At 42.6% G+C, this 288358-nt stretch overlaps 1 protein-coding gene across 1 annotated transcript; it reads left to right on the plus strand.

The window, feature by feature from the left end:
* Positions 1-5213: 5213 nt before the first annotated feature.
* CACNG6 (calcium voltage-gated channel auxiliary subunit gamma 6) lies at positions 5214-221632 on the plus strand. The gene is made up of 4 exons (XM_072110478.1): positions 5214-6021; positions 143762-143836; positions 216304-216441; positions 220616-221632. Exons 1-4 carry the CDS (start codon positions 5703-5705, stop codon positions 220840-220842), a joined length of 759 nt encoding a protein of 252 aa, XP_071966579.1. The 5' UTR covers positions 5214-5702; the 3' UTR covers positions 220843-221632.
* Positions 221633-288358: the final 66726 nt, after the last annotated feature.

Consider the following 288358-nt stretch of genomic DNA (forward strand, 5'->3'; position numbering starts at 1 on the left):
GGATCATATTTCCTACCTTGGAATTCACCTTTCCCTCCTAACAGGTTCTCTATACAAATCCAACTTCCCTATTCTGGTGACAAAAATCACTCAGGAGTTAGCAGTCTACTCGAAATTTACAGTTTCTTGGTTTGGAACAGTGGCTGTTTACAAAATGATGACTTTCCCAAAATACCTTTTTCCTCCTTAGAACACTTCCCATTAGTCTCCCCAAATCCTTCTTCCTACAAGTCAAAAGACAGCTTACTAATTTCATATGGCAAGTAAAAAAACCCAGAACATCCATGACAATATTGAAGAAACACAGAAAGGCAGGGGGCTTAGGTATTCCATCTTTAGAAGAATACCACACAGCCTGTATTGTAGATCAGATGACACACTGGTGGAACTCATCCACAGAAAAAGCTTGGGTTAGGCTAGAATCAGATATTACAAACACAAGCTCTCTCCACTTATGCATGCTTTCAGCCCTATGGGGAACTTCCCCACCATCCTCTTTCCTATACTCAGTACGCACGTCTGATGTCGAATGGCAGAAGATCACCTCTGCTACAAAAAAAGATTACCTATTATCAAAACATTTCATCCCTATTGACTTTCTTGAGCTACATATACCAAGGATTGACCTCAGTGCATGACATATTTGATCCTGATGGTACACTCTCTCTAGACTATTTGACAAACAAATTCAAAGTCCCGTCATCAGACTTCCTAACAGTGCATAGAATTAAGAACTTATTAAACACCATACCTGACAGCTCCCTGACAGTCAATAGTGAGTTATTTGATATCCTAAACAGCTCAACTAGAAAGCCTAAAATTATAGGCACCATCTATAACCTCATCAACAACAAAGACAACATGCAACTCACCACACCTTTAAAGAGATGGAGTTTAGATCTTGACGCTTCAATTTCACTCATGGTGTCAGGCCTTTACCTCAGATGTTCAGATGCACTAATCACCAAGAAGCAGCCATTAAAACTGAGATGGTACTACACCCCTACACGATTACACTTGATCTTCCCTTCACAAATGTTGGAGGGCTTTTGGGTCTAGAGGTTCATTGCTTCATACCTTATGGTCATGCAACCGGCTTTCTCAATTATAGCTCTCAACCACACAGACAATCAAAGAGATTACAGGGAGCTCGCTCATACTATAACCAAAGTTAGGTCTACTGTTTGATGGTCTATGGGAGTTTCCTCCTACACACAGATGGATAGTAGCTCATCTGCTGATGGCAACAAAACTTGTAATCACCAGACATTGGAAGGCCCTGACCTTCCACACATTGAGGAAGTTTTCGAGATAATCAATTCCACCTGTGCCTTTGAGAGGTCACTTGCCTACCAAACCCACACGTATCCAAACTTTAAAAAACTGATGGTGCACTTGGATGGACAGCCAACACTACCGTTCTTGAATTATGTTTATACTCTGGTACTGTTTCCTCACACTAATATAAATCCCTCCCCCATTTACAATTGTAAGTAAATGATGTTACTTATATGAATAAAAACAATAAAAATTTTATAATACAAAAAAAAAAAGAAAGGGAGGTCAGGGAAACCTTTGGGGAGTCTAGCATGTGCACCTATAGAGAGTATGTGCAGGAAGGCCAAGGGGAGAAAACCTGGGTGGACATTATGTGGAAAATGTTAGCAGGGTAAGGGTTTAAGATACAAAAGTCCAGTAATCAGGGAAACATCACCATGGGTCCTTGTCAATACTTATCGTCCAGACGATTGTCCACAGCCCTGTTCTGAAGCCCTCTGTCACTTTTTTGATGGCTGGACCTGCTGCCATATAGGAGGGAGTTCTGCAGGGGTGGTTGTTGAGGCCAATCAGGGAGGTGCGGTGGATTAAGCTGAAAGGTGTCACATAGGTCATGAAGGTCCTCTAGGTATTGTAAGGTAGCTGATCGCTCATCCTTTCTCACCATCAGTCTTAATGGAAAGCCCCAGCGTAATGGTATTCCTTGTTCTCTAAGCAAATCCAGAAGTCGCTTCGTTGTTGAAGAGTGATCCATGAGAGGTCCTGAAACAGTTGGAGCTTGGCGCCCAGGAAAATAACTGATTTCTGTAGGCAGTACCTCTTCATTATTTCCTCTTTTGTGCAAAGTCATTGACATAACAAATGACATCCCTGGGGGGACCACTTGGGGCGCAATACCCTATGAGCCCTGTCCATCTTTATGAGGGTATCCAAAGGTCTGTCTGGAGTAGTGTTAAAAAGTTGCTGTATTTATCCTTGGACGCTTTCCTCTCCTTGCTGCTCCGGGATGCCTAATGTTAAAGTGGTGCCCTCTGTCAAGGTCCTCTATGTGGTGTCGTAAGTCTCTGATTGTTGAATCCTGTGTCACCACCTGCTGCTGTAAGGTGGATACCACTGCTCTAGCTAAGTTGTGATCATCTTCAAGTACATCCACTCTCTGCGCAACATGTTGAACCTCCATGTAAACTGCTGCAATTTCCTGTCAGCATGTCTCTTTAACTTCTTCTATCAGCTCCTTTAAATCCTGCTTCATGGGCATTTGTTGAATATAGAGTTGGAGACATCTGTTACGGGACTGTAGAATCAAGACATGGAGAGGCCAGGGGAAGGGAGACCAGCGAATCATGGGTCTGCTGCATCTCCTCATCTCTGGTCGGGGAGTATGGGGGGGGGCTCTAGTGAAGGAGGTAGGGCTTTTCTGCAGTGCTGCAGCATAAGAAATGTCCCCTTTTTGTGCATCTCTGGTGTCATAGGAAGGCACCGCCGATTGCAAGGCAGAGGAAGGATGCAGACAGGGGTGGGGAAGCAGTGGCCCGAGTCAGGTGCTGGGGTTTGGGCCTCTCTTTGCTCCATAGGGATCTGGCAGCTTGGCTTGGTGGGGTCAGTGATGTAGCCGCTGACATGGAGGACTGAGGCAAGCCTTCCGAGAGCGCCCTTTCTGACTGGCTTACAGGGGGTCAGGCAGTGTGGCGGTCCCTGGCTCACCTTGGTGCTGGATGACTGCTTATCGCCCTCTTACTCTTCAGCAGGCATTCTGTTGGCATCAGGGCATAGCCGGGAGTTGGGGAAATTCCAGTGTCCATTGCCAGCCCGTTGCTGCTGGTAAGGAGCGCGGGCTGTGCTGCGGCAGTGGAGAGCGAGGCAGAAGTGGAGCGGTGTGGGAGGTTTGTGTGGGTGCCATCTTGCACCTCCGCGCTCCGTTTTTGTTAAAAATGCCGGCTGGGTCAGCGATGGTCTCCTGGCTCTTGGACTGTCTGGTCGACATCACCCTCTGGTTTCCCATTGTGGGGCGAGTCTGATCGGCTGTTTTATGTCTGATGTGGCTCTGTGGATGCGGGGCTCAGGTCTCAACCGGCTGCTCGCATCGGCTTCTGGGCACACCCCCCCCTTTTTATTCATTTATTGATCTATTGTTATTTTACCGAACCTGATGAAGACTCCAGTAGGGAGTTAAAACACCTAGTTCATTTTAATTCAATAAATATTACTTTGCTTGAAGATGCATAGTCCTGACGTGAAATTTTCTTGCCAATAACTCATGTTCCTGGAACAGTGCTCTCAGCATGGTTGATGACCACATTTCTTTCCACGGTTTCTGCTGTACTTCGGAAAAACTATTGTGATATGCTTAAACTCGGACTTCTACCAGGTGAGCACAATACAGCCCTAGGAATTATCCCTGATGTCATACTCCTACATTTGAATTTTGTGCTTTATCTCCTTTTCCCATCACTATCATACAAAATTATTTGGTGTGACACTCTATGTATTAGTATTTTGATGTATTGAAAATAAACATATACCTTTTCTGAAGTTGAAAAATTCTAATTGGAATATCTCTCACTTGCAAAACACCTTAATTTAGATGTATCACCAGTCTGAAGATCCTGGATATGGACATCACTCTGATGTCACCTCTGGCACCCGTGCCGTATGTTCGCCGCCACTAAAATAGCATATCTTGTTCCTGCAGACTGCAGTTATATGTCCTTCACTTGAATCTGTGCTCTATTTGTTTCATGTTTTGAAAAACTGGAATGGTCCCTCTTCACATTGACCTGCACTAACCTTGATGGTGCATTCACACTTGGCATTTTGGATGCTTGAAAACGCATGTGTCAGGATGCTTATTTTTGAACGAATACGTTTTTAAATGTTACAATGCGTTTGGCTTCTCTGGAAGCGTTTTTCTTAATTGCTGTATGTGTAAGCAAATGTAAAAATGTTGGCACAGCTGCTTACTCTTACAGCAATAAAGAAAAAGGCTTCTAGAGTATACAAACGCATTGTAACATTTAAAAACGCAAGCGTTCTGATGTACGCGTCCTGGCGCATGAGTTTCCACACAGACTTTTTGATGCATCCATAACGTCATGCGTGAATGCACTCTCAAAGAATGTTTTTTTCTGAAATGCAATACATTTTGCGAGATTGGTTCAAGGAAACTTGCAAAATGATGAGGGATGGACATCTAATTCAGTTAATGATTCAGGTCATAGGATATGCCTTGTAAAAGCTAAAGAAGTCTTGTAGTTTACATTTAAATGCATGCCATTTCTGACTTTGTGATGCAGTAGATAGTATTTAAACCCCCCTGTTGTTGATTGTTGTCACAACAACTCAGTTTTAAATGTAAGGGAGTAAGAAGTGACCTATTGATCAGGAATTCTACACTAAAATCCACAAATGAATGATATGTATTGGTCTTGGTATTAAAAAGCCATAGACATCCAATAACTCTGGCTTGCATTTTTTATATCTCTGAAGCTGGAGGCAGTTTTCATTCTCAGTGCATTAGTGAGCTGACCTGCCAGTTTGTCAGAACACATACGCTTCTATCCACACAGACACAGTGAAAGCTGTTTCATTGGTTTCCCTGCAGTATTCCTTATGATGGCTCTCAAGAGCCTGTTCATTCCATGTATTCGGCAAGCAGTCTGCAGGTCCTTCTTTACAGTTAATAAATAATTTTCTGGGAGACAATTTACAAGCAATCAGCCAAGATATTTGTGTTCCACAGGTTTCCATGTATGGCATTCATAAATAAAAAATGGAAGACTCAATCAATAGTCAGGCCAAAGTATAATGGAAACCTGTGGTAAATAAGGCACTTCTGATCTCCAAAGAAGCTACTGTTGAGTGTCAGAGCACAGCAAGTAGCTCTGGGATTTGAGCTTTACTGAAAGAGACTGAAATCATAACAGGAGCAGAATAAAATATTGCATAGATACAGCAGCTAAGCATATGAACACACCACACTGGGAAGATCCGTAATGAAAACAGAGATTCAGGGCAGGTATGCATATTATAGAAGGCTGAACTGGAATAAGTTTACTTCATTTTGCTTTGCCTAATTCTCTTCTACGTCGCCTGTGCATGAGGCAAGTGCCTTTAAGGGAACCTTAAAATAACAGCTCTGCCTGGGAGATGTGATGAATGTAACAGGTGCAGAGATTATTTCCAGGCCATGTGTGTGCGTCTGTGTGTAACAGCAAGAGGGGGAGAGAGAAAGCAGAAAAGGAGAGAGCACATTGATGTCCCTGCTGCGTCTCTGTAGCCTGTGAAACTTACAGCAGATTGCCTTTCAGCGACCTAAATTCGAAGGGAAAAGAGAACGAAGATCAGAGAAGAGAAAAGGCTGTACACCTATAGGGTTATTTGCATCAATTCTTGCTACTGAAGGCAAAAAAAATCTCACTACACAAATGATGTGGCCTAATTTTTTCATGCAAGAGGAGGAGCAGCGCTTCTCAGGAAGAGGTAGAGGACAGCGTGGAAAAGGATTGACTGATGCACAGGAGGGCAAGATCAAATTGGCCTTTTTTGTGGCCCTTGTGGGGGTAACACTCTCTGTGCTGGCAGTTGGGACAGAGTTTTGGGTGGAGGTAAATACCTATAAACAGAACCACAGCATGACATGTGAAGCTGCTCATTTTGGGCTATGGAAGTTCTGCTACAAGAAACTATGGATCTCAGATGTAGATGAATACCGAGCAACCTGTGGTCCAGCAGAGTTGCCTGGAGGTACAGTACTTTCTTTATATGATATAGCTCTATTGCTTCAGTAGATCAAATAGACAATGGTCTGAATAGACAAAATGTTCAACATTAAAAATGCTTCACATCCAAGCAAAATGATCTTCAAATCAGAGCAAATCAGAGTTTATTGTTTAAGTTTTTGTGGCTGATAGTTTGGGTGTAATGCAGATTTTAAACATGCTATGCTGAGGGAGGATGGATATAATGGTTTTAATGAATAATAAAGCTGTAAAGCTGTATTATTACTTTATAAAATATGATTCAGCTAATAACATTTTAACTGTCTTTTTGTACATGCAAGATTAAGCAAATCATCTGTTAGTGTTGTTTTGTAATGATCTATAGACTTACTATTTTTCAGTTTCTTTTTATCAGTTCAAAATGTCTGCATTAGATTCAATGGATTTCTAAAACTGTCATCTTGCATTGGTCATCAAAAATAAAGCTGTAACCTACATAGGTGTCAATTCACAAGTGTATTCTAATAATATCTTAGCATCAAGCACTGTTGTTCGGATGATGCAGATCTTCTTCTGCATAAAGTAAGCTTCCTACACAAAATAGCTAAGCATATGTTTATCCAGATGCATCACATTTGCCTAACAAGATGCTACATAAACTCTGGTAAATGTGTAGGGCCTATATCTATCTATCTATCTATCTATCTATCTACACACAATGGGGGTAATTTATTATGGCCTTTCAAACGGAAAACTGGCAGTGTTTTTCTTTTCCTTTCTGCACCTCTTGTGCCTTAATGTATGAAGCGTCTGTGCCACAATATTGGTGTTTTCCAATATTCTCAACTTGTTCTACTTTTGGGTGCAAAATTGTGGTGACACTTGTGAATTCAACAATTTTCTGGCGTTTCTATTTTTCTGACTCATTTTTTAGCGCAATTTGTGGCACAAAAAGAGAGCAACTAAAGGCAAGTCTAGGGAGTCCTAAACCTTTTAGTCCATGCGCCAATTAATTAATCCCTTGCACCACAAACTTATATCCCACTGAAAAATATAGCACAGTTCCAGCGCCAACATTAATAAATGCACCTCAATATCACAAGTGGGCTATAGTAAAATTGTGAGATTGTAACCAACACAAAGAAATATCAATGTTCCTTCAGGTAAATAGCCCAAAATATTTTTTTCCACCAAAAAAGTGAAATGCTGTACTTGCAAGGTCACTTACAATTTTTCTTCTTTAATAAAACACTGTAGGCACAATAATAAGCATGCAGAGGAAAAATTAAGGTGAAAAGTGGTCTAAAACATTTGTGTTCAAATTTGAAAACTCAAAAAATTATTTTTTCATTTTTGCTCCAATAGCTCAAAACTATTATTAAGTTTTTAATTTAGGATTACAATCAATAGTCTTTATACTCTTTCATGTGACTCTTTGATCTACAAAAACATATATGGCATGACATACATGGTCTTTACATGGTACTGTATGTAAAGAGGTTACTGGATTAGTTTTGAAAAGTAAGTTGAAATTCAAATAAGGAACATATAAAAAGTATGTGGTAAGAAATATATAGAATATGATATTTTATATTAAGCTCTGTTAGCATTCTAAAGTAAAATATTGAAAAATGAAATATTGATTTGATGAATGATCCTAAAATATAGGGTCTCTCCATTGGTAATAGTAAGGGGCATGTATAGAAATTTTGGAACTATAATATGTTGCACACTCCTGCTGTTTTAAAGGTGTTTTAAAGGTTTTAAAGCTAAAATGTTATTACTAGTATTTACATTATGTATTTGTAATATTTGAGAGGGCATTGTGATTTCTTGCATAAAATTTTTCTTCTAAACCAATTATTATGAATATGATGACACTCTATAACAATGTACTCCAACTGGTTAAATGACAAAAATGGACGTCCAGGACGGCGTCCAGTTTACGCACATGGACGTACATTTTTTTCCTGCACTACTGTCACCATGACCACAAAAACAGCTGGGTTTGCGATAGCCGCGATCCCAGCTGCTTTAACCCTTTAGGTGTCACATAACCGCAGCGCCTATAGGACTTCTGTGTGTGCCCCTGACATAATTGCCCCCCGCCGATTTTTGGGGGTGAAAATCATCTCTGTGGCAGCCCCGGGGTCTAGACGTTGGTCCCAGAGCTGCCTGCAGCAGCACTATTACTAGACCCTGTTGGAGACATGATTGGTCATTGTGCATGTCAGCCTATGCATTTTCATGGACTGACACTGTAATACACTGCCATACAATTAAAAAAATAAAAAATAATAAAATTTCCCTAAATGCCCAACTCTCATATAAAAACCACACATATAAAATAAAATCATTACTAAACCCATACAGTGAATACCATAAAAAAGTCTAATAAAAAAAACAAGCAAAAAATGTTTTTATTCACTTTTGTGCATCCAACCAAACAAAAAAAAAACAATAAAAACATTTCGGCCACAATGATTCCAGTAAAAAGTACAACTCATTCCACAAAAAATAAGCCCTAATACAGCTCAAAATAAGTTGACCCCTTGGTGACCATGGATGAAAATTCACGTCCAACTCGGTGGGTACTTCCTGCACCTGGATGTGTATTTTTGTCCTGCACAAAACGGTCACTGTGACAACTGTAAACAGTGGCAGTGTGCGGGAGTCGCATTCCCGACTGCAGGTGACTCGGTCAGACATGACCGTGGTGTCCATAGCTCTTCCTTACCTGCCCCACCTCAATCACCACCCCCTGTGCGACAGCTTTGGGGGTGCCAAAAGTCTCCATGGCAGCCCCAGGGTCCGAAGAAGGACCCCCCAGACTGTCTTCAGCTCCTGAGTGACTGATCCAGTTTCCGCCATGATCTGTCACTCTGCATGTCAGTCTATGCATCTACATTAGCTGACTACTCTAATACATCATACATCACTATTGCAGTGTATTAGTTTAAACAAGCAATCACTTGATCACTTGTTTAACTCCTTACCGACATGTGACATAGTGACGTGATTGCATATTGCAGCAAACACCCACCGGTCACACACGTGGTTGGTGCTGGCACCAATTGGGGCTTTAACCCCTGTAAATGCCTCCAGCAAAGATGTCACAATCTTGGATCCGATTGCTGCCCCCCGTGACACCAGCGATGGCCGCTTTGGCTTTGCCCACACTGACCTCAGTGACGCACTTCTGGTGCGCTGCCGAGGACTTCTGGCTTGGGTGCTGCGCTCAGCATCACATCAGACCCACAAACAATTGTGATTGGTAAGAGTTTTAAATATATATATATATTCTCCTAGAGATCGGTGTCATCCACCTGACAAGGAGTTTCTTCTGAAAGGCACGTCAGACGACACTCTGGAATCTCTACACACAGCAATAAAGCAAGCATTATTAAGGCATTAATTATTATTAAAGTTAGTAAAGGCAATTTATGACAAAGAGTGGCCAACACCTTTAAGTTCCAGAGAGAGAGATCATGTAACATTCCATACATATATGGTATTGCCGCTTCCGCAAAAACTTGTACAATAAAATTAAATCATTAGTGAACTTGTATGAATACCAGAAGCAAAAAAATAATAAAATGTATGCCAAAAATTTGGATTTCTGGGTATCCAACTAAACAAAAAAAGCTATAAAAAGTGATTGAAATGTCACATTTAAACCATCATTGGAAATATTTTTTTTTATATTGTGCATGGGAGGATATACTTTATTAACAAATTTTGCTTTGTGTATAAAAAAAAAATCAAGTTACTCCCTCCCATAGAGATGTGTATTCCAGCATGTAACAGTGTGTGTCTATGGAGGCTGCATGATCTCTCTCAGCTAATCACTGTGTGTTTGGTTAAACAGTTCTGGTAGTGTGGATTAACCCCTTGACTTTCAGCTTGATGTTTGAAAATGATGCTCAAAGCATACTGCAGCCGGGGAGAGAGCAGAAAGGGTTAACACTCACAGCTTTGTAGAAAACAAGAGAGTGGGGAAAAAAAGAGGAGATGGAGATCTGTCTTCAATCCTGCAGACAGATTTGCCCTAGCAACATAGAAGTAACATTGTAAACAGGATGCACTTTACAGCCTGTTACTTTACAAACTAAGAAGAATTTGTAAATGAAGTATGTTAGAAAAATGTTTACAACTGCCCCCTCCCCACAATATGAAAAATCATCTGAAACGATGTTTACTCTCTAAACCAAAATTATTCTAAGAAAAATCAAATCTCATTCTGCAAAAAATAAGCCCTAAGGCAGCTCAATCAACAGAAAATCTAAATGTTAGGCCACATAGAAAATGTATCACTTAGTGATTCTTCTCTCCAAATGCATTTTTATTATGCAAAATTAAAAAACAATATAAATGGGATATTGCCGTAATCATTTTCACCCATAGCACATAAATAATATGATATCTTTGCCATACAGTGTATAAAACGAAAAATAAAAGTTAAAATTCAGTATCAAAATAGATTGTTCTTTTGCATTCCAGCAAAAAAAGTTATTAAAATATAATCAATGGGGTATAGACACCCGAAAATAGTGTTAAAGAGAACCCGTCATGCAAAATAACCCCCCTAAACTAAATATATTTTCATAAACTACCATTAGAAAGCATTGTCTCTATCCCTTCATTGTCCCTCCACATGCCTGTAAAACTAAGCAATGAGGTCCTAAAGCTGTATGCAAATGACCTGTGAAATGTCCAATGAAGCATTAGCATATTCAAGCTGTCCAGCTTATTCATGAGTGGGAGGCACAGCCACACCCCCAGTGCATGACTGACAGCCTGTATAATGATGTGAGGCTGTATAACGATGTGCTTCCTGGTGCTGGCGGCCACACCCCCTGCAGCCTGTGTGTGTGTGTGTGTTTAGGAGAGATACAACAGCTCCAGGATGCAGCCATGTTACAGCAGCACATGTCAGATTCATGTGTAGCTGATGTCTGTGTCTCACACCTGTATATTAGGAGGATGCAGCATGTCAGCAGATGCAGCACACACTAGCAATGCTTTACTATACATTAAATACAGACATGAGCAGGGGGAGGAGAGGGGAGGGGTAACAGGGGTGACATCACTGCCTCTGACCATGTGACCAGCCTCATTTACATGATAAAAAATAGATGATTTTACAATGAATAATATAAGAAATGACTAGATAAAGTCTGGGATGGATCCTTGTGAGCTGCTCCAACAGGTAGTAGTGACAGGACTATTGACACAGACCTGATGACAGGTGTCCTTTAATATACTCCTCTAAGGGTTAAGTTTCACATGGGGTCACTATTTTGGAGTTTATCTTGTTCTGGTATAAGTTCAGAAAAAGTCCCATGGCGCCGGAAATTTATCCTCCAAAAGCGCTCCTTCCCTTCTATGCCCTGGTATGGGCACATAAAGTGGTAACATCCACATGTGGGTATACTTGAAAGAAACTGCACTACAAAATCTGAGATGAACCTGGATGAACATATATATTTTAGGGGTTAATAAACATTTTATTGTCAACATTTTTTAATTCCTTATAACCCATTTTTTTACCCATTTTCTTTTATTTTAAGTTTTTAGCATAAACTATTAACAAGCTTAACTAGGGCTGTTTTGAATTGCTTGAGTAGTGTAATTTAAAAAATGTGGTTCATTGTGGGAAGTTTCTAATTAATAGAACCTTTAAAAACCCTATAAATATGAATAGGCCTCTAAAACAATTGAATATTACATTTTAGTGAAAACTTGGAAAATTGCTCATTCATTTATAACCCATCAACCCCCAATAAAATAAAATAACATTAAAAAAATGATGTCAACATAAAGCAGACATAAGGTTTATGTTGGTCAGCAATCTATTTTGTAGGTTATACTGTGTGATGAGCATAATAATTTTTAACAAACATTCATAACATCATAGCATTTTTATAAATGCATGCAAAACATTCAACTAAAACATGCAATTATTCAACTAAAATAAGTACAACATGTCACCAAAAAAATTCTGAAAATTACCTTGGTAAGTTAAAGCATTCTAAAGTTATAATCGAATACAGTGACACATGGCAGATTAAAAAAAAAAAAAAAAAAAAAAATCGGGGCAGTTCCTTAAAGGGAATCTGTCATGAGAAATTGTCCTAATAATCTATTACCAGATCTTTTACAATCTAATACCATCAGCAGCTGAGCAACTTCTAGATTATGCCTCTTTGATGGCCCAGCTTGGTGGCATCATCCAGAAAATCAAATTTGAAGTGAGATGTTAATTGGTTGTATAAATCCGGGAGGTGGAGAGTTTGACACAGAATTCAAGCTTTTCCCACCTCTGAACTCCTCCCCTGTGATTGACATCATGCCCCACACTTCAGGAGATCTGGTTAATGATGTTTTTCCTGCATGACGGCCCATCAATTACAGTGAAGGAGGCATTCTGAGGTAGGGAGAGCTCAAATTCAATTTTAAACTCTCTGTCTCCTTGACTTCATTAAATCAATATACCGTATATACTCGAGTATAAGCCGACCCGAGTATAAGCCGAGACCCCTAATTTTACCACAAAAAACTGGGAAAACCTATTGACTCGAGTATAAGCCGAGGGTGGGAAATGCATTGGTCACAGACCCCCCAGTATATAGCCAGCCACCCCCCAGTAGTATACAGCCCAGCCTGCCCCCAGTAGTATACAGCCCAGCCTGCCCCCAGTAGTATACAGCACAGCCTGCCCCCAGTAGTATACAGCGCAGCCTGCCCCCAGTAGTATACAGCACAGCCTGCCCCCAGTAGTATACAGCACAGCCTGCCCCCAGTAGTATACAGCACAACCTGCCCCCAGTAGTATACAGCACAGCCTGCCCCCAGTAGTATACAGCACAGCCTGCCCCCAGTAGTATAGAGCCGTGCCCCCAGTAGTATACAGCCGTGCCCCCAGCAGAATAAAAAAATAAAGTTATATACTCACCGTGCGCCCCGATGCGCAGCGCTGCTCCTATTCTTGCTTCAGCTTGCTGGGCGCCGTCATGTTCTTCTCGCGGGCGGCGCCTAGTATGACGCGCCGCTGCTGACGTCATACTAGGCGCCGCCCGCGAGAAGAACATGGCGGCGCCCAGCACGCTGAAGGAAGAAGAACAGCCGGGAAGCCAGAAGAGGAGCCGCAATGACATCGGGGGAGCAGCACTGCGCATCGGGGCCACCGGAGGGTGAGTATATAAGTTTATTATTTTTTTTAGTCAATTTTAGTCAGTATTGACTCGTGTATAAGCCGAGGGGACGTTTTTCAGGACAGTTTTTGTGCTGAAAAACTCGGCTTATACACGAGTATATACGGTACATCTCACTTCAGAGTTGATTTTATGGATGATGCCACCACACTGGGTCATGAAAGCAACACAATCTAGAAGCTGCTCATCTGCTTGACAACATACTGGTACCAAAATTGTAGCATTGAAAATGGCATCTCATCCCACCACGGCTGGTTTTAAACAAAGTGGGGTCCCCAAATTGAGTCTATTTTATGAACAGTCACATTCAGTAATATTGCTCCCTTTAGACCTTCACATTAATAACATTTTATAGTTTACAGTGTTACAATTACAGTAGTATGATAAATATCTGTAATATAGGACTGTAGGATAATTTTATAGGTGATGGGTAGATTTATGATAGAAGATTATGATACGATATAGATTTATGGATAGATTATATAGATGCATAAATATAAAGTACATTATAGATAGATAGAAGAGAGATAGAAGATTGATTGATTGATTGATAGATGGATGGATAATAAATAAATGGACAAAAAGCCAGATAGATGGTTAAATAGACAGATATATAGATAGAAAATAGACAAATTATAGGTGATAAGTAAGCTTCTTCACCCAGGCATTCAACCAAGGGGTATTAAAAGAGCAATATGTTCTCTTTAGGGCAGGGGGCCCAGGGCAAATACCCACAAAAAATGACAACTTACACAGTTCGGTAAACTAAAGTATTAAAAGGCATTGGCCTCAGATTATGGCAAAATGAAGAATTTTTTTTTTTAACAAAAGCTTTTTAATTTTTTTACTAGTAAAACATAACAACTATATTTGGCCCACATGATCTCCATTTCCATCATCATATTGACCTAAAAAATAAAGGGGATGTGTAATTTGAAGCACACAGTGAAAGCTGTAAAAACAGAGCCCAAAAGAAAATGTCAATTTCCCCGCATGTGGAATTTTTTTTCCAGCTCCCAGTACATGGCATGGAATATTAAATACCATCACTATAAAGAACAATTTGTTATGCAGAAAACATATACTGCTCTGTTCACAGATATATATATAAAGTTATTGAATTTTGAAAGTGGGGTGTAAAAAATGGAAACAAAAAAAAAAAGGGCACCGTCTTTTAAAGAATTAAATGATTGCAGATTTAATTCTTGGTGCATCAAGTGGTCATGTCTGCCATATGCATGATTATTGACACCACTTGCAAAAAGAAGTTTTAGAAAGAATAAAACCTGTGCAGTAGACATGGCAATTTCTTGGTGAAATAAGAAGTAACATAGTGCTTAGTCAGACTGTGCACCACAATTCTCTCTGATGTGCGCCACAATTGCACCTTTACCACAATTCTGCAGCATAAACAAGTGTACCAAAAAAAAAAAAAATTATAATAATGCACACTTCTATACCAGTGCGGGGGTGCCAAATTCATTTCCAACATGTACCACTAGAGATGGGCGAATTGACTCTAACGAATCGGAATTTGTTCCGAATTTCAGGAAAACTTTGATTTGTCCCGAATCCAAACTTTACGGTGATTCGTGGGTACAACGTTTTTTTCCCCTCTTTATTAGCAAAATGGGTGTGAGCACAACGTGTTACATGTGGCAGAGAACTCTGGGAAGAAGAAAGAACAGCCTTGATTCCATGTGCAGACATGAAAGCCAATCAGCAACCAGCAGGTCACAGCTTTATAAAGACAGGCAGCCATTTCCAATCCTGTCATTTCACACTGCATGTGCTGTCTGTAGTGTCTATCTGCTTGTGCTCAGTAGCTCAGAGTCCAGGGTGTCAGTTCTTGTGGTTCTATATACCCCAAATTTAAAGTGTTTTTTTGTTGATAAAGTAGATAAAGAAATCCGTGTCAACTCCACATAGTTTATTAACCAATATGTCAGACAGAAGTGGCAGGTAAAGCAGGCACAGGTTGCAGCACAGGTAAGAGGACTTCACAGCAGGGGTGACTCTGTTAGGCCAGAACTGCCGGTGTCATCTAGCGGCAGTGTTTGGATTAAAAACCCAAAGGTTCTCGATTGGTTGACCAGGTCATCCACTTCCTCCCAAATCACATCTGACAACCTCAGCCAAGAGTGCGTGGGTTCGTCAGATACAACCCTTAGTTGCATGGCCCAGGAGCAGGTCAGCGGCCTTCACCTGTCCTCAACCAGCCTCTGTCCTGTTCATTTCCCTCAGCCAGAGATCTACTAGGTGGTCTGGGCTCAGTGCCACTATACAGCGAGGACGAATTCTTTGAGGAAAGTCAGCAGCTGCTTGGCAGTGAAGAGGTGGGTCACACATCCGCTGCTTAGTGCAGTAGGAGGGAAAGTAGAGATGTGGAGAGTGGCATGGGAGGTTATGTTGCACTTGCAAGTAGTCGGGCTGTGCATACTGAGACCATTGAGGAGAATAGCAGTGACAGCAAAACACGAATCGATGATGATGTGATCGCACTTGGGAGCTGGGTGAAGCCAGGGCTTCATCATCATCATCGGGAGAAGAGGGTGTCAGCTTGCACGTCAGGCAGTGAAGCAGGCAGCAAGTCGCTACTGTGGCCGTGAGTTAGCAGGGTGGCAGCAGTGCAATGACAGTAGCAAATGGCTGTGGGGTACAAAACCCGCATTGCAGGTCCAAGTACGCAGTGGCACAGGGGCTCAGTGATGGAGCAACGTTAGTCATCACTCAGTGCAGAGTGTTGGCGGTAAAATCTACTCCTCTGCAGTGTGGCAGTTTTGTGTTAAGACAACCAGAGGAGCCAAGCGTGTATATATGTAAAATCTGCGGTCAGAAAGTGAAGCGTGGCAAGAGAGCTAACATTGGCACCATGACCCTGCATCAACACATCAGATGTGTCTCAGATGTGGTGGTCCATCCTGCCACCGCAGCAACAGCACCTAGTGGCACACATGCCATTTCAGCCAGTAAAGGCTCCAGCACCTTTGCCAAAGAGAGCTGATGGTCATCTCCCGTTCAAGATGCTCCTGCTCCTCGCTACTCATGGTGGCAGCAGTCGTTACAGGAGGTGATTAAAAAGAGACAACTGCATGCCTCCAGCCATCCTAAGGTGATGAAGCTGACCATGCTCCTGCACAAGTTTTTGGTACTGTAGTCCCTCCATTTCTAAGTTGTGGACTCTACACCCTTCAGAGAACTAATAGCTTGTGCCGAACCGAGGTGGAGAGCTCCAAGACCAAATTTATTTTTCAAAAAGGCAGTACCAGCCATTCACAAATATGTAGAACAGAAGGTGGGCCAGTCCTTGAGCTTATCAGTTTCTTCCTAGGTGCTAATCGGAACCATGGTGACAGACAATGGGAAGAACATGGTGTCCGTGCTGCACCGAGGAGGGATGGTCCATGCGCTCTGCATGGTGAACGTGTTCAATCTGGTTGTCAAAAGGTTCCTTAAGTCTTCCACCCATCTACAAGACATTCTGAAAACGACCAGTGCATGCACTTCATCCATTTTTACAAAGCGAAGCACACCCTCCGCATGTTTCAGTGGAAGAATGGCCTCCCCCAACATAGGTTGATATGCAATGTTTCCACCCGTTGGAATTCCAGCCTCCCTATGTTGGACTGCTTGTATGAACAGAGAAAAGCCATTAATGATTTTTTGATGATGCAAGTGCACAGGAATACTCCCCTGTGTAACTTTGATGTCATCCAGTGGCAGATCATGCGTGACACCTGCCGTATGCTCAGGCGCTTTGAAGAGGCCACGTTATTAGTCAGTCGCCAGGAATATGGGATAAATAAAGTAATTCCACTGCTTTATGTCCTAGAAGAGATGCTGCAAAATCTGACTGGTCAGAACACTGGAGAAGTGGCGACTACTTCTCATGGCGACATGGGGGTCCAGTAGGTGCTAAACTGGAGGAGGAGGACATTGAAGCACAAGCAGAGTCTGGTAAAATTAGTGGTTTTTCTAAACAGGTAACAGGAGACGAGGAACAGGAGCATTCAGTGGAGGTAGAAGACAATGCAGATGACCCAGAAGCACCGTGGCAGTATACAGTGCAGATGCAGGCTGGGAGTCACTCAGAGTCACTTGCGCAGATAGCCCGCATCATGCTGCCTTGCCTAACTAGTTAGAAACGAATAGTTAACATCCGGCATAGGGATGAGTTTTGGCTCTCCACCCTCTTGGACCCTCACTACTGTACCAAAATGAGTGCCTTTTTTCCAGCTGCCGAGAGGGAGCTGGCGTACTATAGAGAAATACTGTGCAGACAGTTGGCCGCTGCCTATGTGCGCTATTTTCCATCCTCTGTCAGGTCTGACAAGGGGATTCCTGGCAGTCATCACTAACGTACTACTGCCACGGCTGCTGTGGGGGGGTGGGGGTGGGGGGTAGGAGCAGTAGCAGCTCCATCAGCAGCAGCTAAAGTCTGGAGTCCTTAATGACCAGCTTCTTCACCCACACCTGTCTAGTAAGCAGGGTAGCAACTCCCAGCAGCAGGACATGGAGCAGACCCTGCACTAGCGTGGCCTACTTTGGCAGCACTCTACCACCCCAGGTAGAGGATCCCTGGGCTACTGAAAAGCCAAAATTTGCAACTTTCCGAGTTGCAGTAGAGAAGTTGTCCTGTCTGACCAGTAGTATGGCATCAGAGCGGATGTTCAGTGTGGCGGGGGCCATTGTTACCCAAGGAGAACTCGCTTCTCCACCCATAATGTGGACAGACTCACCCTTATCAAGATGAATCAGGCGTAAATCGGCCTGGATTTCAACACACAAATGCCTTATTCATCAAATTAGATCAGCCATGACTCCTCCCCCAAATCCAGAAATGAGTCTGGATTCTAACTACCTACCTCAGCCACTATTCTAAAGCTTCCACCCGCCTGATGCCACATATCTGCTGCTAGTTGCTCCATCTGTCTCCCACAATCTTTACCAGGGACTGGAATTGTCACCCACCTCCACATTCTGTCATTGTGCCACTTTCTGATTCCCTGCTGCTGCTGCTGCCGGCACCTCCACACTCATTGTGTCACACTGTGGCCTACCATGTTGCTGCTACCTCCATAATTTGTCATAGTGCCACTCTGCGGCCTACTCATACTGCTGCCAACTGACCACTGTCTCCTTGGAACAACTTGTGATTTCCATAATGCTGTTTTCACCCTCCACCACTCTATGACGTTGCCACTAGGTTTGGTTTTCCCCTTCATTTCATCTGCTAGAAGGAATGAAAAGCTTCAGGATTGATAGTTAAAAGCATTAGTGGATACAAAACACAGAGGACATGCAAATATCCCATTTACTGGTCATCTCTGTTCTGGATGAACTCCTGTTTGTTTTTGGCTTTAGCAGTACTGATGGATTTTTGACCAATTGAAAGCGGATGCTGATGAATGAAAAGAAGGGCAAAACGATCAGTGACGTCAGTGCAAAATTACTGCTGACACCCTCTTCACTCTTAGGTTTCTACATGTATTCTCATTTAATAGAACAGGGTCTGTCGTCATCTATGGAATCATCTGATGTCATTGTAAAAAGAGTGCACTCTTTTTCTTGGCCCTCAACTCAGTTCTTTCGAGCTGGCGCAGACGTTACCTTGTCAGGCTGCGTTCTTGCTTCACTTATTTGGTGAAGTTGGCCGCTGTAAGTGCCCATGGAATTGAAGAGTGAAGCGATTCTAAGAGCAGCGGCTGTCATGTGCATGTCATACTAAAACACAGCATTGTTTGAAGACCAAACCAGGCTCCCTATGCATATTTGAGCATGGCACAAGGTTCTACAACACCTTACAGGCTCTCTGCAGCCAGGAAATACCTGTTTTTTAACGTGATTCATCATGATTCGATTCAGGTCAAATCAAATTTTGTCAGAAAATTTGTTGAAAATTAGCCAATCTCTAGTCAATGTCAAGTGACAAAATGAATTATTTTGTCTAGTGATTTCAGAGTTGTACCTTTGCGGTGTATCTTGATATGTCACAATTGTCAGTACTGACATAATCCTTATCTAGTACAGTATAAATTATGATGCAAGGAAGCTAAATAAAATTGGGGTATTGCATGACTTTTCAGTACAAGCTACATATTTAAGGTTGCTCTGCTGGCAGACTTTTTAATGATAGCTTCGATAAATGCCTAATTTGCAGAGCCTAAAGTGGGATTTAAATATAAATTCATATCTAATTTAGGAACTGTGAAATCCAGAAACAAATTGGTTTAATTATGACCTCTATGGTTGAAAGGTTTTTGCACAACTTTTAAAGAAGTTAACAAAATAGAAGGAAGAGAGATTTACCCATTAATATCATGCACTTTTACAGTATAATTATTTATATCATGCACTCAAATAACAAAATAGTACATAGTGACATGCAGTTAGTTACTTGTATTGGTTCCTTTAAGCTTAAACCAACTTGTAAGGATGTGCAAAGATGTTAATTGAATCTGGAGCACTCTGCACTATACACAGGCAAACTACACATAGTACAGACTGGACTGTTCTTAGTAAATGCGCCCCAATGAGTCTTAAACCAAGAAACATGAGATAATCATTGTAAGGCGGAGGAAAGAGCTTTAGCTTCCAAGTGTTGTAATAGCAACCATACAATGATGCTGCAAGTTATATCCTGGAGATGGATATATCCTTGTAATGAAGAATGTCCACCATATTATCATGATGCAAAATACATTGCATTTTACATACATGTAAAATATGTGCATTGTATCATTTGTGCTGTATTATTATTTAGGGAATAGAATAAGATTTTATTTCACTTAAATAAGCACAGGGCATATATAAATCAATGGATTTCTTACGTTTTTCATGCTCACAAATCAATACAATGTATGCCCTTTTCTCAAGTAGGCTGAGCTGGATTTCCCTCAATTTAGTTTCCATGGCAACTGAACATACACAGTCCAACATGTAATCTTGCAGTATTGTAACATCGCATCTAATAGTTACCATGGAAACACAAATAAAAAAGCCAGTTTCCATTCAGCAAACACTATATATGGTCATCATATTTATCCACAGGAAACAAGTTACAAAATAATTTTCTTGCACAGCAAACAATCACTTATTATGTTTGACATTTATACTGAGACTTTGTCACTGGAATCAGAAAGTGAAAAGGTTTCATATATTGTACATTTTTCAGGAGTGTGCTCTAAAATAAAAAAAAATACAGAGAAATAGTTCTACCTAGCGCACGATTACCTAAATTGAGGGAGTTAGGAATAAAGGTGTGAAATAAAACCTTTGTGATTGCAGCCTCGTCCATTCCCCTGTGGTGTGTGTGGCCTCAGGGGTGAGTAGTAGCGACAAAAGAACCTAGGGTAGGTCGTTGACGTGAAAATTCAACATATTTATAAATGGTGTTGATCCAAAATAGTGTCCATTTATTGGGAAGATAAAAATGGTGCACAGCAAATACCACGTGTTCCGCACCTCAAAGTAGATGCTTCTTCAGGTCTGTGTATACTCTGGAGCGGAGATAAGATCAGGACAGTCTCATCTCAGCTCCAGAGTATACATTACAAGACATTACTATGATTAAACAAAATTACTGAATATTTTTTATAATACCTTCTCTATTTACAAGTTTAATAATAAAAAACACTAGGTGAGGGAACTTGGCAATTAGTGTATATTTTATATCTATATATGTTATTTCTATGTATTTTAAATAACTATCTGTCAGAACCCTCTGAATGGAATCAAGTTTCAAGCTTCTATGCTTAGTGCTGCTTTACTTCACAGTTGCCTTCAAGGATCAGTTCCTTGTTAAAGCTGGGTGTGTCATTTTTAGTTCAGTTTGTGTTTAGATGTAGATTGAGAGTGATAGAAGGTTGAGCCAATCAGCCACGAGGGGGAGGGGCAGTATCCAACAATTCCTTTATATATCTTCCCAGTCCTGATTATTGGTGGCTGGTCAATTCATTCCTCAGACACTTGTTGTCCCCTTTCCTTGCTTTAAGCGAGTGCTTTGCTATTTGACTAATCCCCTGCTTTACCATTCTGTGCCTCGCTGCCATCTTGGATTTGATCCTGTTTGTTCTGACCTCACTTGTCGGCCGATTATCTGTTGTTTGTCCCTCTGTGTCATCTTGGCATCTTTACTGTGCACTCAGGAATCACTGTAGGGATTGTTGACCAGAATTCCCTGACCACTAGCTTGTTAGGTAAGTGACAGGGGTTGTGGGTGAGTTTAGGACCTCATCTCACTATGCTAGAAACATTGATTTTCAGGTTACATTTAAAGGTTTGGAAGCCTGCCCTTACAGGCAGTAGGTCATCCTATGCAATTGGATAGGCTGATAGTGCTATATACTGCATCCATCAGTATTGCAAGTTAATAGAATTTACAAACTCCAACTATTATGATTTAACCTATCTTGTCTCACATAAAATGCAATAATAAAAAAAAAAAAAAATATATATATATATATATATATATATATATATATATATATATATATATATATATATATATACACACAAAAATGTAAAGTAGAACATGTCCCACAATACACAAGCTCTCAAACAGCTCTATAGACCATAAACTAAAAGAGTAATGTTACTTGGAAAATCCCCCACATTAGCTTTTATTCTACAAAATTTGTAAAATGAGCAAAAATCTAAAAATTTGGTTTCACCATAATCGCACTGGCCAGTAGAATAAATATAGCATGTTACTAAGGGTATACGGTGAACCACAAAGAAAGGCAAAACTCAATTACAGAATTGTTTCCAACATACTAAAAAGTGAATACATTTTTAGCAATAGGGCATAGCCATCCCAAATGGCATAACTTAAAAATACATCTCATCCTGCAAATAACAAGCCCTCCTATAGCAACATTAATGCAAAAACAAAGATTTAATAGCTCACAACCAACCCATGAACCAACTAAAAACCACAAAATTCTATAGAGTAAAACTGACTATTGCATGGCCATTACATTCTGTGCCTTGCTATGCGTCCAAACAACAAGTAATTTCCGCATGTGGGGGGCCTTTGTACTCGGGAGAAAGTGCATAACAATTTCAAGATGGGTTTTCTTCTTTTTTTTCTTTTATGAATGTATACCCATTGAATGTATACCCATATTGAACCCATTCTAAATTTCACATTGATTTTTTTAAATTGCTATGAAGAGCTCAAAGGGTTAACAATCTTCCTAAAACTTGTTTCTGGGGTTTGAGGGGTGTAGATTTGAAATGATTTATTGGGGGCTTCTGATATTATATATTTCAAATCTTATTACAAACAATATACAAAACCAATGTATGTGTCAGGTTTGCAGGGGAGAAAGCTGGGACTTCTGGTCTTTCCTCTGATTTTTCTGATGGTGCTAGCAGTGTTCTCCGAGCTCCTGCGCGTCTCCGCGCAGACTCCACTTCTCATCCGCTACCAGCGATCTCTGGCGTGCGCTCTGGACAGCAGCTGCTAAGACCTTGCGCTGTTAAAGGGTTGGGATCTGGACTGCCGGGAGTTGTGGTACCTCTGCATGGTGTCTGCGATTGTGCTTTGTTGTCCTGCATTATGAGGGGTTAATTGTCAGAAGTTGTCCAGCTCCAATCAGGTTCTGGAGGTGGGGTTCTGGCTGCATAAATTGCAGCTTCAATAGTCACCTTTCATGTTTTATGTTTGTAAGCCTGTTCGTGTTGTTACCTTCCCGCACTTAACTAGTGTATTCCGAGTCTTCAAGTAGTCACCCCACGGTTTAGCGTGGTGGGGCTATAGGAAGGGACAGAGGTTGGGGCGAGCTCAGGCACACTATCCCCTGTCTTCAGTTTTACCCAACCCTAAAAGTATGATGTGGCATCAAAATAACTTATCCAAACATTTTTGATTTATTTATTTCACCAACCTTATTAACCGGTTAAGGACCAAGCCCTTTCCTGTTTTTTCATGTCCATTTTTCACTCCCCACCTTCAAAAATCTATAACTTTTTTATTTTTACACGTAAAGAGCTGTGTGATGGCTTGTTTTCTGCGTAACAAATTGCACTTCATAGTGATGGTATTAAATATTCCATGCCATGTACTCGGAAGTGGGAAAAAAATCCAAATGCAGTGAAAATGGTGAAAAAACGCATTTGCACCATTTTCTTGTGGGCTTGGATATTACGTCTTTCACTGAGCGCCCCAAATGACATGTCTACTTTATTCTTTGGGTCGGTACGATTAAGGGGATACCAAATTTGTATAGGTTTTATAATGTTTTCATACATTTACAAAAATTAAAACCTCCTGTACAAAAATAATTTTTTTGATTTTGCCAACTTCTGGCGCTAATAACTTTTTGCTAATAACTTTTTTATACTTTGGTGTGGGGGGTGTCATTTTTTGCGAAATTTGATAATATTTTCATTGATATCATTTTTAGGACTGTATGACCTTTGGATCACTTTTTATAGATTTTTTTATATTTTTCAAAATGGCAAAAAAGTGCCATTTTCGACTTTGGGCGCTATTTTCCGTTACGTGGTTAAACGCATTGAAAAACCGTTATCATATTTTGATAGATCTGGCATTTTCGGACGCCTCGATACCTAATGTGTTTATGATTTTTACTGTTTATTTATATTTATGTCAGTTCTAGGGAAAGGGGGGTGATTTGAAATTTTAGGTTTTTTTATTATAATTTTTTTTTTTTAACTTTTTTTAATTTTTATTTTTACTATTTTTCAGACTCCCTAGGGTACTTTAACCCTAGGTTGTCTGATCGATCCTATCATATACTGCCATACTACAGTATGGCAGTATATGGGGATTTTCCTCCTCATTCATTACAATGTGCTATCAGCACATTACTGGGACAGGGGTCCTGGTGGGGCCATGTATTGTTGTTAATACATGGACCACTTTCTTGTCCTTGTACTTAAAGGGGTATTCTCGTCTGGGCATTTACATTCAGTTTCATTAATCTTCCATATATAAACATTTCTTCAATTAGATGTTATTAAAAAAGGTACCTGTGTGAAGATAATTTATCATAAATGTAACTCATATGGTCAAAACTGACTCCATGGATACGTGGATACGGCCACCTCTGCTGGAGGGATTACACAAAAAAACAAAAGGTTTTTGTATATAAAATGTCCGGAGGTTACTGCACATCTCACAGCCGTCCTGTGGTAATGAAGACTGAATACATGTGGTCAGGCAGGACTCAATAGTGCATGTCTGGCCATTGCTTCCAAAATGTGAGGTGGTTGTATCCAAAGAAGCTATCTCGTTTCAAGGGACAACATGATTACATTTATGAGTAATTATCTTTACACAGGAACATTTTTTTAAATAACATCCAATTGAAGAAATGTTTATCTATGGCAAATGAATTAAATTATATGTAAATGTACAGATGGGAATACCCCTTTAACACACAATACACTGCTGTTGTGTCTTCTAATTTTTTGCCCAAGCAGCGATTTAGGAAGACCTCTGATTTCTGCGTACAGTGCCATATGCCACAGTATTTCTGAAAGTGAGGCACTTGAATAGTGTATTGCTGGTGTAGAAATTGTCCATGTAGAGGTGGTAGGCCTGGTCCAGCAGTGGTTGCACCGACTCCCACTCTATCTTCGCAGTAATACCAAGGAAGGGGTGGCATTTGGGGGGCACTATAGTGCAGTCTTTCCCTTCATATACCCTGAACTTGTAGGTATACCCTGATGTACTTTCGCACAGCTTATACATTTTGACGTAATACCTTGACCTCTTATTAGGCAGCTATTGGCGGAATTGAAGTCTACTTTTAAAATGTACCAGGGACTCGTCTAGGGCTACATGTTTCTCCGGGTTATATGCCTGGGCAAACTTAGCAATAAAATGGTCTAATATGGGCCTGACCTTAAATAAACGATCATAACTGGGATCATCTCTGGGTGGGCAGTGTGTTTGTTGTCGATGTAATGCAAAAACGTATGGTTGGCTTCAAAGCCATGCGGAATATCAGGGTATGGTACAAAAAACCTGTGCTCCAGTAGTCCCTGTTTGATGGCTTCTTTAAAAGCCCCACAAGAACTATTATGCATCAATACTTCTCTATCTCTTCTGCAGTGACATGGGTTCACCTGTGAGGTTGTGCATAAAATGAAGTGGAATTTTAGGCAATAAGCTATGCAGCATAGAAATTTGTCTGGACTACAATTAAATTTGATAGCTCCTCATCAAAAAAATATCTGAGCCCGGCCGTGTCAAATTTAATTCCAGGCTGGCCCAAAAAGTCTGGGACCTAAAGGGGTATAATTATCTGGGGCTACCCATGTAGGGTCAGTGAAAGCCCAAGACACTTCTACCCTAGAAGTCCCAGGCACTTCTCCCACAGAAGTCCCCGGCACTTCTCTTCAGACATTGTACAGAGACAAATAAGATCATGTACACCAGAACAATTAGATAACGCACACCAGAAAAATTAGATAATGTGCACCTAACCACATGGATAAACCGCTTAGCCGGCACACAGAAAAATTAGATAATGCGCACTACACGGACAAGTCGCACATCTGGACACAGAAAAATGAGATAAGTGCACCAAACTAAGGGAACACCTATGGGCACTCTGGAAAGAAATAATACAAAGCACCAAAACAAAACCTTGCAGCATGCAAAAAGGCTTAAGATACTGTGCTGTGCTTTTCACACAGCGCACTGAAAATTGTGTGTGCAGAACAACGCTAACACAGTGCATTTGGGTTTAGAAGGACAGACAGGAGATGGGATAAATGGAGTACAAGTGTGATCATGCAAGGCGATCACACAGGGAATATACAGGATGTCGGAGGAAACAGATAAGGATCGAACAGTGTAATAGTGATTTTGATGTAACAGTAACGCTCAGCTCCCAAACCAAAATGGTGCCACTGGAGGTGGAAGTAGATAAAACCACGTTTTTAAGCCCCAAAACGCTGCAATGGTCAGTCAGGCTTGACTGGTCAATTGCAGTGAGCGGGTAGGACCGATCCGATTGGTCACAATATCACCAAGTCATGTGACATGGGGACACGCGATTCACGCAATTCTGGGATATAGTTGGAAATGACACTGTCCTTAGAAAGTCATCAATCTCCTTCTCTTGCATCACACTTTGAGACCTATACAAATCTGAATAAAACCGACCGAATACCTGTACAATCTGTGCCTGAGTTTGACTGTACCCATTAGAACTCTCAATCTTTAAGGATGGAAAGAACATCATCATTTGTACGCAAAAAGATTTCACAACAGCGTGGCCACTGCTAGGGATACAGCCAATAAACATTCCTTCATGGCTCCATCGATTCCAGACCCATGGACCAAGCTTGGGGAGTTTAGACCTATGAGACTTAAAAATCTCCATAGAGAAAGCCCTGAGACTCCATGATGCACTTTGAAACTTCTCTAAAATCTGGTTAGCACTTGGTTTTATTGTAGGGGGAGTTTGCTCACTGGTTTTAACTTTCAGTATTTACTCTTAAATTTCTTGATTTCAGACCGTGCACCACATTGATTATGCAGTGTACGGCAGAATTGTGTTGCACACCCTATGTTAAAGGTGCACCAAATTAAAGTTGGGGCACTCTGTCAAGGCAGTGCAGGATGAACCAGATTTATGAAGAACGTGTGCCACAATTCATGAATCTGACGCACCCTACATACTTCACAGGAAAACTGCACCTGGAGCAGTTTGCACATTTTTTGTGCTTCTTTGACATAGACAGGAGCCCCTGAGGCTTATTTGCATATTTTCCATAGTTCTTTTTCCTTTTCATTAAAGGTTAGATCTGCAATTCTGTTGTGACCATAGAAATCTATGTTCACCAAATTCAAAGCAGCATTTGTGGATTACCCAGACCCTTAGCCTTACACCACCCACTTTCTTAAGGGATTTTAATAGAAGGTTTTGATCTCAATATAGCTATTAATCCCGACTCAATAAGGGGGGAACTGATCTCACTGAGTTCATAAATCAAGAAGTCCAGAAGGTTCCAATTACATGAGTTGTTTAATGAGATCTCAGCACTAGAGTCCTCGCATACACAAAAGGGCTCAACTCTAAACAAGCTTACCACCTTATACAATAAAGTTAAAGATCTCCTTAATGTACAAATAGCCAAAGCATAGCAAACTGCCTACTATAAACAATATGCCCATGGGAACAAGGGGAAAAAATTATGTCAGCAATGATACATAAACAGAGTGAAATTGCCTACATTCATAAACTCAGTGATGGTAAAAGCCAGGACATTTATAACAAAATAGCTGAAGCCTTTCAAAAATTTTACGGTTATTATTTTCAAGAAAATTATACAATATCCCTTCATTGGTATTCCAAAGTGAATAGCTTTCTAAATGCCCATCTATCAGCCCAGAAGCTGGCTCATGCCTAATGGACTCTTTCACAACCCTCAGAATTAGAGAAAGTAATAAACCCTATTGCATATGGAAAGAGTTCAGGTCTAGATGAATTAGCCATCTCCTTTACAAAAATTTGAAACTCTTCTTCCATACTTCACTGACATCTGCAAGTCTATACTTTCGGGTACAGCACTTTCACAACAATCACTAGAAGCACATATCACTATCCTGCCCAAGTAAGGAAAAGATCCTAAACTTTGTAGCAGAAACATATATCTACAAGTTTATGTCTTAAACACCGATTTAAAGAGATGGGTCCTAGCTTTAGCATTTAAGCTAAATGCAATGTTGCCATCTATTATAGGACAACAACATACAGGTTTTGCACAGGGACATGAAGGCAAAGACAATACCTGCAGACTTATCAGACTAATAGAAATAGCAAAACAGAAAGGTATCAGAAAGGTATTGCTTAAGTTTTTTTGGAGTACAGATGCTGAGAAGGTTTTCAATAAGGTAAGTTACCTTTCCTGGCAGCGTCCCCGTCTCACTTTGTAGTTTGCCTTGCATTTATTCAGACTATTCTTTAATATTATTTCTCTACATTTATAAGGATCAGGGCCAATGACATCCTGTCTGGACCATTCAATATTGGCAATTGGACCAGGCAGGTGTGTCAATTGTCTCCAACTGTTTTCATTTTAGAAATAGAGATCCCAATTAGGAGAATATGCCTGGACCCTGAAATACAGGTTCTCCAAATTGGGGACATTGAACAGAAGACTGCAACCTCTGCAGATTTATTAGTTGTTCTTTCAAACCCATTAATTTCAAACTTTAAGGTGAACTGCACCAGATCAGAGAGGCATACAACTGTCTGCAGACCCATCCACATTATACATTCTTAACTTCCTCACTTTCCTGCAAAACATCCAGACCCAACTGAAAGATCTGAAGGTCATCTTTATATATTGGAGGAGTTGGAAGAACCTATTGAAGACATATACACTCCCAAGACTTCTTTACATACTGCATATAATTCATCAAAGAGAACAGGTGAAGACTTAACACACCATTATTTTCAGGGAAACTGTAATGAATGATGCATGTGGAGTCTTATCTTCAAGAGGGGAGAATAGTAATCTGTAACTGCCACTGAGCTCTCAATGTCAGATGGGAACTTCCCCACTACTGCTTCCTCTCATTTTTCTATCATAAACTCCAATGGTAGAATCAAGGATCTTATGTTATCTTTATTACACTGAACTAGCAGCAAATCTAGAGGTAGGAAGGGCCTGCTTCATTGCCCCAATGGCTGGCTGTGTGTGTTATAGATGAGATATAGCAGAGCTGGAGAATGTTAGTGTGTATTATATCCATCTCATGGACCTCCATCTCTGATCTGTCTCATCTCTCTTTTTCGATGTGTCAGATACTGGTGAATGTTCATAAGCTAAATGAAAGTCTAGATAAACCTATAATCTGATGATCTAAGCACATTATCAGCACACAGCATCTCATAGCACAGAGGAATCATGAAGTGTGTGCCAACACTCTGGAATTTTACACTGATCATCACTGAGTTATAGGAGCTAAAACATCAATAAAATGGAGTACAATTGTAAAGTAAGGGGTTAAAAATTATCTTTATTGTGTAAACATCACTTTGGGATTAAAGTAAACCTTTAACCCAGTGGGCAGTTAAAGTCCTGGGACATAACTGCAGTGGCACAAATGGTAACATGGTTAACAGATGTTGTGGCTAATCAGTGGATTCACTGGTACATTGGTGGACCATTGTCTGAGCAGGCCAGTGGCAACTGTGAAGTCAAGAAGCAGCTATCTGGCCTGGACATATTGTAAGCTATCTACTGGGTGGACCACCCCAGGATACAGCAAAGTAATAAACAAAGAAAGTGACTCCAACCCAATTTAGTGACAATAAGTCTTTAATTAAGTATTATAAGGCATGTTACCAAATGGAATATTCAATGAAATTTACATAATATTACCTAGATGCAGGCTAGACCAGCTGCTCATGAACAATGGAATAGGTGCAAGATTTACACAACAGCTAACAATCTTATCAACAACTGACTCTATATAGTATTTATCAGAAGGTTCTCACTAAGTGTCTTCCATTGTGATTTAGAAATGAGTTGTACACTCCGAGTACTTACTGACAAAAAGATACATAATGCAGCAATAGTGTGGCCTTAAATGGCCTCCATTCTATGATGCATCGCAAACATATCAAAATGAGAAAGCATCTTTGTGTATTATCTTCAAAAGTAAATGGCAATCTCGGAAGCCATAAAGAGCTATAGCTTTAAACAAATACATAACATTAATTACACAGACACATAGGAAAAAAAGGGGGGGGGTGTAGAAAGGTGGGGGACCTTGTTTCATGTAATTCTACTGGAGAAAGCATTAGATGCAGCCTCTAAGGAGAGACCTGTCTACTACCAATACGTATGGCTAAGAGTTTGAGGAGGAAAACTGTTCAATGTGGTATTTATACCATGGTGCCCATATCCGTGAGAACTTGTCTCTAGTGGCAGAAAGGAAAAAATGATCCAGCAACAGGAACAGACGTTGTTTCTTTAAAAATGATGCTCCATGCTTTATTTTCTATTCATGGTATACAAACACATAAAAATATTGCAATATTGTCTCTAGTGCCCAAGTCCAAATGGACTAGTTCTTACAAACGATAAAGTTCTTCCATTTTCTTATGCCATATGTCTAGGGCACAGATAGTTTCTACTTTATTGATAATCCGTTCCCAAAATTGTGCAATTAATGGGCAATGGCACCAGATCTGCGAGATAGCTCCTTTGTGACTAAGGCATCTCCAAAAGGTGTCAGGTATTGAAGTATTAAACTTATGCAATTAAGTTGGTCTTGTACCAGCGAGACCGCTTGAGAAAGACCAGTAGGTGGAAATGAGTCAGGGCTGAACACCAGGTAATGTTTGTCTGCACTTTACCCTTTCACATATCTATATACTTTTTGAATGTACGTACAATTGTCTTATTTTATACTTTCTGGTGATATGAATTGTGATTGGGGCAGAGGATGCACATTACTGTTTGAATACTTTTAACATGCTGTTTGGTGCATTCCTATACATCCATTAATTCTACATAGCAGACACATTGCCTGATTTGTTCTTTTTTGTCTCTCCTGATAATTTTATCTTTTTAACCCCTTAAGGACGCAGCCATTTTACAGCTTAAGGCTCAGTCCCATTTTTTGGATTCTGACTTGCGTCGCTTTATATGGTTATAACTTTTGAACACTGTTACTTATCAATGTGATTCTGAGAATGTTTTTTCCCCACAAGTTTTACGTTTATTTTCCAAAAAAAAGAAAAAATTATGAATTTTTTTGAAAAATTTCACTTTTTTGAAATTCAAAATCATTACATTTTCAGGTAGATAGATTTACCACCTAAAACATGCTGAATAACATTTCCCATATGTCTACTTTACATTTTCATAACTTTTGAAATGTTTGGATAATTTATTTTGACGTCACGCAGCTTAAAAATTGAATATTGCTTTTCCATATTTTCAGAATTTACTCTTTTGTGGATAAATACTGTTTTAAATGAAATTTTACATATTTAGCATCAAAACCCCCTATATAATCAACCCATTTTCAAATCTGCACCCCTCAAACTAACAGCTTTTAGGAAGATTGTTAACCCCTTGAGATCTTCATAGTAATTGAATCAAAATGGAGGTGAAATTGTTGATTGTTGAAATTTAGGAACTCGTTTTTGAGGGCAGGAGTAGAAAAGCATCAATTCTGTACTGGATTTTTTACTTTTTCTTTTACTTTTTTTTTCCATGTTCACCGTTTATCCTAATAAATCTCTTTATTCTATGGGTCGATATGACCACGGGGATACCAAATTTGTCAAATAAAACCTTAATGTGGGGAAAAAATCTACCATTTTTGCATTACCGTCTTCCAAGTGGCATAACATTTTTAATTTTTTAGCTACGGAGCTGGTTTGCGAGACATGTTGTACTTGGCATCAGTATCATTCTGGAGTACATATGTCTTTTTGATCACTTTTTTTTGTAAGATTGAATAGGTAAAAATTATAATTTTTGGTGGGTTTTCAACAGTTTTTTTTAATGGCGTTCATCATACGATTTCAATAATGATTTACTTTTATTCTATGGGTTGATATGGATGCGGTGATGCTATTTATGTGGTTTTTTCTGTTATGATTTTAAATTTTTTGGGGTGTTATATGTCTCTTTATATGTTATGGGGCTTATGGGCATTTTAATTGATTTATTACTTTATTTTTTATTGAATAACATTTTTTTTAATTTTTTCACTTTTTCCCACCATGGGACATGAACAAGCAGGGCCGCATCTGCCATTGAGGCGAAATGAAAATCTCGCCTTAGGTGGCAGAATGCGGATCCCTGTAAAGGGCGGCGAAATTCGCGACTCTAAAGTGGGCGATTCGTCCGTTAGCTAAATAAATCGCGCCTGTCTCTTTAAGACACAGGCGCGATTTATATGTGGAACGACACAGCGCCTTTCCGGCTATTGCGTCGCTCCATTCTAATCAGTGACACAGGCGTCATGACGTCACGCCGCCTGTGTCACTGTGCGGAGCCGCGGCTCACAGAAGAGCCGCGCGCCGAGGAAGCAGCTGTCTGCAGGTGAGTATGATTTTTATTATTTTTAATGCACTTTCATTAATTCTATTTGGCTAATAAGGGGGATTGGGGAGGTGTCATGTTCTCGTGGGAGGGGGGAAGTACTGTATATTTTATATGGGGCCATAATTGTTTTATACTGTGTGCGGGGGGGGGGGGGTGTATACATTATATGGGGCCATAATTGTTTTATACTGTGGAGGGGGGGTGTATACATACTATGGGGTCATAATTGTTTTATACTGTGGGGGGGGGGTGTATACATTATATGGGGCCATAATTGTTTTATACTGTGGGGGGGGGGTGTATACATTATATGGGGCCATAATTGTTTTATACCGTGGGGGGGGGGGGTGTATATATTATATGGGGCCATAATTGTTTTATACTGTGGGGGGGGGGGGGTGTATACATTATATGGGGCCATAATTGTTTTATACTGTGGGGGGGGGGTGCTGTATACATTATATGGGGCCATACTTGTTTTATACTGTGGGGGGGTGGTATATATTATATGGGGTCATAATTGTTTTATACTGTGGGGGGGTGTATATATTATATGGGGCCATAATTGTTTTGTACTGTGTGTGTGTGTGGGGGGGGGGTGTATATATTATATGTGGCCATACTTGTTTTATACTGTGTGTGTGTGTGTGTGGGGGGGGGTGTATATATTACATGGGGCCATAATTGTTTTATACTGGGGGGGGGGTGCTGTATACATTATATGGGGCCATACTTGTTTATACTGTGGTGGGGGGGTATATATTATATGGGGCCATAATTGTTTTATACTGTGGGGGGATGTGTATATATTATATGGGGCCATAATTGTTTTATACTGTGGGGAGGTGTATATATTATATGTGGCCATACTTGCTTTATACTGTGTGTGTGTGTGGGGGGTGTATATATTATATGAGGACAGAATTGTTTTATACTGTGGGGGGGGTGTATATATTATATGTGGCCATACTTGTTTTATACTGTGTGTGTGTGTGTGTGGGGGGGGGGTGTATATATTATATGCGGACAGAATTGTTTTATACTGGGGGGGTACTGTATATATTATATGGGGCCAGAATTGTTTTATATTGGGGGGGGGGGGGTACTGTATATAATATGGGGCCAGAATTGTTTTATACTGGGGGGATGCAGTATATATTATATGGGGCCACAGTCATTTATACTGGGGCGGGGGGTGCTCTATATATTATATGGGGCCAGAATAATTTTATACTGGGGGGCTGTATATATTATACGAGGTCAGATTCTTCTTTTCCTGGGGGGGGGGGGGGTTATATATTTATATGGGGTCAGATTTCCGCTGGGGGGTACAGTATATTACTAAGCTGCGGGGCTGTATATGGGATACAGTATATTACTAAGCTGCAGGGCTGTATATGGGATACAGTATATTACTAAGCTGGGGGGCTGTATATGGGGTACAGTATATTACTAAGCTGGGGGGCTGTATATGGGGTACAGTATATTACTAGGCTGGGGGCTGTATATGGGGTACGGTATATTACTAGGCTGGGGGGCTGTATATGGGGTACAGTATATTACTACGCTGGGGGGCTGTATATGGGGTACAGTATATTACTAGGTTGGGGGGCTGTATATGGGGTACGGTATATTACAAAGCTGGGGGGCTGTATATGGGATACAGTTTATTACTAAGCTGGGGGGGCTGTATATGGAATACAGTATATTACTAAGCTGGGGTGCTGTATATGGGGTACAGTATATTACTAAGCTGGGGGCTGTATATGGGATACAGTATATTACTAAGCTGGAGGGCTGTATATGGGGTACAGTATATTACTAAGCTGGGGGCTGTATATTAGGGGGTGCTATATATTCACATTGATCAGGGTTGCACTGTATGTAAAATCATGTAACATAATAACAGGGTGGGATATATTAGTTATAGGATACCATAGATTACTTTACATCATTTAAACAAAATGTTAGGGGTCTGTATTAATAAAGTAGGGGTGTTTATTGTTTGGTGCTGTGCATGCTATAATTCCAGTAGAATATTTATATATAGTGAAGGGATGTTTTATATGTGTGGAGTGTGAGGTCCGTTGTGTTGTGAGGGGTATATATTATTTAGGAGCACAGTATTGTTATCCAGGAGACTTCATACTGTAAGTGACTGTGGTATTTTTAGGGACGCCGGGTGGAGATGCTGCACGGAGCTGAAGATATCCGGCCGTGAATTCAGCAGTGATACTTCATGGATTGGAGAACCCGGAATAAAGTCCTCCTGATGGAAGAGATTGTCATCTATAAGGTACTAGATGCCACTAATGACTCCCAGAACCTGTAGTCAGTCACACAGTGTCAGGGAGCTGCCTGTGGGGATGTTAATTGTTAGTAACGTTTTCAGCATTTACTTAACAGGGAGCAGTTTAATATTCGCCTCAGGCAGCAAATATGCTAGAATCAGGCCTGTGAATAAGCAATCATCTGATTGCTTGTTCATGATAATACTCTGCAATACTGATGTATTGCAGAGTATTATAAGTGTCAGCCTATGCACTTGCATAGGCTGGCACTGTGCCAGTAAGAAGACGTCACGACACCATCTTACTGGCAGTGCCTGCAGGCAGTGCTGGACACCAGATCAAACCCCAGCACTTCCATAGCAGCGATCGGCGCCCCCCGAAAACGGTTCGGGGGGGGGGGGGGGAATCGTGGGGGAAAGACCCACCAAAGGCATGTTAGATGCCGCGGTCGCGCTGACCACGGCATTTAATGGGTTACACACCCGGGATCGGAGCCCACTCTGATTGCGGGTGTTGCACTGGGGTGCCGGCTATTAGTTACAGCCGGCACCCCGTGTTTCCTGATGCCGGTTTGGCTCCAACCCAGAGCCGAACCGGCATCAGCTCCGTGGCAGATATATCCGCCACAGAGCGCTAAGGGGTTAAAGGAATTATGCATTTAATAAACATAGTTTATTTATTTGTATATGGTCGTTGGCATGTCTATCCACCTTTATCAACTTTTTTGGTGTTTGCTACGCATTGGTTTCTGAGAGGGTAATACTGGCTTTCTGGTATTCATTCATATGAGTAGATCATTAATAACCCTTGTTATTACAATTACATAGTAAGCATTTCAGTGAGGCAATAGTCTGAAAGAATTTTTTTGTACCCCGATACATCTAGAGAAGTTGTATGCTCCTAAAAGTATCTGTTTTGTCCCATATTCAGTGAATTGCATCTGCAAATCTGATTCTTATTGCTTGAAACTAGGGGGGGGTATCTCCTTTTAAGGACACCAACTTGTCATGCACTTGCAAGTATAGTCCTTTCTCAGAGAGTCTTTGTCGTATTTGCTCTAGCCAAGATTCCTTAGATCTATGTATAAGATCTTATCCAGGCTGTGGACCTGTAAAAATGTTAGGGACGGTAATCTGTCCTGGACAAAGGCACTTTTCCTTCGCATATCTGTGAGGAGTCATTAGGTCTTTTAATGAGATTTTATCTAGTGAGTCCCAGGAGGGTTCTATACGCTTCTTAAAGTCTAGTAAGTATGGGGCTAATGATACAGGCATTTAATCCCATTTAGCCCTCAGATTGTACCCTACTTGGAGAACGCCCTCTAGCAGGCTTCCCCTTTTTGCGTGTTGTAATTGGCATAGACATAAACCCCACATTTTTAGTCTCTCTGGAATGCCCATCAAAAACCTTTCTAGTTCTATGTTAAGGATGTTACACAACCGTGTTACACAACACATTTGCTGAGTTCCAGCCACCTTAACATCCGTTTAGCCCAATAACATTATGCCAAATCTGGAAGTCCAGGTCAGTTGGCAGTCTGCAAATAATATTTAAATCTAGATCTTTCCCTGACCATGTAAAGGATATAAAAAGTTTACGTATAGACAGTAAGTAGGTTATTGGTAAAACGATTAGGAGTGTTCTGAGGAGATATGTAAGTTTTGGTAAGATATGTTTTAAGGAGAATTTTTTCTTTCCAAACCAAGATACAAACGGGATGGAGAAGGATCTTAATTGTTGGTCAATATCCTTTAGAAGCAATTTTTCTGAATTAGTTCTTTAGGGTCCCTGGTGAGGTAAACTCCTACATACTTTATCAATTGGGATAGCCATGAAAAGGGTGACTCTTTCTTTAATTTTAAGATCAATTTGGCAAGAGTTGATGAAATTAGACAGTTGTCCCAATTCCAGGAAGATCTGGGAAATTTTGGAAGAGAGATGGATGGATGGGTGGTGATAATAAGTAAATCAACCGCAAAGGCTGCCGTTTTGTGTAAAAAATCTCAAATCTCTATTCCCTCATTCTGCAGATTCTGCTGAATTAGCTGGATAAGCAGGGTTACAAAATTGTTCTGATAGGGTTCCATTAGCCTTTACTCTGGCACTGGGTGTGGAATACAGGGGAGGACTGTTTGAATATAACTTTGTGTTATACCAAATTGAGCTAAAGCTTTAGACATGAATAGCCGGCTGACTGTCAAAAGCCTTCATCAGAGCCAAGAAGGACTAGTGGCTTTCTATTGTGAGTATTCCGCATGTGTTATCCTTCCCCTGTTTTCTTTTCACAAACCCAGTTTGCTCTGGGGAGACAAGTTGGGGAAGATGTTTCCTTATCTCGCTGCCAATGCCTTCATCCACCACTTGACACTTGCATTTAACAGCAAGAGCGATCTATAGCTACTTCAGAGGGATGGGTTTTTCCCCTCTTTCGGGATGATAGAGGCATGGGCTTCTAAAGACTGCTTTGGCAGTGGCTCTCCTTGGAGAAGCTGATCACAAACCTCGGTGAAATATGGTACTAAAAAAACTTTGCATTTTTTGTAGTAGTTATTTGGTAGGCCATCTGGCCTCAGGCATTTGACTGACGGAATAGAGGACAAAACCAACTCAATCTCATCCTTTGAGAACGGCTTTGTCAGTGTGGTTCTATTTTCTTCTGCAAGTATGGGTAGGGTCAATAAGTCTTGGAACTCACTGATGTGTCGGGGGGTGTGGGAGGCATGTGGGTGGAGATTATAGAGGTCAGAAAATTACTTTCTGAATGCTTCTGCCTGTCACCGTTGAGGAGGGAAAGTGTGTGGAAAGTGTGGCTCTGGACCACCGCGGGAGGTGATGGAGCTAGCCTCAACCCGGGCCAGAGTCTAAGTGGCACCTGGTCTTCGCCAAAGCCTGCCGCAGAGTGGGATGGTCTTTCTGTGGCGGGGTGCCACCAGGTTGTTCCACGGGTGAAACTAGGCCCACGGTGGCAGCCAAGGTAGTACGGCAGGAATGACAGCAGGAAACATGGAGGAACACTGGTGATGCTGGAGACACAGGAACACTGAGGAACACTGGTAACGCTGGAGGCACAGGACACAGAAGTGTATGAGAATTGGTCTCCAGCTCACCAAGGTCACGGCAGGTCCCTTACAGTTAGCACGGATCCCCCCCGCTGCAGGGCAATACATCCACAAGAAAGACTTCAGGATCCAGCTTTAGTTAATGGTAAAACCGCCTTTATTTAATCCTTCATGGCATCCAATAGGTAAAATACAGGTGGAGCGGTCAGGCTTGTCAACGCGTTTCTAGCACGATTAAGTGCTCTTACTCATGACTGAGGGGTAAAGTTGATCAGCCGGTTTAAATATCCACGCTGGGTTCATCAACTCCTCCCCTCCCGTCAGCCTTGACCAATCAAATACAGTCTCAATATAACTTTTTGACACAATTAAATAAATGTAATTCTGTACACAAATGTAAAAACATTCACTATGCCTCGCATAACATTGAAACGCTATCCGCAGTATAATGGACTAATAGTAAAAGCATGTCGCCACTGGCAGAGCAAAATTGAGCAGATTTTGAACTTGTTCTAAAGGCCAGTAAGTTCCTGTGGTGTCGCTTGTGCTCTTGTCTTTTTGTGCTTATGTTCTAGATATCTAGTTTAGATATCTGTCCCAACATTGAGTTCTGCAGACACATATGTTTCTTATGCAAGTAAGCTGCAGTAAATAGGAATTCTCCCCCCACTATTATCTTATGTGCTTCACACAAAAAAGGGACAAAAAGTTTGTAGTGTATCTTTACCCTCTTTTCTGAAGTCCCAGATGTCTTCTCTTATAATGTAATTAGTATAATGAAGAGTCTGAGTCCATGTCCAGTCTGGCTGGGTAGGGAGAGTATCTGGATTGAGGGCATCATAGGGGCATGATCTGAAAGAAGAATTTTCCCTATACTAGCTGCTTTCAATGAGGAGATGTTTGGGGAGGATAGAAAAATGTAATCAAGCCTATTATTGCGCCACACAGGGAGGCACGGGTGTACCCCCGATCCGCAACAAGGATTTCGGGTGCATCTGTGACAGTACTCCCCTTTAGGGCCCCTCTTCCTTTCTTCTTCCGTCTCCTCCAATTATTCAAGGTGATAGGACACCTCCTCTGGAGGAGGACAGGGACCGCTAAACATGTAACCTGGAATGGCACTTGGAAGGCCGGAGACTGGAATGGCTCTTGGAAAGCCGCAGACTGGAGAAGCTTCTGGAAAGCCACAGACTGGAATGGCTTCTGGAAAGCCACAGGCTGGAGTGGCTTCTGGAAAGCCGCAGGCTGGAGTAGCTTCTGGAAAGCTGCAGACTGGAGTGGCTTCTGGAAAGCTGCAGACTGGAGTGGCTTCTGGAAAGCTGCAGACTGGAGTGGCTTCTGGAAAGCTGCAGACTGGAGTGGCTTCTGGAAAGCTGCAGACTGGAGTGGCTTCTGGAAAGCTGCAGACTGGAGTGTCACATGGGAAGCTGGGGCAGCTCAGGGAAACTGTGGAGGCAGGAATGGCTCTTAGGAAGTGGAACGGCGCTGGGAAGCTGCGGAGGCTGTAATGGCTTTTGGAAAGCCAGAGCAGCACTGGGAAGCTGAGGAGCTGAGAAGCCGGCCATGTAGTTGATGGCAATCAAACAGCTGCTGAGGCATGGAGACAGGCTGCAGTGGCTCTTGGAAAGCTGGAGCAACACTGGGAAGGTGCAGGAATGAAGCCTGCAGCAGCGGGAGTCAAGCAGCAGTTGAAGCATGGAGGCAACTCTGCCAAGTTGCTCTTCCCGATAAGTAAAGAGTTGAATCCGCTGGGCTACCATGCTACAAAAATCCACCAGAAATAGATATGGATCCTTGGCACAGTCTATGTCCTTGATGGGAACCATGGCTGTGGCGGGGTCCGTGACCTTGGCGGGGTCCATGGCCGGATCTTACGGTCACAGTTGAGGAGCTGTGGACCCTCTGGATCACGACGGGAGGTGATGAAGCTAGCTGCAACCCGGGACCAGAGTCTAAGTGGCACCTGGTCTTGCTGCAGCGGGGTGCCACCAGGTTGTTCCACAGGTGTGACTAAGCCCATGGTGGCAGCCAAGGTAGTATGGCAGGAAATGCAAGAAACAGTCCTAACCTGAGATGACAGCAGGAAACACAGAGGGACACTGGTGATGCTGGAGACACAGGAACACGGAGGAACATTGGTAACGCTGGAGGCACAGGACATATGAGCATGGAGGAACACTGGTAATGCTGGAGACACAGGAACACGGAGGAACTCAGAAGACATAGGAGCTCTTGGAGACACAGGAAGCAGATGAACGCTGGAAACATAGGAAGACTTTCTCTTCTTAGGAGCAGCCTTAGGAAACTAGGTCTGGAAACCTTAGAAGATCCTAGGAGAAGATCTGGCGAGGCAGAAAGGGAGGTGCCGGAATACAAGGACGAGCCGGATTAGCCAGAGCCAATCAGATCGACGCTGGCCCTTTAAGTCTTAAAGAGCCAGCGGGGGCGCACGGCCTAGTCAAGGAGGAGTAGCACAGCCAGGAGCATGGAGAGGTGAATCCGGGCCAGGGGGCGCCGAGCCACACAGGGAGGCACGGGTGCATCCGTGATCCGCAACTAGGATCGCGGGTGCATCTGTGACACTGCCATCTTGGTAGTATCACATGTGATACTTCTGCTTATTTTCTAGCGCTAACATTAGTCTGTTCCCTCTGATCTCTAGAAGCAAATACTACTCACAAGGGTACAGAGACAACTTGGCAGAGCGAAATTGAGCAGATTTTGAACTTGTTCTAAAGGCCAGTAAGTTCCTGTGGTGTCGCTTGTGCTCTAGTCTTTTTGTGCTTATGTCCTAGATATCTAGTTTAGATATCTGTTCCAACATTGAGTTCAGCAGACACATATGTTTCTTATGCGAGTAAGCTCAAGTAGATAGGAATTCTCCCCTCACTATTATCATAGTATCATAGTATCATAGTATATAAGGCTGGAAGGAGACGCAAGTCCATCAAGTCCAACCTTCAAGAATTAAATAAATGTTTTATCCACATAACCTGTGATATTTTTTCTCTCCAGAAAGTCATCCAGGCCTCTCTTGAACATGTACATAGAGTCCGCCATAACAACCTCCTGCGGCAGAGAGTTCCATAGTCTCACTGCTCTTACAGTAAAGAACCTTTGTCTATGGTGATGGTAGAATCGCCTCTCCTCTAGGCGTAGAGGATGCCCCCTTGTTCTGGTCACAGGCCTAGGTATAAAAAGATCTTTGGAGAGATCCTTGTACTGTCCGTTCAGGTATTTGTACATTGTAATGAGGTCTCCCCTCAGTCGTCTTTTTTCTAAACTGAATAATCCCAAATTTTGTAATCTGTCATTGTATTCTAGTCCCCCCATTCCCCTAATAATCCTGGTTGCTCTCCTCTGCACCCGTTCCAGCTCTACTATATCCTTTTTATATACTGGTGCCCAAAACTGTACACAAAATTCCATGTGTGGTCTGACCAGGGATTTGTATAAGGGCAAAACTATGTCTTTATCATGAGAATCTATTCCTCTCTTGATACATCCCATTATTTTATTTGCTTTAGCAGCAGCCGCCTGGCTCTGGTCACTAAAATTAAGTTTACCATCCACCAATACGCCCAAGTCCTTTTCAGCTTCAGTTTTACTAAGTAATTGACCGTTTAGAACATAATTATATTTTTTGTTTCCATGGCCCAAGTGCATAACTTTACATTTATCTACATTAAACCTCATCAACCATTTCTCTGCCCATCCCTCAAGCTTCCACAAATCCCTCTGTAATGCTAAACTATCGACCTCAGTATTTATTACTTTACACAGCTTAGTATCATCTGCAAATATTGAAACTTGACTGTGTAAACCCACTACAAGGTCATTAATAAAAATATTAAAAAGAAGTGGCCCCAATACTGACCCCTGTGGCACTCCACTGGTAACATCAACCCAATCTGAGAATGTGCCATTAATGACCACCCTCTGTTTTCTATCACTAAGCCAATTACTTACCCAGATACACAGATTTTCTCCTACTCCCAGCAGTCTCATTTTATATACCAACCTTTTATGTGGCACGGTGTCAAATGCCTTTGAAAAGTCCAGATATACAACATCCACAGCGTCCCCCAGATCCAGTCTTGAACTTACCTCCTCGTAGAAACCAATCAGATTAGTCTGACAGGACCGATCTCTCATAAACCCATGCTGACGCTGGGTTATAAGGTTGTGCACAGTGAGATACTCCAGGATAGCATCTCTAATAAACCCCTCAAATATTTTCCCCACCACAGCAGTTAGACTTACGGGTCTGTAGTTTCCAGGATCGCTATTTGATCCTTTTTTGTATATTGGTACCACATTTGCTATGCGCCATTCCTGTGGAACATAACCAGTCCTCAGTGAATCTTCAAATATTAAAAATAACGGTCTGTCTATCACCGTACATAATTCATGCAGAACCCGGGGGTGTATGCCATCTGGCCCAGGTGATTTATCTATCTTAGTGGATGCGAGGCGGCGCCGTACCTCTTCCTGGGTTAAACTGTTGACATTATAAAAAGAATTTACATTATTCCTCATTGTGTCTTCCACCAGGGGATTTTCCTGGGTAAAAACAGTTGAGAAGGCGACATTCAGTAGATTGGCCCTTTCCTCATCTCCTTCCACCATGACCCCCATGTTATTTCTAAGGGGACCCACACTCTCTGTTTTTAGTTTCTTATCATTTATATACTTGAAAAATAATTTGGGATTATTTTTGCTCTCCCTGGCAATATTTCTCTCAGTCTCTATTTTTGCGGCCTTTATCTGCTTTTTACAGGATTTATTTTTCTCTCTATAATCATGTAATGCCTCATCGCTACCTTCACGTTTTAGCACATTAAACGCTTTATCTTTCTCGCTTATTGCTTTCCTTACAAGACTAGTTAGCCACATAGGCTTTTTCTTGTTCCTTTTATGCTTTTTCCCATAAGGTATGTGTTTCTCACAGGACTTTTTCAGAATATATGAGAAAAAGTCCCATTTTTGGGGGGGGCTTTTGTCTTTGAGAGCATTATCCCAGTCTATGCCTTTAAGGTCTTCCCTTAGTTGATGAAAATTTGCCCTCCTGAAGTTTAGAGTGTTGGTTGCCCCTTCACTAACGCTCTTAGTAAAGCATAATACAAAATCAATGATATTATGATCACTATTCCCCAGGTTCCCCCCAACCTGTAGTTTTGATACCCTATCAGGTCTGTTGGTAAGGATAAGGTCCAGCAGTGCCCCCCCTCTTGTTGGCTCCAGGACTAGTTGCGACAGGTAATTGTCTTTTGTTGTTGACAAGAACCTGCTACCTTTGAAGGACCTGCAGGTTTCTGCCCCCCAGTCAATATCTGGGTAATTGAAGTCCCCCATGATAAGTACTTCACCATGCTTTGAAGCCGCATCCATTTCACTTATCAGCATTTCCTCTGCTGCCTCCATTATATTTGGAGCCTTATAACAAACCCCTAGTAATATTTTATTATTCTTTTTCCCTCCTCTTATCTCCACCCATAGGGACTCCACATTTGCGTTACTGATGTCATCTCGCAGGACGGGCTTGAGGCAAGAATTCACATATAAACAAACCCCTCCCCCTTTTTTATTTATACGATCCTTTCTAAAAAGACTATAACCATCTATAGTAACAGCCCAGTCATAGCTACTGTCCAGCCATGTCTCGCTGATACCCACTATATCATATTTCCGTTCCAACATCAAGAGTTCCAGTTCCTCCATTTTGTTTGTGAGGCTTCTGGCATTTGTGTACATACACTTTTTATGGTTTTCCCTGTCCGTATTCCTTTTGTCCTTATTCCCCAATCTCATTCCAGCCCCCCTTCCTCCCCCATGGACTATGGCTCTTCCCAGCTCTCTATGTACACCGTCTATTTGCCCTGCACAAGTGTAGTTGCCCTCCCCCCAGGTCTCTAGTTTAAACACTCCTCCAACCGTCTAGCCATTTTTTCCCCTAAAACAGCAGCCCCCTCCCCATTGAGGTGCAGCCCATCCCTACTGTAGAGCCTGTAGCCCACAGAAAAGTCAGCCCAGTTCTCCATGAACCCAAACCCCTCCTTCCTACACCAACTTTTGAGCCACTTATTTACCTCCTTGATCTCCCGCTGCCTTTCTGGTGTGGCACGTGGTACAGGCAGTATCTCGGAGAAAATTACCTTTGAGGTCCTTGCCCTGAGCTTATGGCCTAAATCTCTGAAATCATTTTTAAGGACCTTCCACCTACCTGTTACTTTGTCATTAGTGCCAATGTGGACCATGACCGCTGGTTCCTCACCAGCCCCTCCCAGTAATCCATCAACCCGATCCGCAACATGCCGAACCCGAGCACCCGGCAAACAACACACTGTTCGGTATGCACGGTCTTTGTGACAGATTGCCCTGTGTGTTCCCCTAATAATCGAATCTCCCACTACCAGCACCTGTCTGACCTTGCCTCTGCTCCCATTACCCTTCTTACTGGAGCACACATTCCCCTGGTTGCTAGCGGCCACATCTTTCTGCAGCATTGCTACCCCAGAGCTGATATCCCCCTCATCCGCCAGCCTGGCAAACTTATTGGGGTGCACCAGATCAGGACTAGACTCCCTACAACTCTTCCCTCTACCCCGCCTTCTACATGTTACCCAACTAGTTGCCCCTTCACTCTGCACCTCCATACTTCCCTCCCCACAACCATCTTCCCCAGAGAGTTTGTGCTCCAGGAGCAGCAAACTTCGTTCCATATTATCAATTGCCCGCAGCCTTGAAACTTGCTCATTTAGATCCAGAATCTGGGCTTCCAGGTGAGCAATTTTCACACACCCCACACAGCAGAATTCCCCCTCGAACGGCTGTTCAAGGAAAGCATACATGGCACAGGATGTACACCGTGTAGCAATGCCACTTATGGAGTCCATTGTTCTAATGGGGATTACAATAGAATTATGCACAGAAGAATTTACAGTCAAAGTAACACAGAACACAGCAGTTACCTGCTAAAGCCCCTCAAACTTAAGTCCCTTAAACGTAAGTCACACTTAAGACACTGCACACACTTGGGATCAATGCACACTCACCACCAAGCTCATACACTCGCTTTGCTAATGCTTTTTTTAAAAGTTATCTGCCACAAAAATCTGCAGAGCTCACTGCACAAGATCTTATGTGCTTCCCACAAAAAAGGGACAGGCATCCCCTCAGATGCATTAAGTGTGTAGTGTATCTTTACCCTCTTTTCTAAAGTCCCAGATGTCTTCTCTTCTAATGTAATTAGTATAATGAAGAGTCTGAGTCCATGTCCAGTCTGGGCTGGGTAGGGAGAATATCTGGATCGGGGCATCATAGGGGCATGCTCTAAAAGAATAATTTTTCCTATACTAGCTGCTTTCAATGAGGAGATGTTTGGGGAGGATAGAAAAATGTAATCAAGCCTATGATACGTCTGGTGTACGTCTGAATAGTCCGTGTGTCCGATTTAGTATATTCCAAGTGTCATAGTATAGTATCATAGTATATAAGGCCAGAAAAAGACGCAAGTCCATCAAGTCCAACCTTTAAGAATTAAATAAATGTTTTATCCCCATAACCTGTGATATTTTTTCTCTCCAGAAAGGCATCCAGGCCTCTCTTGAATATGTACATAGAGTCCGCCATAACTCCATAGACTCACTGCTCTTACAGTAAAGAATAGAGATGAGCGAGCACTAAAATGCTCGAGTGCTCGTTATTCGAGACGAACTTTTCCAGATGCTCGAGTGCTCGTCTCGAATAACGAGCCCCATTGAAGTCAATGGGAGACTCGAGCATTTTTCAAAGGGACCATGGTTCGGGAATAAAATGTGTTAATTAATTGAAAAAGAATGTCTTCTGATAAGTTAGCAGATGTATGCAAACATCTGCAATCTATTCTTCACTGTTCCGCGCGTATATTATCTCCCGACAAGTTAACAGATGTGAAGAACAGTGAAGAATAGAATAAAAACAGTGAACACAGGATCATTTAAGTGAAAAACACAGTGAAGAATAGATTACAGATGTTCTGCACATGTGTTTACTTGTCGGGAGATACGCTGTCCCGGGATCCGCTGCTCTTCTTCCACTGAAGTCTCCCCGATGTCTCCGTGCCCCTCGATGTCTCCGTGCCCCTCGATATCTCCGTGCCCCTCGATGTCTCCGTGCCCCTCGATATCTCCGTGCCCCTCGATGTCTCCGTGCCCCTCGATGTCTCCGTGCCCCTCGATGTCTCCGTGCCCCTCGATGTCTCCGTGCCCCTCGATGTCTCCGTGCCCCTCGATGTCTCCGTGCCCCGATGTCTCCGTGCCCCGATGTCTCCGTGCCCCTGGATGTCTCCGTGCCCCGATGTCTCCGTGCCCCTCGATGTCTCCGTGCCCCTCGATGTCTCCGTGCCCCTCGATGTCTCCGTGCCCCTCGATGTCTCCGTGCCCCGATGTCTCCGTGCCCCGATGTCTCCGTGCCCCTCGATGTCTCCGTGCCCCGATGTCTCCGTGCCCCGATGTCTCCGTGCCGCTCCCTGATGTCTCCGTGCCGCTGCCCGATGTCTCTGTGCTGCCGCTGCCCCATGTCTCCGTGCCCCGCTGCTCTCCGTGCCCCGCTGCTCTCCGTGCCCATGTCTCCGTGCCCCATGTCTCCGTGCCCCGCTGCTCTCCGTGCCCATGTCTCCGTGCCCCATGTCTCCGTGCCCCGCTGCTCTCCGTGCCCCGCTGCTCTCCGTGCCCCATGTCTCCGTGCCCCGCTGCTCTCCGTGCCCATGTCTCCGTGCCCCATGTCTCCGTGCTGCCGCTGCCCCATGTCTCCGTGCTGCCGCTGCCCCATGTCTCCGTGCTGCTCCCCGGTGTCTCTGTGCTGCTCCCTTGTGTCTCCGTCCTGCTCACCGTGTTCTGCAATGTCTTCTTCACACATATATATTGTTCTTCACATGCTATTTTGTTCGCACCGTTCCGCGCGTATCTTCCGACAAGTAAGCAGATGTGCCGAACATCTGTAATCTATTCTTCACTGTGTTCTTCACTGTGTTTTTCACTTAAATGATCCTGTGTTCACTGTGTTCACTGTTTTTATTCTATTCTTCATTGTTCTTCACTGTGTTTTTTTAATTAAATGCTCGATCTCGAGCAGGGGAAATACTCGTCCGAGCAACGAGCCGTCTCGAGTACCTTAATGCTCGAACGAGCATCAAGCTCGGACGAGCATGTTCGCTCATCTCTAGTAAAGAACCTTTGTCTATGTTGATGGAAAAATCGCTGCTCCTCTAGGCATAGAGGATGCCCCCTTGTCCTGGTCACAGGCCTAGTTATAAAAAAGATCTTTGGAGAGATCCTTGTACTGTCCGTTCAGGTATTTGTACATTGTCTCCCCTCAACATTATTTGCACAGGGAAAAACCGAGGAGGGGGAGTTCTTTTCCCATACATGGCGTGTTGTCCAAATGACCTAGAAACGTCTCTTCTAATTACCTTGTAATATGGAGTGGTATCACCCTTATCAAACGAGCTGTTTAAGGCAGAATTTTGGGTTGTTTTCATGGCTTCCACATCAAACTTGTTAACTTTGTCGCCACACTGCTGTGTTATCCACAAAATATACTGGCAAACTTTTATCATTTACCGATATTATTTCAGTGCTTCTTGCGCATCTGTTTACATTCCCCTCACCCGCCATAACCCAAACTAATAAGAACACTACTACACTTGATCTTATACCAAAGGTTCTTAGAAGTGCTTTTTGGGGAGGAGCCGAGAGACAGGGGCTTGGACAGGCGAAAGCTCGCCTGGCAGCGGAGCGCCAGCTCCATCCCTAGATCCAACTAACATAGTTTTAACTGCAGCACCTTTAATCTACTACTACTTCACTGCCTCCATACATCGTCCCCTTATCAAACGAGCTGTGTCAGGCAGAATTTTCAGGTGTTTCACCAGATACATAGTGGAACTCGGCCCATCTGTCGCCGCCATGCTGGAGACCTGAAGTTGCAATCATAGCAGCGCAATATGGATGCCCCATACTGTCGCTCTTAATCATGGAAGTCGTCTCCATGGCTGCCTCCACATGTCGTCCCCTTATCATGAGCTGTGTCGGGCTCATTTTTCAGGTGTTTCACCAGATACGTTATGGAACTTGGTCACTATGTCGCCACCATGCTGTGTTATCGACTAAATATACCGTCAACCTTTTGTTCACATAGGAAATCATTTCAGCGCTTCTTGCTCACCTCCTTTGGTGAAGCCTGAGTCCATTTAGGGTATGTCGCCATGACACTCTCTAGCCTGCCGCTGCTGCCGCTGCCTCTGCATGCCGTCCCCTATAGTGTCAGGGTCAATTATTGGATGTTTTAGATGCTATCTAGCCTCATTCGGTCACTCTGTCATGGCCATGCTGTTGCCCATAATTTTGGCACAATGGTACGATTAAGTAGCCTCAGAGGCATCCATGCATGCTGCCCCTGCTGTTTCCTGTCCATTTCCGTGGTGTTTCCATCCTTTTCTGAGGTTCCCAGGTGTTTGGCCAAGCTTCCCTGTGCAGAGCCTTGGTCCCCTTGAAAAATGCTCGAGTCTCCCATTGACTTCAATGGGGCTCGTTATTCGAGACGAGCACTCGAGCATTGGGATAAGTTTGTCTCGAATAACAAGCACCCGAGCATTTTAGTGCTCGCTCATCTCTAGTTACAACCATGCAAAGACTTTAAAGTATCATATGCATATTACCTGTGTTACCCTATACCCACGTCCACAAGGATGGCTGCCACCCTCTAGCTAGCTTAGCACCTTTAGCTATAGATTATGCTATTATGTCCCCACGCTTCTGTTCTGTCACCACCTATAGGAGACCATTTTTGGAACATAACACTATCTAATACTGAAAAAGTACTGAGCAATAATGGGAATAATTTTTAACTACCGTTGATATACCCGAGTATAAGCCGAGACCCCTAATTTCAACACAAAAAACTGAGAAAAGCTATTTACTTGAGTATAATCCTAGTATATAGCATGCCAACAGTGTATAGACAGAAGCCCCCTGCTCCCAGTATAAAGACAGCCAGCTCATACCCCAGTACACTGCCAGCCCTTTTCCCCCAGTACACAGCCTGCAGCCCATGCTGCCAGTATACAGCCTGCACCACCTGTCCCCCAGTATATAGCTTGCAGCCCCTGCCCTCCCCCATATATACCCTGCAGCCAGAAAAAAACTAAATGTGTACTCACCTTCCGACGCCCACTCTCCCCCCTCCCATCCCCTGTCATATCTAAAGATGGGCGAATGTTTCTAAATTTGATGCACCCAGGTTCAACCAATTTTCAGACAAAATTCGATTCGACCCGAATCGAATCATAACGAATCACGATGTGTGATGTATCAGTATATGACATGCCGGGTGCTGGTGCATGGAGAGGGCTCACGGGCTGAGCCCTCTCCATAGCCGGTATGGGGATAGATTTTTCCCCACATTAGGGTTTTATTTCGCAAATTTAGTAAAACATAAGAAAAAAAGTATGGTATCCTCGTAATCGTATTGAGCCATAGAATGAAGATGACATGATTATTAGACTATACGGTGTAAACCAAAAACAAAAAAATAAAAAAATCCAGTACAGAATTGATGCTTTTCTACTCCTGCCCTCCTGTGGTCCCAATAATGAAAAAGCTAAAATTTCATAGCCTACAAAAAGGGCCAATAAAGAAACTAAAATCCTTGCAGCTGCAGGGCACTCCTTCCATTCAGCACCTCACTGTGCGTACATAAACAAGTAATGGACACATGTGGGGGTTCTCTGTACTCGGCAGAGTATCTTTTGGGAACATGTACATTTTAGGGCTAAATAAATGTATAACCGACAAAATTTGACCGTTCTAAATTTCACCTCCATTTTGATTAAATTACCTTATATACTCGAGTATAAGCCTAGTTTTTCAGCACAAAAAAATGTGCTAAAAAACCCAAACTCGGCTTATACTCGAGTCAAAAAAATAAATATATCTAAACTCACCTTTCCGGCGACCCCTGTATATCTTCTGTGCAATCTGTCCGGCAGCGGCGGCAGGCTATATACACTGGGGCAGGGTTTGGCAGGCTATATACACTGGGGCAGGGTCTGGCAGGCTATATACACTGGGGCAGGGTCTGGCAGGCTATATACACTGGGGCAGGGTCTGGCAGGCTATATACACTGGGGCAGGGTCTGGCAGGCTATATACACTGGGGAGGCTGTGACCAGTGCATTTCCCACCCTCGGCCTATACTCGAGTCAATAGGTTTTCCCAGTATTTTGTGGTAAAATTAGGGGCCTCGGCTTATACTCGGGTCGGCTTATACTCGAGTATATACGGTACTATGAAGATCTCAAGGGGTTATCAATCTTCCTAAAAGCTGTTTCTGATAGTTTGAGGGGTGCAGATTTGAAAATGGGTTGATTATATAGGGGGGTTTTGATGTTATATATTTAAAATTTAAAACCGTAATTATCCCCAAAATAGTCAATTCTGAAAATATGGAAAACCGATATTCGATTTGTAAGCCGCGCGACATAAAAATAGGTTACCCAGACATTTCAAAAATTATAAAAATGTAAAGCAGATATATGGGAAATGTTATTCAGCCACTAATTTATGTGGTAAAACTATCTGCCAGAAAACGGGATGATTTAGAATTTTGAAAATGGCAATTTTTTAAAAAAATTCATAATTTATAAAAAAAAAGGAAGTAGTAACGCAAAACATATCAGCCCAAATTTACCACTAAAATGAAGTATAATGTGAGGAAAAACTTTCATAATCACTTTGATAAGTAACAGTGCTCAACCAAGTTATAACCATATAAAATCGAATAAATAATAATAAAAATAAAGTCAAAATACAAAAAATGGGGATGAGCCTTAAGCTACAAAATGGCTGCGTCTTGAAGGTGTTAAGTACAAAAAGATTATTATCCTGTCAGGTTCGCTAGGGAGATTGCTGGGACTTCTGGTTCTTCTAGTGGTACCAGCAGCGTTCTCCAAACCCCGGCGCGTATCCGCGCAAACTCCACCTCTCGTCCTGGGCAGCGGCTGCTAAGATCTCGCGCTGTCTAGGAGTGGCTGGGACTTTGAACCTCTGCTTGGTGCTTGGTTGTTCTGCACCATGAGGGGTTAATTCCCAGATGCTGTCCAGCACCTATCAGGTTCTGGAGGTGGAGTTCTGGCTGCATAAATTGCAGCTTCACTAGTCACCAGTGCCAGTGTTTGAAAATCCCTTTCTCCACCTGGTTGCTGCTAGTTTGTATTGCTCTGTATCTGTATCTATATTGTTGCTAACTCGGCTAGTTTTGGACTTTGACTCTTGCTTACTGATTCTGCTTTTGACGTACCCTCTAGTTGTGACTCCGGCTTGTTTACGATTCTTTTATGTTTGTCAGTCTGTTTGTGTTCCCCTTCCCACACTTACCCAGAATATTTCGAGTCTTCAAGTAGTCGCCCCACGGTTTAGCGTGGGGGGGCTATAGGAAGGGACAGAGGTTGGGGCAAGCTCAGGGCACACTATCCCCTGTCTTTTGTGTACCAATCCTTACAGAAACACTGGCCACACATAGGTCTGCATCCTGTATCCGACCTGCTACATTCTCTCCTTCCATGGAGCCTTTGTCAGCTGTGGTCGCTCAGGTCCAGACCCTAACTCAGCTTGTTCAGGATCTAGCTTCCCGTCTCCAAATTCAGGAATCTATGCAGGTTCCACGGCAGACATCACCGCAGGATCCACTGCCACCCACGCCTGAACCTAAGGTTCCTCTCCCTGACGTGTTTTTTGGTGACCGTAAGAAATTTTTTTCATTTCGGGAGGGCTGTAAACTTTACTTTACTTTACGCCCTCGTTCATCGGGCACAGAGATTCAAAGGGTGGGCGTGGTAATTTCCCTGTTGCGTGGGGATCCGCAAAATTGGGCTTTTTCTCTCCCACCTGACTCTCCATCCCGTTCTTCTCTTGACGCTTTTTTTTCTGCTTTAGGCCAGATTTATGACGAACCTGACCGCCGAGCACTTGCAGTTTCCCACCTTAGATCTCTGTGTCAGGGAAAACGGACAGCAGAAGATTATTGTGCCCAGTTCAGACAGTATGTGACTGACTCTCAATGGAATGACTGCGCCCTAAAAGACCAATTTATGTCCGGACTGTCAGACCGAGTACAGGACTTAGTCTTAGCTTATGCCGAGCCTCAGACATTAGATGATGCTATGACTCTGGTCATCCGAGTTGATCGTCGCCTAAGATCCAGGCGATCACCTCGGGTGTCCTCGGACTGTCAGCCAGCGGCCAGTCCGTCTCCAGGTAGTCCAGAATTGGAATCCATGGAGCTGGATAGCATCTCTCCTGCACAGCGGAAGCAACATCGAATAAGACGCCATCTTTGTTTCTACTGTGGAAGTCCTGATCATCAGATCAACACCTGTTCCAAGAGGCAGCAGCAGGAAAACTTCCGCTCCTAAGCAGTAGTCGGGGGGACTGCTTAGGAGCTCAGGTACTCCCTATTGTGTCTAGAATGTATTTACCTTGTACGGTTAAGTTTCAGTCTGTTTCCTGCACTGGTCGCGCCTTTTTGGATTCAGGTGCTGCGACTAATTTAATCGATTATAATTTTGTCTCTCAGTTTTGCATGTCATTGATTCCATTGTCCACTCCTATCCAGATGTCGGGTGCGGATTTGACCCCTCTACAGGCAGGGTTGATCAAATTCCGAACCCCGCAGATAAAGCTTATGGTAGGAGCTATGCATGAAGAATGGTGTTCTTTTCTAGTTATGGAAAACCTGTCTGAAAATGTCATTCTTGGTCTACCCTGGCTCCGGATCCATAATCCGGTAATTAATTGGGAAACTCTGGAGCTGGTTCATTGGGGTCCTCTCTGTAAGGAGCACCTGACCAGAGTTTCACTATGTACAGTAGTGACGGAAGATCAGGGTCTTCCAGGTTTTCTCTCGGACTACTCAGATGTGTTTTCAAAACCCTTGTCCCAAGTCCTTCCTCCTCACAGGGAGTTTGATTGTAAAATTGACCTTCTTCCTGATGCTAGATTGCCAAAGGGTCGTATATATAACTTGTCGGTACCAGAACGGGAGGCACTGAAGAGTTATATTGATGAGAGTTTGGCAATCGGACATATTCGTCCCTCTGAGTCGCCCACTGGGGCCGGGTTCTTTTTTGTTGAGAAAAAAGATGGTGGTTTACGGCCGTGTATTGACTATCGAGAATTAAATAAGATAACGGTAAAAAACTCAGGTCCCCTCCCCTTGATCCCGGATCTCTTAAATCAGGTTTCTGGGGCCCAAGTTTTCTCTAAATTAGATCTCAGAGGGGCTTATAACCTGATTCGGGTCCGAGAAGGGGATGAGTGGAAAACCGCATTTAATACACCTTTGGGGCACTTTGAATACCTGGTTATGCCCTTTGGTTTGAGTAATGCCCCAGCGGTTTTTCAAGGCTTTATGAACTCCATTTTTCATGATTACATCGGTGTGTTTATGGTGGTGTATCTAGACGATATTTTGATTTTTTCTCCTGATATGGTTTCTCACCAGCAACATCTCCGCCAAGTACTTACCAGGTTGCGCAAAAACCACCTCTTCGCTAAGCTGGAAAAGTGTGTTTTTTGCGTCCAGAAGGTTTCCTTCTTAGGTTATGTTGTGACTCCCTCTGATGTACAGATGGATCCGAGTAAGGTTCAGGCGCTCACGGACTGGGTTCGGCCTACCAATCTTAAGGCCCTACAACGATTTTTAGGTTTCGCTAACTATTATCGGAACTTTATAAAGAACTTTTCTGTGATCGCCAAACCCCTCACGGATCTAACCCGTAAGGGTGCTGATCCAAACAACTGGTCCCCTGCCGCTTGCTCAGCGTTTGAAACTTTAAAAGCGGCATTCTCGTCAGCCCCAGTTTTGGTTCAACCTGACCTCTCTCTACCGTTTGTTGTGGAGGTTGATGCCTCCGAGGTAGGAGTAGGTGCAGTGTTGTCTCAGGGGTCCTCCACTCTCACCAGACTTAGGCCCTGTGCATATTTCTCTAGAAAGTTTTCCTCTTGTGAGAGGAATTATGATATTGGTAATCGAGAGCTCCTTGCCATTAAGTGGGCATTTGAAGTCTGGCGACACTTTTTGGAAGGAGCTCTTCATCCGATAACTGTGCTCACAGATCATAAGAACTTAGTATATTTGGATACTGCTAAGCGTTTGAACTCACGTCAGGCTAGGTGGGCATTGTTTTTCTCTCGCTTTAATTTTGTGGTCACCTACCGACCTGGGTCAAAAAATGTGAAGGCTGATGCCTTGTCCCGTAGCTTCGGGACTCCTGAGCTTCCAGCGACTACGGACAGTAATATTTTGTCTCCAGGTGTTGTGTTGGCAGCTGTCTCCTCCCACCTCTCCTCTCAAATTTTAGCAGGACAAAAATCTGCACCCAAAGACCTTCCGGAAGGCAAATTATTTGTTCCTCTTTCTTGTCGTTTGAGAGTGTTGGAGGAGACGCATTGCTCAGTATTGGCAGGTCATCCGGGAATGCGGAGTACCTTGAATCTCTTAAAGAGAAGTTACTGGTGGCCTCACATGACTAATGATGTGCACGCATTTGTCCAAGCCTGTCAGGTCTGTGCGCGAGGAAAGACTCCCAGGAGACGTCCTGAGGGGCCTCTTCTTCCGCTTCCAGTTCCCACCAGGCCATGGTCTAAAGTGTCAATGGATTTTGTCACTGATCTGCCAGCATCTCAAGGCTATACAGTGATTTGGGTGGTAGTGGACCGTTTCTCCAAGATGGGACACTTTGTTCCATTAAAAAAGTTACCTTCAGCTGAAGAATTGGCTGATTTGTTTATACAGAACATTGTACGCCTCCATGGTATACCAGATGATATTGTGTCTGATAGGGGCGTACAATTTGTTTCCAAATTTTGGCGAGCATTTTGTTCTAGACTGGAAGTTAATCTGTCGTTCTCCTCAGCGTTTCATCCTGAGTCTAATGGTCAGTCCGAGAGAATGAATCAGGAGATGATTCAATATCTGCGACTCTTTGTCTCGGACAGTCAGGACCAGTGGGTGAAATTCCTTCCGTTGGCAGAATTTGCTATTAATAACCACTGTAGTTCGTCCACACAGGTATCTCCGTTTTTCTGCAATTATGGTTTTCATCCACGTTTCTCTTTTTCATCTGTGCCTGTCTCTAATATTCCTCGAGCGGAAGCCATTACATCCAAGTTGCGCTCGCTCTGGTCACAAGTTCGGGAGAATATTCAGAGGGCACAAAATTCTATGGTCCAACAAACTGAAAGAAGGCGCACTAAATCTGATACGTTTGTGGTGGGGGATAAAGTGTGGTTATCAACAAAAAACCTTAAATTGAAGGTCCCCTCTTTGAAGTTTGCGCCCAGGTTTGTGGGTCCGTTTGTTGTTACTCATATTGTTAACCCGGTTTCCTTCAAGATTACACTTCCAGCAGGGTGGCGGGTCCATAACACCTTCCATAAGAGTCTTCTGAAGCGCTATGTTGAGCCTGTTTTGCCTCTTTCTGACCCTCCTTCTCCATCTATTGTGGAGGGGAATCTGGAATTTGAGGTGGAAAAGGTGGTGAATTCCAGATGGGTAGGTAACTCCCTGCAGTACCTGGTCCATTGGAAAGGTTTTGGTCCTGAGGATAGGTCTTGGGTTCCGGCTAGAGATGTTCATGCTCCACGGTTACTCAGGTTATTTCATCAGACCTACCCTCAGAAGCCATCTTTAAGATCTAGGGGTCCGAAGGCCCCCCGTCAGGGGGGGGGGTACTGTCAGGTTCGCTAGGGAGATTGCTGGGACTTCTGGTTCTTCTGGTGGTACCAGCAGCGTTCTCCAAACCCCGGCGCGTATCCGCGCAAACTCCACCTCTCGTCCTGGGCAGCGGCTGCTAAGATCTCGCGCTGTCTAGGAGTGGCTGGGACTTTGAACCTCTGCTTGGTGCTTGGTTGTTCTGCACCATGAGGGGTTAATTCCCAGATGCTGTCCAGCACCGATCAGGTTCTGGAGGTGGAGTTCTGGCTGCATAAATTGCAGCTTCACTAGTCACCAGTGCCAGTGTTTGAAAATCCCTTTCTCCACCTGGTTGCTGCTAGTTTGTATTGCTCTGTATCTGTATCTATATTGTTGCTAACTCGGCTAGTTTTGGACTTTGACTCTTGCTTACTGATTCTGCTTTTGACGTACCCTCTAGTTGTGACTCCGGCTTGTTTACGATTCTTTTATGTTTGTCAGTCTGTTTGTGTTCCCCTTCCCACACTTACCCAGAATATTTCGAGTCTTCAAGTAGTCGCCCCACGGTTTAGCGTGGGGGGGCTATAGGAAGGGACAGAGGTTGGGGCAAGCTCAGGGCACACTATCCCCTGTCTTTTGTGTACCAATCCTTACATATCCAATATATATATATATATATATATATATATATATATATATATATATATATATATATATATATATATATATATCATTCACATTTTTCAGATTTGATTTGCATATAAAATGTAGCATTATAGGAAGGAATATTTCCAGCTTTAAATATGGAAACTGGACCAAACAGATCAACTGTAGGTGTTCTCTAATAATACAAGTATTAGCAGTATAGAGCTAGTTTTCATTCCCCTTTACTTGTCCCTGCATTCTTCAACCTTTAACCTATTGGCATACTGAACATTCTTGTATGTCCCACTCATACTTTTGTGGGATGAAGAGCACCGGTGTGGCTGACAATCATTGCTATGCTTTTATAATAGGGACACAAGAAATCATCTCATTTTTAACCCTACCACCACCTCATCAAGTGACTGAAATTTGTGGTTTCCCCTCACACTGGGACAGATTTATCAAGCTGTCTGAAAGTCAGAATATTTCTATTTGCCCATGGCAACCAATCACAGCTCCCCTTTAAAATATTCATGAGCACTGGTAAAATGACAGCTGAGCTGTGATTGGTTGCCATGGGCAGCTAGACATATTCTGACTTTCAGACAGCTTGATAAATCTTCCCCACTCTGTCTTTTTTGTTGTTTTCAAAGGTAGATAATGAGAAATGCACCTAGATTTTCTCGAAAGAACACTTTTTTTTTTATTTTTAACATAATTGATAATTGATGATTCCAGTTGTGGAAATCTTTTATGAATCATCTTACTTTAAGCGTCCTTATGGGGATGGGAGGGGTGAACAGCCAGACATATGCGACGCCTGGGTCGAGCATGTGTTCCTGTTAAATAAACCCAACACTGAGTTACGCTACTTGAACATATGTACAAATGTGTACAATTTCATTGGCTGCAAACAATGGTCCTGTGGACTGTTTGCAGCCCTTGTGCCATTAGCCAATATGTGCTGACTATAGAAAATACAGCTCGCACATGTTCAATATTTCTATTTGTGTTTCTATTCCAATTTTCCTGTTCTTATTTATCCTCTTAGAAATTGAGTAAAAGAAAACTAACACTGGATACTTTCCCATTGCAAGATGGAATTTTCACTGGACTGTCTTTAACTTAGGCTACATTCACATGAATGTATGAGGGCCTCACGGTAGCATACGACATGTCCTATCTTTCAGCGGAATACGGTGCCTGGCCCTATGTTACTCTATGGAGTGGGGCGGGGGTTAGGAGTGCTCATCCCCTGCTCCTCTCCCAGCGCCGATTTATGCCCACCGTACTATGGTACAGCAGGTATACATCATGTGAATGTAGCCTTAAAATGACAATTCCCTAACAGCTAACACCTAATTTCTAATAGTAATAACAGAAGAATGGAACAACAGAGTTTTATGAAAACACGACCTATAATCGCATGTAATACAACTATTCCCTTTATCATAGTTATAGTCAGTAAAAATATATCAACATATGCATGGCTATATCCATACACTTCTACATTATGTGTCTTCCAAGAATACCCTAGCCCTCCTACTCTGATTCCAAACCTCCATGCTCTGCTATTCTTGGAACTCCCATAGAAGGGAATAAGCCTTGATTAATTGGTCATTGCTCACTACTCACTGCAGTCACTGCTAAAATCTGAGAACATCAATGAGTGTTACAATGTTACAGGGTACCTTATCTTCTGCCTTGACTCATTAATCCCAGAAGAAGTTATCAGGTGCCATCCTAATAATAAGGGTTGAGTTATCAAAGAGATGAAATGTCTGCTAAAGAAAAAAAAAAGGCAAGTTTCAAGAAAAAGGATAGGGGATCCATTAAAACTATCCAATCTCTAATGAGAACAAGACTACAAAAAGGCATACGGGGAAAACCTAGAGTCAAAGCTTGGTATGAACAACTCATAGGATTTCTTGGAAGGTCTGAGGAAGATCACAGGCATGGGTGACCAAACTCTGACCTCAACAACTTAGTTAAACATAGTTAAAGGAGTTGGTCACATAAATCTGTTCCACATGAATGAGGAGGGGGGAACCGAATGAGTCATACTCATGCTGCTGCAGCCCCTCCCCTTTCATCAGTTCTCACACATGTAAACAAAGAACCACAGAGTCTGTATACAGCATAAAATAAGTATCAGGAATGCTAAATCACTTGATGAACATTCAGGGATTATTATTAAGGCAGAAAAGACACATGGGCAATTTATGTAAAAGAGTAGTCAACCCCTTTAAAATAATTAATTTATTATATTGTCTTTTATGTGTTGTTTCCATAATTACTTGAAGACACTAATATTTTTTATCATACAAGTATAACATCTGTAACCAGAAATGCATAGTTTAGTAAAATAGTTAGTGGTTATAAAATTAGGGGGCTTCATGGGATACAGGCTTTTCATTAACATGAATGTTCCTGCTTACTTTACTGTGTTCATGAAGACACTACATGACTCTCAAAGTAGGTGGGAATGTAAAGGAGCAATACAACTAAAAATTAGCAAAACTGCAATGGATTACACGTCTGAGGATTTAATAAATAAAGCTTTTAAAGGCAAAACCTATTATCTATGGAATTTCTGCAATTACAGTATTTTCAAACAACTTGATAATGTGTTGCAAAGGTTAATTGTGCTTCTGTCATTTTAAAAGGCATGCATTAATAATTGTGCAATCACTTTTCAATGGACCCTTGCTGGTAGCCAACCACCATGGACAAAGATGTTTGACACACAGAATGTCTCCAGCAACATGTCCTGCAGGTTATTGTAATGAAAATTTTTCTGCAAAAATATACTGAATTCTAATATACAATAGAGTCACAATACCGGTCAGGATATGTTCACACATAGCACATGCAGAGAATGCATTAGAATCCGCTTCATAAAAAAGCAATGAAAAAGCACTTAACAGTTGTGATAGGTAAGGGACAACTGTGTAACAGTCCACAACCTTGATAAGTGCACAGTAGGATGGAAGACAAAAACATATACACAGACAGATAAGGCAAACTCTAACAAACCATGTCTAAGCCAAGATGGCAGCAAGGTACAAAATCAGGAAGCAGAAGAGTACTTAAGGTAAAAGGAGCTAGAAAGTCAGTAACATACACAGGTATAACACTGCCAGGTATGCATGGGGTGACCAGACATAGCCCTTGCAGATGATTGGAGGAGCCTTCCAGCACTACCACTTGCATTTCCTGTTAAGAGAGGTTTTTGACCAGTCAATCAAATAGCCTTCCGCAGAAAGTTATACCCAGGTATGGTGTATAGCTTGGAGAACTAAACTGCAGAGTTTGTTTCTGCAGCAGCTAAAACAGCTATGTTTTTTGTGGAATTTTTCATGGTTTTCACAGCCTATTGCAATCTTTTTTCTTAAAAACTCTTTGTCAAAGACTTTTCTAGAATACTCTCACCATAGTCTGCTCAAATGTTTACTTTAAAAGTAGGTTGCAAATAATAACCTATTCCGCTCTATGATAAGTTATTTATTAAGAAGAGAATGGTCCTATGGAAGATATTATTGCAGAAAATAACAAGAAATACATTTTCCTTTTGCTGTGCTTTTTACTATATTTTCTAAAGCAGTAAATGTATTTCCTTAAAATTCCAGTTGTCATGACAACTTGAGCTAAATCTGGTGCACTCTGGGTAAATTCAAGGTGATGTCAGTCGGGAATATACAGTATAGTATATATTCTTTTTATTCACTAGAGAGTAAAAACGTAATACTATCATTTGGATATTTACACAAACATCCACACATTTCTTGTATCTTGAGGTTAATTTGGAGGTCATGGGAGATTATGAAAATGAGAATCGGTATCTGAAAGTGTAGCTCAGAAATATTGATAACGATGACTAAAAAATATTCCATATGTGAATGACTTGAATCAAATTTGCCAATGCTATCATAAAATAACTTTGGCTTAAAAGTGTAACCTAATATACACCCTATATTAATTTGCCTGGGTGATTTGAGGATTATGCTAGAATACACAGATTTACACATTATTGAAGGGGTTTTATCTTTATTTATTTTACAGTGTATTTCAAAAGAATGTAAACTATAATAGTTGTTCTGAAATGAATTACGTTCATATTTTGAGAACAATGCACAACTGCCGTAGCGGAATAAAATATATATCAAAATCACAAGGAAGAACTACACATGTAATAGAAAGTTGGGCACATGAAGAAGGCAAACTAAGCAGAAATACAAAATAACCATGTGCTATGCCAAAATAACAATCTTTATTAAATATAGACAACAAATAACATATACACCAGACAAAAAAACGATAAAAGCAATTAAAAAAGGAGAAAAATCCTATATATTTAAACCCAAGGGAGGTTTGGGCACATGATAAGGCCCCTAAGAAGAACACCTCCCTACCCAGCCCCACACCCTAAGCCTGTCCAGCGAAAATGATGAAAATGTAAATGAAGATGAATACCATCAATTATGCAGCCCCGCAGCAAATAACAATGCAATGTGGATAAACATAATAGTTACCAGGCAGGCCAGACAGACAGGGGAGGGGCTGGGAGAGCCCCACGCGTATCACCACTCACAGTGGCTTCCTCAGGGGTAACTGGTGTAGATAGATAGACCAATATATATACCTGAATTGATGTAATATAAAGTGTCAAATGTGGAGCGTCTTGATGGTATGGTCGCGCTCGGCGTCATCCCCGATGTAGTGCGCATGAGTGCGCGTCATGCCCGTGAGTCACATGACAAAAGGTCATGTGACCAAGATGGCGGCGCCCAGCGCCGGGTAAAGTGCGCATGCCCGCGAGTTGTCAGCGGGAAAGTCATGTGACAGAAGTAGTGGCGTCCAGCGCCTTATTCTTACATTAGATGTGTGATGGCTAGCATCTAGTAGTGTAAAAAAAAAAGGGGATAGAAACCAGAGTGATGTGTGCAAAAATAATAATGTTGCATGTCTCCAATGTATACCTTTCCCGTAGCAGAAGAGTAAAAGCAAAACTGCCGATGAGTGAAGGGAAAAGAAGAATATGCAAATTGAGGTGACTGTAAAAATGTGACACTCATCTAAAAGATTAAAGGTGAACAATTGTATGTGTATTTACCATATATACATGAAAAAAGCATAAAAAAACAGAATTAGACTATTTGATATTATATTACATATATAAATAAAAAAGGATAAGAAAAAAAACAAAAATTAGACTATTTGATATTATATTACAGTAATTATACTAGAAAGATTATGCATTATAACTAAAAAAAAAGCCTACACACCACACACGGACATACGTACATGGGCCCATGTACACACACATACACACATCAGATGGCAGACACACACAAAACACATAAATAATATGTAATATATTGTACACAGGTATACAAAAAGGCAATCTATAAATGAATAAATATCACTGAATACAATAATGTTGCAGACAGAATCCCGGATGGAGATAATGGGGAAGATCTTGGCAGGCTGCTCAGGCCCCTGAAACCATGGTAGGTATGCAGAAGATTATCTAAAACGTCAGAGTGAAGAGAGATCATCTGGGAAATAAGGGCTGAGGCTCGATGGACCACGGTGCAAAAAGGTATGGTAAGTATCGTGCTATGTGAAAGACCTAAGTATACAACATGGGACAGTGAAACAATAAAATTAGTAAGGTATGAACTGAAAGATGATGTATGTGACTATGTATCCTGAAAGAGGGATGTGATAAAGGAGAATACAGTCAGGAATAGCTATGTGAGAAAATTATGTGTAATATGATATAGTGTGTGTCTGAATGGTGCGAAAAAAGTGAGAATAGGAAGGGGGGAGTGAGAAGATGGAATAAGAAAACACAGAGAGAAGATAGAGGGAAGAAAAGGGAAGAAAAAGAAAGAAAGAAAAGTGTATGGAAAGTGTGCTAAGAGGTGTAAGCAAAAGCCTATGATGTGAAGATATATGTTGGCTTTTTTTTTAGTTATAATGCATAATCTTTCTAGTATAATTACTGTAATATAATATCAAATAGTCAAATTTTTGGGTTTTTTCTTATCCTTTTTTATGTATATATGTAATATAATATCAAATAGTCTAATTCTGGGTTTTTTATGCTTTTTTCATGTATATATGGTAAATAGATATGTTTTTCAATACACATACAATTGTTCACCTTTAATCTTTTAGATGAGTGTCACATTTTTACAGTCACCTCAATTTGCATATTCTTCTTTTCCCTTCACTCATCGGCAGTTTTGCTTTTACTCTTCTGCTACGGGAAAGGTATACATTGGAGACATGCAACATTATTATTTTTGCACACATCACTCTGGTTTCTATGCCCTTTTTTTTACACTACTAGATGCTAGCCATCACACATCTAATGTAAGAATAAGGCGCTGGACGCCACTACTTCTGTCACATGACTTTCCAGCTGACAACTCGCGGGCATGCGCACTTTACCCGGCGCTGGGCGCCGCCATCTTGGTCACATGACCTTTTGTCATGTGACTCACGGGCATGACGCGCACGCATGCGCACTACATCGGGGATGACGCCGAGCGCGGCCATACCATCAAGGTGCTCCACACTTGACACTTTATATTACATCAATTCAGGTATATATATTGGTCTATCTATCTACAAAAGTTATCCCTGAGGAAGCCACTGTGAGTGGCGATACGCGTGGGGCTCTCCCAGCCCCTCCCCTGTCTGTCTGGCCTGCCTGGTAACTATTATGTTTATCCACATTGCATTGTTATTTGCTGCGGGCTGCATAATTGATGGTATTCATCTTCATTTACATTTTCATCATTTTCGCTGGACAGGCTTAGGGTGTGGGGCTGGGTAGGGAGGTGTTCTTCTTAGGGGCCTTACCATGTGCCCAAACCTCCCTTCGGTTTAAATATATAGGATTTTTCTCCTTTTTTAATTGCTTTTATCGTTTATTTTGTCTGGTGTATATGTTATTTGTTGTCTATATTTAATAAAGATTGTTATTTTGGCATAGCACATGGTTATTTTGTATTTCTGAATAAAATATATATGACCCTTGGAAGTAAATTATCTAGTTGCTTCAATATATCATTCTGACTGCCATATTTGGAGTTGATAAAGAACTGTTATAACACACAGCTCTGATTACTCTCTTTGATGCTAACGAGCTGTGCACCTGTGTGACCACGGTCAGATTTCTTTCCACTAGAAGTAAACATAGAATGACAGCAAGCAGAGATCAAGAGAACCGTGAGGAATCGATACAGGAAGTATATTGGAGTATATTTGCCAAAATGAAAAAACCCCTTTAATAAATTAGGCCCAGTATATCAGCATACATCTTTCTCAGAGAATGAGGACATTTTCCAGAAATGTTATTTGGTTAAATTAAACAACACTCCCCTAGGACTAACTTAACTTGTAATTTGTCCAAAATCTTGTTGTTCTCATACCTTTATGGGCAGAAATTTTAGGCCCCATAAAGACATCTATGATATATAGAAAGATGGGTGCAAATCCCAGTGTAATAAGTAAACAAAAATGCACAGAATAAAACAATAAGTGGTTCTCCTCTCACCTTGTGGTGGTGAATATGTGCTTTATATTAAAATTGGCTACCAGGATGCAGGTGAGGACATTCAAATAAAACACATGTACGCTCGGGTAGGTGAATGTATGTATACAGCACTGAGTTGGGAATGATGCAGTCTTTATTGGCAATGCTGCAACACGTTTCTGAAAGCTAGGTGCCTTTTCATCTATATCTTGAGTGCATAATTCCCAAATGAGCACCTGATACCTGCAAAAGGGACGTGTAGCAAGTTATACTCCTCTCCAGGCTTTAAAAGAATAAACACACTTTCAGAATAATGTAATGACCCCCTGATTTAAGTAAATTTGGGGGGGTGGGTTATCTACTTGGCTTTGTCCATGAGTTTTTTGGTGGACCAAGCTAATTTAAAGTAAGCGTTTCTACTGCTTTTAAGCTGTTTGCACTCTGGGTAATGGAGCAAAATTATTTTTTGAAGTATAAACAATATGATACATATTAATACAATATATGTGATACGAACTGAACTGTTTGATAAGCATACATTTCAAAACATAACTTCTTAGTACAAATTCTAGATGCATGGAGGAATTTGATGTTGACAAAAATTTGAGTGAAGTGAACATTTGATATTTTTAAGGGAGCAGAGGAAGAGTAAACCTAAATAATAAAATTATTTACCTCTCAGCATTATTCCATCATAATCACAGAAAGCAGCTGGCTCTATATCAATGATATGAAGAAGCCTCTTGTGTCTTAGGGAAGCAGTCTGTACAGCATTCAGAGCTGCTATGATGATTGTACCATTGTCTTGAAAATGGATTATGTTCAGATTATTATAGTAATTATTAGTTTAATCATTTACTAAGTACCAAAGAGCCCGGATACCTGATGGCCCACAATATCTGTCACTGTAAAGTATAGTACTAGCCAGTGTGTGAAGATTACACTTAAGAAACAAGATACAAGTGTTAATTATATAAGAACTTTTTAGGTATAGTAAGTGACTAACTACTTATTACCCTGCTTCTTACCATGGTGCAATTATTAAAGGAAATGGAACACATTATCATAAGAATGAAAATAAGTGCAGATGTATGTAAAGGTATAGAGGATATGAAAAGTATGTACATTTTTCCCTCCTTGTTCATTGCAGCTAATTGGTGAGATCAAAAACATTTTATTTTTGCTCATTAATGTACTCTGTGAGCCTTGTGTTGACATAAAAAACCTGAAATGTGGATATTTTTTCAAATTTATTAAACAAGAAAAACTGAAATATCACGTGGTCATAAGTATTCACACACTTTGCCATGACAATCATATTCATTCTGATCATAATTGAGATAGTTCTACTTCTTAATTGGAGTCCAGCTATGTTTAAATAAACTGATTGATGAAAGGGGTAAAGGAGAACTCAAAAATCACTGTGGCTAAGCTCCAGAGATGCAGTAGGGAGATAGGAGAAAGCTTGCATATTGTTTGCAAAACAAATATATGAAGGATTCCTAAACTATAAGAAATAAGATTCTTTGGTCTGATGAGATGCAGATTGAACTTTATTTCCAAGCAGTATGTATGGAGAAAACAAGGCACTGCTCTTCACCTGCCAAATAAAATCCTGGACAGTAAAACATGGTGGTGGCAGCATCATGCAATGGGGGTGTTTTTCAGCTGCAGAGACAAGATGACTGGTTCTTGACTAGCCCAGTCAGAGCCCTGACATAAACCCAACTGAGCATCACTGGAGAGACTTATTCACCATACAACCTGAGGGAACTGGACTGGAAGAATGGCAGAGGATTCCCAAATCCAGGTGTAAAAAACTTGTTGCATCATTCCCAGGAAGACTTATGGTTGTACTAGCTTAAAAGCTGCTTCTACTCAATACTGAGCAAAGGGTCTTTATCTGATTTCAGGTCTTTATTGACTTGATTAAGTTCTTGTTCTTAAAGTCCTGATAAAGAGATTCTGAGATCTCCAAATCTATGGGCTTAGATCCATAAAACAACAGGTATTTTTGAATCCTCACAGATTTAGTTTGCGGGAGTTGTTGGGTTCAGGGGTCTAAGTTATGTAGACATTCATGAAAAGTACAAAATTCCTCTACAATACCTTGTGTCGAGTGTATTACTCCCTTACATAGGGAGTTGATGGAATGGACGTGTGTGTGTGGCACCCGTGGGTGGAGAGCCCTTTCTAGCCAGGAACCAAACTTAGCTCCATATTCATAGTAGCTTTTACGTAAGCGATTCTGAGCATGTTCAGTTTTCTGGTCTAGAATTGCTAGTATCCACTGTCTCATGTCCAACAACACAGCTTTAATGGAGTTGGAGGGGGAGGATGTATTGCTATGCTCAAGACTTTCCAGGTCCATTAGCAAAGTTCAAAGCTCAAAGTTCTAAGCTCCCATAGTATGGGCGTTGGAGCTTTGTATGGTGTATTCTTGAATGAATGTCTGTATGGTGATCTTAATGTCTGTCACGCATAAAGAATCTTTTATTAGGTTCTCATTTAACCTCCATGTGTTAGAGCGGAGAAGCTAAGATTGCGAAGGGATCCCAGCACTTGTGCATATTCTGACCAGAGAAAACCATCTATGGAACATCTGGCTTGTAGATCAATGAAATGGTGATAAAGAAAGTCTATCAGGTGATATGTGTTGTGTGCTAGTTAATGGTATGATAAGTATTTACCCTCAGGGTGAAGAATTCTCTGCAAGTCAATTAAGCGCATCCTCAGTTTATACAACTGGTTTAATGGGACCGACTTACCTGTTGTAGAGTCTAGTGGATGGATGGATCTAGTCTACCCAGGATGGATCTGCAAGCCCTCAGAGCTAATTTCTGGAAGGTTTGGATACCGAAGGGAACTTGTCCCTGGTTGTGGAAATAAATGTTAATCATAGTGTACACTCTATTTTCATATGACAGTTTCAGGGAGAGGCATCTGCTGTTTGGGTCAGTCAGGGATGCTAAAATTGTACAGTATGTGGAAAAGATTTGTGAATGCCTATAGAGACATCTCCAGCTTTGCAATCTGGATTTTGACTGTAGTACCATGTGGACTAGTAGTAGCTAGTAGGGCACCTAAGCATTTGGAACTGACAGAAATGTGTTTGCTGCAGCATGTCGATCATTATACATTTACGATGTAAGCGGCCTCTCTTATTTGGGGCATTGAGGTCTCTTACATTTAAGGTACAGAAGGAGAACAGGGTTATGTCAGGTTTTGATGTCTAATCAGTACTAAGGGGAGAGCTAAGGGGAGAGGGAAGTATACTAGGGAAACTACAATAAGGTAGGTATACCATTGACACAACAGACAGGGGTATTTAAAGCAAACACAATGACAGCACCCTGAGGACCCGGAAAAGTCTAAAAAAAGACTGGTATAACTACTTCTAAAGCTATCTAGAGTAGCCTCAAGAGCTACGGTCCCTAAGTGGAGATGAAGGAAGTTACAACTAGAGATGAGCGAGCACTAAAATGCTCGGGTGCTCGTTATTCGAGACGAACTTTTCCAGATGCTCGAGTGCTCGTCTCGAATAACGAGCCCCATTGAAGTCAATGGGAGACCCGAGCATTTTTCAAAGGGACCATGGTTAGGGAATAAAATGTGTTATTTAATTGAAAAAGAATGTCTTCTGATAAGTTAGCAGATGTATGCAAACATCTGCAATCTATTCTTCACTGTTCCGCGCGTATATTATCTCCCGACAAGTTAGCAGATGTGAAGAACAGTGAAGAATAGAATAAAAACAGTGAACACAGGACCATTTAAGTGAAAAACGCAGTGAAAAACACAGTGAAGAATAGATTACAGATGTTCGGCACATCTGCTTACTTGGCGGGGTGATACGCTGTCCCGGGATCCGCTCCTATTCTTCCACTGAAGTCTCCCCGTGCTGCCCGATGTCTCCCCCGTGCTGCCCGATGTCTCCCCCGCGCTGCCCGATGTCTCCCCCGCGCTGCCCGATGTCTCCCTGCGCTGCCCGATGTCTCCCTGCACTGCCCGATGTCTCCCCCGTGCTGCCCGATGTCTCCCCCGTGCTGCCCGATGTCTCCCCCGTGCTGCCCGATGTCTCCCCCGTGCTGCCCGATGTCTCCCCCGTGCTGCCCGATGTCTCCCCCGTGCTGCCCGATGTCTCCCCCGTGCTGGCCGATGTCTCCCCCATGCTGCCCGATGTCTCCCCGTGCTGCTTGATGTCTCCCTGCTGCCGTTCCGCGCGTATCTTCCGACAAGTAAGCAGATGTGCCGAACATCTGTAATCTATTCTTCACTGTGTTCTTCACTGTCTTTTTCACTTAAATGATCCTGTGTTCACTGTTTTTATTCTATTCTTCATTGTTCTTCACTGTGTTTTTTTAATTAAATGCTCGATCTCGAGCAGGGGAAATACTCGTCCGAGCAACGAGCCGTTTCGAGTACCTTAATACTCGAACGAGCATCAAGCTCGGACGAGTATACTCGCTCATCTCTAGTTACAACCCATGGAGCCATACAGTGTTCTCCACACCCAGAATTTCAATTGCAAAAGCTAAAATATTTGTCTATATATTGTATTCTACGTTAACCAATAGAAAATACCTTACTAATAAACAAATGTAGTGGCTTCCCAATAAATCTGTTCTTTACTAGTTACCTAGTTACTAGGTATGTAGGAATTTTTTTTTCCAATAACATTTTAAAAGGATTATTTAGTACTGACAATGTTAATATAACCTTTGTGACTGATTTCCATTAAACAGGGTGCTAATTCTCTGGCATGAAATGTTGCATGTTATAAAAAGGTATTCTGCAACAAAGTCTAGCACTTTAATATGTAGCATCTCAAACATATAACCTTAACCCCTTTCATTTTTGCATTTCCATTTCTTACTCCCCATTTTCAAAATCCCATGACTTTTTTACTTTTCCACATACAGAGGTGTATAAAGGCCTGTTTTCTGTGTAACAACTTGTACCTTCTAGTGACAGTATTTAATATTCCATAAAGTGTACAAGGAAGCTGGAAAAAAATTCCAGCACATTTAAATACATTTATTCTTTGGATCGGTACAGTAATGGAGATACCAAATTTATATAGGTTTAATTATGTTTTAGTAGATTTAACAAATTTAAATCTTTTGTTCAAACAGAGCTGTGTACGGTGTTGTTGTTTTTTTGCGGAATGAGATGAAGTTTTCATTGCTGCCATTATTGGGACTATATGACCTTTTGATTTTTATTAAAATTTTGATGTGTTGCGAAATGGAAAAAAAGTGGAATGACGATCATAAGCTTTCCTGGCCACATGTAAAGGGTTAGCACCGACAATTGATGCCGGGACTGATTGTGGGTGCTAGTGGTGGGTGTTTGCTACATTGTGCAAGTGCATAAAGATGGCTCAGCCTGTGAGCCCTCTTCATACACCCCCTGTCGTACCATGATGTTGGGGAACAAAGGGGTTAATCAGACAATAAGCAATCTTAATATTTACTAGGAAACTGTCCTTCAGCAGAAGGATCGAAACCTTTGTCTGCACCTAGTGCAATGTGCCTTGTGTCCTTATTTTCCAGATGTTCTGTGTGACTTTTTGCTTATATATCAACTTTTTTTTGCTTATTTTTGCAACCTTTTAGGGGCTAATTTGCACCTTGTCCAGGGCATTTTTTACATTTATAAATTTGTGCATTCACATTTTATTGAAATTTATTGCTTACTTTTAAGGGTGCGGTCACACATGGCGTTAACACATGCATTTTCAAATGCATCGCAACAGTTGAGAATAGCAGGTTTGCCTAATTACATTGCTGTCAACATGGTGTACATGCATTAAGGCAATGTTAACATATATAATGTGATGTTAACACACATGTTTTAATGTCTTGTTGACAGATGCATTTTGTAATTTCCATGTTGACAGTAATGTAATTAGCCAAATCCCCTCTTCTCAACGGTTGTGCTGTGTTTTAAAACACATGTGTTAACACATGTAGTGTCCACCCCTGCATATAACCCCCTCACATGGCTTGTGTCTATGTAAATGTGAGACATTTGCAACAAAACGTCTAAAAAAAAGCCAAAGTTGCACCTGTCAGGACAGGAAAAACATGTATAACAAAAAAAAGACATACACATAAAGTTCAAAAAAAGACCTACCAAAAGTCTCAAATATACACCAAAGAAAATAAAACCACAATAAATTTTTGTTCCCCCATGAATTAAAACTAAAAGTCTGAACTTAAGTTGAATTGTTTTATTCAAAGTGGGTAATGCACAGAGCCTAAATTAGTAAAATGTTGTCTCTGTCCAAATATTTATGGACCTAAGTGTTAGATAGGTATTGAGATGGGGTACCTAACATGTCTTCAATTATGTTGGTTAAAGGGTTTTCCCATGAAAGAAAACTATCAAATTTCAATCCCGAGTTATATTAAGACAATAAAGATAATTTTTAACCCTTACTTTACAATTTTACTCAGTTTTATTGCTGTTTTAGCTCCTATCACTCAGTGATGGTCAGTTTAAAATTCCAAGGTGTGGGCGGGGACTCTCTAAGCAGACATGCTCCATCTTGTTCTATGAGCTGACAGTGTGGTTAGATTATTAGGGTACAGGTTTATATACACTTTCATTTAGCTTCTGTATTTCTTCATTTAGTATCAGAGATGATGCGATCCATGAGATGCCTATTACACACAATGAGACAACACCAAGGTGTACTTGAAAAACTAAAGCAAAAGTCCCAGTGAAAAGTTGCAAAAATGACAAAAGTCACAAAAATTAGATTAATTTTGGCACTAATAAAGATACATGTACCCCATAGAAAAGGATCACTGCCCAGATGCACTTCTGCCATATAGTGCTGTGGTTAAAAGGTTATCACATATACCCTCAAGTACTCATACATACCCTAGAATGGGACATATGTAAGCAGGTCTTAAATGCTCACCATTTCATGTGGTTTTAGACCATTTTGCCCAATTAGGAAACTGGAAACTGCATAAAGTAGCTGCCTAATTGTTCTGAGCTACAGAATGGTGATCATATACCTGTTTACATGGTACACTACAGCATTTTGTACAGTTTATGGTGACACTATGAATTATGTAAAACTTTTTTTCTTCTCAGAAAATGTCTTAAATAATTGTACTTTTGCACATTTGAAATCCGACTCTACCTTTAAGAATTTTAAAGACGATAATGCGAAGAATTTTACAGTAGGATGCCACATGTAGAGAAGGAAGCAAGTGACAAACTGTAAAACACTTTTCATAGAACAGATATTGCTTCAGAGCTTTCTTAATCCTTCCTGTCAGTGGTATGACATACCAAAGAATATAAAGCCAACAACACAGCTGTTTAACTGTTAGCAGGGATGAGTTCCCTTTATTTATGTATTCACATTTTTAGCAAAACTAATACAGGACTAAAAAAATTTCCAGACTTTGTGAAACGTACTTGAGTATTGCATAGACTGGTGCACACAATTGTGGCCAGTCTGTGGATCATGGTCTGTGCGCTGGCTTGGTTTTGGGGACCAACCACAGGTCCAAGGACAGGACTCCAGGCATCAAAATGATGCAGTATATGATGAGAAGACCAAGAGATTACAAAGTGGACGCAGGGACTTCTTGTGATTTATGGAGTCAGAGGTGTGACTAGGAGAGTCTGGCCCCCATAACAGGTTCATGCATGGGGCCCTTTTCCCCCTCTGTACATAGTTGTAAAATTACACACATTTTTCCGGCAATTATACACACACACACACAAAGTATTACATTCATACACATCATACACACAGGGATGTAATATTACCACTATACAAGGCATTGGTTCGGCCTCAACTGGAATATGCTGTCCAGTTCTGGGCACAAGTTCATAAAAAGGATGCCCTGGAGCTGGAGAGAGTTCAACGTAGAGCCACAAAATGATAAGGAGTATGGAGGGTCTTAGTTATGAGGAAAGATTAAAAAACTAGATTTATTTAGTCTGGAAAAGAGACTACGAGGGGACATGATTAATTTATTTAAATATAAGAATGGTCCATACAAAAAATATGGTGGTAAGTTGTTTCAGATTAAATCAAATCAAAAGACGAGAGGGCACTGTCTCCGTTTGGAGAAATCAAGGTTTAATCATCGGAGGCGACAGGACTTTTTTACTATGAGAACTGTCAATTTGTGGAATAGCCTGCCTCAGGCGCTGGTCACAGCAGGGAACTTCCAGAAGGGTCTAGATGGCTTTTTACACCTAAATAACATTGATGGTTATGTAATATAGAATTGTTTCCCCTAAATCCCTTCCTCATCCAATCCCTTCCCTTCCTTGGTTGAACATGATGGACAAGTGTCTTTTTTCAACCGTACAAACTATGATACTATGATATTAATACACCATTACACACATGTATAAACTCATAGACAAACAGGCGCAGGTTATGGTGCAATTCTACCCCAGGTCTGCCCTGGTGTAGAAGAGCACACTTAGCACCAGCCTATGATCAATGTCACCTAAACTGTATAGTACATATAAATTATAAACATATATATTCATAATATTCTTAGACTAACAGTATATACACACCCTATAAACACATACTGAACATACATTAATGTAGCATATACTCACATACTGCATATACATATATACAGTATATAGGCATCATACATACAAGATATACACACCATACATTATATACACACAGCATATACACATATATACTAGCATACTTGTGTTGGCCTCACTCTTCCTCTCCACTGGTGGAGGATGTCACTAATCCAATTGCAAAAGGGCTTAAAATTAACTGCCCTACAACATATCAAAAGTTTTTTTAAATGACAGTTACACCTTAAAGAGAACCCGTCTCTTAACCCTTGAAACTACATATATTTTCATAAACTGCCATTAGAAAGCATTGTCCCTGTAAACTTAACCAATCAGGTACTAAAGCTGTATGCAAATGACCTGAGAGATGTCCATTGAGTCATTATCATATTCAGCATTCCAGCTTATTCATGAATGGGAGGCACAGCCACACCCCCAGTGCTTGACTGACAGTCTGTATAATCGTGTGAGGTATAATGGTGTAATGGCTCCTCCACGTGCTTCCTGGTGCTGGTGGGCACGCCCCCTGCAGCCTGTGTGTGTATGAGATACTGCTATACACATGACTGCCAGCCTGTATAATGATGTGACATATAATGGTTTAATGGCTCCTCCATGTGCTTCCTGGTGCTGGCGGCCATGCCTCCTGACGCCTGTGTGTGTATAGGAGAGATACAACAGCTCCAGGCAGCCATGTTATAGCAGAACATGTCAGGTACTTGTGTAGCTGATTTCTGTGTCTCACACACGTGTATTAGGAGGATGCAGCATGTCAACAGATAAAGCACAGACACTGGCAATGCTTTACTACACATTACAAACAGACATGAGCAGGGGGAGGAGAGGGGAAGGGTAACAGGAGTGACATCACTTTTTTCTCCATGTGTCCAGCCTCATTTACATAATAAAGAACACATGATTTTACAATGATTAATGTATGAATTGACTAAATAAAGGCTGTGATGGAATCCTTGTGATCTGCTCCAACAGGTAGAGGTGACAGAAATAGTGACAGAGACCTGATGACAGGTGTCCTTTAAGGAAGAACAACACCCTCTTTTTGATGTACTTAGATCCCAGAACAGCTCAAAAGGGTTGGTGTCTAAATTATGTAAAGTACTAGACAGAAATGTTACTGTGTAATTCCTCATATCGTTATGAAAAATGGAAAAAGACTCTATAACACTTATGAGAAAAGGAGTGGAATGATTCACTGTGTATGATTAAATGTCCCACTAAGAATTTGTCATATAGTGTGTCCACAACCGCATAGAGTGCATTATATCACAAAAATGTTAAACAGATTTGGACGCCATAAAAAAGAGAAAGTGAGAACTTGTTGATGCAGATTTTATACACATGATGTGGAGGTGCCTAAAGTTGGTACAATATTGGGAATATATATTAGAGGGTATAACCATATTAAGTGGGTGTATAGTACCATGGGAAGCTAAAAATTGCAAGTTTGGTGTAATAGGTACAAAAAAGGCATATAAGATATAATGAAATGTTTGTTAATGGCACGTAAATTGATATTATATCATTGGAAAATAAAGACCCACCTAGGTATAAAAAATGGATTTTATGAGAGCAAGGGAAGCCTTTGAGGCCAGAGACAGGTTTTAAAGGTACAACAAGTGGTTTATAGTAGTTTAAGAAAACATGGCATATAATTAACGGATCTTGGATAGTTAGGGACCACCAGTTTTTTGGATAGGGGGTAGGTATGGGATTTATATAGAAAAAGGTCACAAGGTTCCTGAAAGTCAGACATGGATGTAGAGGGAGGTGCTTTCTTCATGGTATCACTGGGGGCACAGGTTCCTTTTACCCATCCTGGAAAACTTTATAGTAAAATCTGTGAAATGCATTATTACAATGACAGGATAAATATAAAATGCTATTAGAGATGTTTGCTTTTAGTAAAATGTGTGTAAGGAAAAGTAAATTCTCTGTAGTATTTTGTTGCTGTTTTTTTTTTTAACATAGCATTTTCCAGCCACTATTGTGTCATTTTCACATTCTAAAAAATACAGTATAGGAATCATATTTGCTATGTGGAAAAATCACAGTACACGGCAGAAAAAGTATATACTGCAAATAGAGATGAGTGAACATACTCGTCCGAGCTTGATGCTCGTTCGAGCATTAGCGTACTCGAAACTGCTCGTTGCTCGGACGAATACTTCGCCCGCTCGAGAAAATGGCAGCTCCCGCCGTTTTGCTTTTTGGCGGCCAGAAACAGAGCCAATCACAAGCCAGGAGACTCTGCACTCCACCCAGCATGACGTGGTACCCTTACACGTCGATAGCAGTGGTTGGCTGGCCAGATCAGGTGACCCTGGGATAGACTAGCCGCTGCCCGCGCTGCTCGGATCATTCTGTGTCTGGATGCCGCTTGGGAGAGAGCTGCTGCTGGTCAGGGAAAGCGTTAGGGTGTTCTATTAGAATAGTGTTAGGCAGGAGTGATTCAACAAGAACCCAACAGCCCTTCTTAGGGCTACAATAACGTTATACTTTTTTTTTTTTTTGTTTGCTTGTGGCTGGGCTTGCTGGCACTAGTAGTGCAGCTAGTACCATATTGTGAGGAATTTGCAGGGGGACTTGCTACCGTTGTGTTTAGCTCTTAGTGACACACATATCCACCTCAAACACCAAAGTGGGAAAATTTATTAGGGGTTTGATTTCAATTAGGCACAGTCTGCCATTTACTTTTTATTTTACGTTTATTTTTTTAATAACTTAGTGTCATCTCATCTGGCATAGCAGTGTGCTTTCATACTTGGCTAGAAAATAGCCATAGGAGAATCCAAACGGCTTACTTACGCCTACAGTAGCGTCATATATATTTGATTTCTGGTTGATCTGCTGGTGGTTGTCCTTGCTGCAGTGCATCTACTAGCAAATTGCGAGCAATTTGTACTGAGACTTGCGACCGCTGTGTTTTGCGCTTAGTGACGCACATATCCATCGCAAAGACCGAAGTGGGAAAATTTATTAGGGGTTGGATTTCAATTAGGCACAGTCTGCCATTTCCTTTTTTATTTTACGTTTATTTTTTTAATAACTCAGCGTCATCTCATCTGGCATAGCAGTGTGCTTTGATACTTGGCTAGAAAATAGCCATAGGAGAATCCAAACGGCTTACTTACGCCTACAGTAGCGTTATATATATTTGATTTCTGGTTGATCTGCTGGTGGCTGTACTTGCTGCAGTGCATCTACTAGCAAGTTGTGAGCAATTTGTAGTGAGACTTGCGACCACTGTGTTTTGCGCTTAGTGACGCACATATCCATCGCAAAGACCGAAGTGGGAAAATTTATTAGGGGTTGGATTTCAATTAGGCACAGTCTGCCATTTCCTTTTTTATTTTACGTTTATTTTTTTAATAACTCAGCGTCATCTCATCTGGCATAGCAGTGTGCTTTCATACTTGGCTAGAAAATAGCCATAGCAATAGGATAGCATCGTTTGGTTTTAAAAACTAAAAAACACAAAAAAAAACAAAAAACACAAAAAAAAGTTAAAAAAAAATTAAAGTTATAACTCTCATTTTCAAAATGTTTAACCCGAGGGCTAGGGGTAGAGGACGAGGGCGGGGACGTGGGCGTCCAACTACTGCAGGGGTTAGAGGCCGTGGTCCTGGGCGGGGTGAGACACCACCTGCTTATGAGGGAGCAGGGGAACGCTGCAGAGCTACACTCCCTAGGTTCATGTCTGAAGTTACTGGGACTCGTGGTAGAGCACTGTTGAGGCCAGAACAGTGCGAACAGGTGATGTCGTGGATTGCCGACAATGCTTCGAGCAATTTGTCCACCGGTCAGTCTTCCACGCAGTCCACCCATGTCACCGAAATCGGCACTCCTCCAGCTCCTGCACCTCAGCCTCCTCCCCCCCAGGAAAATTTGGCATTTGAACCGGCATACTCTGAGGAACTGTTTTCTGGACCCTTACCAAAGTCACAAACCACTTGTCCGGTTGCTGCTGAGCAATTTTCCGATGCCCAGGTTTTCCACCAGTCGCAGTCTGTGGGTGATGATGACCTTCTTGACGTAGTGGAAGAAGTGTGTAAAGAGGTGTCCGACGATGAGGAGACACGGTTGTCAGACAGTGGGGAAGTTGTTGTCAGGGCAGGAAGTCCGAGGGGGGAGCAGACTGAGGGATCGGAGGATGATGAGGTGACAGACCCAAGCTGGGTTGATAGGCCGGGTGAACACAGTGCTTCTGAGACGGAGGAGAGTCCTCGACCAGAACAGGTTGGAAGAGGCAGTGGTGGGGCCAGACGGAGAAGCAGGGCCAGAGCTGGTGCATCAGCGCCAAATGTGTCAACTAGTGAAGCTCCCGTGGCGAGGGCTCCTGCGGCGAGGGCTAGATTTTCAGAAGTCTGGAGGTTCTTTAAGGAAACACCGGATAACCGACGGACTGTGGTGTGCAACATTTGCCAAACCAGGATCAGCAGGGGTTCCACCACTAATAGCTTAACTACCACCAGTATGCGCAGGCATATGAATGCTAAACACCCCACTCAGTGGCAACAAGCCCGTTCACCTCCGGCCGTGCACACCACTGCTCCTTCCCCTGTGTCAGCTGATAGTCAGCCCCCTGCCCAGGTTCCTGCCACAAAAACCCCATCGTCGCCTCCACGATCCTCCACAGCATCCACCAGCGTTCAGCTCTCCATACCCCAGACGCTGGAGCGGAAACGCAAATATAGTGCAACCCACCCGCATGCCCAAGCCCTTAATGTCCACATCTCCAGATTGCTTAGCCTGGAGATGCTGCCCTATAGGGTAGTAGAGACCGAGGCCTTTCGCAACCTCATGGCGGCAGCCGCCCCTCGGTATTCGGTCCCCAGCCGCCACTACTTTTCCCGATGTGCCGTCCCAGCCCTGCACCAGCACGTGTCAGACAACATCATCCGTGCCCTGACCAACGCCGTTTCTGACAAGGTCCACCTGACCACGGACACATGGACGAGTGCTGCCGGGCAGGGCCACTATGTATCGCTGACGGCACATTGGGTTAACTTGGTGGAGGCTGGGACCGAGTCTGACCCTGCGGCTGGTCATATACTGCCGACGCCGAGGATTGCGAGGCCTACCTCGGTCCAGGTGTTTCAGGCCTACTATGCCTCCTCCTCCTCCCACCCCTCCTCCACCTCCTCCTCCGAACTACCATCCGTGGGCATGGCGCCATCAGTCGGTAGCTCTAGGCACAGCAGCAGTGCCGTCGCTAAGCGACAGCAGGCGGTGCTCAAACTGCTGAGCCTAGGCGATAAAAGGCACACTGCCCAAGAACTATTACAGGGCATCACGGCGCAGACTGATCTGTGGCTGGCACCGCTGAACCTGAAGCCAGGCATGGTTGTGTGTGACAACGGCCGTAACCAGGTGGCGGCTCTGCAACTCGGCAGACTGTTAAATCTGATAGTTCAGCGTTTCCTCAAGACATACCCCAATCTGTCTGATTTGCTCACGAAGGTGCGCCGCATCTGTGCGCATTTCAGGAAGTCCAGCACAGATGCTGCCACTCTCAGGGCAGCGCAGCGCCGCCTCCAACTGCCCGCTCACCGACTGTTGTGCGACGTGCCCACGAGGTGGAATTCAACATTAACCATGTTATCCAGAGTTTACCAGCAGCGCAGAGCGATTGTAGACTGCCAGATGTCAACTTCCACCAGAACTGGTAGTCAGGTCAGTCAGCTTCCTCAAGTCTACAATGAGGAGTGGACGTGGATGTCTGATATCTGTCAGGTGCTGAGTAACTTTGAGGAGTCAACACAGATGGTCAGTGGCGATGCCGCCATCATCAGCCTCACCATCCCGCTGCTTGGCCTGTTGAAAAACTCTCTGATCAGCATGAAGTCGGAAGCTTTGCGCTCGTCACAAGAGACGGGGGAAGAAGATTCCCTTGTTGATAGCCAAAGCACCCTTAGGTCTGTTTCTCAGCGCATATCGGAGGAGGTGGAGGAGGATGAGGAGGAAGAGGAGGAGAATGTTGGCGAGACACAAGAGGGGACCATTGTTGAGTCCTTCACTGTTCAGCGTGTATGGGCAGAAGAAGAGGAGTTGGAGGAGTTGGAGGAGGAGGAAATGGACAGTCAGGCCAGTGAGGGGAGTGAATTCTTACGCGTTGGTACTCTGGCGCATATGGCAGATTTCATGCTAGGCTGCCTATCCCGTGACTCTCGCGTTCAAAGAATTTATTCCAGCACCGATTACTGGGTGTTCACTCTCCTGGACCCACGGTACAAGCAAAATCTTTCCACTCTCATCCCTGGAGAGGAAAGGAGTGTGAGAATGCATGAATACCAGCAGGCCCTGGTGCACAAGCTGAAACAGTATTTCCCTTCTGACAGCGCTAGCGGCAGAGTGCGTAGTTCTGCGGGACAAGTAGCGAGGGAGAGTAGGCGAGCAGGCAGCTTGTCCAGCACTGGCAAGGGTACGCTTTACAAGGCTTTTGCCAGCTTTATGTCACCCCAGCAAGACACTGTCACCTGTCCCCAGTCTCGGCAGAGTAGGGCTGATCTTTACAGAAAGATGGTGAGGGAGTACGTAGCTGACCATACCATCGTCCTAAATGATCACACAGCTCCCTACAACTACTGGGTTTCAAAGCTGGACATGTGGCACGAACTGGCGCTGTACGCCTTGGAGGTTCTTGCCTGCCCTGCCGCTAGTGTCTTGTCCGAGCGGGTTTTCAGTGCAGCTGGTGGCATCATCACCGATAAGCGTACACGCCTGTCGACTGACAGGCTGACGCTTATTAAGATGAATAAAGCCTGGATTTCTCATAATTTCCAATCTCCACCAGGTGAAGGAAGCTCAACCTGAATAATTTATCCACTCCTCCTCCTCCTCATTTTCCTCCTTCTCCTCCTCTTTGTACAGTAAAGCAGAGGAAACTGGCTATTTTTTGACAGGGCCCACTGGCTCTAGCTATAGTACTTTATGCATTCAATTTTTCTGGAGGGCCACCTACCTGCTCCTCTGGTTTGAAAACTTTTTTGGACTGCCACATACAGGCACTCAATCTATTCCATTTTTCTGGAGGGCCACCTACCTGCTCCTCTGGTTTGAAAACTTTTTTGGACTGCCACATACAGGCACTCAATCGATTCCATTTTTCTGGAGGGCCACCTACCTGCTCCTCTGGTTTGAAAACTTTTTTGGACTGCCACATACAGGCACTCAATCTATTCCATTTTTCTGGAGGGCCACCTACCTGCTCCTCTGGTTTGAAAACTTTTTTGGACTGCCACATACAGGCACTCAATCTATTTCATTTTTCTGGAGGGCCACCTACCTGCTCCTCTGGTTTGAAAACTTTTTTGGACTGCCACATACAGGCACTATCCAAATTAAATTGTCTCCATAGCAGCCTCCACACGTTGTCTCCATTGCTACCTCCAAAAGTCGTCCATATAGCTGCCTCCATACATCGTCCCTTTATCAAACGAGGTGTGTCAGGCAGAAATTTGGGTTGTTTTCATGGATTCCACATCAAAGTTGTTAACTTTGTCGCCACCCAGCTGTGTTATCCACAAAATATACTGGCAAACTTTTATCATTTACCAATATTATTTCAGCGCTTCTTGCGCTTCTGTTTACATTCCCCTCACCCGCCATATCCTAAACTTATAAGAACGCTACTACACTTGATCTTATACAAAAGGTTCTTAGAAGTGCTGTTTGGGGAGTAGCCTAGAGACACGGGCTTGGATTGGCGAAAGCTCGCCTGGCAGCGGAGCGCCAGCTCCATGCCAAGATCCAACTAACATAGTTTTAACTGCAGCACCTTTAATCTACTACTAGTTCACTGCCTCCATACATGGTCCCCTTATCAAACGAGCTGTGTCAGGCAGAATTTTGGGTTGTTTTCATGGCTTCCATGTTAACTTTGCCGCCACCCTGCTGTGTAATCCACAAAATATACTGGCAAACTTTTATCATGTACCGATATTATTTGAGCGCTTCTTGCTCACCTCCTTTGGTTCCTCTCTGCCACCCATTGGTTTGAAGCCTGAGTCCATTTAGGGTATGTCGCCATGCCACTCTCTAGCCTGCCGCTGCTGCCGCTGCCTCTGCATGCCGTCCCCTATAGTGTCAGGGTCAATTATTGGATGTTTTAGATGCTATCTAGCTTCATTCTGTCACTCTGTCATGGCCATGCTGTTGCCCATAGTTTTGGCATAATGGTGCGATTAAGCAGCCTCAGAGGCATCCATGCATGCTGCCCCTGCTGTTTCCTGTCCATTTCCGTGGTGTTTCCATCCTTTTCTGAGGTTCCCAGGTGTTTGGCCAAGCTTCCCTGTGCAGAGCCTTGGTCCCCTTGAAAAATGCTCGAGTCTCCCTTTGACTTCAATGGGGCTCGTTATTCGAGACGAGCACTCGAGCATCGGGAAAAGTTCGTCTTGAATAACGAGTACCCGAGCATTTTAGTGCTCGCTCATCTCTAACTGCAAAGCCATCTCTGTGTGCGCAGATAATTGTATGATCCAGTTTGCTGGGAAGTTTCTAGGAGGCCGATACCTGAGTGGGCCAATACTAAGGCATAAGGGTGCTGTCACACAGAGCTTTCTTGGTCCATGTTGAAACTGACTTTTGTATGTTTACCATGAGTTAGACTGGTTTGAATTTTTTTATCTTCATTTCTAGAGGTGTAAGCAGCTGTGAAACAGATTAAATCCAGCCAAACGCATGGAGAACACACAAAAAAGCATGTGTTTTTAAGCGGATTGAAAACAGCATCCTGAGGTCGCTTTCAAACGATGAGTTGCGTCATGTTTTTTGATGCATTTTTTATGCATTCCAAAGGCTTCAGTCTCGATCACATGCTGAGGTTTACATTGCATTTTAGCAGATGCCGTGGAAATGCAATGTAAACTTAGCATGCAATCAAGGCTGATGCCACTGGAATGCGCCAAACATGCATTAAAAAACACAACGCATCGTGTGAAAGTGCCCTAAGGCTGGCAGCAGGACGGAGATAGTAGGTTAATAGCCAGACCTCCTTTGCAGAGGCATCACTGATTGGTAGAGCAGCAGTCAGCAGGGGTTTGTCAGCTCCTGTATAGTTAAATTATATGGTGGTATTAAATAGTAAAGATATGTTGTGATATTTATTTATAATATGGTAGACTAAAACGAATAATAAAAGGACACAAAGGCGCTCATAGGGCAAACACCCGTTGGTTCAAGGAAATTCTATTTCTGGTGACTAAGGTCAGGTTACTTATGCTCTCACCTGGGGTAGTTATGCTCAGTGCATAACTACTCAGAGTGTGTCAAGAGATGATGTAGTGCTGCAGTGCTCCTACCGGTTCCTCCTGGAAGGACTGTATTGCAGTATGGCAGTGGATTGAAGGGAAAAAAGTGGAGCTTCCTCAGTGCACTGCTACATTGATTTCAAGTTCAACCAATGTTTGATCACAAAATCATTTTATTCAACAAAGTGTCAATTAATGAACAACGCATTTCGGGGGCGGACCGCTCCCTTCGTCAGGTTCTTAAATATTCTACAAATACATAATAAGAAAATGGCAATAAAAACAGTGATAAAGAGTAAAAACTGATAAAAATGAATTGGAATAAGATAGTGGTGTGTCTAGGACTGAACTAAGTACGCATTATTGTTGGAGAGACAACTAATAGATATGAAGGCATGTAGACACGCCTATATAAAGGAAATTTGTGGTTAAAATGTCAATGACTTGTTGTGTATCACTGTACTCTAATGGTGATGCACGGGGGGAGGAGTGTCTATACATGTAGGAAACTGATACTCGTCCGTTTGGTGTGTACATTTCATTTGGTGTGTACATATGTGTACATATCACATATATGGAATTCCCAAAACATGACATTGGTTATGTGATGTATATGTCTACTATTTGTATTAGGTCGGTTTTTGTTCTTACCGTGATCTAGTTGGAGGAGGAATATAGCGGATTGAAAAGCAGTGGTAGTCTAGGGGGAATTTGTATGTTTCTGAGTTAGTGACCAATACAAGTAAATTGATTTATGAGAATCGCCAGAGAGAAAGAAATAATATACGCATGTAAAATAAATGTCTAAAACAAGCAAATAAATGTCTAAAACAAACACATGAATTCTATGTATTGATGCGTTCCCACTATATATTGCAACATTCCCAATATATGGGTTTTAGACAAGTCTGCAGGATTCAGGAGTATCGCTGGACTATACCATTGTCGCTTACCTAAAGTGCGGCTGATGTGTTGGTGCGGAGTACATGGCTTACTTTGTTCCACTGCAGCAGCAACCCTCTCTATCCAAGGTAGAGGCAAGCCTGCAATGGGTTGTTTTATTGGCTGTGCCTCATTATGTCATCAGGCCTTCCAGCTGTGGGGTTTTTTTTGTTTTTTTGTTTTTTTTCCCCCACTTTATTGGCACTGACACATTGCATTGCTATTACTGTGTGAGAGCGGTATTGTAATTGGACTTTACTAATGTTAGTGTATAGTGAATGTGGTATATTCACTATGATTAAAATGTGCTCATGATGTACAATGTTGTGGGTGTGCAATATGTAAGTAAAATTGAAATACATTTTTTTAAAATTTCACATCATTCCTATACAGTAGGATGGGACATGTATGATCCATAGGTTATATGGGTAAATTCTTGGGTGGAGGTACACACAATGATTGGAGAGATACTGATAAATGTCTGAGCTATTTAGGTGCCATGTAAAAGTTGATGTCATTCTTATACATTGAGAAGAGACATGTATGGATAGATACTTGGGTGGAGGTACATACATTGAATGGGGAGATTCTGGTAGGTGTCTGAGTTATTGACTGCCATGTGAGGATTCTCTGTGTAGGTGCACAGACTATGCAGGCGAGATACTCTAATTTATAACATATGACCAAATGTATGTGTACTGGATGTACAATTAGTGATCTACAGTGTACAACTCACTTTTTAGGTGGTTACATGTACTGGATGATGGACAGTTGGGAGGGTATACCAATGGTTGATGTAGACTACTTACACTAGATATTATGGTGGGTCAGTATGTTGGGTTAGTTATTGAAAGGTGGTTTCTGAGAGCACATTCGGTTGAGGCCCTTGGGACCGATGTTGATGATTCATATTATAGAATAGTCTCTATGATCTCATTTAGACCGTTGGGTTTCAAAGTAACTAAATCCCTTTCAGACAGTATAGAAGAATCAGAAAAAACTGAGACGAGGATTTTGAATACTAGGTTCAAAGAAATGGGCTACCCCCCACCTCTCATAAAACAGGCGTATAAAAGGGCCGCTGAGCTCACGCAAAATGAATGCCTGACAGTGAAACAGAAGGATGATCCAACAACAAGTGAGCCTAAAAATCCATTTGAACTGAATTTTATCACCACCTTTAATGTCCAACACAGAGACATTAAAAATGTCCTTATGGACATCCTACTCAACGACCCCATTCTGGGGGAATCCCTAGCGAAAAAACCAAACCTCACCTTCCGGCGAGCATCAACACTGAAGAGTATCCTAGCCCCCAGTATTCCCAGATCTTTGAATCCAAATACCGAACAGGGAAGGAAGAAGGGAATGTTCAGATGTGGTGATGTAAGATGTCTATGCTGCAAAGCACTCACAGTGGGCATAAGATCCCTACAGGCAACAAGCATCGGTGAATCATTCCCAATTAAACACCATTTCGACTGTAAAACAAGCTATGTAATATACGTAATATCATGTACCTGCGCAAAACAATATGTAGGGAGAACAACGCAACCGCTGCACAAGCGCCTAAACAACCACAGATGTAATATCAAGAAGAGATTTCTGAAACACCGCCTTTCAAAACATACCACCCTAGACCACGCAAAAGAAGAAAAAATCAAAATTCGTATCACCCCAATAGATTGGATCCCGGATACTGTGTCTGACCGCTTCAATAAACTCAGAAGGCGGGAAGTATTTTGGATCCAAAAATTAGTTACTTTGCAACCCAACGGTCTAAATGAGATCACAGAGACTATTCTATAATATGAATCATCAACATCGGTCCCGAGCGCCTCAACCGAATGTGCTCTCAGAAACCACCTTTCAATAACTAACCCAACATACTGACCCACCATAATATCTAGTGTAAGTAGTCTACATCAACCATTGGTATACCCTCCCAACTGTCCATCATCCAGTACATGTAACAACCTAAAAAGTGAGTTGTACACTGTAGATCACTAATTGTACATCCTGTACACATACATTTGGTCATATGTTATAAATTAGAGTATCTCGCCTGCATAGTCTGTGCACCTACACAGAGAATCCTCACATGGCAGTCAATAACTCAGACACCTACCAGAATCTCTCCATTCATTGTATGTACCTCCACCCAAGTATCTATCCATACATGTCTCTTCTCAATGTATAAGAATGACATCAACTTTTACATGGCACCTAAATAGCTCAGACATTTATCAGTATCTCTCCAATCATTGTGTGTACCTCCACCCAAGAATTTACCCATATAACCTATAGATCATACATGTCCCATCCTACTGTATAGGAATGATGTGAAATTTAAAAAAAATGTATTTCAATTTTACTTACATATTGCACACCCACAACATTGTACATCATGAGCACATTTTAATCATAGTGAATATACCACATTCACTATACACTAACATTAGTAAAGTCCAATTACAATACCGCTCTCACACAGTAATAGCAATGCAATGTGGAGAGAGAGGGTTGCTGCTGCAGTGGAACAAGGTAAGACATGTACTCCGCACCAACACATCAGCCTCGATTTAGGTAAGCGACAATGGTACAGTCCAGCGATACTCCTGCATCCTGCAGACTTGTCTAAAACCCATATATTGGGAATGTTGCAATATATAGTGGGAACGCATCAACACATAGAATTCATGTGTTTGTTTTAGACATTTATTTGCTTGTTTTAGACATTTATTTTACATGCGTATATTATTTCTTTCTCTCTGGCGATTCTCATAAATCAATTTACTTGTATTGGTCACTAACTCAGAAACATACAAATTCCCCCTAGACTACCACTGCTTTTCAATCAGCTATATTCCTCCTCCAACTAGATCACGGTAAGGACAAAAACCGACCTAATACAAATAGTAGACATATACATCACAAAACCAATGTCATGTTTTGGGAATTCCATATATGTGATATGTACACATATGTACACACCAAATGGTATGTACACACCAAACGGACGAGTATCAGTTTCCTACATGTATAGACACTCCTACCCCCGTGCATCACCATTAGAGTACAGTGATACACAACAAGTCATTGACATTTTTACCACAAATTTCCTCTATATAGGCGTGTCTACATGCATTCATATCTATTAGTTGTCTCTCCAGCAATAATGCGTACTTAGTTCAGTCCTAGACACACCACTATCTTATTCCAATTCATTTTTATCAGTTTTTACTTTTTATCACTGTTTTTATTGCCATTTGCTTATTATGTATTTGTAGAATATTTAAGAACCGCGTTGTTCATTAATTGACACTTTGTTGAATAAAATGATTTTGTGATCAAACATTGGTTGAACCTGAAATCAATGTAGCAGCGCACTGAGGAAGCTCCACTTTTTTTTTCATTTAATCCACTGCCATTTATAATATGGTGGTGTTAATCAGACAGTGTGGTAGTGTAACTTGGGTGTGCACTCAGTAGCAATGACATTTACATTTATCAGTTGTGCCATTGTAAATAATTGAACACACAACAATACAATCCCCTGCAAAACAACAAAATACACACAGTTACTACAGAACATCATACTACAATCCACAGTTTATCCCCTTAGGGCTCAGCCTCTTTTGGCCTTAAGGACTCGGCCCCATTTTTCAAATCTGCCCTGTGTCACTATAAGTGGTTATAGCTTTGGAAGGCTATAAGATATCCAGGGGATTTTGAGATTGTTTTTTCGGGACACATTGTACTTCAAATTAGTGTGCTCCTACAGGGGCTTATTTCTTTTGCCACATGAGATGCACTTTTCTGGTACCTAATTTTGGGGCATCTAAAGCTAATTGGTGAGATTTTATTAACTCTTTGTTGGTGGAGGAAATGAAAATCATCAATTTTTAGGAGAAATTTTAAGTGGTTTTTTTTGGCAGTTAACCATACCATAAAAATAGTATACTTTTTTTATTCTATGGGTCGCCACGATTACGAAAATACCTCATTTATATAGATTTTTTTTATTTTTTTCCCATTTTTACTGAATAAGAAGTAAATTGGCAAAAATGTTGTTACTTTTAGCATCACCGTCTTTCATATGCATAATTATTTTATTTTTCGCCTCACAAATTTATTTCAGGGCTTATTTTTTGCAAGAAGGATTGTTCTTTTTAGTGGTCTTATTATAGAGTGCATAACATTTTTAAATCACTTTTAGAGCTTTTTTTATAGGGTATTAATTAAAAATGATTTTTTTGGAGCACTTTTTTTTTACGGGATACACTTTGTGGATCTAATAACGATTCTGTTTTATTATGCAGATCGATAGGGATGCAGGGATACCAAATATGTGGGGGTTTTGTGTATTTTATTCAATTGTACTGAATAAAAACTAATTTGGAGAAAATCTTGTTTATTTTAGCATCACCATCTTTTCATATTCATAACTTTTTTATTTTTCAGCTGACAAATCTGGTTAGGTGCTTTTTAGTGGGCTTATTTTAGAGTGCGGAACATTTTTTTTATCACTTTTTAGATCATTTTTTAAAAGATATTAATTAAAAATGATCTTTTTTCAGAACGTTTTTTGTGTTTGTTTTCTCCAGCGTTTAAAGTGCGGGTCCAGTAACGATTCTGTTTTATTATACAGATTGTTACGGACGTGGCACTACCAATTGTGGGTGTTTTTTTGTTTTTGTGAATTTTATACTTTATTAAGTGTTTTTATGGAATAGTGATATTTTAGGGGCTTATATTTTTATGTACCGTATATTCCGGCGTATAAGACGACTTTTGAAGACAGAAAAACCTTCTGTCTTCTCTGGGGTCGTCTTATACGCCGGTAATCCCGACCGCCCGCCGTGTATTCACGGCGGCGGTCGGGTCGCGCTGCATGGAGAGGGCTCACGGGCTGAGCCCTCTCCATAGCCGGTAAGTCTTTGCTGCATATTGCAGCAAAGGCTTACCGGTAACACCCACGATCGGTGCTACCATGGGCGCCGCCATCTTACCTGGGATCGCCGTGACGTCATCGGGGGCGGCGATCTGTCTTCCGAAGACCCGAGGCTATTTCGTTTTAACCCCTTCATTACAATGTGCTGATAGCCATTTTTTACTTTGGTCGGTATTTTCCGTTATAGGGTTAAAAATCTTTATTATATTTTGATAGCACATTGTAATGATAGGGTTAATACAAGTCAGCCTCGGGTCTTTGGAAGACCCATGTGGCGCCATCTTATTGAAACTGCTGGCAGAAGTAGAAGTAGAATATGACTATTTTGTTACAGGTAGAGATGGGCAAATCGTTTCCAACAAAGTAAAATTCGTTTTGAAGTCCAGGAAAACTTCGGTTCGGCACGAATCCGAAGTTTATAGGGATTTGTGGGAACAAATTTTTTTTTCACCTTTATTAGCAAAATGGGCATGAACACATGTTACATGGGGCAGAGAACCCTGGCAAGAAGAAAGGAACACCCTCGATCACATGTGCAGACATGTAAGCCAATCAGCGTCCAGCAGGATTATGTGATGTCACAGTTCTATAAAAACAGACGGCTAATTGCAATCCCATCATTTCACACTGCATGGGCTGTCTGTAGCGTCTAGCTGCTTGTACTCAGTAGCTGAAAGAGTGATTTTTGCTCAAAGTCCAGGGTGTCAGTTTTTTGGGTTCTGTATTCCCCAAATTTCAATTCTTTTTTTGTTGCTAAAGTTGATATCACAAAATCTGTGTCAAATCCACATAGTTGATTAACCAATATGTCAGACAGAGAGGTGTCAGGTGGAGCAGGCACAGGTCGCAGCACAGTAAGGGGACGTGGCAGCATCCACCTAGTGAGGGCAGCCGCCACTAGCAGCAGCAGCAGGACATGGAGCAGACCCTGCAACAGCAGGTGGACAGCCAAACTTGATGTGTGGCCGCAGCTTGTGGAGTTGCCAGTAGAGAAGTTGTCCTGCCACCCCAGTAGTGTGGCATCAGAGCGGGTGTTCGTTACCCCAAAGAGAACCCGCTTGTCCACCCGTAATGTGGAGAGACTGACCTTTGTCAAGATGAATCAGGTGTGGATCATCCAGGATTTCAACACGCCAATGCTTTATGCATAATATTAGATCAGCCATGACGCCTCCCACAAACGTTGAGAAATGAGTCAAGATACTAACTACCTGCCTCAGCCACTATTCTGATGCTGCCGCCCGCCTGATGCCACACATCTGCTGCCAGTTGCTCCATCTGCCTCCCACCATCTTTACCAGGGACTGGAATTGTCACCCACTTAAACACTTTGTCATTGTGGCACTCTGTGGCCTACCATGTTGCTGTCACCTCCAAAATTTGTCATTGCGCCACTCTGCGGCCTACTCATGCTGCTGCTAACTGACCACTGTCTCCCTGGAACACCCTGTGATTTCCATTATGCTGTTTTCACCCTCCACCACTCTATGACGTTGCCACTATGTTTGGTTTTCCCCTTCATTTCATCTGTCAGAAGGAATGAAAAGCTTCAGTATTGATAGCCAAAAGCAGGAGTGGATACAGAACACAGCGGACATGCAAATATCCCATTTACTCGTCATCTCTGTTTTGGATCAACTCCTGTTTGTTTTTGGCTTTAGCAATACTGATGGTTTATTGATCAGTGACTTCAATGCAAAATTCTTGCCGACACCCTTTCCACTCTTTTGGGGTATTTCTACATGTATTCACGTTTAACAGAACAGGTCCTGTCGTAATCCATGGAATCATCTGATGTCAGTGTAAAAAGAGTGCACTCTGATGTTATAGTGGCATCTTGGCCCTCAGCTCAGTCCTTTCGAGCTGGCACAGACGTTACCTTGTCAGGCTGCATTCCCGCTTCACTTATTTGGTCAAGTTGGCGCCTGTAAGTGCCCATGGAATTGAAGAGTGAAGCGATTCTAAGATCAGTGGTTGTCATGTGCATGTCCTACTAAAACACAGCATTGTTTGAAGACCAAACCATGCTCCCTATGCATATTTGAGCATGGCACATTGTTCTTCAACACCCTACAGGCTCTCTGGAGCCAGGAAATACCTGTTTTTGAACGTGATTCACCACGATTCCATTTGGGTCACATCAAATTTTGTTGGAAAATTCGGCGAACCTCGGCGAATCGAATTTAAAAATTTGCCCATCTCTAGTTACAGGCAAAAACATTAGCATAAAGATTTAAGCATAGAGGTCATATTCAATCCCTTATGACAGAGAGCAGCAGGAGTATCAAAGCTGCCATCAGCGGTAAAGAGCGGAGCAACATGTGGGAACTCCCATATTGGCTTATATCGTCGTTCCCCGTGACAAGGTTGGGGAGCCACAATCTGTCTTCACGACAGCCTTTGTAAGATTTTTCTAGCCACTGGCACATTGTAATAAATGACTGTCGTATGGCAGTATATGGTAGCATTAAACAAACTAGGTTTAAAGTACACTGGGGAGTCATAAAAGTTCAAATCACCCCCATTTCTCTAAAACTGATATAAAAATAAACAGTAAAAATCATAAATATTTTTAATATTGCCGTGCCCCAATTGTCTGATCTTTTTAAAATATAATAACAGTTATTCCGGTTGTTTAACCCCATAACGGAAAATAGCGCCAAAGTGTCCAAAACGCCACTTATTAGCCATTTTGTAACATCTTAACAATGTAATAAAAGGCAATACAGTCCTCAAAATCGTAACAGTGAAATTTTCATCTCATCTTGCAAAAAATGACATTTAACACAGCTCTGTTCACCGAAGTATGAAAGTGTTTAGCGCAGGAAGGCAAAATAAAGATTTTTTTTGTACAGAAGGTTAGAATGGTTTAAAATGTATTAAAACACATTAAAAGCTATATAAATTTAGTAACCCCGTGATCATACCAACCCAAAGAATAAAAAAGAAATCGTTTAGGGTGCACTGTGAAAGTCGTAAAAACTAAGCCTTCAAGAAAATGGGGCAAATGTGTTTTTTTACCAATTACACAGCATTGGGATTTTATTTCTCGCTTCCCAGTACACAGCAAGGGATATTAAATATAGTCACTATGGAGTGCAATTCTTACGCAGAAAACAAGCCATCATGCAGCTCTATAAATGGAAAAATAAAAAAAAGTTAGAGATTTTTAAATGTGGGGAGTGAAAACACAAAATAGAAAAGGACCTCCGTGGGAAGGGATAAGGAAATTTTACTTGTGGACACTTACTTTTGTACCGTTCATCTTTCTTGTATAAATATAAGGATTGTTGGCACTAATATAGTTTGTAAAAGTTTAATGAACTGTAAAACAAAAGAATAGAAATATCCACCTGTTTATGCCAAAGTCAGTGTTTAGTGGCGTGGAATGTATTTTACCATCCTTTTCCGTGTGAGACATTGTCAATCCAAGGAAGTGTGATGGGCCGTTATTCACATGTGATTGGCATGCTGTTTGCTCCCTGCATAACCTGAATGAAGCCCTGAATTTTTGGTGAGTGCACAGGATTTTTATTCCTCGTTTTTCGATTAGTATTGTTGCTGTTTTTTTTATTTAAATGTGTAGTACTCCTTTAAGGTGTGGCTAGAGATGACGTTTCCGTATGACCGCACTTTATTGATGTTTCTGGAAGTGCAGAGCAACTTGCGACTAGGCAGTGTAGGAAACAGCAGCAGGGGATTCATGACTGAGCTTTGTAAACATATTTCTACAACCAATTTCAATAGAATTGTTGCTATTATTTATAAGTTTTGTTAGTATTATTATTGTTTATATTATTATTAATCTAAGCATTTTAGGTACAAATATGGGAATATTATTACTACTGGTGTTGTTACTATCAGTGATCAGTTTTATTAGCAGATGTTTAGAAGAAGAAAATATTTACTGTAATTTTCCAGTACATGGCATTTATAAAAATCAGAATCTGTATACCTGCAAATTTAAAGAAAACCTACCATTTGATTTGATGCTTTATAAGCCAAACATACCTTGAGAATGCTGTAGCTACACGGATGCAGATCATATCTTGGTTAATCCCTGAGTTGAATGGTTTTACTGAAAAACAATTATAAAATTCAGGACCTTGGGAAAGCTGGGCCAGGCTGACTGCCTACATAAACACATTACACACATGGAGCTTAGTCCATGAGTTATTCAAGACATGACTTATCAACCTGAGGTGAATCACTCATTCACAGCAGCTGGGGATGGTGCATCATCAGGCACAACCAGGGATTACATCATCCAGAGCAGCAGTGAATAACTAATGTGCTAGGAGAAGCCCTGAACCAGCCACAGAACCGAGACAGCTTTATTATCATAATTTTATAATTGTTTTATCAGTAAAACCACTCAGCTCAGGGATTAACCAAGATATGATCCTGCATCAGTGTAGCTACTGCATCCTCATGGTATGTTTGGTTCATACTGCATCAAATCAAATGGTAGGTTTCCTTAAAATATTAAAAATTATGGCAATGAAAATCTTTAGTTATGGAGTCATCATAGGTTTACATTAACCTACAGTACCAAAGGCATACATTATTTTCCCATTTTTATACATATACAAGTCTTGTAAGCTGTATATTTGTAGGTGAGTAAAATTGTGCAGAATACAGAATTTATCTACCGACTAACTAACTTTGAATTAGGAATGCCTATGCTGCTGCAGATGACACTGAATTACATAAAAATGTAAAACGATTCTATGTTGAAGGAGATTGTGACTTGAGAATAAGAATCAAATAAACATACCTTTCTAAAGAAAAGCCACATGATGTAATTTTGCATATTTTAAAAAGAAAAATGCTGATCCTATGTGTAATACAGGGCATGCAGAGATATAGCTTCAGAAAGTGCTGTGATTGTAATTCTTGCCACAAAAAAGGTGCTAGCTTTTCCATTTTCTCTTATTCGATGTTTTGCTACTTGGACATCCAACTGCTGCAGTGCACTATTATCTCTTGTACTGCTTACAGGTGAAACTTTACGCAGGACGCCCACGCAGGAAAACATAGTAAAACTAGAATTGCAGAATGGAGAATTGAGCAGCAGGAATGCTACAAACCGTACATCTGAATCTGCAAAGGGACAATTTTCATTCACTCACATTCCAGCAATGACAGAGCTTTGCATATCAATACATATATTTATCACTGGTTAAACTAGCCATTTTCTTGAAAATCATTGGAAGCTTACATATTCATAGGATTAAACGTGGAAATATTGAACTCAAAAACACCTAATTTGAGTTTATCAGGTGCTCCTGAGCAAAATATGGTTAAATACTACAAAAATGTATTTAAAGTCCCCAAAGACCACATTAATGCACGGATATCAACATTTGAAATTTATGAAAAAAATCATACAATCTTTATTAAATGCCTATGTCAAACATAAATTGACAAATAGCCACAAAAATAGGCCAGAGATAGTCCAAAAATGAAATGCAGTATATACTCATGATTGCATTTGTGTTGTTGTTTTCATTTGGGTGTAATACTCACAATATATGCCATAAGATGTCTAGACATAAGTGTCAGTATTATCGCACGTGACTCTGGGCGTCCCGGAGCAAGCAAAGAAAAGCCGTCTCTGTTGTTAGTTCCGCACAAGTGCAGTAAGATTTCCAGACGAACCATTGCACAAATTCATGTTGCAGGTCTCCATATAATAACATATAGCTACAACATCACACTACCAATGAGTAACAAGTCTTAGGGCCCTTTCACATGAACATTTTTCATATGCATGTTCTGCTTGTATTTCTAACATGCAGGACCCATTTTATTCAATGGGTTTTGCATGACATACATTTTTTTAATGCACACGAAACACCCAGCATGCTCTACACTGGCATAAAATCTGCCCTATACTGGCCTATAACGATGCATCAAAAATACTTTGCAGTGTAAATGCATAAACTTTCTGTTAGAGCCCCCACCCCTTGTGTTTTCCAGTGCAGTTAAATTTGTGGCTAGGGTAGTCTTTCTCTTTTTGTAATTGGTTAAGGAACGGTGATCTGCTGACCAATTGGGACACAAACTACAGTCCAGGGAACTGTATCCAACAAGTGAAAGAAGCATTGCAGTCAAAAATCCTGATGTGTACATTCAAAAAAGTTGCGTAATCTTGCACAATCACAGTAAAAAGTCTAAATTTTTCATGCAAATAAACTCCAGCCCCGAGCAGGAATAGGCAATTGTTTTTAAAGGGTTGCTTAATTTCTTCATGCACCACGACATACTAACGTAACGTTGTGGTGCTGCGGGAGGGTGTATGGAAAGTGCTCATAGGCTGAGCTCTTTCCATACTCAAATTGTGTCAGCTGCAGACCACAGCTGACACCCACCTCTAACTGTTGCAGTCTGTGCTTGAACCAATTGCGGCAATTAACCTGTTAAGTTTAGTCATACCTGACCGCAACATCTAATAGCGCTGCCGCATGGTCAACTGATGCCCCCTTTGATTGTCCGACGCCCCTCCCCCCCCCCGATTTGTGTCACATGAAAGCCAGCGTGACTGCGCCAAAATATTATCGTGTGCGACATAATGTCCTTCTAAATGCCCGAAATTTCGGAATACCCGACGGAAATGCAGCCGCAGGACCCTTAGTAAATAAGCCCCAAGATGTTAACACAACGGGGTCATTTATCTTTAGTAAGGCTTTTGTGCATGTCTTTCATGTTTTTTCCAACTTGTTGGATCTTAGAGGTTGATATATCAGGCAAATGTGTCTATTTTGAAACTTTTCATTAAAGTCGCACAAAAGTCTCAAACTCTTCTTTAACTTCTTTTAAAGTTTTTCCTACGCATGGCCAGGACTGGAGTTTATTTGCGATCTTCTCATATGTTCATATCTGCATTTTAACCCCTTCCCGACATTTGACGTAATAGTACTGCATCGCGGGAGGTGCGTTCCCGCAAAATGCAGTACTATTACGTCAAGCTTCTGGCCCCGGCTCCTGAACGGAGCCGGGGCCAGAAGCTGCGGGTGTTGGCTATATGTTATAGCTGACACCCGCCTCTAACACCCGCGATCGGAGATTTCTCCGATCGCGGGTGTTAACCCCTAACACGCCGCGGTCGCGCTGACCGCGGTGTGTTAGAGGCATTTAAAGCCATTTAAATGTGAATCGGACCCCCCCGCGGCGCTTACCGGGGGGGTCCGCTCCTCCGATCGCAGCCCCGGGACTGCCGGTGCCCGGGGCTGCGCGATCCTCCTCTCGGTGCCGGGTCCCTGCCTCCTGGCAGGACCCGGCTGTAAGACACTGGGCATGCGCAGCATGCTCAGTGTCTTACATTACACAGTGCAATACATCTGTATTGCACTGTGTAACCTGTAAAATAGCTTGAACAAGTGATCAGAAGATCACTTGTTCAAGCTAAGATGTCAGTAAATGTAAAAAAAGTAAAAATAAATAAATAAAGGTTTTTTACAGTAAAAATAAATAATAAAAGAAAGTGAAAGTCCCCCCAAACACCACATTTCCCTTTACACAAGTAATAAAGTATAAAAAACACTAAATCACGAAAAAACCCCACTTATTTGGTATCGCCGCGTCCGTAACAATCTGTACAATAAATCCTAATCATAATTGGACCCGCTCGGTGAACGTGGTAAAAAAAAAAAACCAAAAACTTGCCAAAAATTAAAACTTTTTATTAAATTGCTTTACAAAAAATTTTCTAAAAAGTGATCCGAAAAAGTTACAAGCACCAAAATGATACCAATAAAAAGAGCAACTTGTCACGCAAAAAATAAGCTTACAACCAGCTCCGTAAACCAAAAAATACTATAATTATGCTGCTATAAAAATGGCAATACTAAAACAAATGCAATTTTTTCTATTCTAGTTTTCCTTCAATAAAATTGGACAAATAAAAATAAAACTATATAAATGAGGTATCACCGTAATCGTAGTGATCCGTAGAATAAAGATAATATATTATTGTTATGCTACAGTGAACAACCCCCCAAAAAAATGCTAAAAATCCAAAACAAGAATTGATTATTTTATTTTCCTCCACACGTAAAAAGTTAATAAAATTTCTTCAATAAGCTAAAAACCCACTAAAATTAAGTTTTTTTTTACAGTGCATCTCGTCTCGCAAAAAATAAGCCCTTATTTGTCTAAATTGCTTAAAAAATAAATAAAGATTGTATAGCCTATTCCCAACGAGCGTTGTTATAGAACGGTGCGGCAGGTAGTGACTTTCCAACACCGGTCAGGGTAAGACGGCGGCTGTTCACTGATTGGGGTAAGACGGTGGTTGTTCCTGACAGCCATCCATCCTGCCCCATGGACCAGAAGGGTTTCGTCTCCCCCACACACCCCCAGTTTATTATCGCTGCTACTGGCTCATCAATTCAGACGAGCCGATAGCAGAGAATTTACTTATGACGTCAGTAATACCGGTCACCATGTCTGTAGACACGGTGATCGGGGTAGGGTGGCGGCTGTTCCTGACAGCCACCAATTTTGCCTTGCGGTCCAGAGGGGTTTTGTTGCCCCCCTCTGTCCATGTTTGCCGCTATTTGCTGGTCGATTTGGTCCAGCCAAAAGCAGCAATATTCGTCACAATGGGCATCGCTAGGGTGAATAAGAGCAACACTTGGCGATAATTTCCCTACTAAAACGAAGATTTGGTACAAAAGCGCTGGCCGTGCACATTGTACAGATTATGCTGTACAACTCTTACGAGCTGTTCCAATGTGCAGGTCCTGCCGTATCATTTCTCCGTTTTCAAGAGGAAGATATTAGGAAACTAATATTGGGACAAGAAGGACGGGGCCCCAGTACCTCTGGTTTAGATGTTCCTGTGTTTTGCCAGGACAGCATTTTCCCGGTGAATTCTGCTGCTTCTAATGGTAGGACTCAATAAAGAGTCTGTTCCAAAAGAGGAGTTAGGATGGACACTACATACTACTAAGAGACATGCGACAACTCCAGAGTGACAAAAGTTTAGTTGGTCCCTTGGTATATTCTACCTCCTTATACACTAGACATTCACAATTCACGCCCAACCTATTGTGAATTAATTTCGGTAAAATGAATAATTGTAACAACTGTTATGTCCCGTTGATCCCTATACCCCTCCATTATTTCATAAGGGGCGCCACATAACGGGCACTGAACTTTCCAGAAATAATTGCAATTTCCATCTTGGACTCCGTTGCACATCATATTTGGAAACCACCTATATGTTCAAAATGCTCATTACACTACACTACACTACACCACATATTACACCTTGCTATATTTCCCAAGGGGTGTACATTCAACAATTAGGGTCACTTTTCGGGTTTTCCTCTGTTTTGGTACCACTACGGCTCTCCAAATGTATCCTGACACATGTGAAGGATTTCTTACAAATTTGGCCTCTAAAAGACAAACATCCCTCTTTTCCTCTACTGTGCGCCCATAAAGCATTTTATATGCACATGTGGGGTACTTCTACACTCGGGAGAAATAGGTTTACACCTTTTTTGGGGTTATTTAATATATTATCCCTTGTGGCTTACATAAATTAGGGGTAAAGTGACATTTATAGGAAAATTTTCACCTTTTTAATGATTCGGGCCTAATTGGATCATTCACCTGTAGGGGCAAATACATATATTACACATTGCAAAATTCTCTAAGGGGTGTGCATTCAAAAATTAGGGTCACTTTTCGGATTCTTATCTGTTTTATACCACTAGGGTTCTCCAAATGCATGTCAAACATTTCTGTCAAATTTGGCTTCTAAAAGGCAAACATTCCCCTTTCCTTTTACTGTGCGCCCATACAACATTTTATATACACATGTGGGGTACTTCTACACTCGAGAGAAATAGGTTTACACATTTTGAGGGGTTATTACATTTTTTTATCCCTTGTGACTATATAAAATTAGGAGTAAAATGACCTTTATAAGAAAATGTTCACCTTTTATCTATTTAAGTCCTAATTAAATCAAACACCTTTACGGACAAATACACATATTACACCTTGCTAAATTCTCTAAGGGGTGTGCTTTCCAAAATGGTGATACTTGTTGGGGTTCCGCTCTGTTTTGGTACCACTACGGCTCTCTAAATGCATCCTGACACATGTAAAGGATGTCTGTCAAATTTGGCTTCTAAAAGGCCAACGCCCCTCTTTCCCTTCTGAGCTTCACTGCGTACCCATACAACATTTTATTTGCATGTGTGGGGCAATTTTATACTCGGGAGAAATGCTAGCACACATTTTTTGGGGTTGTTTCATCTTTAATGCCTTATGGGATACAAAAATTAGCCGTAAAAGTGACTTTTTTGGGAAAATGTTCACCTTTTTCCTTTTAGGGACCTAATTGAAGCAAACACCTGTAGGGGAAAATACACATATTACACCTTGCTAAATTCTCCAAAGGGTGCACTTTCCAAAATGGTGACACTTGTTGGGGTTCCCCTCTGTTTTGGTACCACTAGGGCTCTCCAAATGCATCCTGACACATGTAAAGGATGATTGTCAAATCTGGCTTCTAAAAGGCCAAAGCCCCACTTTCCCTTCTGAGCCCTGCTGTGCACCCATACAACACTTTATATGCAAAAGTGGTGCAGTTCTGTGCTTAGGAGAAATAGTTTTACACATTTATGGGGTTGTTTCATCTTTTATCCCTTGTGGCTTACAAAAATTTGGGGTAAAAGTGACTTTTTTGAGAAAATTTTCACCTTTTTTCCCTTTTGGGGCCTAATTGAATCAAACACCTATTGGGGAAAATACACAAATTACACGTTGCTAAACTCTCCAAGGGGTGTACTTTCCAAAATGGTGTCTCATGTTGGGGCTTTCCTCTGTTTTGGTACCACTATGGCTCTCCAAATGCATCCTGACACATGTAAACTTTTTCAGCCATATTTGCCCTGCAAAAACGAAACAACGCTCTTTCCATTCCAAGTGCCCCCCTGTGCCCGTACAGCAGGGTACAGTGACAAAATGTGTATTGGCATGCTCAGGAGGAATTGCCCTCAACATTGTAAAATGCATTTTCCTTTTTAACCCATTGTGAAGGTGCAAATTTTAGTGTTAAATGAATCTATAGTAAGATAAAATTACATTTCTCTAATTTCACTTTCATTTATCTTTCACGCTCATGAAACGCTCAAAGGGTTAACAAAATTCCCAAAGGTTGTTTTGAATATTTTGAGGGGTGTAGTTTCTAAAATGGTGTCATTTGTGGGGGGTTTCTGTCATGTGGGCCTTATAAAGTCACTTCTAACTAAATTGACCCTCCAAAAGTAGGTTTTGATGATTTTCGTAAAAATCTGAAAAATTGCACCTAAAGTTATAAGCCTCCTAACATCCAAAATAAAGGAAAAGATGTTTGAAAAATGATGCCAAGTTAAAGCAGACATATGGAAAATGTTAGTTATCAAGTTATTTTAGTGCTATGACCAACTTTCCAAAAAGTAGAAAATTTTGAATTTGGAAAACATTGTTTTTTTCAAAATTTTTGCCAAATTTCCATTTATTTCATAAATAAATACTAAATATATTTATTAAATTTCTCAACCAGCATGAAGTACAATGTGTCACGAAAAAACAATCTCAAAATCAACTGGATATGTTAAAGCGTTCCAAAGTTATAACCACTTAAATAGACACATGTCAGATTTTAAAAAATGGTCCGTGTCAGGAAGGTGAAAAGTGGCTTCAGCGTTAAGGGGTTAAAGATATATCAGGCGCAACTCTTAAAAATTCCTGCATGGCTAGTTTTGCTAGGCGAGTGAAGAAGTCACAAATTTGAGTGCAAATATATCAAATGTCCCCAAAAAAGTCACAAAAATAAAATAAATAAAGGAAACATTTCAAAAGATAAATGACCCCCAATTAGAGATGAGCGAGCACTAAAATGCTCGGGTACTCGTTATTCGAGACGAACTTTTCAAGGGGACCAAGGCTCTGCACAGGGAAGCTTGGCCAAACACCTGGGAACCTCAGAAAAGGATGGAAACACCACGGAAATGGACAGGAAACAGCAGGGGCAGCATGCATGGATGCCTCTGAGGCTGCTTAAATGCACCATTATGCCAAAATTATGGGCAACAGCATGGCCATGACAGAGTGACAGAATGAAGCTAGATAGCATCTAAAACATCCAATAATTGACCCTGACACTATAGGGGACGGCATGCAGAGGCAGCGGCAGCAGGCTAGAGAGTGGCATGGCGACATACCCTAAATGGACTCAAACCAGGCTTCAAAGCGCAAGAAGCGCTGAAATAATATTGGTAAATGATAAAAGTTTGCCAGTATATTTTGTGGATTACACAGCAGGGTGGCGACAAAGTTAACAAGTTTGTTGTGGAAGCCATGAAAACAACCCAAAATTCTGCCTGACACAGCTCGTTTGATAAGGGGACCATGTATGCCTACAGTTCATGCCAGTCGCTGCACTGGCTGCCAGTCTCCTTTCGAATACAGTTTAAAATAATAACCCTCATCCATAAAGCTCTGTATAATGCTGCACCCCCTACCTCTCCTCTCTTATCTCAGTCTATCGCCCAACCCGTGCTCTTAGATCCGCCAGTGATCTTAGATTAACCTCTACCCTAGTGCGGACCTCCCACTCGCGTCTCCAAGACTTCTCTAGAGCTGCACCAATTCTATGGAATGCTCTGCCCCGGACTATCAGACTAATACCTAACCTCCAAAGTTTCAAACGTGCTCTTAAAACCCATTTCTTTAGGCAAGCCTATAACACTCATTAACTGCATGAAGTTTTAACTCTTCTACTAACCCGTCCTGTGTCGTCCTCCCATCTGTTATCCAGCAACCAACAGGCACCAGACTTCTCTGCAGTCCCATTCACCCTGGACCTGGTATATAAGATGACGGCTGAGTGGTTCAAGCGACAGCAATTCCATTTATTATATTTTGTTCTATTCCCTAAGAAGAATGGCTTGACCATTAAATATTCTTTTACCTCGTGTTACCCCATCATCTTCATAAACCGTAAGCTCTGGCGAGCAGGGACCTCACTCCTGTTGTTCCATACAAATGTTGTGCTCTGTTACATTACATTTGTATTTGTTTCCTATGATTTGTAAAGCGCTACGGAATATGATGGCGCTATATAAATAAAGATTATTATTATTATTATTATGGAGGCAGTGAACTAGTAGTAGATTAAAGGTGCTGCAGTTAAAACGATGTTAGTTGGATCTTGGGATGGAGCTGGCGCTCCGCTTCCAGGCGAGCTTTCGCCAATCCAAGCCCCTGTCTCTAGGCTACTCCCCAAACAGCACTTCTAAGAACCTTTTGTATAAGATCAAGTGTAGTAGCGTTCTTATAAGTATGGGATATGGCGGGTGAGGGGAATGTAAACAGATGCGCAAGAAGCGCTGAAATAATATCGGTAAATGATAAAAGTTTGCCAGTATATTTTGTGGATTACACAGCAGGGTGGCGACAAAGTTAACAAGTTTGATGTGGAATGCCCTGTAATAGCTCTTGGGCGGTGTGCCTTTTATCGCCTAGGCTCAGCAGTTTGAGCACCGCCTGCTGTCGCTTAGCGACGGCACTGCTGCTGTGCCTAGAGCTACAAACTGATGGCGCCATGCCCACGGATGGTAATTCGGAGGAGGAGGAGGTGGAGGAGGGGTGGGAGGAGGAGGAGGTATAGTAGGCCTTTGAGACCTGGACCGAGGTAGGCCCCGCAATCCTCTGCGTCGGCAGTATATGACCAGCCCCAGGGTCAGACTCGGTCCCAGCCTGCACCAAGTTAAGTGTAGTAGCGTTCTTATAAGTTTGGGATATGGCGGGTGAGGGGAATGTAAACAGATGCGCAAGAAGCGCTGAAATAATATCGGTAAATGATAAAAGTTTGCCAGTATATTTTGTGGATTACACAGCAGGGTGGCGACAAAGTTAACAACTTTGATGTGGAATGCCCTGTAATAGCTCTTGGGCGGTGTGCCTTTTATCGCCTAGGCTCAGCAGTTTCAGCACCGCCTGCTGTCGCTTAGCGACGGCACTGCTGCTGTGCCTAGAGCTACCGACTGATGGCGCCATGCCCACGGATGGTAATTCGGAGGAGGAGGAGGTGGAGGAGGGGTGGGAGGAGGAGGAGGTATAGTAGGCCTTTGAGACCTGGACCGAGGTAGGCCCCGCAATCCTCTGCGTCGGCAGTATATGACCAGCCCCAGGGTCAGACTCGGTCCCAGCCTGCACCAAGTTAAGTGTAGTAGCGTTCTTATAAGTTTGGGATATGGCGGGTGAGGGGAATGTAAACAGATGCGCAAGAAGCGCTGAAAAAATATACGTAAATGGTAAAAGTTTGCCAGTATATTTTGTAGATAACACAGCAGGGTGGCGACAAAGTTAACAACTTTGATGTTGAATCCATGAAAACAACCCAAATTTCTACCTGACACACCTCGTTTGATAAGGGGACGATGTATGGAGGCAGCTATATGGACGACTTTTGGAGGTAGCAATGGAGACAACGTGTGGAGGCTGCTATGGAGACAATTTAATTTGGATAGTGCCTGTATGTGGCAGTCCAAAAAAGTTTTCAAACCAGAGGAGCAGGTAGGTGGCCCTCCAGAAAAATGAAATAGATTGAGTGCCTGTATGTGGCAGTCCAAAAAAGTTTTCAAACCAGAGGAGCAGGTAGGTTGCCCTCCAGAAAAATTGAATAGATTGAGTGCCTGTATGTGGCAGTCCAAAAAAGTTTTCAAACCAGAGGAGCAGGTAGATGGCCCTCCAGAAAAATTAAATGCATAAAGTACTATAGCTAGAGCCAGTGGGCCCTGTCAAAAAATAGCCAGTTTCCTCTGCTTTAGTGTACAAAGAGGAGGAGAAGGAGGAAAATGAGGAGGAGGAGGAGTGCATAAATTATTCAGGTTGAGCTTCCTTCACCTGGTGGAGATTGGAAATTATGAGAAATCCAGGCTTTATTCATCTTAATAAGCGTCAGCCTGTCAGCGCTGTCAGTCGACAGGCGTGTACGCTTATCGGTGATGATGCCACCAGCTGCACTGAAAACCCGCTCGGACAACACGCTAGCGGCAGGGCAGGCAAGAACCTCCAAGGCGTACAGCGGCAGTTCGCTCCACATGTCCAGCTTTGAAACCCAGTAGTTGTAGGGAGCTGTGTGATCATTTAGGACGATGGTATGGTCAGCTACGTACTCCCTCACCATCTTTCTGTAAAGATCAGCCCTACTCTGCCGAGACTGGGGACAGGTGACAGTGTCTTGCTGGGGTGACATAAAGCTGGCAAAAGCCTTGTAAAGCGTACCCTTGCCAGTGCTGGACAAGCTGCCAGCTCGCCTACTCTCCCTCGCTACTTGTCCCGCAGAACTACGCACTCTGCCGCTAGCGCTTTCAGAAGGGAAATACTGTTTCAGCTTGTGCACCAGGGCCTGCTGGTATTCATGCATTCTCACACTCCTTTCCTCTCCAGGGATGAGAGTGGAAAGATTTTGCTTGTACCGTGGGTCCAGGAGAGTGAATACCCAGTAATCGGTGCTGGAATAAATTCTTTGAACGCGAGGGTCACGGGATAGGCAGCCTAGCATGAAATCTGCCATATGCGCCAGAGTACCAACGCGTAAGAATTCACTCCCCTCACTGGCCTGACTGTCCATTTCCTCCTCCTCCAACTCCTCTTCTTCTGCCCATACACGCTGAACAGTGAAGGACTGAACAATGGTCCCCTCTTGTGTCTCGCCAACATTCTCCTCCTCTTCCTCCTCATCCTCCTCCACCTCCACCTCCTCCGATATGCGCTGAGAAACAGACCTAAGGGTGCTTTGGCTATCAACAAGGGAATCTTCTTCCCCCGTCTCTTGTGACGAGCGCAAAGCTTCCGACTTCATGCTGATCAGAGAGTTTTTCAACAGGCCAAGCAGCGGGATGGTGAGGCTGATGATGGCGGCATCGCCACTGACCATCTGTGTTGACTCCTCGAAGTTACTCAGCACCTGACAGATATCAGACATCCACGTCCACTCCTCATTGTAGACTTGAGGAAGCTGACTGACCTGACTACCAGTTCTGGTGGAAGTTGACATCTGGCAGTCTACAATCGCTCTGCGGTGCTGGTAAACTCTGGATAACATGGTTAATGTTGAATTCCACCTCGTGGGCATGTCGCACAACAGTCGGTGAGCGGGCAGTTGGAGGCGGCGCTGCGCTGCCCTGAGAGTGGCAGCATCTGTGCTGGACTTCCTGAAATGCGCACAGATGCGGCGCACCTTCGTGAGCAAATCAGACAGATTGGGGTATGTCTTGAGGAAACGCTGAACTATCAGTTTGAGCACCGCCTGCTGTCGCTTAGCGACGGCACTGCTGCTGTGCCTAGAGCTAGCGACTGATGGCGCCATGCCCACGGATGGTAGTTCGGAGGAGGAGGTGGAGGAGGGGTGGGAGGAGGAGGAGGCATAGTATGCCTGAAAGACCTGGACCGAGGTAGGCCCCGCAATCCTCGGCGTCGGCAGTATATGACCAGCCGCAGGGTCAGACTCGGTCCCAGCCTCCACCAAGTTAACCCAATGTGCCGTCAGCGATATATAGTGGCCCTGCCCGGCAGCACTCGTCCACGTGTCCGTGGTCAGGTGGACCTTGTCAGAAATGGCGTTGGTCAGGGCACGGATGATGTTGTCTGACACGTGCTGGTGCAGGGCTGGGACGGCACATCGGGAAAAGTAGTGGCGGCTGGGGACCGAATACCGAGGGGCGGCCGCCGCCATGAGGTTGCGAAAGGCCTCGGTCTCTACTAGCCTATAGGGCAGCATCTCCAGGCTAAGCAATCTGGAGATGTGGACATTAAGGGCTTGGGTGTGCGGGTGGGTTGCACTATATTTCCGTTTCCGCTCCAGCGTCTGGGGTATGGAGAGCTGAATGCTGTGGAGGATCGTGGAGGCGACGATGGGGTTTTTGTGGCAGGGTCCTGGGCAGGGGGCTGACTATCAGCTGACACAGGGGAAGGAGCAGTGGTGTGCACGGCCGGAGGTGAACGGGCTTGGTGCCACTGAGTGGGGTGTTTAGCATTCATATGCCTGCGCATACTGGTGGTAGTTAAGCTAGTAGTGGTGGAACCCCTGCTGATCCTGGTTTGGCAAAGGTTGCACACCACAGTCCGTCGGTCATCCGGTGTTTCTTTAAAGAACCTCCAGACTTCTGAAAATCTAGCCCTCGCCACGGGAGCTTGACTACGGGCAACATTTGGCGCTGATGCACCTGCTCTGGCCCTGCCTCTCCGTCTGGCCTTACCACTGCCTCTTTCAACCTGTTCTGGTCGAGGACTCTCCTCCGTCTCAGAAGCACTGTGTTCACCCGGCCTCTCAACCCAGCTTGGGTCTGTCACCTCATCATCCTCCGATCCCTCAGTCTGCTCCCCCCTCGGACTTCCTGCCCTGACAACAACTTCACCACTGTCTGACAACCGTGTCTCCTCATCGTCGGACACCTCTTTACACACTTTTTCCACTACGTCAAGAAGGTCATCATCACCCACAGACTGCGACTGGTGGAAAACCTGGGCATCGGAAAATTGCTCAGCAGCAACCGGACAAGTGGTTTGTGACTGTGGGAAGGGTCCAGAAAACAGTTCCTCAGAGTATGCCGGTTCAAATGCCAAATTTTCCTGGGAGGGGGCAGACTGGGGGGGAGGAGGCTGAGGTGCAGGAGCTGGAGGAGTGCCGATTTCGGTGACATGGGTGGACTGCGTGGAAGACTGACTGGTGGACAAATTGCTTGAAGCATTGTCGGCAATCCACGACATCACCTGTTCGCACTGTTCTGGCCTCAACAGTGCTCTACCACGAGTCCCAGTAACTTCAGACATGAACCTAGGGAGTGTAGCTCTGCGGCGTTCCCCTGCTCCCTCATCAGCAGGTGGTGTCTCACCCCGCCCAGGACCACGGCCTCTGACCCCTGCAGTAGTTGGACGCCCACGTCCCCGCCCTCGTCCTCTACCCCTAGCCCTCGGGTTAAACATTTTGAAAATGAAAGTTATAACTTTAATTTTTTTTTAACTTTTTTTTGTGTTTTTTTGTGTTTTTTAGTTTTTAAAACCAAACGATGCTATCCTATTGCTATGGCTATTTTCTAGCCAAGTATGAAAGCACACTGCTATGCCAGATGAGATGACGCTGAGTTATGAAAAAATAAACGTAAAATAAAAAGGAAATGGCAGACTGTGCCTAATTGAAATCCAACCCCTAATAAATTTTCCCACTTCGGTCTTTGCGATGGATATGTGCGTCACTAAGCGCTAAACACAAAGGTCGCAAGTCTCACTACAAATTCCTCACAATTTGGTAGTAGATGCACTACAGCAAGGACAGCCACCAGCAGATCAACCAGAAATAAAATATATAACGCTATTGTAGGCGTAAGTAAGCCGTTTGGATTCTCCTATGGCTATTTTCTAGCCAAGTATGAAAGCACACTGCTATGCCAGATGAGATGACGCTGAGTTATGAAAAAATAAACGTAAACTAAAAAGGAAATGGCAGACTGTGCCTAATTGAAATCCAACCCCTAATAAATTTTCCCACTTCGGTCTTTGCGATGGATATGTGCGTCACTAAGCGCTAAACACAAAGGTCGCAAGTCTCACTACAAATTCCTCACAATTTGGTAGTAGATGCACCGCAGCAAGGACAGCCACCAGCAGATCAACCAGAAATAAAATATATAACGCTATTGTAGGCCTAAGTAAGCCGTTTGGATTCTCCTATGGCTATTTTCTAGCCAAGTATGAAAGCACACTGCTATGCCAGATCAGATGACGCTGAGTTATTAAAAAAATAAACGTAAAATAAAAAGAAACTGGCAGACTGTGCCTAATTGAAATCAAACCCCTAATAAATTTTCCCACTTCGGTCTTTGCGATGGATATGTGCGTCACTAAGCGCTAAACACAAAGGTCGCAAGTCTCACTACAAATTCCTCACAATTTGGTAGTAGATGCACTGCAGCAAGGACAGCCACCAGCAGATCAACCAGAAATAAAATATATATAACGCTATTGTAGGCGTAAGTAAGCCGTTTGGATTCTCCTTTGGCTATTTTCTAGCCAAGTATGAAAGCACACTGCTATGCCAGATGAGATGACGCTGAGTTATGAAAAAATAAACGTAAAATAAAAAGAAACTGGCAGACTGTGCCTAATTGAAATAAAACCTCTAATAAATTTTCCCACTTCGGTCTTTGCGATGGATATGTGCGTCACTAAGCGCTAAACACAAAGGTCGCAAGTCTCACTACAAATTCCTCACAATTTGGTAGTAGATGCACTGCAGCAAGGACAGCCACCAGCAGATCAACCAGAAATAAAATATATAACGCTATTGTAGGCCTAAGTAAGCCGTTTGGATTCTCCTATGGCTATTTTCTAGCCAAGTATGAAAGCACACTGCTATGCCAGATGAGAAGACGCTGAGTTATGAAAAAATAAACGTAAAATAAAAAGTTAATGGCAGACTGTGCCTAATTGAAATCAAACCCCTAATAAATTTTCCCACTTTGGTGTTTGAGGTGGATATGTGTGTCACTAAGAGCTAAACACAACGGTAGCAAGTCCTCCTGCAAATTCCTCACAATATGGTACTAGCTGCAAATAAAAAAAAAAAAGTATAACGCTATTGTAGCCCTAAGAAGGGCTGTTGGGTTCTTGTAGAATCACTCCTGCCTAACACTATTCTAATTGAACAGCCTAACGCTTTCCCTGACCAGCAGCAGCTCTCTCCCTAGCGGCATCCAGACACAGAATGATCCGAGCAGCGCAGGCAGGGGCTAGTCTATTCCAGGGTCACCTGATCTGGCCAGCCAACCACTTCTATCGACGTGTAAGGGTACCACGTCATGCTGGGTGGAGTGCAGAGTCTCCTGGCTTGTGATTGGCTCTGTTTCAAAAAGCAAAACGGCGGGAGCTGCCATTTTCTCGAGCGGGCAAACTATTCGTCCGAGCAACGAGCAGTTTCGAGTACGCTAATGCTCGAACGAGCATCAAGCTCGGACGAGTATGTTCGCTCATCTCTACCCCTAATGTGTTTACATCATGTTATGGCCTGTTAAGGTTGTGTTAACAATTCTTTAGGTATAATAGGGACAATTAGGAGTGAGTACAATTAGGAGTCAGCCCACTGTTAGCACAAGCCTCATACACAAGATTATAATAGTGCATCCTATATCCTAAATATAGCTACTATAATTATTCATGATATGCACAGTACAAGAATATAACCACAATACTACTGCCCCGATGTACAAGAGTATACCTATGATAATACTGCTTCCTATGTATGTACAAGACTACTGTTTCTAGAAAAAAAAAATACAACTATAATAACAATGCCCGTTATGTTGTATAACTAAATATAACTACTTTCATGCTTTCTATAACAAGACTATAAGTTACTATCATACTGCTCCTATGTAGAATATACTCTAATATATAATATACTCTAAGAATATACTCTAACTATTAAAATACTGTTAACTATGGACAATAATATAACTAGTATAAGAACATACTTTTCTTTAACAGAAGTTAGTTGAGCAAACAACCACTAACTATGATTGTTTGGTGTCCGTTATTTTGCCAGACAAAAAGTTATTTTTTTTCTCTAAATGTACATCAGAATACTCAGATCAAATCCTTTTCAGCAGATATGAACATATTAGTCTTACTAAAGAGTAATGAGGTCAGCCTGCAGCATTCCTATGTTTAAGGACCTACTGTCCTATTAAGCAGTTCCTGAAAAACTATGCTTCTCAAGACTTCTTCTTATTATAATTCTATTCGCCGTGATTGCAGAAATATAGAGGTATAAAAAATTATGCTAATCGCTCTGTGGCACTCCAGGAACATCACCGGAGCACCTTGTGTTATAATTCACTCCCCTGTTTTGCTAGCAGTTCTACTTCTCCACAGTGCAGAGAACAGCTGATGGACTGGACCAGGCAAGACTGCTAACAGAACAGGGGAGTAAATAAATTGCTCTGAGGCACTCCAGTGACGTAGTCGGAGCACCCCAGACCAATTAGCATAATTTTTATAAATCCAGATTGCTGCAATCGCAGCGTATAGAGTTATAATGAAAGAAGTCCTTAGGAGCATAGTTCCTCAGGAACTTCTTTAGTAGGACACGTCTACCATCAGTAAAACTGAAATTACAAATCATAATAACATAATAATAATAACATCTACTCCCTTCAAATAAATAGATACAAATAGTTCTTTGGACTACAAGAGTTCACACTTTCAGAAATGGAAAGATACAGTAATGCCCCCTTCAGCCAGTACAGGAGAGTATGCAAAAACTGTACAGACAATCCCACATTTACCGCCCAAGCAGGTATCCTACAAAAATGCTTAAAAAAAGGGCTATCCTTCCCACATCTTAAAAAGGGCATATCAGAGGAGCAAAGCAATGTCCCAAAAGGACAGTCTGATCCCCAAAGATACTCCTCCTGAAGCTCTTGGAGGTTTTTCACCGATGCCATTAAACTTTATTATACAATACAATGATCAACATAAAAGAATACGAGATATGTTTGGAAAGCATTGGCCTATACTGAGAGGAGATGAGGTCCTACAAAAAAATTATCCCAAGAAATCCAAAGGTCACGTTTATGAAAGCAGCCACCCTGAAAAACATCTTAGCCCCCAGCCAAATCAGGCAACTAAAAACACACACTAAAACTGAGAATAAGCAGATTAACAAGAAATGTTGGCAGCGTCATACACTGACAAAAAAAAAATAGCCAATACAGCAATGTCTTTGAAATTACTTATTCATGTACCCGTTGTTATTTATTTATTACTACTAGACCAAGGATTTACTTTTTCATTGATTCTTTAATCTATTTTACTATATATACTCCTGATTTATATGTCAATTTTACATATTGAAATAACTGAAAACCCTAGGGCAAAAGGTCTTATGTATATGCTCACTTTGTAACATATGTCTGTGTGTGTATATATATATATATATATATATATATATATATCTGTACATGTTTTTACCAATTCTCTATATACATTTTATATGAGCATATATAATGCTAGCTTTTAATAAAATTCACATCATGTATAAATGTGTAATATTTATTATAATTTTCCTTTTGTACTCTGTAGGCCCACAGTAAAATAACAAGACCTCTTACACAGAAACTATAACTAAACGTATCATGTTGGGGGATAGTGTTTGGTTATCTATTAAAAATCTGTATCTCAAAATTTCGCATGGGAAATTTTCTCCTCTGTATGTTGAGCCATACGCTATTGGTGAGATCATTAATCCTGTGTCTTTCAGACTTCAATTACCTAATTCTTTTTGTATTCATAATGTTTTCCACAAATCCCTCCTGTGCTACAAGTTACTAGCCCACCAGAACCAGAATTCGAGGTAATGAAGCCTGGTAGGTATACTGAGGGTCCGGTGGCCCCTCATAAAAGGGGTGTACTTTAACATCTTTGCTGGCATCTTCTTCTGCAATTAGAATGCAGCTTAAAAGGCATTAAGGCTCCCTTGTCTTTTTGAGTACATGAACTGTGCTTTATGTTCCTGGCAGTGTTTCTCTATTGCGTCACAACCAGCACATCTGCAACTATTCTCTGGTTCAGCTCTGGAGCTGAGGCTATCCCAGTGCCTATTTATGCCACATTCACACTCAGTATTTTGCTGGTTATTCCCTAACTTAGCTTTGAATTGTGCTGTACTAAATTGTTATACTGCTGTTTTCTGATCTTCGCTATTGTACATTTGACTATCCCTTTTGGACTCATACTGGATTTCGTACTGTATTTGCCATCTTCATTCTGATTGGGGGTTTGAGGACCTCAGTTTAGGGCTCCCTGTCCGCCTGTCTTCTCTGTGCCCCTAGCGACCATTACAAAAATGTTTTTTGAAACTAAGATTTTTCTTGCCTGACTAGTCCATGCTATAGTATCAGCAGTATGAACTTCATGTGAGCTGACTCTCCTTATTCTTATCAATATACCCACTTTATACTCTTTCCACTTTATACTCTTTTCAGAATTGCATGACAGCTCACATATTGTAGGATTTGGATACTCAAGTGGTCACATCTGGACAGGTCATTAATGGTTCCCCCATTAATAGTACCTTTAAAAAAATGGGGAAGGATTGATACTTCAATCCAACCAAAAGGGGGATATTGTTTAGCACATATATACCATAAATAAGTACTAACATTTTACTTTTATTGATATATTCTATTAAAAATTTGTGAAGATTGAAAAGTTAAGAACACAGTGTGCCGTTGAAAGAATATATCAGAATAAACAAATCAGTGTTATTCCCGGGTATACCAGAATGGGAGTCACATACTCTCATGTAGTGCATATTGTCAGTAGAGTTTAATGCAAAATGGGGTATTGACTCCAATTACCCTGTGTTGCTATTCACACTAGTTATTGTCAGTGGTGTGTTAGTCTGATTCTCTCCTGGTTACTTGTGATATATTTGGCCTGTAAGTATCCTATAGATGGAGGGAAGAGACCCAGTAGGATTACAGCTGGCTATGTCTCAGGTAGGTATTATCCCAAGAAGGAGTGTGTTGACACATCTCCCTCCTGGCTCTGAAGGGTTATTAAGTCATCCTAATAATTCACATCACTTGGGGACTGTATATCCCAAGTAATATGCACCTACTGGGACCCCCACTTTGTGGATATTGATGCAAAGTAGTATGTCAGAGCAATGCATTCACTACATGGTGGATATAGGGAACATCCATTCCTTTCTCAATCTATTGATTCCATAACACTGCACACATAAGATGCTGAACTAAACTCTTTGAAATAAGGTGACAATTGCGACATAGCTAAAGCTATTGCTCATAGATTCACATTGAGCACAGACAGTTAAAATTCTAGTTAAAATTCTGCAAGAAAAGGTGGGCTGGATAGCCAGTGACATTGAGTCCCATTACTTCAACATCCACCAAAATACAAACGGTGCTTCAAAATTTATAAAACATAATTTTTAATAATGATTTCCTAAAATCAGTCAAACCAGCAAGAGAGAACTGCATCAGCTAATCACCAGTAAGAACACATACCTGGTGGGCTATGTCTAACGATGCCCATAAAGGTTCAGGAGGCCAGGAGTGCAGGTGTATGGAAATACTCTAGATTGAGGTGTGATGCAGACCGAGGCCAGGTAAAAAGAGGGTAGGAGACACAGGATGGCGGGGTACATAACATGTAAGCTCCGGGGTGCATGGGAAAGGATAATGTTGGGTAGAAACCTGAACAGACCCTAAAGTAGTGGCTGGGGCCTAGGTCGCCCTAAAAGTCCTAACCTCAGTGCCGCAGCCCTAAACAGCTGCCAACCCGACAACAACCTGTCCTTTGAATCAGGCCAGCTATCCCTAGGCTATAGCACCAAAATAGACAGATAATAGTGTGCCCATACAGGGACTGGACCTTTTTTTTCCCACTTTACTTCAGCATGTTGTAAATCACATAAAATGGTATTCAGAATACCCATATGATTTACAGAATTTGATTAGCTCTGGATTATTTATTAAGTTAAAACTACTTTATTTTTCAACAGAAAAGTATGTCACCCTTTCCTTACAATCAAAAGTAATTGAAAAATATTTAAAAAGAGATACAATCCATTTCAAATAAACTTCAGAAATGGGGATACCCAAGATGGACTATACAAAGGGGCAAAAAGTATAGTCACAGCAGATCACAGTCTGAACTGTCTAAAACATCACATTTCAATAGAAATGACACCTATGTGTGATGCAAATCCAGCGCCTCACAAATTTGGGGGTGGTTGAATTCATCACCTTTTAGGGTGCGATCACAGGCAGTAATGCATGCATTTTCAAACACATCAGAACAGCGGAGAAGAGGAGCTTTGCCTGATTATATGTTAACACGTAATCTCTTCTCAGCTGTTTTGATGCATTTAAAATGCATTGTGCATTGCATTACTGCCACATGTGAACGCACTCTTAGCAGTTTATACAAATAAGAAAAGAATAACAACCTTTTTTGGGGTACTAGAAAGTTTTTTGTCTAGGCTTCTTGAGGGAATCAACCAGTTTGTCTTTTAAGGTAGGTGTGTTATGATAGATATGAATATAATGGCAGATTCCTAAATGTAGGGGCAATGGTAAACACTTCTGTTAGGATATGCTTATTCAAAATAGATAGATGGGTAGATAAATAGATAGATGATAGAGAAGATATATCGGTAGATGGGCTATGGATAGATAGAGAGAGTAGAAACAGAATATGTTTTACTCTAAATTGTTATTTTATTTGTATAATGACATCTATAAGAGGGTGAAAGTATCTGCTCTGTCTATAATCAATACATTAACAACTATAGGTCATCAGTCAATGACAAAGGAATTAATTAACAAAAAGAAATGTTAAAGTGGGCAAATTTTGTGGACGAACTAAGAGAGATCTATGTTAGAAAGAACTATCCAAGAGGGAGGAATAGCTGGACTAGAATCCAGTGATATTACTAGTGAAGGTCAGCCTGACTAGTGACCTGAATAGTGACCTGAATTAATCTTAGCTGCCTTGTTGAATTTTACTAGTAATTGTTACATTACTAGCATAGTTTGCATGAAAGAAGTTCTGTAATTTTAATGTGTTATACAATAAGATTCATATCATTTAAAAACTTCCACTGAGGGGAAACAGGGGCCTACAAAATTTGTCTGGGGAGGACCAATTCCTAATGGCGGTCCTAGTTAGAACACAACCTCAACATGACTACAGACATCTTCCTCCTCCTCCTCCTTTCTGACTGCTGAGTCTGATGCAGCATTGAGGGCAGGAAATAGTTAATGAATCATCAGGAGGATGAGGGATCAGGGATTGTGTATCCTCCATACAGCACAAAATATCCTTCTAGCTCAAAATGCCAATGTTCTTTCTCATCCCTTATGATGAGCCACTGTCAATGGATAACTATAGGTAGCAGCCGAGAAGCCAGGCAGCTTTACACAACTGTCAGTTAAAGATAAGAAGTAGGAGGAGGTGCAGACAATCCAAGTACAGTCGGGCCTCTGCCTCTGGACTGTCTACTGTAAGACAGGAGAGGTTATGTGGCTTCGTGAGAGAAGCTGCTGGACTTCTATTAAATCAAACACTCTGTTGTGCTTTGGCTGAGCTACAGGACTTTCTGGAGCATTGTGAAGTAGATATATATTTCATAATGCTTTTAACCCCTTAAGGAGTAAAAAAGCCCACTTTCTTGTGGGCTCAGTTGTTATGACTTTCACTATGTGCCCCAAAAAACACCTCTGGTTTATTCTTTGGTGGTTTTATTGTGTTTAATACATTTTCAAAAATAAACAAATGTGTACAGAAAATAAAATTGCCATCTTCTGACGCTAATAACTTTTTTATACTTCGGTGTGCGAAATGAGCTGACGTTTTCACTGCTGCCATTTTGAGTACCTTTTGACCACTTTTTCTTACATTACAAAGTATTTTTTATAGCCTCCACACCTCTGCGCCGTACATGAACGGCGCAGAGCGTGAATGAGTTAGGGATGTATGAAGAGGGCCCTTCATACATGGTGGGTATTTGATTCATTTAACCAGTTAACTGTGTGGGTAGGATTTTGGGTAGGATCATCACTCCCCAAGCAACAAACAACATTATAGCCTGGAGTCTTTATAAAAAAATCAGGACTTGTTATTTGACTTGATCCCTATACTGCAATTCTATAGTATTGTAAATGGTAGGAGTGATCCGGGTTTAAAAAAAAACAGTAAAACCAGTAAAAAAAAATAAATGAATCACCCCCTTTCATTAGAACTGATATAAAAATAAACAAATAAAATCATAAACGTGTTAGGTATTGCTGATCTATCAAAATATAAAAGTGTTTTTTTAATTCAAATATTTATTGTATTTCATAATTGTAAACACTTAATTATCGAATAGTAAACTCTAGCCAGTATATTCAATAAGGATTTACATATTTCCATGAGATCAACTCTGTGGTTCCGTAGACACACAAACATTCCTGATTCAATTACTTAATCCCCACTCCAGGAAAAAAAAAAAGAAAAAAACACCTCTTTCAAAAGATAATAGAAAGAGGGAGAAGACCAAAAAAAGGAACCTTGTCTTATATGTTCCATCCTGAGGAGCACATCTAATTTTTACAAAGTACTTTGTTTTCAACATAAATTGTTTTTTTTTTCCAGGTAAATTGTCAAATCATCCAAGTAGGAGGAGGAATGTCCCCAACATCAATTGAAATTGGTTTCCTCAGTTCAGACCATGCCTAGAAACCACCTAAGTATAGGTGGAGCGGGCATCAGCCATCACCCTGCAATACAGAACTACAATATATCCCTGTTATTCTATTTTACCACAACTCCTCTTTCTGGAGAGCAAAAATATGGAGAAAGAAATTGATGGGCTTGCGTCTTTTTCCAACCTAAACACTATGATATACTATGATACTATGATCATAGCCCACACACATAGGCTAAACAAAAAAAATAGAGAAAGAAGGGGAGGTAGGAGAAGACAAGAAAGGAAGTAAGTAAAATTAAATATATATAATTAAATCTCAACGCAAGAGTTCAACATGTTTCTCTTGGAGTGTTCCTTATCTCCTTTAATTGTCCTACAGGATTCTTACTACCTTTTTCCTATCTCTCCCCATCCTCACCCTTGATATAATCTTTAATCTGATATTAAATATATTTAGAACTTCAGTGTTTTCATATTTCTTATATCTGAGAGGTCTTAAAAAATATTCTCACCACTAAAATCATAGCTCACATTTTTATCCACTAATTTTTCCCACTTGCTTATCTTTATTGATCTACCTGTAAGCCAATATCTTGCCATTACTTCCTGAAAAGAATATGCTGTATTTAATTCTTTTAAATACATGACAACCTGCAATCTTATTCATATACCCAAAAATTGCACTGCAAATCAGATCTCTTACATTTACATTGACTTTAAATATTTTTTAGTATAGTATAGTATAGTATAGTATCAAATATCTCTACCCAATAGTCCTTCTTCCATGGACATTCCCAACATTCATGTGTAATACCTGCACTTTCAGTCGCACAAGATATACTTATCTGTCTCTTTCCTACCCATTTAAAAAGTGATTCTGCAGAGCAATAAAGTCTATGAAAATTAAAAAACATTGAGTGACTGAGAACTTGAGACCAAATAATGACTGCTAGTCCCAAAATCCACCGCTTTGTTATCAATGAGTTCCTCCCATTTTGACTTGGCTTTAATCATACTTTTATTTGCAAATAAAAGTATGCCAAGGGTTCAACTGCAAGGTCAAACAGTAGTGGGGACAGAGAACACAACTGTCATGTCCCTCGTTCTAGCACAAAGTCCTCAGGTACTCTTCCATTGATACATATCCTGGCTTTTGGTCTAACCTAAAGTAGTTTTACCCATCTTACAAATGCATCACCCATGCAGACACTATTAAGGCATATTGTCCATATGCCTTAATAGTGTATAAAGACAGTATGGAGTGGCACCCCCTGGGATGTTCTCCTGAGCTCTAAAGATGTTTTCTCTGGTTGATTTCCCTGCCATCAAGCCACATTGGTCTGCATGTACCAGATTATTAATTACCTTACCCAATCTATAAGCCAAGATCTTAGAAAGGATTTCAGGTTTCCCATTTCAGCTGCCTTTAAAAAAAAAAAAAAAACTTTTCTAGGCTATCCACTAATTCTCACCTATATGTTTTAAAAGCCTCTATTGGGACGCTGTCTGGTCCTGGTGATTTATTAGTAGCCATTGTCACGGGTGGTCCCGCGATCCCCGTCGTGGATCGCGGGCTCACCCGTGCTGTCGGTCCCCAGCCAGCGCGCCGCAAGCGCTACTCACGGGTCCCGGCTCCTGCCCCGCTGGCATCGTCTCAGTCCGCAGCTGCTCTGTCCCCTTCGGCTGTGCGCGTGCGTCCCCGACAGCTAGGACGCGCGCGCGGCAAGTTCTGCAAATTTAAAGGGCCAGCGCGCCACTAATTGGCGCTGGTCCTTTCCCTTTAAACTATTTAACCCTGCCTCTTCCTGTTACCCTTGCCAGATCTTTGTGCCTTGCGCCCTAGAGAAAGCTGTATTTGATGCCTTGTGCTGTTCTTGAGATTTCCTGTTGTGACCCCAGTTCCGTTTCTGACTACGCTCCTTTGCCGCCTGTCCTGACCTGTTGCTACGACTCTGACTACGAACCTGTGCTGCCCGTCCTGACCTCCTGCCTGACCCTGACTACGAGATTGCCTGCCGATTCTGTACCTCGACCTTGGCTGCCACTGCAGACAAGTCACGCCTGTGGAACGACCGGGTGGTACCACGCCGCAGCAAGTCCAACCCGCTTTGCGGCGGGCTCTGGTGAAAACCGGGTGCCACTTAGACTCCGGTCCCAGGTAGTGGCTTGTGCCATCGTCCGCAGTGGTTCAGAGGATCCACAACCTCTAAGCCTGACAGTAAGATCCGGCCATGGATCCCGCTGAGGTGCCGCTTCCTACTCGGCCGACCCTGGCTGCCATCGTGGGTCAGCAATTCCGAGAGATTGTCGCTCAACGCCAACAGCTGGAACAGGTTTCCGCCATGCTGCAGCAGCTGCTGGCTACCCAGCAGCAACAGCTTCCAGAGGCCGACCCAGTGGCTCCCGAGTTGATGCCGTCTCAATTCTTCACGGAACGATCCAAGGTGGCCTTCATCGTCAGCCTTCTCTCTGGTAAGGCCCTGGCCTGGGCTACTCCTCTCTGGGACAGAGGCGACCCGGTCACAGACAATCTCACTGCATTTCTGGCGGAGTTCCGGTCCGTTTTTGAGGAACCTGTACGGGCCTTTTCTGCTGAGACTGCGCTGTTGAATCTCCGCCAGGGGGGCTCATCCGTGGGAGAATATGCGGTCCAGTTCCGTACCTTGGCCACGGAACTCTCCTGGAACGATGCGGCCCTGTCCGCAACCTTCAAGAAGGGACTTGCCTCTCAAATTAAAGACGCTCTGGCCGCTCGGGATCTGCCGTCTACCCTGGGTGGTCTTATCACCTTAGCCACCCGGATTGACGTGCGATTTAGAGAGCGTGCCGAGGAATTACGCCTAGAGCAACCGCAAGTTCGCCCACGACGATTTCCTCGCCGGGCTCCTGCTTTTCAAAGACCGCTCCAGCCCCCTGATGCACCACCCGTGGAGGAGCCAATGGAGGTGGACAGGCTCAGACTCTCTTCCCAGGAGCGTATCAGAAGGCGTCAGGGAAACCTCTGCTTCTACTGTGCCAGTCCCGGACACTTCCTGGGGTCTTGTCCTATCCGTCCCCAACCTTCGGGAAACGCCAGCACCTAGGGTTCTTGGGAGAAGCGTCCCTAGGTGTAAGCAAAGCTTCTCCACGTTTGATGATACCGGTGCTTCTCAGCGTGGGCACTGGCACCCAGATCCAGGTCTCTGCCTTCTTGGACTCAGGCTCCGCGGGGAACTTCGTGGATGCCGCCTTGGTCTCCCGGCATCACCTTCCTGTGGTCCGTCTTGAAAGGCCGTTGGTCATCTCCTCCGTCAGTGGACAAATCCTTTCTGACCCGGTCCACTACCGCACCAAGCCACTGTCCGTGCAAGTCGGTGTGCTGCACAAGGAGAACCTTTTATCTGCTTCCACGTTCCACATCCTCCATCCTGTTGGGTCTACCTTGGTTGCAGTTCCACGCACCCGTTCTTGACTGGAAGACGGGGGAGATCCTTCGGTGGGGACCCGACTGCCAATCTCGCTGTGTGGATTTGCCTCGTCCTGTGCCTGTTCTGGCTTCTTCTGTGTCCCTTAAGGCCCCGGAGGGTCTTCCGGCATGTTATAAGGACTTTCGTGATGTCTTCTCAAAGAAGCAAGCTGAGACGTTGCCACCTCACCGTCCCTACGATTGTCCTGTGGATCTGTTGCCGGGCACTTCTCCCCCACGGGCTTTCTGTACCAGAAACCACAGCCATGTCGGACTATATCCAAGAAAATCTGCAGAGGGGATTTATACGCAATTCTTCCTCTACGGCTGGAGCAGGTTTTTTCTTTGTGACCAAAAAGCACGGGTCACTCCGACCATGCATAGACTATCGCGGTCTTAACAAAATCACGGTTAAGAACCGTTATCCGTTGCCATTGGTCACTGAGTTGTTTGACCGCCTTCGTGGAGCCAAGATCTTCTCCAAATTGGTTCTTCGTGGGGCTTACAACCTCATTCGTATCCGCCAAGGGGATGAATGGAAGACCGCTTTTAATACCCGTGATGGACACTTTGAATATCTGGTGATGCCGTTCGGACTCTGTAATGCACCAGCCGTCTTTCAGGAGTTCGTGAATGACATCTTTAGAGACTTGCTTTATGTCTGTGTGGTGGTCTATCTGGACAATATCCTCGTGTTTTCTCCGGACCTTGAGACCCACCAAGTCCAAGTACGGCAAGTACTCAGTCGATTAAGGACCAATCGTCTCTATGCCAAGCTCGAGAAGTGTCTGTTCCATCAGCAGAGTATTCCATTTCTCGGCTATGTCATCTCAGACGAAGGCCTTCGTATGGATCCTGCCAAGCTGTCGGCGGTTCTTCAGTGGCCCTGCCCAGTGGGACTGCGCGCTATACAGCGATTTCTGGGCTTTGCGAATTATTACCGCCAGTTCATCCCACGTTTTTCCTCTCTGGTGTCTCCAATTGTGGCGCTTACCAAGAAGGGTGCCAATCCCCGACTCTGGCCTTCGGCAGCTGAGGAGGCCTTTAAGAACTTAAAATCTTTGTTTGCCTCGGCTCCAGTCCTGGTGCGTCCCGACATTGAAAAGCCTTTTCATCTGGAAGTGGATGCCTCCTCAGTAGGGGCCGGAGCAGTACTTACGCAGAAGGGTCCCAAAGGCCGCACAGTCACCTGTGGATTCTTCTCCAAGTCTTTTTCCTCCGCAGAGAGGAATTACGGGGTAGGAGATCGAGAATTATTGGCGATCAAGCTTGCCCTAGAAGAGTGGCGTTATCTCCTGGAGGGGGCTCGGTTTCCGGTCAGCATCTATACAGACCACAAAAACCTCCTCTATCTCCAGACTGCTCAGCGACTCAACCCACGCCAAGCTCGTTGGTCACTCTTCTTCGCCCGGTTCGATTTTCTCATTCATTTTCATCCGGCCGAGAAGAACATCAAGGCAGACGCCCTTTCTCGTGCTTTGGATGTCGTTGGGGAAGAACCGGTTCCTCGTCATGTTATCTCTCCTGACCGACTTGTACTGGCCGCGCCAGTGGATCTTCGTCTATTACCTCCTGGCAAGACATACGTACGACCTGCGCTACGGAGGAGAATTCTGTCTTGGGGACATTGCTCTCATGTGGCTGGGCATCCTGGGGTGCAGCGTTCTATCGCCCTCATTACCCGATTCTACTAGTGGCCAGACCTGGCCAGGGATGTCCGGGATTTTGTGGGTGCCTGTACTTCCTGTGCTCGGAATAAGCCTTCACGTCTTAAGCCTGCTGGTCTTCTTCTGCCGTTGCCGATAACCAGCTGTCCATGGATTCATATTGCTATGGATTTCATCACGGATCTACCTTCTTCTTCAGGCAATACCGTCATCTGGGTGGTGACTGACCGGTTCTCTAAGATGGCCCATTTTATTCCTCTGCCAGGTTTGCCAGCTGCTCCATGTCTTGCCGACCAGTTCTTTCACCACATCTTCCGACTCCATGGACTTCCACGACACATAGTCTCTGACCGTGGAGTACAGTTTGTCTCGAAATTTTGGCGTTCTCTCTGTAACCAACTACAGGTGAAGTTGGACTTTTCTTCCGCTTATCATCCCCAGTCGAACGGGCAGGTGGAGAGAGTTAACCAGACTTTGGGCTGCTATCTACGCCACTTTGTTTCTGCCTGTCAGGACGATTGGTCCCAACTGTTGCCTTGGGCGGAGTTCTCCCATAACTCCTTGGACTCTGCATCAGCGGGCTCCGCTCCATTTTTTATCAACTATGGACTCCATCCTCGCCCGCCTCTACCTCTACCCGTGGTTTCTGATGTTCCTGCTGTTGAGGAGTTGGTACAGGACTTAAAAACCATCTGGGAGCAGACCCGCCTTTCCTTATTACAGGCTTCGACTCAAACAAAATTTCAAGCCGATAAAAGACGCAGGCCTCCCCCCTTCTTCTCTCCTGGTGACAAGGTTTGGCTGTCCTCCAAATACGTCCGGCTTAAAATTCCTGGCTACAAGCTCGTTCCTTGTTTCCTGGGTCCCTTCGAGGTGATGCATCGCATCAATCCAGTCTCATATAAGCTGCGCCTTCCTCCCACCATGCGCATCCCGAACTCCTTCCATGTCTCCCTGCTCAAGCCTGTCATCTTGAACCGCTTTTCCCGACAGCTGTCTCCTCCTGCTCCGGTGGCCGACTCTTCTGACATTTATGAGGTAAAGGAGATCCTTGATGCCAAGACTGTAAGGGGTAAGCGGTTCTTCTTGGTTGACTGGAAGGGGTTCGGGCCGGAGGAGAGATCCTGGGAGCCCGAGGACAATATCCTGGACCAAGACCTCCTGCAGAGATTCCTCCAGCCCAGAAAAAGGGGGAGGCCGAAGGGGGGGGGTACTGTCACGGGTGGTCCCGCCATCCCCGTCGTGGATCGCGGGCTCACCCGTGCTGTCGGTCCCCCGCCAGCGCGCCGCAAGCACTACTCACGGGTCCCGGCTCCTGCCCCGCCGGCATCGTCTCAGTCCGCAGCTGCTCCGTCCCCTTCAGCTTTGCGCGCGCATCCCCGACAGCTAGGGCGCGCGCGCGGCAAGTTCTGCAAATTTAAAGGGCCAGCGCGCCACTAATTGGCGCTGGTCCTTTCCCTTTAAACTATTTAACCCTGCCTCTTCCTGTTACCCTTGCCGGATCTTTGTGCCTTGCGCCCTAGAGAAAGCTGTATTTGATGCCTTGTGCTGTTCTTGAGATTTCCTGTTGTGACCCCAGTTCCGTTTCTGACTACGCTCCTTTGCCGCCTGTCCTGACCTGTTGCTACGACTCTGACTGCGAACCTGTGCTGCCCGTCCTGACCTCCTGCCTGACCCCGACTACGAGATTGCCTGTACCTCGACCTTGGCTGCCACTGCGGACAAGTCACGCCTGTGGAACGACCTGGTGGTACCACGCCGCAGCAAGTCCAACCCGCTTTGCGGTGGGCTCTGGTGAAAACCGAGTGCCACTTAGACTCCGGTCCCAGGTAGTGGCTTGTGCCATCGTCTGCAGTGGTTCAGAGGATCCACAACCTCTAAACCTGACAGCCATATTATCTACTTCCCATTCTAGTTCTGCCTTCTCTATGGGTCTATTAAGCCCCCATGTATTCAAGTCTAGATTTATATACGTGCAAAGAAAATAAGTGAAAAATCTCCACTTTCTCTTCCGGCTGTTTACCTCTGATTTCCCACCCTTTTAAATCTTTTCTTTAGCGTTGCAATCTCTCGGTACAGTATTCTCCTCAAATAAGCCTTTTGCTGTATCCCATCTGTGTACCTCTTCACTACCCCCACTATTTGCTTGAAAGAAAACTTATTCCCTACAAATTTTATCTGAACAATCTTCCTATTTAAAGGAACATGATTATAAAGAACCCTATCACCCAAGTCTGTCTTTTAACCCAAGTGGAGGTCTTTATATTTACCAAAAACATCCGAGAAAAACCATATGAAATGTACTAAAGCATGTATACCCCTGCTTTTCTGGGTACAGTTTTTACACATACCCACACATCCAAACTTCTCAATTATTTTGGGCAGAGGGGAATTAGAAATAATTTAATAACTTTTTTTTAAATCAATAACACAAATGATAATAATAATAATAATAATAATAATAACAACAACAACTTTATTTGTCCCCATTTGTCTTGAACAGCTCAAACATATAAGTATAAAACCCATCAAAACAAATACAGTAAATAACATAAACACATAAGTTATCAGTACAGTACAATTCAACATCCACGCTACAACTGTGACAACTTGTTCTCAAGTCATTGGAATAAAGGTTTCTCTGAACCTATCGAGCTTACATTTCAGCTGAATTAATCTACCGCTGAATGAACTCGCTCTATTTTCAACAACACTATGTAGGGAGCAGTCAACATTTCCTATTATTTTCAATAAAGGAGCAATTACCTTCTCAACCAACATTCCATCCCAGTTACCCAAATCCTGCCCCACAGTCTATCCTGTGTTCCTAATAAACTTATAGAACCTTGTCTTGTCTCGCTCCGTTATATGTGACCCCCAAGCCCCCAACAAAAAAAGAAAATGACCAGTGGCGTAATTAGGAATGAGTGGGCCCCATAACAAAGTTTTGATTCCAATATTTCTTTTTATTATGGAGGCTAATAACAGAGACGAGCAGTAGATGGAAGCTGTGCAGAAAGTTTCCTTACATTCAGTCTACTGTATTAATAGCTTTAACAATAATGCTGATTGCTGCACATGTTTTTTCTGTTATTAGCAACGGTAGAAGTTATCGTGGTTGGGGAGAAGCTTCCATTTACTGCTGGTCTCTGTTATTCTCCATAATAGAGGAAGATAATGCAAACACTTGATGGTGGTGAGACCCGTAGAAGGTAGGCAGTATGGCTCCTGCTGAGTATCAGTGTATGGGCCATCTCTCCCTATCAGTGATTAGTGTTGGCTGCAGCAACAAGTCAGATGGTTTAACCCTTACACTGCTTGTCTGAAGAGCAATTATCTTCAAGAAAGCAGTTGGATGGAGTTGAATCTCAGGAGTTGTTGCTTTGATTTACTAAAGTCACTGATATGCAGGAACAGGTGCAGCAGAACCCCCCAATACACGTGCCAACCGCTGCAGAACCCCCTCAATACACGTGCCAGCCGCTTCAGGACCTCTCAATACACGTGCCAGCTGTTGCAGAACCTTCCAATACACGTGACAGCTGCTGCAGAACCTCCCAATACATGCGCCAGCCACTTCAGTACCCCTAATACACACTTAAGCTGTTGCAGAACCTCCCAATACAAGTTGTTGCAGAACAATTGCAGAACACATTTATGAAAGTGTGTGCGCCAATTTTGTACTGATAAGAACATGCAAACTGCTTGCACATGTATTTTTTAAAGTGTCTGTGCCAGTTTTCTGTCACGGCTGCGCAGTGTTGGAGGAGAGAAAAAAGGGGAACCTAGTGCTTACTCAGAACCTACACCACCTGGAGCGGAGCGGGGCTGGAGCATGCATGGAGAATCGGAGCGGGCATGGAGGAGCGGGCATCGCGGAGCGGGCATCACGGAACGGACCCAGTAACAAGAACAAGTTATGAACAATATGTGTGAAGAACAACTTGCAGATGTTTGGAAACATCTGCAAGTTGTTCTCTACGCATATTGTTCTTCAAATACTATTGCGGAGAACACCGATCTGCACGCGTGTCTCCGGAACAGATCGCAGATGTTCATGAACATCTGCAATCTGTTCTGCACTGTGTTCTTTCACTGTGTTCTTTCAGTGGAAACATCTGCACTGAACAGTGCTCGTTCAGTTTGTAATTTTACTGAAAAATGCTCGGGTCTCCCATTGATTTCAATGGGGCTCGTTACTCGAAAGGAGCACTCGAGCATCGGGAAATGTTCGGCTCGAGGAACGAGCACCCGAGCATTTTAGTGCTCGCTCATCTCTAACCAGTACATATGACCAACACCTAGTTGAATTAGCCAGGTAGGGCTAATCAACAACACACCTCCTCTGTTAAACCTTACAGGACTCAGCCTATTTTTGCCTTAAGGACACGGTCCTATTTTTCAAATCTGAGCTGTGTCACTAAGTGCTTATAGCTTTGGGACGCTATAAGATATCCAGGGGATTTTGAGATTGTTTTCTTGTGACACATTGTACTTCAAATTAGTTTAAAAATTTGGATGATATCTTTTGTGTTTAGTTATGAAAAAAAACTTAATTTCGGCAAAAATTTGGAAAAATTCTTCATTTTCAAAGTTCTAAATTCTCTACTTTTGTTACAGATAGTCATAGCACCCAAATAAATTCATAAATTACATTTCTCAAATGTCTGCTTTATGTTGGCATGTTTTTTTTAAGATTCCACATATTTTACTAGAATGTTATGAGGCTCAGAATTTAGGTGCCATTTTTCAAATTTTTGAGAAAATCAGCAAAACCTGTCTGTAGATGGACCTACGAAAAAGCACTTTTAAGAAGTTTGTTAACCCGTTAGGTGTTTTATAGGGATTAAAACAAAATGGAGGTGCGGTCTACAACTTGAAATATTTTTTCATAATACATTCATTTTGGGTGGAAAAATAAACATTTGCAATAGATTAAATGAAAAAAAGCTCCACAAAGTTTGATACCCCATATGCGGTGGTAACCTGATGTATGAGCGCTTGGACGGGCATGGAATGGAAGGAGGTGCCATCCAGAGCAGATTTACCTTGTACAGGCTATAATTATTTAGTTTTTTTAATGTGGACCTGTAGGGGCTTATTTCTTTTGCCACATGAGATGCACTTTTCTGGTACATAATTTTGGGGCATCTATAGCTAATTGGTGAGATTTTATTAACTCTTTTTTTGTTGGAGGAAATGAAAATCATCAATTTTTAGGAACATTTTTTTTGGGGGGGGGGGGGGGGTTGGCTGTTATCCATACCATAAGAATAGTATATTATTTTTATTCTATGGGTCTCCACGATTACGAAAAGACCTCATTTATATAGATTTTTAAAATTTTTTTCCCATTTTTACTGAATAAAAAGTAATTTGGCAAAACTTTCATATACATAACTTTTCTATTTTTCGGCTGACAAATCTGGTTAGGGGCTTATTTTTTACAAGAAGAATTGTTCTTTTTAGTGGTCTCATTTTAGAGTGTGTAACATTTTTTTCACTTTTTAGTGCATTTTTTTTTAAATTAATTAAAATTAAAATTAATTAAAAATTATCTTTTTTGGAAAGTTTTTGCATTTTTTTCCCCAGCGTTTACCTGCAGGTCCAGATTCTGTTTTATTATACAGATTGTTATGGACGTGGCAATACCAAATATGAGGCGGTTTTTGTGTGTTTGTGTTTTTTATACTTTATTAAGTGTTTTTATGGGAAAGTGACATTTTAGGGGCTTATATTTTTATTTATTTACTTTTTATTTATTCTAATGTGTAAACTTTTGTGTTTTGAACTGTTTTTACTTATACATACTTGAACCAGCGATGCTCTGATCAAGTCCAATACACTGCTCTACAATACTTATTCATTGTAAAGCAGTGTAATCTGTCTGGCATGCTCGCGCATGCTCAGACAGTTTACGGTCAGACCCGGAAGGGGTCTGACTGCTGCGAGCATCAGGCCGTCCCAGGGAACTTAGCAGTCCTCAGGGCTGCCTAGAAGAGGATTGGATCACCCCATCTCTGGCACCAGTGCCATAGGTTCACCACCACTGCCATAAGGTGTGTACAAGTGTTCTTCTTTGGCCACAAAGTCTCTAGCACACTGGGGGGGGGGGGAGGTGTATGGGAATCTCCTGCATAACTGTGAGGGGGTAAAGTACCATCTCATTTGGGACTTTATCACCGCTTCTTGATGGGCAACACAACGAAAAGAGGTGTGTGTTAAAACCATTGATTTTTGCCATTGGGTTATAGATGAGGTGTCAAGATCTCTCTCCCAGTGTAACATGTAAGGCATTTTGACCAAGTCCTGTCTGTTTCTAAGTGAGGTGTAAAAAAAAAAAAAGAGTGTAATTCCTTTCTTCTTTATAATAGTGTTACTCAAATACTTAAACACTGGTTTGTGTATGCGCAAGACTTTAGGGTCATTTTGCATCATGAAGTTATGGACTTTCAGGAAGTTGTAGACCTCTCTAGAAGGGATGTCTGTCTACCTTTTGACTTTGGTCACTGAAGGGGATAGTTTTGCCTCTGTCTGTTATGTCTGCCAGCGTTTTAAGGCCACAAGATCACCACTGTGTCAGATCTAGTTCTGGGATTAGATGTTAGGGGAGCTCAACTTTATCTGTTTCAGTTTCTGTCAAAACCCGCCAGACTGAGTCTGCAGCTATCGCTATAGCTAGTTTGGCTGGATGGGGGGGTTTCTGCCACATGCGGTCTAGTAGTCGGAACAGAAGGGCTTGCCCGGTGAATAGGTTCTTTAGCTCGCTCCAAGACATGCATATTTCCTCATTCCACCAGTAATATGTCTGGTCTAGGATTGCTGCCAGATAGCAGTCTTTCATATCAGGGAAACTAAGGTCACGTATATGCTTCGATTTGGTTAAGGTCTTGTAGGCTACTCTTGGTTTGCCGTCTTTCCAGATTAATTTTCTAAGTTGTGCTCTTTCTGTATTAAAAAAGGGTTCTGGGATGGGAATAGGGATGGTCCTAAATAAATATAAGAATTTGAGGAGTATCATCATTTTATATGTTGCAATATGCCCACACCACGAGAGGATATGTTTGGAGTAGTCTGACAATTTTTTCGATATTTTCTTTACTAATGAAAGGAGGCTTAATTGGAATAGTTCTATGGTCGGGAAGGTAAGCTCTATCCCTAGGTATGCAATTTGTTTTGTTTGGCAGTCCAGATGGAATTGAGATTTTAGCCTGGTTAGAATGGTAGTTGGGATATTTACTGGCAGGATCTGTGTTTTGGCCTTATTAATTTTATAGAATCACAAAGTGCAAAATTTTTAGCCTAGGTGGAATATAAGAGGCAAATATTTTTCTGGGGATGTGGCCATTGATAAAATGTGGACTCTGTGCCAGGTACCTATTACACCAAAGGTTACTATGTACCATTATGTTTACTACCATGTGCAATCAGTGATTTTTTTTTTTATCTGTCTCTATGTACTATACCTGGCACCTACAATAAGTGTATATATTATTGGTGTTACTATTGCAATCCCCTTATATAACACGTCCCCCAGAAGTTTTATGTTGTCCTTTCCAGCATAGCTAACATTTCTATACAAGCCTTGCCTCACTGTGTTAGTAGAAGTAGTATCCATCTGGGGGTGGTTAATTGCATTATAGTACCCACACATGATCAAAAAGTCTTGTTTGAACTCTAGTATTCTTTTTAAAAGTTTCCTAAGAAAAGGGCCTTGTTTGGTGCTAGGGACGTAGAGGTTTAACTATTGTGTATTGTAGGTTATTTATCTTGCAAACTAAAATAAAATAAAAAACTTTGTGGATCTATAATTGTTTGTTGGATATCTATTGCCAGAGATGATTTTAGAGCAATAAGAACCCCTCTTTTTTATGGAAGGAGGAAAATATTATCTGTGGAAATGACACATGGGAGATTTTAGGAGGGTTTGATGAGCAGATATGGGTCTCATGTATGCATATAATGTCTCCTTTTTGTTTCTTTACCTCATTCCATAATTGAGACCTTTTGAACGGACTGTTAAGCCCTTTCACATTAAGTGAAAGTACAGATACTATAAATGTAGAAAATGGACTGTTCTGAAGCTGCAGAATAAAATGTGAGGAGCTACTGACTCTGTAATCTCCCAAAACAAAAACAAAAACACAGTCAGTCAGTATCAGTGCTCAACTCTTGTCAAGGAATAGCAGTTCAAACAGAATGAGTGGTCTCACCACCTGTTCACAGGTTCAAAATAGAAGATCGCCCAGGCACGCTGCTTTACTTTCCGTCTCCCTCCTATGGATCCAAAGCCAGTCCTCGTATCACCCCTGTAAACGTGGGGTACTGTAGATCCTATACCAGGGAGCAAATGGAAAGATAGTGCAGACCTCCAGGGTAAAGAAAGGATTTTTATTTGTGTATACTAACAAAGTATCAGTAAAAACGCGCGTATCAGTAAAAGCATGTAGCGTCAAACACCTCGCCCGACCCAGGTTTCGCCTCTTCAGGCTTCTTCCAGGGCATGGTGTTTGACGCAGAAACAGGTGTTTTAAATACCAAAATTTGCATAGAACAGAGACATTTATAAAACGCAGCTCAGGTTTTCTAAATAAAATTATTCACCCGTATAGCCCTATAAACATTGCAAAAATATTCAGTATTACATGTGTTTCACATTCTTGCACACATAAACTGTAAAAATCTCAAATAGACATTATTAAAAAGTTTTTGTTGAAAAGTTAAAAGTAAACAATAAGTAAACAAAGTTTTACCAACAGTTAACAAAGTTTATATAAAGCATATCCAGTGACACCTGCTCACATACACATCTAAGTTGTGAGCGGATGTCGACCACAAAAGAGTTTTTTAATCTATTTATGCTCATCAGATATAGTCGTTCTCAAATAGACATTATTAAAGAGTTTTTTGTTAAAAAGTTTTTGTTAAAAGTAAACAAAAATTGTACAAAAAGGTTTGCAAAAAGTTTATATAAACTCCTTTGTAGTGATGATTGCTTTAAAGTGCAGAGAACCACATCCTAAAGTGTTCTAGTACTGTATTGTTTTAGTGTCCCAAGTGGTTTCAACCAATCACGGAGCCTAGCATGGAGGGAGTTAGGTGACATACCCACAACCTACCCCCATCTTTCATCCACTCATAGTAGTCCTATGCGCGGCTCCAACCTAATGTTCACACAGCCCGCATGTTCAAGAGAAGCTGCCACACCCTGAGTAGTGTGAACAGGTTTTTAACTGCTGAAAAAATGTTGTGGTTAATTCTAAATACGAAGGCAAATAGCAACTAAATCATGATTCTAAAAACTGAAAAAACACATGAGGAGAATTCTTGAGTATATACGTATCATACAGGACAATATTTCTTAGTTTAAAAAACTCTTTAATTCAAAGTCTACAGTATGTTTAACCCCTGTGGCTGGAGGGTTTCCAAATGATAGATCCAAAATCCCTCCCTAACTTTGAGTTTTTTGTTTAGATCCTCACCCCTCCATTTTGCCCTGACAGCTTCAAGACCAAAAAAACGCAACACTTTGGGATTCTGATTGTGTTTCTCCCGAAAATGGGCAGATAGGCTATGGGTCTTTAATAGAGATAAGCGAACACACTCGTCTGAGCTTGATGCTCGTTCGAGCATTAGCGTACTCGTAACAGCTCGTTGCTCGGACGAATACTTCGCCAGCTCGAGAAAATGGCATATCCCGCCGTTTTGATTTTTGGCGGCCAGAAACAGAGCCAATCACAAGCCAGGAGACTCTGCACTCCACCCAGCATGACGTGGTACCCCTGGAATAGACTAGCCCCTGCCCACGCTGCTCGCATCATTCTCTGTCTGGATGCCGTTAGGGAGAGAGCTGCTGCTGCTGCAGGGATAGCGTTAGGCTGTTATATTAGCTTACTGTTAGGCAGGAGTGAGTCTACAAGAACCCACCAGCCCTTGTTAGGGCTAGAATAGCGTTATATTTTATTTAATTTTTTTTTACTGGGTATTCACTCTCCTGGACCCACGGTACAAGCAAAATCTTTCCACTCTCATCCCTGTAGAGGAAAGTAGTGTGAGAATGCATGAATACCAGCAGGCCCTGGTGCACAAGCTGAAACAGTATTTCCCTTCTGACAGTGCTAGCGGCAGAGGGCATACTTCTGCGGGACAAGTAGCGAGGGAGAGTAGGCGAGCAGGCAGCTTGTCCAGCACTGGCAGGGGTACGCTTTACTAGGCCTTTGCCAGTTTTATTTCACCCCAGCAAGACACTGTCACCTGTCCCCAGTCTCGGCAGAGTAGGGCTGATCTTTACAGAAAGATGGTGAGGGAGTACGTAGCTGACCATTCCATGGTCCTAAATGATCACACAGCTCCCTACAACTACTGGGTTTCAAAGCTGGACAGGTGGCACGAACTGGCGCTGTACACCTTCTTGCCTGCCCTGCCGCTAGCGTGTTGTCTGAGCGGGTTTTCAGTGCAGCTGGTGGCATCATCACCGATAAGCGTACACGCCTGTCGACTGACAGCGTTTACAGGCTGACGCTTGTCAAGATGAATAAAGCCTGGATTTCTCAGGATTTCCATTCTCCACCAGGTGAAAGAAGCTCAACCTGAATAATGTATGCACTCCTCCTCCTCATTGTCCTTCTTCTCCTCCTCTTTGTACACTAAAGCAGAGGAAACTGGCTATTTTTTGCCAGGGCCAACTGGCTCTAGGGATAGTACTCTATGTATTACATTTTTCTGGAGGGCCACCAACCTGGTCCTCTGTTTTAAACAATTTTTGGGAGTGCCACATACAGGTACTCTATGTATTTAATTTTTCTGGAGGGCCACCCACCCGGTCCTCTGGTTTGAAAACTTTTTTGGACTGCCACATACAGGCACTCAATTTATTTAATTTTTCTGGAGGACCACCTACCTGCTCCTCTGGTTTGAAAACTTTTTTGGACTGCCACATACAGGCACTATCCAAATTTAATTGTCTCCATAGCAGCCTCCACACAAAGTCTTTATAGCTGCCTCCACACGTTGACTCCATTGCTACCTCCACACATCTCCATAGCTGCCTCCCAAAGTCGTCCATATAGCTGCCTCCATACATCGTCCCCTTAGCAAACGAGCTGTGTCAGGCAGAATTTTGGGTTGTTTTCATGGCTTCCACATCAAACTTGTTAACTTTGTCGCCACCTTGCTGTGTTATCCACAAAATATACTGGCAAACTTTTATCATTTACCGATATTATTTCAGCGCTTCTTGCGCATCTGTTTACATTCCCCTCACTCGCCATAACCAAAACTTATAAGAACAGTACTACACTTGATCTTAGCTAAAAGGTTCTTAGAAGTGCTGTTTGTAGCCCCCGCCTGCTTTGAAAATGATACTTTTTTCAAAGGAAACGCTTCTGGCCCCCAGGCCCATTTTGGGTGGGGAGGAGCCGAGAGACAGGGGCTTGGACAGGCGAAAGCTCGCCTGGCAGCGGACCACCAGCTCCATCCCAAGATTAGGCAGCCTCAGAGGCATCCATGCATACTGCCTCTGCTGTTTCCTGTCCATTTCGCCTCCATGATCCTCCACAGCGTCCACCAATGTCTCCATGTGCAACTTTCAACTGTCTATACCCCAGATGCTGGAGTGCGAGAGGATACACATTACATCATCCCCTTATCAAATGAGCTGTGTCAGGCAGAATTTTCAGGTGTTTCACCAGATACATAATGGAACTCGGCGCATCTGTCGCCGCCATGCTGGAGACCTGAAGTTTCAATCATAACAGCGCAATATGGATGCCCCATACTGTCACTCTTAATCATGGAAGTCGTCTCCATGGCTGCCTCCACATGTCGTCCCCTTATCAAACGAGCTGTGTCAGGCTCATTTTTAGGGTGTTTCACCAGATACGTTATGGAACTTGGTCACTATGTCGCCACATGCTGTGTTATCGACTAAATATACCGTCAACCTTTTGTTCACATAGGAAATCATTTCAGCGCTTCTTGCTCACCTCCTTTGGTTCCTCTCTGCCACCCATTGGTTTGAAGCCTGAGTCCATTTGGGGTATGTCGCCATGCCACTCTCTAGCCTGCCTCTGCCTCAGCATGCTGTCTTCTATAGTGTCAGGGTCAATTATTGGATGTTTTAGATGCTATCAAGCCTCATTCAGTCACTCTGTCATCGCCATGCTGTTGCCCATAATTTTGGCATAATGGTGCAATTAAGCAGCCTCAGAGGCATCCATGCATGCTGTCCCTGCTGTTTCCTGTCCATTTCTGTGGTGTTTCCATAATTTTCTGAGGTTTCAAGGTGTTTGGCCAAGCTTCCCTGTGCAGACCTTTGGTCCCCTTAAAAAATGCTCGAGTCTCCCATTGATTTCAATGGGATTCATTATTCGAGACAAGCACTCGAGCATCGGGAAAAGTTTGTCTCGAATAACGAGCACCTGAGCATTTTAGCGCTCGCTCATCTCTAGTCTTTAATCCTTTTATTATGTTCCTCATGTGTTCACTCAATCTTATTTTTAGTTTCCTTCCAGTCCTCCCTACATACCTCAGTCCACACGGACAAATAATCAGATATATAACGGCACACGTGTCGAAATTTATGAAGTCTTTTATTTTATATAATGGGGATGTGTTTTTTCTTCCAAATTCTTTAACAACCCCTTTATCTGTCCAGTCTCTATATTTACAGCCCTGACACCTCTTGCAATTATAGAAGCTTTTCATTTTATTGCCCTCAGAAATATCGTTCCTCACATAGCTATAGGTGACCAAATCCCTGATGTTATTGGCTCTCTTAAATACAGTAATTGGTTTTACCCAAAATGGGGTCATTCTTAATCAAATGCCAATGTTTCTCTGTAATTTTTTTCACCGTCAATGCCTCTTCGCAACAGTTAGTGACAAATATCGGGACTGTCTTGTTGTGTCTTTTCTTATTGTCGCCTTCCTTATCTTGTGTATCCCTTAGGACTTCATCTAATGCTTTATCCAGAATTTCCCCTGTATAGTTTCTTTCTTTAAAACGGTCCAATATTATTTCAGCCTGTATTTTAAAATCCTCATTTCTGCTGCGGTATGTTTCTAATCCAAGGATGGTGATGGCAGCTATTAAATTCAATATAGCTGTTGACATCTGTAGCCTTAAAATATGTCCTGGTCAAGATCTCCTTCCCTTCAATAAATATTTCTAAGTCTAGGAAATTAATTTTGTTAGTATTACATTCATAAGTGAAACCTAGATTATATTGATTATTGTTTAGATAATCTATAAATTTATTTAATTCCTGGACCGTACCTAACCACAAGATGATACAGTCCTCTATAAATCTCTTGTAGACGTGTATGCAGTGTTTGTATAGGTTAGCTGGGGAATAAATATACTCCTCCTCAAAAGCCTCCATATACAGATTCGCGAAACTGGGTGCGAATTTCGCACCCATTGCTGTTCTGGTCATCTGGTTATAAAAGCTGTCTCCATACCAAAAATAGTTTCTTTTTAAACAGAACTCTATACATTTTATAAAAAAAGTCTTGTGTTCTTCAGTAAGTTCACTATCCTTTTCTAATCGTTTTCTCATCACTTCCACTCCCATCTCCTACGGGATGGAGGTATACAGTGACGCAACATCACAACTGCATAAAAGGGAAATTTCTACATTCAGATTTATGTCCTTCAGAAGGTCGATAACCTGTTGTGAGTCCCTCAAGTAGGACTGCATTCTAATTACATGTCTTTGCAGAAAAAAGTAAATGTACTCTGACAAATGGCTCGTAAGAGAGCCTATCCCCGAGACAATAGGTCGTCCCGGGGGTTTTTGTAAACACTTATGTACTTTGGGAAGATAGTTATATTTTTTTTGATTAATAATATTCAAATTTTTAGCATCCTGTAGGAGTGTCTGCAGTTCTTCCTTATACTTTTCGGTGGGATTAGTCCTTAATTTGGCATATGTATTTTCATCACTCAGTAGTCTATTCAGCTCCTCATGATAATCCCCCCTAGTTAGAATAACCACCACCCCCCTTTTATCCGCTGGTTTCAATATTATATTTTTGTTATTCTTAAGTTCTTTCAAAGCCCCCATTTCTTCTTTAGATAAATTAGCCCTAAAGATGTATATTTTCATCTTATCCATGTGATTGAGGACTATTTTCTTAAAGGCATCTATCCAAAGGATAATAAGGATTTTTAAGTCACAAGCTGCAAATTAAGGTCCTATTACTACTCATAGACATTGGTTCTCTCATTACAACCTCATTATTCATCATACAGAGATGATATGGGAAAACAACAAAAAACAATGCAATTATATTAAAGCACATAAGGGTAAACAAGAAATTCCATACCCATGTTTCATGAGGTACCACACTGGGGAAAAACAGTCCTTGTGGAAACGTTAGGACATCGAGGACAGCTCCACCACCATAATGTTATTTCATGTATGGTCTTTCTTCCTCCACTCTGGGTCCAGCCACTTGGGATTGCTTGTAGAGGCGGTCAGTTGTGTGTCTCGCCTGGGAATCCCCCAGGTATCCAGGGCTGCCAAACCTTCTTCAATGTTTTTTATTGCGATGATGTTGTTCTGTCTCTTGACCAATACTCTAGTGGGGAGCCCCCCATCTATAAAGGAATGTCCTTTGCTCTGAGTAGAGCGGTTATGGGGCAAAGCTCTTCCTTGCCTGTAAAGTAGCTGCTGAAAGATCTGTAAAAAGCGTAATGGAATCATACAGTGCAGGCAGGGTGGTAAGCTTTCTTGATTGTGAAACTAGCTGGTCCTTGACATGGTAGAATGTGAATCTAGTCAGGGTGTCTCATGGAATTGTATAAGGCAGATTATCTTGTTTAGGCACTCTATGCGCTAGAATGATGCTAAGTTCATAATCAGCGAGATCAGGAATAAGAGATTTGGTTAGTTGCTGAATATATGGCTTGAGTTGTGAGGCAAGAACAGTCTCTGGGATATCTCTAATCTTGACGTTGTTGCGTCTGTCTCTGTCTTCATTATTAATAAGTTTTTCCTGTATGGAAGAGACTGAGTCCTCAAGAGCATTGTGAGCATCAACTAGCTCATTGTGAGAATCAGCAAAGGATGCTATTGTGCTTGGATGCTGTTGTGCTTGGTCTTGTTTCTTCGCCCGCTGGACTGTCATTAGGTGAGCAACCGCTGAAGCTCATTGCTGGGGAGATGCTGAGGCTAGAGAGTCTTCCTCAGAATATAGGAAAGAATGCAAATAAGTTTTCCAAGGTGTTAAATGGAAAACAATACCTCCTTTTGCTATGGCTTTAAGTCTCCACACGCCTTTAAGGTGGCCTTAATTGGCATTGTCTCCTTAAGGAGAACACCTACTGTCTGACCCTAGTCAATAGCCTCTCACATAGCCAAATCAGTTCCCTACGCTGTACTGAGGAGACCCAATCAGGTCAAAACAGTGCTGTCTACAGTTGGGAGTCTGTTCCTTATGGAATAGACTGGATATGGGTATTCTCCAAAAGGATTTATTTAAGATAAAGGGAATAGGTCACAGATCATCACAACGCGCTTCCACCCCACCTTTGATCCGACTCCCAGACTCCAACCGGCTTAGTCCCCTGCGTTTGGAGATCACATTGAAGCACCGGCTGCCACAGACCTTTGACATTGCATACTAACACTGGAGTTGTGCCTTGTTGAGCACAACTCGACCAGGTGAGCAAACTACTCAATCATACCAAATATCCACAATCCAACAATACTACCCTATGAGCGCTTCTTGTTTCCACTATTACCCTCTTCCTTATGGAATAGATATACTTGTTTGGCTTAATCCCACATCATGTTTTTAGACCTCTTGTAGGTCATACTTGATGTTAAGGGGGCTGCCTTTCAAGGTAGCAAAAGGAGGTATTGTTTTCAATTTAACACCTTGGAAAACTTATTTGCATTCTTCCCAGAATTCCCTAGTGGAGCATCTATGGCTTTAAGTCTCCATACACCTTTAAGGTGGCCTTAATTGGCATTGTCTCCTTAAGGAGAACACCTACTGTCTGACCTCATAATATAGGAGCAGCAGTGGCATGCTGCATTCCTCTTCCATTAGTGCAGGACAGGGAATAGCTGGTGGACAGAGAGAGCCAGCGTCAATACTCCAGAGTTCTGGAATGTCAAAGGAGGCTGGTGAGTTGTTGCCCGTCAGCACGGCTGGTCGGGACTTGCAGAGAGGCAGGGCGTTCTTCGACGCGATACTGCCGGCTGGGCCGCGGGCCCGATCTGCCTACCATCTGCATCTTTCGACCCTCACTTTCTGCCAGAGGTGGAGGGAATTTTGCTGGGCATTGTGCCCTCTGGTCGCCAGGTTGGTCGTTGTTCGGGCGGAAGTGGAGCCGGAGCTCCCTATGTGGCCATCTTGCTTGGTGGCCAAGCCACGCCCCTACCCGCAATTTTCGAATCTGTAACGTATGACGGGGTTCTTACCCCTTGAATGTGTTTTTTGGACTGTTTGACTAATTGTGCTTAGGGCATATATGTATAGTTCACTCTTTATTTGGGACTATTTTTGATGTTTATCAGGAGGGGTAGCTGTTTACACAATTATTAACAGAGGAGGTGTGTTGTTGATTAGCCCTACATGGCTAATCCAACTAGGTGTTGGTCATATGTCCTGGTGTACAATTTTTAAGTTTATTTTAGCATGTCTGTCTGTGTCAGGATAGTTTATTTTTGTAATCTTTCTAATAAAGTAAAATTTGTATACACAGTACTTGTTTTCTTGTTGACACACGCTCTTTCCTTGTTGCATTGGAAGAGTTTAATGCAAAGATATATATATATATATATATAAATCTCAGAGGAGAAAGGGGTAGGGATATACACAAATGCCAATATACAACGGGGCAGATTTATCAAGTGTCTGAAAGTCAGAATATTTCTAATTGCCCATGGCAACCAATGACAGCTCAGCTTTCATTTTACCAGTGCTCATGAATATTTTAAAGGGGAGCTGTGATTGGTTGCCATGGCAACTAAAAATATTCTGACTTTCAGACACTTGATAAATCTGCCCCAATGTATTCCATAACCATAATACCCCTCAGGATCACACTAATTTTTTTAACCCTTGTACTTTATATCTTTATGAATCAGAATACTAATACCTCTAGAATAATTATAATATGTGAAGATGTGTTTAGATCAAGCAGGCTGTGGCTGGTAATTGTTTGCCAATGTATCTTAAAATGGCATGTCTTTTCAGTTAATCATTTAACCCTCTTACATTCCAAACTAACACCTTTGACTTATATCAGAGAAAAAAACTGCATATTTTTATTCACTCCTCTCTTGGCTGATCCCTCCCCACCCCTTTTTCCTCTCCCTTGGCATAGCAGCCACCTATAACCCGCATGCCACCTACCCTACGTGTACCAAACTTTCCCATGTCAAGGCCAATATCAAAGCATATTTACATTAAAGCTTTGTTCCTGAGGCTGTCTCTTCCTCTCTCCATCCCAAACAAACAATCAATTTAAAGAAATTACACAGTTGTGTAGCAATCTTACAGCTACACAGAATAGGCGTGCTCTATGCAAAACATTTTTGACAGTCTATCACAGTGGTGGCGAACCTATGGCACGGGTGCCAGAGGTGGCACTCAGAGCCCTTTCCGCTGGCACTCAGGCCATTGCCCCAGGACAGAGTTCACCAAACACTGAATCTTCCTTCAGTCCCAAACAACTTAAGAAATGCTGCTTTCAGCACTATTTTAAAGCGAAACTTCTTCAGCTGTTTGGAACTGCGAGAAAAGTTAGACGGTTTTGACAGAACTGCATTGTCTTTGGAGGTCCTCCTGCTGGACCCACCATTCATCCTGTACAGAGAGACCCTGGAGAGAAGCTAAAATGATAGTCTGAATTTTTCCTCCTTCCATTAACTGTATTGGTGGCCTGAAGGGGCCAGTACAATTGAAAGATGTGGAATAACAGATAGCAAAAAGTTACTACTTAAAATTCCATGTTGGCACTCTTCAGTAAATAAGTGAATTTTGGTTGTAGTTTGGGCACTCGGTCTATAAAAGGTTCACCATCACTGGTCTATCAGGTCCACCTATCTTCAAAAGCCACTTAAACATATACACAGCCTTCAGGTATTCCAACAAATCTCAGGTTAGAGCGTCAATCTCTATCCTCCATGTCAGTAAATTTAATTTTTAATTGATCTTTTTCTCTCTTATCTTTAACCTCCTTCAATTTTGCCTGAGATTTTTGCAGGTCATCGTACTTTACATTTTTCAGATTTATCCACTCTCTCTTTAAATTTAGTAAGATAATCACACAATAGATAGTCATTTCGCTCTTAATCTGTCCACCCTGGGGTTTAAAATCTTACAGACCTGTTTGGCAGTCCTTAACACCTTCTAATATTTCAGCCCATGTAGGGTTAATTTCTGGTTCACCTCCCTGAGCTCCTCCAATCCCTTGGAGGGAGAGGAAAACATAGTTCCAAATAATTTTCATCCTCCACTCTGGTACCCTGCTCAAGATAGTACTTAAAATTAATAGTTCACACAGTGGGTTAACCTGGAGATCAGACATTGAAAAGATGCTTACTTTCAACTACAGCTTTTTTTTTTTAAGTAAAAAATGTTAATTACTCATGACGCAATAACCCTTTAGAGGGTTAAAGTATAACTTGTGCATAAGGAGAGAACGTTATTGACCATCTAGTGCTAAATATACAATGGAGTTTTCCTGTGTATAGCATAAAAGGTATAACATTTTAAAAAAGTGTCAGCTGTATATACAAAGGACATGTTCAATATTTTGTACACTGTTACTTTGAAATATTTTAACTACTAATCTGACTGGCACCACTATAACCCTGGTGATAAATAGAAGCTAGGAAAAGAATGTGTGCTTTAATGTCAGTGATAACAAGATCAGAGAGTGTGAAATTAATCATAAGCCCTGAAAGACAAGTTGTTCTGTAGTTCATGGCACCAATGACCCATTTAATACAGTATACATCATTACAAAATAGACACACAGATCTTACTTCTGAGAAGTGAAAATTAAAACTATGTAGGCTTCATACTGTACATTGTAGTAGTATAACATTCTTTACAATTTAGATGTTCACAAAACAAATTTAACAAAGTGGAATTTGATCTAAACTTCCTGAAAATGTGTGTCACTATTGTGTCACAAATTTGAATTTCATGGTGAATAATGATAATATTTTCTCCCCAAAATAACAATTGTGTCAGCCCTATGTGTTAAGGAATAGTGCAGGGATAAGAGCCTGTTTATTGCGTGATATTGTTGGGGACAATTTTGAAGTAATTTACCAAGGGCGAATTTTAAAAAGAATGCCCCCACCACCTTAATTAAAAAAAATAAAATGGCCACCAGACAACTTAATGCAATTGTAGCGTATCAATCCTCCACAATAAAAAACATATGATATATAGTGCTTCCGGATGTAAAGATTATAGTGTATGCAGCACCAATCCACTACATTCATCTACACAATGTCTCCACAGAATTAATTTGGAACTTTCAGTGACACCCATTTAATTAAAACAGTGTCAGTATAATGTAATAGTACAGTACAGTACATAAATACATCATCAGAATCACCATACAGAAACACAACACTAGGACCAGGGTCTTTGTTGACATAGACGAATGATCTAGCTACGGGCATTACACAACATTTAACCCCTTTACGACCTTGAGTAAAAATGTGCATCCAGATTGCCGGGTAATTTGCACCTCTGGACCTACATATTTGTCCTCAACTGCTGTTACCATTGACAACTATCAACAGTGACATCAGGCAGCATCCCTGCTATATGTGACAGCTGAGCTCCTGCAGTAACAGCTCGGCTAGCTCTTTAACCCTTTAGATGCTGCAATAAAATATGACTGCGGCATCTATAGGGCTTTTGTATGTCTCCCTGCAACAATCCGACAGGATCCGTCAGTGTGTGTCAGCCTGTGCATCTGCATAGGCTAACTGCTGTAATACACTTCCATACATCAGTATGGCAGTGTATTACTTTGAACAAGCGATCAAATGTATGATCCTACTGACCCATAGAACATAAATAACAACATATCTACACTATATAGTGTATAGAATAAAATAACAAAGCTATCCTCTAGCTGACCATGGACAATAATGCACCTCTTAGTCGTGGCGGGTAGTTCCCGCATATGGACATGCATTTTGTCCTGAACAGATGCAAGGGGTAAAAAATGGTACAGGGAAATAGATCGACGCGCTACATCCAGAGTGAAATAAAGGAAATTTTATTCATATTTATTGACAACGCGTTTCAAAACCGTAACTGTGTCTTCATCAGGTCAGAGACTGTTATAATAGTATAATAGTATTAGTAGTAGTAACAGTCTCTGACCTGATGAAGACACCGTTACGGTGTTGAAACGCATTGTCAATAAATACGAATAAAATTTCCTTTATTTCACTCTGGATGTAGCGCGTCAATCTATTTCCCCGTACCATTTTTTACCCCTTGCATCTATTATCTCCCTCTGAACTACCATCCAGCCTCGGGGTCCGACGCTGCAACTCCTACCCGACCTGAAAAGTAACTCCTCATCTGCCCTCCCCATTTATGCACATAATCATAGGCACCTGGCTCAAAAAACTCCCTCAACTCCATTTTGCATCCTAACTTTTGTCCTGAACGAAACTCTAACTGTGACAACTGCAAATGGTGACAGCCATGATCCGGGCTGCAGGCGCCACCGTCAAACATGATATCAGAGCTCGCCCGAGTCCGATGAAGGACCCCCAGTATTGCAGTGTATCAGTACAACTTATTAAGCTGTAATACAGCTTCAACAAAATTAAAAAATCAAAATGATAGCAATGCAAAAGCAAGAGATTTTTCTCTCAAAATGTGTTTTTATTCTGCAAAATTATTCAACACCCAAAAAACGCTATATAAATCAGATATTGTCGTAATCGTACTAAACCATTGAACATAAATAGCATGAAATCTATGCCGTACAGTGTATTAAACAGTTTTTTTTTTTTTTTTTTTGCATTCCTGCTAAGAAAGTCATTCCCTTCTATGCTCTGTTAATGCCCCATAAAGTGGTTTACATCCACAAATGGGGTACTGGCATACTAAAGATAAACTGCACCACAAAATCTGAGATGTTTTTTTCATTTTATCCTGCATGAACATATTCATTTTAGGGCTAAATAAATATTTTGTCAAAATTTGAAAATTCTGCATATAACCTCCATTTTGTTTCATTTCCTGTTCAATGCTTAAACGGTTAACAAGCTTAACAAAGGCTGTTTTGAATATTCTGAGGGGTGCAATTTAAAAATGTGGTACTTTGTGTGTAGTATCTAATAAATAGAATTTTTAAAACCCCTATAAAATATGAATAGGCCTCTAGGCCTCTTAAGGAGAACACCTACTGTCTGACCTCAGAATATAGGAGCAGCGGTGGCATGCTGCATTCCTCTTCCATTAGTGCAGGAGAGGGAATAGCTGGTGGACAGAGAGGGCCAGCGTCAATACTCCAGAGTTCCGGAATGTCAAAGGAGGCTGGTGAGTTGTTGCCCGTCAGCACGGCTGCCTACTATCTGCATCTTTCGACCCTCACTTTCTGCCAGAGGTGGAGGGAATTTTGCTGGGCATTGTGCCCTCTGGTCACAAAATGTGGTACTTTGTGTGTAGTATCTAATAAATAGAATTTTTAAAACCCCTATAAAATATGAATAGGCCTCTAAAATAATCGAATCTTAAATTTTCTTAAAAATCAGGAAAATTGCTGATTAATTTCTACGCCTTCTAACATACTAATAAAATAATATAAAAAACATAACATTTGGAAATGATAAAAATCGATAATTTTTCACAATTTTCACCAAATTTAACAATTTTCATAAATAAAGGAAAAATATTTCAACCAAAATATACTTCTAAGGTGAAAAATCTGTCATTAAAAAAAACAATCTAAAAATCAACTTGGTAAGTTAAAGTGTTCTAAAGTTATAACCCCATATAGTGACACATGGAAAAATCGGACTGTACCCTTAAGGTGAAAATGATCTGGGTCCTAAAGGGTTTAAAATCAGTTTATTCCAGCTCCATAAAAATCCTATATAAATGACTTACAGCAGCTCATGTTTTGGTTCTTTACTGTAAGAGCAGTGAGACTATGGAACTCTCTGCCGCAGGAGTTTGTTATGGCGGAATCTATGTACATGTTCAAGAGAGGCCTGGATGCCTTTCTGGAGAGCAAAAATATCACGTGTTATGGGGATAAAACAATTCTTGAAGGTTGGACTTGATGGACTTGTGTCTTTTTCCAGCCTTATATACTATGATACTATGAATGCACTATGCATCTTAATCATGGCTCCCAACCACCGTTTACGGTTATCATATATAGATCCACAAAGTCCACTTCCTTGATAAATACACCTGAAAATCAGTATGCAAAAAACCTGAAGTGTAGTCTTGAAACACACAATATAAAAACAATGGTTGAATTAAAAATATATACAAATACAGATCCTAGATCCTCATAAAAGAAATGGTTATCAAAAAGATATATACATATATATACATATAGGCATTATACCTATCGATTATTCATTAATACAGTAAATGAGGGTATGGTAACAATATAACATTCCAATATATGAATGGCCAAAACATCTAGAAAATGTTCCGCTATAATAGTACATGCTTACCCTAGATAATATTGCCAGTTGCCATTTCACAAAAGCTGCTCTCTGATAACGCAACCTCTGAACTTGATTCAAAAATACCAAATAGAGAGACTCCATTTCAAAACACATTGGTCAAGATATATCATTGTGTCTAGTCAGTTTTTTTGTCTAAGTTTGCATTGAAAAGAACGCCTTTGGAGTTTGGACATTTATTAAAGTGTTTGCACCACTTTCGTGACACGTTTGCACTTTGTCCAACACTTTAGAAAACTGTGCACTTGAAGGGGCATGGTAGTGTTCAGTCAGAGTTTGAGACACATTTATTACTGGGACTATTGTTTGGTGCACACTGTATAATGAAAGTGCATCAAAAGGGTTTACACTTTCCATAGCAGAGCAAGATAATTGAACAACGTGTGCCACAATTCAATTATCTGGCGCAACCTTCAGATGAGTGAGGCACGCTCCATAAAAGCAGTTTGCACCATTTTTGATAAATTTGGGACCCTGGTTGAGTGCAGCCTAATTTTTTTATTGAAGTTTTGGTGTAATCCTAGAGAAAAATCCTGTTGACTTTATGTCCTAAAAACACTATGTTCATAGCCATATTTTGGCTGAAAACACACATGGAGATTTTGTTGCTGTTTGGTATTGCTTTTGAGCTAAAGCTAAAAATTGATTTACAAGGCCTTGAAAGTACAAAAAACAGAATTGAAGTGTTTGTCCTGTTGCCTTACTGCAGTGGTAACGAAGCTATGGCACGGGTGCCATAGGTGGCACTCGGAGCCCTTTCTGCAGGCACTCAGGCCATCGACCCCAGGACACCAAACAGGACCAAATCCACTGAATTTTCCTGCAGTCCAAGGCAACTTTAGAGATGCTATTTTAAAGTGACACTTTATTGGCTTTTTTGAACTGCGGGAAAAGTGAAAAGGTGTTGACAGAAGTGCATCATGCTCCTGCGTCCTCCTGCTGTATCGTCCCCTTCGCCTGTACAGGGTGACCCTGGAAAGAAGCTACAACAAGACTCAGAATTTGCCCTCCTTTCAACTGTATTGGTGGCCTCAGGGTTCGATACAATTGAATATTGTGGAAGAACAGGAAGCAATAAGTTACTGCTTAAAATGCCACGCTGGCACTTCACGGGAAATAAGTGGATTATGGTCGTAGTTTGGGCACTCAGTATGTATAAGGTTCGCCATCACTGCCCTACTGTGTCATGCTTGTATTTACTGGACGTGAGCCTTTACTAAATTACTCAGAGTCAATAAGATATACAAGAAAATGCCTTAAAAATACAAAAAGGAGACAATAGCACAGTATAGAAATTAAGCTTATGTTTATCAATATTTTAACCATCCTGATAACTTTAGTATCTTTTCTCTTCCAGATTCAAACTGTTCATATTTCAAGTTCTTTACAACTGGGGAAAATGCATACATATTTCAGCGTGTCACACATAAGGGTAAGTTTTTTTTTTCAAGAATCAACAATAAATGTTTTAAGGTCACTTTGGAGCTACAATGTATAGAGTAAACAAAGCGCATAGATGGTGAACACATGCATATTTGGTCCGCTACCAAAAAAGGATCATGTCCATAGGAAAAAACATACAGGAATGTCCATCATATTTGTAAGCATATATGTGCATAGTATACTGTATGGCAATATAGTCAAATTCTTAGTACAAACTCTGACAACAACAAGCAGGTTTGAATACGAGCAAAACAAAGTACCTAACAACGTGCCTGAACTATGTCCTGACCCCAGGGCCACCCCTAATACAATCTGATAAGGGCAAAAAATACCTATATATGTCATAGATTATGTAACTAGGATGGAATTTGAGGAATAGCATTAGAAGGTGATGCAAGCCACTTGTCCCAGATAACATGGAACCTCCTATCCCTCTTTCTTTTGGATAAATAACCACTTTTTGAGTGTGAGAGTATTTTTAACTGCCTTGATCCAGTCATGGCGAGAGGGGAGATAACAGAATCTAACAACTGTTTTCCTAGCACAATACACGGTTTTGATAAGGAAACCATGGTCTTTCTTCCAGCGTGCCCTCGCTGGATTGTGTACTCATTTGGTGTGAGTGGACAGTAACTTGCTATACAGCCAGGTGTTAAGGGCTTTACCCGGGTCTTCTAGGAGGATGGGCGAATGGGAAAGAAGTTCCCTAGCAACTGGTCATCCGGGAATTGCATTTTTATGAAATGGTGAAGTTGGAGGTACAGCAGGTAGAGGGAGTTTGGTAAGCCGTGGCATGTCCCCCATTTGGCCGTCCAGCTAGCTCCATTAGGCACCAAGTATACTTGTCAAAACCAGTGGCATAAAAGTAACAGCATACTGTTGACCATAACAGAAGGATCTGGCGCAACAAGGGAGATAACCCCCTGGTCCTGACACCTACCCCCCCACCAAATAGGAAATGCTTAGGTGAAGTATGTAGACTTAAATGTGGGCCGATACGAAGTGCCATGGTGCGAGGTTTCTCAAAGTGGAACAACCGAAAGAAGTGAGATAACTAAGCTGCTATTAATAGTATAAAATTAGAAAGACCCATAACCCTCTCCACAGGAATGAAACAGCAATCTCCCCCCCCCCCCAAGAAATAAAAGGGTTATATGACTATGAAGTTTCTGAAAAAAGTGACACTGGGTACTAGAGCAGAACGTACAGGATTTTAGGTACACTTAAGTGCAAGCACTTAAGTTTTATGGCCAACTGTTCCATGGCAAGGCATACAGAAGGGTGAAGAGGGGGTAGACCTTGCTTATACCCCTAGCCAGCAAAAACTGCGTGGAGAGGAATCCATTAATAAGGACAGAGTCCATGGGAAAGAGCTCTCCTTAGGGAAGCCAAGCATTATGGTGGACCGCCTGTAGGTTCAGAAAAAGCCTGCGCAGATTACAAGTGGATTTACCTGGTATGAAATCGTTCTGATAAGGGCCTATAATTGATAGGATAACAGAATTGAATCTACATGCGAGGACTTTGGCTAGGATGTTAATGTTCTCCTAAAGACATCTAAAAGTTTTTCTTACATACAAAATAGTCTTGCAGGAATTTATAATATATCCTCCGGACCTCAATCACATTGGAATTTTGGATGAAGACTTTTAAGTCATTACATGCAAAAACAAAAAAATTTTAAAAAAAAGTATATATAAATGGCACAAAAAAATTAGGGTATCGTTCCATGTTAAATCACCTATAAAGTCAAGGTGTCACTATCTCTGTGCTTCAGCGGAAATAAGGTTTCTTTACTATAAGAGTTGTGAATCTATGGAATAGACTGCCTCAGGAGTTAGTTACAACATGGACTGCAGCCAAAACCTACTTATTTAAAGTGCCAGCATAGAAAATTGAAGCAGTAAGTTATTTCTAGCTTATTGTTGTTTGCCCTGTCAAAGTACACATTCTGAAAGAAAGAAAGGAGATTTGAATTATAAGAGAGACAGAGAAAGCCTATGGAAAGAAATTAGAAACCTAATTTGAAATGAATGACATAAAGGGAGTTTGGAACAGACCGAAGAAAATAATGGGGCTAGGTAACAAAAACAGAGCAAGTCTCCTGACATGAACAAGCAGATGGCAGAGGGCCTGAACTTTTCAGAAGGGCTTCAGGATAAGCCGGAAATTATAACAAGAGATCCTATAGTAGAACCACACTTAAAGGGGTTTTCTCTTTTCAGCAAGTAATTGATATTGTTTGAATAATAAAAAGTTAAACAAATTTCCAATATACATTCTGTATAAATTCCTCTGTTTTCTGGATCTCTGCTTGCTGTTCTTCTATAGAAACCATCTGTGTTTATTATCATTGGACAGAAATCTGACCATGGTCACACAGGTGCACAGCCTATTATAACCCACAGCTCTAACTACTCTTTTAGTCTCCTAGAAACCAACAAACCGTGTACCTGCTTAACCATGGTCAGATATTTGTCTATTGGTAGTAAATCTAGAAGCTTTCTGTAGAATGACTGGAAGCAGAGATGTAGAAAACCGCCTGTAATTGATACAGAAAGTATATTGGTAAATTGTATCATTTTTCATTATATAAACAATAGAATTAATTTGGTGAGATATTAAAGGACATCTACCATCAGATTTACTGATGGTAGACTTCTTCAATAACTTGCTCGTCCTGTTTCCTAGGGGATGATTTTTGTCAAGTTCAGGTATGGCTGGATTCTTCTAAAAACAATTTTATAAAAATATGTAAATCAGCCAGAGGCGCTCCAGCTATGTCACCAGAGTGCCTCTGGGCTCTGGCATCTTTTAATATATGCACACCCTATTCTCTTAGTATGCCTGGTCGATTGTGTCTGTCTGACGTCACCGGCAGGCTGCATTCGTGGAGGGAGAGAACTGTGCAGGAAAGAAGGAGGATGGTCTATGCATCGCTGTAGGCTGGTCCGACTGCTAGTGACGCCGGACTGGAGGGATAATATATATTACAATTATTATTGTAATGTACTGTTTATTTTTGTACTGTTCATTTTTAATGCACCTTTTACTTACTATTTACTGTGCTGTACTGATTCTTTATTCTTACTCTCTAAAATATGACCCCTGAAGCTGCAATCAACAAAATAATTCCCCTTTGGGATAAATACAGCTTTATTCTATTTTACTCTTCTTTTTTATAAATTCCCTCTAGGGATTCCCAAACAGGAAGAATCATGGGGCCCATAGCAGGAGCTCCAATATCACCAATGACAATTCAACCTTTTTGGCACCTTCTCACTCCTCATGCAGTCTCAAGGAGCCCAGGTTGGACCATGCTCAGCACAGTTTTAAAGTGCCACGTCCTGAGCGGCGTGGAACTACATGAGGAGCAAGCAGGCGCCAATAAGGTTGAATTGTCATTGATGAGATTGTAGCTCCTGCTTTGGGCCCCATGATTCTTACTGTTTGAGGGTCCCTGTGGGTAATATATAAAATAGAAGAGCAGAATCAAATGCAACTATCGATCTATATTTATTTACCTGTGATTGCAGGTGGAGCCTTAAGTGAACACTTAATTAAGTGTTCACTTAATTATAAAAGCAGATAAGGAATAAGCATTAAAAAGGCTGCTGGAGCCATTCATTAACATAAATGGTTCCACTCACATTTAAAAGTATACCTGGCTCTTTGCATGTAAACTGCATTGAGTTACAGGGGCGGCTACAATCATCAGCATTATCATCTCCTTTGTAATTCCTCCATATTATTCTCTCTACTATTCTCTCCCTCATGTAGCATTAGTTAACACTGTGATCCAAGCAAATCGCTGTCAGCTAATTTCTGCATTTGAGGAGGGGATAAAGGAAGGAGAAATATCTAGCAGATAAGATGATGGTGATGTCAGCAGGGGCTCCAACACCACTGTGACTTAGTGCATTTTGTTGGCAGGGAGCCAGGTAAACTTTTATCAACTTTTTAAAAGTGAGTAGAACCACTAATATTACCATATATACTTGAGTATAAGCCCACCCGGCTTATACACAAGTATATGGAAAAAAAAAATAAACTCATATACTAACAATCTGATGTTAGTCGCAGGTCCTCTTCGCCCCGGCAGCTCCTCTTCTCCTGAAAGCTTTCTGCTCATGCACATGAAGATGTGAAGCCCTTGGAATTGGTCGTATCTTGCCCCGATTCCAGGGACTACCCACAGTGCAGTGAATGCCAGTCCTTGCATTATATAGAAACATAAAATGCATGGATGTCCCGTCTGTCAAACAGCCACACCGAAACTATATCAACTATTACAGATCTGGAGCGGCTGTTTGGCAGACGGAATGCATTATATACATATGACATATGACTGTACTCGGTAATGTATTATTTTATTTGTATATGTTCTCTATAATTTATAAAGCTCTTTGAAAGATTATGGCATCATATAAACAAGAGTGAATGGAGACAAGAGGGAAGAGAAGTTTTTAATTACTAGGGGAGGCTGCTGGGCATTTCATTCGTTGGGTGAGGCTGCTGGGCATTTCATTCGTTGGGTAAGGCTGCTGGGCATTTCATTCGTTGGGTGAGGCTGCTGGGCATTTCATTCGTTGGGTGAGGCTGCTGGGCATTTAATTAGTGGTGAGGCTGCTTGGCATTTTGTTAGTGGGGAGGCTGCTGGGCATTTCATTACTGGAGAAGGCTGTGACCAATGAGGTTTTCCGAGTGGTAAAGTTAGGTGCCTCAGCTTATACTCGGGTTGGCTTATATCGGAGTACATACAGTATTATAAAATCACTATTATACCACTATTCCTGTATGACACTCTGTTTTGGGGGCATAGGTTTGCCCCAAGATTGTTTAGTTCTCAGTAAGTTCTCCTATTTCTTATGCGTGATGATCTAACAGGTCTCTGTTACCATAGTAATAATGTGTAACTGCCATCAGCAAAACACTGGCCATACTCGATACACTGCAACCAACCAACTACAGTCAAGCGTAGTGGTGATCACATGACCTTCCTAGGCAGCTACAGGACATGTGATGTGGACATGTGACCAGCGTGACACACGTGTGACCAGCGTGTCTTCTCCATTCGGACGAATGGAGAAGTAGCATTTTAATTCTTCATTATTGTGTATGTCCACAGGTCCCATTTGCATATGAATTATGCTGAATCCTGGAATACGCCTTTAGCTTAATGGACATATATCTTTTTACAATCCTACTACATAACTACTAAAATATAATGGACAGATTTGCACTTCTCCAACAGTCCAAAGCAACGCTGAAGCAAGTCAAATAGACCTTATTTCATTCTATTGAAACTTAATCTCTATTTTGATTATCACAAAATAAATTTCCATATCTACAAAATAAAATTTATTGGTGCCAATTAGTAGGAAAACCCATGGGTGTTTTTGTGGCATTCTTCGCTGTGAGGGATAGAGGACACTACAATCTCGTCATGCAACTAGATCATTAGAAGGAAAACACCATTACAGTTACAATTTTTTTAGAAATATGTAGAAAGAATTTCTCCATTTTGCCTGATCCACTACAGACTTTGGCAGAAGATTGGCTTTTCCAAAAAAATTATCTGTAAAGTCAAATGTGTTCAAGTTGCATATCTCTTTGACCTGTTGTACTAAATCCTGACATCGCAATTTGATTTTACAGTATTCCCTCACTGCCCATATGAGGAAACTGCTCATACACTGTAAGCCAAATGAGTAGGCTCGGTTTTCTATCTGCACTTTCTCAGCTATCAATGACAACAAAATCTATTAGTAGCCTAGCAGCTCTTTAAACAGCACAAAATTATATGCAGCACTATTAGTATAAAATTCCATATTATATGGAGTGCCCAATTAAGCACCTTTATAAGAAAACCTTTCTTATATAGTCCTTCAGTGGACTACATTTTGTACCCAAATGTAGTTTAGACTTGGTATAAAAATATTTAGAGAATACATGTGGTGGAGGATTAGCTTTGGCAGCTGTAGAAAAAGGTCTTTAACATTTAAAGCATTTTTAAAATAAAGCAAACAAAAATACAGCCTTCGGCATAAAGAGAAAACAAGAATCTATTCGTCTGAGCACTAGCTAAATACAGTCAATCTTGACTATACCAGATACCTTACTGCCAGGCTCTGGGCAGGCAAAACTCACAGCCACGTTTTCAGACTTTGTGGTCTCAGCCCTCAGATGCAATGCTCTGCAGTCAGCTTCAGGACAGAGAGACCCACAGTCTGCACCTTTTTATGCACCTGCTGCAGGTGTAGCTGATTGCACAGACATGTGGTCCAAAAGACTGAGATGGACCAGGGATTAAGAAACCCACCCACTCTTTTCCCAGCCCAGTTGCAGTGCCCCTTTATACTGGCTTTTAACAAAAGCCAGCCTTGGAAAGTCTCTGCCTTCCACTACAAACAACAACCTTCCTGTACTCTAAGACATAAGAAAGAAATCTATCGGAAATATATCTGCCCTCAACAACTTTCCCCATCACTATCTCACAATGTATAGACTTATACACTCTCCACCATAGTGGATGCATTACCCAAGAGGCATAATTTTGCTTATAGACACAGCAATGTGGCTCTGGTAGACAAGAGATGTTGTATGTGGAGCTTAGTTCTTATAAGCACTTTTCTCTTTGCTCATAGTTCATGGAATTTGTGTCACATTTCATTCTCTATTTGCCTGATTTCTAAGACAGACACTTTTTTTTGTAAATGACTCTTGTAATCTAAAAAGGGACCAGCTTTTATCCAAATATATAGAGTATAAAATATCCTTTCTAGAATTCTGTGTTTTACGTAAGCATATGGGTAGTTAAATTCATAGTTGAGATTCCAAGCTATAGATAAAAATTCAACTTTTTGTTTACCGTATATACTCTAGTATAAGCCGAGTTTTTCAGCACAATTTTTTTGAAAATTCCCCACTCGGCTTATACTCAGGTATATAGAAAAAAAAAAGATAAGCTTAGTACTCACCATTCCGACTGCCCAGGCAGTCCTCTTCCATCTTAAGCCACTGCTGACATCCCAGGGTGGGCTGGCTGGGCTGTGTGCAGGGAGATGTTGCAGACCTGCCGCTGGCAGGAAGAAAGAAGAGGCGTTGCAGACGGAGCTGTCGTGGACCTGCCCTGAACATGAAGATGGAAGAGGAGCTGCCCGGTCGTCGGAATGGTTATTACTGAGTTTATATTTTTTAGGGCTGGGTGTATAATACAGGGGGCTGGCAGGCTATAAAGTACAGGGGCTGGCAAGCTATCTACTACAGGGGGCTGGTTATATACTACAGGTGGCTGGCAGGCCAGATACTACAGAGGGCGGGAAGGTTATATACTACAGGGGGCTGGCTCGCTATATACTACAGGGGGCCGGCTTGCTATATACTACATGGGGCCGGCTGGCTATATACTACATGGGGCCGGCTGGCTATATACTACATGAGGCCGGCTGGCTATATACTACATGGGGCCGGCTGGCTATATACTACATGGGGCCGGCTGGCTATGTACTAAAGGGGGCCGGCTGGCTATATACTAAAGGGGGCCGGCTGGCTATATATTACAGGGGCTGGCAAGCTATATACTACAGGGGTCTGGCAGGCTATATACTACTGGGGTCTGGCTGTATACTACAGGGGCTGGCAGGCTATATACTGGGGAGGCTGTGACCAAAGCATTTCCCACCCTCGGATTATACTCGAGTCAATAGGTTTTGCCAGTTTTTGTGTGTTAAAATTAGGGGTCTCGGCTTATACTCGGGTCGGCTTATACTCAAGTATATACGGTAACTGCTTTTATTTTCAACTAGATGTGAATCCCAAGAGGAAAGGAACATATCACACACCCTTTGTGAATCTTTTTGCTATGTTCCTTTCCTCTTGAGACTTGGGTTGAGAACCCGACCAAAGCAAAACCTTGAATTTTGGAGTGCGGTACCCCTGTTTACACAATACCAGCTGCAAATCCTGCCGTCACCAATGACACTTGAGTCGCAAACAGTGGACACTTATTGTCTGTTAATTGATCTAGATATGTAATTCAGTGATAAATGTCTTAGCACTTTATGGTTGATGGTACATTATGTCTTAGGCAGTATGTGCTGATGTTACTATTAATATGCAAATGTAAATATATTTATAACATTCCCTAATGGTAACAAAATTTTATGATCACTACTTGATCTTGATTTGAAGTTAATTAAATATGTGCTATATTGGATTTTTGGAGTCATATATAGGATATTGGCTAAATATAAAAGCCCTCCTTTTTAGGTAAGTGTTGAAGGCGCACTGCATTGTCACTTTACAAGTAAGTTTGACTCACAACTGACTTTTGTTAAGTATTGTTTATTTTGTTAATTGGAAAAAAAAATCTATAAAAATGCAGTTACCCCGTATATACTCGAGTATAAGCCGAGACCCCTATAGTATACAGGCTACCCCCTGTAGTATACAGCCTGCTCCCTGCAGTATACAGCCAGCCCAGCTTGCCCCCAGCAGTATACAGCCAGCCCAGCCTGCCCCCAGTAGTATACAGCCAGCCCAGCCTGCTCCCTATAGTATACAGCTTGCCCCCAGTAGTATACAGCCTGCCCCCAGTAGTATACAGCCTGCCCCCCCCCCCCCAGCATAGTATGACGCGACGTTGCTGACGTCATACTAGGCGCCACTCAGGGGAAAAACATGGCGGCGCCCAACTGAAGAAAGAAGACGGACGCGGAAGCCTGAAGACGAGCCGCACGGACAATGGGGGAGCAGCGCTGCACATCGGGGACACTGGAGGGCGAGTATATAAGTTTATTATTTTTTAAGTAATTTTTTACTTATTTTTTGACTCTTGACACTTTATTGATTTGTGTATAAGCCGAGGGGATGTTTTTCAGAACATTTTATGTGCTGAAAAACTCAGCTTATACACGAGTATATACGGTAATACAAAAATTTGTGTTGAAGAGCGGATCTGATATTTCCTTTTTTCTGTAAACATAATTCAAAGCAATTCAAAACAGGACGGTTGCTTTACAAAAGAATCAGCTACATAAAACAGTTACATCTATTGGATTGTCAGATGGCAAATTTGTAGCAAATTATCTGATGCACACTCATCAGATCCTCAGTGATTGAATGGCACTAAACATAGGACAAGGAAGTGTCAGGAAGCAGAAAATGCTTGATGATACTTAATCTAGGACTTTACAAGTTTCTCACTGATAAAAGAAAACAAATCAACCATTCTGCTTTATTCTTCAGTGTTACTCTTTGGCATCCATGATATTCTGAAACATCCCATTTACTCATCTAAGTATTTGTGCAAATCTGTTGTGAATATTCACACAATATATTTCTTCCTTGCTATAGCAGTCTTTAACTCTGTCCCAACACGTTCAAGTTTAGTACATCATGTTCCAGAGGGTTTTACTGAGACATGACATACTATTATGTTGCGTTTATAGCACCATCTCAAGAGCTAAACAAGAGCCATAAAAAGAGGGTTTCATCTGTCTGCCTCCTGCAAAATCCATTAGCGGAAAAATGATATAATAATAATGAAAAACATATATATTTGGAATTGCAACTAGAGATGAGCGAGCACTAAAATGCTCGGGTACTCGTTATTCGAGACGAACTTTTCCCGATGCTCGAGTGCTCGTTTCGAGTAACGAGCCCCATTGAAGTCAATGGGAGACTCGAGCATTTTTCAAGGGGACCAAGGCTCTGCACAGGGAAGCTTGGCCAAACACCTGGGAACCTCAGAAAAGGATGGAAACACCACGGAAATGGACAGGAAACAGCAGGGGCAGCATGCATGGATGCCTCTGAGGCTGCTTAATCGCACCATTATGCCAAAATTATGGGCAACAGCATGGCCATGACAGAGTGACAGAATGAAGCTAGATAGCATCTAAAACATCCAATAATTGACCCTGACACTATAGGGGACGGCATGCAGAGGCAGCGCAGCAGCGGCAGGCTAGAGAGTGGCATGGCGACATACCCTAAATGGACTCAGGCTTCAAACCAATGGGTGGCAGAGAGGAACCAAAGGAGGTGAGCAAGAAGCGCTCAAATAATATCGGTACATGATAAAAGTTTGCCAGTATATTTTGTGGATTACACAGCAGGGTGGCGACAAAGTTAACATGGAAGCCATGAAAACAATCCAAAATTCTGCCTGACATAGCTCGTTTGATAAGGGGACCATGTATGGAGGCAGTGAACTAGTAGTAGATTAAAGGTGCTGCAGTTAAAACTATGTTAGTTGGTTCTTGGCATGGAGCTGGCGCTCCGCTGCCAGGCGAGCTTTCGCCAATCCAAGCCCCTGTCTCTAGGCTACTCCCCAAACAGCACTTCTAAGAACCTTTTGTATAAGATCAAGTGTAGTAGCGTTCTTATAAGTTTAGGATATGGCGGGTGAGGGGAATGTAAACAGATGCGCAAGAAGCGCTGAAATAATATCCGTAAATGGTAAAAGTTTGCCAGTGTATTTTGTGGATAACACAGCAGGGTGGCGACAAAGTTAACAACTTTGATGTGGAATGCCCTGTAATAGCTCTTGGGCGGTGTGCCTTTTATCACCTAGGCTCAGCAGTTTGAGCACCGCCTGCTGTCGCTTAGCGACGGCACTGCTGCTGTGCCTAGAGCTACCGACTGATGGCGCCATGCCCACGGATGGTAATTCGGAGGAGGAGGAGGTGGAGGAGGGGTGGGAGGAGGAGGAGGCATAGTAGGCCTGAAACACCTGGACCGAGGTAGGCCCCGCAATCCTCTGCGTCGGCAGTATATGACCAGCCCCAGGGTCAGACTCGGTCCCAGCCTGCACCAAGTTAAGTGTAGTAGCGTTCTTATAAGTTTGGAATATGGCGGGTGAGGGGAATGTAAACAGATGCGCAAGAAGCGCTGAAATAATATCCGTAAATGGTAAAAGTTTGCCAGTATATTTTGAGGATTACACAGCAGGGTGGCGACAAAGTTAACAAGTTTGTTGTGGAAGCCATGAAAACAACCCAAAATTCTGCCTGACACAGCACGTTTGATAAGGCGGCCATGTATGGAGGCAGTGAACTAGTAGTAGATTAAAGGTGCTGCAGTTAAAACTATGTTAGTTGGTTCTTGGCATGGAGCTGGCGCTCCGCTGCCAGGCGAGCTTTCGCCAATCCAAGCCCCTGTCTCTAGGCTACTCCCCAAACAGCACTTCTAAGAACCTTTTGTATAAGATCAAGTGTAGTAGCGTTCTTATAAGTTTAGGATATGGCGGGTGAGGGGAATGTAAACAGATGCGCAAGAAGCGCTGAAATAATATCCGTAAATGGTAAAAGTTTGCCAGTGTATTTTGTGGATAACACAGCAGGGTGGCGACAAAGTTAACAACTTTGATGTGGAATGCCCTGTAATAGCTCTTGGGCGGTGTGCCTTTTATCACCTAGGCTCAGCAGTTTGAGCACCGCCTGCTGTCGCTTAGCGACGGCACTGCTGCTGTGCCTAGAGCTACCGACTGATGGCGCCATGCCCACGGATGGTAATTCGGAGGAGGAGGAGGTGGAGGAGGGGTGGGAGGAGGAGGAGGCATAGTAGGCCTGAAACACCTGGACCGAGGTAGGCCCCGCAATCCTCTGCGTCGGCAGTATATGACCAGCCCCAGGGTCAGACTCGGTCCCAGCCTGCACCAAGTTAAGTGTAGTAGCGTTCTTATAAGTTTGGAATATGGCGGGTGAGGGGAATGTAAACAGATGCGCAAGAAGCGCTGAAATAATATCCGTAAATGGTAAAAGTTTGCCAGTATATTTTGAGGATTACACAGCAGGGTGGCGACAAAGTTAACAAGTTTGTTGTGGAAGCCATGAAAACAACCCAAAATTCTGCCTGACACAGCACGTTTGATAAGGCGGCCATGTATGGAGGCAGTGAACTACTAGTAGATTAAAGGTGCTGCAGTTAAAACTATGTTAGTTGGTTCTTGGCATGGAGCTGGCGCTCCGCTGCCAGGCGAGCTTTCGCCAATCCAAGCCCCTGTCTCTAGGCTACTCCCCAAACAGCACTTCTAAGAACCTTTTGTATAAGATCAAGTGTAGTAGCGTTCTTATAAGTTTAGGATATGGCGGGTGAGGGGAAAGTAAACAGATGCGCAAGAAGCGCTGAAATAATATCCGTAAATGGTAAAAGTTTGCCAGTGTATTTTGTGGATAACACAGCAGGGTGGCGACAAAGTTAACAACTTTGATGTGGAATCCATGAAAACAACCCAAATTTCGGCCTGACACACCTCGTTTGATAAAGGGACGATGTATGGAGGCAGCTATATGGACGACTTTTGGAGGTAGCAATGGAGACAACGTGTGGAGGCTGCTATGGAGACAATTCAATTTGGATAGTGCCTGTATGTGGCAGTCCAAAAAAGTTTTCAAACCAGAGGAGCAGGTAGGTGGCCCTCCAGAAAAATGGAATAGATTGAGTGCCTGTATGTGGCAGTCCAAAAAAGTTTTCCAACCAGAGGAGCAGGTAGGTGGCCCTCCAGAAAAATGGAATAGATTGAGTGCCTGTATGTGGCAGTCCAAAAAAGTTTTCAAACCAGAGGAGCAGGTAGGTGGCCCTCCAGAAAAATGGAATAGATTGAGTGCCTGTATGTGGCAGTCCAAAAAGGTTTTCAAACCAGAGGAGCAGGTAGGTGGCCCTCCAGAAAAATGGAATAGATTGAGTGCCTGTATGTGGCAGTCCAAAAAAGTTTTCAAACCAGAGGAGCAGGTAGGTGGCCCTCCAGAAAAATTGAATAGATTGAGTGCCTGTATGTGGCACTCCCAAAAATTGTTTAAAACAGAGGACCGGGTCGGTGGCCCTCCATAAAAATTAAATGCATAAAGTACTATAGCTAGAGCCAGTGGGCCCTGTCAAAAAATAGCCAGTTTCCTCTGCTTTACTGTACAAAGAGGAGGAGAAAGAGGAAAATGAGGAGGAGGAGGAGTGGATAAATTATTCAGGTTGAGCCTCCTTCACCTGGTGGAGATTGGAAATTAGGAGAAATCCAGGCTTTATTCATCTTGATAAGCGTCAGCCTGTCAGCGCTGCCAGTCGACAGGCGTGTACGCTTATCGGTGATGATGCCACCAGCTGCACTGAAAACCCGCTCGGACAAGACGCTAGCGGCAGGGCAGGCAAGAACCTCCAAGGCGTACAGCGCCAGTTCGTGCCACATGTCCAGCTTTGAAACCCAGTAGTTGTAGGGAGCTGTGTGATCATTTAGGACGATGGTATGGTCAGCTACGTACTCCCTCACCATCTTTCTGTAAAGATCAGCCCTACTCTGCCGAGACTGGGGACAGGTGACAGTGTCTTGCTGGGGTGACATAAAGCTGGCAAAAGCCTTGTAAAGCGTACCCTTGCCAGTGCTGGACAAGCTGCCTGCTCGCCTACTCTCCCTCGTTACTTGTCCCGCAGAACTACGCACTCTGCCGCTAGCGCTGTCAGAAGGGAAATACTGTTTCAGCTTGTGCACCAGGGCCTGCTGGTATTCATGCATTCTCACACTCCTTTCCTCTCCAGGGATGAGAGTGGAAAGATTTTGCTTGTACCGTGGGTCCAGGAGAGTGAACACCCAGTAATCGGTGCTGGAATGAATTCTTTGAACGCGAGGGTCACGGGATAGGCAGCCTAGCATGAAATCTGCCATATGCGCCAGACTACCAACGCGTAAGAATTCACTCCCCTCACTGGCCTGACTGTCCATTTCCTCCTCCTCCAACTCCTCCAACTCCTCTTCTTCTGCTCATACACGCTCAACAGTGAAGGACTCAACAATGGTCCCCTCTTGTGTCTCGCCAACATTCTCCTCCTCTTCCTCCTCATCCTCCTCCACCTCCTCCGATATGCGCTGAGAAACAGACCTAAGGGTGCTTTGGCTATCAACAAGGGAATCTTCTTCCCCCGTCTCTTGTGAGGAGCGCAAAGCTTCCGACTTCATGCTGACCAGAGAGTTTTTCAACAGGCCAAGCAGCGGGATGGTGAGGCTGATGATGGCGGCATCGCCACTGACCATCTGTGTTGACTCCTCAAAGTTACTCAGCACCTGACAGATATCAGACATCCACGTCCACTCCTCATTGTAGACTTGAGGAAGCTGACTGACCTGACTACCAGTTCTGGTGGAAGTTGACATCTGGCAGTCTACAATCGCTCGGCGCTGCTGGTAAACTCTGGATAACATGGTCAGTGTTGAATTCCACCTCGTGGGCACGTCGCACAACAGTCGGTGAGCGGGCAGTTGGAGGCGGCGCTGCGCTGCCCTGAGAGTGGCAGCATCTGTGCTGGACTTCCTGAAATGCGCACAGATGCGGCGCACCTTCGTGAGCAAATCAGACAGATTGGGGTATGTCTTGAGGAAACGCTAAACTATCAGATTTAACACATGGGCCAGGCATGGCACATGTGTCAGTCTGCCGAGTTGCAGAGCCGCCACCAGGTTACGGCCGTTGTCACACACAACCATGCCTGGCTTCAGGTTCAGCGGTGCCAGCCACAGATCAGTCTGCGCCGTGATGCCCTGTAATAGTTCTTGGGCGGTGTGCCTTTTATCGCCTAGGCTCAGCAGTTTGAGCACCGCCTGCTGTCGCTTAGCGACGGCACTGCTGCTGTGCCTAGAGCTACCGACTGATGGCGCCATGCCCACGGATGGTCGTTCGGAGGAGGAGGTGGAGGAGGGGTGGGAGGAGGAGGAGGCATAGTAGGCCTGAAACACCTGGACCGAGGTAGGCCCCGCAATCCTCGGCGTCGGCAGTATATGACCAGCCGCAGGGTCAGACTCGGTCCCAGCCTCCACCAAGTTAAACCAAGGTGCCGTCAGCGATATATAGTGGCCCTGCCCGGCAGCACTCGTCCACGTGTCCGTGGTCAGGTGGACCTTGTCAGAAACGGCGTTGGTCAGGGCACGGATTATGTTGTCTGACACGTGCTGGTGCAGGGCTGGGACGGCACATCGGGAAAAGTAGTGGCGGCTGGGGACCGAATACCGAGGGGCGGCCGCCGCCATGAGGCTGCGAAAGGCCTCGGTCTCTACTAGCCTATACGGCAGCATCTCCAGGCTTAGCAATCTGGAGATGTGCACTTTAAGGGCTTGGGCGTGCGGGTGGGTTGCACTATATTTGCGTTTCCGCTCCAGCGTCTGGGGTATGGAGAGCTGAACGCTGGTGGATGCTGTGGAGGATCGTGGAGGTGACGATGGGGTTTTTGTGGCAGGGTCCTGGGCAGGGGGCTGACTATCAGCTGACACAGGGGAAGGAGCAGTGGTGTGCACGGCCGGAGGTGAACGCGCTTGTTGCCACTGAGTGGGGTGTTTAGCATTCATATGCCTGCGCATACTGGTGGTAGTTAAGCTATTAGTGGTGGAACCCCTGCTGATCCTGGTTTGGCAAATGTGGCACACCACAGTCCGTCGGTCATCCGGTGTTTCCTTAAAGAACCTCCAGACTTCTGAAAATCTAGCCCTCGCCGCAGGAGCCCTCGCCACGGGAGCTTCACTAGTTGACACATTTGGCGCTGATGCACCAGCTCTGGCCCTGCCTCTCCGTCTGGCCCCACCACTGCCTCTTCCAACCTGTTCTGGTCGAGGACTCTCCTCCGTCTCAGAAGCACTGTGTTCACCCGGCCTCTCAACCCAGCTTGGGTCTGTCACCTCATCATCCTCCGATCCCTCAGTCTGCTCCCCCCTCGGACTTCCTGCCCTGACAACAACTTCCCCACTGTCTGACAACCGTGTCTCCTCATCGTCGGACACCTCTTTACACACTTCTTCCAGTACGTCAACAAGGTCATCATCACCCACAGACTGCGACTGGTGGAAAACCTGGGCATCGGAAAATTGCTCATCAGCAACCGGACAAGTGGTTTGTGACTGTGGGAAGGGTCCAGAAAACAGTTCCTCAGAGTATGCCGGTTCAAATGGCAAATTTTGCTGGGAGGGGGCAGACTGGGGGGGAGGAGGCTGAGGTGCAGGAGCTGGAGGAGTGCCGATTTCGGTGACATGGGTGGACTGCGTGGAAGACTGACTGGTGGACAAATAGCTCGAAGCATTGTCGGCAATCCACGACATCACCTGTTCGCACTGTTCTGGCCTCAACAGTGCTCTACCACGAGTCCCAGTAACTTCAGACATGAACCTAGGGAGTGTAGCTCTGTGGCGTTCCCCTGCTCCCTCATAAGCAGGTGGTGTCTCACCCCGCCCAGGACCACGGCCTCTGACCCCTGCAGTAGTTGGACGCCCACGTCCCCGCCCTCGTCCTCTACCCCTAGCCCTCGGGTTAAACATTTTGAAAATGAGAGTTATAACTTTAATTTTTTTTTTAACTTTTTTTTGTGTTTTTTGTTTTTTTGTGTGTTTTTTAGTTTTTAAAACCAAACGATGCTATCCTATTGCTATGGCTATTTTCTAGCCAAGTATGAAAGCACACTGCTATGCCAGATGAGATGACGCTGAGTTATTAAAAAAATAAACGTAAAATAAAAAAGGAAATGGCAGACTGTGCCTAATTGAAATCCAACCCCGGGCCCTAATAAATTTTCCCACTTCGGTCTTTGCGATGGATATGTGCGTCACTAAGCGCAAAACACAGTGGTCGCAAGTCTCACTCCAAATTGCTCACAATTTGCTAGTAGATGCACTGCAGCAACTACAGCCACCAGCAGATCAACCAGAAATCAAATATATATAACGCTACTGTAGGCGTAAGTAAGCCGTTTGGATTCTCCTATGGCTATTTTCTAGCCAAGTATTAAAGCACACTACTATGCCAGATGAGATGACGCTGAGTTATGAAAAAAATAAACGTAAAATAAAAAAGGAAATGGCAGACTGTGCCTAATTGAAATACAACCCCGGGCCCTAATAAATTTTCCCACTTCGGTCTTTGCGATGGATATGTGCGTCACTAAGCGCAAAACACAGTGGTCGCAAGTCTCACTCCAAATTGCTCACAATTTGCTAGTAGATGCACTGCAGCAACTACAGCCACCAGCAGATCAACCAGAAATCAAATATATATAACGCTACTGTAGGCGTAAGTAAGCCGTTTGGATTCTCCTATGGCTATTTTCTAGCCAAGTATTAAAGCACACTACTATGCCAGATGAGATGACGCTGAGTTATGAAAAAAATAAACGTAAAATAAAAAAGGAAATGGCAGACTGTGCCTAATTGAAATCCAACCCCGGGCCCTAATAAATTTTCCCACTTCGGTCTTTGCGATGGATATGTGCGTCACTAAGCGCAAAACACAGTGGTCGCAAGTCTCACTCCAAATTGCTCACAATTTGCTAGTAGATGCACTGCAGCAACTACAGCCACCAGCAGATCAACCAGAAATCAAATATATATAACGCTACTGTAGGCGTAAGTAAGCCGTTTGGATTCTCCTATGGCTATTTTCTAGCCAAGTATTAAAGCACACTACTATGCCAGATGAGATGACGCTGAGTTATGAAAAAAATAAACGTAAAATAAAAAAGGAAATGGCAGACTGTGCCTAATTGAAATACAACCCCGGGCCCTAATAAATTTTCCCACTTCGGTCTTTGCGATGGATATGTGCGTCACTAAGCGCAAAACACAGTGGTCGCAAGTCTCACTCCAAATTGCTCACAATTTGCTAGTAGATGCACTGCAGCAAGGACAGCCACCAGCAGATCAACCAGAAATCAAATATATATAACGCTACTGTAGGCGTAAGTAAGCCGTTTGGATTCTCCTATGGCTATTTTCTAGCCAAGTATTAAAGCACACTACTATGCAAGATGAGATGACACTGAGTTATTAAAAAAATAAACGTAAAATAAAAAGAAACTGGCAGACTGTGCCTAATTGAAATCAAACCCCTAATAAATTTTCCCACTTTGGTGTTTGAGGTGGATATGTGTGTCACTAAGAGCTAAACACAACGGTAGCAAGTCCCCCTGCTAATTCCTCACAATATGGTACTAGCTGCACTACTAGTGCCAGCAAGCCCAGCCACAAGCAAATAAAAAAAAAAAGTATAACGTTATTGTAGCCCTAAGAAGGGCTGTTGGGTTGTTGTAGAATCACTCCTGCCTAACAGTAAGCTAATAGAACACCCTAACGCTTTCCCTGACCAGCAGCAGCTCTCTCCCTAGCGGCATCCAGACAGAGAATGATCCGAGCAGCGGCTAGTCTATCCCAGGGTCACCTGATCTGGCCAGCCAACCACTGCTATCGACGTGTAAGGGTACCACGTCATGCTGGGTGGAGTGCAGAGTCTCCTGGCTTGTGATTGGCTCTGTTTCTGGCCGCCAAAAAGCAAAACGGCGGGAGCTGCCATTTTCTCGAGCGGGCGAAATACTCGTCCGAGCAACAAGCAGTTACGAGTACGCTAATGCTCGATCGAGCATCAAGCTCGGACGAGTATGTTCGCTCATCTCTAATTGCAACATATTTAACAACCCTTGCAATAAAATTAACACATTACTCAAAACCATACATGTATTGGCTTTTTATTATGCAGTTAGTACATAAACATACTACTGACCCATAGATTATTAGTAACATGTAACTTAAACTTTAAATGCTAAAAAATCTATGTCAGAATTGAAAATTGTTTTTTTTCTCCTCCTAAAATGCCTTTAGTACCTTTGTTTAATATTGGAACATTTTTTGGTTTGGTGGTACAGGTTTGTGCAGCATGTTGGGCTTGCTCATTTTTTTCTTTTCTTTGTCTGGCTTGCTAATTGGGAGGAGGAATTAGTTTGCTCAGCTGATATTAAGGGTAAGCAACTCAGTTTTGAGCTTGCTCATTTTGGCTTGTGTTTCTAAGTGGCTTGTGCACATAAGTGGAGTTAAAACAAGCAGAGTTTGAAAAAGAGAGGAATCCACAGAACTGTAATCCTTATTTTATATCTCTTCGTTAGACACTCCTCACAGTTTTGTAACTATGATATGGCTAGCAAGATTGGTGGTATGCTCCAGTGCACACTCTGCCGTATGCATACACTGCTGGAGCAGGAATTCCATGGTGAATACCACTGCGACAGACGTGCCCATATTTTTCTACTGGAAAATCGTGTTACAGATCTGGAGGAGGATACTGCACGTCTGCGAGCAATTGACAATCTTGAGAGGACTATGCTGCTCACTGAGCAAGCAATAAGCGGGATAGAAGTGGAGGGTGGAGGGGAAGCCAGGAGGACCAGGTGGTCAGCTGGTTTACTGCAAAGAGAGGGGGTAGAAAGGGGTCCAAGAGAAGAAAGCCTAATTCTGACTCTGCACAATTTAGCAATTTTGCTCGGATGTTCAATGATGTAAGGACGTCAGTGTCAGAAATGGCAGCCTAGCGGATCCTGGCCTCCCTAACAACCAGGGGAGCAGACCAGCTAGTAATAGGGTGGATGGGAGTGCAGGTAAGCCAATGCAACTAGTGGTTGTAGGGGACTCTATAATCAGGAAGACGGATAGAATAATTTGTGGCCAAAATGGTTTGCTGTCTCCCTGGTGCCAGGGTTGGGCATGTGGTGGAAAGGGTGGATAAATTACTTGAAGGGGCTGGGGATGACCGGAGCCTGAAGAATAGTTTTATAGAATTAGGTTCAAAGCTTAAGGGAAGGACCTCCAAGGTAATATTCTCTGGAATTCTACCTGTGCCAGATGCTGCACAGTGCAGACAGTAGGTGCTCAAGGAGTTAAATGCATGGCTCAGATTCTGGTGTAGAGCAGAGGGATTTGGGTTCGTAGAGCACTGGGCTGACTTTTCATTGTGGTACAAGCTGCTTTCCACAGATAACTTGCACCTAAATGGAATGAGGGCTGCTGTGCTGGGGGAGAAGATCCTAGCAGGGGTGGCGGAGTCAGGGGTGAACAAAGCCTTTTTGCTACCTAAGGCAAGCCACAGAGAGATCCCCCCCCCCATATATGTAATATTTCAAGGATTGTCATCCATCATATTGGTTTGGTGTGAAAATAAAGCAATGCAAAACGCATACAGCATGCTGCCATGTAATATAAAATGCAAATGGCATACCACCATGTAGTATAAAATGCATGCAGCGTGCCGTCATGTAGTATTAACTGCATACAGTGCGCTGCCATGTAGTATAAAATGCATACAGCGCGCCGCCATGTATTAAAAAATGTATACAGCGTGCAGCCATTTAATATAAAATGCTTACAGCTTGCCGCCGTGTAATATAAAATGCATACAATGTGCCACCATGTAGTATAAAATGCATACAGCATGCCGCCAAGAAGTATAAAATGCATAACGAGTACCACCATGTAGTACAAAATAGATACAGTGTACATCAATGTAGTATCAAATACATACAGCATACCACCATGTAGTATAAAATAGATACAGAGTTCTGCCATGTAGTATAAAATACAGTGTGCTGCAATGAAGTATAAAATGCATACAAAGTGCCGCCATGTAGTATTAAATAGAGTGCTGCCATGTAGTATGCAATGCATGCAGAGTGCCACCAAGTAGTATAAAATGCATACAGTGTGCCGCCATGTAGTATAAAATGCACACAGCGTACCGCTATGTAGTATGAAATGCATACAGAGTACCGCCATGCAGTATAAAATACATACAGCTTGCTGAGAGGAGACAGATATAGCAGAGTTGAAGTGTCCTACATATTCAAAGATAAACCTTTTTTTCTTTCATGGTCCTGGAAGGTTCGGCCTTGTCTTCACGGGGGAGGAGGGGTATGCGGGAGAGGAGGGGTATGCGGGAGTGGAGTGGGGGGGGGGGTATGCGGGAGTGGAGTGGGGGGGGGGTATGCGGGAGTGGAATGGGGGGGGTATGCGGGAGTGGAGTGGGGGGGGTATGCGGGAGTGGAGTGGGGGGGGTTATGCGGGAGTGGAGTGTTATGCAGGAGTGGAGTGGGGGGGAGGGTGTTATGCGGGAGTGGAGTGGGGGGGAGGGTGTTATGCGGGAGTGGAGTGGGGGGGTATGCGGGAGTGGAGTTGGGGGGAGTATGCGGGAGTGGAGTTGGGGGGGGTATGCGGGAGTGGAGTTGGGGGGGTATGCGGGAGTGGAGTGGGGGGGGTTATGCGGGAGTGGAGTGGTATGCAGGAGTGGAGGTGGTGATATGTGGCAGCTCTGAGTGGACATACTGCACTTCGGGCAGGGAGATGTGCCGGCCGGCATGCAGGGGAATGTGGCAGGGGGATGAGTGTGAGCTTTAGCGGGCGGTCGAGAGCATGGACAGGCGATTGGGAGAATGGGATGGGGGGGCGGTCGGGAGCATAGGGAGGTCGGGCAGGCAGTCGGGAGCAAAGGGGCAGGCATTCGGGAGCATGGGAGTTTGGGAGCGCCGCCTGAGGCAGAGTATTTAAACTTGGATCAGGGTAAGAGGAAAAGGAAGACACAAAAGGGGTAGACAGGTGAAATGGCTTGATGCAGCACATGAATGTGGTGTGAATATTCAAGGTTTTACTCTTTCGGAAAGACAGGGCAAATAGGAGGGGTGGTTGTGTATGTCTGTATGTAAGAAGAGACTTAAAAGCGATTGTGACTGAGACAGTGGTCTCAGAAGAGTGTGAGGAGGCAGAAATTTTGTGGGTTGAAATTCAAAGCCAAGAGAGCTTTGAGAAAATAATTTTTGGTGTAATTTATAGACCCCCTAACATCTCTGAGGAAATAGAGGGTCACCTATACAAACAGATGGAGTGGGCTGCACAGGAGGGGACCGTAGTGATAATGGGAGACTTTAACTTTCCAAATAGAAATTGGGGTCAGGGCTCTTCTTCATCTGTGAAGGAGAGACATTTTATTAACTTTCTGCAGGATAATTTTATGGTGCAGCTTGTAGAAGATCCCACAGATGATGCATTGTTGGACCTTGTGATTTCTAACAATGCGGAGATTGTCCAAAATGTCAGTGTCCAGGAAACCCTTAGGAACATTGATCATAACATAATTATTTTCCTCTTAAACTGTAAAAAGCAAAAACAGGTGGGGAAATTTGAAAACCTTGAATTATAAGAGGGCTAATTTCCAAAAATTCAGGGTTGCCCTACGGGATATAGACTGGGGTCAGATACTGTTATGTGATGATACTAATGTGAAATGGGAGGAATTCAAATCTATTCTCAGTCATTATACCTCTAAATTTATTCCAATAGGTAACAAATATAGACGGGCTTACACCATGTGTGGTTTACAGCTACAGTTAAAAGGGCAATTAATGATAAAAAGAGGGCATTCAAGAAATATAAATCTGATGGGTCACCTGAAGCTTTCAATAATTACAAAACACTCACCAAAATCTGTAAGAAGGGAATAAAATCAGCCAAAATACAAAATTAAAGACAGGTGGACAAAGATTGCAAAACAAATTCCAAGAAATATTTTAAGTATATCAATGCAAAAAAAAAAAAAAGGGTCAGAACAGGTTGGACCCCTTTATTCTGAAAATGGGGCACCAGTGACTGGAGATCAAGAGAAGGTGGAGATACTAAATAGTTTTTTTTAGCTCCGTTTATACAATAGAAGACGGAACTTCTGGTGTGAGTGTTGCCAGTGAAAGTCACGCATACTGTAATACTAGACTGACTGGATGTAGACATGATCAAATCTAAGCTGAATAAAATCAATGTATACATACACTCACCGGCCACTTTATTAGGTACACCTGTCCAACTGCTCGGTAACACTTAACTTCTAATTAGCCAATCACATGGCGGCAACTCAGTGCATTTAGGCATGTAGACATGGTCAAGACAATCTCCTGCAGTTCAAACCGAGCATCAGTATGGGGAAGAAAGGTGATTTGAGTGCCTTTGAATGTGGCATGGTTGTTGGTTCCAGAAGGGCTGGTCTGAGTATTTCAGAAACTGCTGATCTACTGGGATTTTCACGCACAAACATCTTTAGGGTTTACAGAGAATGATCCGAAAAAGAAAAAACATCCAGTGAGCGGCAGTTCTGTGGGCGGAAATGCCTTGTTGATACCAGAGGTCAGAGGAGAATGGGCAGACTAGTTCGAGCTGATAGAAAGGCAACAGTGACTCAAATCGCCACCCGTTACAACCAAGGTAGGCAGAAGATCATCTCTGAACACACAGTACGTCGAACTTTGAGGCAGATGGGCTACAGCAGCAGAAGACCACACCGGGTGCCACTCCTTTCAGCTAAGAACAGGAAACTGAGGCTACAATTTGCACAAGCTCATCGAAATTGGACAGTAGAAGATTGGAAAAACATTGCCTGGTCTGATGAGTCTCGATTTCTGCTGAGACATTCGGATGGTGGGGTCAGAATTTGGCGTCAACAACATGAAAGCATGGATCCATCCTGCCTTGTATCAACGGTTCAGGCTGGTGGTGGTGGTGTCATGGTGTGGGGAATATTTTCTTGGCACTCTTTGGGCCCCTTGGTACCAATTGAGCATCGTTGCAACACCACAGCCTACCTGAGTATTGTTGCTGACCATGTCCATCCCATTATGACCACAATGTACCCAACATCTGATGGCTACTTTCAGCAGGATAATGCGCCATGTCATAAAGCTGGAATCATCTCAGACTGGTTTCTTGAACATGACAATGAGGTCACTGTACTCAAATGGCCTCCACAGTCACCAGATCTCAATCCAATAGAGCATCTTTGGGATGTGGTGGAACGGGAGATTCGCATCATGGATGTGCAGCCGACAAATCTGCGGCAACTGTGTGATGCCATCATGTCAATATGGACCAAAATCTCTGAGGAATGCTTCCAGCACCTTTTTGAATCTATGCCACGAAGAATTGAGGCAGTTCTGAAGGCAAAAGGGGGTCCAACCCGTTACTAGCATGGTGTACCTAATAAAGTGGCCGGTGAGTGTATATATATATATATATATATTAATGATATAGAGGTAGCAATTGATATCACTGTATCTATTTTTGCAGATGACACCAAGCTGCGTAGTGTAATAGTCTACGGAGGATGTTCATAGGGTGCAGGGTGACTTGGACAAACAGAGTGTTTGGTCATCCACTTGAGGTTCAATGTGGATAAATGTAAAGTTATGCATCTGAGGGCTGATAATCCAAAGGCAAAATAAGTCTCTTGTTGAGAAGGACCTGGGGGTACTAGTAGATCATAAATTAAATAACAGCATGCAATGTCAATCAGCTGCCTCTAAACCAGCAAGATCTTTTCATGTATCAAAAGTGGTATGGACTCTCGGGATAGGTTATGTAATATTACCACTGTACAAGGCATTGGTTCGGCCTCACCTGGAATATGCTGTCCAGTTCTGGGCTACGGTCCATAAAAAGGATACCCTGGAGCTGGAGAGAGTTCAACGAAGAGCCACAAAAATGATAAGGGGTTTGGAGGGTCTCCAAAGGGTTATGAGGAAAAATTGAAACAACTAGATTTATCTAGTCTGGAAAAGAGATGACTATGAGTGACATGATTAATTTATATAAATATATGAATGGTCCATACAAAAAAATATGTAAATCTAAAGATGAGGGGGGCACTGTCTCCGTCTTGAGAAATCAAGGTTAAATCACCAGAGGCGTTAAGGCTTTTTTACTATGAGAACTGTCAATCTGTGTAATAGCCTGCCTCAGGCGTTGGTTACAGCAGGGGCAGCAGAGAGCTTTAAGAAGGGTCTAGATGACTTTTTACACCTAAATAACATTGATGGTTATGTTATATAGAATTGTTCCCATAAATCTCTTCCTCATCCAATCCCTTCCCCTCCTTGGTTGAACTTGATAGACATGTCTTTTTTCAACTGTCTAAACTCTGATACTATGTTGTCTTGCACCTTATTTATTGCTGGTAATATTCTAAAAAGTTCCACATAATATTGCAAATACACTCCACTGAAATCATGGCTTGAAAAATAGACCCATTCTTTACATAACTTTTCATGAAACGTTACGATATTTTGCAACATTAACCCCTTAACGCTCTGCGCCGTAGCTCTACGGCGCAGAGGTATAAGGGATGTATGAGGAGGGCTCACGGGCTGAGTCCTCTTCATACAGAGGTGGGGGTTGTTGCATATTGCAGCAATATCTGGCATCTGCAGATTCGTTACAATGAGCCAGTGGCTCATTGTAATGAATGTGCTGCAAAAATGCCATATATTGCAATACAGAAGTATTGCAGTATATGGTAGGAGCGATCTGACTATCTAGGGTTAATGTACCCTAGATGGTCTAAAAAATAGTGAAAAAAAAAAGTTTAAAAAATAAAAAAAATTTATAAAATATTAAAAGTTCAAATCACCCCCCTTTCCCTAGAACGGATATAAAACATAATAAACAGTAAAAATCACAAACATATTAGGTACCGCCGCGTCCCAAAATGCCCGATCTATCAAAATATTAAAACGGTTACGGGCGGCGGTGACCTCCGAGGCGGGAAATGGCGCCCAAATGTCCGAAATGCGACTTTTACACCTTTTTACATAACATAAAAAATGAAATAAAAAATTATCAAAATATCGCACAGACCTCAAAATGGTAGCAATGAAAACATCGCCTCATTTCGCAAAAAATGACACCTCACACATCTCCTCCGTGTGCCAAAGTATGAAAAAGTTATTAGCGTCAGAAGATGGCAAAAAAAATTTTTTCTTTTTTGTACACATTCGTTTAATTTTTGAAAATGTATTAAAACACAATAAAACCTATATAAATTTGGTATCACCGCGATTGCACCAAACCAAAGAATAAAGCAGAGGTGTTATTTGGAGCGAAGAGTGAAAGTCATAAAAACTGAGCCCACAAGAACGTGACGCACGCACAGTTTTTTTTTCAATTTTTCCACATTTGGAATTTTTTTTCAGCTTCGCAGTACATGGCATGTTAAAATAAATAACATTACGGGAAAGTAAAATTTGTTACGCACAAAATAAGCCCTCACACAGGTCTGTACACGTAAAAATGAAAAAGTTATGGATTTTTGAAGTTGGAGAGCGAGAAATGAGCCGAAAAACCCTGCGTCCTTAAGGGGTTAAGCGAAAAGGGGCCACCCTTCAAACAACTTTGCCTTATCGCATCACAGTTTTTCTACATTTAAGTTCATACCAGGATAGTGTTTCTAGTTGCCAAAGAACCAGAGATATTCACTGTGAAATTACAATTTTCATATACAGGCAGTCCCCAGGTTATGTACAAAATAGGTTTCAAAGGTTTGTTCTTAAGTTGAATTTGTATGTACAATTTTACAATTGTAGATCCAGACAAAATTCTTTTTTTGCCCTAGTGACAATTGTAGTTTCAAAATTTTTTTCTGTAATTGGACCAAGGATTATCAATAAAACTTCATTACAGACACTTTACAGCTGATCATTGCCGCCTGGGACTAAAGTAAATCATCCAGAGAGCTTCATCAGAGGTCACAGTGGGCAGAGGGATCCATCTTTAACTAGGGGCCATCTGTAAGTCGGGTGTCCTTAAGTAGGGGACCGCATGTATAGCTCCCACTCCCAACAGTAAGCTAGTAAAACAATCCTTGTGCAATATTAAAGGAGGGAATGTACTTAAAATAACACTAAAACTGCTTTAGGTGTCACAGTACAGAAGTTGTTTAAGTTGTAGAAGTTAAATAAATAAATAAATACGCCAGAGCGTACCATAAACACATTACACTGTCCAAAGTGTGAAAAGTGTAAAAAAGTTATTGGCCTCAGAATTTGGCAAAGTGGAAAATATTTTTTAAGTACAAAAGATTTCAGTTTTTTAAAATCTATTAAAACCTAATAAAACCTTTATACATTTGATATCCCTGTGATCGTACCGACACAAAGAATAAAGAGAAAGTGTCATTTGAAGTGCAGAATAAAACTAGTAAAAACAGGGCCCTCAAGAAAGCGCCACAAATGAGTTTTTTTTTGTCAATTTCACTGAACTTGGAATTTTTTCCAGCTTTCCAGTACATTGCATGGAATATTAAATGGTGCCGCAAAAACGTAAAATTTTTCCTGCAGATAACAAGCCCTCACACATCTCTGTAAATGTAAAAAAAAAATATTGCTTTTGGAATGAGGGTTGCAAAAAACAGAAATGTGAAAACAATAAAAAAAATGTCTGTAAGGGTTAAAATGTACTTAAAATGCAGAACTCAAAGCTTCTTTTAGATAAAATTTTTGTCATGAGCAGTAAATATCATATTTTTTGATGATGGAAGGTTTGACCAGTTCTAAAGCAATCTTAGATTTGCTATCCATGGCATCCTTCCTTCCGAAATCAACTTTTAAAAATATGCTAATGAGTAAGATGGTAGATTAAACAAACCTACAGCATGGAGGGTCTCTCCCATCTAGGTTGTATTGGTTTGAAGTGGGATTGCAACTTTTTTTTTGTAAAATGTCACTTCAAAGTCACAGGTTTTAAGCACAACTAGATTTTAACTTTCCCCTATGCCAGGGGAAACTGGTGTGGCTTTGCGCCAAAATATGCAACTTTTTCAAAAAGTCAAAAAAGTCACAATAACTTTAATTTCTTTATAAATTACCACCACAAATCAGGCACAGAAACAATTCTAAAATTTCCACAACTGACTTGTTCAATGCTGCTATGTTATTAACCGTACTACATATAGGAAAAGTGCTCCGGTATTTTTAAACAGAGTGTGAACCCTGGTCTAGTCAGCCAAGCCTCTCACGCTTGTGGTAAATGCAGACTTCAGAAAATATCACTTAGACCGTATATAGTAGCAATAATTCTTTATATCTTTAACTTATAACATCGACATATGGCATTAGTACATCACCATTTTTCAGATAGCATGCCGTAGTCCATTGTAGTACGGGTCCACGCTCAAACCTTTGGCTTTACTAGTTAACCAAACGACTGGACTGTGTCTTGTGACGTTTCGGGGGAAAGACCTCCTTCTTCTGACATGCACAGTGATGACATAGAACGGGTTTCTATACCGTATGCAGTAATCAAAAGTTAGTATACATATTATGTCATTAAATATACATATAGGCTATCTGCTCTGTCTGTATAGTACAAACAACAGGTTTTAAACTCAATGAATTACAAAAACACGTTAAAATTACATTGTTCATTAAGACCTCTCGGGTACAAGGTATCCAATTTAGTGATCCAGTATACCTCGTGTTGGAGGAGTCTAGATCTTGGTTCATTGCCTTGTGTCACTTCTTCTAAAATCAACCAGCGAATGTCACTAGCATTATGTTTATATTCTCTGTAATGTCTGGCTAGACCTGTTTCATGTTTAGTTTTAACCTGTAAATTTAGTTCTTCTTCTGTTTTATTCAAAAATTGCCTGACCATAGATCTATGTTCATTGATCCTAATTTTAGCTGCCCTTGATGTCTGTCCTACATAGGCTAACCCGTACGGGCATTTTATCATATAAATGACTGATGATGAATTACATGTAAAAAATCCTTTGATTTGGATCTCGTTACCTTTATGAGGGTGGTGTACCACTTCACCTTTTAATTATACCTGAACAGTTCTGGCAAGACAGGCATGGATACGTTCCATTTTTCTTTGCTGCCATAAAAGTTTGGCAAGTTTTTTTCTTTTCTGTAACATCTGATCGAATCAAATGGTTGGCTAATGATCTTCCTTTTCTATATGTAAATTTAGGGGTGTTCTTAAATAATATCCCATATTTTGGATCATGGGACAATATGGTCCAATTTTTTAAGATAGATTTTTTGATCAATTTAGCATGTCTGTCATATTTTGAAATGAATGAAAACTTGATTCGATCAGATGTTACAGAAAAGAATCTTAATGAACAATGTAATTTTAACGTGTTTTTGTAATTCATTAAGTTTAAAACCTGTTGTTTGTACTATACTGACAGAACGGATAGCCTATATGTACATATATATAGGCCTATATGTATAATGACATAATATGTATACTAACTTTTGATTACTGCATATGGTATATAAACCCGTTCTATGTCATCACTGCGCATGTCAGAAGAAGGTCTTTCCCCTGAAACGTCACAAGACACAGTCCAGTCGTTCGGTTAACTAGTAAAGCCAAAAGTTTGAGCGTGGACCCATACTACAATGGACTATGGCATGCTAGCCGAAAAATGGTGATGTACTAATGCCATATGGCTATGTTATTAACCCCTTCGGGAGTCTGCCTATTTTGGCCTTTAGAACGCAGTCCCATTTTTCAAATCTGCCCTGTGTCACTATAAGTGCTTATAGTTTTGGAACGCTAGGAGACATCCAGGGGATTTTGAGTACAAGGACAAGTTGTGGAACTGCACCGTGAAGTAGTCGGGTGCAGGTCTTCACAAAGGGTCCGGCATGACCCACCAAGTGTAATCAATGAAGGAAGATGAAGCAGCACTCCAGGAGTAGTGAAAAAGTGAATATTTATTCCACCATTATTCACCTTATCTATAAAGGCATTCTCAAACATGAAGTCAGTGGTCAGATGACTTAAATAGGCGGCGTAATCACCGCCGGTACACGTGACATCTCATAAAACAACATAATAATTTAAAAAAAATAGTGTATAAACATAAGTACAGTGAGGTAATAAACTGTGACTTATGCAATCAATATAGATAATACAAAAAAGTATTCAGTACTTCAATAAGGTAATCCACACGTTTCTATGGATACCAACTTTACGCTAGGTTAGCATATATATAAAATACATCAATCCGTGTCTAACAGTGTATAGTGAACATTAAAAGTGTATCACGACAAGATGTATCAATAACTAAAGGAGCAATACAAATACATAGACTCAAATGAAAAGAAATCGGGGCGGATTTTGAGATTGTTTTCTTGTGACATATTGTACTTCAAATTCATTTAAAAATTTGGATGAAATCATTAGTGTTTAGTTATGAAAGAAAAATTAAATTTGGCAAAATTTTTTAAAAATTCTTTATTTTCTAAATTTAAAATGTTCTAAATTCGCTACTTTTGATGCAGATAGTCATAGCGCACAAATAAACTCATAACTTACATTTCCCAAATGTCTGCTTTATGTTGGCATGGTTTTTTTAAGATTCCACAATTTTACTAGAATGTTTTGAGGCTCAGAATTTGGGTGCCATTTTTCACATTTTCTGGAAAATCAGCAAAACCCGTATTTAGATGGACCTGCTCGACTTTTAATTTACTGTGAGAGGCCTAAATAATAGCTAGACTCGTAAATTACCCCATTATGGAACTCAACGCATGAAAAAGCACTTTTAACAATTTGGTTCAACCCTTTAGGTTTTTTTAGGGGTTGAAACAAAATCAAGGAGCGGTTTACAAATTGTAATATTTTTTTGAGAATACATTCATTCATGTGGTTGTAACCTGCTGTTTGGGGCGCACGGCTGGGCATAGAATGGAAGGAGGCGCCATCCAGAGTAAATCTGTATTGTCATATTGTACAGGCTTTAATTTTCTTTTTTTAATGTGGATCTATAGGGGCTTATTTTTTTGCCACATGAGATTAACTTTTCTGTTACATAATTTGGTGGCATCTATAGCTAATTGGTGAGATTTCATTAAAACTTTTTTGGTGGAGGAAATAAAAATCATCAATTTTTACGAAGATTTTTTTGGGGTTTTTTTTTGGCCGTTTACCATAAAAATAGTATATTATTTTTATTCTATGGGTCGCCACAATTAAGAAAATACCTCATTTATATAGATTTTTTAATTTTTTTTCAAAATTTTACTGAATAAAAAGTAATTTGACAGAAATGTTAATTTTCGCATCACCTTTTCATATGCATTTTTTATTTTTCAGCTGACGAATCTGGTTAAGGGCTTATATTTTGGGAGAAGCGTTGTTCTTTTTAGTGGTCTTATTTAAAATAGTGTAACATTTCTTTAACCACTTTTTAGAGCATTTTTTAAAGGTATTAATTAAAAATCATCTTTTTTAGGAATTTTTTGGCGTTTTTTTTTTAAACTGATTGTTATGGACACGGCAATACCAAATATGTGGGGGGGGGGGGTGTTGTGTGTTTGTGTTTTTTATACTTCATTAAGTGTTTTTATGGGAAGTGACATTTTATGGGCTTTTATTTTTAATTTATTCTAATGTTTAAAACTTTTTTTTTTTTTTTTTTTAACTTGAACTTTAACCAGACAGCTGGCAGCCGCTGCTTCTGGTGCCGGCTCCGTTCGTGACTTCCCGCAAGGACGTAATATTGTTGTAATGGCAGGACACAAACAAGGACAGTGAGCCCTGACACTGGGACCCCCAATCTGTCCCTACCTACTTATTGAGTCCCCCCTAAATGGAGGCCAATAACTGGGCGATGTTCCCTCCCTGGGTAAGGTGTGAACACGTAAACAACACAGACAAACAAACAAAATAAGGCGAGGTATACAATCAGAGTCTGCAACTGCGGGAATATCAATAACCAAATCACAATCCAAATAGACTCGTCAATAAACAGGCAAGAATTCAGAAACCAGAAGTCAGAAATACAAGAGAGCTAGAGAACACAGCAAGATAGCAGTTTGACCAGCAAGGAGTCAAACCTAAACTGGACACTTGTAGGGAACCTAGGCCCTGCCACAGGTGGAAGGAGCAAGCAATTACAGACCCACAGAGTTAACTCTTGCAAGACAGAATCAGTGAGGGGAGTGGCAGACATCAGGTCAGACAGCATAGAACCTAGTTCACACTTCAGAATGATGATAAGCTCAGTATCTCCTAATCCTACCAGCACGGTTAGAGGAGACAGCAGGCGCAGACGTGACAATTGTGTCCTGGTGTGCGTAGGAGCTCTGTAAAGGAGACAACATTTATTAAAAGGTGTTCAACATTTTGATAAATGAGACAGAGGATAAGCAGAGCAGCAAAAAGCATGCAGGAAAAATAACATTAAAAAAATATTTCACTGATACATCGGCCCAGTTGTGTCTAAAAATTAATCTGCCTAAGTTTGCTCTCTCAAAAGCAATAAAGCACAACACTTGTTCCCTTAATTAGTCTAACACCTTTTTCAAGCATTATGGGAAGTTACACTGGCAGCATGTTAAAGAGAAATAGACTGTGTTTTCCAACATACCTTTTATTATTCCTTTGCACTATGTCAAGAAATTAGTGAGGATCAGTAGTTGTGGATCCTCTGTACCACCGCGGACGTTGACATAAGCCGACACCTGGGACTGGAGTCTAAGGCCTCTTGCACACTAGCGTTGCGTTTCACGTGCGGGTGCAATGCGTGAAAAACTGACGTTTTTGCTGCGTTTTGGTTTCATTTTTGTTCGCGTTTTTTTGCGTTTTCGTTGCGTTTTTCACGCGCGTTTTTTTAAGTCAATGGGACTTTTTCAAAGGGACCAAGGTTCGGGAATAAAATGTTTTATTTAATTGAAAAATAATGTCTTCTGATAAGTTGCAAACATCTGCGATCTATTCTTCACTGTTCCGCGCGCGTATATTATCTCCCGACAAGTTAGCAGATGTGAAGAACAGTGAAGAATAGAATAAAAACAGTGAACACAGTGAACACAGTGACCACAGGATCATTTAAGATAAAAACACAGTGCAGAACACAGTGCAGAATAGATTACAGATGTTCGGCACATCTGCTTACTTGTCGGGAGATACGCGCGGAACTGCGCGAACAAAATAGCATGTGAAGAACAATATATATGTGTGTAAAGAACACATTGCAGATGTTTCCATACATCTGCAATGTCTTCTTCACACATATATATTGTTCTTCACATGCTATTTTGTTCGCACCGCTCCGCGCGTATCTCCCGACAAGTAAACAGATGTGCCGAACATCTGTAATCTATTCTGCACTGTGTTCTGCACTGTGTTTTTATCTTAAATGATCCTGTGGTCACTGTGTTCACTGTGTTCACTGGTTTTATTCTATTCTTCACTGTTCTTCATTGTGTTTTTTTAATTAAATGATCGTTCGCGAGCAGGGGAAATACTGTTATACTGGTCACCTAGCAACCCTTACGTTTAAAACGCATTGCACTCGCATTGCACTTGCAATGTTTGCGAGTGCAATGCGTTTTTGATACGTCCCCATAGACTTGAATGGGGCGTGAAAAATGCGCGTGAATCGCAAAAATAGAGCATGCTGCGATTTTGACGCGCGTGCAAACGAACGCAAGCACGCGCGTTGAAAACCACGCAAATGGAGAAAGACCCATTGAATACAATGGGACAGAGTGCAATGCGAGTTCTGCGCGTCAAATGCACGCGCAGAACTCGCGCGTGAAAAACGCCAGTGTAGAAGGGGCCTAAGTGGTACCTGGTTTTCACCAGAGCCCACCAGAAAGCAGGTTGGACTTGTTGCGGCATGGTACCACCAGATCGCTCCACAGGCGCGACTTTGTCCAAGGCAAAGTACAGAATCATCAGAGAAACTCGTGGTCAAGGACAGGCAGGAAGTTGAGACAGGCAGCACAAGATAAGAGTCAATAACAGATCTGGGGTCATAACGGGAATTCGTAAACACAGCAAAACCCATAGACTGGCTTTCTCAGTGGCACTAAGCACAAAGATCCAGCGGGTAATGATGTGAGAGGCTGGCTTTTATCAGTTTCCTGGAAATGGAAAACTGAAAGGAGTCTTATCCTTCTGGAATAGATATACTGGTTTGGTTTTAATCCCGCATCATGTCATAAGGCCTCTTGTAGGTCATGATTAATGTCAAGGGAGCTGCCTTAAAAGGTAGGTAAAAGATGCATGGTTTTCCTTATCCCATCCTATAAAACTTTGCATATTTTTCCAGAATCCCCTAGTGGAGCATCTATGGCTATAAGACTCCACACGCCTACATGGTGGCCTTAATTGGCAGTCTCCGGAAAGGGTTACTAACTTTTCTTGCTGTTTTGAGGAATATGAGAATACAATTTTGAAATTTGGGTTGTATATTGTAATTTTCAAGATATTTTCTTGAACTTGCTGACACTGTAGATTTTCAATCTTTCTAAAAGCCTAAGAAACAGAAAGTGATGCCTGCATAAATAGGAAAAGTATAACTATAAACTAAATAATTAGTTTGTATATGATGGTTCTCTGTCTATAAGCAGAATATTTCCTTTACTGTTTGTTATGTGGTTTTCTGTCTAAAGTTTCCTTCATAAGTGAAATGTTGAGATTAAATTGGGTTGATATTAGAGATGAGCGAGCACTAAAATGCTCTAGTGCTCGTTACTCGAGTCAAACTTTTCCTGATGCTCGAGTGCTCGTTTTGAATAATGAACCACATTGAAGTCAATGGGAGACTCGAGCATTTTTCAAGGGGACCAAGGCTCTGCAATAAAATGTGTCATTTTATTGAGAAATAAAGAAGTCAGTCCTGTTTCTTAGTTTTTTTTATTCAATGGAATATTCGTGGAACTTCAAAAAGGAGAATGACCCATGATAAACATCTGCAATGTGTTCGTCACACAAATTGTTCTTCACATACTATTGTGAAGAACACTGTTCTGCACTAATGTCTTCTGATAAGTTAGCAGATGTATGGAAACATCTGCAATGTGTTCTTCACTGAAGAACACATTGCAGATGTTTCCGCAATGTGAAAACCAATAAAGGGTTTTTTAAAATAAAATAAAATTAAAAAGTGAAAGTCCCCCCCAAGTACAAAAAAACACTAAATCACATAAAAACCCCACTTATTTGGTATGGCCACGTCCGTAAAAATCTGTACAAATGATAATCATAATTGGACCTGCTTGGTGAACGCTGTTAAAAATCCCCAAAGAACTTGCGAAGACTGAAAATGTTGTTATCAAATTGCTTTACAAAAATGTTCTAGAAACTCATCCAAAAAAGTTACAAGCACCAAAATGATACCACTGAAAAGAACAACTTGTCACACAAAAAATAAGCCCACCACCAGCTCTGTCAACAAAAAAATACTTAAGTAATGCCGCTGTAAAAATGGCGGTACTAAAACAAATGCAATTTTTTGTATTCTAGTTTTTCTTCAATAAAATTGGACAAATATAAATAAAACTATATAAATGAGGTATCACCGTAATCTTTGTGATCCATAAAATAAAGATAATATATTATTTTTTTACAGTGAACGCCCAAGAAATGCTAAAATCTGAAACAAGAAGCTAAAGAGCCACAAAAATGATTTTTTTTTTACAGTGCATCTCCTCTCGCAAAAAATATCCTTCCTGACGCGTGTTGTCATAGAACGGTATGACGGGTAGTGACTTGTCAACGCTGTTCCTGACAGCCCCATCCATCCTGCCCCATGGACCAGAGGGGTTTTGTCGCCCCCCCCCCCCTCAGTTCATGATCGCTGCAATCGGCTCATCAATGCAGATCAGTCAATAGCAGCAATTTTACTTATGACATCAGTAATACCGATCACCTTGTCTGTAGACGAGGTGATTGGGGCAGGGTGGCGGCTGTTTCTGACAGCCACCAATTTTGCCATGTGGTCCAGAGGGGCTTTGCTGCCCCCTCTGTTCATGTTCGTCGCTATTGGCTGGTTGATCTAGACGAGCCAATAGCAGCAATATTCGTCACAATAGGCATTTCTGGAGTGAATAAGAGCAACACTCGTCTATAATTGTTGCTGTCTAGGACAGCACCAATCATCAGTGGTGGCATCATGCTCAGAGAGCTCCGATTGACAGAACTGTTCATCCATTGCTGGATAAGGGTTACCACTTGTATGTGGTGGCTAACTTTTATCCCAGCTTTCCCCTATTCTAATCCCTCAGTTCCAGAGGTTCTGTAGCACGCGGAACTATATGCAAAAACCATTGAGGTCCCGTGGAACCCTTTTGTGGCAACCAGTTAAAAAGAGGGAGATCGAGATGCTCAGAGATCACAATTCATGGGGACTCCAGCACCCTCACCCCTTTACGAGGTACCACGACCACAGCCTTCAGGCCACAATAAATACATGGGTGGGTTTGATCTGTCAGATCAGGTGCTGATACTGTACAGCACCCTACGGGAAACAAGGATATGGTACAAATGCGATGACAATGAACATTGTACAGATGATGCTGTACAACTTTTACAAGCTGTTCCAATGTGCAGGTTCAGCCATATCATTTCTCCATTTTCAAGAGGAAAAAATTTGGAAACTAATATTTGGACAAAAAGGACAGGGCCCCAGTACACCTGGATTAGATGTCCCCCGTGTTTTGTAAGGACAGCATTTTCCCGGTGAATTCCGCTGCTTCTAAAGGAAGGACTTGGTCCCCTGGTATATTCCACCTCCTTATACACAACGCATTCAAAATTCACGTCCAACCTTTGTGAATTCATTTCGGTAAAAGCAATTACTGTAACAACTCTTAGGTCACATTAATCATTAAACACCTTGATTATTTCATTGCGGGATGTAGTTTGCAAACTGGGGAAACTTGTGGATTTAATGTTTTTTATTTAGGTTTTCCATTTCCCATCCAAGCCTCTGGATTTGTTAGCAGATCCTTTATAATTCTTTATTTATTTATTATTATTATTTATTTATATTCCAGGTGCTTTATCTTTCAGGATCCCTGGTGTATTTTCTGGCTAACGTTTAGGATCATATGTAGGGTCTTTCTTGCATCCAGAAACATGGCTTCCAAAACAGAGACCTCATATTTCACAGAGGCACAAACTGGGGTCAGATAACGGGTGTCAAATAATGGGCACCACAAAACGGGCATCAAATAACGAGCACTAAATTTTCCAGAAATAATTGCAATTTCCTTCTTGGGCTCCATAGCACATCATATTTCAAAAACCACCTATATGTTCAGAAATGCTCATTTCACTATGTGTATTACACTACACCACATATTACACAATGCTAAATTCTCCAAGGGGTGTGCATTCAACAATTAGGGTCACTTTTCGGGTTTTCCTCTGTTTTATACCACTAGGGCTCTCCATATGCATTCTGACACATGTGAAGGATTTCTGCTTGCTAAATTCTCCAAGGGGAGTACTTTCAAAAATGGTGTCACTTGTTGGGGATTTCCTCTGTTTTGGTGCCACTAGGGCTCCCTAAATGCACCCTGACACATAAAAACTTTTTCAGCCATATTTTCAGCTTATTCAAAAGCAAAACAATGCTCTTTCCCTTCCAAGTGCTCCCCTGTGCTCGTACAGCAGGATACACTGTCGAAAAGGTTATTGGCATAATACGGAGGAATTGCACTAAACATTGTAAAATGCATTTTTTTTAACCCATTGTGAAGGTGCAAATTTTAGTGTTCAATGAATATATTGTAAGATAAAATGACATTTCTGTAATTTCCCTTTCATTTAATTATTACCCTCATGAAACGCTTATAGGATTAACAAACTTCGCAAAGGTCGTTTTGAATATTTTGAGGGGTGCAGTTTCTAATATGGTGTAATTTGTGGGGGGGTTTCTGTCATGTGGGCCTTATAAAGTCATTTCTAATTAAATTGAGCCTCCAAAAGTAGGTTTGATGATTTTCGTGAAAAATCTGAAAAATCACACCTAAAGTTATAAGTCTCCTAACATCCTAAAAAACGGAAAGGTTGTTTGAAAAATAATGGCAAGTTAAAGTAGACATATGGGAAATGTTAGTTATTAAGTTATTTTGGTGATATAACTAACTGTCCAAAAAGTAGAAAATTTAGAATTTAAAAAACATAGGTTTTTTCCATTTATTTTATAAATAAATACTAAACATATTGCTTAAATTTCTCAACCAACATGAAGTACAATGTGTCACACAAAAACAATCTCAAAATCATCTATTAAATTATATACAGCTCCACAAAGTTTAATACCCAATTTCTCCCGATTATGCCGATACCTGATATGTAATGGTAAACTGCTGTATGGGTACACAATAAGGAAGGAGCGCCATTCAGAGAAGAATGGAATTGTCATATTTTACAGGCTATTAAATGTTTATATTTTTTGTAATGTGGATATATGGGGGCTTATTTTTTCCAGTATGAGAGAAACTTTTCAGGTACATCATTTAGGGGGTTTAACCCCTTAACACCGAAGCCACTTTTCACCTTCCTGACACGGCCCATTTTTTTCAAATCTGCCCTGTGTCACTATAAATGGTTATAACTTTGAAACGCTTTCCAAGTGATTTTAAAATAATTTTCTCGTGACACATTGTACTTCATGTTAGTTGAAAATTTTTGGTCGTATGTTTTGCATTTATTTATGAGAAAATCAGATATCTGTTGAAAATTTGGAAAAATTCTCGATTTTTGAACTTCAAAATGTTCTACTTTTTCCACATATAGTTATAACAGCAAAAAAACATAACAACTAATAACTAATAACTAACATTCACTGTATGTCTACTTTATGTGGACATGGATTTTTATGCATACTCCTGTTTTTGTAGGATGTTAAGGGGCTTTAACCCCTTAACGCTGAAGCCACTTTTCACCTTCCTGACACAGCCCATTTTTTAAAATCTGACATGTGGTTATAACTTTGGAACGCTTTAACATATCCAGTTGATTTTGAGATTGTTTTTTCGTGACACATTGTACTTCATGTTGGTCGAGAAATTTAATCAATATGTTTAGTATTTATTTATGAAATAAATGGAAATTTGCCAAAAATTTGGAAAAAAACAATGTTTTCAAAATTTTTTTACTTTTTGGAAAGTTAGTCATATCACTAAAATAACTTGATAACTAACATTTTCGATATGTCTGCTTTAACTTGGCAACATTTTTCAAACATCTTTTCCTTTTTTTAGGATGCTAGGAGGTTTATAACTTTAGGTGCAATTTTTCAGATTTTCACGAAAATCATCAAAACCTACTTTTGGAGGGTCAGTTTAGTTAGAAGTGACTTTATAAGGCCTACATGATAGAAAACCCCCACAAATGACACCATTTTAGAAACTACACCCCTCAAAATATGCAAAACAACCTTTGGGAATTTTTCTAACCCTATGAGCGTTTCATGAGCGTGAAAGATAAATGAAAGTGAAATTACAGAAATGGATACATTTCAATAGATTCATTGAACACTAAAATTTGCACCTTCACAATGGGTAAAAAAGGAAAATGCATTTTACAATGTTGAGGGCAATTCCTCCTGAGTATGCCAATACCCATTTTGTCACTGTATCCTGCTGTACGGGCACATGGGGGCACTTGGAATGGAAAGAGCGTTGTTTCGTTTTTGCAGGGCAAATATGGCTGAAAAAGTTTTCATGTGTCAGGATGCATTTGGAGAGCCATAATGGTACCAAAACAGAGGAAAGCCCCAACAAGAGACACCATTCTGGAAAGTACACCCCTTGGAGAGTTTAGCAAGGTGTAATTTGTGTATTTGCCCCAACAGGTGTTTTATTCAATTAGGCCCCAAAAGGGAAAAAAGGTGAAAATGTTTTCAAAAAAGTCACTTTTACCCCAATTTTTTTTAAGCCACAAGGGATAAAAGATGAAACAACCCCATAAATGTGTACAACTATTTCTCCTAAGCACAGAACTGCACCACTTTTGCATATAAAGTGTTGTATGGGTACACAGTAGGGCTCAGAAGGGAAAGAGGGGCTTTGGCCTTTCAGAAGCCAGATTTGACAATCATCCATTACATGTGTCAGGATGCATTTGGAGAGCCCTAGTGGTACCAAAACAGAGGGGAACCCCAACAAATGTCACCATTTTGGAAATTGCACCCTTTGGAGAATTCAGCAAGGTGTAATATGTGTATTTTCCCCTACAGGTGTTTGCTTCAATTAGGTCCCTAAAAGGAAAAAGGTGAACATTTTCCCAAAAAAGTCACTTTTACGGCTAATTTTTGAATCCCATAAGGCATTAAAGATGAAACAACCCCAAAAAATGTGTACTAGCATTTCTCCCGAGTATAAAATTGCCCCACACATGCAAATAAAATGTTGTATGGGTACGCAGTGAAGCTCAGAAGGGAAAGAGGGGCGTTGGCCTTTTAGAAGCCAAATTTGACAAACATCCTTTACATGTGTCAGGATGCATTTAGAGAGCCGTAGTGGTACCAAAACAGAGGGGAACCCCAACAAGTGTCACCATTTTGGAAAGCACACCCCTTAGAGAATTTAGCAAGGTATAATATGAGTATTTGTCCATAAAGGTGTTTGATTTAATTAGGGCTTAAATGGGACAAAGGTGAACATTTTCTTATAAAGGTCATTGTACCCCTAATTTTTTATAGCCACAAGGGATAAAAAAAATGTAATAACCCCCCAAAATGTGTAAACCTATTTCTCTCGAGTGTAGAAGTACCTCACATGTGTATATAAAATGTTATATGGGCGCACAGTAAAAGGAAAGGGGGAGGTTTGCCTTTTGGAAGCCAAATTTGACAGAAATGTTTGACGTGCATTTGGAGAACCCTAGTGGTATATATATGTATTTGCCAATACAGGTGAATGATCCAATTAGGCCCATTAAAAAGGTGAAAATTTTCCTATAAATGTCACTTTACCCCTAATTTATGTAAGCCACAAGGGATAATATATTAAATAACCCTGAAAAAGGTGTAAAACTATTTCTCCCGAGTGTAGAAGTACCCCACATGTGCATATAAAATGCTTTATGGGCACACAGTAGAGGAAAAGAGGGGTGTTTGTCTTTTAGAGGCTAAATTTTTCAGAAATCCTTCACATGTGTCAGGATGCATTTGGAGAGCCGTAGTGGTACCAAAGCAGAGGAAAACCCGAAAAGTGACCCTAATTGTTGAATGTACACCCCTTGGGGAATATAGCAAGTGTATTATGTGGTGTAGTGTAATACACGTGGTGAAATGAGCATTTTGAACATATAGGTGGTTTCCAAATACGATGTGCAATGGAGTCCAAGATGCAAATTGTAATTATTTCTGAAAGTTCAGTGCCCATTATGTGGCGTCCCTTATGAAATAATGGAGGGGTATAGGGAGCAACGGGACATAACAGTTGTTACAATTATTCATTTTACTGAATTCACAACAGGTTGGGCGTGAATTGTGAATGTGTTGCGTATAAGGAGGTAGAATATACCAGGGGACCAACTAAACTTTTGTCACACTTGGAGTTGTCGCAGGTCTCTTAGTAGTATGTAGTGTCCATCCTAACTCCTCTTTTGGAACAGACTCTTTATTGAGTCCTACCTTTAGAAGCAGCAGAATTTACCGGGAAAATGCTGTCCTGGCAAAACACAGGAACATCTAAACCAGAGGTACTGGGGCCCCGTCCTTCTTGTCCCAATATTAGTTTCCTAATATCTTCCTCTTGAAAACGGAGAAATGATACGGCAGGACATGCACATTGGAACAGCCCGTAAGAGTTGTACAGCATAATCTGTACAATGTGCACGGCCAGCGCTTTTGTTTTTCGTAGGGAAATTATCGCCAAGTGTTGCTCTTATTCACCCTAGCGATGCCCATTGTGACGAATATTGCTGCTTTTAGCTGGACCAAATCGACCAGCCAATAGCGGCAAACATGGACAGAGGGGGGCAACAAAACCCCTCTGAACCACAAGGCACAATTGGTGGCTGTCAGGAACACTCTGCCCCGATCACCGTGTCTACAGACATAGTGACCGGTATTACTGACGTCATAAGTAAATTCGCTTCTATTGGCTGGTCTGAATTGATGAGCCAATAGCAGCGATAATAAACTGGGGGTGTGTGGGGGGGACGTAACCCTTCTGGTCCATGGGGCAGGATGGATGTCTGTCAGGATCAGCCGCCATCTTGCCCCGATCACTGTGTGTGAACCGCGTTGGCAAGTCACTACCCGCCGCACCGTTCTATTACAACGCGCGTTGGGAATAGGCTATACAATCTTTCTTTTTTAAGCAATTTAGACAAATAAGGGCTTATTTTTTGCGAAACGAGATGCACTGTAAAAAAAAACCTTTATTTTAGAGGGTGTTTAGCTTATCGAAGCAATTTTATTAACTTTTTTCGTGTGGAGGAAAATAAAATCATCAATTTTTGTTTTGGATTTTTAGAATTTTTTTGGGGGGTGTTCGCTGTAGCATAACAATAATATATTATCTTTATTCTACGGATCACTACGATTACGGTGATACCTCATTTATATAGTTTTATTTATATTTGTCCAAATTTATTGAAGGAAAACTAGAATAGAAAAAATTGCATTTGTTTTAGTATTGCCATCTTTATAGCGGCATAACTATAGTATTTTTTGGTTGATGGAGCTGGTTGTGAGCTTATTTTTTGCATGACAATTTGTTCTTTTCAGTGGTATCATTTTGGCGCTTGTAACTTTTTCGGATCACTTTTTAGAACATTTTTTGTAAAGCAATTTAATAAAAAGTTTTAATTTTTGGCAAGTTTTTGGTTTTTTTTTTACCACGTTCACCTAGAGGGTCCAATCATGATTAGGATTTATTGTACAGATTGTTACGGACGCGGCAATACCAAACAAGTGGGTTTTTTTTGTGATTTAGTGTTTTTATACTTTATTACTTGTGTACAGGGAAATGTGGTGTTTGGGGGGACTTTCACTTTCTTTTATTATTTATTTTTATTTTAAAAAACCTTTATTTATTGTTTTAACTTTTTTTTTACAGTTAATGACATCTAAGCTTGAACAAGTGATCTTCTGATCACTTGTTCAAGCTATTTTACAGGTTACACAGTGCAATACAGATGTATTGCATTGTGTAATATAAGACATCTGCGCATGCCCAGTGTCTTGCAGCCGGGTCCTGCCAGAAGGCAGGGACCCGGCACCGGGACGAAGATCTCGCAGCCCCGGGCACCGGCAGTCCCAGGGCTGCGACCGGAGCAGCGGACCCCCCCGGTAAGCGCCGCGGGGGGGGGGGGGGTCCGATTCACCGACCGCAGCCCTGGGACTGCCGGTGCCCGGGGCTGCGACCGCGGCGTGTTAGGGGTTAAGACCCGCGATCGGAGAAATCGTTAAGGAGCCGGCGCCAGAAGCTTGACGTAATAATACTGCATTTTGCGGGAACGCACCTCCCGCCACGCAGTACTATTACGTCAAATGTCGGGAAGGGGTTAAACGTTAGGTGCGATTTTTCACATTTTCATTAAAAAAAACGCTAAATCCTGCTATTGAGGGACCTGCTCAGGTTTAAAGTCACTTTGAGAGGCCTAAATAAAAGTAAAACCCCATAAATTACCCCATTATAGAAACTAAACCCCTCAACGTACGTAAAACAACTTTTAGGAAGTTTGTTAACCCTTTAATTGTTTTACAGGGGTTAAAACAAAATCGGATACTATTTTAAAAGTACATTTTTTTTGGCTAAATTAATGTGTTTTTCAAAAAATGTAAAAATTCTCAGTGGATAAAATACCAAAACTCTCCACAAAATTTGGTACCCAATCCCTCCCGCATATAACAATACCCCATATGTGGTGGTAACCTGCTGTATGGGCACACGCCAGGGTATCGAAGGGAAGCTGCGCCATTCAGAGCAGATTATGCATTGTCACTTTTATTGGCTATACAATCTTTATTTTTTTGGCAATTTGGACATACAAGGGCCTATTTTTTGCGACATGAGATGTACTTTACAAATATTTCATTTTAGTGGGTCATTAGCTTATTGATGAGATTTTATATTTTGATAGTTTTGGCATTTTGGGATGTGGAAATACCTAATGTGTTTGTGGTTTTTACTGTTTATGTTTTATATCAGTTCTAGGGATAGGGGGTGATTTGAATTTTTAATATTTTATTAATTTTTTACATTTTTTATACTATTTTTTTCTTTTATTTTTTACAATTTCTTAGACTTTCTAGGGTACATTAACCCTAGATATATCTGCCACAGAGTGCGCAAGCTCAGTGTGTTGCAGCCGGGTCCTGCCAGAAGGCAGGGACCCGGCTACAGGAAGGAGATCGGTCAGCCCCAGGCACTGGCAGTCCCGGGGCTGCGATTGGAGCAGCTGACCCCCCGGTAAGTGCCAAGGGGGGGGTCCAATTCTTGACAAATGCCCCTAAAACGACGTGGTCAGCGTCTCCGATCGCGGGTGATAGAGCCGGGTGTCAGCTATAATATATAGCCGACACCCGCAGCTTCTGGAAGTTTGACGTAATAGTACTGCATTTTGCAGGAACGCACCTCCCGTACTATTACATCAAATGTCGGGAAGGGGTTAAATAGCTGATTGATGAGATTTTATTAACTCTTTCATGGTGAGGAAAAGAAAATCTTTAATGTAAAATTTTGATCATTTTTTCTCATTTTTCCTAGGAGGTTAAATGTCAAAATATGTTCCAATTTTTTTTACGGAATTCACCGTATGGGTTCTGTAACAATTTTATTTTATTGTATGGGTTGTAACGGATGTAGTGATACCCAATATGTAATGTTTTGTGTTAATTTTCACTTGTTTATTGTGAAATTTGATTTTTATATCTGGGGCATTAGGGGATCTTTATTCATTATTTATTTATTTTTTCTTAATTTGGATGTTTTTTTTTTTGTTTTTTTTTAATGTTTTACTTTGTCTCAGGTTGGGACATGAACAAGTGATCATTTGTTCACTTGTTCATTGTAATATACTGTTTGTAATATAACCAATATAATGTATTGCAGTAAACTATTTATTCCGCCTGTGCATTCTGCATAGGCTGACAGAAGCACTGTTAGATCATGCTGTAAGAATCATCTGGCAGGCATTTGGGGTCCTTCACAGCCCTGCACAGAGGATGCCTGGCACTGCTCCATAGATGCAGTGGTCACCATGATAATGGCGTCTTTATGGTGTTACCCATGGGTGTTTGCTGCAATATGCAGCAAATACTCACCGGCTATGAAAAGGGCTCAGCTCAGCCGAAGTGTGACATACTTCTACGTCATGAGTTGTTAAGGGGTTAATGTGAATACCATCAAATGAAAGCTGAAAGTCTGGACTTTAGGTCTGTGTCCAAAATATAACTTGAATATGCTTTAGTAAGCTGGTGAAAAAACTAAATTTGTGTCAGTTTCCAAATATTTATGGACCTAACTGTATAAAATGTAATGCCAATTAATTATAGGGTCACTGAGGATCACTTATCACAATAAATGAAGGTACTATATATTATTGTTTAGAGGAAGCCATTTTATATAATGAAATGCATGTAGACTATTAAAGGAAATCTACCATTAACCCCTTCACACTCTGTGGCAGATATATCTAGGGTTAATGTACCCTAGAGAGCCTAAGAAATTGTAAAAAATAAAAGAAAAAAATAGTTTAAAAAATGTAAAAAATTTATAAAATATTAAAAATTCAAATCACCCCCTATCCCTAGAACTGATATAAAACATAAACAGTAAAAACCACAAACACATTAGGTATTTCCACATCCCAAAATGCCCAAACTATCAAAATATAAAAACGGTTATAACCGGTGGTGACCTCCGAGAAGGGAAATGGCGCCCAAATGTGCGAAAAGCGACTTTTACACCTTTTTACATGACATAAAAAATGTAATGAAAAGTGGTCAAAATGTCGCACAGTTCTCAAAGCAGTAGCAATGAAAATGTTGGCTCATTTCGTAAAAATGACACATCACACAGCTTTGTACACCAAAGTATGAAAAGTTATTAGCGTCAGAAGATGGCAAAAATTTGCTTTCCTTTTTCGTACACATTCTTTTAATTTTTGAAAATGTATTAAAACGCAATAAAACCTGTATAAATTTGGTATTGCAGCGATCGTATTGAACCAAAGAATAAAGTAGGTGTGTTATTTGGAGAGCAGAGTGAAAGTCGTAAAAACTGAGCCCACAAGAACGTGACGCACATGCGTTTTTTTTTTAATTTTTCCACATTTGGAATTGTTTTCCTGCTTCCCAGTACACGGCATGTTATAATAAATAACATCACGGGAAAGTAAAATTTGTTATGCACAAAATAAGCCCTTACACAGCTCTGTACACAAAGAAAATGAAAAAGTTATGGATTTTTGAAGATGGAGAGCAAGAAATGAAGCAAATGATGTGCCAGGGACACTTACTCATAGATCTAGGCACCATGACTGTGGTAATCATCTTATATTTGTTCTCCATGGCCGTCTTCATTCTAAACTCAACTTTTATAATTATGCTTATGAGCCTGGAGGGGCTTGGGGGTTGTTTCCGAATCACCTAAATGCTGAAGATTCACAGGCTGTTATAATGAACAGAGCAGCTCTCCCATTCCTCTGCACTTCCTGCTGCTGGATTATATAGGCAGAGGGAGGAGAGAGGATTGGGCGAGACATGTAACAGTCTGTGAATCTACAGCACTGAGGGGCTCTGGAAATTAGCATTGGCATAATTTTAAAAGTTCATTTTAGAAGAAAGGCTTACAAGGAGGATAACACATATAATAACATAACCAAAGTAACAGTGACTGGATATATGAGTAAGTGTTCCTGGTTTATCATGCTTTGCTTTGATGATAGAGGTCTTTAAATACAGATAAAAGATAATCCATGCATATGATAAAGGCCACGGCCCCTTTCATTGCGCCTAAGCCGCTTGATCTATCCAGCGTGCTGCGTGGCCATCAAGTAAAACTACACCAGGTCGGACCTGGCAACGTTTTGTAAATGAAAGTTTGCTGGTTTTGCAAAAGAATGCATGCCCCCCCCCCCCTTCCTGACCCTTTTACACTGGCCTTCGCGTCCCTCTCCGCTCCCTCCATGCGTAGAAGCAGTGATAAATGTCACCCAATGGCTCTACTTTAACATTTTTTAAATTTGTTTCTGGACTGTTAGGATACAAATAAATTGCAACCATTTGAGAGTCTATGGCATTGCTAGCAAGGCAACTATTGTCTACTATCTGCTTGTTGTCAATCAAGCCTATTATATCAATGACAAAAAAAAACCTTACCTACAGAATTTGGAAAATCCTTTTTTTTTAATTTTATGTAACCACATACATGTTTATTAAGTAAATTTATAGAGTGAATTACAGACAGGAGGATAATGTATTTCTACACAAGATTGTGTAGTACATCATAATATTAGTGTCTCTCTTGGAACTAGTATCAGGAGTGCATTCTTTTCATAGCCCATTGCACAGTGCCAAAGCATGCAATTAACTTCTGCATACAAGTGTAGTGGCTCAACATGATGGTTCTCTAATATCACTAATATTACTATAGACATATAGTGAAATCTCAAAGCAATGACAACATACACTCACCGGCCACTTTATTAGGTACACCATGCTAGTAACGGGTTGGACCCCCTTTTGCCTTCAGAACTGCCTCAATTCTTTGTGGCATAGATTCAACAAGGTGCTGGAAGCATTCCTCAGAGATTTTGGTCCATACTGGCATCACACAGTTGCCGCAGATTTGTCTGCTGCACATCCATGATGCGAATCTCCCGTTCCACCACATCCCAAAGATGCTCTATTGGATTGAGATCTGGTGACTGTGGAGGCCATTTGAGTACAGTGAACTCATTGTCATGTTCAAGAAACCAGTCTGAGATGATTCCAGCTTTATGACATGGCGCATTATCCTGCTGAAAGTAGCCATCAGATGTTGGGTACATTGTGGTCATAAAGGGATGGACATGGTCAACAACAATACTCAGGTAGGCTGTGGTGTTGCAACGATGCTCAATTGGTACCAAGGGGCCCAAAGAGTGACAAGAAAATATTCCCCACACCATGACACCACCACCACCAGCCTGAACCGTTGATACAAGGCAGGATGGATCCATGCTTTCATGTTGTTGACGCCAAATTCTGACCCTACCATCCGAATGTCGCAGCAGAAATTGAGACTCATCAGAATAGGCAACGTTTCTCCAATCTTCTGCTGTCCAATTTCGATGAGCTTGTGCAAATTGTGGCCTCAGTTTCCTGTTCTTAGCTGAAAGGGGTGGCACCCGGTGTGGTCTTCTGCTGCTGTAGCCCATCTGCCTCAAAGTTCGACGTACTGTGCATTCAGAGATGCTCTTCTGCCTACCTTGGTGGTAACGGGTGGCGAGCCACTGTTGCCTTTCTATCAGCTCAAACCAGTCTGCCTATTCTCCTCTGACCTCTCAAGGCATTTACGCCCACAGAACTGCCGCTCACTGGATGTTTTTTCTTTTTCTTTATGTGTCTTTTAAAGGGTACTCTCATCAGGGTATTGCCAATCCAATTATTTCATCTGCATTATACATACATTTTTTCAATTGGATGTTATTACAAAAAAATTCCCTGCGTGAAGATAAATAAAATATAAGCTATGATGTTCTTTAGAAATGAGATTCTTGTCCTTGGATATGACCACCACTGCTGAAGTGATTCAGGCTGATCCTTCTAAGAAATAATTTAGCATTGCATAGGAATCAGCCATATTGAGGAACGTGATATCCTCTAATTCACACTTTCAATTACATATTTTTAGTTCCAATATAACCAATATAAACAGCAGACAACTTTTAAATGATAATATACACTCACCGTCCACTTTATTAGGTACAACTGTCCAACTGCTCGTTAACACTTAATTTCTAATCAGCCAATCACATGGCGGCAATTCAGTGCATTTAGGCATGTAGACATGGTCAAGACAATCTCCTGCAGTTCAAACCGAGCATCAGTATGGGGAAGAAAGGTGATTTGAGTGCCCTTAAACGTGGCGTGGTTGTTGGTGCCAGAAGGGCTGGTCTGAGTATTTCAGAAACTGCTGATCTACTGAGATTTTCACGCACAACCATCTCTAGGGTTTACAGAGAATGGTCCGAAAAAGAAAAAACATCCAGTGAGCGGCAGTTCTGTGGGCATAAATGCCTTGTTGATGCGAGAGGTCAGAGGAGAATGGGCAGACTGGGCACTCTTTGGGCCCCTTGGTACCAATTGAGCATTGTTGCAATGCCACAGCCTACCTGAGTATTGTTGCTGACCATGTCCATCCCTTTATGACCACAATGTACCCAACATCTGATGGCTACTTTTAGCAGGATAATGCGCCATGTCATAAAGCTGGAATCATCTCAGACTGGTTTCTTGAACATGACAATGAGTTCACTGTACTCAAATGGCCTCCACAGTCACCAGATCTCAATCCAATAGAGCATCTTTGGGATGTGGTGGAACGGGAGATTCGCATCATGGATGTGCAGCCGACAAATCTGCGACAACTGTGTGATGCCATCATGTCAATATGGACCAAAATCTCTGAGGAATGCTTCCAGCACCTTGTTGAATCTATGCCACGAAGAATTGAGGCAGTTCTGAAGGCAAAAGGGGGTCCAACCCGTTACTAGCATGGTGTACCTAATAAAGTGGACGGTGAGTGTATAGTGCACGTATAAAGATGATCATCAAGGTCAAACTCTTTCTCCCTTCTGATATGTTGTAGTTTACACCAGGCACCAGACTTAAATTGGTTCTGTCAGGTTGATTTTGGACCCTAAACCAACTGCAAGTCCATATGGACCTGTGGTTTAAGGGTCCCTAATCCTCCTGGATATCATATTTGTATAGCCTTAGTAGAAAAAAAAAAAAAAGAAAGAAAACATTAATACTTATTTAGATGTGAGTCCGATGAGGCAGATCCCACTCTGGGACCTCCTCTTGCGTTACAGTAAGTGAAGCCAGTCAAATATCTTGCCTTCACTACAAAACTGTGTTGTACCAACAGCACTTGCACAGTGAAGCTGGGGTGTACTACACTCACATCACTAGCCTCAATGCCCAGCTAATTTTTTTTGTGTAACCAGTACATAAGGACCTGTGGGTGGTTCAGTATCCCATATCATCCTGACACGTTCCCTTTAAGGATATCACGTAACAACTTTCCTTAGACACGTTTTTCTGAGTCAGGGAGAGCTTAAAGGGGTTTGCCCATGATAGAAATTCCTCAAGTCTTAATCACCTAGTGATCCTAACATAATAAAGATAGCAATTAAGGGATCCATAAGTTGGCAGCATTAAATATGGTTAACTCAAAGCCTCATTCAGTGGTCACGTGCATGAGGGCTAACACCATAATAAAACTGCTAAGTCACACTTAACCATTCACACACACACACATCTGTGCTATATTTCCCCTAACCAATCACATACACCACTGCAATATTGCACCTAACCAATCACATGTCAGTGTGCTTGGTTTACAATCCTTCATCCTGGTGGTAGATTTCCTTTAAAGGGAACCTGTAACCTAATTTTTCACAAATACAGCTCCCATACAGCTCCCTTAGAGCCCCAGTAACTAATTGACACACTTCTTTTAGCTAAAAATTTTCCCCCTCATATATTCAACCTTATAATTTTACCTGCTGTCCAAGCATGTCTACAGCGAGTCGAGGTGAACGTGGCCTCCTCGAGCAACTCCTCCGCTTGCTATCTCAGCATTCAGCAGTAATGTGATGTGACCAGGGTGAAATCAACACAGGTCCTTTAGCCTTCTAACATTACAAAACTGTACACCAAACATATATCTCATGAAAATCACAGCATATCATATCACTTGAAATCACAGCAGCCTGCATGGAGAGGAATAGAAGTCTATGCAGGCATGCTGTGATTTTTTAATGTTAAGAGGCAGAAGGACCTGTGATGATATGACATGGTGACCCTGGTCATATGATATTAGGCCATGCCCCTCAACTCGCTCTAGATGCATATATACCAGGCAAGTTTATAACTCTGATTTTGTGTGGATATGAGGGAAACAATTAGAGCCCTAGTAACTATCTGACCCCCTTCTTTTAGCTTAATGAATCTGCCACTAGCTGTATTTGTAAAAAACGTGGTGTCTGGTTCCCTTTAATAAATAATACCCAAAGCGTTTCACCCAGAATGCAAGGGCTTCAATTCATAACATACAAATTGTGATTGAGATTGTAGCAAAGAATAAAGAACAAACAAAAAAGGCTTCCCAAAAATACCTCACAATCACAATGCATACAAGTTTTGTTTTGGAAGATAAAAAAGAACACAGGCGGCACCCCCTAGTGCAATATGGTACTTAAATGTGTTGTGTGGTAACTGTGATATCTGCTCACCTTGGGACACCTTGTGTCTTATGCGTTGAAACAGATATCAGGGGTTCGGTCTGGTTTTAGTTTCCGTAGTTTTGGACTGCTGCGTCTTCCCGGGATCCGGTACTGGTTTGTGCCGGATAGGGAAATCACATTCCAGTGTGGACAGGAGGTTAAGGTGTTCCAGTTTTGGGTCATGGGTCAGTTTTTTGTAGTATTGTGTGTCTGACAAAATGTGAAGACTTTCTGAGATGTAGTTGGTTCGGTCTAGAATTACCGTACCTCCCCCTTTATCTGCTGGTTTTATTATTATGGTGGAATTTTCCATAAGTTCTCTCATGGCTTTTCTTTCGCCGGGTTTCAGATTGGGGTATGGGGCTTTTTGTTTGGACCGGTCTAGTGATCTGAACTTGGTGGAGACCGTAGTATAGAATGTCTCAATATGCGGGCCTCGATTATGCATAGGGTTGAAGTTGGATTGTGGTTTGAGTTTGGTATGGATGTAAGGGTCTGGAGTGGTGGTGTTTGTAATGTCAGTGTTTTGAGGGTTTTTGTCTTTGGTAATAGCGAAATGTCGTGTTAGAGTGAGTTTTCTGATAAACTGATTCAAATCAAGGAAGAGGTTGAATTCGTCTGACTTTGACGATGGGCAGAACGAGAGGCCTTTGCTGAGTAGGTTTGTTTCTTGTGTGGTTAGTGTATGTGAGGATAGGTTAAAGATTTTTATTTTCTGTTTATCATTGGAACTGGTTAGTGATTTTTCTTTTTGGTTTTGTTTTTGGCGATTACGTTTTCCTCCTCTTTTCCCTCTGGTCTTTCTTTTCTTTTTGTTCGGGTTGTCATTGGAGTAAAGATTGCAAAGGAGGCTTTCGGGCTCTGTATGGGATAATTCATTTATCTACTATTTACAGACTGTTTTTATTAGAATTGAACCATGTCACTTTTTATGTCGATCCACTAATATTTTAACTCATTTATCAGGGCTTCCCCTTTACACCAGCTCCATGCCAGAGAAGCGTGGGGGGGCATTGGAGGGGCATGAACAGGGACACTACCAGCGGGCTAGTGGCCTGATGCATGGCATTCCAGCCCCGGCGCACTTGCTGTGCGGGCTGCACCTATTTCTACGTGAGGTAGGCGTAGAAAGTAAACACGGCACAGCCACACACCTCTTCCTGTATTCTGCTGTGTGTGAGATGGCGATGGGGCTGTCACACGCTGGTGCACAAGCACTGGCATATGATAAATAAGTCCCTTTTTTTCTAGATTTTGGGTGGTTTTTAGGGGGTTGCTTGATTTATCTTAATGATTAATACATGAGGAATATGAGTCTGTTGGACTTTTGAGACCCTTTTTGTCTGAAAAGTCACACAAAAGTCTAAAATGTTAACTCCTCAACACCGAAGCCACTTTTCACCTTCCTGACACGGCCCATTTTTTTCAAATCTGCCCTTTGTCACTATAAATGGTTGTAACTTTGAAATGCTTTAACATATCCAAGTGATTTTAAAAAAAAATTCTCGTGACACTTTGTACTTCATGATAGTTGAAAAATTTTGGTGGTATGTTTTGCATTTATTTATGAGAAAATCAGATTTGGTGAAAATTTGGAAAAATTCTCGATTTTCGAACTTCAAAATGTTCTACATTTTCCACACATAGTCATAACCGTGAAAATGCTTAATAACTAACATTCACTAAATGTCTTCTTTATGTGGACATGGTTTTTTATGTATACTCTTATTTTTGTAGGATGTTATGGGCCTTTGAACGTTAGGTGCGATTTTTTACATTTTCATAAAAAAGCAAAATCCTGCTATGGAGGGACCTGCTCAGGTTTCAAATCACTTTGAGAGGCCTAAATAAAAGTAAAACCCCATAAATTACCCCATTATAGAAACTATAGCCATCAACATACATAAAACAACTTTTATGAAGTTTGTTAACCCTATAATTGTCTTATAGGGGTTAAAACAAAATCGGATGCAATTTTGAAAGTAGAATATTTTTGGCTAAATTAATGTGTTTTTGACTAAATGTACAAATTCTAAGTGGATAAAATACCAAAAAACGCTCCACAAAATTTGATACCCAATCCCTCCCGCGTATAACAATACCCTATATGTGGTTGTACCTGCTGTATGGGCACACGCCAGGGCATCGAAGGGAAGCTGCGCCATTCAGAGCAGATTATTCATTGTCACTTTTTATTGGCTATACAATCTTTATTTTTTGGGCAATATGGACATATAAGGGCTTATTTTTTGCGACGTGAGATGCACTTTACAAATATTTCATTTTAGTGCGTCATTAGCTTATTGATGAGATTTTATTAACTCTTGAATGTATGGGTGAAAAGAAAATTGTCAATTTTGGTTTACTTTCTTTTTGTATTTTCTGGGGATCGTACACCGTACACTAGAAATACTATATTTCTTTATTATATAGATCACTATGATTACGGTGATACTCCATTTATATAGTTCTTCATTTATTTTTACAATTTTACTGGAAAAAACTAATATAGAGGAAATCTCATTTGTTTTTGCATCGCCATCTTTTCGGAGACGTAACTTTAATATTTTTTGGTAGACAGAGCTAGTTTAGGGCTTATTATTTTACAAGTTGAGTTATCCTTTCAAGTGGTACCATTTTGGCGCACATGACTATTTTTTTATAACTTTTTAGAACATTTTTGTGAAGAGATTTTATGAAAAATGTACATTTTTGGCGAGTTTTCCATGTTTTGTTTTTACGGCGTTCACCGAACAGGCCCAAACATGTTTCTGAGTTATTGTACGGATTGTTATGGATGCGTTGATACCATATATGTGGGGTTTTGGCGATTTTGTGGTTTTTTTTTTTACTTTATTACATGTGTATAGGGAATGTTTGTGTTTAGGGGACTTTAACTTTATTTAATTATTTCTATTAAAAAATGTTTTTATTTAATGTTTTTAATTTTTTTTTTAACTTTTACAGGTTGGCTTCAACAAGCGATCCATTGATCGCTTGTTCAAGCTCTTCTTACACAGTGTAATACAGATGTATTACACTGTGTAATGTAACACAGTGAGCATGCTGCGCAAGCTCAGTGTGTTACAGCCAGGTAACAAAATTAAGCATTTTAGACCTCTAATCACATGTTATCTGACCAACCTGACTTTCTATGGTAACTAATCAGGTCTTGTTATTCAGGCAGCTTGATAGCAATGCCCTCCACAGCAGAGGAAGGAAAGACTTTTAAAAAGGCATGAGAGGGGTTAAATGACAATATCTGTCTTTGATGACTCCCAGGATCACACAGCCTGCAAAATCTGCAAGCTACAGAGCAGGGGGAGGCCTAGTTACGCACAGTCAAGTAGTGCTGATGAAAAGCAGGGTAAAATCTATCTGGTCACCCTCTGCATTTCTTATCCAATCCTCCCTTCTATCTCTTCTACAGTCTATTCTTCTCAATACTAGCAATTACTGAAGGACAAAGAGCAGGGAGGGCCAGGGAAAGCAATGAAGAGAGAAAGAACTAATGTACGTAACCTTGCTTATGCCAGCTAGCGACCTGCATCTTCACACTACAAACATCTAAAGTTTTCACGCTTCCAGTCTGTTCTGTCTGTTCTGTCTCTGTGTAGCAAGGGAAATTTCTCATTGGTTCCTGAGCATCATCACTGTGTTAATCAATGAGAGCTTTTCTTTACTGCTGGCCTCATATAGAAACAGATGATTGTCTGCCTTTTTGATCTGTTGTGTCTCTCTCCACCAAGGCAGAGGCCAAAATTCGTGGCAGTGTGGGCCGCAAGTTGTGCAACAGTATAAGCAATAAAAAACTAATTATTCTGGAGGTAAGTGTGATTAAGTAGATAAAAAAAACATGCACAGGTTTTGTTGTAAGGGTCAGCTCTAGGTTTCAGTAGGCCCCTGGGCAACAGAGCCTCAGTAGGCCCATTTAACTCACATTGCGGCAATAAAAATTCCGAAATTAAAGCAGTCTCCTGTTTCCTAAAATAGTTCCTAGTTAGAGATGAGCGAGCACTAAAATGCTCGGGTACTCGTTATTCGAGACGAACTTTTCCCGATGCTCGAGTGCTCGTCTCGAATAATGAGCCCCATTGAAGTCAATGGGAGACTCGAGCATTTTTCAAGGGGACCAAGGCTCTGCACAGGGAAGCTTGGCCAAACACCTGGGAACCTCAGAAAAGGATGGAAACACCACGGAAATGGACAGGAAACAGCAGGGGCAGCATGCATGGATGCCTCTGAGGATGCTTAATCGCACCATTATGCCAAAATTATGGGCAACAGCATGGCCATGACAGAGTGACAGAATGAAGCTAGATAGCATCTAAAACATCCAATAATTGACCCTGACACTATAGGGGACGGCATGCAGAGGCAGCGGCAGCAGCGGCAGGCTAGAGAGTGGCATGGCGACATACCCTAAATGGACTCAGGCTTCAAACCAATGGGTGGCAGAGAGGAACCAAAGGAGGTGAGCAAGAAGCGCTCAAATAATATCGGTACATGATAAAAGTTTGCCAGTATATTTTGTGGATTACACAGCAGGGTGGCGACAAAGTTAACATGAAAGCCATGAAAACAACCCAAAATTCTGCCTGACTCAGCTCGTTTGATAAGGGGACCATGTATGGAGGCAGTGAACTAGTAGTAGATTAAAGGTGCTGCAGTTAAACTATGTTAGTTGGATCTTGGCATGGAGCTGGCGCTCCGCTGCCAGGCGAGCTTTCGCCAATCCAGGCCCCTGTCTCTAGGCTACTCCCCAAACAGCACTTCTAAGAACCTTTTGTATAAGATCAAGTGTAGCGTTCTTATAAGTTTAGGATATGGCGGGTGAGGGGAATGTAAACAGATGCGCAAGAAGCGCTGAAATAATATTGGTAAATGATAAAAGTTTGCCAGTATATTTTGTGGATAACACAGCAGGGTGGCGACAAAGTTAACAACTTTAATGTGGAATCCATGAAAACAACCCAAATTTCTGCCTGACACACCTCGTTTGATAAGGGGACGATGTATGGAGGCAGCTATATGGACGACTTTTGGAGGTAGCAATGGAGACAACGTGTGGAGGCTGCTATGGAGACAATTTAATTTGGATAGTGCCTGTATGTGGCAGTCCAAAAAAGTTTTCAAACCAGAGGAGCAGGTAGGTGGCCCTCCAGAAAAATGAAATAGATTGAGTGCCTGTATGTGGCAGTCCAAAAAAGTTTTCAAACCAGAGGAGCAGGTAGGTGGCCCTCCAGAAAAATGAAATAGATTGAGTGCCTGTATGTGGCAGTCCAAAAAAGTTTTCAAACCAGAGGAGCAGGTAGGTGGCCCTCCAGAAAAATGAAATAGATTGAGTGCCTGTATGTGGCAGTCCAAAAAAGTTTTCAAACCAGAGGAGCAGGTAGGTGGCCCTCCAGAAAAATGAAATAGATTGAGTGCCTGTATGTGGCACTTCCAAAAATTGTTTAAAACAGAGGAGCGGGTAGGTGGCCCTCCAGAAAAAATTAAATGCATAAAGTACTATAGCTAGAGCCAGTGGGCCCTGTCAAAAAATAGCCAGTTTCCTCTGCTTTAGTGTACAAAGAGGAGGAGAAGGAGGAAAATGAGGAGGAGGAGGAGGAGTGCATAAATTATTCAGGTTGAGCTTCCTTCACCTGGTGGAGATTGGAAATTATGAGAAATCCAGGCTTTATTCATCTTAATAAGCGTCAGCCTGTCAGCGCTGTCAGTCGACAGGCGTGTACGCTTATCGGTGATGATGCCACCAGCTGCACTGAAAACCCGCTCGGACAACACGCTAGCGGCAGGGCAGGCAAGAACCTCCAAGGCGTACACCGCCAGTTCGTGCCACATGTCCAGCTTTGAAACCCAGTAGTTGTAGGGAGCTGTGTGATCATTTAGGACGATGGTATGGTCAGCTACGTACTCCCTCACCATCTTTCTGTAAAGATCAGCCCTACTCTGCCGAGACTGGGGACAGGTGACAGTGTCTTGCTGGGGTGACATAAAGCTGGCAAAAGCCTTGTAAAGCGTACCCTTGCCAGTGCTGGACAAGCTGCCTGCTCGCCTACTCTCCCTCGCTACTTGTCCCGCAGAACTACGCACTCTGCCGCTAGCGCTGTCAGAAGGGAAATACTGTTTCAGCTTGTGCACCAGGGCCTGCTGGTATTCATGCATTCTCACACTCCTTTCCTCTCCAGGGATGAGAGTGGAAAGATTTTGCTTGTACCGTGGGTCCAGGAGAGTTAATACCCAGTAATCGGTGCTGGAATAAATTCTTTGAACGCGAGGGTCACGGGATAGGCAGCCTAGCATGAAATCTGCCATATGCGCCAGAGTACCAACGCGTAAGAATTCACTCCCCTCACTGGCCTGACTGTCCATTTCCTCCTCCTCCAACTCCTCCAACTCCTCTTCTTCTGCCCATACACGCTGAACAGTGAAGGACTCAACAATGGTCCCCTCTTGTGTCTCGCCAACATTCTCCTCCTCTTCCTCCTCATCCTCCTCCACCTCCACCTCCTCCGATATGCGCTGAGAAACAGACCTAAGGGTGCTTTGGCTATCAACAAGGGAATCTTCTTCCCCCGTCTCTTGTGACGAGCCCAAAGCTTCCGACTTCATGCTGATCAGAGAGTTTTTCAACAGGCCAAGCAGCGGGATGGTGAGGCTGATGATGGCGGCATCGCCACTGACCATCTGTGTTGACTCCTCGAAGTTACTCAGCACCTGACAGATATCAGACATCTAAGTCCACTCCTCATTGTAGACTTGAGGAAGCTGACTTACCTGACTACCAGTTCTGGTGGAAGTTGACATCTGGCAGTCTTTAATCGCTCTGCGCTGCTGGTAAACTCTGGATAACATGGTTAATGTTGAATTCCACCTCGTGGGCACGTCGCACAACAGTGGGTGAGCGGGCAGTTGGAGGCGGCGCTGCGCTGCCCTGAGAGTGGCAGCATCTGTGCTGGACTTCCTGAAATGCGCACAGATGCGGCGCACCTTCGTGAGCAAATCAGACAGATTGGGGTATGTCTTTAGGAAACGCTGAACTATCAGATTTAACACATGGGCCAGGCATGGCACATGTGTCAGTCTGCCGAGTTGCAGAGCCGCCACCAGGTTACGGCCGTTGTCACACACAACCATGCCTGGCTTCAGGTTCAGCGGTGCCAGCCACAGATCAGTCTGCGCCGTGATGCCCTGTAATAGCTCTTGGGCGGTGTGCCTTTTATCGCCTAGGCTCAGCAGTTTGAGCACCGCCTGCTGTCGCTTAGCGACGGCACTGCTGCTGTGCCTAGAGCTACCGACTGATGGCGGCATGCCCACGGATGGTGGTTCGGGTCAGACTCGGTCCCAGCCTCCACCAAGTTAACCCAATGTGCCGTCAGCGATATATAGTGGCCCTGCCCGGCAGCACTCGTCCACGTGTCCGTGGTCAGGTGGACCTTGTCAGAAACGGCGTTGGTCAGGGCACGGATGATGTTGTCTGACACGTGCTGGTGCAGGGCTGGGACGGCACATCGGGAAAAGCAGTGGCGGCTGGGGACCGAATACCGAGGGGCGGCCGCCGCCATGAGGTTGTGAAAGGCCTCGGTCTCTACTAGCCTATAGGGCAGCATCTGCAGGCTAAGCAATCTGGAGATGTGGAAATTAAGGGCTTGGGCGTGCGGGTGGGTTGCACTATATTTCCGTTTCTGCTCCAGCGTCTGGGGTATGGAGAGCTGAACGCTGGTGGATGCTGTGGAGGATCGTGGAGGCGACGATGGGTTTTTTGTGCCAGGGTCCTGGGCAGGGGGCTGACTATCAGCTGAAACAGGGGAAGGAGCAGTGGTGTGCACGGCCGGAGGTGAACGGGCTTGGTGCCACTGAGTGGGGTGTTTAGCATTCATATGCCTGCGCATACTGGTGGTAGTTAAGCTAGTAGTGGTGGAACCCCTGCTGATCCTGGTTTGGCAAAGGTTGCACACCACAGTCCGTTGGTCATCCGGTGTTTCCTTAAAGAACCTCCAGACTTCTGAAAATCTAGCCCTCGCCGCGGGAGCCCTCGCCACGGGAGCTTCACTACGTGACACATTTGGCGCTGATGCACCTGCTCTGGCCCTGCCTCTCCGTCTGGCCCCACCACTGCCTCTTCCAACCTGTTCTGGTCGAGGACTCTCCTCCGTCTCAGAAGCACTGTGTTCACCCGGCCTCTCAACCCAGCTTGGGTCTGTCACCTCATCATCCTCCGATCCCTCAGTCTGCTCCCCCCTCGGACTTCCTGCCCTGACAACAACTTCACCACTGTCTGACAACCGTGTCTCCTCATCGTCGGACACCTCTTTAAACACTTCTTCCACTACGTCAAGAAGGTCATCATCACCCACAGACTGCGACTGGTGGAAAACCTGGGCATCGGAAAATTGCTCAGCAGCAACCGGACAAGTGGTTTGTGACTGTGGGAAGGGTCCAGAAAACAGTTCCTCAGAGTATGCCAGTTCAAATGCCAAATTTTCCTGGGAGGGGGCAGACTGGGGGGGAGGAGGCTGAGGTGCAGGAGCTGGAGGAGTGCCGATTTCGGTGACATGGGTGGACTGCGTGGAAGACTGACTGGTGGACAAATTGCTCGAAGCATTGTCGGCAATCCACGACATCACCTGTTCGCACTGTTCTGGCCTCAACAGTGCTCTACCACGAGTCCCAGTAACTTCAGACATGAACCTAGGGAGTGTAGCTCTGCGGCGTTCCCCTGCTCCCTCATCAGCAGGTGGTGTCTCACCCCGCCCAGGACCACGGCCTCTGACCCCTGCAGTAGTTGGACGCCCACGTCCCTGCCCTCGTCCTCTACCCCTAGCCCTCGGGTTAAACATTTTGAAAATGAAAGTTATAACTTTAAAAAACACAAAAAAACACAAAAAAAAGTTAAAAAAATATTAGTTTTTTTTTGTGTTTTTTAGTTTTTAAAACCAAACAATGCTATCCTATTGCTATGGCTATTTTCTAGCAAATTATGAAAGCACACTGCTATGCCAGATGAGATGACGCTGAGTTATGAAAAAATAAACGTAAAATAAAAAGGAAATGGCAGACTGTGCCTAATTGAAATCCAACCCCTAATAAATTTTCCCACTTCGGTCTTTGCGATGGATATGTGCGTCACTAAGCGCTAAACACAGCGGTCGCAAGTCTCACTACAAATTCCTGACAATTGGCTAGCATATGCACTGCAGCAAGGACAGCCACCAGCAGATCAACCAGAAATAAAATATATATAACGCTATTGTAGGCGTAAGTAAGCTGTTTGGATTCTCCTTTGGCTATTTTCTAGCCAAGTATGAAAGCACACTGATGAGATGACGCTGAGTTATGAAAAAATAAACGTAAAATAAAAAGAAACTGCCAGACTGTGCCTAATTGAAATCCAACCCCTAATAAATTTTCCCACTTCGGTCTTTGCGATGGATATGTGCGTCACTAAGCGCTAAACACAGCGGTCGCAAGTGTCACTACAAATTCCTGACAATTGGCTAGTATATGCACTGCAGCAAGGACAGCCACCAGCAGATCAACCAGAAATAAAATATATATAACGCTATTGTAGGCGTAAGTAAGCCGTTTGGATTCTCCTTTGGCTATTTTCTAGCCAAGTATGAAAGCACACTGATGAGATGACGCTGAGTTATGAAAAAATAAACGTAAATTAAAAAGAAACTGCCAGACTGTGCCTAATTGAAATCCAACCCCTAATAAATTTTCCCACTTCGGTCTTTGCGATGGATATGTGCGTCACTAAGCGCTAAACACAGCGGTCGCAAGTCTCACTACAAATTCCTGACAATTGGCTAGTATATGCACTGCAGCAAGGACAGCCACCAGCAGATCAACCAGAAATAAAATATATATAACGCTATTGTAGGCGTAAGTAAGCTGTTTGGATTCTCCTTTGGCTATTTTCTAGCCAAGTATGAAAGCACACTGATGAGATGACGCTGAGTTATGAAAAAATAAACGTAAAATAAAAAGAAACTGCCAGACTGTGCCTAATTGAAATCCAACCCCTAATAAATTTTCCCACTTCGGTCTTTGCGATGGATATGTGCATCACTAAGCGCTAAACACAGCGGTCGCAAGTCTCACTACAAATTCCTGACAATTGGCTAGTATATGCACTGCAGCAAGGACAGCCACCAGCAGATCAACCAGAAATAAAATATATATAACGCTATTGTAGGCGTAAGTAAGCCGTTTGGATTCTCCTTTGGCTATTTTCTAGCCAAGTATGAAAGCACACTGATGAGATGACGCTGAGTTATGAAAAAATAAACGTAAAATAAAAAGAAACTGCCAGACTGTGCCTAATTGAAATCCAACCCCTAATAAATTTTCCCACTTCGGTCTTTGCGATGGATATGTGCGTCACTAAGCGCTAAACACAGCGGTTGCAAGTCTCACTACAAATTCCTGACAATTGGCTAGTATATGCACTGCAGCAAGGACAGCCACCAGCAGATCAACCAGAAATAAAATATATATAACGCTATTGTAGGCGTAAGTAAGCCGTTTGGATTCTCCTTTGGCTATTTTCTAGCCAAGTATGAAAGCACACTGATGAGATGACGCTGAGTTATGAAAAAATAAACGTAAAATAAAAAGAAACTGCCAGACTGTGCCTAATTGAAATCCAACCCCTAATAAATTTTCCCACTTCGGTCTTTGCGATGGATATGTGCGTCACTAAGCGCTAAACACAGCGGTCGCAAGTCTCACTACAAATTCCTGACAATTGGCTAGCATATGCACTGCAGCAAGGACAGCCACCAGCAGATCAACCAGAAATAAAATATATATAACGCTATTGTAGGCGTAAGTAAGCTGTTTGGATTCTCCTTTGGCTATTTTCTAGCCAAGTATGAAAGCACACTGATGAGATGACGCTGAGTTATGAAAAAATAAACGTAAAATAAAAAGAAACTGCCAGACTGTGCCTAATTGAAATCCAACCCCTAATAAATTTTCCCACTTCGGTCTTTGCGATGGATATGTGCGTCACTAAGCGCTAAACACAGCGGTCGCAAGTGTCACTACAAATTCCTGACAATTGGCTAGTATATGCACTGCAGCAAGGACAGCCACCAGCAGATCAACCAGAAATAAAATATATATAACGCTATTGTAGGCGTAAGTAAGCCGTTTGGATTCTCCTTTGGCTATTTTCTAGCCAAGTATGAAAGCACACTGATGAGATGACGCTGAGTTATGAAAAAATAAACGTAAAATAAAAAGAAACTGCCAGACTGTGCCTAATTGAAATCCAACCCCTAATAAATTTTCCCACTTCGGTCTTTGCGATGGATATGTGCGTCACTAAGCGCTAAACACAGCGGTTGCAAGTCTCACTACAAATTCCTGACAATTGGCTAGTATATGCACTGCAGCAAGGACAGCCACCAGCAGATCAACCAGAAATAAAATATATATAACGCTATTGTAGGCGTAAGTAAGCCGTTTGGATTCTCCTTTGGCTATTTTCTAGCCAAGTATGAAAGCACACTGATGAGATGACGCTGAGTTATGAAAAAATAAACGTAAAATAAAAAGAAACTGCCAGACTGTGCCTAATTGAAATCCAACCCCTAATAAATTTTCCCACTTCGGTCTTTGCGATGGATATGTGCGTCACTAAGCGCTAAACACAGCGGTCGCAAGTCTCACTACAAATTCCTGACAATTGGCTAGTATATGCACTGCAGCAAGGACAGCCACCAGCAGATCAACCAGAAATAAAATATATATAACGCTATTGTAGGCGTAAGTAAGCCGTTTGGATTCTCCTTTGGCTATTTTCTAGCCAAGTATGAAAGCACACTGATGAGATGACGCTGAGTTATGAAAAAATAAACGTAAAATAAAAAGAAACTGCCAGACTGTGCCTAATTGAAATCAAACCCCTAATAAATTTTCCCACTTTGGTGTTTGAGGTGGATATGTGTGTCACTAAGAGCTAAACACAACGGTAGCAAGTCCCCCTGCAAATTCCTCACAACATGGTACTAGCTGCACTACTAGTGCCAGCAAGCCCAGCCACAAGCAAACAAAAAAAAAAAAAGTATAACGTTATTGTAGCCCTAAGAAGGGCTGTTGGGTTCTTGTTGAATCACTCCTGCCTAACACTATTCTAATAGAACACCCTAACGCTTTCCCTGACCAGCAGCAGCTCTCTCCCTAGCGGCATCCAGACACAGAATGATCCGAGCAGCGCGGGCAGCGGCTAGTCTATCCCAGGGTCACCTGATCTGGCCAGCCAACCACTGCTATCGACGTGTAAGGGTACCACATCATGCTGGGTGGAGTGCAGAGTCTCCTGGCTTGTGATTGGCTCTGTTTCTGGCCGCCAAAAAGCAAAACGGCGGGAGCTGCCATTTTCTCGAGCGGGCGAAGTATTCGTCCGAGCAACGAGCAGTTTCGAGTACGCTAATGCTCGAACGAGCATCAAGCTCGGACGAGTATGTTCGCTCATCTCTATTCCTAGTCTATCATCCCAAACAGTCCCTTTGTGGGTATTTTATATACAGCCCCTCATGGTTATTTTATATAAAGCCCCACTCACCTCCTATGGATTCCTTATGTACAGCCTTATGTGGGCCCCCAGGAACCCTGGGCCCTGGCACCTGCCCGGGTATGTCCAGTGCTGGCACTGGCCCTGTTTATTGTTATATATTACTTTGGCAAATAAATACTTTTTTGTGAAAACCTATATATTTATGTGTCACCATATTCTGAGAGCTATAATTGTTTCATTCCTTAATTAGAACGTTTGTAGGTTTTTTTTGGGCATTACTAAAATTACAATTTTGTATTAGTTTTTTCTTTTTATTTTCTTTGTCCCTCAAAGTACAGTTATAATTACACAATTTGCTCTTAGCCAAGGTTGCTATGGATGCGGCGATATTCAGCAATCAACCTTGATTGTGACAAGTAAGCAGTTAAACTGTCCTGTCTGGTACAATGTCTTTGCAGGGAAAACGCAGCATGGACCAGGCTGTATATAACAGTGCCAACCCGTTCATCAGGACTAGTATGTTTGTCCTTGGATGGCAGCAGTCTTCTGTTTAGTAAGAGCCTACTTGTCCTTGGTTATCAACCAATGAAATTAAAGTTTAAAAAAGAAACACACACCTGGATTTACCACGTTATTGAAAAAAGTTCCAGATAATTGACAGATTCCATCAAATCCATTGCAGTCAGTCCAGTGGGTAAGCTAATGCGGGCAATGATGAGGCACACTCCCCTGTTATCAGCAAGTGATATACACCTTATACACCAATATGGCGAAACCCTAAGCTCTCCGAGTTCTTCTGACTGGAGGGATTTAGTCCCTGGGAAAATGCAGGTATAAAATTTCTCCACCAAATGCATAACGAGGGAACATTTCAGGAATTTTCGGCCTTACAGTAAGAATTTCACTTGCCACATAACCAATTTTACAAGTTTTTACAACTACACCATGCCTGGACTGCACAAGCGGAGTCAGTGGAACTAAAGGTACATTCCCTGTTAATTTTCTCCTAGCCCAGAGGGGCAGCACTGAAGCAGAATTTGGAGGATGATCTGGTAACAATTACAGATGAGCAGTGGGAATATATTCTTTCTTCTGTCCCCAAAATTTCAACCAGTGAGGCCCTGAGGTCCTCGCAGCTCTTTCTATTACACAGAGTATATAGAAACCCATCCTTCCTGTGTCGGATAGTAGTTAGATCTGATGATTCCGGTCCTAGGTGTGTCTTGGGTCTAGCGGACCATATGCACATGTTCTAGACTTGTGTTTTTCTGGGTAGATTCTGGAATCGAGTCCTAACTTTCATAGGAGGTATATATCAGGTTAAAATACCATCTAGCCCACTGCACTGTCTTTTGGGATATTTGGAAGAGCTGCCGGTGACTGATAGGGTCAGAACAGCTTTGAAGAAAGCCTTATACTAGGCAAGGAAACTAATAGCCCAGAGGTGGCCCAGAGGAGTCCAGGCCCTCCGCATTCAGGGAGCTTATGGAGCTACTATTAAATAGAGAAAGGCATGTGTTTTAGACCCAATGCCATCACTAAGTTTGAAAAAATATGGGCAGCCTGGCTAGGTGAGAAAAACTGTTGTTGAGTGTTGAGAGTTCACTGCATGTGGAGGGATCCATTAATGTTGTTGTGGGGAAGGGGGGGGGGCAAGATGGGCTATGTTGTAAACATCTGATGTATTGTCAACTTCAGCTTGCTGTGTGATAACTTTCTCTTTTATACGGACAAGTGGAAGGGGGAGGGAAGCTCCCTGTTTTATATGTTTGAGAAACTTTCAATAAAAATGTATTTGATAAAAATAAAATCCATTGCAGTCCATGGAAACAAATTACCCTAACTAAAAATTGCCCTGATAACCCCCCACTAACCACGACGCACTAATCCTATTAACTTTTTTCCTCCTAACCCTCTGGCACTTACCCTAGCCATAGCCAACTAACCCCATTAATCTTTTCCCTGACAACAAAATGGCACAACCCTAGCTCTGCTAATCCCTACTAACCTTATCCCTATTAACCCTTTCCTTGCTAACCCTGTGGCACTAGCTCTAACCATGCTAACTATACTTAACATATCCCACTAAATATATCCCTATTAATGCCTTTTCCTGCTACCCCTACAACGCACACCTTTAACCAGGCTAGTCATTTGAAGAATTTATGGTATGCTATAGGAGCACACTCAATGGTGCCTACTGTAGAGGCCTGAAGAGTAGAAGGGTAAATGGTTGCCAGAACCAAAGAGAAAGAAAGCTAAGTTGGCATTGAAATCACCTAAGTTACAGGTCCCTGCTTCTCAGCCACATTTACCCAGTGGGTGTATATATAGGACATACTGTGTATATCCCTTAGCCATACTTATAACTCCAGGCACTGGCATGAACTGCACCAGATACTGACAGGTTCCAGGACTAGACCACCTTCTTATATACGGGCTAGCATAGCTTTGAAAGAAAAAGACGGCTTGGGACTCTCTACCTTATCTCAATACAAATCTTAATTTCTATGAAAGGTGCAGAGTCCACAACATTGTGGGAGAGACTAAAAGTCCTGTAATTTGACTAGCTACATTTTCAGCTTACACATACCCTGCTGATTATAAACCATGGAATCAATGGTGCTCTATATAAAGAATAACAATACTGTTGTTTCATGGCAATTGCCTTGGTTGCTGGTGAGTATAGTAACATGCAGAAGCAGGAAGAGAATCATGTTCAGCAGATGAAGGAACGGAAGCATAGTTTTAGCTTACTGAATTTGAGGAGCCCTGACTGCTCAAGAAAGGGTGCAGGCTGCTGGGAGGAGCAGAGTATTATATCTGGCGTGTTTCTAATCGCTGTGACTAACAATACGGTTTAGGATTAGAAATGTGTCAGATGTATTCGTGACTTACTCCCCTACATTCGCTGTGTTTATGGGTTGTACCATTGTATGCTGAATAAAGATTTAGATTTTGGATGATGAGAGGACGTGGAATCTCACAGGCACATGCACTCCATTTGTGTGAGATGAGCATGCATTTTCTATTGTATATTAAATAAGTAGATGCAAGAACAAATTCGGTTTGTCAAGAGAAAATGTATTAAAGAATGATTTAAAACAAACTGTTGTGCCATACCACCGGTCAATATCCAATAAAATGTTTATTTTTGTAAGGATAACAAAATATACAAAAAAGGATATGTATATATGTATATACATATACTGTATATATCACATAATTCTGAGAAAATTCAAATGAAATTAATTACTAAAAAGTTGTATATTGCTGAATATAAACAACAATAAAAACAGCATAGGTAGGTTACTTCTGAAATATAGTGGATGCATAGCCCTTGCATACTACTTAAAGGAGTTGACCACTTTTTTAGATACATTGCTCATGTGCCTTTACTGCCTTAATAACTACCCCTTATGTTCATCAAGTGATTCAGCATTACTGCTATGTACATCTGTGCTATCTGCATACTCAGTTTACATGTGTGAACACTAATGAATAGGAGGAGCTGTAAGAGCAGAGCCAACCTGCCCCCCTCTTCTTGTTTCTGTCCTTATGGACAGACCAAAAGAGGGACACACAATGGGAGATGCCATGAGGACAGCCCAGAGCAGTGAGAGAGAGAAAGCTATGCATAAAGGCAGAAGTTAGCATGAAAAAAGAAAGGCTGAAGCTCACAAATGAGGCAAAGGTACATGTAACTTATCTGCAGATACATATCTAATGAAACAGATGTATTGAAAAGTGGCCACTGCTTTTAAAGTGATCCTGTAATACTTGTCAAATGATTGTTATGAACGGCAACTAATGCTTGAGTTTCTTTCACCAAATGCTAGATTAAAGTTGTTACAGAGAATAGTTAGCCCTAGTTCATCATATATGCAGTTCATGCAGTATAATGTGCTAATTCAGTCAGGCCCGGCGTCAGCACCCGGCTGACCCGGGCATTGACCGGGTCCCAGAGCTCCCCAGGGGCCCACCACGATCATTGATTAAAAAAATCTCATCACATCAGCGACGGCATAATTGTCGCTGATGTAATTGAAAGATACGCTGCCTTACTGTGTCCGACAGCTGGGCTTGAAAGGGGGCGGCACCAGAGCGGATCATCGCAGCCTGAGCGCTGAGCCAGTGTGATGACTTCACTGCATCCCTACCGGACGCTGCGCTGAACAGTTCGTGGGCTCGAGGCAGAAGGAAAGAGAAGAGTGGAGCAGACAGACGGATCAATCATCGCTGGAAGACCTGCGTTCTGGTAAATTCACAGTTTATTATTTTTTTACTGGCCGAGATTCTACAACGTGGGGTTTGGGCCTGATAATTAATAGAGGCTGCAGCCTAGGCAGGGCTGGGCAAGTCAGTGGGCATAAGAATTAATAGAGGCTGCAGCCTGGGCCTAATAATTGACCAATTCCTCCTTTCCACTTTCAGACCATAATCTCCTTTCTTTTACTTTCAATAATCCTTCTCATTCTCAGAATCCTTCCACCCATCATTCATACCGGAACCCACGTGCAATAGATACTCATCAACTCACAGAAAACTTACAGACTGTACTGTCCCCCATCTCCTCTTTCACCTGTCCAAACCTGGCTACTGACCACTATAATCACACTGTCAGAAGCGGCCTATATGAGATGGCACCACTCACTATCCGAAATTTTCAACACACACGCAGGCAACCTTGGCACACTGAACAAACTCGTTTCCTTCGGCAGTGCTCCAGGATTGCTGAGCGTCTGTGGAAAAAATCGCGCACATCTGCAGACTTTCTTCACTTCAAATTTATGCTAAAATAACTTATAACTCTGCCCTTCACCTTGCTAAACAGGTCTATTTTACTAATCTCATATCCTCTCTCTCTAAAAACCCCAAAAGGCTCTTTGATACCCTTCACTCCTTACGAACACCAAAGGTGCAGCCACCTGTCACAGACCTTGGGGCTGAAGATCTGGCCACCTATTTTAAGGATAAAATTGATTGTATCCGCCAGGAAATAATTGCTCAATACACTCACCCCTCCAATCCCCTTCCCTCCCATACCTTATCTTGTTCACTCTCTTCCTTTGAGCCAGTCACAGAGGAAGAAGTGTCTAGGCTCCTTTCCTCTGCTCGCCCCACTACCTGCATCAGTGACCCCATCCCCTCACATCTGGTACAGTCTCTCTCCCCAGCAGTCACTTCTCACCTCACTAAAATTTTCAATCTCTCTCTCTCTTCTGGTGTCATCCCCTCTTCTTTCAAGCATGCTATTGTTACCCCTTTACTAAAGAAACCTTCACTGGACCCATCCAATGCTACTAACTACGGACCAGTTTCTAACCTCCCTTTCATATCCAAACTCCTGGAATGCTTGGTCTATTCTCGACTAACCCACTATCTCTCAGCTAACACCCTCCTTGACCCCCTACAATCTGGTTTCCGCTCTATGTATTCCACTGAAACTGCTCTTTCTAAAGTCTCCAATGATCTCCTCAATGCAAAATCCAAAGGTGACTATTCTCTACTCATTCTCCTGGATCTATCGGCAGCGTTCGATACTGTGGACCACCAGCTCCTCCTTAGGATGCTTCACTCCATTGGCCTAAAGGACACTGCACTCTCTTGGTTTTCTTCCTATCTCTCTGACCGCACTTTCAGTGTCTCCTTTTCTGGATCTTTCTCTTCTCATCTTCCTCTCAGTGTCGGGGTTTCTCAGGGCTCAGCCCTGGGTCCTCTTCTATTTTCCCTCTATACTGCCCCCATTGGACAAACCATCAGCAGATTTGGTTTCCAGTATCATCTTTATGCTAATGACACCCAGCTATATACTTCTGCACGTAACATCACCCCTGCCTTAATCCAGAACACTAGTGAATGTCTCTCTGCTGTCTCTAACATCATGTCCTCTCCCTTCTTGAAACTTAATCTTTCTAAGACTGAACTTCTTGTCTTTCCACCATCTACTAACCAAACCAACCCTGACCTCTCCATCCCGGTCTGTGGGATCACTATAGCACCGAGGCAGCAGGCCCGCTGTCTTGGGGTTGTGCTGGACTCTGACCTCTCCTTTTTACCATATATTCAATCTCTTGCTCGCTCTTGCCGTATGCATCTCAGAAACATCTCCAGAATCTGGCCGTTTCTGACATTTGAAACTTCTAAAATGCTAATTGTTGCACTTATTCACTCTCGACTGGACTACTGTCCAGTTTGTGTCAATCACTGCACTGGCTACCTGTCTCCTTCCGTATTCACTTTAAAATAATAACCCTCATCCACAAAGCTCTGAATAATGCTGCACCTCCCTATCACACTCGCTAACTGCTTGAAATGTCAACTCTCCCTTTACTAATCCATCCTATGTCCTATCTCCCATCTGTTATCTGGCAAACAGCTGATATATACCAAGCTCCAGGCTGCAGTCTTTTTCACCTAGGACCCTGTAAATAAGATGGCGGCTGATGGCTGGTTCAAGCAAGCAACATCGTTGTTTAGTAAATTATTTATTTAATTATTTTATATTGTTCCCTTATAAAGAATGGCTGGACCATTATACGACCTCTTGTGTCACCCCCTCATCCTCATAGTCTGTAAGCTCTTGTGAGCAGGGCCCTCACTCCTATTGTTCCATATGACTGTTTGTTCTTTGTAATGTAATATAGTTGTATATGTCCCCTATGATTTGTAAAGCGCTACGGAATTTGATGGCGCTATATAAATAAAGATTATTATTATTATTACAGAGGCTGCAGCCTGGGCCGCCACATGAATTCACTGTTAAGGGGCCCACTGAAACCTGGAGCCGGCCCTGAATTCACTGATAGATTTATGTGCCCAAATATTTAAAAAATTGCCACTAGTTTTTCATCAATGGTTGTCAGAATATATATTCATCATTTATGATATATTTAGTATTTTACGTCTCTTGGTTCATGTGCAAATTGCAGCTAATGAGCAGAGGGTCTACTTTCACCACTTGATTTTATTGGATGACTAGGAACAGCTGATCTATATAGCTTATGTCAACTGGATGGTCAAGGAGTAGATCCAAGTCCAGGCCTCGGCACAATCCCATATGTATTTCCATGAAAGTGAATGCGATTGGTAAACAACAACAGAAAGTTGAAGATTCAATGCATTCAATACATGCTAGCTTCTCTGTTGATGAAGTGTCAACAAAATAGATTTAGCATCATAAAACTCAATTCATGGTGCAATTGCATCACAGTGGGGGTCATTTACTAAGGGCCTGATTCGCGTTTTCCCGACGTGTCACCCGAATATTTCCAATTTGCGCCGATTTTTACCTGTATTGCACGCGATCGGATTGTGGCGCATCCGCGCTGGCATGCATGCGACGGAAATCGGGGGGCGTGGCCGAAGAATAGGCCGGTGAACTTCAGGGCATTCCGGCGGGCCTCGGGGAACTTCAGCGCAGCAGTGCCACCTGGTGGACGTCGGAGGAACTGCCTTAGTGAATCCTGGTCGGACCCGAATCCACCGCAGAGAACGCACCACTGGATCGCGAATGGACCGGGTAAGTAAATCTGCCCCAGTGTATCCAACACAGTATAAAGGTGACATAAGTGAAATTTTGGTTAAATGGCCCACATTTATTAAAGTGTTTGCACCAGTTTTCTGTCTGACTTTGCGCTACACAGTATGTGCAAACTCCTTGCACATACACAAATGTGTCACAGCTGCACTGTGTCTGAAAAGACGGTAAAATGTGCATCAAATGGGGCATTACGGTGCACATTTGGACTGTGCGCCACAATTGTGCCCGACGTGCGGCACAATTCTGTCTGTGCCACACTTCTAAAGCATAAAGAGTGCACCAGAAGAAAATGGTGCATTCTGCCGGAGCAGTGCAGGGGGCTCCAGATTCATGAAGAGTGTGTTACACATTACATTAATCTGTCGCACACTGCACCCTCTACACCATGATGTATACAAATGTAGCAAAGTTGCTGTTGATCTTTCAGCCCAATAATGCATATGTGTATAGTACTGTTTATTATAGTAGACATAATATGTGGAAAATAATAGCCATCAAGCAAGTGGATTTTAGATAAATATCAGTTAGGGCGCATTCACACGCGGTATGCCCGCCGTGTGCTGGAGAAGAGGAGAAGGTGGCCCCTTCTCCCTCTATAAAAAAAACAGCAGCAGCACACGGCCGCACACTTGCCGACAGAGCATGCTCTATCTTTTTGCAGTGTGCGGCCCGGATCGGTGCCACACATGTGTGGAACCGTATCCCAGCCGTGCCGCTACTGCCACAGGTACATCCCCGCAGACGGCCATGTGAATGAGCCCTTAGATTAACTGATCCAGCTTCTGGTAGGATATACATTTTTCGCATTGTCTGTCCTTAGGGACCTAGGAGTTTACCTCTCAGACATTTGTTCTTTTATGGTGTTTTTTCAACTCAGGGGTTGACCCCCGACTGTAACATGCTACACAATCTGGCAAAGTTTTAAAATGCTGTATTAATGTGTTTTTTTAAAGATTTGATGTGAACCCAAATTTTAACATTCTGCATGACTTTGCTTTTGGAAAAAATGTGATGTGGCCCCAAACTTAAACACGCTACACAATGCAACACCCAGGCAAACAAGGAGAAAAGATGGTGAATAGACAGAAGGAGGCAAGCAGCTGCAGCAGGATTAACTGCCCTGTTATGAGTCCCTTGACTCCCATTAAAGACCAGTTGCACTCACACTCCTAACAATGCTCCTGTTCCAGCCTCAATTATCTCTCCTATCCCTACAATGTCCTTCAACCTACTCTTTCCCTGCACACAGCATATCTCTTTATGCTCAGTCAGTAAGCAAAGGTTGATGATTGTGCTGTAACTGGCATTTACAGTGGCTGTGAAAGCCTGCAACAGTACAGGGGGTTGCTGCTGTTCTCATCAAATCCAAATTGTGTCCTACTTAGTGTTAGTCACCATTTTAGGGAAAAAAATGTTTTTCCAGGAATTGTGCATATATGTGCAAAACGTGCTGTGTATTTAATCCTGTAATTGGTATTACTAGTATGTTTGTATATTGTAATACGTTGGAAATAAAACTAAATTTGACACATTTACTATCCCAATATTCACATTTATATTTTTTTTCCACAGATCTAAATATTACTGCAGCTGTTTTGTCTCTTTTGAGTATAACATTTATGGTAATGGGATCAATATGTATCACTATGGTTCTGAGCAAAGGTGTGGAGTTCCTCCTAAAGCCTGCTTCATTTTTCTTTATTCTTTCTGGTAAGAAAAAAAAATTATATATACTTTATCATAAAACTCTCAAACTGGCTATGTTGAAGCTGGCTTTGTTTCTTCTACAAAGTTCTTTTTGTACTTTTGAACCATGAACATACTTTAATGGATAGAAGAAATAAATCCAGCTCACCAATCCAGTGTTTAATTCCCTTGGTGCACGGAGAAGATATTGGAAGTCCCACGATACAGCATACGAACAGAAGCACTCAGTATGTGCACGGGAATATGAGTTAAATTTTTCTTCTTTATTCAAGTCATTTAAAATCCACGGCAGAGATCACATAAGTATAGACATAGTGTACAGACAGTCTACTTATGTGATGTCCGCCGTGAATTTTATATGACTTGAATAAAGAAGAAACGTTTTAGCTCATATAAATGTGCTTTTGTTTGTATACTTTAATGGATATTCCCATTCCAGCCATTCATAGCCCGGATGAGAATACATTTGCAACTATTGGGGATATTAATGGGATAGTTTTAAATACAGTTTTAGAATACAGATCCCAGATTTACCTTTATGTAGTGTCTCAGATGATCCAGCCAATATACTTTTAGTTTTGGTAATATGCTAATTAGGCAGAATGCTTTATAGTCTAAACTACGCCACTTGCAGTACTTCTACTCTGCCTGCCACCACCTCCAATGAATCCCCAGCACTCTCATTGTGGGATGCCTGCTTCTGCACAGTGCACCTACACAAGCCTGTTTATCTATGTGCACTGTGCAGGAGTAGGTCAAAGCCGAAATGAGGAGTCACAGTGCCCCAGATTTATTAATGTGTTTGCACCAGTTTTCTGCCTGACTCTGCACTGTAAAGAATGTGCAAAATGCACAGTGTCTGTGGCAGTTTTGTGTTGAAGCTGCACTGTCTGACAAGACAAAAATGTGCACCCTAAGTGGTGTGTTACTGCTTAGTCAGAGTTTGCGACACATTTATTACTGATGTGCACCAAAATTTTGTCTCCGCCACAATTCTGCAGCATGAACAAAAAAAATGGTGTACATAACACCAGCAGTGTAGGTAGCACCAGATTAATGAAGACTTTGATTAATCTGGCGCACTCTGCACACTACACATAGATAAATGTAGGCCTATGTAGAGAAGTGGCTCTGCACAGTGAGTGCTACTGATGCTCTTGTTGATTACTGCCTGCTTATTCACATGTTCAAGTATGTACCAGCAGTTGCACTGTGCAGAAGCAGGCAGCACACAGTGAGAGCACTGATGATATTAAAAGAGCAGAAAGTGGGCAGGGTAGAAGTGCTGTTAGGTAAACTAACTTTATATAGGTTGGAGCAGTCAGAACCATTAAAGAAGGGTATGTTTGTGACGTGTATTCTGATAGTTACACTGTAGTCATGAAGCTTAAGGGGGTTAAAACCCATGATAAAATTCCTTTAATAAAGCACAATTTTTGTGCTACAAACTCTAGAGAGTTAACAGTGAGGTTTTAAGGTTGGCTGACCATTTTATTAAAACTATTATCTCTTATCCCTCTGTCTTATATCTTGCCTAACATTTAATATTGCCTAACATTTAATATGGCCTAACATGCTTTTCCTTGCTGTTTTCAACTATAAAGGTAACTAGACATTAGTTACTAGACACTAAGAAACACATTAGCACTTTAAGCAATGACTTTGCCGTAACAACAGTATAGCTTATTCTCATATGCTAATGTTTCCCTAACTTCTATTAACATTAAAGGATATCTACCATCAAAAACAAGCATGATAAATTATTCCTACTCATAGGTTCAGGAACCGTGACTGGTAATCTTGTTACATTTGTAATCCATGGCCACCTTCCTTCTAAAATAAACTTTTAAAGTTAAGCTTATGAACCAGAAGGGCTCTGGGACACGTAAACAGAGCGCCTCCATGATGTAGCTTCACAGGTTATTACACTGTCTCACACTCCACCTGCTCTCTAAGAACTTTTCAATTCCTATCCCTGTTGTAATCTCACACAGTGAGAGTGGGAAAGGGTTCCTGCACAGTGTTACAGTCTGTTAAGGTACAGCAAGGAGGGGCTTTGGTCAAGCCCCTTAGAACCCTTTCATTGTCATTAGCATAAGGAAGGAGGCCATGGATAACAAATATAAGCTCAACACAGTCACTGTGCCTGGATCTATCAGTAAATGTCCCTGGTTTATCATATTTGAAATTAATGTTAGATTTCCTTTAACTATGTGAATACCCCTTAAAGTACGATAACATTACACGTTTTTAAATCATACAAGCAAGGCTAATCAGATAAGTAATTATATTTTGCCTTGTTGGTTGGATGAGGAACCGAGTGATAGGTAAAGAAACAAAGCCTAAAATTAACTAGAATTAGTCTCTTGAACCCATATACAAGTCAACCATCCATTTAAGGAACCCCTTAAATATATGATGCACAATCTACCATACAGTCATGGCCAAAAGTTTTAAGAATGATACAAAATGTTAATTTTTACAAAATCTACTGCATCAGGTCTTCTAATGGCAATTTGCATATACTCTAGAATGTTATAAAGAGTGATCAGCTTAACAGCAATTAATTGCAAAGACAATATTTGCCTAGAAAATGAACTTATTCCCCCAAAACACATTTCAACTTCATTGCAGGCCTGCCTTAAAAGGAGCAGCTAACATCGTTTCAGTGATTGATCCATTAACACCGGTGTGGGTGTTGATGAGGACAGGGCTGGAGATCAATTTGTCATGATCAAGTAAGAATCACACCACTGGACACTTTAAAAGGAGACTGGTGCTTGGCATCATTGTTTCTCTTCTGTTAACCATGGTTATCTCTAAAGAAACACGTGCAGTCATCATTTCACTGCACAAAACTGGCCCTAAAGAAAAGAGTATCGCAGCTAGAAAGATTGCACCTCAGTCAACAATCTAATGCATCATCAAGGAATTTAAAGAGAGAAGTTCCATTGTTGCCAAAAAGTTTCCAGGGCGTCCAAGAAGGACCAGTAATTGCCAGGACCGTCTCTTAAAATTGTTTCAGCTTCCGAATCAGGCTAGCAGCAGTGCAGAGCTTGCTCAGGAATGGCAGCAGGCAGGTGTGAGTGTATCTGCACGCACTGTGAGGCGGAGACTCTTGGAGCAAGGCCTGGTGTCAAGGAGGGCAGCAAAGAAGCCACTTCTCTCCAGAAAAACACCAGGGACAGACTGATATTCAGCAACAGGTACAGGGAGTGAACTGCTGAGGACTGGGGTAAAGTAATTTTCTTTGATAAATCCTCTTTCCAATTGTTTGGAACATCTGGAAAACAGCTTGTTCGGAGAAGACAAGGTGAGCGATACCACCAGTCTTGTCTCATGCCAACTGTAAAGCATACTGCAAGAGTTCATGTGTGGGGTTGCTTCTCAGCCAAGAGAATCGGCTCTCTCACAGTCTTGCCAAAAAAACACATACATGAATAAAGAATGGTACCAGAATGTCCTCCAAAAGCAACTTCTCCCAACTGTCCAAGAGCAGTTTGGTGATCAACAATGCCTTTTCCAGCATGATGGAGCACCTTGCCATAAAGCAAAGGTGATAACTAAATGGCTCAGGGAACAAAACACAGAGATTTTGGGTTTAAGGCCCGGAAACTCCCCAGATTTTAATCCCATTGAGAACTTGTGGTCAATCATCAAGAGATGGGTGGACAAACAAAAACCAACAAATTGTGACAAAATGCAAGCATTGATTGAGCAGGAATGGACTGCTATCAGTCAAGATTTGGTCCAGAAGATGATTGAGAGCTGCCACGGAGAATTGCAGAGGTCCTGAAGAAGAAGGGTCAACACTGCAAATATTGACTTGCTGCATTAACTCATTCTAACTGTCAATAAAAGTTTTTGTTACTCATAATGTGATTGCACTTGTATTTCTGTATGTGATAAAAACATCTAACAAACACACATAAAATCAGAGGGCAACAGATCATGTGAAAATATAATATTCTCAAATGACATGACTGTACATAGGGTATATGTTCCATGTATGAGCCATGGCTACAAATACATTTTAAAAAGCAATATAAATAAACAATCATGTCTATTTTATGTTTATGGGGACCTTCAATGTTTAACAGAATGGTATCATGGCAAAATAAAATAATAATTATAGTTTAACATTCTCTAATATGTTTTTTTTTGTTTTGTTTTTCAGGTATATTTGTCCTAATCACCATGGTAATATTTCATCAAGCTGTTGGTTGGTTAATGGCAAGCAATCAAAATGTGCACCTAGAATATGAGTATTCATGGTCTGTAGCCTGTGCAGCAGCAGCTGGAGCTGTCTTAATATTTGGTGGAATATGTTGCATTTTCTTAGTAATGCCATCATTGCCCAAGAAACCTTGGGAGTACTGCATGAAAAAAGGAAGCAGTTCATAAGACAGAACCAGTTAAGTTATCTTCTAGCACATGAGCTGGAGAACTTTCACATATTGCCAGGTTTCCTGCAGTATTGTCCTTTGCAAAATGAGGACAGTTTTTTGTTTACGTCATTGTAATTTTATGCACCTGATCCAGAGTAACAGTTAGTATTCAGACTTTGGGAGTTGTGGAAAATGCAAAGGAGGCTTCAACATAAAGACAGACTATTTCCATCCTATTTTGGACTGGATGTTTAATTTTTTTTTCTTTTTTTTGTAAATAAGCATTGTAGCATCCAGAATTCTGTCATTGTATTTAATTTTGGGAGGGTTATTGTATAGAAACTATTCATTTTTTGGTGTTTCATTATATTGTGCTATTAAAATTTTTATTCTGGTGATTGTTTGCATTTAACGACGCTTCTACTATTCAAATGTAAATCTTTTATGTTATTACTATATGAGCAAGTATGTTGTGAATTTATGTATACTGCATGTAAACCAAAGAAAAAAAATGAAGTCCATACTGAAATAGTGCATCTCAGCTAGTAAAAACATTTTTCTTACTAAACAAAGTTATCACTCCTCCAGGTTTTTAAAGCAAAGAAGAAAATCAACATGAATAGTGGATAGGCTGATTATAGAAAGTGCAAAATGTGCACTATGGAAAAAAAAGTTGAAATAAATTTAGCAAATGTTATCAGAAGATCCAAGTTTCCAACTCTCTCTTGTATATCTTCTTGTGCAACTGGAACCCTCCACGTGTGTTCCTTCAAAAACCATTGACCTATAAAGAAGCTTTACAAATACCCAACGTGTACTTGTCATCCAGATCTCAATGGCTTATGAATTTTCCATGATATCAACATGAAAGTATTCTAAACTTTCTGTCACTGTTCCTTATCCAATGTGGCAACCAGTGTTTGTGCTTTTAGATGTGGTCTGTGCTCATTTAGTCTCTGTCTCATTCCACCAGAACAGAGACCAGAGTTTAGTAAACAGTAATGTAAAAGGCTCAGCACTAAAGAAATGTTTTTATCAGCATGTGTGGTATTGCTAATGTCTACTGACATTACACAAGCCCATGAATAGCATACTCTGCCGTAGCTCAAAGTAACTCATCACATATATCTTAGTTTTTTTACCTAAATAGCAGGGAGGTTAGCTCAGTTTACTTGAACATCAGAAAAGAACCCTGGAAATGTGTTAATTACACCGCTGTGTTGTTTAGCAAAGAACCTAATACCAGGGGCTGATTAAGACTGCCATGGGTTCTGGGCTGTATGAATATTATAGCCCCCTAGTATCCACATATGATACTAAAATCAAGTTTTTTGGGGAATTGAGGATGCAACTCCTGCTTTCAATCAGCGGTTTCAGGACCTTTGGAGGACCTGCATGTGTATTGAGAGCAGAAACAGATATACAAGGATTTCATGGGTGAGGATCCTTCTGTGTATAAAATTTGGTGGGTGGTTTATGTGACCACCAGAAGGCTTGCGCGCCAGCACCAACCAAACCACCTATATGATAATCCACTAGTACCTAAAACATCTAACAATACACTGTTTAGGATTTACCTTTTTTCTTCATTTACAATAAATTTAAAGCCTATATAAATGACAAATGGGTCTTCTCCTCAGTTTTAATCCTTTTCTGGTTTTGACTCTAAATGTGCATGACAAGACCTGAAGATAAAAATCCTTAAGCAGTCATAAGCAACACCATGTGACACCATGCCTTCAAATGGTCCCATGTGTCAACCGCAGGTAGCACCGCAGGTGCACAAAAGTGAATTGGTTTAAACTGTTCCTTTGGTTTTGAAGGGAACAGCTATAATTCATTCGTATACGAGCATGCGTTGTCCCGCTTCTGTATGTACAAGTGTTATAGTTTCTATAATTCTGCTATGCATGATACATGGAGGAGGCTAGCACACATCTTTTTTTCCATTTTAGAGGTTATTTTTTGTAATACACTATTATTAAAATATTTTTTTTTTTAAAATGAGCTTTGCTCAGTAATGTTTCAAACAGTGACCCACATTTACTAAGATCAGTTTGCCAGTTTTCTGTCAGACTCTGCACTTTAGTTTCAGTGAAAACGGCTTGCACATGTATTTAAGAAGTATCTGAGACACATTTCTGGTGCATGCAACACTTTGTGGCGTACGCTGCACTAGGCATAATACAACACAAATTAGGGGGCCTTTCTGAGCTCATTCCGACTGTGCACCAGATTTATCATGCAAAGTCAGACATAAGTGTGTTGACAGTGCAGGGAAGCGCCAGATTCATTATTTCGCATGAACCTAGTGCACCCTGCATTATACACAGGCATACCCACTTTTAGTGCAGTTTGCACTACTCTTATTAAATGTGCCCCAGTAAGTCTTTTGTACTACTGATGGGTATATCCAGATCTCCAGGATATGTATTATGTACGTATGTACGTATGTATGTATGTGTATGTACACTAGGTCCAACTCTAGGATTACTTTTTCACTGCAGAAAATACTGTAATTGTTTATCCCTATCACATCATTTTACACAAAATTCCAAAAAGGTTTCTGTGTAAGAAGTGGGGTCTACGGGTGTATCCTACCATACAAACCCTTTTCATTCAGATGCTGACAGATAGTATGGGTTGACACTGTTGTACCCTCAGACTGCAGCTTAAATTTTTTTGGATGTTAGGTGAGGTTCTTTAGCCACCATCCGCACAATCTTGCCTTGAAATCTCTCATCAATTTTTCCTTTCCGTCCATATCTAGGGAGGTGCCACAGGCTTTAAACTTCTTGATGACACTGCGCACGGTAGACACAGGAACATTCAGGTCTTTGAAGATGGAATTGTAGCCTTGAGATTGCTCAGGCTTCCTCACAATTTTAATTCTAAAGTCCTCAGACAGTTCTTTGGTCTTCTTTCTTTTCTCCATGCTCAATGTGGTACACACAAGGACAGAGGTTGAGTCAAATTTAATCCATTCCAGCTGGCTGCAAGTGTGATGTAGTTATTGCCACCACCTGTTGGGTGCCACAGGTAAGCTACAGGTAGTGTTAATTACACAACTTAGAGAAGCATCACATAATTTTTCAAACAGTGCCAATACTTTTGTCCACCCACTTTTTTATGTTTGGTGGGGAATTGCATCCAATTTGGCTTTTTGACAATTCATTTTGTGTTTTCAGTTTTTTATCTGACAGAATTGCAGGGGTGCCAATACTTTTGGCCACCACTTTAGTATACTTCAGCATGTTCACCTACACAGGAAACCCTTAACCCCTTACCGACATGTGACGTAGCATGGAGAGGGCTCACGGGTTTTCCCTAGAACTGATATAAATATAAGTAAACTGTAAAAATCCTAAACACAATAGGTATTGCTGCGTCCAAAAATGCCCGATCTATAAAAATATGATAACGTTTTTTCACTGCGTTAACCCCGTAACAGAAAATCACGCCCAAAGTCAAAAATGGCACTTTTTTGCCATTTAAAAAAAAAAATGTGATCAAAAGGTAGCACAGTCCTAAAAATGATAACATTGTAAACATCATCAAAATCCACAAAAACCTACCCCTCCCAAAGCTCCGTACAACAAAGTATAAAAAAGTTATTAGCGCCAGAAGACGGCAAAATCCCCCAAAATTTTTTTGTACAGAAGGTACAATGATGAAACAGAGCTGTGGAGTGTAAACATGTTAGGTATTGCCACATCCAAATATGTCCAATCTATCGAAATATAATAACGGTTATTCCCGGAGTCTAACCCAGTAACTGAAAATAGCACCCAGAGTCGAAAATGCCTCTATTTTGCCATTTTACAAAATAGGCCCTACAGTCCTAAAAATGATAGCATTCAAAACATTACATGACACACAGCTCCATACACTAAAGTATTAAAAAGTTATTAGCACCAGAAGATGGCAAAAAAAAAGATTTTTGTTGTTCAGGAGGTTTTAATTTTCATAAATGTATGAAAACGTTATATACTTGAGTATAAGCCGACCAGAGTATAAGCCAAGGCCCCTAATTTTACCACCAAAAACTGTGAAAACCTATTAAATCGAGTATAAATCGATGGTGGGAATTGCATTGGTCACAGCCTCCCAGTATATAGCCAGCAAGCCCCCAGTGGTATATAGCCTACCAGCCGCCAGTGGTATATAGCCTGCCAGCCCCCAGTGGTATATAGCCAGACAGTCCCCTGTAGTATTTAGCCTGCCAGCCATTCATCCCCCTTTAGTATATAGCCAGCCAGTTCCTTGTAGCATATAGCCAACCTCCTTTAGAATATAGCCAGCCAGCCCCCTGTAGTATATAGCCACCACTTTCTAATACAGCCAGCCAGCCCCCTTTAGTATATAGCTAGCCAGCCCCCTTTAGTATATAGCCAGCCCAGTGTAGTATATAGCCAGTCAGCCCACAATTTGCATGGAATGCCTATTCTACAGTATGGCAGTATATGGGGATTTTACACATTATTTACACATATATTGTGCAAATTGCACATTATAATACATGGCTTGAATCAAGACAGTCGTGGGTCTTTGCCAAGGGTCATAGCAACAGAACACCGTTCCCCGGTGATGTCTCGGGAGCGGCGATCCAAGTCAACATGGCAGTGCACACATAGGTTTTGATTGATGAGTTGACAACCTCGATCGGTGATTGCACCATTCGTTGGTGTTACCAGAGGGTATTTGCTGCAATATGCCAGTGATCCCTCTCCAAACACACACAGCCGAGTGGTTAAGGGGTTAATAATTTACCTCCACAGCCTACTATTTCTCTAATGCTTCCTTGAAAATCAGGTAATACATTACTAGTCTGCTGAGCCAAAGGTTACAACTATATGATTATATAAAATATACTTATATTATTTGTCACATTTCAGAAAATATGAAAATAAAATACATTTTACACACAAAGGTGCATGATGTAAAAACCTAGTAGGGTGATTTTACATTGAAAGAGAATGTAATCTTTTTTTATCCTGTAGAAAATAAATAGCCTTTTAATAGTAGAGAATGTACAATAATAGAATTGCTTGTGCTACAGTAATACTAGTCGCTGCTATCCTGCAGGTTCCAAAACATGGTGTTTAGTACAGGCTTCCTATAGAAAAGATAAATCAAGGTTAAATGCTGAAGTAAGCAATCTTAGTACTATGTTTTTGAAAAATGATCCTTATACAAGTGATTCAGGATTTAGATCAAAACTGGTTAAGGCAAGAAAATGATATTAGTCTTAACTGGAAACTGCTAGAGAAATAGTTGTGGTCTCAGCCAGGCTTTGGTTACATCTTGGAGGCAGATATCAGGCTCCATTTCCTCTCTGAAATTCCCCTCCCCATTTATGCAGCTTGTCAGTGCTTGTTTATGCATTTTACTGTGTCAGGCATCACACTTACTTACAGATGTGACCACATATTACTACACAGAATTATTAAACAATACCATAAATGGATTTAACGTTGAGGAATTGGAATAAACTTTACCCTATATTATAAAATGTACTAATTAAAAAAAATGCACCTGGGGACATTTTTTTTTATAAATCTGATTATATTGGTCCATTCTACTTTTCTAGCATTATCACTCTTATAAAATGTATGGGTATTTCGGATATTTTTCAATCCCTGCATAGATTTTATACAATATATTAGCAAGTTTCTTCCAGTTTTTGGGGGGTTTGGAAAATAAAAAGAATCTGTCTGCAGATTCTTGCTGCTTGAACCGTGACCAGTATGAAATAATGTGTGGCCCTCACATTGGGGCACATTTATTTACCTGTCCGAGTCGCGATCCCCGACGATCCTGCACTGTGTTGCGATCCACGTAGATCCTGCGCCCGATATCCTGCATGTGTTGCTCCCCGCTCACGTCCACCAGAGTTCACCTTCTTCTTTCTGGTGTATGCAAGTGCTTATCTTGCGACACAAAATGTTAAATCCCGCACTTAGTCCGAATCCATTGGATCGTCTAGATCGGGCTTGCGTGCACCAAAAAACCCTTCTAAATGCGGCACACATTGGATATGTTAGGCCCTCACACTAAAGACAATATTCATAAATAGCAGAAGTTGTGATGCCTTGTAGAGACCATCAGCAATCCTAAAAAAGAGCGGGCTCTTCACATAGGGCACTTGGGTGACTCCCAGCGACATGATTTATTCTTTATTCTGTGGATACTTAATTAGAATAAATAGCAGAAATAAACCACTGTAACAATTTTCATACATGTTGTACTATTGGCAGCTGCTTGAACATTCTGGTAATACTATACTTTAGAAGCACACATATCAATTGCCACTAACATTACACTACCCATGCTGTCACAGGGGTCAAAGACTCCCAAGTAAGTTGCAACTACAGACTTATAATAGCTAAAAATACTTTTGAGAATATAAGAACACCATTAACCCTTTAAATGCCACCAGCAAAACTGCTGGCAGCATCTAATAATATGGGTCCACTCATCACTATCTAACGTGGTTCTGGGACATATGATTGATATGTGTTAACCCTTTAAATGGTGCTGGCAGCAAGCAAGGGTTTTCAGGTCCACTCATCTGTACTGTTAATAAATAACTTATTTGGACTGTGTAAGCCCAACCATGTGATTGTACCAATACTGTTATGCAGTTAATTGAAGCATACTTCATAGCTGTATAACATCAATTAACTACTGTATAAACTGTATAAGCCAAGTTTTTCAGCTGACTGGCTATATACTATGGGATGGTTGGCTATATAATTTAGACAGATTGGCTATATACTATGGGGCTAGCTGGCTTTAGACTGGGTGCTGTCTGGCTATATACTAGGGGGCTGGCTACATGCTAGGAGACTGTCTGGCTATGAACTGGGGGCTAGCTGACTATATACTATGGGCAGGCTGGCTATGTGCTTTGTACTGGCTGGCTATATACTATTGGCTGGCTGCCTTTGTACTTTGGGCTGGCTATATACTAAGCAGGTGGCTGGCTTTACACTATGGGGGCTAGCTGGCTATATACATTGGGTGGGCTGGCTTTATACTATTGGCTGGCTTGCTATATTCTATGGGCTGGCTATGTACTATGGGTTGGCTGGCTATATTCTATGGTCTGGCTGACTGGCTATGTACTATGGGGCTGGCTGGTTATTTAAAAGGGGGCTGGCAAGCTTTATACTATGGGCCTGACTGGCTATATCCTTTGGGCAGGCTGGCTATATAGTATTGGCTGGCTTTCTATATTGTATGTGCTGGCTATATACTGTGTGCTGGCTGGCTATAAACTATGGGCTGGCTGGCTAAATACTGGGGCAGGCTATATACTGGCGCCTGGCAGATTATTTAGTGAGGGCTGGCTGGCTATATTCCGAGAGCTGGCAGGCAATATACTGGGGCTTGCAGACTGTATTTTGAGGACTGGCTGGCTATATACTGGGGCATGGGCTGGCTATATACTGGGGCCTGGGCTGGCTATATACTGGGGCATGGGCTGGCTATATACTGGGGCCTGGGCTGGCTATATACTGGGGCCTGGGCTGGCTATATACTGGGGCATGGGCTGGCTATATACTGGGGCCTGGGCTGGCTATATACTGGCAAGGTCTGGCTATATACCAGGGCCACGGTTAGCTATATACTTGAGGCTAACTGACTATATACTAGGGACATGGACAGGCTGGCTAGCTATATACTGAGTAGTGGCTGTGACCAATAGTTTTTTCCACTCTGTGCTTATACTGAAGCCAAAAGATTTTCCCAGTTTTTTGTGATAAAATTAGGTACCTCGGCTTATACTCTGCTAGGGGGCTGGCTATATACTATGGAGCTGGCTCGCTGTATACTTTAGGCGGGCTTGCTATATTGTATGGGTTGGCTGGCTATATACTGTTGGCTATATAACGGGGTCTGGAAGGCTATATGCTGGGTCTGGCAGGCTACATACTTTAGACGGGCTTGCTATATTCTATGGGCTGGTTATCTATATACTGTTGGCTGGCTGGCTATACACTGGGGCTGACACTGGCTATATACTAGGGGCTAACTGGCTACATATTGGTGGCATGGGCTTGATATATGCTGGGGACATGGGCTGACAAGCTATATACTGGGCAGAGGCTGTGACCAATGCTTTTCCCACCCTAGAGTTAAACTGGTTTTCCCAGTTTTTTTGTGGTAAAATTAGGTACCTTGGCTTATATTCGGGTACACTTACACTCAAGTATATATGGTAATAAACATACTTGCCAAATTTCTGTAACGGCCTTGTTGGAGAAATCCTTTAATGTCCTTTACTAGGCCACAGCTGATCATCCATCTAGGAAAATTTCTTTAGATATTAGACCGGAGCAGTAGAGTGATTTTTGTGCTCTTCTGGTTCAACATTGTTTTGTATTTATGCCATTTTAGATGTGTTTATTATTGTCTCTGGTGGCCCTAAGTTTTATCATACCCAGTGTTGGAAAATTTGATCAACATGTGCTTTATGTAGTTTTCCACATATGGCTATGTTCATGTCCATAATTTTTTAACAAAACTTAGATGAAATTATAATGTGTACTTAACCAAAAAATTAAAAAGTGAGGGCCAGTGAGTTTACAAGAAGAGAGTGAGATGGTGACCGTGCATTTACAATGTAAAAAAGAACCTTCAGTTGGAGCGTGGCTAGCAGCCAACATGGCTGAATGTGTTAAGGACCTCTCCAGACGCTCCCCTAAGAATCCTGACTCCATCCTGCACCCCCATGGGCTTATATTGTACCTTGCTGTGTGACTATGCTCTCGTCTACTGGGAGTGGCGGGAAAGGAGCAGTTTCCCCCCCCACACCCTTGGTAAACCACTCCTCCAAGTGTCCTTTTCAAATATATGAAAACACCCATCACTTTCTTAGCAATGCCCCCTGCTCCTCTACAGCCAATCCCGAGTGAGGGGAGTTATTCATATATTTGAAAAGGACATATGGAGGAGCTGTTTCCAAAAAGTGGGGGAAACTGCTCCTTTCCAGCCACTCCCAGTGGACGAGTGCATAGTCCCACAGCAGATGCTAATAAAAGGTACAATATAACATATCTTTTTTTCTGTAAAACCTATTTTTCATACAAAAACGGTGGCAGTGTATGTACTATGCTCTGTGGGGCCTGGGGGAGTGCTAGAAATGGGTCTCCTTGTGACAGGCTCCCTTTAAATTAGCTTAAAAGTATACTGGCAACCCAGTGTTACCTTAGCACCTTACCAGAGCGACAAGGCCGTTATTAGAAAGAGCAGGGGAGAAGATCCGGCTGCTGAAGCCTGCGGCCTGCATACATGGGAAGGCCTGAGGTGGGTCCGCCTATCACGGTGGTCGGACCGAGGCCGCATTTGTTCTGAGGCTTCGGAGCTGGAGATCAGGTCTATCGCAGTGGCCTGGGCCTGGACGGAAGATTCTGTGGTGCCCATAGAGATCTGCGGCAGGGAGGAGGCTGGCTAGAATGACATGTGGACCAAACGGCCAGGCCACTGCCGCGACACAAAGACCGAGAACAGTAGCACTGTACACAGCAGAGAGCCTGACACCCAGGGTGGAGAACCCAGTGGCGATAATGTCAGAGACACACCAGGAGGGCTGAAACTAGAGGGCTGCACACAGATCACACAGGTAGGAGTCTGGGACATTTCGGCTAGCCATTCCTGTGGGGAGCTGGGAGAGGGACAACTCCAACTCCTACAGGGCAGCACCTGCTAATCCTGCTAAGTTACAGGAAGACATATATATATATAAGCGCTGTCTAACCTCATATAATCAACAACCCTATTGTCTTCCATACTGCAGAAGAATATTGTCCAACCCTCATATAATTAACAACCCACCCAAAGGCTAATGCGCCTGAAAGATTGAAGTATTTACCCACACTTAACAAGGGAAGACCTCACGCAACCCACAATCACAGCGCTCTGTCCAAACAAGGGGCAAGCAAGGTTCGGTTGCTCCCCCTGAGACTGGAGAGGATTCAGAAGAAACGACCCTGAAACAGGTTACATCACAGTCCTTGAATTGCAGAAGAAAAGAGCCACATTTATGGACATTAAGAGAAGACTCCGGGACAAAAACCTCCCCTACTCCATGGCCGACCCAGCACGTCTAAGGATAGTAGATGGAGACAGAGTGGTTTCCTTTGTGAACCCAAGCGAAGTCAATGAGTGGCTAGAGCAGCGTAGAAGCTCTCCTCCTCTAATAGATAGAAGATAGTTAGATAGCATTGTTGAGATTACATTAATGTTAATATGTAAGAGCTATGAAGTAACCGTTAATGAGGAACATGGGATGCCAATTGGGCCTATTACTAGTTGAGGTGTCAAGTACTTAAGCGTGTTGCGTAGGAAGGGGGTCCGCAAACAGGAGTGTATACTACATGCCTATGATACCAGCTGAGAGGCATGAGTATCCCAATATACTAGCCCGCTCTGGTCTTAACCACTTCGGAAGGGCAGAATGTACGCGACTGGAGTGGAAGGCGGCACAGAGACAATTTACTGTAAAGTTGTTTTACTTTTTTTTTTTATAATTTAGTTTATAGGTTATGTCACCACTATTTCCTACCTGGGTACGGAGTTGGAGACAGCCGACTCCAACAACCTCTAATGACCTGGCCCTATTCACATAATGGTTGCAATAAATGGTCAAACTTAAGTTTCTCACGTGGAATGTTCGTGGATTAGGGACCCCCAGCAAACGCTTAATGATTGCCTCTCACATACAACTACTCTCACAAAGACACAGACCCTACATAAACCTTGGATTCAATGGGGAGCACACTCCTGCTTTAACACTGCGTCAAAAGCGGTGTCGCTGCTAGTGCGTAGGACAATGTGATGGGAAGTGAAGGCGCAATTAATTGATGCAGTAGGCAGATATGTGTTTGTACACAAGCACATAGATAGTATCCCATATAATGTGCTGGCAGTATATGTTCCCCCTCCGACATCTAAGCACGTTCTATGCCAAGCTGCAATATTCGTGGCGTCCTACCCACAGGCAGGAACTATACGCTCAGGAGACCTTAACATGCTGTTGGACGGTGTCCTGGATAGATTTAATGGGAGACAGACTTCCCTGATGGGACCACAACCCACAAACCTGACATGGTTTATAACCAAAATGGGATGGGCGGTTCTCTGGAGACAAAGATATCCACAGGACAAGATCTACTCCTGCTACAGTGCCTCACACAGATCCCTATCCCGCATTGGTTACACCATAGGCTCCACAAACATAATCATTCACCTACAAGACATACAATATCTCCCAAGAGGCATTTCAGATCACTCTCCAGTGCTCTGTGTTGTAGGGAACCGGGCTAACTCAGCAATGCACAAAGCAATGATACACCTTTTTTGGCTGGATCTGATGGGGTGTCAGACAGGCTGCCGGAGGAACTGACAACATTTTTTCAGGCTCACACACCAGACACCAACCACAACTCCCTCTTGGAGGCTTTCATTGCTTACATGCACACTTGCTTTCAATCATCGATCTCATTGTCAAAAGGGAGTCTGTGAGAAAGAGTTGGCCCTGGAATGTTAATCCTTAGAACGACAATACATAGAAGATCCTTTGAAAACCACCAGATCCAAATGGCTACACACAGGCTGGCTATATCTACAGGCCCTAAAGGAGAAAAATGACAACAAGATGTTTTTCTATAATCAGCAGGCCTTTGACCTGGGTAATTAGTCAGCGAAGCTACTAGCACACCTTGCACGCCAACATACTAGGTCACCACCTATTCTAGCTATAAGTGATAGGCAGTCCCCGGGTTACATACAGGATAGGTTCTGTAGGTTTGTTCTTAAGTTGAATTTGTATGTAAGTCGGAACGGTATACTTTATAATTGTAACCCCAGCCAAAATGTTTTTGGCCTCTGTGACAATTTGTTTTTAAAAATGTTGGATTGTCCTGAGAACCAGGATTAACAATAAAGCTTCATTACAGACACCTGTGATAACTGTTATAGCTGTTTATTGTAGCCTAAGGCTAAAGTACAGTAAATTACCAACATCCAAAGGTCCGTTTGTAATTAGGGGTCGTCTGTAAGTTGGGTGTTCTTAAGTAGGGGACCGGCTGTACTTTAAAAACTCACTCTGAAATTCTAACAAGATTTAGAGACTTTTATACCGACCTGTACTACACCAGACTAAACAAGAAGGACAAAGCCATTAGCTTATATCTCAGTGATCTACAATTTCCTTTACTGATGCCTTAGCAAGCATCCCAATTAGAAAGACCTATAACTTTAGAGGAAGTAGAGAGGGCGCTAGACCTTTTAAATAACAACCAATCGCCGGGTCTAGACAGGTTACCTAAGGAAATATACAATAAATACAAAGATCTCCTGATAGCTTTTCTACCGGAGAATTCCAATGCCTCCTTCGAAGCTAGAACCCTGCCCCCCTCCCTGTACGAAGCTACGGTAGTATTAATTCTAAAACCTGGGAAAGAACCCACGGACTGTGGCTCCTACCGTCCTATAGCATTAATCAATACTGACTGCAAAATATTTACCAGAATATTAGCTACCAGATTGAACACTGTAATCCTCTCCTTAATGCACCCGGACCAATGTGACTTCATGCCTTGGAGATCTACTTCAGATAACATATGATCTGTACAGGTGGCAGCGTAGATAGGGTAGACTATGGGAAAGAACTGGGCCTTGGCCTCTCTAGACACAGCTAGGGCATTCAACCCAATTGAATGGGCCTTCCTTTGGCAATGCCTGCGTAAATTCGGAATAGGGCTAAGATTTTCCACATGGATTGACATACTATACTCTTCTGTGGTCAGTAGACTTCTTATTAATGGAGAGTTGTCAGCCCCCTTTGACTTGCATGGAGGCATGCGTCAAGGATGCCCCCTTTCCCCACTCCTTTTAGCCCTGGCAAAAGAGGCCCTTGAGTTAAGACACAGACAGGATGCCGTATATCGAGGAATTACTATAGGGACAAGAGAGGACCAGGTTAGCCTATCAGCTATCACCACATTGTAGGCTATCAGCACATTGTAATGAATGAGGAGTGTTAGGGATTTTTATGCAGGGCCCCAACAGCCCTCTTGACTTTTGTAAGGTGAGTCCTAATTAACCCTTTGAGGGAGGATTAGCTAGCTGCCGGCAGCGAGCTGACAGAGTAAATGAAAGACACAGTCGGTCTTCCGATGCACTCAAATCAAACTGTTTATTTCAAACAGATACAGCTATATTTTAACACATAGAGATCAGCATTTGGGGTGTTGTATGAATGGAGATAAGGTACTTAGATTCTATTGGCCATTATGCTTTTGTACCAGCACATTCTGGGAAAAATGACTAGGCCTTGTTTACAGCCATGCTTATCTACACAATGGCTCCTAGAAGCTTCTTCATAACCAAAATAAATAACAAGAATACAGAGGCCCGAAGGACAGTAAGAAATGCCAAGGATATTGTGAAAAGGCAAACAACAGTTTAAATGAGAAAAATAGCTGAATTAAAACATTTAACTCTATAGCTTCTAAAAGGGAAGCATACCCCCCCCCCCCCAAGGTGGCCGCTGTGCGACCAGTGCGACCTCCTTAACAAGGAGGAAATCCCCATATACTGCCATACTGTAGTATGGCAGTATATGATAGGATCGATCAAAAAACCTAGGGTTAAAGTATCCTTAGGAGTCTGAAAAATAGTAAAAGTAAAAATAAAAAAAAGTTAAAAAAAAAAAATTCAAATCACCCCCCCTTTCCCTAGAATGGATGTGCGAACCCTTGCAGATTTATATGAAGCAAATGTTCTACACTCTTTTCGGGAACTGCAACAGAAGTTTGAGCTAGGAAGGTCCTTCTTCTATAGATTTTTGCAACTGCGACATGCTCTGGAGACGCAATTTCCCTCCCCCAGGCCACCTATCTCCTATCCTCTGAAAGGCATTTGCAGAACTTAGGGTCCCAGGGGTCTAATCTCTGCATTATACACCCATCTTACCCAAAAGAAAGTTATGAGTAATAGGCTGCCTGTTATAAATAAATGGAAGGCATCTTGATGAAGAATCTGTATACGACTTACTTGCCGCACACACCAAGGTATCCCCATCAATAAACAATCAATTTATCCAACTATATTATAATCCACTAGGCATATCTAATGCCAGTTCTCCTGGAAAGAATGGGCTAGTTCGCTACGACTACCTGTCCCCGTTGTGGGGAATTGGTGGCTGACTTCTTGCACATGAGCTCCACTTGCCAGGCTATACAAGAGTTTTGGAAAGAGATAGTCGACTTCCAACCCAAATTATAATAAGAAGAATTCTTTAATTATATATAGCGCACACAGCTTACGCAGCACTGCACAAAGCATGTCAAATTGGTCTCTGTCCCCATGGGGCTCACAATCTAAACAACCTAACAGTATGTTTTGGAGTGTGGGAGGAAACCGGAGGACCCGGAGAGAACATATAAACTCTTTGCTGATGTTGACCTGGGTGGGATTCGAACCCAGGACCCCAGCGCTGAAAGGCAGAAGTGCTACCCGCTCAGCCACCGTGCCACTCTTACAATTAATACATATTCCCCTCCCTCTAGCCCTTGAAGGGTGCCTTTTGGGTCTACTTCCTGAAGTGGATTGGTCTCTTTGTCAAATCATATTCCTATGAAAAAACCTTATTTTGGGCCCCAAGTGCATAGCCCTAGGGTGGTATAACCCTAACACCCCAAATCTGTTGCTACGGAAGTCACTAATCAATCAAATATTATCGTACAAGAAGCTGGTATATAAACACCGGAAAAACCCAGACAAATTTGAGCAAATATAGGGGAGCCTGGTGCGAGTCTAGGAATACAATGCTTGGACTGTATGTATTATGATTGATGTTAATAATGCCAGTTAAAAAAAATATATAAACTTCAAAGTGTCAGGATCAGTGGTAGTGGAGCCTCTGAACCACCACGGACAATAACGTAAGCCAACACCTGGGACCGGAATCTAAGTGGCACCCGATTTTCACAGGAGACTGCCGCAAAGCGGGTTGGACTTGCTACGGCGTGGTATCACCAGGTCATTCCACAGGTGCAACTTTGTCCCCAGTGGTAGTCGGGACAGTCAGGAGGTCGAGACAGTATCACAGTATCAGAGCGGAAGGTCAGGACGGGCAGCACAGGAGCAAGGTCAGGAATGGAATCGAGATCACAACGGGAAATCAGAATAATCACACAGGGCACCAGGAAAGCTTTCTCTAAGGTTATGAGGCACAAAGATCCAGCAGGGTGTGTTGGGAGAGGCTGAGCTAAATAGAATTCTGGGTAAAGCCAGCGCCAGTTAACGGCGCCCTGGCCCTTTAAATCTTGTGAAGCCGGTGCACGCTAGGACACGAAGACGTGCGCACACGAGGACCCGGAAGCAGTAGCAGGGACCAGTAAGTTGATGTCCACCTGTGACACAAAGGAACCATACTCTCCTGTTTTTTTTTTCTTTATAGGACATCTAACACCAGGATTAAGGTTTGTAAACTAAGCACACTGACATATTGGTGTGTGCCCCCTCTGGCAGGATCTGCTCGTCTTTTAGCTTCTTATGCTATTGTTTTTTTTAAAAAAATAAGGGATTTTAAGATTTTTGCAAATGAGTCTGAGGGGTTCCACTCTCCATTGATATCTATTTAGCCTGGAGCCCCTCAGGTTAATTTGCATAATTTTAAGAACCTTTATTTTTAGAAGAACAAGGTCCTAAGAAGCGAAAAGAAGACTACATCCTGCCAGAGTAAGAACACACCAGTATGTCAGTGTGCTTGGTTTACAAACCTTCATCCAGGTGGTAGATGTTCTTTAAAGTTTGCTTAGAGTAGGATTATCTTCTATTTAACATGCTTTTTCTATACTAAAAAAACAGTAAAAGAGCTTCCAATATTATACCTCCACTACCAAAAGTCTTTTTAAAAAGCAAAGGATAAAAAATATTTATTTATTGACAGATTATTTTGTAGATAACTTCTCTGTCATCTTAAAATGAAACAAAAAGCAAGTTATTCTAACTAATTGGTGTGTGCTAAGTGACTACAACACACTACATATACAATGGTCTAGCCATTTTTTATAAGGAAGTAAAATAAATGCTGCATAAGACAGACACCTACTGGGGGTGGGTAGGCTATAAACTACAGGGGGTGGGCAGGCTATATACTACAGATGGCTGGCAAGCTGTATACTACAGGGGGCTGGCAGGCTATATACTACATGGGGCTGGCAGGATATATACTATAGGGGCAGGTAGGCTATATACTAGAGGGGGCTGGAAGGCTATACACTACCGGGGCTTAGCAGGCTATATACTAGAGGGGCTGGCAGGCCATATACTAGAGGGAAAATACTACAAGCGATGGCAGGTTATATACTAGAGGGGCTGTCAGGCTGTATACTTTAGGGGGCTGGCTGGCTATATACTGGGTCTGTGACCAATGCATTTACCACCCTTGACTTATACTTGAGTCAATAGGTTTTTCCTGTATTTTTGTGTTAAAATTAGGGGCCGGCTTATACTCAAGTATATAAGTAGCTAATGCTGCCTGGCTATATACTACAGGGGGCAGGCAGGTTATATACTACAGGTGGCTGTCAGGCTATATACTACAGGTGGCTGTCAGGCTATATACTACAGGTGGCAGGCAGGTTATATACTACAGGTGGCTGGCAGGCTATATACTACAGGGGCTGTCAGGCTATATACTACAGGGGCTGTCAGGCTATATATTACCGGGGCTTGGCTGGCTTTTTACTACAGGGGCTTGGCTGGCTTTTTACTACAGGGGCTGTCAGGCTACTGCAGGGGCTGGCGGCTATGTACTGCAGGTGCTGGCAGGCTATAAACTACAGAGGCTAGCAGGGTATTTACTAGAGGGGCTGTCAGGCTATAAACTATAGGGGGCTTGCTGTCTATATGCTGGGGCTGTGACCAATGCATTTCCAACCCTTGGCTTATACTCGAGACAATATGTGTTTCCAGTTTTTTTGTGTTAAAATTAGGGGTCGGCTTATATTCGACTATATACTGTAGCTAAGGCTGACAGGGGCAGGCAGGCTATATACTACAGGGGTCTTTCAGGTTATACTACAGGGGCTGGCTGGCTATATACTACAGGGGCTGGCTGGCTATATACTACAGGGGGCTGGCAGGCTATATACTACAGTAGGAAGGCAGGCTATATACTTCAGGGGACTAGCAGGCTATATACTACAGGGGACTGGCAGGCTATATACTACAGAGGCTGTCAGGCTATATACTACAAGGGGCTGGCTGGCGATATACTGGGGCTGTGACCAATGCATTTCCCACCCTCGGCTTATACCCGAGTCAATAGGTTTCTCCATTTTTTTGTGTTAAAATTAGGGGTCTCGGGTTATACTAGGGTTGGCTTATACTAGAGTATGTATGATATTAGCATTTTTTTCTTTTTTTTTTTCAGAAATGAAACCTGTGATTTGAACTAGCTTTAAAAAGTTAAGTAAAGAGTAAGGCTATTTTCACATCTGCTCTGGAAGCTCCATCAGGGCTTTTGTTATTCAACTATTCTGGTCCAATAACCAAAAAAGAATAAGTATCCACATCTGTGCCAGGATTTCTATTAATATTGATGTATTACAAGATACAATGCCGTACAGAATTATATCTTGTTAGTAAGAAAAAATAGATATTATTAAAATGAAATAGTGTAGCTTATTGAATAAAATGCAGCATTAGTTCAGGATTGTTACATGGTGTACATATATTATTATTTAATTTATAGAGCACCATTAATTCCATGGGTCTGTACAATTAGTAAGGGATTCACATACATTACATTAAGACGAGAACAAATGCAAATACAAAAACTATAGAGATCTTGTAAAGTGGGTGGACGACCAGAGAGTTTTTCAACAGGCCAAGCAGCGGGATGGTGAGGCTGATGATGGCGGCATCACCACTGACCATCTGTGTTGACTCCTCAAAGTTACTCAGCACCTGACAGATATCAGACATCCACGTCCACTCCTCATTGTAGACTTGAGAAAGCTGACTGACCTGACTACCAGTTCTGGTGGAAGTTGACATCTGGCAGTCTACAATCGCTCTGTGCTGCTGGTAAACTCTGGATAACATGGTTAATGTTGAATTCCACCTCGTGGGCACGTCGCACAACAGTCGGTGAGCGGGCAGTTGGAGGCGGCGCTGCGCTACCCTGAGAGTGGCAGCATCTGTGCTGGACTTCCTGAAATGCGCACAGATGCGGCGCACCTTCGTGAGCAATTCAGACAGATTGCGGTATGTCTTGAGGAACCGCTGAACTATGAGATTTAACACATGGGCCAGGCATGGCACATGTGTCAGTCTGCCGAGTTGCAGAGCCGCCACCAGGTTACGGCCGTTGTCACACACAACCATGCCTGGCTTCAGGTTCAGCGGTGCCAGCCACAGATCAGTCTGCGCCGTGATGCCCTGTAATAGCTCTTGGGCGGTGTGCCTTTTATCGCCTAGGCTCAGCAGTTTGAGCACCGCCTGCTGTCGCTTAGCGAAGGCACTGCTGCTGTGCCTAGAGCTACCGACTGATGGCGCCATGCCCACGGATGGTAATTCGGAGGAGGAGCTGAAGGAGGGGTGGGAGGAGGAGGAGGCATAGTAGGCCTTTGAGACCTGGACCGAGGTAGGCCCCGCAATCCTCGGAGTCGGCAGTATATGACCAGCCCCAGGGTCAGACTCGGTCCCAGCCTCCACCAAGTTAACCCAATGTGCCGTCAGCAATACATAGTGGCCCTGCCCGGCAGCACTCGTCCACGTGTCCGTTGTCAGGTGGACCTTGTCAGAAACGGCGTTGGTCAGGGCACGGATGATGTTGTCTGACACGTGCTTGTGCAGGGCTGGGACAGCACATCAGGAAAAGTAGTGGCGGCTGGGGACCGAATACCGAGGGGTGGCCGCCGCCATGAGGTTTTGAAAGGCCTCGGTCTCTACCAGCCTATATCTCCAGGCTAAGCAGTTTGGAGATGTGGACATTGAGGGCTTGGGCATGTGGGTGGGTTGCACTATACTTCCTTTTGCGCTCCAGCGTCTGGGGTATGGAGAGCTGAACGCTGGTGGATGCTGTGGAGGATCGTGGAGGCGAAGATGGGGTTTTCGCACGAGAGGTGTTTGGGCAGGGGTCCTGGGCAGGGGGCTGACTAGCAGATGACACAGGGGAAGTAGCAGTGGTGTGCCCGGCCGGAGGTGAACGGGCTTGGTGCCACTGAGTGGGGTGTTTAGCATTCATATGCCTGCGCATACTGGTGGTAGTTAAGCTAGTAGTGGTGGAACCCCTGCTGATCCTGGTTTGGCACAGGTTGCACACCACAGCCCGTCGGTCATCCGGTGTTTCTTTAAAGAACCTCCAGACTTCTGAAAATCTAGCCCTCGTCACGGTAGCTTGACTACGTGAAACATTTGGCGCTGATGCACCAGCTCTGGCCCTGCCTCTCCGTCTGGCCCCACCACTGCCTCTTCCAACCTGTTCTGGTATAGGACTCGCCTCTGTCTCAGAAGCACTGTGTTCACCCGGCCTATCAACCCAGCTTGGGTCTGTCACCTCATCATCCTCCGATCCCTCAGTCTGCTCACCTTTCGGACTTCCTGCCCTGGCAACAACTTCACCACTGTCTGACAACCGTGTCTCCTCATTGTCCGACACCTCTTTACACACTTCTTCTGCCGGTTCAAATGCCAAATTTTCCTGGGAGGGGGCAGACTGGGGGGAAGGAGGCTGAGGTGGAGGAGTGCTGATTTCGGTGACATGGGTGGACTGCGTGGAAGACTGACTGGTGGACTAGAAGCATTGTCCGCAATCCACGACATCACCTGTTCGCACTGTTCTGGCCTCAACAGTGCTCTACCACGAGTCCCAGTAACTTGAGACATGAACCTAGGGAGTGTAACTCTGCGGCATTCCCCTGCTCCCTCATCAGCAGTTGGTGTCTCACCCCGCCCAGGACCACGGCCTCTGACCCCTGCAGTAGTTGGACGCCCACGTCCACGCCCTTGTCCTCTACCCCTAGCACTCGGGTTAAACATTTTCAAAATTAAAGTGTAAAATGTAAATTCTTTTTGTTTTTTGTGTGTTTTTTTTTTTTTTTAATAAACAAAACGATGCTATCCTATTGCTATGGCTAGTTTCTAACCTACACTGACAGCACACAACTGGATTTTGTGCTGTGCCTAATGACTTTGAGTTATAAAAGTAAATAAACATAAAAAAAAATAAATGAGCAGACTGTGCCTAATTCAAATCAAACCCCTAATAAATTGTCCCACTTAGGTGTTTGAGGTGGATATGTGTGTCACTAAGAGCTAAACACAACGGTCGCAAGTCTCCCTGCAAATTCCTCACAATATGGTACTAGCTGCACTACTAGTGCCAGCAAGCCCAGCCACAAGCAAATAAAAAAAAATATATATAACGTTATTGTAGCCCTAAGAAGGGCTGTTGGGTTCTTCTAGACTCACTCCTGCCTAACACTTTTCTAATAGAACACCCTAACGCTTTCCCTGACCAGCAGCAGCTCTCTCCCTAATGGCATCCAGACAGAGAATGATCTGAGCAGCGCGGGCAGGGGCTAGTCTATTTCAGGGTCACCTGGTCAGGCCAGCCAACCACTGCTATCGACGTGTAAGGGTACCACGTCATGCTGGGTGGAATGCAGAGTCTCCTGGCTTGTGATTGGCTCCGTTTCTGGCCGCCAAAATTCACAATGGCGGGAGATGCCATTTTCTCGAGCTGGCGAATGAGCTAGCGAGTATGTTCGCTCATCTCTAGTTTTAACGTAAATGGGACAGTCACGACAGTCTCCAGCAGTAACAACTCAAGACTACCAGCCGAAATGCCATTTCAGAAAAATACAGCTCTGTGCACAGTACTTAAATAATGCTCAGCAAACTTAATTTTGCTGTATTCTGTATTTTTATGTCACCCACAGCAATATGGACTAGATGTACAGCCCCTGTTGTATGTTACCAGCCAGCCATCAGATCAAAGGGGTTGTTCGAGAGTTAAAAAGAATTTTGGAGCTGGGTTGGGGCATTATTTAAAAAATAAATGTGAACTCACTTCCTCCGTTGTTGCTGATGTCCCACGTGGCAGTCTGTCTGATCTGTGCCCCTGTAAACAGACAAGCTCTATTCAGGGAGCTCCCGGCCAGCCACTCCCATTGGTCACCATATCCTAGTACAGGCAGTCCCCAGGTTACATACAAGATATAGTCTTTAAGTTTGTTCTTAAGTTGAATTTGTATGCAAGTCGGAACTGTATAACCCCAGCCAGAACTTTTTTGGTCTCTGTGACAATTGGATTTTAAAAATGTTGGGTTGTGATAAGAACCAGGATTAACAATAAAGCTTCATTAGAGACACCTGTGCTAACTTTTACAGCTGTTTATTGTAGCCTAGGACTAAAGTACAATAAATTACCAATATCCAGACGTCCGTAACTAGGGGACGTATGTAAGTGGAATGTTTTTAAGTAGGGGACCGCCTGTACCTCATTCAGTTCTGAGAGATAGGAACGGACTGGAGTGGCCGGCAACCACTGCTGGTGGAAAGCGCCTGGAGCGCTGGTTCCGTGCCACTGTAAACAAACGCGGGACATCAGGAGTGATGGAGGAGGTTTGTACACATTTAATTTTTTTTAAAAAGCCGTCCGAGTCCGGCTACCAATTTTTCAAACTCTCAGAAACCTGTTCTATATATATATATATATATATATATATATATATATATATATATATATATATACATATACACACACACATATAGTAGCTCACAAGGATCCCAACCTTTATCTAGTCAATTCATACATTAATCATTCTAAAATCATATTTCCTTGTTCATGTCTGTGTGTAATGTATATTAAAGGGGTATTCCCACAAAGTTCCTGCCGATAGCTGTAGCATGAGGAGAGCTACAAGCTCCAGACAGCTAAATTGTTTATCTGGAGAGGCACAGCAGGAAGGCACAAGAGATCTCATCATCTCTGATATGTCTCATCTCTCTTTCTATGTGTCAGATACTAGTACCCTGTTTCCCCTAAAATAATACATCCCCCGAAAATAAAACCTAGTACAAGTTTGTTCAGGCTTAGAAATATAAGGCCTCCTCTGAAAATAAGACCTAGTGTCAGCCATTGCATCAGCTCCCCCCACGCCATACATTAGTATTAGTAAATCTTTTAGATGCTGCAGAAGTTGTCACACGGGGAAGAATTCATGGAAGTAAATGACTGACTGTTGTGCTGCAGATGTGACCCCATCAGCTACTAGGATAAGAAGGGTCATTTATGGAAAGTGCTTTTACTAAACATGAGAGACTGGGGCCAATGATTCCAATAGAAATGGAGTCACAAAAAAACAGCATGAAATTCAGAGTTTGGAGAGTCATAAGGATGTTAGAGAAGTAGATTTTTTGTTCAACGATAAATGTAAATTCTTGTTCATGGAAAAATAAGAATCCCCTGAAAATAAGACCTAGTGCCTCCTTAGGAGCAAAAAATTAATATAAGACACTGTCTTATTTTCGGGGAAACAGGGTATAATATTCAGAAGCCAGATGAAAGTGTTTATAAACCTTGTATCCTGATAATTTCACCACATTGTCAGCTCACAGAACTAGATGGATCATAATGTCATTGAGTCCCTGCCCACACCATGGAATTTTGCACTAAGCAGCCTAGGGTATAATAGGAGCTAAAACAGCAATAAAACTGAGTAAAATTGTGGAGTAAAGGGTTTAAAATGATCTTTATTGTGTTAACATCACTAGGAGATTTAAATTTGAGAATTTTCTTTCATGGGAAAATCCCTTTAAAGCATTGCTAGTGTTTGTGTTTTATCTGCTGACATGCTGGGGCAGATTTACTTACCCGGTCCTGTCGTGATCCCGCGGTGTGTTGTCCGACGAGTTTATTTAAGAAGTGTCCTTGACACATCTGTGTCACAGCTGAACTGTACTGCACTGAAAGGGGCGTTCCTTTGTACAGTCGGACTGCATGCCACATTTATCATGCAAAATCTCACAAAAAATAGCACTCTGTCAGAGCAGTGCAGAGAGTACCAGATTCATGAAGGACGTGCGCCAGAAATCCTGAATCTGGCGCCCTCTGCACACTACACAGGCAAACACATCATGCACTTTGCACTGTTTTTAGTAAATATGCCCCAATGTGTTCTCCTACACACATGTAAGAGACACAGGCCCACATTTACTAAAGCCCCTGCGGCAGTTTGGTGTGTGACTTTGCACATTCTTTTTAGTTTAAATTGCTTGCACATGTATCTATAAAGTGACACATTTTTGAGACACATTTTTGGCATATGCAACACAATTGTGATGCACACAACACTTTACCCGGCGCAACACAAAATTCTGCACATAAAGGGATGTTCCTGTGCACTGTCGGACTGTGCTCCACATTTATCATGCAGTGTCTGACAGAATTTTGTTGCACATTCTATGTTCCTGGTGCACCAAAAAAGGTGGTGCACTCTGTTGGGACAGTGCAGAGGATGCCAGATTCATGCAGAACATGCGCCACAATTCATGAATCTGTCGCAGTTTGCACTAGTTTTGATAAATGTGGGCCACAGAGCCAGCTACACATGTACATTCTGACATCCTCCCATATACATGGCTGCATCCTGGAGCAGTTGTATCTCTCATATACACAAAGGCTGCAGGGGGCATGGCCGCCATAACCAGGAAGCACATAGAGGAGCCAGCACCACGAATGTAACATAATTATACAGGCTGTCAGTCATGTGTATAAGAGTATCTCATACACACATTATATAGAAAAGAGACATTTTTGTTGCTCACCCGCTTGATCCATTCACATGTGCAGGAGATCCACACCCACGTAGTGTATATCCACCACTGATATATGCACCAGTGATGGGGTAAAATAGTTTCTTGTCCGTCCGGACTTTATTTCATAGAGATGTTAAAATATACATGGCATGTCCCCTAGACCATATAGAGAAAGATATCCTACGCGTTTCAAGTGCATGTGGCACTCTTAGTCATGGTTAACTTGTTTGAAAGAGACAGGATATGTACCCGCCTCCCGGAACACCTAGGTCACATGACCCAAGGTGATCCTGAAGACATGGGACAGACCGAGGAGATATAAAAACAAGGTAAAAACACACAGGCTGCATACACAAAGGCTGCAGAGGGCATGGCCGCCATACCCTGGAAGCACATAGAGGAGCCAGCACCAGGAATGTCACATCATTATACAGGCTGTCACTCATGTGTATAGGAGTATCTCATATACACAAAGGCTGCAGGGGGCATGGGCACCAGAACCAGGAAGTACATAGAGGAGCCAGCACCAGTGTCACAACATTATACAGGATGTCAGTAATATGTATAGGAGTATCTCATACACATGCAGGCTGCAGAAGGCATGGCTGCTAGAACCAGGAAGCACATAGAGGAGCAAGCACCAGGAGTGTCACATCATTATACAGGCTGTCAGTAATGTGTATAGGAGTATCTCTGTCACATACAGGCTGCAGGGGGCGGGGCTGCCAAAACCAGGAAGCACATAAAGGAGCCAGCACTAGGAGTGTCACATCATTATACAGGCTGTCACTCAAGCACTGGGTGGTGTGGCTGTACCCGACACTCATAATAAGCTTGACTGCTGAATTTGATCCCCAACTTCTTCTCACTGCTCCAGCAGCGCTCTTTATCCCTGGAACACTCAAGTCAGGCACAGCAAAGGGGTAAGGAGAATAGAGAGGAAAACTCTCTCCCCGCACAAGTGCCGTGCACATACCCCCCTCAATCTCAGCCACAAGCCTGGCTCCCGGCAGCGGAAAAGTGGCCTGAGGGCTCATCCCCAGCACCCACTGCGACACTTGGGAATGGCAGAGAGCCAGGAGCACACCCCCACACCACGGGTCAGACATAATCAGGTCACCCCCTCCATTGCCCCTCACTTCCGACGATAGCTACCCCAGCGGGCTCCAAAATGATGCCTGGCTGCAGGAATAGCCCTAAAGAGGGCAGAACTGAAGCAGGCACCCACCTTCTCTCTTCTCAGTTCCTTCCTCAGCCCTCAGCAGAGGCTAAATCCCCCACGTTGCCTCCAGCGCGGTCACACACACTACCATGGCCCCAGAGCTTCCTCCTCCAGAAGAAGCTGCACTTACTCTGAGAGGCCACCCTGAATTAGAAGCCCTCCTTGCACTTCTTCCTTATAAGAGGGATATGAACAATCTAGCTTTTGTACTTAAAGGAGCATGGGACAGGGACCTGAAAGTTGTGAGAGAGGACATAACTAATCTGCATGAAAATGTGGCAGCTTTGGAAACGTTTAAGGCGGACATGACCTGGCTGTTACTGTACTTCAGGAGAAGTAAAAGAGGCAGGCAGCCCAACAACGCCAACTATTGATGACATCGAAAACAGGAACCGACGCAACAATATAAGTGTTAGAGGCCTTCCAGAAGCTACACATAAACCGGATCTAGCCACCACCCTCACAGGAATATTCAGTATGCTCCTTAAACGTCCAGTTGACACACCCATAGAAATGGATCGGGCGCATAGGGCACTAAGATCTAGGAGTTCTGATCCCACAAGACCGAGAGACGTGATCTGCAGGATACATTTCTATGGCCTAAAAGAGCGAATCATGTGGAGAGTCAAGGGAGAACTGGACTTTGATGGAGTTAAAATCAGCTTGTTTCCAGACATTGCGTCAGGAGGCAATACTGAGACCGCTCCTCACACAACTCCAGGAAAAGGGCATTTCCTACAGATGGGGCTTCCCCTAAACGCCTGCTCGGGTGAAACACAGGCAACTCTGACACATCTGGAAGATCTTCCTGCCTTTCTCAGGGAACCCTTGTCACTTCGGACTGGACACTCCGAATTTAACATCATTCCGCCCCCAATCCAGGGGCCTCATCATGGATCAACGCACAAGGTCAGTTCAGAGCATCACTCAGGCCCGACAGACAGCAGGTGTGCCGACTAGAGATGAGCGAGCACTAAAATGCTCGGGTACTCGTTATTCGAGAAAAACTTTTCCCGATGCTCGAGTGCTCGTCTCGAATAACGAACCCCATTGAAGTCAATGGGAGACTCGAGCATTTTTCAAGGGGACCAAGGCTCTGCACAGGGAAGCTTGGCCAAACACCTGGGAACCTCAGAAAAGGATGGAAACACCACGGAAATGGACAGGAAACAGCAGGGGCAGCATGCATGGATGCCTCTGAGGCTGCTTAATCGCACCATTATGCCAAAATTATGGGCAACAGCATGGCCATGACAGAGTGACAGAATGAAGCTAGATAGCATCTAAAACATGCAATAATTGACCCTGACACTATAGGGGACGGCATGCAGAGGCAGCGGCAGCAGGCTAGAGAGTGGCATGGCGACATACCCTAAATGGACTCAGGCTTCAAACCAATGGGTGGCAGAGAGGAACCAAAGGAGGTGAGCAAGAAGCGCTCAAATAATATCGGTAAATGATAAAAGTTTGCCAGTATATTTTGTGGATTACACAGCAGGGTGGCGACAAAGTTAACATGGAAGCCATGAAAACAACCCAAAATTCTGCCTGACACAGCTCGTTTGATAAGGGGACCATGTATGGAGGCAGTGAACTAGTAGTAGATTAAAGGTGCTGCAGTTAAAACTATGTTAGTTGGATCTTGGCATGGAGTTGGCGCTCCGCTGCTAGGCGAGCTTTCGCCAATCCAAGCCCCTGTCTCTAGGCTACTCCCCAAACAGCACTTCTAAGAACCTTTTGTATAAGATCAAGTGTAGTAGCGTTCTTATAAGTTTAGGATATGCCGGGTGAGGGGAATGTAAACAGATGCGCAAGAAGCGCTGAAATAATATCGGTAAATGATAAAAGTTTGCAAGTATATTTTGTGGATTACACAGCAGGGTGGCGACAAAGTTAACAAGTTTGATGTGGAATGCCCTGTAATAGCTCTTGGGCGGTGTGCCTTTTATCGCCTAGGCTCAGCAGTTTGAGCACCGCCTGCTGTCGCTTAGCGACGGCACTGCTGCTGTGCCTAGAGCTACCGACTGATGGCGCCATGCCCACGGATGGTAATTCGGAGGAGGAGGAGGTGGAGGAGGGTTGGGAGGAGGTATAGTAGGCCTTTGAGACCTGGACCGAGGTAGGCCCCGCAATTCTCTGCGTCGGCAGTATATGACCAGCCCCAGGGTCAGACTCGGTCCCAGCCTGCACCAAGTTAAGTGTAGCAGCGTTCTTATAAGTTTGGGATATGGCGGGTGAGGGGAATGTAAACAGATGCGCAAGAAGCGGCTGATGCGCATGGAGCTGGCGCTCCGCTGCCAGGCGAGCTTTCGCCAATCCAAGCCCCTGTCTCTAGGCTACTCCCCAAACAGCACTTCTAAGAACCTTTTGTATAAGATCAAGTGTAGTAGCGTTCTTATAAGTTTAGGATATGCCGGGTGAGGGGAATGTAAACAGATGCGCAAGAAGCGCTGAAATAATATTGGTAAATGATAAAAGTTTGCCAGTATATTTTGTGGATAACACAGCAGGGTGGCGACAAAGTTAACAACTTTGATGTGGAATCCATGAAAACAACCCAAATTTCTGCCTGACACACCTCGTTTGATAAAGGGACGATGTATGGAGGCAGCTATATGGACGACTTTTGGAGGTAGCAATGGAGACAACGTGTGGAGGCTGCTATGGAGACAATTTAATTTGGATAGTGCCTGTATGTGGCAGTCCCAAAAATATTTCAAACCAGAGGAGCAGGTAGGTGGCCCTCCAGTAAAATGGAATAGATTGAGTGCCTGTATGTGGCACACCCAAAAATTGTTTAAAACAGAGGACCGGGTAGGTGGCCCTCCAGAAAAATTGAATAGATTGAGTGCCTGTATGTGGCACTCCCAAAAATTGTTTAAAACAGAGGACCGGGTCGGTGGCCCTCCAGAAAAATTAAATGCATAAAGTACTATAGCTAGAGCCAGTGGGCCCTGTCAAAAAATAGCCAGTTTCCTCTGCTTTACTGTACAAAGAGGAGGAGAAGGAGGAAAATGAGGAGGAGGAGGAGTGGATCAATTATTCAGGTTGAGCTTCCTTCAACTGGTGGAGATTGGAAATTATGAGAAATCCAGGCTTTATTCATCTTAATAAGCGTCAGCCTGTCAGCGCTGTCAGTCGACAGGCGTGTACGCTTATCGGTGATGATGCCACCAGCTGCACTGAAAACCCGCTCGGACAAGACGCTAGCGGCAGGGCAGGCAAGAACCTCCAAGGCGTACAGCGCCAGTTCGTGCCACATGTCCAGCTTTGAAACCCAGTAAATGTAGGGAGCTGTGTGATCATTTAGGACGATGGTATGGTCAGCTACGTACTCCCTCACCATCTTTCTGTAAAGATCAGCCCTACTCTGCCGAGACTGGGGACAGGTGACAGTGTCTTGCTGGGGTGACATAAAGCTGGCAAAAGCCTTGTAAAGCGTACCCTTGCCAGTGCTGGACAAGCTGCCTGCTCGCCTACTCTCCCTCGCTACTTGTCCCGCAGAACTACGCACTCTGCCGCTAGCGCTGTCAGAAGGGAAATACTGTTTCAGCTTGTGAACCAGGGCCTGCTGGTATTCATGCATTCTCACACTCCTTTCCTCTGCAGGGATGAGAGTGGAAAGATTTTGCTTGTACCGTGGGTCCAGGAGAGTGAACACCCAGTAATCGGTGCTGGAATAAATTCTTTGAACGCGAGGGTCACGGGATAGGCAGCCTAGCATGAAATCTGCCATATGCGCCAGAGTACCAACGCGTAAGAATTCACTCCCCTCACTGGCCTGACTGTCCATTTCCTCCTCCTCCAACTCCTCCAACTCCTCTTCTTCTGCCCATACACGCTGAACAGTGAAGGACTCAACAATGGTCCCCTCTTGTGTCTCGCCAACATTCTCCTCCTCTTCCTCCTCATCCTCCTCCACCTCCACCTCCTCCGATATGCGCTGAGAAACAGACCTAAGGGTGCTTTGGCTATCAACAAGGGAATCTTCTTCCCCCGTCTCTTGTGACGAGCGCAAAGCTTCCGACTTCATGCTGATCAGAGAGTTTTTCAACAGGCCAAGCAGCGGGATGGTGAGGCTGATGATGGCGGCATCGCCACTGACCATCTGTGTTGACTCCTCAAAGTTACTCAGCACCTGACAGATATCAGACATCCACGTCCACTCCTCATTGTAGACTTGAGGAAGCTGACTGACCTGACTACCAGTTCTGGTGGAAGTTGACATCTGGCAGTCTACAATGGCTCGGCGCTGCTGGTAAACTCTGGATAACATGGTCAGTGTTGAATTCCACCTCGTGGGCACGTCGCACAACAGTCGGTGAGCGGGCAGTTGGAGGCGGCGCTGCGCTGCCCTGAGAGTGGGAGCATCTGTGCTGGACTTCCTGAAATGCGCACAGATGCGGCGCACCTTCGTGAGCAAATCTGACAGATTGGGGTATGTCTTGAGGAAACGCTGAACTATCAGATTTAACACATGGGCCAGGCATGGCACATGTGTCAGTCTGCCGAGTTGCAGAGCCGCCACCAGGTTACGGCCGTTGTCACACACAACCATGCCTGGCTTCAGGTTCAGCGGTGCCAGCCACAGATCAGTCTGCGCCGTGATGCCCTGTAATAGCTCTTGGGCGGTGTGCCTTTTATCGCCTAGGCTCAGCAGTTTGAGCACCGCCTGCTGTCGCTTAGCAACGGCACTGCTGCTGTGCCTAGAGCTACCGACTGATGGCGCCGTGCCCACGGATGGTCGTTCGGAGGAGGAGGTGGAGGAGGGGTGGGAGGAGGAGGAGGCATAGTAGGCCTGAAACACCTGGACCGAGGTAGGCCCCGCAATCCTCGGCGTCGGCAGTATATGACCAGCCCCAGGGTCAGACTCGGTCCCAGCCTCCACCAAGTTAACCCAATGTGCCGTCAGCGATATATAGTGGCCCTGCCCGGCAGCACTCGTCCACGTGTCCGTGGTCAGGTGGACCTTGTCAGAAACGGCGTTGGTCAGGGCACGGGTGATGTTGTCTGACACGTGCTGGTGCAGGGCTGGGACGGCACATCGGGAAAAGTAGTGGCGGCTGGGGACCGAATACCGAGGGGCGGCCGCCGCCATGAGGTTGCGAAAGGCCTCGGTCTCTACTAGCCTATAGGGCAGCATCTCCAGGCTAAGCAATCTGGAGATGTGCACATTAAGGGCTTGGGCGTGCGGGTGGGTTGCACTATATTTGCGTTTCCGCTCCAGCGTCTGGGGTATGGAGAGCTGAACGCTGGTGGATGCTGTGGAGGATCGTGGAGGTGACGATGGGGTTTTTGTGGCAGGGTCCTGGGCAGGGGGCTGACTATCAGCTGACACAGGGGAAGGAGCAGTGGTGTGCACGGCCGGAGGTGAACGGGCTTGTTGCCACTGAGTGGGGTGTTTAGCATACATATGCCTGCGCATACTGGTGGTAGTTAAGCTAGTAGTGGTGGAACCCCTGCTGAGCCTGGTTTGGCAAATGTTGCACACCACAGTCCGTCAGTCATCCGGTGTTTCCTTAAAGAACCTCCAGACTTCTGAAGATCTAGCCCTCGCCGCAAGAGCCCTCGCCACGGGAGCTTCACTAGTTGACACATTTGGCGCTGATGCACCAGCTCTGGCCCTGCCTCTCCGTCTGGCCCCACCACTGCCTCTTCCAACCTGTTCTGGTCGAGGACTCTCCTCCGTCTCAGAAGCACTGTGTTCACCCGGCCTCTCAACCCAGCTTGGGTCTGTCACCTCATCATCCTCCGATCCCTCAGTCTGCTCCCCCCTCGGACTTCCTGCCCTGACAACAACTTCCCCACTGTCTGACAACCGTGTCTCCTCATCGTCGGACACCTCTTTACACACTTCCACTACGTCAAGAAGGTCATCATCACCCACAGACTGTGACTGGTGGAAAACCTGGGCATCGGAAAATTGCTCAGCAGCAACCGGACAAGTGGTTTGTGACTGTGGGAAGGGTCCAGAAAACAGTTCCTCAGAGTATGCCGGTTCAAATGCCAAATTTTCCTGGGAGGGGGCAGACTGGGGGGGAGGAGGCTGAGGTGCAGGAGCTGGAGGAGTGGCGATTTCGGTGACATGGGTGGACTGCGTGGAAGACTGACTGGTGGACAAATTGCTCGAAGCATTGTCAGCAATCCACGACATCACCTGTTCGCACTGTTCTGGCCTCAACAGTGCTCTACCACGAGTCCCAGTAACTTCAGACATGAACCTAGGGAGTGTAGCTCTGCGGCGTTCCCCTGCTCCCTCATAAGCAGGTGGTGTCTCACCCCAGCCAGGACCACGGCCTCTGACCCCTGCAGTAGTTGGACGCCCAAGTCCCCGCCCTCGTCCTCTACCCCTAGCCCTTGGGTTAAACATTTTTAAAATGAGAGTTATAGCTTTAATTTTTTTTTTACTTTTTTTTGTGTTTTTTTTTTTTTTTTTGTGTTTTTGAGTTTTTAAAACCAAACAATGCTATCCTATTGCTATGGCTATTTTCTAGCCAAGTATGAAAGCACACTACTATGCCAGATGAGATGACGCTGAGTTATTAAACAAAATAAACGTAAAATAAAAAAGGACAAATGGCAGACTGTGCCTAATTGAAATCCAACCCCTACTAAATTTTCCCACTTCGGTCTTTGCAATGGATATGTGCGTCACTAAGCGCAAAACACAGCGGTCGCAAGTCTCACTACAAATTGCTCACAATTGGCTAGTAGATGCACTGCAGCAAGTACAGCCACCAGCAGATCAACCAGAAATCAAATATATAACGCTACTGTAGGCGTAAGCCGTTTGGATTCTCCTATGGCTATTTTCTAGCCAAGTATGAAAGCACACTACTATGCCAGATGAGATGACGCTGAGTTATTAAACAAAATAAACGTAAAATAAAAAAGGACAAATGGCAGACTGTGCCTAATTGAAATCCAACCCCTACTAAATTTTCCCACTTCGGTCTTTGCAATGGATATGTGCGTCACTAAGCGCAAAACACAGCGGTCGCAAGTCTCACTACAAATTGCTCACAATTGGCTAGTAGATGCACTGCAGCAAGTACAGCCACCAGCAGATCAACCAGAAATCAAATATATAACGCTACTGTAGGCGTAAGCCGTTTGGATTCTCCTATGGCTATTTTCTAGCCAAGTATGAAAGCACACTACTATGCCAGATGAGATGACACTGAGTTATTAAACAAAATAAACGTAAAATAAAAAAGGAAAAATGGCAGACTGTGCCTAATTGAAATCCAACCCCTACTAAATTTTCCCACTTTGGTGTTTGAGGTGGATATGTGTGCCACTAAGAGCTAAACACAACGGTAGCAAGTCCCCCTGCTAATTCCTCACAAAATGGTACTAGATGCAAATAAAAAAAAAAAAAGTAGAACGTTATTGTAGCCCTAAGAAGGGCTGTTGGGTTCTTGGAGAATCACTCCTGCCTAACAGTAAGCTAATAGAACACCCTAACGCTTTCCCTGACCAGCAGCAGCTCTCTCCCTAGCGGCATCCAGACACAGAATGATCCGAGCAGCGCGGGCAGCGGCTAGTCTATCCCAGGGTCACCTGATCTGGCCAGCCAGCCACTGCTATCGACGTGTAAGGGTACCACGTCATGCTGGGTGGAGTGCAGAGTCTCCTGGCTTGTGATTGGCTCTGTTTCTGGCCGCCAAAAAGCAAAACGGCGGGAGCTGCCATTTTCTCGAGCGGGCGAAGTATTCGTCCGAGCAACGAGCAGTTTCGAGTACGCTAATGCTCGAACGAGCATCAAGCTCGGACGAGCATGTTCGCTCATCTCTAGTGCCGACGTCTCTCTCCGGAAGGATCACAAGAAGATTGAGTCTACGCAGCTATTGGTGAGACTGTTTTGATTAATCCTTCCCTGCCCAGAGCAGAATGTTCTTGATATTGAGGACTCTTCTCTCCACTGTATGCTGAGTGGCACTACCGGCCCAAACATTCTTGGGAGTGCCACATACAGGTACTCTATCTATTTTCTGGAGGGCCACCTACCCGGTGATTGCAATGTTTTTAGCTAAAGCATGTTTTATGTTCCCTAATTGTTTCATTACTTTTTCTTTTGTTTGCTTATATTGGCCAACAGGCACACTGCGTTCACATTGACTGAATTACACACCTATTTTCTTATACGATCAAACCCGTGACATCTATAGGATAGATAGTCACACCTTTTGCACTCGTAAGGTTTATTTTTCCGTTAAGGAAACCCTTTCTCCCTTTTTTCTGTAGACAGGAAACTCAAATCAGCTCCACTCAAACCACTACTTGGAAAAATCTGATTGGGGAAATCCTCTATATCTTACAATAAATTGAACAGAATCAAGAAGGCCCTTCATGCATTGCAGCTGTGTGATGTATGGAGATTTAATCACCCTACAGACAGGGACTATTCTTTCCCATCTATGGTACATAACACCTATAGCAGGATTGATTATATTTTCGTTCAACACCATCTCCTTTCACAAGTCCAGGGTTCTGAGTTAGGGTCTATCTGCCTGTTGGACTACGCTCCCATCTCTTGCACACTAGGTCTTTTCCAACATAAACGGAGTCCATTTTGCTGGAGACTAAACAAATCTTTACTGACGGACGGGTTATGTTTAACAGACCTTAAACAAACGATAATCTCTTTTAATGCAGACCAGAGACATGTCTTCTCTTCTGAAGCTCTTAAGTGGGAGGCGATGAAATGTGAGCTCAGGGGGGTCCTTATGAAACATGGCACAAGACTGAAACAAGAAAAGGGGTATAGGATTGCCTCTCTTCTGTCCACCCTTCAGAGGTTGGAAGCCCAGCATAAAAGGACAATACAGGAAGCAACCCTGATAGATCTCACTGCCACTCGGCAGGAACTCAACACCTTATTGGAGGCAGGTCAGAAGAGAATCAAACATTTATAATGAGTGGGGTAATAAGCCTGGAAGACTTCTGGCGAGCCCTTTGTGACGCCAGGATGTCAATCTATATCCCCTCCATTAAGTCAAAAAACAGCTCCCAATTACACAAAACAGAGAAAATTGCTGAGGCCTTCACTGAGTACTATCAAACACTATATAAGCTCCCACGCCCTCGACCACATTCCGCCCACCCCAGATCTCCCTCTCCCTTTCACATTATGTGAGGAAGACAGCCTTGCCTACAATCCCAGAGGATGTGGAAAAACTAGAACTTCCCTTCACTCCTGAGGAGCTTTAACAAGTCATCAAACTCCTCCTCTACGGTAAAAGCCCATGCCCTGATGGCTACTCCTCAGCATTTTATAAAATTCTGTCCGAGGATCTCTCCGCCAACATTCTCGCGGCATTTAACTCCCTTTCCATCACTGATCTCTTCATACCTTCCTTTCTATACGCCCACATCAAAGAGATTCCCAAAGATGTTAAAGACACTCAACTTTGCCCCAGCTACAGACCGATATCTTTAATTAACGTTGATGCTAAAATATATGCTAAACTGCTGTCCTGTAGGATGGCTCGCCTCGTGGGATTCCTGGTCCATCCTGATCAGGTGGGTTATATCCCTACAAGAGAAGCAAGGGATATCACCCTGAAGTCTTTCTCCCTGCTTCACCATGTTTAATTCAACTATACGCTGATCCTACTCATTTCCCTAGACGCTGAAAAAGCGTTCAATAGGGTGGACTGGGGTTTCCTAGAGGCGACCCTAACCCAAAAAAGTATGGGCCCAACAACTCTAGCTCGTATCAAGGCACTATATGATTCCCCACATGCGCAAATTAGGGTAAATGGTTCTCTCTCTCCTACCTTTACCTGTGGGAGCTCGAGCTTGGTAAATCCTTTTCTGAAGAGGAAAGATCCAAATCCTTCGAGCTCTGTCATAAGTTCTCCCTCTCAGCGAGGGCTCAGGAGTCCAATTTTAAAATATTGTCACAGTGGTACTGAACTCTTGCGAAACTTTAAGAGAATTTACCCCTCCTGTCCCAATGAGTGCTGGCTTTGCAGACAAGCCCCAGGAACCATGACCCACATATGGTGGGGATGTCACTTATTGAGACCCCACTGGTCCAGGGTTATTAACCTAATCTCGACCCTAACAGGCATTACATTAAACAATGACCCCACCACCCTTTTGCTGAACGCGCTTCCGATCTCAACCCACAAATCTAAAAAAAAATCACTACTAGGTTTCCTGTTAATAGCCGCCAAGTTGCTGATATGATATGATATGATTTCCTATGTGAACAAAAGGTTGATGGTATATTTAGTCAATAACACAGCATGGTGGCGACACAGTGACCAAGTTCCAAAACGTATCTGGTGAAACACCGGAAAAATGAGCCTGACACAGCTCGTTTGATAAGGGGACGACATGTGGAGGCAGCCATGGAGATGACTTCCATGATTAAGAGCGACAGTATGGGGCATCAATATTACGCTGTTATGATTGAAACTTCAGGTCTCCAGCATGGCGGCGACAGATGCGCCGAGTTCCATTATGTATCTGGTGAAACACCTGAAAATTCTGCCTGACACAGCCAGTTTGATAAGGGGATGATGTGCTGTATTTCCTCTCGTGCTCCAGCGTTTGGGGTATAGACAGTTGAAAGTTGTGCATGGAGACATTGGTGGATGCTGTGGAGGATTGTGGAGGCGAAATGGACAGGAAACAGCAGGGGCAGTATGCATGGATGCCTCTGAGGCTGCCTAATCTTGGGATGGAGCTGGCGGTCCGCTGCCAGGCGAGCTTTCACCTGTCCAAGCCCCTGCCTCTCGGCTCCTACCCACCCAAAATGGGCCTGGGGGCCAGAAGCATTTACTTTGAAAATATTATAATTTTCAAAGCAGGCTGGGTCGTTTGAATATTTCATCTAGGAATAATGGAATAGCATAGCGGTTCTATTTTTAATAGTTTTTTCGGAAATGGTTCCATGATTAAGAGCGACAGTATGGGGCATCCATAATGCGCTGCAATGATTGCAACTTCAGGTCTCCAGCATGGCGGCGACAGATGCGCCGAGTTCCATTATGTATCTGGTGAAACACCCAAAAATTCTGCCGGACACAGCTTGTTTGCTAAGGGGACGATGTATGCAGGCAGTAAGTTAGTAGTAGATTAAAGGTGCTGCAGTTAAAACTATGTTAGTTGGATCTTGGGATGGAGCTGGCTGTCCGCTGCCAGGCGAGCTTTCTCCTCTCCAAGCCCCTGCCTCTCGGCTCCTCCCCACCAAGAATGGGCCTGGGGGCCAGAAGCGTTTACTTTGAAAAAATTATAATTTTCAAAGCAGGCGGGAGCTACAAACAGCACTTCTAAGAACCTTTTGTATAAGATCAAGTGTAGTACTGTTCTTATAAGTAATTGGACTGGTTATGGCTGGTGAGGGGAACGAAAACAGATCTGCAAGAAGCGCTGAAATAATATCAGTCAATAATAAAAGATTGGCGGTATATTTTGTGGATAACACAGCAGGGTGGCGGCAAAGGTAACAAGTTTGATGTGGAAGCCGTTAAAACAAACCATTCTGCCTGACACAGCTCGTTTGCTAAGGGGACGATGTATGGAGGCAGCTATATGGACGACTTTTGGAGGCAGCTATAGAGATGATGTGTGGAGGTAGCAATGGAGACAACGTGTGGAGGCAGCTATAAAGACGACGTGTGGAGGCTGCTATGGAGAGGACCGGGTAGGTGGCCCTCCAGAAAAATTAAATACATAGAGTACTATAGCTAGAGCCAGTTGGCCCTGGCAGAAAATAGCCAGTTTCCTCTGCTTTAGTGTACAAAGAGGAGGAGAAGGAGGAACATGAGGAGGAGGAGTCCATACATTATTCAGGTTGAGCATCTTTCACCTGGTGGAGAATGGAAATCCTGAGAAATCGAGGCTTTATTCATCTTGATAAGTGTTAGCTTGTCAGCGCTGTCAGTCGACAGGCTTGTACGCTTATCGGTGATGATGCCACGAGCTGCACTGAAAGCCCGCTCAGAAAACACGCTAGCGGCAGGGCAGGCAAAAACCTTCAAGGCGTACAGCGCCAGTTCGTGCCACATGTTCAGCTTTGAAACCCAGTAGTTGTAGGGAGCTGTGTGATCATTTAGGACGATGATATATTCAGCTACATACTCCCTCACCATCTTTCTGTAAAGATCAGCCCTATTCTGCTGAGACTGGGGACAGGTGACAGTGTCTTGCTGGGGTGACATAAAACTGGCAAAGGCCTTGTAAAGCGTACCCCTGCCAGTGCTGGACAAGCTGCCTGCTCGCCTACTCTCCGTCGCTACTTGTCCCGCAGAAGTATGCCGTCTGCCGCTAGCACTGCCAGAAGGGAAATACTGTTTCAGCTTGTGCACCAGGGTCTGCTGGTATTCATGCATTCTCACACTCCTTTCCTCTACAGGGATGAGAGTGGAAAGATTTTGCTTGTACCGTGGGTCCAGGAGAGTGAATACCCAGTATTCGGTGCTGGAATATATTCTTTGAACGTTAGGGTCACGGGATAGGCAGCCTAGCATGAAATCTGCCATATGCGCCAGAGTCCCAACGCGCAAGAATTCACTCCCCTCACTGGCCTGACTCTCCATTTCCTCCTTCTCCTCCAACTCCTCTTCTTCTGCCCATACATGCTGAACAGTGAAGGACTGAGCAATGGTCCCCTCTTCTGTCTCGCCAACATTCTCCTCCTCTTCCTCCTCATCCTCTTCCACCTCCTCCGATATGCGCTGAGAAACAGACCTGAGGGTGCTTTGGCTATCAACAAGGGAATCTTCTTCCCCCGTCTCTTGTGACGAGCGCAAAGCTTCCGACTTCATGCTGACCGGAGAGTTTTTCAACAGGCCAAGCAGCGGGATGGTGAGGCTGATGATGGCGGCATCGCCACTGACCATCTGTGTTGACTCCTCGAAGTTACTCAGCACCTGACAGATATCAGACATCCACGTCCACTCCTCATTGTAGACTTGAGAAAGCTGACTGACCTGACTACCAGTTCTGGTGGAAGTTGACATCTGGCAGTCTACAATCGCTCTGCGCTGCACTACCCTGAGAGTGGCAGCATCTGTGCTGGACTTCCTGATATGCGCACAGATGCGGCGCACCTTTGTGAGCAAATTAGACAGATTGGGGTATGTCTTGAGGAACCGCTGAACTATGAGATTTAACACATGGGCCAGGCAGAGTTGCAGAGCTGCCACCAGGTTACGGCCGTTGTCACACACAACCATGCCTGGCTTCAGGTTCAGCGGTGCCAGCCACAGATCAGTCTGCGCCGTGATGCCCTGTAACAGCTCTTGGGCGGTGTGCCTTTTATCGCCTTGGCTCAGCAGTTTGAGCACAGCCTGCTGTCGCTTAGCGACGGCACTGCTGCTGTGCCTAGAGCTACCGACTGATGGCGCCATTGCCAAGGATGGTAATTCGGAGGAGGAGGTGGAGGAGGGGTGGGAGGAGGAGGAGGCATAGTAGTCCTGAGAGACTTGGACCGAGGTAGGCCCCGCAATCCTCGGCGTCGGGAGTATATGACCAGCCCCAGGGTGAGACTTGGTCCCAGCCTCCACCAAGTTAACCCAATGTGCTGTTAGCGATATATAGTGGCCCTGCCTGGCAGCACTCGTCTACGTGTCCATGGTCAGGTGGACCTTGTCAGAAACGGCGTTGGTCAGGGCACGGATGATGTTGTCTGACATAGTATCATAGTATCATAGTATATAAGGCTGGAAGGAGACGCAAGTCCATCAAGTCCAACCTTCAAGAATTAAATAGATGTTTTATCCCCATAACCCGTGATATATTTCCTCTCCAGAAAGGCATCCAGGCCTCTCTTGAACATGTACATAGAGTCCGCCATAACAACCTCCTGCGGCAGAGAGTTCCATAGTCTCACTGCTCTTACAGTAAAGAACCTTTGTCTATGGTGATGGTAGAATCGCCTCTCCTCTAGGCGTAGAGGATGCCCCCTTGTTCTGGTCACAGGCCTAGGTATAAAAAGATCTTTGGAGAGATCCTTGTACTGTCCGTTCAGGTATTTGTACATTGTAATGAGATCTCCCCTCAGTTGTCTTTTTTCTAAACTGAATAATCCCAAATTTTGTAATCTGTCATTGTATTCTAGTCCCCCCATTCCCCTAATAATCCTGGTTGCTCTCCTCTGCACCCGTTCCAGCTCTACTATATCCTTTTTATACACTGGTGCCCAAAACTGTACACAATATTCCATGTGTGGTCTGACCAGGGATTTGTATAAGGGCAGAACTATGTCTTTATCATGAGAATCTATTCCTCTCTTGATACATCCCATTATTTTATTTGCTTTAGCAGCAGCCGCCTGGCTCTGGTCACTAAAATTAAGTTTACCATCCACCAATACGCCCAAGTCCTTTTCAGCTTCAGTTTTACTAAGTAATTGACCGTTTAGAACATAATTATACTTTTTGTTTCCATGGCCCAAGTGCATAACTTTACATTTATCTACATTAAACCTCATCAACCATTTCTCTGCCCATCCCTCAAGCTTCCACAAATCCCTCTGTAATGCTAAACTATCGACCTCAGTATTTATTACTTTACACAGCTTAGTATCATCTGCAAATATTGAAACTTGACTGTGTAAACCCACTACAAGGTCATTAATAAAAATATTAAAAAGAAGTGGCCCCAATACTGACCCCTGTGGCACTCCACTGGTAACATCAACCCAATCTGAGAATGTGCCATTAATGACCACCCTCTGTTTTCTATCACTAAGCCAATTACTTACCCAGATACACAGATTTTCTCCTACTCCCAGCAGTCTCATTTTATATACCAACCTTTTATGTGGCACGGTGTCAAATGCCTTTGAAAAGTCCAGATATACAACATCCACAGCGTCCCCCAGATCCAGTCTTGAACTTACCTCCTCGTAGAAACCAATCAGATTAGTCTGACAGGACCGATCTCTCATAAACCCATGCTGACGCTGGGTTATAAGGTTGTGCACAGTGAGATACTCCAGGATAGCATCTCTAATAAACCCCTCAAATATTTTCCCCACCACAGCAGTTAGACTTACGGGTCTGTAGTTTCCAGGATCGCTATTTGATCCTTTTTTGTATATTGGTACCACATTTGCTATGCGCCATTCCTGTGGAACATAACCAGTCCTCAGTGAATCTTCAAATATTAAAAATAACGGTCTGTCTATCACCGTACATAATTCATGCAGAACCCGGGGGTGTATGCCATCTGGCCCAGGTGATTTATCTATCTTAGTGGATGCGAGGCGGCGCCGTACCTCTTCCTGGGTTAAACTGTTGACATTATAAAAAGAATTTACATTATTCCTCATTGTGTCTTCCACCAGGGGATTTTCCTGGGTAAAGACAGTTGAGAAGGCGACATTCAGTAGATTGGCCCTTTCCTCATCTCCTTCCACCATGACCCCCATGTTATTTCTAAGGGGACCCACACTCTTTGTTTTTAGTTTCTTATCATTTATATACTTGAAAAATAATTTGGGATTATTTTTGCTCTCCCTGGCAATATTTCTCTCAGTCTCTATTTTTGCGGCCTTTATCTGCTTTTTACAGGATTTATTTTTCTCTCTATAATCCTGTAATGCCTCATCGCTACCTTCACGTTTTAGCACCTTAAACGCTTTATCTTTCTCGCTTATTGCTTTCCTTACAAGACTAGTTAGCCACATAGGCTTTTTCTTGTTCCTTTTATGCTTTTTCCCATAAGGTATGTGTTTCTCACAGGACTTTTTCAGAATATATGAGAAAAAGTCCCATTTTTGGGGGGGGCTTTTGTCTTTGAGAGCATTATCCCAGTCTATGCCTTTAAGGTCTTCCCTTAGTTGATGAAAATTTGCCCTCCTGAAGTTTAGAGTGTTGGTTGCCCCTTCACTAACGTGCTTAGTAAAGCGTAATACAAAATCAATGATATTATGATCACTATTCCCCAGGTTCCCCCCAACCTGTAGTTTTGATACCCTATCAGGTCTGTTGGTAAGGATAAGGTCCAGCAGTGCCCCCCCTCTTGTTGGCTCCAGGACTAGTTGCGACAGGTAATTGTCTTTTGTTGTTGACAAGAACCTGCTACCTTTGAAGGACCTGCAGGTTTCTGCCCCCCAGTCAATATCTGGGTAATTGAAGTCCCCCATGATAAGTACTTCACCATGCTTTGAAGCCGCATCCATTTCACTTATCAGCATTTCCTCTGCTGCCTCCATTATATTTGGAGCCTTATAACAAACCCCTAGTAATATTTTATTATTCTTTTTCCCTCCTCTTATCTCCACCCATAGGGACTCCACATTTGCGTTACTGATGTCATCTCGCAGGACAGGCTTGAGGCAAGAATTCACATATAAACAAACCCCTCCCCCTTTTTTATTTATACGATCCTTTCTAAAAAGACTATAACCATCTATAGTAACAGCCCAGTCATAGCTACTATCCAGCCATGTCTCGCTGATACCCACTATATCATATTTCCGTTCCAACATCAAGAGTTCCAGTTCCTCCATTTTGTTTGTGAGGCTTCTGGCATTTGTGTACATACACTTTATATGGTTTTCCCTGTCCGTATTCCTTTTGTCCTTATTCCCCAATCTCATTCCAGCCCCCCTTCCTCCCCCATGGACTATGGCTCTTTCCAGCTCTCTATGTACACCGTCTATTTGCCCTGCACAAGTGTAGTTGCCCTCCCCCCAGGTCTCTAGTTTAAACACTCCTCCAACCTTCTAGCCATTTTTTCCCCTAAAACAGCAGCCCCCTCCCCATTGAGGTGCAGCCCATCCCTACTGTGCTGGTGCAGGGCTGGGACGGCACATCGGGAAAAGTAGTGGCGGCTGGGGATCGAATACCGAGGGGCGGACGCCGCCATGAGGTTGTGAAAGGCCTCGTTCTCTACCAGCCTATAGGGCAGCATCTCCAGGCTGAGTAATTTGGAGATGTGGACGATGAGGGCTTGGGCGTGTGGGTGGGTTGCACTTTATTTCCTCTTGCGCTCCAGCGTCTGGGGTATAGACAACTGAACGCTGCGTATGCAGACTTTGGTGGATGCTGTGGAGGATCGTGGAGGCGAAGGTGTGGTTTTCGCACGGGAGGTGTTTGGGCCGGGGTCCTGGGCAGGGGGCTGACTAGCAGAGGCAGCAGATGACACAGGGAAGGAGCAGTGGTGTGTCCGGCCGGAGGTGAAAGGCCTTGGTTCCATTGAGTGGGGTGTTTAGCATTCATATGCCTGCGCATACTGGTGTTGGTTAAGCTGGTAGTGGTGGAACCCCTGCTGATCCTGGTGTGGCACAGGTTGCACACCACAGTCCGTCGGTCATCCGGTGTTTCTTTAAAGAACCTCCAGACTTCTGAAAATCTAGCCCTCACAACAGGAGCTTCACTACGTGAAACATTTGGCGCTGATGCACCAGCTCTGGCTTTGCCTCTCCGTATGGCCCCACCACTGCCTCTTCCAATGCCTCCGTCTCAGAAGCACTGTGTTCACCCGGCCTATCAACCCAGCTTGGGTCTGTCACCTCATCATCCTCTGATCCCTCAGTCTGCTCCCCCCTCGGACTTCCTGCCCTGAAAACAACTTCACCACTGTCTGACAACCGTGTCCTCATCGTCCGACACCTCTTTACACACTTCTTCCACTACGTCAACAATGTCATCATCACCCACAGACTGCGACCAGTGGAAAACCTGGGCATCGGGAAAGAGCTCAGCAGCAACCGGACAAGTGGTTTGTGACTCTGGGAAGGGTCCAGAAAACAGTTCCTCAGAGTATGCCGGTTCAAATGCCAAATTTTCCTGGGAGGGGTCAGACTGGGGGGAAGGAGGCTGAGGTGGAGGAGCTGGAGGAGTGCTGATTTTGGTGACATGGATGGACTGCGTGGAAGACTGACTGGTGGACAAATGGCTAGAAGCATTGTCCGCAATCCACGACATCACCTGTTCGCACTGTTCTTTCCTCAACAGTGCTCTACCACGAGTCCCAGTAACTTGAGACATGATGAACCTAGGGAGTGTAGCTCTGCGGCATTCCCCTGCTCCCTCATCAGCAGGTGGTGTCTCGCCCCCCCCCCCCCAGGACCACGGCCTCTGCCCCTGCATTAGTTGGACGCCCACGCATTTGTCATCTACCCCTACCCCTAGCCCTCGGGTTCAACATTTTCAAAATTAAAGTGTAAACTGAATTAGGCACAGTCTGTGGTTGCTGTGTGATTTCTTCTGATCGTTTTGTTAAAAACCAAAAATAAAAAAACACCAAAAAAAATTTACGATCAAACCCCTAATAAATTGTCCCACTTAGGTGTTTGAGATGGATATGTGTGTCACTAATAGCTAAATATAACGTTCGCAAGTCTCCCTGCAAATTCGTCACAATATGGTACTAGCTGCACTACTAGTGCCAGCCAGCCCAGCCACTAGCAAAGAAAAAAAAAATATTCTAGCCCCAACAAGGGCTGTTGGGTTCTTGTAGACTCACTCCTGCCTAACAGTAAGCTAATATAACACCCTAACGCTTTCCCTGACCATCAGCAGCTCTCTCCCTAACGGCATCCAGACAGAGAATGATGCGAGCAGTGCGGGCAGGGGCTAGTCTATTCCAGGGTCACCTGATCAGGCCAGCCAATCACTGCTATCGACGTGTAAGTGTACCACGTCATGCTGGGTGGAGTGCAGAGTCTTCTGGCTTGTGATTGTTTCTGGCCGCCATAAATCAAAACGGCGGGATATGCCATTATCTCGAGCTGGCGAAATATTCGTCCGAGCAACGAGCAGTTTCGAGTACGCTAATGCTCGAACGAGCATCAAGCTCGGACGAGTGTGTTTGCTCATCTCTAGTTGTATCTCATTCGCTATTTGACTGCATTGACCCTCATAAAACTGTATCTGTATTTCTCTATACCCCCGTGCCTCCGTGTGCTAGGGATTGTTTGTATGATCTGTTGAGCATTTCATTTTTAGTATTTGTATTTGTTTCTCATCCTGTTCAATAAAAGAGTATGATACAAAAGATAGGTCAGTTTGTATGAAGCATCTTATTCCACTGTAGCTAAAGAACTCATTACATTAATACAGAACACTGGAATGTCATTTATTCCATAGATGGAATGGAACGTGGACTTAAGACAGGGTTGTAAATTATCTTTACTGCTGCATATCCTTTCTTGACTGTTATATAAATGTAACTACATCATTGTATCCAAATATTTGTATTTGATATTTTAGCTAAGGCAGCATAGTATTAAAGCTAAATTGTTTGTATTGAAAGTCTATTTCGGTCTACATTTTCATTATTAGATAAAATGCATCCAGACAGTTTTTTTTAACAATGTTTATCTGTGTCTAAAGGTGCCTTTATCAGATACCTTGCTATAACAACATTATAGTATGTATTACATATAACATAGCTAACCTTGTTTTATCACATTGGCCCAGATTTACTAAAGCCCCTGTGCCAGTTTGTGTCAGATTTCGCATGATCTATTATGTACAAACTGCTTGCTCATGTATTTACGAAGTGTCCATGACACATATGTGCCGGACATGACTCATTTGTGTCGTGGCTACACTATTCCTGATGCAACACAATTTCTGCACTGAAAGGGGCATTCTGGTGCACAGTCAGACTATTTGCCCAGGGTCGGACTGGGGGACCAAGTGCCAACCGGCTAAATTGATTTTGGGGGGGCCGCCTACTGCTAAATGGAAATATTAAACAGAAATTTTAAGGCCACACTGAAACTATTTGTTTGCATTGCATTTTGAAATACATTGCAAGCATCATTTTTAATAATGGATAATACGCAGATACACTCACCGGCCACTTTATTAGGTACACCTGTCCAACTGCTCGTTAACACTTAATTTCTAATCAGCCAATCACATGGCGGCAACTCAGTGCATTTAGGCATGTAGACATGGTCAAGACAATCTCCTGCAGTTCAAACCGAGCATCAGTATGGGGAAGAAAGGTGATTTGAGTGCCTTTGAACGTGGCATGGTTGTTGGTGCCAGAAGGGCTGGTCTGAGTGTTTCAGAAACTGCTGATCTACTGGGATTTTCACGCACAACCATCTCTAGGGTTTACAGAGAATGGTCCGAAAAAGAAAAAACATCCAGTGAGCGGCAGTTCTGTGGGCAGAAATGCCTTTTTGATGCCGGAGGTCAGAGGAGAATGGGCAGACTGGTTTGAGCTGATAGGAAGGCAACAGTGACTCAAATCGCCACCCGTTACAACCAAGGTAGGCAGAAGAGCATCTCTGAACGCACAGTACGTCGAACTTTGAGGCAGATGGGCTACAGCAGCAGAAGACCACACCGGGTGCCACTCCTTTCAGCTAAGAACAGGAAACTGAGGCTACAATTTGCACAAGCTCATCGAAATTGGACAGTAGAAGATTGGAAAAACGTTGCCTGGTCTGATGAGTCTCGATTTCTGCTGCGACATTTGGATGGTAGGGTCAGAATTTGGCGTAAACAACATGAAAGCATGGATCCATCCTGCCTTGTATCAACGGTTCAGGCTGGTGGTGGTGGTGTCTTGGTGTGGGGAATATTTTCTTGCCACTCTTTGGGACCCTTGGTACCAAGAGCATTGAGCATCGTTGCAACACCACAGCCTGAGTATTGTTGCTGACCATGTCCATCCCTTTATGACCACAATGTACCCAACATCTGATGGCTACTTTCAGCAGGATAATGCGCCATGTCATAAAGCTGGAATCATCTCAGACTGGTTTCTTGAACATGACAATGAGTTCACTGTACTCAAATGGCCTCCACAGTCACCAGATCTCAATCCAATAGAGCATCTTTGGGATGTGGCGGAATGGGAGATTCGCATCATGGATGTGCAGCCGACAAATCTGCGGCAACTGTGTGATGCCATCATGTCAATATGGACCAAAATCTCTGAGGAATGCTTCCAGCACCTTGTTGAATCTATGCCACGAAGAATTGAGGCAGTTCTGATGGCAAAAGGGGGTCCAACCCGTTACTAGCATGGTGTACCTAATAAAGTGGCCGGTGAGTATGTTTTGAGTTGAGTTTTTCCCATTGTGTTTGCAATGCTTTTTAACTGGTCCCCGACTGCCCACTGACAAAAGACGTCTGTAGTCATTTTCTTCTGCTGGGTCTCCTACTATCAAAGATAGGTGGAGACCCTAGGAAGAAGGCAGAAGTGGTTTTTTAATGCTGTCTTTGCTCCTCATGCAACCCCTGGTCTGAAGGGGTGAATCAGAGCTGCTACATCTGATTAGACCTAGACCAACTCTGATCAAACATCTATCGCCACAGGGGGTCATTTCCCCTGGTAACTGAAAACTAGAGAGAGAAAAAGAAAAATGTGGAAATGTTCATATAAAAGTTAATGACATATAAAATTAAATCACACACAAAAATCACACATTAATACACTATAAGACTATAAGACGCTTCTTACTATAGGACGCACCCCACATTTAGGCTTCCAAAAAAGGAAAAATATATTTTACTCCAATTAAAATATCCCTGTTGGTTGCACTAAAGCACAGCACACACAGACATACATTTACATTATCCATAGTTACACACACACAGCTCTGCATCATCCATAGTTACACGCACACAGCTCTGCATCATCCACAGTTACACGCACCCAGCTCTGCATCATCCATAGTTACACGCACACAGCTCTACATCATCCATAGTTACACGCACACAGCTCTGCATCATCCATAGTTACTCGCACACAGCTCTGCATCATCCATAGTTACACGCAAACAGCGCTGCATCATCCTTAGTTATACGCAAACAGCGCTGCATCATCCATAGTTACACGCAAACAGCGCTGCATCATCCATAGTTACACACTCAGCGCTGCATCATCCATAGTTACACACTCAGCGCTGCATCATCCATAGTTACACACTCAGCGCTGCATCATCCATAGTTACACACTCAGCGCTGCATCATCCATAGTTACACACTCAGCGCTGCATCATCCATAGTTACACACTCAGCTCAGCATCATCCATGCAGTTACACACACACAGCTCAGCATCATCCATAGTTACAGACTCAGCATCATCCATTCAGATCCACACACAGCTCTGCATTATCCATCCAGATACACACACAGCTCAGCATCATCCATACAGTTACACACAGAACCCCCCCCCCCCCACACACACACACACACACACACACATACTTCCCCCATTCCCCTTCTTCTTACCCTGTCCCTGCGCAGCATGGCAGTATCAGACCTGTGGTGATGTAAGAAGCATGTGATTGTCACCACAGGCAGGCAGAGGGAGAGAGCCTTTCCACTCAGGCAGATCGGGTGCAGCTCTATATCAGGGCATCACCCAATCTACATTACAGCAGTCAGAAGGGTCTGGCACTGCTGGATCCTCCTAACCTTAGGTCTATAAGACGCAGGCACTTTTTAGCAAGCTATTTTCTTGCTAAAAAGTGTGTCTTATAGTCAATAAAATATGGGAAGTATGAAAATGTGGTAAAACTACCCGGGTCATTAACGCCTTTTGAGGCCTTGTCAGAAAGGGGTTAAAATGCAGACACATAGGGGGAGATTGATCAGAAGTGTCTGGGACCAGAACTGTTCTAGTTACCCATGGCAGCAAATCAGAGCTCAGCTTTCATTTCCCCACAGCTGTATAGAGCTTACCTCGGATTCAGTACTGCTCTCAGACACTTCAGAAAAATCTCCCTCACAGTGTGAAAGCTGCATAGCTCCATGTTCACAACATGTGATTGTATTGCTCTTTGAAATATCTCCTCCCCAAACACAGATGTGTCTAGACCTAAACACTCCTGGCTGACAAACAGCAACAAGTGTTTTCTTAACATGGCAAAACACATGTAGCTACTTACTGAACATCTGTGCTCAGGGAAGAGATTCTCTAGATGCACTTAATATGTGTTTCAAAATACATTTATCACATCTTGTGAACATGGCCTTAAAGTCCAGCATTAAGCATGACCTTATTTTAAAAGCAATTGGTGCCTCCCCCAGCTCCCCATCATACTGTGATCTCTCTTCTCCTACTAATATTGTGGCCCTCTCATCTCCTCCTCACACTGTGGCTCTCTCATCGCCTCCTCATATTGTGGCCCTCTCATCTCCTCATATTGCGTCCCTTTCTTCTCCTCCTCATATTTTGACCTCACTTTTTAAATTGTGGCCCTTCTCATCTACTCCTTATACTGGGGCCCCTCATCTTCTCATATTGTGGCCCCTCATCTCCCTCCTCATATTGTGACTCCCCTTCTCTTCTCCCCTATCTAATTATAGGCCCCCTTGTATCCACCCCTCTTATTGTGGATCCCATTTTATCACCCCTCTCTTATTGTGAGTCACCTGGTATCTCCTCCTCTTTCTCTGCCCTGCTTTCATTCTGGGCCCCCCTCATCTTCTTTGCTTCACTTCTCATCTCCCCTTTCTTAATGTTGCCCATTTGTATCTCCCCCCTCTTATTGTGGGTTCACTGGTATGCCACCCTCATCTCCCCTTCTTTTTCTAACCCACTCTCATCTCCCCCTATCTTTTTGGCCCCCTCATCCCCTGTTGCCCCTCTCATTTGTGGTTTTCACATTTCCCTCCTCTTAATGTTGCTCCCTTGAATCTCCGACTCTTATTATGGGCCTCCTTTCACCACCCTCTCATTGTTTAACCTTCTCATCTCCCCTCATTGTTTGCCACCCCATCTTGTTGGCCACCCATTTTTTTGGCCCCCTCTCATTTTCTCCCTTTTTTGTGGCCTCACTCATATCCCTCTTTTTATTGTTGTCCCCTCTTATCTCCCCATCTTTTTGTGGGCCCCCTTATCTATCACCCTCTTAGTGTGGTCCCCTCTCCTCCTGTAGCATAGTTAAACAAAACAAACACCACATGCTCGACTTTCCATGTTGCCCAGCAGCTTCTCTTCTTCTCTGCTGATGTGTTCAACAAGCCAGCAAGCAATGATGATCATATTGTGCCTGCGGACCTGCTGCATCAGAGAGGCACAATGATGATGTGGAGAGCTCACTGCTTTATGCATCATCATTGCTTTAACTCGATCTATGTCTGAAGGGCACAGAGTTGTAGTCCCAAACTGAAAAAGGGTCTTAGTCAATGCGGCTAGGGGGCGGAGCCAGTAGGTGTTGGTGCCCACCGGTGCTTTCCCGGCACCACGGTGGGACAGTCCGACCCCGCATGCGCCACATTTATTACAGAAATATGTTGCATACCTAATATTAAAGGTGCACCAAAAAGAAAAAGTTAGTGCACTCTGTCGGAGATGTGCAAGGGGCGCCAGATTTATGAAGAACATGCGCCACAATTACTGAATCTGGTGCACCCTGCACACTCCAGTTGTATATAGCCAGCCAGCCTCCAGTAGTATATAGTTAGACTCCTGCAATATATAGCCAGACCCCTGTACCAGACCCCTATACTAATATTGCAAGCCCCATGTAGTATATATCCATGCCCCTGTAGTATATAGCCAGACCCCTGTAGTATAAACCTAGTCCCATGTAGTATATAGTTAGCCTAGTGTAGTATATAACAAGTATATAACAAGCCCTGTTGTGTATAGCCAGCCCCCTGTAGTGTATAGCTAGCCCCCTGTAGTTTATAGCCAGCCAAGCATGGATAAACCAGGAACACTCATTCATAGAGGCTGACAGTGATAATCTTCCATTGATTTTTTACCCATGGCCCATACCCATGAAATAATCTTTTGAAATTCTGTCAATGAACCTGATTGGTCACTGAGGCAATTCCCAGAGCCTCTCTGTTCTGCAGATTCACAGGCTCTCCCCTCTGTTCCTGCTTGATACTCCCCCTCCCTCTGCCTGATATAATCTTCCTATAGCACATGAGGTTTGCACACCGTGGGAGAGGGAACACTGTAACAGCCTAGGAATCTGCAGCATAAGAGAACTGCCCCAAAAGCCTTTCAGCCTCATTAGCATAATTTCTAACGTTTATTTTACAAGGCGGAAGGCCGTGGATAACACATATAAAATGATTACCACAGTCGCAGTGCCTGAATATATAAGTATTTTTCGGACTATAAGACGCACTGGACCATAAGACACACCTAGGTTTTAGAGGAGGAAAAATAAGAAAAAATTTTTTTTTCCCCAAACAGTGTGCTAAAATATTTAACAAAGTAACAGTAAAGTAATAAAGTTGGATTCAGCTCTATACAGAACACACGGTGGCCGGGGGGAGTGTTGTTTCTTTGACCCAACAAGCTCAGCCAACCAGTGTTGGGGGCAGAATAGTCCAGTCAGCATGCACTACATGCTGCTGCTGCCGCCTTAAGTTGTCACGGGCTGCGCTTACTGCCAATAGCTTTCACTCGCAGAGAAGGGCCAGATTAAGGTTGGTGGGGGCCCCTGGGCACAAATTCTTGGGGAGGCTCTCACTGAATGTAGCATACATACACATCCTCCTGCTCACTATCTACTTTCTGACCAGTACTAGAGCCACCAACCCCTCAGTAATACATCTATTTAGACATTCAGTCCCATGTAACTTACACCTCAGCCATAGCAGCCATGCAGTCCCACAAAACATACATATCTTGTTCATGTTGAGCTCCCCTGATACTAAGCAATCATTATATTCCTCCTTCCTGTCAGGACCTCACCTCCATGCACATGAACAACACTAGATTCAGATTCTCAGGTTGGTGGGCACTTCCTGGGTGTGACATCATCTCACACCAATGAAGCCAGAAGAAGAGAGCATGTTTTTAATTGGGCAATCTGAAGCATGTGATGAGTCACATTCTTGTGACATCACTACAGGTTCTTTGCATCAAACTAAGTTATTTCAAATGACGCAGGACAGCTTGTTTGTAATTGGCTGGCCTGAAGCATGTGATGAGACACATGTTTGTGACATCACTACAGCCCCATAGACTATCTTACAAGCCTCTTGCCATCTCTAGCTGTACTATACAGTTTCCCATGGCAACCAGAAAGCATGGCAAATGGAAATTAGTCTGTGGGATAAGGTAAAACCTCTGCTAGCGGCTAAATACCGGTAGATAGCTAATTATAGTAAATTAGAGAATTGCTTAGAGAGATTACAGAGGGCAGAGTAAGGCAACAGTTTTTATACATTACAGTTGTACTTTAAGCCACTAATGCACTACTTTTATATGATAATAGGTCTTTTTTGGAGCTCATACATATACTTTGTATGCCAATTTGCAACATATTAATAGGTATTTATGCTGTGTTGAATATTTATAGTCTTTGTGGAAACATCTTACATTTGCTGAAAATTTGAAAAAAATGCAAATTATCTGATTTTGCACTGAAAAGAATGTTCAAACTGTTTGTACATGTATTTATTACTTGTCTGCTCCAGTTGTTTTGTCTGACTTTGCACTAGAAAAAACACGGAAACTACTACTACATGTTCTTATATAGTGTCCTGACTTGACAAATTTCTTCACATAAGAAGACGTTCAGATGCAGAAAGTCAGACCATGCGTCACATTTATTACTGTTTCTCGACAGAATTCTGTTGAAAATTGTATGTAAAAAAAAAAGTTGGTGTGCTCTGCCGGAGCAGTGCCACATTCACGAAGTACATACAGCACATTTCATGAATCTGTCACACTCTGCATACTCCACATAGTACAGTTTGCACTGTTTTCAATAAATGTGGGCCATTATCCATTCCAGGGGCTGATTCATCAGAAACAGTTTTTAGTTACTTTGCATTTGTAGGAACACTAAGGTAACAGAACACTGTAAACCGAACTGTGACCGAATTTTGGAAACGTCGAATATCAAGAATTTTATCAAGATGTAAATCTAGAATTTTAACCCTATTGATATTTCATATCGAAACCCCGCGCTTCCTACTGGGAGGGGGTCGGTTCCTCCGATGGTATCTCAGGGGTCTTGCCAGTGCCCCAGGACAGGGCAATGTATTTCGGGAGCCAGGCCCTACCTTCTGGCAGGACCAAGATGTAACACCCTGAGCAAGCGCAACTTATTCAGTGTGTTATATAACATAATGTTATACATCTGTATTGCATTGTGTTAGGTGAATAAGAGCTTGAACAAGCAATCAGAGGATCGCTTGTTCAAGCTAAACCTGTAAATAAAAAAAAATATAGTTCAAACATTTAATAAAGTTTTTTTTAAAAAAAATGATTTATTATTTGAAGTAAAAGTCCCCTAAACACCAACTTTCACTATACATATCTAATAAAGTACAAAAACCACAAAGTCACAACCCCCCCCCCCCCCACACACACACACACACATATTTGGTATTATTGCTATCTGTACATTAAAGCAGAAATGTTGTTGGACCCCCTAGGTGAATGCCATAAAAAAAACAACCCTGAAAAACTTGCCAAAAATGAAAAATTTTCGTAAAATCCCTTAACAAAAATGTTCTAAAAATTGATCAAAGGATCACCCAAAAAAATATTTAAAGAGGATGTGTCACCCCAAAAATGACCCCCACAAAATGTGCCCCCCCCCAATACTCCTAACCCCAGCCCCTTCCTTACCAGACAGTTTTTTTTAACTAAATGTATTTGTGGTAAATTGCTCTAAAGCGATCGGACCTCTTACATTTTCGGGGTGACAGGTCCTCTTTAAGTTATGTCTCCATAAAGAGATGTTCTCTATATCAGGTTTTATTCAGTAAAATTGTAAAAATATATTTTAAAAGCTATATAAATGACATATCACCCTAATAAAGGCATATTATTTTTATCGTACGAGGAACACCCCCTCCCCAAAAAAAAAAATTCTAAAAATTCCAAACCAGGATTGATGATTTTCTTTTACTCCATAAATTCAAGAGTTAATAAAATCTCATCAATAAGCTAAATGAAGTATTTGTAAAATGTGTCTCATCTAGCAGAAAATAAGCCCTTATATGTCCATATTGCCAAAAAACAAAGATCCTATAGCCTTTACCAAGCGACAATGCAAATCAGCTCTGAATGGCGTAGCTTCCCTTCACTGCCCTGGCGTGTGCCCATACAACAGTTTACCACCACATATGGCGTATTGTTATATTTGGAAGAAACTGGATATCAAACTTTGAGGAGCATTTTGGTATTTTATGTACTGTGCATGTGTAATTTTTTTGAAAAATACATTCATTTAGCTAAAAAAAATTAAAATTTAAAAATTGCAACCGATTTTTGCAAACTTCCTACAAAAATGAGAGAACTTATAAAAACCCATGTCAACATAAATCAGATTTGGTAAATGTTAGTTATCAAGTTATTTTGCTGTTATGACTATGTGTTGATAATGTAGAACATTTTGACTAAAAATCAAGAATTTTTCCAAATTTTCGGCAAACATTATTTTTTTTTCAGAAAATAACTTCAATCATATCATCCAATTTTTTCAATGAGCATGAAGTACAATGTGTCATGAGAAAACAATCTCAAAATCACCTGGATGTGTTAAAGTGTTCCAAAGTTTAAACCACTTCTTGTGACACGGCAGATTTTTTAAAAAATGGGCCGTGTCAGAAAAGTGAAAATACACAACAAATACGTAAACGGTGGAGCTAATATTAATCTGTGATGTGGTCTAGGACTGGGAGCTCTCCTTCATTCCCCAAACGCATCAGACATCAGTCCTCGGATTTACGTTGGATGGTATTAGAAGAAATACAAGGTAATAATAATGAACAGATAACATTGCGCCTCCTACATTGCGAGGTCTTTTGGATATATAAATTAGAGTCAAAAAGCCCGAAGAGATTAAATGAGGATTGTAATTTTAACCCCTTAAGGAGGCAGGGTTTTTTCGCTCATTTCTCGCCCTCCACCTCCAAAAATCCATAACTTTTTCTTTTTTACGTGTACAGACCTGTGTGAAGACTTATTCGGTGCGTAACAAATTTTACTTTCCGGTAATGTTATTTATTTTAACATGCCGTGTACTGCGAAGCTGAAAAAAAATTCCAAATGTGGAAAAATTTAAAAAAAAAACGCACATGCATCACGTTCTTGTGGGCTCAGTTTTAACGACTTTCACTCTTCGCTCCAAATAAGACACCTACTTTATTCTTTGGTTCGGTGTGATCGCGGTGATATCAAATTTTTATAGGTTTAATTGTGTTTCAAAAAATAAACGAATGTGTACAAAAAAGAAAAAAAAAATTTTGTCATCTTCTGACACTAATAACTTTTTCATACTTTGGCGCACGGAGCTGTGTGAGGTGTCATTTTTAGCGACATTTGCATTGCTACCATTTTAAGGTCTGTGCAACATTTTTTACAATCATTTTTTATTCCATTTTTTATGTGATGTAAAAAGGTGTAAAAGTCGCATTTCGGACATTTGGGCGCCATTTCCCGTCTCGGAGGTCGTAACCGTTTTTATATTTTGATAGATCGGGCATTTTGGGACGCGGCGATACCTAATGTGTCTGTGATTTTTACTATTTATTCTGTTTTATATCAGTTCTAGCGAAAGGGGGGTGATTAGAATTTTTAATATTTTATTAATTTTTTTTATTTTTTAAACTTTTTTTTTCTTTTTTTTTTTTACACTATTTCTTAGACCATCTAGGGTACATTAACCCTAGATGGTCAGATCGTTCCTACCATATACTGTAATACTTCTGTATTGCAATATATGGCATTTTTGCAGCTCATTCATTACAATGAGCCACTGGCTCATTGTAACGAATCTGCAGAAGCCAGATAGCCTCGGGTCAAACGAAGACCCGAGGCTACCATGGCAACTGATCGCCGCCCCCCAACGATGTTCGGGGGCGCCGCGCGCCGCCGTCTTTTAAATGCCGCCGGCGACTTTGCCGGTGGAAATGAAAGGGTTAATAGCCGCGATCGGTGCAAGCACCGACCGCGGTTATTAGCGGTGGGGGTTTGCTGCAATATGCAACAACCCCCACCTTTGTTTGAAGAGGACTTAGCCCGTGAGCCCTCTTCATACATTCCCTATACCTCTGCGCCGCAGAGCTACAGCGCAGAGCGTTAAGGGGTTAATGTTTAACTTTAACGTTTACCTTTTGAAGTTATTGCATGTTTAATGTTTTGTCTTGAGAATAGTTATATGTTAATTGGAGCTTAGAAGACTGCTGTATTACTTGTATTTTGCTTAGTTTATACTTTTGTAAACTTCTGCTAACTAAGGGTGTTTCTTACCTGCGTACTGAGCATGTCTGAGGAAGGGGGCGTGACCCCCGAAACCTCACAGCACAGTGCTCACAGCACTTTCGGAGGCGTCTGCTTGAGTTAGGGTCACCGTCCATGCACCAGGATACACAAGTTGTTTAAAAGGACATTCAAAGGATGGACTGTGATTATGCAAGTTTACAAATAAGTTAATAAATATGTTAACATACTCACGCTACCTTGTGGTCTGAAAATGCAAGCTCTTGAACTTTTTAATTCACAAGAAAAAGATGTGCCATAACAACCCAAAAATAATTATCAAAAATGCTTTATTCATACAAAAACAACAAAGACCAGACACGAAGTATAAAAACATTTAAAAAGTGTAGCAGGCTACACTAGAAACTCGATGTGGTGAGTAAAGTAAATTCACCAACATCTATTCCTGATTGCACTAATCTTGAACTTCATCATAGTGAATCTATGGTCAATTTATCAAAAAATGTGAATGTTTTACGAGAAAATATGAAGTAAAAGGAAGATTTTATCCAGAAAACTTGTGTGGTCAGTTTTGCTCTTGGACACTATTCACAAGAAAAGTGAAAATACACTCACAATTTGTTACACAATTTCTACTGACAATAGAAATTCCTTTTATGAGGATGTAAACCCCTGTATAGACACATAACTGGCAGAAAAAAATGTTGGAATAAGTCTAATGAATTTACTGTGAAGTCAGCAATGTGTCAGACGTGAAGGATAAAACTAATTAAAATTATAAAGAGGTTTGGAAAATATTACTGCCCTCTTTTATGCAAAGTCCTGGTTTATCTTTTCAAATCCCTATTTTAGCACATACAGCTTGAGAGACAGTACATAGTGGGGCAGATTTATCAAGCTGTCTCAAAGGCAGAATATTTCTAGTTGCCCATGAAAACCAATCACAGCTCAGCTCTCATTTTACCAGTGCACATGAATATTTTAAAGGGGAGCTGTGATTGGTTGCCATGGGCAACTAGAAATATTCTGACTTTCAGACAGCTTGATAAACCTGCCCAATTGTGTTCCAAAGTTAGATTGAGCACCTGAAGTCTATGAAGACAATAATTTGAAAAAAAGTTCAGGCATAAATTGACATACTGCTCAGCTCAAGATCTTGTGGCACAAAATACTTTTGTTAGTAAAAGGGTGGGGACAATGGGGCATATTTACTAAGAATGTAGGGAAACTGCACTAAAAGTGCTTTGCCCATGTCTAATGCTTGGTGCCCCAGATTTATTAAGATCGTGCACCAGAAATTATGAATGTGACACTTTCCTGCACTGGCCTGACAGAGTCACCAACTTTTTTGTGGTGCACCTTTAACATAGGGTGTGCAACAGACTTTGCATGTCAAATATGGCGATGGTCTGACTGAGCGCCGAAACGTCCCCTAATTTGTGTAGCATGGTGCCTAGTGCAGCTGCGCCAAATACAATGTTCGCACGCAACACATTTGTGCTGCAGACACTTCTGTGTCTATACACCTGTGTAAGCAGTTTCTACTAGAAAGAACATGTAAAGTTGGGCAGAAAACTGGCGCAAATCCCTTAGTAAATGTGCCCCAGTTTTGTTAATGAACCCTTCCCATTATCAGATCCATAAAAAGCACAGTATCGCTGCTGGAGCTATACTACATAACCAGCACTGATAACCACCAGGACGAATGAGCTTCCTAGCTCTCTCACTTACTTTCCCACCGGCAATCAGTTTTTTATGGATTTGACGAAGGCAGCAGTCTGTTCCTTAAATGTTCACACCCTTTTACCAATAAAAGTGCTTTTGTTATACCAGAGTCAATTTCTAACTATTCTTTTTAATAACTTTTCACATGCAGTACAACCTTTGTTTTAGCTTTTTTCTTATAGCTTTTTATACCATGTCTTGCCCTTGAGGCTGAAGGCGTAATAAAGTCCGTAGCCACGTGAGTCCACTGGCAGCTGGGTACCAACAATGGCAGAAGAAGACCGGCAGGCTTGAGAGGAGATGGCTTGTTTCTGGCACAAGTGCAGGAGCCCACAAAATCCCATACATCCTTGACCAGATCAGGTCACCAGTAGAAACAGGAAATGAGGGTGACAGAGCATTGCACCCCAAGGTGCCCAGCTACATATGAGCAATGTCCCCAAGTTAGTATCCCCTTCGGAAGAGCAGGTCTGACATAGCTTTCTCTTGGCAAAACCTGCTACTGGTCCACTGGAGCCGTAACAACCAGTCGCTCAGGAGGAATGACATACCGAGGAGTAGGTTCCTTCCCAATGATATCTGAGGAAAGTGAAAGGCCATCAACCTTGATGTTCTTTTCTGCTGTATGGAAGTGGATCAAGACGTTGAAGCCGGAGACAAAGAGACCAGCAGGCTTGTCATGGATTGAGTTGCTGAGCAGTCTGGAGATAAAGGAGGTCTGTATATATGCAGACTGAGAAGTGAGCTCCCTCCAACACTCTTCTTAAACCAATTTTATGGCCAGTAGTTCTCGGTCCTCTGAAGCAGAGAAAGAACCAACAGATGAGACTTCCGCCCTTAGGCCCTTTCTGGGTGAGCACCGCTTCAGCGCCCACTGAGGAGGCGTCAACTTCCAGCTGGACTGGCTTCTCCGTATCAGGCCATTTGAGAACTGGAGCTTTCATCTGTCGAAAGCCAGAGTTTAGGATTGCTGTTCTTCTTTGTGTATATCATCTCCCTTGTTGGAGATGATATACCTGAGGAACGGAAGGCTCTTCTGATGAATCTCAAGATTAGCATGAAGGTGATTGGCCCTTAGGTGTCGGAAGTCTTGCCGTACTTGGAACTGGTGGGATTCAAGGTCCGTAGAGAACATAAGGATATCATCGAGGTAGACCATGACACAGGTATATAGCAAGTCGTTGACAAACTCCAGAAAGACCGATGGAGTGTTTCAAACAGCATAACGAGAGACTCGAAGTGTCCATCACGAGTATTGAAGGTGGGCTTCCACTCATCTCCTTCGCGGATGTGGATGAGGTTATATGTCCCACGTAGGTCTAGTTTGGTGAAGACCTTGGCTCCACGTGGGTGGTCAAATTGTTCCATGATGAACGGCAATGGGTAGCGTTGCTTCACTGTAATTTTGTTAAGGCCACGGTAGTCTTTGCATAGCGAAATGACCCATAATTTTTGGCCACAAAGAAGAACCCTGCACTGGCAGGAGGAGAGGATTTGCATATGAACCCCTGTGCAAGTTCTCCTTTACAATCTCCGGGAGGCAGAGCCAGCGCTGGATCGAGGAACTGTGAGACCGACAGTGGGGGTTCTGGGGAGCGGAGAGGGGCATGGGTGCATCCGCAACCTGGGAATTGGGTGACAGGAGCACCTGTGACAACAACAGAAGACCTAAGAGAGTTATAGTGGAAAATTGTGACAATGAGTTTATAGGGCCTTTTATCTGCCCCTAAAAATTCAATTTTTGAATGTAGAAGGGAATGTCCCAAATGTGGCAAATTGAAAGCCGCATTGTTCCTCAGTATTTGTGAATGTCCATTGGTCCAAAGAATTTAGAAACAGGTGGGACAATATATAAATCTGGTACTTCAACAGGCAGTTAGTTTGGATGTAGGAACATGCCTGTTTCATTCTCAGTATGATAGCAACATGAAGGGGAGGAACAAATTGTTTCACTTCAAATTTTTGCAGTAGAAAAAACACCTTTTAAGCACTGAATATATAAATGATTATGGAGCCACTCAACAGGCAATATTTTAACACAGTGGGACCTAAAATTTGTGAAACTTTGTAAACTTTTTCAAATACTGATTTCACTTTCAGCATATATGATATATAATTCCTTATAAGATCATAGGAAGCATTTGTGCAAAATCCTGCACAAGCGGAACATCATATGTGTCCGATCTTCATCTTTGTTTTCGGTGTTGTGAGAGTTTCACTGCACATGCGTCAAATCAGTAAGCTTACACAAACAGAGCTCCATTCTTCACTACATGGCTTATGTTCTTCTGTAGGATCACAATCCAAAATATTTTAGTTTGCGGAAGAGCTGGTATGATTAATCTAGGCGCCTGGTTAAGAATATTTTTTAATGAATAAAATTAAAAGAAAAAGTTATAAGAATGGAATAATGTCCATATGTATCTTCTTTATAAGTAAAAGTAAACTTTGCTATGGGCTTTTTGCTAAACACATTTCAGAGGTTCTCCCTCCTTTCTAAATAGGTGATCCCAAATGCACTTTTTCCTCTTTTTATGTCATTTTCTGTTATAAGGAAAATCCAGATTTTACCTGTACTGGATTTGATGAAGATCCTATTTCTCATATCATTATATTCTCGGAATTTGATACAATTACTTTTTAGGTTTTATCTATGACTTAAAAGGGACAGTGTCCATCCAAGGAGTTAGTTTAAAAAGACTCATTTCAGTGTCCATGCAATCTGCCGGCCGTCGCACACTATGATGCGATGCCGACGCCACTGATGACGTCATCAGCTGTGACAGCGTCGCATCGCAGTGTGCGACGGCCGGCAGATCACATGGACGCGACTCTGCCGGATAGAGGAGTGAAGATAGAAGAGAGAAGAAGCCGCTGGGAGCCGCGACGGGGATTAGGAGCCACCAGGAGCTGCAACGAACATCGGGGACACCAGAGGGTGAATATTGAGGTTTTTTTTTTTGTTTGTTTGGCAAACTGCGGGGGACAGGCTGTATACTACATGGGGGCTGGCTGGCTGTATACTACATGGGGGCTGGCTGGCTGTATACTACATGGTGGCTGGCTGGCTGTATACTACATGGGGGCTGGCTGGCTGTATACTACACCCTTGGCTTATACCACAGTTTTCTGTGGTAAAATTAGGGGTCTCGGCTTATACTCTGGTTGGCTTATACTCGAGTATATAAGGTAATAAAAAGTTTCAAATAAGGATAATCAAAAAATTGAAAAATGTTTTTAAATAAAAAAAACAAGAAACATATTCCTCCATTTGTAAATAATAAGATGGATAAATCAATAAATGGCTAAAACATAAAAGAATAGGATATGGTGACTGAATAAAATGGAATAAATAAATGTGGTTACATAAAAATATTGATAAAATCTTAAACTTATAAATAGTTAAATAGAAATGCTAACATAACCTGGGTACATATACATGATAATAAACACTAACACTTGGAATTTAAAAACACTTTCTAGGCTTTCATAAACACTCTATAGAACTAAACAATGTAAATTTAAAAATCCTGAACATTTCACACTGTGGTTTTATATCACTGTGGCATGGACGAACAAACGTTTTCAATGAGTGTGAAAAATCTCTATAATTGCAATCGTGGTGTGTGGCCACATGCCTCTCAATATTACTCCTGTGCTTATTTAGCCTCTCCCTAAGGCGGCAGATGGTACGACCCCCATATTGGAGCATGCATGTGCATTCAATTAAGTAGATAATATAATTAGAGCTACAGTTCATAAAGGATTTTATGTCGAAAACCTCCTGAGTGATATTGGGGCAGAAGGAGGTCTTTCTATATGAAACTCACTCGCAGCATTTACAGCGACTGTGACCGAACTTAAAACTACCAGTTGTTTTAGGGAAAAAAGAAGGTCGAGATGTAGTCTAAGTTTTGAGGCAACTAGGTGCCAGTATGTTCTTTAATGTTTTGGATCTCCTAACTAGGCGCCGCCCGGGAGAGAGCAATGGCGGCGCCCAGCGCGATGTACAGGGGACAGGAGACTAGCCGCGCGGACATCAGGGGAGCAGCACTGCAGATCGGGGCCACCGGAGGGTGAGTATATAAGTTTATTTTTTTTAATGCTGGGCAGTGCTACATACTACTGGGGGCAGGCTGGGCAGGGCTGCATACTACTGAGGGCAGGCTGGGCAGGGCTGCGTACTACTGGGGGCAGGCTGGGCAGGGCTGCGTACTACTGGGGGCAGGCTGGGCAGGGCTGCGCACTACTGGGGGCAGGCTGGGCAGGGCTGCGTACTACTGGGGGCAGGCTGGGCAGGGCTGCGTACTACTGGGGGTAGGCTGGGCAGGGCTGTATACTACTGGGGGCAGGGTGGGCAGGGCTGTATACTACTGGGGGCAGGGTGGGCAGGGCTGTATACTACTGGGGGCAGGATGGGCAGGGCTGTGTACTACCTGGGGGCAGGATGGGCAGGGCTGTGTACTACTGGGGACAGGCTGGGCAGTGCTGTGTACTACTGGGGGCAGGCTGGGCAGTGCTGTGTACTACTGGGGGCAGGCTGGGCAGTGCTGTGTACTACTGGGGGCAGGCTGGGCAGTGCTGTATACTACTGGTGGCAGACACAGAAATGACCTAGCACAGCGCAATCAAGTATAACTAATGCCAACACACCATGAACAGTTAATACAAATGCCAAGAGCAAAGCAAGTGTGTCATAAGGCAAAGTGTAGCACAAAAAATAGAAAAATCTTTATTGGGTTACAAAGTTAAAATCAATTAAAAAGTACCAAGTACATATATGAAATGCAATGTTGGTTACACGGGTAAGTATAAACCAACAACACCCCCTCACACAATGGATAAAGTACTTCCGAAATAATCTATTAATACCTGATTGTGTGTGCCGGCTTATCCAAGGTATCAAAAAGTGAATAAATACAATCAAGATACATGATATAAAAAGAGGTCAATAGAATCCTACAGAAAGCCTTGATACATTACGCGCCACACGGAACCACAGTGTTCGAGTCGGTAAAGAACGGGGCAATCTGTGAAACAAAGGAGTAATAGTGGAGGGGGTGTTGGGGTGTATACTACTGGGGGCAGGCTGTATACAATAGGGGGCTGGCTGGCTATATACTGGGGGGGGGGGGGGGTCTGTGACCAATCCATCTGCCACCCTCGGCTTATACTCGAGTCAATAGGTTTTCACAGGTTTTGGTGGTAAAATTAGGGGTTCGGCTTATACTCGAGTATATACGGTATGTGAACTAAGTAAACTATGTGAACAAAGTAAACATCTCATTAAATCCGTTCAATATCACAGGCTGGACGAGGGGTAGGGTGGCACTGAAGGGCCCAAGTGCCCACCTCCACAAAAAATATGAAACTGATTGAAAATGATGAAAAATATTAAAAAAAAAAAAAAATAGCATAGAAAATATGGATTGTAAAATGATAAAATCATTTATGTTTGTGAAAAAGTCCAGAGAGCGAATTCTTTGTACTTCATATGCTTCTTGTAAACAAATGAAAAATAAAAACATAAAAAATTGTTGTAATATTGAGCTTTCTATTTGCCAGGGAGGTATAAAGTTATTCCAAATCAGACTGTAAATCAGAATCTGGCCGTCCAGGATATAAATGTTGCATTCTCAATTGTTGGAAAATATGTAGGGGACCTAGCACAACCAAAACTGTATACAATGTCTATCGGCACATATATAGCAATATATGAACTAGAAAGAAAGAAGAGGAATGTGCCGTATGACAATACAAGAGTAAACCTTTATTCAAATACAAAACAAAGCAAATCTCCTGGCATAGGGATGATAGAAAACATAAAAACATTTAAAAATGTACCAAGTACATATCAAACCATATAGTTGGTACTGCCAGGTAAGCCAGTCCAACAAACCATTTCCTCCACCGACAAAAAGGAGGTATAGGAACCACCCTGGATGGTATATAAGTCAAACAAATAATATCTAAGTAGGCACACAATACAAGCTCTAATATAGATAATACAGTAGTAGAAATATAACAATGGTCTAAAAAGCAGTGTGCTATCCCTATTGTATCTAGAGGTAAGTCAGAGAGAGCTTATGTATGAAGTGTCCATACATTACAAGTCAGTAAGACAGGTCAGGAGGCTGTGTGGGACAAAGTCCCATGCTGTCCACAGTCAGGGTGGTTTGGTCGGTGGATTAGAAAGGGAGGGCTCCCCACGCGTTCCGTCCCCAAATGGAGACTTCCTCAGGGGTTGAAGTGCCCTTTCAGATACCAGACCCCCATATATACCCCCCGTCGTACCTGCACACACCTGCCAGCTTGATTAGCATGTTTACCACGGCGCCGCGCCAAAACCGCATGTGACGTCCTCCAGCCCCGAAACCGGAAGTGACGTCCTCCAGCCCCGAAACCGGAAGTGACGTCCTCCAGCCCCGAAACCGGAAGTGACGTCTTCCAGCCCCTAAACTGGAAGTGACGTAATCCAGTGTGAAAGTTCAGTAAGTGTCGCGAGATTTGATTGTTAAAGGAAACCTACCACTTGTAGCGGCAGGTTTCTGATGGAAATACCGGGCACCAGCTGGTGAGCTGGTGCCGGAGCTTTTTTTCGTTAGTGTTTTAAACCGCGGTATTGCGGTTTAAAACACTTTTTAAACTTTATAGCCGGCGCAGGCAGGTACGCGCTCGGCGCTTACCGTGCACGCGGCTACATAGGAAGTGAATGAGAGCCGCGCGCATGGTAAGCGCCGAGCGCGTACCTGCCTGCGCCGGCTATGAAGTTTAAAAAGTGTTTTAAACCGCGATACCGCGGTTTAAAACACTAACGAAAATAAGCTCCGGCACCAGCTCACCCTGAGCTGGTGCCCGGTATTTCCATCAGAAACCTGCCACTACAAGTGGTAGGTTTCCTTTAAGCAACAGATATACAAATACTCATTGCGTATGTCCTCCTCTGGTTCGCAAGAGACAATGGACGGAAGGACTAGTGCAGTCTTTAAAAGTTGGATCATTAGTGGCATTTAGTGAGATTCTGCGATGTAAAGAATACTAGAGAGTGCATTGTGCTAGAGTAGGCAACCAAGCACAGGTTCTAGATTTACAACAATAAAGTCAATTTGCACAAAATCTGTGTCTTATACTTTGGGATACAATAACCCTCAAAGATATAGTTAAAGAAAGAAAAAAAAGGAAAATATATGATACACCTATATTCAGAACCATAAATAGGTACAATAAACTGGTATCAATATATACACAGTTCAAACAACGGAATACAAAAAATAAAAAATAATTTATTAAAGTGTCACGCGAGTTACACAGATATAATCAAAGGCTTAATAAATTAGACATATGTCGATATTAATATTGGTTATTTCGTGAACATGAAAATAATGTTTCCAATACGTTAAAGTGCATTTAAACGTGCATAGGGGTGCATAAGAGGTACTGATTTAGCGTATATAACAAGGCAGCATAGAGGTCAAGTGCATATTATCCGTATATATCAGAGACATTGAGACACAAAGTAGTAATATCCCATAAAAAATGGGTAAGAATGAATTGGTTATAGGTAGCGGGTGAGGCGGCATCATGTGGTAAGTATCATAAATATACAGGCTAGTGCAGGGAAGAAAGCACGACGGGGGGCACCCAATGGGGGTCGATATCATATGTTGGGTATAGAAGACAACAGGTCAAAATATTAAAAGAGGTTCATCATCCCTATCCCAGAGGGTTTAACATATTGTAATGACGATCTTAACCGGTTCACGGCGGCGGTCGCGTTCCGATGCATGGAGAGGGCTCGCGGGCCGAGCCCTCTCCATAGCCGGTAAGTCTCTGCTGCATATTGCAGCAAAGGCTTACCGGTAACACCCACGATCGGTGCCGGCACAGATCGCGGGTGTTTTCTTCGGGTTAACCCATTCATTACAATGTGCTATCAGCACATTGTAATGTATGAGGAGTAAAATCCCCATATACTGCCATACTGTCGTATGGCAGTATATGGTAGGATCGATCAGACAACCTAGGGTTAAAGTACCCTAGGGAGTCTGAAAAATAGTAAAAATAAAAATTAAAAAAAAAGTAAAAAAAAAAATTATAATAAAAAAACCTAAAAATTCAAATCACCCCCCTTTCCCTAGAACTGATATAAATATAAATAAACAGTAAAAATCATAAATACATTAGTTATCGCCGCGTCCGAAAATGCCTGATCTATCAAAATATAATAACGGTTTTTCACTGCGTTTAACCCCGTAACGGAAAATCGCGTCCAAAGTCAAAACTGGCACTTTTTTGCCATTTAAAAAAAAATTTAAAATTCTATAAAAAGTGATCAAAAGGTCGTACAGTCCTAAAAATAATATAATTGAAAACATCATCAAAAGTTGCAAAAGATGACACCACCCTCAACTCCATACACCAAAGTATAAAAAAGTTATAAGCACATGAAGACGGCAAAATAAAAAAAAAATTTTTGTTCATGAGGTTTTAATTTTTGTAAATGTATGAAAACATAAAACCTATACAAATTTGGTATCCCTGTAATCGTACTGACCCAAAGAATAAATTAGATGCAACATTTGTGGCATGTAGTTAAAGCCGTAATATCCAAGCCCACAAGAATACGACACAAATGCGTTTTTTCACCATTTTCACTGCATTTGGATTTTTTTTCCTGCTTCCCAGTACATGGCATGGAATATTTAATACCATCACTATGAAGTGCAATTTGTTACGCAAAAAACGAGCCATCCCATAGCTTTTTACGTGTAAAAATAAAAAAGTTATAGATTTTTGAAAGTGGGGAGTGAAAAATGGAAATGAAAAAACGGGAAAGGGCCGGTCCTTAACCGGTTAAATCTCAACTTGATACTCGTGCTTGTTGCAATATTAGTTGTGTATCTTTCGGCAAGCTCAGATAATGTGCTCAGAGCTCACGTAAGGCCCAGATGCATGGATGGTAAACAGTCATATAGGAGAAATAGTGGCTGTGGTGGAAAAGTCACTTCTATATGGTGATAATAAACAACAAATATATTGTAAGCTGTTTTCTCCTACTAAATATGGGGACTCACATTTTGTCGACCGCTTTCATGGGCCTTCTTCTTGTAATGATTGTGTGGTATGGAGCCACAGGTTCTTACCTCAGCGTTTTACTTTTCACATGTGCATGTAAGTATCTTCCTAGTCTACTCAGCTGGGTTGTAATTTCCACGCTGTTGCTTCATTGAACTCAGCTGTGTTATGGTCTCCACAGTAGAGGCTCCTCTTCACTGGATGCCAAATCTCTCCACTGACAAAACTTGCAATTAAAAAGCAGTAAGCTGCGCTGGTTTATGGCTCTCCCCATTAAAAAGATTTCTAGCTAGAGGCGTTTCGGAACCTCTTCTCGGCTCCTTCCTCAGTTGTAAACATGCTGTAAACATATTGTAAATGAACCACAAAACGGATTGCATACACAGCTAAATAGTGGCAATAAATCGTAGCAACGAATTGTAAACAAGATGTAGATAAGATAATGATGTTCTTGGGTGTATAGTTATATAGGAGAAACTAAATGGATGGGTTAATTATGTAAACAGCTGAGCTGAGCTGCCAAAAGGATACACAACTAATGTTACAACAAGCACCAGTATTGAGTTGAGATTTAAAGGAAACCTACCACTTAACAGATACATGGCACCAGCTCAGGGTGAGTTGGTGCTGGAACATATTTTCATTAGTATTATAAAGCCAGTATGAAAGATTTTAATGTATATATATATATATATATATATATAACTTATATTTTGGTGCACGTCTCCAGCACTTTAGAACCCGGGCACCCCCGGGTGCGTGCATGGTGCGCCGTGCCCTAGTGTGGTGCGCCAAGATATAAATTATATTAACATTAAAATCTTTCATACTAGCTTTATTATACTAATGAAAATATGTTACATGTATCTGTGTGAAAAACTACCACTTTTAAGTGGTAGGTTTCCTTTAAAGGAAACCTGTCACCAGGAGACCCATTTTTAGCATTCCCCCAGTCCCCACAGAGCATAGTACATACACTGCCAAAGTGTTTTTGTATAAAAAAAATAGGTTTTACAGAAAAAAAGATATGGTATATTGTACCTTTCATTAGCATCTGCTGTGTGACTAGGCAGTTGCTTATTGGGAGGGGCTGGAAAGGAGCAGTTCCCCTCCACCCTTGGGAAACATATGACCTTTTCAAATATATGAATAACTCCCCTCACTCGGGATTGGCTGTAGAGGAGCAGGGGGTGTCGCTAAGCCAAGTGATGGGTGTTTTCATATATTTGAAAAGGTCACATGGAGTAGCTGTTCCCCAAGGGTGGGGGGGAACTGCTCCTTTCCAGACCCTCCCATTTGGCAACTGCCTAGTCACACAGCACATGCTAATGAAAGGTACAATATAACATATCTTTTTTTCTGTAAAACCAATTTTCAATACAAAAACACTTTGGCAGTGTATGTACTATGCTCTGTGGGGACTGCGGGCGTGCTAAAAATGGGTCTCCTGGTGACAGGTTCCCTTTAAGAACGTAACATTTATATCCTGGATGGCTAGATTCTGATTTACAGTCTGATTTGGAATAACATAATACTTCCCTGACAAATAGAAAGCGCAATATTACAACTTTTTTT

The sequence above is a fragment of the Engystomops pustulosus genome, chromosome 6 (assembly GCF_040894005.1).
Source record: "Engystomops pustulosus chromosome 6, aEngPut4.maternal, whole genome shotgun sequence".
NCBI classification, from domain to species: Eukaryota; Metazoa; Chordata; class Amphibia; order Anura; family Leptodactylidae; genus Engystomops; species Engystomops pustulosus.

Excerpts from the sequence above, each read along its gene's own strand:
- CACNG6 (XM_072110478.1), top strand. The coding sequence starts at position 5,703 with ATGATGTGGCCTAATTTTTTCATGCAAGAGGAGGAGCAGCGCTTCTCA. Across the intron at positions 143,837-216,303 it reads TCAGCGTGTCACACATAAGG|ATCTAAATATTACTGCAGCT; the intron begins GTAAGTTTTTTT and ends TTTTTTCCACAG. Across the intron at positions 216,442-220,615 it reads ATTTTTCTTTATTCTTTCTG|GTATATTTGTCCTAATCACC; the intron begins GTAAGAAAAAAA and ends TTTGTTTTTCAG.